Source organism: Panthera tigris, chromosome C2 (assembly GCF_018350195.1).
Source record: "Panthera tigris isolate Pti1 chromosome C2, P.tigris_Pti1_mat1.1, whole genome shotgun sequence".
NCBI classification, from domain to species: Eukaryota; Metazoa; Chordata; class Mammalia; order Carnivora; family Felidae; genus Panthera; species Panthera tigris.
Genome location: NC_056668.1, coordinates 63,841,924 through 64,130,281, shown reverse-complemented (window position 1 = coordinate 64,130,281; position 288,358 = coordinate 63,841,924).

Sequence of the window (288,358 nt, the reverse complement as noted above, 5' to 3'; positions counted from 1 at the left end):
GGTGAATCAGTAACAGAATCACATACCACCTTCAGTTATGAAAGGCAGCCTTGGGGCTTGGAGAGGTTACATGGAGATGGCTATGAATATCATAGACTTTTAGTCTGTCAAACTAGAAGGAATCTTGGCCAAGGTTTTTTATCAGATGAGAAAAATAAGCCACCATCACGAAGGAATAGATGTGTGCCTGCGTTTTAATGAGAGGGTAGTCTTCTTGGCCACGTATATTATTACTACATGATAGGGAAGATTAGCTAGTGCTGATGAAAAGGCAGTAAACTTTCTGCTTCCTTACAGAGAGAAATCTAGGTTTGGTGGTTCATTTCTATGCTCACCACAGGGATATTGTCAGGGAGAAATAAGGGTAGCCAAACTTATATTCCTGCATTAGTTTCTCCAAAAGTCACTATGGTCTTTAATCCCCTCTAAAGTTTTCCTAAAATGCTTTGCAAAATTTCCTCAAAGAAATCTTTCTGAAACATAACTGTATCAAAGGAATATCTTTACCTGCTGATTTATTTTAGCAGGAAATTTAAAAAGGATGAAAACTTCTTACAGTAGACCTTTATGGTAGGCCATATTAAATAAAATTTTATTTTATAGGCTCTATGTTGCCTTGTTTAATTGATTTATATACACTGTAGAAAGCTTTATGCGAGATAGTGTAACAGGTGTAACATTTATAATTGATTAAATATCATGCTTGTGACCATATAAAGAAGTTGGGCATCAGGCCTTGGTTTAGAACAGAAACCAATTTTATGAGATTGCTTTTATGGGAAAAATAAGATTTAACTTACTTCTCTTAGGCTTACAGGATCTGACTCAGTAAACCACCTGGTAAATAACCTAGTAAAACTGCTATAAAATGCAGAATTAACTCTTTCAAATTTTGAGTCTTGCATTTGACTAATAAAGTGACAAGTTCTAAATGAGCATCTATTACTAATTATATTTTGAGAAGCATAGAGATAATGGGGCTTCTCATCTAAAAACAGAAGATATTATAAAATGAAAGAGAACATGATTCACATCACAAGGGAAATACACCTGGAGTTCTGAGTTTCAGGAACTTAGTGTATCATTTTTGGTTGAGTTTCTGGAAGAAATAATATGTGAGTTAACTCTGAAAGATTTGAGTGGGTAGAGACAGACAGCACATTCCAGGCTAAGAAAATGAAATGAGGAAAGAAGGTGGTAGTAAAGAGTAAGATGAGTTTGGGGAAACAGTGAGAATCCCATTTGTTAGAACATAGGGTATATGTGGGTCATTGAAGAATATGCCTTGGGGTGCCTGGGTGGCTCAGTCGGTTAAGCGTCCGACTTCAGCTCAGGTCATGATCTCACGGTCCGTGAGTTCGAGCCCCGCGTCGGGCTCTGTGCTGACAGCTCAGAGCCTGGAGCCTGTTTCAGGTTCTGTGTCTCCCTCTCTCTCTGACCCTCCCCCGTTCATGCTCTGTCTCTCTCTGTCTCAAAAATAAATAAACGTAAAAAAAAAAAAAAGAATATGCCTTTAGACAAATAAGACTGATAATTAAAGACAAGCGGCTACCATGTGAGGTATATTTAAAGGGAAAGAGAGGCTGACAGCAGGGAGGCAGCATTTAGTTATAATGGGCGGAGAACAGAGAGATGGCTAGATAGGAGATGGCTTACAAAGCCAGAGCATTAGTTAACTACACTGGTTCAGTCGTCTGAAAGGTGTGTGCTGTGAAAGGCAGCAAGACCTAGGGCTTTAACCCCGGCAAAGTGAATGCCCCACCCGGGGCTACAGCTTCTGGGGAGACACCTCCTCAGCACTTCCACATTCACAGATGGATATAAAGAAAGGAACTTTTCCTTTGAACATGAACTCTTTGAGTTCTGTGCTATAAGGGATTGATTCTCAGAGCAGCAAACTGGGAAAACTGGGCATCTGCCAACTGTAAATGGAGCTGAGACCTTAAAAAGCTCCGTGTTACTGCAAACGTTGTCCTCATGATGCCTGCACTGAGTTTAATGTACCCTGAGAGCCTTTCCAGCTCTGTGGATGAGATGGCACGAAATCAATATGGGGTCCTGCCTACTTTCTTTTTTTTTTTTAACGTTTATTTATTTTTGAGACAGAGAGAGACAGAGCACGAATGGGGGAGGGGCAGAGAGAGAGGGAGACACAGAATCGGAAGCAGGCTCCAGGCTCTGAGCCATCAGCCCAGAGCCCGACGCGGGGCTCGAACTCACGGACCGTGAGATCGTGACCTGAGCTGCAGTCGGACGCTTAACTGACTGAGCCACCCAGGCGCCCCCCTGCCTGCTTTCTAAACTAGGTACCAAGTGGGGAGATACAAGCTATGCGATCCAAAATGTCCTCATTATCTCCACTGACTTCCTAGGCGGTTTTAGGTAATTTACTTATTATTGAAACCCTCATTTCAGGTGGAGAGGATCATTCCAAGACAATGAAGTCTTTCACAGTGGGCCCCTCTGAGGATCCTGACTCAGCTTGCATCCTGTGGAAAGTTCTGGGTTGTTTGTCTTCTCATAAAAACAAGTTTCCTGCACCAGCCTTTGTAGTTCCCTCACCAGCTGTTTCCACTTCCAAAGTGGATCCTTCAGAATGCCTAACGAAGAGTTCAGGTAAAAAATCGTGGGGTTGTGTGACTATTCTTGATTTCTCCCAGCGTATTTTTCTGCTTATTTTCTTTTCCAAGGTAGGCCTACCAACCTCTGAGGGCTTTGAAGTGAGAAAGAAGCCTTCTCTCTTCATTTGCTTCCCAAGACTGTTGGCTGGAGCCAGGCTTTTACCTGATTGTAATGGAGATTAACTCCTCTGGCTGACATGGAATGAAAATTCAAAGACAGTTCTGAAAATAGCAAAGAAGGTTGTAGAGGGTTCTCAGTGGCAGCAGCTCATTTGTCAGTAGAAACGCCGGGACCATCCCCTTAGTAGGGACTGGCAACTATGTTCTAGGATCCATATTTTCACTCTACCTGCTATCTCTACAGGACAGTATCACGCAGGAGTTTGTAGTAGGAAAGGAGGAAGCCAGGGATCCTCTTACATTCCAGTGAAAATGGAAAAAAGTTTTTCATCTCTTCTCAAACTTGAACAATCCCCAAATAACTTAGCTTTATGAAATATGTGTTGTGTGCAAATTCCCTGCTCTAAAACAAATTATCCCCCATGCAGAATAAAAAAAAAAATGGGTTTAGTTTATAGAGTGAGGATCTCTGATAATATCATGTGCCTTTTTAAGAAAAAAAGATTTTTTTTTTATTGAGGTATAATTCACATATTGTGATGCATCTTTTAATCATGAAGGTTGTTAAATCCTAGCAGGAATTAACAAGGGAGGTAAGGAATCTCTTGAAGAGTTCTTGCTCAAGCATCTCAGACAAATGGAAAGCCACCCTCATATCCATTTCCTAAAATTCATGGATATATACCAGGGCTGCAAACTATTACTCTTTGGCAGCTGCCTTTTTTTGCATATAAAGTTTTATTGGAAAGTGTCTACACCCATAATTTACGTATTGTCCATGGCTGCCTTCATGCTACAGTGGCAGAGCTGAGTAGTTGCACAGAGTGTATGGCCTATGAGGAGGAGGAAAATTGTTTCTCTACCCTTCAAGATTATTCTAGGTGGTTTAAGAATGAAACTGATGAGACAGATTAACAAGAGAAAAAATAAAAAACAAAGTTAATTACATGCCCAATAATGAAATTGAGACTCAAAGAAAGGCAGTTTTTATACATTTTTGACAAAGGGACAATAAATTTGTGAGGCACTAAGAGGACAAAGAGCACTTATGTTCCAGAGTTTCAATTAGCAAGGAATTCTAAATAGCACTTGAGCTAGGATAGTAAATTAATAAAAAGTAACAGGGTTTGTTTAATCAGTCTTCTTGGCTCTAAATTCCCTATCTCTGATGATAATGTCTCTTTGCCTCTTGGTACAAGGAGGATACCTTTCACATAGGAGATGTATTTCTTGCTTTCTGGAGACACAGGGGAATCAGAGTGTTCTTTTTACACTGGCTATTTTCTTTTTTCTTTTTTTTTTTTTTTTAACGTTTATTTATTTTTGAGACAGAGAGAGACAGAGCATGAACGGGGGAGGGTCAGGGAGAGAGGGAGACACAGAATCTGAAACAGGCTCCAGGCTCTGAGCAGTCAGCACAGAGCCCGACGCGGGGCTCAAACTCACGGACCGTGAGATCGTGACCTGAGCTGAAGTCGGCTGCTTAACCGACTGAGCCACCCAGGCGCCCCTACACTGGCTATTTTCTTAAGTAACTTTTATTTGAAATAATCAGTATGCCATAGTAACATATTTTGGGGAAGTCTGTCCTCAGCCTCTACAAGCCGCACACAAAGAGTATTGTCCTCTGGTAAGAATTGTAGTAATAGTTTATACCGAATAATACCTTAGAGCTGACAAAGAACTTTGCCATCTATTAACTGATTTGGGTTCCACATCAACCCCATGAGATAGGTAGAGAAAACATTATCCCTTTTTATAGGTAAGGAAACTGAGTTCCAGAGAGATATCCCTGACACTAGCTACTAACTGGTAAAGAACCAGTGATGTCTAGAGAAACTCTTAGGAGGCCCTAAGAACTGAAGAGATAATGGTGCATTATTGTGATAAGTGAGACTATTGACCCCAATTCTTTACCTCTCCCTGTATCTACATTCTGTGTCATGTTACTTTGTAGCATGTCTCTGGAAAAAATGTACTCTCCTATCTCTTGAATTTGGGTTTCACATTTTGACTTACTTTGTTCAATGAGATGTTAGTAGTCATGATTCTAGCAGGGACTGGAAATGTGCTTGCACACTAGGGCATGCCCTTTCTTGCACTTTCGTCAATGCCAGGAGTACAGTATGCCGGAGCTAACCTGAGGGTGCAAGGAAGAGGTGAGACAAATGTAGCAGAGCCATCGGCTTCCTCAGCCCCACTCAGAGAAGCAGAGCTGGCCCAGCTACTCTGGCCTAAAGCCAAGCTGTCTAGCTGAGTCCGGCCTAGGGAAGACAGTGCACAACTGATTTATAGATCATTGATGGCTTAACTCACTGGGTTGGTTACAGGATATTTTTGTAACAATGGCTACTGATTCAAAGCACATTAAACTGTTACATAAGTATAAGAAACTATTTCAGATTCCTTTGCTGATTACTTCAATTATTATTACTTTTGAAATAGCAAATATTACTTTCTGTCAAAAACTCTTTTTTTGGTCTTTCCCTGTTTTGTTGGGTACATTGCTGCTCCCTAAAATCTGCCAGTTGGGTAAATATAGGACAGCTACAGTGTCTTCTTTACTGACATGAATGAGGGATTTAACAGCTCTGATTACAGTCACGAAAAAAAGACTTCTATGAGACTCATAAGTCGCCATAAAGCAGCCTGTGGGTGCTGCAGTCTCCAGCTGATTTTCAGGACAAATTCACTTGTTCTCTTATTTTTTTTTTTTTTAATTTTTAAAATGTTTTATTTATTTTTGAGAGAGAGAGAGACAGAGTATGAGTTGGGGAGGAGCAGAGAGAAAGGGGGAGAGAAAGAGAGAGGGAGAGAGAGAGCTCAAGTGGAGGAGGGGGAGAGAGAGAGGGAGACACGGAATCTGAAGCAGGCTCTAGGCTCTGAGCTGTCATCACAGAGCCTGACACAGGGCTCGAACTCATGAACCATAGGATCATGACCTGAGCCAAAGTTGGATGCTTAACTTTCTGAGCCACTCAGGTGCCCCTCACTTTTTCTGTTACTGAAAGCCTGATGTTCACCAGACCAGAGGCAGGGAGACTGCTTAGACATCTCCCATGTAAAAACAGATTTCTTTCTGGATCAGAATATCTTATGTAAGTGCTGTCCCTGTTCTTTTTAAGGATCAAAGAATCCCAGCAAGCCAGGAGATATAGAAATCCTCAGCTTGCAAATACACTCATTTCCTCAGCTTTCTTTTTCTTTCATTCTCTACCCTTCATCCCTTTCTGTTCTGGTTTACTTTTTATCGCATAGCATAGAAATCTCCAAGCTTCAAAAGAAGGTTTTTGTTGGCATAGAGTCAATTCAGACAGTGAGTGTAGCATCTTGGAGAGTAATCAGGGAGGACTGGGGGCCCTCGAGCCTTTTCCAAGCAGAAGCCAAAGCTGCCTGCCCCTCCCTCTCCCACAAGCCCCTCTGGTCCTCTCCTGGGATCCTGCAGAAGTCTAACTCATTCATCAACATGTCTTTCTCTCTTTAAAAAAATAAATCAACAAAACAGGAGAGAGCTTTAGAAAGCCTTTGTAAAGACTACTTAAAGAAACAGGCTCTTTTTATTCCAGTCACATGCTCTTGAAACCAAGCACCTGTCTATACACTTAATTATTTAGATAATTCAGGCCCAGACCACATTTGACCTGAAGTATTCAAATCATTTCAGATCGAAGTATTTGGGAGTGAGGAGATCCTAGGTAATTCATATGGTATCTATGGCATGTGATAGAGCAAAGCATTTCTTTGAAGGGGCAAAGTTAGGCAGCTGGTGCTGCCTCCCAAGACTCAAATCTGGAAACTCGTCCAAGGAGGTCTGGAGGGTAGGTGGTAGCTGTGTTACTCTTGAATAAAGTAAACTGATTAATGAGAGAGTCTTCTCTATGCTGTTGGTTGATCTAAGCCAACTAAGATTTGGGTAAGAGATGCCCCTCAGTCCCAGTTCTGACTGAATTCTTATCTGCTGGCCTGCACATAACCCATAGAGTTTTGAATCAGGGCAACAACCATGGCTAAACCTGATCTCCAGTTTTTTTCTTCCTCTAAAAGTAGGCATCATCCAGGCTTTTTTCACTCGACCCTATATTTATGCATGCTGACTCCTCTTAAAATGTAAACTCTGAAGCCACATGGGTTCTGGAAACAGTAATTTCCTTCCACTGATAGCATGTGACATCTTTGTCAGCTGTGTGGTTGTTGCTGCTAGGGTGGAACAGGTTTCTCACTTGAGTAGGGAGAGTTTTGCAGGTCACACAGTGGGGAGGCTTGGATGTGGCTTAATAGGTACTATATGTGGTCACCAAAATTTTGCAGCTGAGGACCAGATCAAGGAGAATGCAGTTTGAGATTATCCCCACAGCAGTATCCAGGATGGATTGGAACAAGAGAGACAGAATACAGAGAAGATGGCTAGGGGGTAGTTATTGAAGTTTAGGCCAGTGTTCCCCACGTGAATTTCAGTTAATGCTATGACCACAGGGGTTCCACGATCAAATATTTTATCTTGCCCTTGGAGATTCTCAGTACACAGGAGTACACGTAGGAGAGATCCTACGGAAAAAAAATTGTAACTTTGTTTACTACAGTGTTTCCCAGATGTAACTAACTACAGAACCATCTTCACACATAGCCCCTACTTCTTGATGGAAGAATGGAAGAAAGGGATGGGGCCATGGGCTAAAGGGGGGCAGTTCTAAGGTCCAAAGACACCTGTGGTCTCCAGTCTGGGAAGGAAGAGTATGGGCAAATATGGGCAGTAATTGAGGAAATTGAGATAGGGAATGTGATGTCAATTTTTGACATGTTGGAGTTTTGATCATGACATGAGTGACTGAATAAACTCCACACTTTAGTCTTTTATATCTACTCCATTAGTCCAAATTAAAAATAACAAACCAGGGCCCAGACCCAATTTATCCAAAGGTTCGTAATATTGCTTGGATAGGAAAGCCTCTCTATGGAATATTTTAATTGGCTCAGCCAAAATTTTTACTCTTCTATATTTTATGCCATTGCCAATTTAGTAGTCTGACAGAATCAGAGTAAGTCAAAGATTATAATTTAAAAAAAGGGAGAGAACTGCCAATTTTCCCCTCAGCTTGGATGGATGAGATAGTGGATATTTGTAACTTCAGCTCAGAGGGAAGGCTTCACTTACCTACCCTAACACATCTCTGGGTCATTCATGCCTGGGACAGTTTTACATGCACACCCTTGGGCTGTGTCTACTGTCACTTCCCACCACTGCTCTTCCTGGTTTGCAGAATCTGACAGAGAAAATGACAGAGTCTATTGGGGCCTGCCCAGTGCAAGCCTAATTTTTCCCTACCTCTGGGAGGGTCCTTGTTTCTGCCCAGAGGTTCTTTCTTATTTCTGTTGTGGAGCAGTCCAGACTCTCCTCATGCTCCAGCCCTACTCTAACAGGCAGTCTGACCTCTACTCAATTGAGAAGACCAAGCTGATGAAACATAAAGCCCTTGTGACCACCTACATCCCTTTCTTCACACACATTTGCCTCTACAATTACCTTTTAATTCTTCCCTCTAGTTTCAGTCAGTACAGCCTTGTTTCCATCATTCCCTTCTAGTGGTTTCGATTTGTGCTTTTCAATAGCATCCTTGCCCTGGGCCTTCTTATGGGTCAGCTCCCTCCTGTTCACTCAAGGTCATGGGCAAGTTACTTCACTGCTCTTAGTCTCAGTTTTTATAATAACTCCTACCTTGAAGGATGCTCTCAGGACTGAGTGCTAATATACACTAGCATCCTGTAGAACGCTGATAAGTAGTAGCTATTCTTATGCTTATTACTTCTGTTTTCATTTTTTAAAAAACAACTTTTTGGGGGCATAATTAACATGGAATACAGTGTACAAATTTTATGTGTACAGTTTGATGAGGTTTTGTAAATATGTGTACCATGTAACCACCACCCCAATCAAAATATAGAAAATTTCTGTTACCCTGGAGAGTTCTTTCTTGTCCATTTACAGTCAGTTCCCTCCATCCCCTGCTCTAAACATTGATCTGACCCCTATCACTTCAGATAGTTTTACATGTTCTGGGAATTCATGTAGTTGGAATTATTCAGTATATGCTTTTTATGTCTAGTTTCTTTTGCTTGGCGTAACTAAAAAATTCTTGCATGTTGCTGAATGTAACAGTTGTTTATTCTTTGTATTATGAAATAGTATTGCAGTGATGACCCTATGCATTTGTTTATGTGTGAGTACATGTAACTTATCCTTTTACTCTTGATGGGTTTTTGGCATGTTTGAACTTTAAAATTTTTTTTCCATAAAGCTGTTATGAACAGTCATCTATAAGAGTTTTCCTGGGCATATATATGGTATATGGTTTTTTTCTCTTGTAGAAATACCTAAGAATAGAATTCTTGGGTCATATGGGTAGTGTGTATTGAACTTTGTAAAAACTGCCAAACTGTTTTCTAGGGTGACTATGCCATTTTACCCTCTAAACAGCAATTGCTGTTTATGGTTCCAAAACCATATTACATTTGGCATTATCAGTTTTAACTTTAGTCATTCCAATGACATGCATTTCTCTGGTGACTAATGATGTTGGGCCTCTCTTCATGTACTTACTGGCCTTTTGTATACATCCTTTTGTAAACTTTCTGGAAAATATTACCCCCACTTTTATAAATTGGTTTGCTTTTCATCTTGTTATTGAGTTAGACAAATTTTCTTTAATATGTTGTGACACAGACCCTTTGTTAGATATACATATTGTACATATTTCCTCCAACTCTGTGGCTTGCCTTTTCATTTCTTGATGGTATCTTTTGAAAAACTAAAGTTTTAAATTTTAACAAAGTCCAATTTATCTTTTTTATCTTTTCTGATAAAAGTGCCCCATCTTAGATAAAGTGGGAAGATTGACTTATGTATTTTCTTATAGAAATGTCATAGGTTTTGATTTTATGTATAGGTCTATGATCTGTTTCACATTAATTTTATATTCGTTGAAAGGTAGAGGTTGAGTTTTATTTTTTTTCCTTGTTCTATTTGTTTACACTTATTCCTATATTGTTTGTTGAAAAGAATGTCTTCCTTCCTGGAAGCTTTGCCAGGTGAGAGAGAGAGGGAGAAAGAGGGAGAGGGAGAGGGAGAGGGAGAGAGAGAGAGAGAGAGAGAGAGAGAGAGAGAGAGAGTGTGTGTGTGTGTGTGTGTGTGTACTATGCTTCTGGATATTCTCTTCTGTTCCAATGTCCTGTTCATCTACATGTTAGTACTATACTGTTTTGACTACTATAGCTTTATAATAAGTCTTAGAATTAAGTAGTGTGTATTCTCCAATTTTACTCTTCTTTTACAAGATTGGTTAGACTATGCTAAGTTCTTAATGTTTCCATATAAAATTTTAAATCAGTTTGTCAGTTTCTGCAAAGATACCTAATAAGATTTTGATTAGAATTGAATCTATAGATCAATTTGAGAAAAATGGACATCATAATATTGAGTCCAGTCCATGAATGTGGTATATCTCTATTTAAATTTTCTTTAAACTTTTTCCTAGAAATATTTTGTAGTATTCAGAATCAAGGCCTTGCACATCTTTTGTTAAATTTATTCCTAAGAGGGGTGCCTGGGTGGTTCAGTCGGTTAAGCGTCTGACTCTTGGTTTTGGCTCAGGTCACGATCTCGTGGTTCCTGAGTTCAGGCCTCTCATCTGCACTGTCAGTGCAGAGTCTACTTGTAATTCTCTCTCTCTCCCTCTTTGTCTCTGCCCTTCACATGCACACTCTTTCTCTCTCTCAAAATAAATAAACTTAAAAAATAAAAAAAAAAACAAGAAAAAATTTACTCCTAAGAATTTTATGATGCTTTTATAAATAGAATCTTTTAATGTTTCAATTGTTTTTTTCTAGTTCACAGAAATGCAATTAATTTGTGTATATTGACTTTGTATTTTGTGACCATGCAAACTTTATTTATTAAGTCTCAGAGTTTTTTTGTTTGTTTGTTTTTTGCAGATTCTTTAGAATTTTCCATGTAAACAGTCGTGTGGTCTATTAATAAAAACAGATTTATTCTTTTTTTGCCCATTATTAATATCTGTTATTTCCTTTAAAGTTTGTATTTTACTGCTTAAGACTCAAAACAATATTGAATATAAGCAGTTGGAATGGATAACTTTATATAGTTCCTGATCCTAAAAATAATTCAGTATTTTGAGATTAAGTCTATTATTAGATATAAGTGCTGTGTTTTTTGGTTTGTAGCTGAAATTACTTTAAATTGAGGAGGCTTTCTTCTTTTCCAGGTTTGTTGAGAGTTTTTTTTTTTAATCATGCATAGATTTGAATTTTGTCAAATACTTTCTATTGAGCTGATCATATCCATTTTCTCCTTTATTCTGTTAATGTGGTGAATCACATTATTGACTTTCACTTATTGAACCAATTTTGTATTCCTGGTCATGATGTAATTTCCTTTTACCTGGATTTTATTTGCTAATAATTTGTTAAGGAGTTTTGTGTCTATGTCTAGAGGGCTGTTAGTTTTTAATTTTATTGTAATATCTTAATCAAGTTTTGGTATCAGGGTTATGATGGCCTCTTGCAGTAAGTTGGCAAACATTTCCCCCTTGTCTGTTAAAGGGAATTTGTCAATTGGTATTATTTCTTCCTTAAATGTCTGATAAATTTTCCAGAACAGACATCTGGATCTGGTGCTTTCCTTGAACTTATATTTTATTTATGTATTCAGTTTCTTTAATAGATAACTTGCTATTCAGATAGTTGATCTTGTTTTGAATCAGTTTTAATAACTTGTATTTTTGAAGTAGTACTCATTTTAAAATTTTTGAACTTACTGATATAATACTGCTCATAATATTAACTTTTTAAAAAAATTTTTTAATGTTTATTCATTTTTTGAGAGACAGAGACAGAGCATGACTAGGCGAGGGGCAAAGAGAGAGGGAGACACAGAATCTGAAGCAAGCTCCGGGCTCTGAACTGATAGCAGCACAGAGCCTGATGTGGGGCTCGAACTCACAGACTGTGAGATCGTGACCTGAGCTGAAGTTGGAGCTTAACCGACTGGGCCACCTAGGTGCCACCATATTAAATTTTAATGACTATAGGAGCTATAATGATATCACTCTCTTCCTGATGTTGGAATTCTTGATTTGTCATGCTAGGTACTTACTAGTTTTACTAATATGTCCAGAGACCCAAATCTAGATATTGTTAATTTTCTGTTTGTTTTTTGTATCATCAGTTACTACTCTCATCTTTATTATTTATTTCTACTTATTTTCTGTTTGTTTTTCTCTAGCTAGCTTCTTAAGTTATAAACTTAGAAAATTTAAACATTTTCTCCTCAAATACAGACACTTAAAAGTTTAAATTTCTACTAAACTATGCTTTAGCTGAATCCCACAAATTTTTACATTTGTGTTTTTATTATCATTTTGTTCAAATATTTTCTGATTTCCCTCGTGAACTCTTCTTTCATGGATTATTTATGATGTATTATTTATTTTCCAAATATTTGGAAATTTTCTAAGTCCTTTTTTTTGTTATTGATTTCTGGCTTAATTCTGCTATGGGAAGACAACGTACTCTGTAAGATTTAAAATTTTTGTAATATATTGAGACTTATTTTGTGGCCTAGCATGGAAACTTGATTAGAATAGTTGTTGGGTGGAATGTTTTATAAAGTGTCCTTTAGTTTGTATTAGCTATTAGTGATGTTCATACCTTCTATAGACATACCAGTGTTTGAAAAACTGTTCTGTCAATCATTGAGGGGTTTTGTTAAAATCTCCAACCATGATTTATATATATAAAATATAATATATTTATAATATTATATATTATATATAACATATGCATTTAGTTATGCTAGTTATTAGGTGCATGTTTCATTAAAATTCTTATGGCTTCCTGATAAATTGATGCTTTATTTCTCTGTGAAATTTTCTTTTTTATTTCTGATAATGAGCTTTGTCTTGAAACCTACTTTTTCAAATAGTAATGCAGACACAACAGCTTTCTTAGGCTTTCCGTTAGTGTTGTATATGTTTTCATATTTTTTTTACTTGTAACCCATCTTTCTCTTTATATTTAAAGTGTATTTCACTTTACATATATATATATATACGAAGTTTCTTAAAAATCTGGTCTAAAAATCTTTGTCTTTTACTTGGAGTGTTTAGTCCATTTATATTTCATGTAATTATCAATATGGTTGAGTTTAAATTTATATTTTGGTATTCGTTTTCCATTTGTCTCTTTGCTTTTTGTTCCTCAGTCCTTTAGAGGCTACTTTTGAATTAATAAAATATTAGCATTCCATTTTATTTTTTTCTATTGGCTTTATAACTGTGCCTCTTCTTATAATCTTACTTGTTGCTCTAGAGAAAAAAATGCATTCTTAGCTTTCAAAGTTTACTTTTAGTCAATGTTATTTCATTTAAATTTCTCATTTAGACTTCTCCATTCTTCCTTTACACTTATTTTTGTCGTTTGACTAATATAAAAATATTATAGCAACATAATTCCATTTACGCACCCCCACCATATTTAGTCTTAAAGTTGTCATATCTTTTAATTGTATATATGTTATAAACTAACCTTACAAAATTGTTGCATTTGCTTTAATCAGTAAGTTGTTTTTCAAGGAAATTAAGAAAATATTTATCTTATATTTACTGATGTAAAAAACTGTTTCCATGTCTTCATTTCCTATAGATAATGAGTTTCCATCTAGTGTCACTTCCTGAAGAATATTTCTCAAGATTTCCTGGAGTGCTGGTTCATAGCCAATACATTTTCTCAAAAAATTTTTTTAAAGAAATGTCTTCACTTCATCCTCATTATGTAAAGAAATATTTGCAGGCTGGATATATAATTCTGGGATGACTATGCTGTTTCTTATTTTTTGTTTTAGCACTTTAAAGATATCATTTCTTACTGCTAAAGTATGGCCTTTCTGAAGTCTCAGCTGGATGCTGAGTACTGATGAGGTATTAGCAGAGTATTAAGGACATCTCTCCACTCTGGTCCAGAACTGTAATATAACTCATAAGTCTGCTTGATTTCTGGTACCTGTATTCTACTCTCAGCTCCATAGCTGTTACTCTCATGTAAGCCTAGTGTGGTCTCTCCTTGAACCTTAGCAGCCCAGCCTTCAACTAAGAACTCACTGAGGTACTCTGCTTAGAATTCTGGGGCTCACTTCCTGCATAGGTCCCACCTATTTACTATGATGCCATTTAGATTCCAGCCCTTTCTGTATCTCCAAACTGATGCGAGACTTCTTAGGTCAGGTAGAATGCTGTACCTGACAGTATTTAGACTCCGACCCCAACTCCACCTGTTTTGGGAAGTTGCCTGTAGACAGAAAGTAGAGTGGATGGAAGGAGGTACATACAGTACTCAACTCAACTTGTGAGCTTCCCCTGTTTCTAATGTCTAAACAGTTTCCTTTCATATTCTGCTCAGTTTTATAGCAATTTATCATGTGCTGGAGTCCATTCATACCAAGTCATGAAAGGCAGCTTTTAAATTTTTAGGATTTTTTTTTCAGCCAGTTGTTAAATCATTGGTAGCTTGAAGTCAGCCAGAGGAGAAGTATTTTTGCTGTGGAAACAGGGAAATGTTATAAATTGAGGCTTTTTCTTTTTGTTTATTGGAGAACTGGTTGTTAAACGTTTACCAGCACAACACTGCTTATAGAGGGAGGACTAGTCAGGTACTAATTACCCCATCATGGCTAGAAGATGAGGTTTCATTTTCTTTTATGGCACCTATTTCTTAATCTGTTTTAAATTTGACTTTAAATTGCTTCCACTCTACTTAAAAAGACTATTTTTAAAAATAGTTGTATAAGAGTAATTTTCTTAAAAGTTTTTATTTATTTATTTTGAGAGAGAGAGAGAGAGCGAGCATGCGTGTAAGAGGAAGAGGACAAGAGAAAGAGGGAGAGAGAGAATCCCAAGGAGGCTCCACATTGTCAGCACAGAGCCTGACACGGGGCTCGGTCTCATGAACCAGGAGATCATGACCTGAACTGAAATCCAGAGTTGGACTCTTAACTGACTTAGCCACGTCTTTTAGGTGTCCCTAAAAAGACTACTTTATACCTAAACTTTTCTGTATTCTTTTTATTTTTAATGCCTCTGATAGCTTGTCTACCTTGCATACTTGATGATCTTTCTTGTGACTTTGGCTACTGTAAGTATACATTAAAATTGGCATTTTTCCTGTCTTTTTGATTGCTTCTCTTGTGCTATATGTACTGATCTCTTGCTTTTTAGTGGCAGTCTTTCCCGGCCGTTCAGTTTCTACTTCAGATGGTTGAAAGAAGAAAGAAAGAAAGAAAGAAAGAAAGAAAGAAAGAAAGAAAGAAAGAAAGAAAGAAAGAAAGAAAGAAAGAAAGAAAGAAAGAAAGAAAGAAAGAAAGAAAGAAAGAAAGAAAGGAAGGAAGGAAGGAAGGAAGGAAGGAAGGAAGGAAGGAAGGAAGGAAGGAAGGAAGGAAGGAAGGAAGGAAGGAAGAAGAAAGAAAGAGGTTCTACCACCTAATGAAATTCGAATGACATGGATAAACAATAAGCTTGCCCCTTCCTGTTGATATATATATACTTTAACTAGGCTGGTGCACCCTATTCTGATTTCTTTGCTTTTTTGTCTCTCTGACTCCTCCACTGAAGGTGAATTGATCATTGAAGCCAGAAACCAGGAGAAGTAGAGATGAGAAAGAGAAAGGAAGGAGTCCTGAAGGTACTTGTGTACCTTCCAGTTCAGTTGCTCATCTTCCTTTTTTGATTACTTGTGCCTTCTACAAATTCCAGTGAATGTTTAATATACTTTTTTAGTATACTGGATTTTGTCACTTGAACAAATGTGTTCTAATTTTCAATTACCCTTAAAAAAATTTTTTTAACGTTTATTCATTTTTAAAAGAGAGAGAAAGACAGAGTATAAGGTGGCAGAGGCACAGAGAATGCGGGAGGCACAGAATCTGAAGCAGGCTCCAGGCTCTGAGCTGTCAGCATAGAGCCCGACGTGGGGCTTGAACTCACAAACCGTGAGATTGTGACCTGAGCTGACGTTGGGCACTTAACCGACTGAGCCACCTAGGCACCCCTCAATTCTACATTTAATGCAGTTAAAATTCCACATCCTTAATAAACCTCCCTGACTAACTTTTCCTGGTAAAATCCTATTTCTTCTGCACAATAGGAATTTTCTACTCTTTCCCCAAATTAAGCACGAAGTGATATTATCCAGTATATTCACCGGTGTGTTCTATATCCTCAATTCAATTGAAAGTCACTTAAGGGCAGGAATAATTTTCTCTATATTTCTTTGTTTCCTACCTACCGTCTAATAATTGTAGATACTCAATACATTGACATGTGGAAACTCAACAGATTCCTAGTGTTAGCTTGACTACTGCATCTATTTAAATACACATATTATTTGCATTAAAACCTATTTAATTTTTGTTCCTCTCCAAATCAACTCATCCTGTTTACTTGACACTACATCATCAACACAATTAATCACTTCTTTTAGAAGAAATGAGTTTAATTAGTTAAACATCAATCCATGAATTTAGTAAAATGGCTAATCTAATACATTTATCTTAACAAACAAGATAATTTGATGTGGCCTAGTTATTTTAGGGACTAGTTATTATAGTTTATCAAATGTGCTGCTTCTACCATGATGTGATTGGATGCTTGTGATTAACCTTCAAGTACCCTTATCATCTCTCCACTTGCTGTGGAAACTATCAGGGATCTAAAAAAGCATCTATGACTGTGTTTCCTCTGTTGAGGAAATTCCCCTGGCTCTTTATCTACTCTTTCCCTGGAACTTTCTCATGCTGGCCTGATTTCTTCTCTTTACAGCTTATTTTTACATAAGTAGAATTCTCACTCTCTGTATACCGTCTTTTGTAGAGTAATCAAGCAGACTTGGCTTGCCATTTTAATACTATTTTTATGATACACATAAACCAAATAATTGAGAGACACAATAGATAAAACAAAATTACCATTAATTTTTAAGATGGAGGCCTGACATATTAGAGACCAGTTTCAGTATGAGACCTGCAGAGAACTCATAGAAGTTGAGGGGTATTTAAATTGTGTTTTTTTTCATATCTACTCCAAGACATCAATTTACAGATAAGAAAAATGAAGCTCAGAAAAAGGGAAGCGACCTGCCCTGGGTCATGTAGTTGGTTACCTTTAAAGCTGGAAACAGAACCTTGGTCTGATCATTAGTCTGTAGCTCTCTCCACTATCATGAATAGTGTAAGTCACATTGTCCTTTTTTCCATTTTGTTTTAATTACCTTGTTTTGTGTATCTTTTCCATTTTGTTTTACTTACCTGGAAAGAATTAGAATACTCTTTGCTTATTGTTTCTTGACTCCTCTCCAGCCCTATTTCTTTGCTACTCTGTGAGAAAAATCCTGTAACAAGTTGACTATACTTGCCTTCCTCTTTCCCTCACTTCCATTCTGTCTTTAATGCACTCCAACCTGCCTTCATTCCACCCCACCTCCATCTCCTTGAAAGATTCCTGTCGGGGCGCCTGGGTGGCGCAGTCGGTTAAGCGTCCGACTTCAGCCAGGTCACGATCTCGCGGTCCGTGAGTTCGAGCCCCGCGTCAGGCTCTGGGCTGATGGCTCGGAGCCTGGAGCCTGTTTCCGATTCTGTGTCTCCCTCTCTCTCTGACCCTCCCCCGTTCATGCTCTGTCTCTCTCTGTCCCAAAAATAAATAAAAAACGTTGAAAAAAAAAAAAAAAAAAAAAAGAAAGATTCCTGTCAATGTTTCCAGTCACTCCATATTGCCAAATTTATTGCCGCTTTGTGGTCCTCATCTTACTGAGCTTGGCAATGTTCAGTGTGAAACACTTCTCTTTTTTTTGAATTGTATGAACCACAAACTACTGATTTTCCTCTTTCCTTACAGGCTGTTCTCTTTTAGTGTTTAATTGCCTCTTACTGTCTGAACCAGTCCTGAGATGTTAAAGTGTCTCAGAGCTTCTTCTTAGCTCTCTTTTCAATTTATACTCTTATCGTAGGTTCTCTTATCCATTTCTGTGGATTTAAACATCAACTAGGTACTGATAACTCTCACACTTAACTCACCAGCCCTTTGCATTAAGCTTTAAATTTATTTATACAACTATTTACTTGATTTTTTTCCTTAGATATTTAACAGGATTTCAGCTAAACAAGTTTAAGATGGAACTCTTGATTTCTAGCTTCCCCAAGCATGTTCTTGCCAGTATTTCATAGCTTACAAGATTATTCAACCAGTTGCCAAATGTAAAAAAACTATGGGGGAAACTCTGATTGGAAAACTTAACGAAGCATTACAAAAAATAAAATTACTGTCCCCTGTACCTCCTGTGCATTGATACAAAAAAAAAATCCTTAAAATATCAGGAAATAAAATCCTACAGCACATAACATAGATAATACCAAGTGGAGTTTATATCTGGTAATACTTTGTTTAATGTTACAAAGTGAATCAATGTAACTCACCATAATAATAGGATAAAGGAGAAAAAGCACATAGATGAAAAGAATCATTCGACAAAATTCACTACTATTCATTGATAAAACCACTCAGCACTCTAGGAAAAGAGGAAATTTCCTCATTCTGATCAATGGCATCTATGAAAAGCCCAACAGTTAACATTCTTATTAGTGAAATATTTAATGCTTTCTCCCAATGTCACAAAAAAGGTAAGGAAGCCCACTTTCATTACTTCTATCACCATTTTATGGGAAACCCTAGACACTACAATAAGAAAAGACAAGAAAATAAAAGACATATAGATGAGAAATAAAATAAATATGGCTTTATTCACAGATGACATGATTGTCAGGGTAAAAAAGCCTAATCATAACTAGTATGTGAACTTAACAATGTCTCGGGGTACAAGGCCAATATACAAAAATTAATTGCATTTCCCATATCTAACTGCATAAAAGAAGAAAATAAAATTTAAAAAGCAATTCAATTTACCGTAGAGTCAAAAAGCATAACATAGTTTAGGAACAGGTTTAACAAGACTACTACATTAAAAATTACAAAACACTGTTAACAAAATTTAGAGATGGAGTGATACACCATGCATATTGACTGGAAAACACACTACTATTAGTGTGGTAATTCTTTCCAAAATAATTTATAGATTCAATGCAATCCCACTAATATGCCATCAAGCTTTTTTTTTTCTTTTAAGAAATTAATATGCTGATTCTAACATTTATATGTAACTGTGAAGAGTTGGAATACCCAAAGCAATCTTGAAGAATAAAGTTGGAGGACTTAACTGGCTTCAAATTTACTATCAAATTACAGTAATTAAAAAAGTATGGCACTGGCAAAAGGATTTACAAATAGGTCAGTGGGACAGAGAAGGGAGTCCAGAATTAGACCGATACTAATATACTCATTTGATTTTCAACAAAGTCATCAAAGCCACGTTATAAGGAAGTTTTTTTTTTTTTTTGACAAAATGTGCTAGAACAAATGGATATTTATATAGAAAAAAAGAATTCTGGCCCATACCTCACACCATAAAAAAATAGCTTTCAGTGAATCATAGGCCTTAATGTCAAGGCTTAAACAATAAAGATCCTAGGACAAAATACAGAAGAATATCTTTGAGACTTTGAGAGTGGGCAGAAGTTTCTTAGGACACAGAAAATAACAAACAAAAATAAGGAATTGGTAAATTTGATTTTATCAGAATCACTGTTCATCAAAAGACCCTACAAAATTTATATTAAATTATCCTACATAAACTATGAATAAAACATACATTAGACAAAGGACCAATATCCAGCATATATAAAGATCTTATTAATAATAAAACCTAACTCAATTTTAAAAAAATGGGCAGTCAAAGGGTGCCTGGGTGGCTCAGTCACTTGAGTGTCTGACTCTTGGTTTCAGCTGATCAGACATTTTGTGAATTCAAGCCCCACATCGGACGCTGCACTGGCATCGTGGAGCCTGCTTGGGATTCTCTCTCTCTCTCTCTCTCTCTCTCTCTCTCTCTCTCTCTCTCTTTCTCTCTCTCTTTCTGCCCCCTCCCTCAAAATAAATAAATATACCTTAAAAAATGTTTTTTAATGGGCAGTTTAAGTGTGCCTGGGTGGCTCAGTCACTTGAGTGTCCAACTCTTGATTTTGGCTCAGGTCATGATCTCACAGTTCGTGAGATTGAGCCCCACACTGGGCTCTGTGCTAACAACATGGAGCCTGGTTGAGATTCTCTCTCTCCCTCTCTATCTCTGCCCCTCCCCTGCTTGTGCTCTCTCTCTCTCAAAGTAAATAAATAAACTTTTTTTTAAATGTGCCGTTTAGATACTTCACAAATAAAGCTATATGAATGACCAATAAACACATGAGAAAACACACAACATTAGAGTTATCATGGAAATAAAAATTAAAACCACAATGAGATATGCTGGACACCCACCAGAATGGCTAAAATTAAAATTACTGACAGCACCAGGTGTTAGAACGGATATGGAACAACTCTTACATGGTTGATGACAGTGTCAAGAGGTATAATTGCTTTGTAAGAAGGTCTGGCAGTTTCTTAACAACATAAACCTATCCTATGACCTGGTAATTATGCTCAAGAGAAATGAGAACATATTCACAAAAATAATTATGTGAAATTTTAATATCACATTTATTTATAATATATAAACCTAGAAACTGCCCCATTGTCCACAATTGATTGACTAAACAAACTTGTATAGTCATATAATGGGGTACTGCTTAGCACCAAAAAGGAACAGACTTGATATAAACAGCAACATGGATGAATCCGAAAACATACTTATTGAAAAAAAGCCTTCCAAGGGCACGTGGGTGGCTCAGTCGATTAATCGTGGAATTTCGGCTCAGGTCATGATCTCATGGTTCGTGAGTTCAGTCCCACATCAGGCTCTGTGCGGAAGCTCAGAGCCTAGAACCTACTTCGGATTCTGTGTCTCTCTGTCCTTCCCTGCTCATACTCTGCCTCTCTGTCTGTCTCAAAAATAAATAAACATTAGAAAAATAAAAAAAAAAAAAAGAAAAGAAAAAAGCCTTCCACAAAAGAGCACACACAGTATGATTTCACTTGTATGAGGTTCTAGAACAGGCAAAACTATTCTGTGTGGCAAAAAATTAGATTATTACTCCTGTTGGAGAGAAGGGTGTAGATTTTCTGGGTAAGGTACATGTTTTTTGGATGATTGTATTATTCTATATTTGATAAGAATTGAAGCAGTGGTTATCAATTGAGGAAAGTTTTGTTTCCCCTCCCCACCCCCCTCCCCACCCAGAGGTTATTTTTTGCAAAGTCTAGAGATTTTTGTTCCATCTGTTGATTAGAGGACAGGGTTATTGCTAAATACCTAACAATGCCCAGGACAGCCCCTACAACAAAGAATTGTCTAAGGTTGAGAATGGTGTCAAGATTTACAAAACCCTGAATTAGGGTTATATAAGTGTTGCATTTCGTCATCTGCAAATTTTCCTGTAAAAATGAAAGAATCAAAACCACATATTGATTCTAGTTAATAACATGGATACAGTAGTAGGGTATAGGAGTTGGAGTGTTCTGATGTTCTGACTTTCTTTCACCCTAATACCATAAAAGAAATAACATGGATTGATACATGGATAGTGGAATGGACAGATGGACAGTTAAGTGATAAAGTATACATAGTGAAATGTTAATGGCACAGTCTGCTGGATGAGTATATGGGTGTTCATTATTCAGTTCATTCGACATTTCTATAAAAGTTTGAAATTTTTATGATAAAATGTTTTCCTCCTTAATTTTTTTCATTTAGGTTACCCATCCACACTCATTCTGTCAGTATGTCCTGTCTATTCTATTCCCAAAATATAACCAGTTCACATTTTTCTACTTCTATGCCATCAACTTTGTCTAACCTACCAACAGCTCTCTAAACCACAGCAGTAGCCTGTTAACTGGTCTCTTTCTGCTGCTTCTTATGCTTCTTCATAATCTGTGCTTCCCACCACAACGGGGGGGGGGGGTCTTCTTAAAACAGAGCTGACATGGAACACGTGGGTGGCTCAGTAGGGTGAGTATCTGACTTTGGTTCAGGTCATGATCTCACAGCTCGGCTCATGAGTTTGAGCCCTGTGTTGGCCTCTGTGCTGACAGCTGAGAGCCTGGAGCCTGCTTCAGATTCTGTGTCTCCCTCTCTCTCTCTGCCCCTCCCCTGCTTGCACTCTGTCTCTCACTCTCAATATAAATAAACATTAACAAAAATTAAAAAAAAAAAAAACACAACAGAGCTGACATGTAACGCTCCTTGAAGTAAAACCTTCCAAACTAGCTGCTCACTACACTTGAAGTAAAATCTTGTGAGGCTCTACTAGACCCCAAATTTGCTTCTTGAATTTCTCTATGTCACCCACTCTTTTACTCTAAACAGGCACTCTGGCCAACTTTTTATTTCTTGAACATGTCATACTTTTCCCCCATGTCATGTCTTTCCTCTAGCTGTTTCCTCTACCTGGGATGTGCTTCCCTGGCTCTTGACATCACAACTCTTTTCTATTTCCTCTCTCTCCATCTAAATTACCCTCTTCCCATCAATTCCTTTCACATTACTTGTTTTACTTTTTGTCATAGCAGCCGTTTGAATTTATCTTATTTACTTGTGTACTCTACTTAGATTTTAAACTCCCAGAAAGCAGAGACCATATCTGTCTTGCTCATTGCTCTGTCATCAGGCACCAGAATAGTGACACGTGTTAAGTGTAAAATAAATGCTCATTTTCTGAGTGAATAGATGGGTGATATATTCAGGAGCTTGGTAACATTATTTTCAGTGCCCTAGAAGTGCCCCCAGACTGGCAAATGAGATTCCACGAGGCATTCTCTTGGACAAAGAAAACACCGTATAGAGATTTATAGAGGAATATGAAACAGATGGTCGTAGAGCTGGTCCTTAGGGCATACGCACCTCAGGGCTCAACTCACTCTCTTGATTTTTCATTGACTTGTCTCAGGAATAAAGGATTAATTAAATGAATTATGGAATGCACTTCCTGACAATGGGATCCCTGTAGATATTAAAAATCATGTTGTAGAGGAATATTTATTGACACAGAGAAAAGTTCATGATATATTGCCAGGTGGAAAAAAAAAAACTAGCTTCAGAAGAATGTGCCTAATATTATCTCCAGACTACTGAGTGCCCTGAACAACCTCATCCTTTTCTTAATGACACTTTTCCAAGATCGTTAGGAAATTATTTTCTTTGGCCTAAATCTTCTGAGGGCATGCACCTTTGGTCATTTTTGGAATCAGAGGGACTAGGTATTTTTGGAAACCCCAAATATAGAAATCCTTGAAGTAGGTGTAATTCTTAGGATATTTATTTAATACTGGATGCCACTGGCCTGCTGGGAACTAAAGTAAGGTGAAATTGACCAAGAAGGAGTTTGTGTCATATTATATTGTATTATATGCCATGAAAGAGTTTAATTCTGGCTGGTCATTCCTGTGATACAATAAGAGAGCTGAAGTGCTCCATTTTGAAAGCCATAGGGAGAGATTCATCTCTCTGAGTATTCCTAAATTTTCTGCTCTTACCTTTAATATCTAAATTACAATAATCTGAGAATCCTTCTTGTATAACTGCAAGAGTCCAATCTTATGTCCAGTTATCTCTGGAGTTCACTGGATAAATATTGTATTCGTTTCCTGGGGCTGCCATAACAAAGTACCATAAATAACAGAAATTTATTGTTTCATAGTTCTGGAGGCTACAAGTCCAGAATCAAGGTGTTGGTTCCTTCTGAGGGCTGTGAAGGAGAGTCTATTTCAGGCTTCTCTCCTAGCTTCTGGTAGCCTTAGGTATTCCTTGGCTCATGTATGGTGTTGTCCATGTATTCTCAGGCCATTTTCCTTCTATGCATGTCTCTGTGTCCAAATATCCCCTTTTTATAAAGACATCAGTTATATTATATTGAGGCCTACCCTAAGATCTCATTTTAACTTGATCATCTACAGAGACCCTATATCAAAATAAGGTCATAGATACAGGTCCTGGGAGTTAAGACTTCAACATCTTTTTGGGTGGCACAGTTAAACTCATAACAAATACCATCCTGAGTATGGCTATGTTCTGCTCACATCAACCTTCTGTTCTGGCCCCATCCCCAGTCATCTCCTTGTCACCTCCTCTTCATGCTGTGATAGCTCACTCCTATCTCATAGCAAAAGGCTGTCGTCTAAAATAATCTTGACTAAGAGATGAGGATGACATAAGTAAAATTCAATGCAGAGAAGGAAATCTTGAAAGTGGATGTTATACATATTAGCTTTCCAAGTTCAGGGTTCACAGCCTCTCACTGGGATTCTGGCACCTCTTGCCTGAATTGTTGGCCTATTGCCTGTTTGTGGGATCTTGTCATCATTCTTAGAGGAATTTTCTCCATTTCAGTTGTTTCTTCACCCAGTCTAGGGGCCCCCACCAGAAGAAACACAAAATGAGTGAATATTAAAATAAATACTCCAGAGATACGCCATTTTCTCTGTGCTCTTATTAAAAAGATTGCTTGAGACCAGGTGTGCAGCATCTGCATTTTGATACGTACCTTTTTACTTAAGAGTGGGTAGGCGCTTGCCTTATAGCTGCATGACTAGAAACTGTCACCAAAGTGATCTTGCCCTTATGTGAGGCCATGCCTGCACAGACGGAGCTGCTTTCTGCATGAAAGCCATGAGGCAGAAAATAGATGCCATGGGGTGCATTGAAATGGAATACTGGCAACATACATCAAAGTTCCCATCAGAACTGTTCTGAAATCAGGTAGGCTGAGGCAACGGGGCACATAAGCACATGTTACACTTCACTCCTTGCTCTACCCATATATGGTTATACACATTAAGTCCACCTTGTCGCTGACACTTCAGGGTGGTAGTGGGTTGCAGTGTCTCAACAGTTTGTGAATGAGGAGCAAAGGAGAACTCCACTGGGTCAGGGGAGTAAAAGAAGGCATCACAGAGAATACAATTTTTGAACAGGGTCATGGGGCTGAGATTTACACATTTGTGCCCTTGGGCTGGTTATATCCAACAGAACATGTTGATCCAACCTTCTTCGAAGATTTTACATAAAACTAAGGATTTAGGTTTTATCTTGAAAATTGAAAGATCTCTCAACATTACATACTTATAGAGCAGTAATAGTCTAGCTCTGAGAGTTCTCTGGGTCCTAGAGAAAGAGTGAGTGCTCTTTGGTGATCCATAGGCCCTACCACACCTTATTGTGTCCTCAACAGACAGCTTTAGTCACCTCTTCTCATCTATTGATCTTAATCTGGCTTTTTAAAATGTTTATTTTGAGAAAGACAAAGAGCAAGTGGGGGAGGGGCAGAGAAAGAGGGGGACAGAAGATCCAAAGCTGGCTTTGCATGGACACCAGTGAGCCCAATATGGGGCTCTAACTCATGAACCGCAAAATCATGACCTGAGTCAAAGTTGGATGCTGAACCAAATAAGGTGCTCCTTAATCTCACTTTTTTTTTAACAATAGAGAAGTATTTTTTTGTTGCATGGTTCTGTCAGAAGTGGAAATCAAAAGATACACTAGGACAGCAATATGATTTTTCTTATACTACCCAGTTTTATTCAGTCATATTGTTATCTATCAGAGCCCAGGAAAATTTCAATTTTTAAGATCTCTTATTCAAAACAAAACAACAACAACAACAAAAAAGAGGATTTAATAGTCAGAGAAGGAGAGTAGAGTAAACTAGTGGGAAGGACATCGCAGTCAGAAGAAACTAAATGAGCATAGTCCCAAAGATATGAAAATGTATATTCCAAGGAACAGTGTGGCTATTCCTACACAGAAATTGTGTCTAGGAATTACAATATAGCTAAGATATTGACCTTGTGGTTGGGATCAGGGAGAGGGATGTGAAGAAAATGGCTAAGGGCTGGTGGCAGAGTACAGGAGGACTGTAAGGTGGCTTAAATGTCTTGCTAAGCAGTTTGGAAATCTGTGAGCTCCCCAGTAGAAGAAATGACAGCACTAGGTGACCAGCTGCATGGCCAGGTTGTTGAGAAAGAGAATGAGTAAATGAGTAGGGGCTTTTTGAAGTCCTTGATGACATAGCATATATTTAGGACTCAAGCTAAACTTTGTCACTGTGGGGCAGGTCACCACAGCAACTAGGTAAAAAAAAGAATTAAAAACGTGGTTAACAACCTGGAAGACAAAGTCAATTAGACTGGTTTTGTTTTGTTTTATTTAATTAGCTGATTTTTTGGACCTCTTTGGGCTCTAAGTTCATACTAGACATAGCTTTCTTACATTTTTCTTTCTTTGCCTAAATGATGGCCAGCATAATGCCAATTAACATGCACCATGTTATCATGGGCACAGCACATTTTTCAGTGTAGCTGGCTCCTGACCTGAGATAATGCTGACTTCCATTTCAGTTTTAGGAACCTGATGCTTTATAGCAGGTGGGATATCAACATCCTTAGACCTATTTTAGATAACTGGGGAAAATGAGACTGGTTCTTAATGTGAGACTAACATCTTTAAAGGCTTACTAAACTATATGAGTATTTTAGTAGCCATTTCATTCATTTAGCACTTCAGATTTGACAAATTACTCCATATTTTTTTTTTGATTTTCATTGCAAGGCTATGATATGGGGAGGGGGTTAGGATTATTATCTGTATTTTTAGATGTAGAGGATTTGAAGCTCAGAAAGATGAAGCAATTTGTTCAAAACTCTATAACTAATAAGTGTCAAAGCCAGACCTGGAAAACAAGTTTTATGGATCCTGTTCCATTACTCTTCACCCGTTCAATGTCCAGTATATTCTATCCCTTAAGACACTACATTTTTAAAGATACAATTTTTGAAAAAGAATTTTAGCATTATATCAGTAAGGATATTTTTTTCTGTATCAAATGACAGGAAATATAACTCAGACTGACTTTAATAAAATGGATTTTTTTGACATACGTTTTTAGGCAGTCCAGAATTCAGTTTTGGCTTGATTCAAGAGGCTCAAAACATGGCAGGGAGACTAAGTTTTTCTCCATTTCCTGGCTCTGTTTTCTATGTGTTGACTTCCTTCTCAGGTTCCATACCGTAGCAAGATAGCTGGCAGTAACTCTAGCCCTTAGATGTTTCCATGTTTGTGTCCAGTGGACACAAGAGAACAGGTCTTTCTGGCAACTCTTGAGTAAAGCTCCAGGGTTCCTTCCAGTTGGACCAGCTGGACTGTGTGCCTATCTCAGAAGCAGTCACTGTGACTAGGGCAGTTTGGTATGCTGACATATCAAGCTGAGTAACAGACTTCTCTGCTACTGCAGTACAACTACACCTGCACTGAAAGTGGGCATAGGGTGGTTCTGCAAAGAAACTGTGGGGTGATATATCATTAAAAAGGGCTAGGGCGCCTGGGTGGCTCAGTCAGTTAAGTGTCTGAGTCTGACTTCGGGTCAGGTCATGATCTCACAGTTAGTGAGTTTGAGCCCAGCATCGGAGTCTGTTCTGTCAGCACAGTGCTGGCTTTGGATGCTCTGTCCTCCTCTTTCTCTGCCCCTCTACCCTACTCTCTCTCAAAAATAAATAAATGTATAAAAAAGGGGACTGGACTCTGGGTGGCCAAAGCAACACATTTCAGGAGCCACTTATAATCCTGGCTCTAGTCTCTGGTTGCTTGAGGAAATGAGACCTTTTATTGAAAAATAAGCCCATTGTCTACCAGGCAATAGCTCTCTTCACACTGTGTGACATAATGCAGGGAGAGCTGCTGCAGGTAAATTGTGAGGAGGGTAAAGTCTGTTTTATTGCACTATAGTTCCCCATTTTGAGCCTAAGTCCTCTAAACTAAGGCTGCTAAGTGACTTATACCAGGGAGGCAGCTTGCAATGCTCTTTCTCAATTAACTTCTAGTTAAGCCTGAATGTCCTTCTGTCTGTTTTGTCTCAGCTTCATGTTTGCCATACCCCACTGTATCCTCTGCCAGAGTTTTCGTACCTGCTTGGTGCTTCTGGAATACTCTCTCATGTTCCTGTGCATTTTCATGGGCTCCATCTTCTCTGTGGTGTGCTTTTGCTATCTTTGGCTCCCTGACAGATTCAAACCTAATTATTCTTTAGGACTCTGTTTCAGGTGACTTATTCTATGAACTTTTCTGACCCTCCAGGCTCCAGGCTGAAATAGTGTCTCCGTAGGATCTTACACATTTAACAAATAATGTACTGATTGTATTGAATTGTAATTCTTTTTTTTCTTTATTATTATTATTATTATTATTATTGAGAGAGAGAGAGAGAGTGAGTACAAGTTGGGGAGGGGCAAAAGGAGAGAGAAAATCTCAAGCAGGCTACATGCTTAGCCCAGAGCCTGATGTGGGGCTCTAGCCCACAACTGTGAGATCATGACCTGAGCTGAAATCAAGAGTGGGATGCTTAACAGACTAAACTACCCAAGCACCCCTTGAATTGTAATTCTTGATTTCCTTGTCAGTCTTCCTCCCCTAGAGCTCCTTTAGGACCATAATCTGACCTATTTGCCTTTTATCTGTTAACTATCCCAAGATTGTCCCATAGAAAGTTCTCAGTGTATAGTTACTAAATTGATGAATGTAGAAATGAATATATGAATAAATCATCACAGTAATAATTAAAAGGTAACCTCACTCAAGGGCTTTTATCATTTACTCCCCTTTCTGATATCAAAACTCAGGCAGAGGAAATGGTCTGAGGCCAGTTGCCCAAAGCCAGCATAAAAAAAAAAGGAAGCGGAGAGCCGTCCCCTAGAAATGAACTTCCCGGGATTGCATTTGTGGGATACAGTACTTTGCAAACAACTTGCCACTTGCCATCTTTGCAATGACGACAGGAGCTGAAGTAGGCTCGGAACACTCAGAAATCTGCAGCCCAATTAATGGCTGTGGCTGCTCATTATGGTGGGAAACCTGTGCCCACACTGCAGCATAAGCTGCCCACATCTGAGTGGCTTCATTAACTCCCTTCTCTCCCTTGGATGAGACTGCCAAGGGAGATGGTGTTGTCATCTAACAGGAGATCAACAGCCAAGGCAGCCCCTATCTTGCAAGCCATTATCAGAATATTGTGACCAACCTGTAGTTCTCAGAATCATAGAATGAGCAGAACATATATAGCTGGAAGTCAGGCACCAAAAATAATTGCACAAGATTGAAAAAAAAAAACATAGCCTATGAGAAAAAGTTATAGTAATTAGCTTATTTCACCTGGAGAAGGAAAATACAGAGAAAATTTACTGCATTAACAAGGCTTCAAGTCCATGAAGGGTAATTCTAGAGGATGGTGAATTTATAGTTGTACATGTAAAAGGTTTTTTCCTGTTGTCGTCTCTCCATTTCTTGCTTGATTTCTCTGTGATCTGTGATGAAGATAATAATGTGGCGACTTCAGAAAATGTATGAGAATAGATACTTTGGGAGTCTGTGGCATTATTGCAGCCTGTGGCAACCACCTCCCTCCCTTCCCCCTCCAAAACGAAAAACGCAGAAAGGAGTAAGTATACCATCTGCAAGAGCTCTTTTCTCTTTTACAGCCATCCTGTCGCCATCTGCTAAAATCCTCAGCCCACCTGCGTAGTGAACAACATTAATTGTCTTCCAGAAATGCACAAGAACCACAATCTCCCCCAAGACTGACGGTAGGAGGAAGGAGACACTTTATAGCACTTTTAAGTGAGGTTTTCACCCTGCAACCCACCTGGTTCCCTTTGTTAATCTGCTGCATGTTCAACCAAGCTTACTGTCTGAGCAGAGGATAGTTCTTGTGTTAAACAGTCTCTTAGCATTTGTTTATTCCTTGGCTCTTTTCCTTAAGGTTTCTAATGTCTGGAGCAAATCGGAAGTGCTGTTTCTAAAGTTGAGAAGAGTTTAGAGAGGTTATTGCTGGAAGCAACAGGGATTTTCTTTGCTTCGGCTTAGGAAAATTTTTTTAGCCAAATCCTGGCATGTTTCCTATATGTTATCATGGCTAGAGTTTGGGTCTCCTTGCTGATACTGAACAAGTGGCCTGTGAGGTTTCAAAAGAGAATTGGCTAGTATTTCTCCTGGATATTATTATTTGGGGCAGGAAGTTTCTTATTTTTGAAAGTCCTTTTGCTGTTCTGTATGTTAAAGGATGTTTTCCTTTTCTGGATCTTCTCCATTAAATGCCATTGGTGCTTCCTGTCACTGTGGCAACTCCAAAGCCCCCAAACATTTCCAAGCACTCCCTTGGAATTCTGCAACACCCCACCTGAGAACTATTGAGACTGTCTTTCTTCCTTACCTTTTTCTATTGCAAGAAAGAGGAGACGTTTATCTTCTGCTTCCTCCTCAGGTGAAGAGAGATTGGTTTGTGTACCTCCGAACTATGTGATGAGGGCCATAAGCTAGCAGAAAGAGCCTAAAGTTGTGGAAACTTAAGAGTGTGTATCTGGCAGAAGTGCTTCTTTAAGCTAGTGTCTCCCTACCTTCAACACCCACCCCCTTCCCTCCTTCTCTTTCTCACACATGCATATATACACACAGCATGGTTCTTAAGTCTGAATCTAAAGTTTATAGCAATCCATGTGAAGCAGGAAGCAGTTGAGAGGAAAAAGAAGGCTTAATTCAAATAACCAGTTATCATTAACAAATTTGAGATATTATTAGCCATTGTTTGCAATTGGTCTATGTGTACATATTCTCCTGACAAGTTCCTTTTGCAGTTATATTGCTGGATATTAGTTTGACAGTGCTTATGACTAGTTTGGGCTACTATTTTTTATAATTTATTGATATGTCACATATTCAGTCATTCATTCATTTGTTCATTTACCATTTATAGGCATCACTTTATATTAATAACAATCCATAATCAAATTGGGATTAGCCTTATACAAATTAGCCTATACATTGAGGATATTTTTTAATGGATTGATCAGATTCAGCCTCTTTCAACCAGTTTATCACTTTCCTTATGAGAAAGAGCTTATGCTGGCTACTTTCTGTTTCTTAAACAACATTCCCTTCATAGAACAGAGAAATAAAAACGTGCTGTATAGCACACGCTTTTAAGGTTATATCTATACAGAAGATGAGTTTTGCCATTCAGTGGCTGATTGCTAGGCAATCAGTCATATTGCAGAGTCAGGCTGATTCAGTTGGCTTAACATCTAGAATAATCACTTATTGGGTAACTCCTCTATTGCATAGCAATCAACAAACTTGGGTTGACCATCATAATAATCAGTCCAATAGGCTATATTTTCTCTTTTCCATGCCAAGCTATTACATTTGTGAGTCAAAGCTATTTTTAATCAACAACTACAAACTCGTTTCAATATCTGTCTATGTACTACATACTGTGTTGACTAGTGAGGACCCAAAGATAAAGGGATCAGGTTTTGTGGAAAGAAAATAGGCTTAGGAGTCAGAGAAATAGGCTTAAAATCCCATAGGCTCTTTGGACAAGTCACTTAACTTCTTTGAATTGCTGCTTCTAGGCTGTGCTGAGGATTAACACCACAGCATACACTGCACAGGGCCCAAGAGCAAGAATTCGACAGTAACCATTGCCATTATTACAAGTGAGTCACAACACACATTACTTGTTGTAATTATGTAAAGCCATAAATTACAGGTATACATATTATCAATATTAACTTTAAATCTTTTAAAAATGTAAATTAAGCATATATATATATATATATATATATATATATATACATACATACATACACACACACACACACACACACACACACACACACATACTGTATTAACCACTGCATATCCACACTTGGTGTCCAGACTTTTTCCTTGATAACTGAAGACATATTACAAGTGTCATGCAGGCCAAACATGACCCTGCCACAGCTCTATTCAGAATATTATTTCACAATTATTCCATATACTCTGGAACTGAGTCATCTAATGTAGCTTACAGGAAAACAAGCTGTATATTACTGTAGGTGACCTTAATGTTGTGGAGTTATTTAAGAATCCGGTATTCACCACTTCCAGTTGAGAGTGCATGAGCAAATTAGGAAGACAATATAATTATATATGCTGAAATTAGGTTAACATAGATACTCTAATAGCTCAGTCTTACCACAGACAAGGATTTCAGTATCAGAGTGCTGCCCCTCTTTGTATACATACACAGCCTCTCTCACATGCATGCATCTATTCAAGATGTGCCTCACAAGCAAAACTTTAGAGTAGATTTTATAAGTGCCTATTGTAGAATGGCAACTATTTGGTTTTATAGTTGCTTTCCACCCTAGAAGGGAGAAACAGTCCCTTGAGGTCAGAGGCTCTTGTCATTATCCAATGTTTTGCAGCAAACCATCCCCAAACTTAGTAGGTTATTATAATAACAATGTCTGCTCTGCTCACAAATCTCCAATTTAGGCAGGGATCAGCAAGGATACTTCATTTATTCTACCCGAAATTAGCTGGGGCAGCTCAAAGGCCAGGTGCTAGAATCATCTAAAAGCAGTGGTTCTCAATTGGGAATGATTTTTCCTTCTTCACAGGGGATGTTTGGCAATGTCTGGAATTGTTTTTGAATGACACAACTTGAGGGGAGGATGCCACTGGCATCTAGTGATAGAGGCCAGGATGCTGTTCATCATGCTACATCTTCCCCCTCCCCAAACAAAGAAACTTTTATACAAAGACTTGTTCATTCAAATGTCTGGTGGTTGACTCTGTGTATTCACTGGAGGTCCTCAATTCCTCTTCATATGGATCTCTCTAATGTGGCCTCTCTGTTCTCTATGTGGACTAGTTTTAAATAACAAAAATTCAGCTGAGTACATTTGAAGATCTAATTGGTTTTATTCAACAACTCATGAATTGGGCAGCATTCCATCAAGCAAATAGAAAGGAACTCCACCAAGCTGTAGAAAAGGAAAAGTTTTTAAAGGGGGCAGAAAAAGGGGATATTAACAAGGAGTGCAGTGTTTTAGGCAAGGTTGCCCTCCTAAGGGGAATGGAAAGGGTCTGTTGGGCAGATCACCTCAAAGTGCCGGGTAACTCTAGGTTGACTGGTTAAAGGTTATATGCCTGGAAGCAATTGAAACTGCAGTTAGGTATTAAGTGTTGGTTTGCTAATGTGAGGCTTAGTACAGGTGACTCCATTTTGGGCCTATTGTCTCTTTTTTAATGCTAGTTTGGGCTTCCTCATGGTGTGGTAGTTGGCTTCTAAGCTGGGGAATGTCATGATTAGAGAGCAAGACAGAAGCTGAATCCTTTATATGACCCAGCCTCAGAGGTCACACAGCATCACTGTGAGATGGAACAGTCAAAATCCCACTCATGTTTACGGGAGGGCATGGAAGAGTGCCAGCAAATCACACTGTAAAAAGAGCAGAAAATGAAATTTGCCACAGGGACCATATCTCATTCTTCTTTGTATCTCAACACCTTATCAGTCAATGGAAGGTAACAGATGCTCAATCTGTGCACTTCTGAATTGTATCAAATTAAGTAAACTTGATATATGAAATATATGATAAACAATGAGGAGATGTGACATTATACATAACAATTTTCCACAGAGTACCTTTAAATAGTGACTTGTTCCACTTCATTATAAAGTATGATTTAATTATGAAAATTTCAATGGCATATTTATTCATCTGGGTAGTTCAGTATTCATTGAGCACATACTGTAGGCAAGAGAGTGTGCAAGTGCTGGAATGCAAAGACAGGTCAGACATGGAAATGCCCTCAAGTCGCTCACAGCTTAGGAAGGGAAACAATGTGTATACACCCCTCCATTAGAGGCCAGAGTTCATTAGATAGACAAATAAAGTACTTTGGTGCTAATAAGAAAACATGCAGCTTTTCAGAAATAGAAAATGAAGACTATTAAAGATGCTCACTTTAATGAATACTGAATCTTTTTACTTCTTCACTCTACACTTCTTTACTTGCAAGGGGAAATTGGCATAATTTTATCCAATTTTATAACATTCAGTTGAAGCAGTCACCTAAATCATGACTGAGGTCCATCTGCTGTGCAGCCGTTAAGTCTGTCTGTCTCGGTCAAAGTCACTGCTATGGGAAGACCTGTCTCTTCATAAGGATATGGCCGATCTTCTTACTGCAATCCTAGGACATTCCAATCTGAGTGACAGAGAAAAGTAGAAAAGTCACGGATATCCATAACCTGTCTCAGAAAAATAGACTTGTCGTAACTCGGTAGGAGTATTGCATATCTCCTTATGGCCTTTTAGGGATCTTCAGGGACATTTTTGGAAGTCTGTGTGCAGTGGTACCTCTCTGCCTTAAAATACCCAAAGAGGGAATTGGGAACTCATGCCAAACCCACTAGTTCTTGGCACTCAGACCATATAAATTTGTTAATCAAGTTTATCTCATCTGAAACATTAATATACTTAAAATGCCATTCTAAAATATATGTGGCATTTGAATAAATAATTAATGGTAGTTTAGAAATTGCTGATGACATTTTATAAAATTCTCTATCTGTAATTGAGAGAGAGAAGAAGGTCTAGCCATAAGGAAACAGTTATAAATCTGTGATATAACCAAGAAAGAGATAGTGAACTGGTTTAGGGTAATGCCAGAAGGTGGAATCATAATAGCTAATATTTATTGAGTATTGTCCATGTGTCAGTGATTATATATGGCTTCACAAGAATTTTTGGTGTTAATACACACAATCATTTGAGATAGGTACTATTTCCATTTTACAGATGAGGAAACTGAGTCATAGTAAAGCATAATCACTAGAACTAGAATTCAAGTCTACCTGAGCCTGTTTCTGCAGTCCACTGTTTTAATTGTCATTGTACCTGATACAAGGAAAGAGGTGGACAGGATCAAGGAGGAAGCATCTAGAGGGTTCAGTAATAGGACTGAATTTAGGGAGAAAGAAAGAGTGAAACATTTGGGATAACACCCAGGTCTTAGCCTGAGTTTGGCTACCTAGGTAGATTTGAGCTTGGTGGATGAAAATGAAGTGCCTTAGGGCTCTTCTTAAGGAGCTATTCAGTAGGCCATTGGATATATGGCTTGAGGTTCAGTAAAGAGATCAGGGTAGGAGATTACATATTTGAATGTCATCAGCCTCGGTATGAAGCATTGGGAGTGATGAAGAATGTTTGGGAAGAATATAAAGCTTAGAGAGATAAGATGATATCACTAAACATATTAAATAGAATTTGCTTTACTCGGTGCTGAGGGGGTGGGTAGAGTTGGACAAAAGAACACATGATTGCTGACCAAAAACTGCTCAAAATCTAGATGTGGTGGCATAACCAGGGTATATGAAACAGCCTGAGAATGATTACTAGTGAGAATAAAAAGGGCAGCAACTTACCTTACAGAATTAGGAAAGAAAGAACAAAACTGGAATAGGATTTATCTGGAAAACTTCCTGGAGTTCAGGTTTGAGCTGTTTCTGTGAGATGCAATAGTATAGAGGAGAAATTGCGGCCTCATTGAGGCCTGTGGAGGGGGGCAGGGAATCTTCTTCCTGTGCCTCTGCCCTCACCTTTCCTGTAGGGGAAGAGACATCTGCCTCACTTATGGCCCATGTGATGAGGCTGTTCTCTTTGATTCCGATACAGGAGATGGGAGTCTGTAAGACATGCAGTGAGGAGAATAAGCCAGGTATGAGATAGAACAAAGACAAACTGAAGTGGTTTTCACTTCCTCTGACCTTGATGGTATGAGTGTCCACAGGAGAAGCTGGGGCCCTTCATTGTGGAGTTAAATGCCCATCTGGCCCAGAAATTAGAGAAGGTGAGGGAAGAATCATGGGGAGGTGGATTGGTTGCAGACCCAACTGCTGGCCCACACCCGTAGGTGATTCAGCAGGTGAGTGACACATGTGTGGGCTACACACTGTCGGCTGCCTCACTTCCACCTTCCAAGTCTTGTACTGAAATCTGTAGTGGCCCGGCCTGACCAAACACCTACCTGTAAGGAAATTCTGGGAAATGTAGTTTATCCTACCCAAGATGATCCTTTACAAAGCTCCCATGCCATGTATGAAGGCAAGCAGGTATGAATGAACAAGTATGGTTTGAAGAGAGCCAGCAGGTTAGTTTAGCTGAGTGCTTAAAATTAGCTCTCAAACTTTAACATGTATCACAAACACCTGGAAAGCTGGATAAAACAGTTTCTGATTCTGTGGTCTAGGGTGGGGCCAGAGAATGCCATTTCAAGTTCCCAAGTGATGTTGACACTCTTGGCCCAAAGGACCAGACTGTGAGAACCATTGGTTTAGCTGAAACACAGAGGGCTCATAAAGTTTTAGTGAGAAACAGGAGTGGAGAAGAAAATATAGCAAAGGAATAGTTAAGAAAAGATACTGAACAGTGGACAACTGTTGAGTGATATCCACTGTGACAGGACATCATTATAAATGACTGAACAGGAAGTTAACTAGCAAAGATAATGCTCGCAGCAGGATGTGTTCTTGCTTGTGTGGGAGGCACAGCCTCTAGTAGAGCTTGGAAGTGAGGAAATAAATTGCAAGACCATATTACAGTAATCTAGTGATACAGAGTAAGTGACTGTGGAAACAGAAAGGAGAGTTGCAACAATGAAAAGCTACTTCGGACATAGCTTCAAGTTCCCTACTCCTTCCCACTGAACAATATGGTCTTATGTATCTTTTCTTTATGTCACCAGAGTCCAGGTGAAGGGACTTCAGCCTTTAATTTTTGTCTCTTATACTTTGTAACTTTTCCCTGATTATATTACCAATACCTGTGCATTGCAGAAAATTTGGAAATCAAAAATGTATAAAGAATAAAGTAAAAGTTGTCCCTCTGGCCAGATGTGATCACTGTCAAATTTGGGATGTATTGCTCCCTATTCTTTTCTCATCTTTTTGTGTGTGTGTGTGTGTGTGTGTGTGTGTGTGTGTGTGTGTGTTCATATATTTTATTTTATTTGAAATTGGAAGACTTTATCATGACCACATGAAGGTGATCTAAACTGGGAAGTCGAAGGGGCATGCTACCAGTGTCTCAGCCAAGGTAGCCCTTGTGGCACTCGATGTTCTTGTCAACTTTCATCTCCCTGAATGATCTCCATCTGGCCTTTTCAGACAGTTCACTGCTGGTGACATCAGTGTCTGGGGCTGTCAACAGCTTATTATATGGCTTCAGACTGGTGTCTCCTGAGACATCAAATGAGTGGAGACAAGGGTGATAGAACAGGTTGGGTAGCAAAGCTTAAGGTCTGAGAGCCAGTGAAGCCAGGCTCCAGGCTTGCACATATTATCTCACTGATTGGTCTGCACCGAATCCCTGCGAGTTAGAAATAATAATAAGAGTAACAAAATGATCAACAGTGAACATGCTCACTGTATGCTAGGATTTTATATCCCAGGGTTATCTCATTTAATGGGTTATCACATTTAGTTCTTGAAACTTTACAATGAGAAAGATTCTGTTATTTAATCTGTTTTGCAGATTAAGACATTCTGGCTTGGAAGTTAAAAACTTCCAAGTTTTTAGAGACTGATGCTTAAATACTAGATAACTTGTCCAAGATCAAAGATGTAGTAGATGACAAAGTCTAGCCTAGAGGCCATCTTCAGATTTACAGGGTATTACTTTTTCTGCTTCAATCCTTTGCTCTCCCTGAACACATCTATGATTCTTTATGATGCTGACCACAGCTTAGAAACTCTCTCTTTCCTGTCCATGTTTCTGATTTTGGATTTACAATCTTTTCTGATCTCATTGTCTGTTTGCTGTGTCTGTGTCCACTCAGATTTAAATGTCGGCACTTGTGACCCTCCACCCCCCAGTCTGGTAACCTGACCCCTAAGTGTGTCTTAGCTCAGACCAGCTGTTCCCCTGGGCATCTGCAGGAAGGCCCCAAACCTCTTCACTTGACATTGCTGAGCTAATGAGAGCTCTGAAGGACAGTGATAACTTATTCTGAAGCCACTTTGTAAGTGCTCAGCAGGATGTGACAAGAGCAGTTTACCTCCAGTTCAAGCACTCAGCACCCACCCTGTGCCATCTGTCTCCTCCACACTCCAGCTCTTTCTTCCTCCTGCCGCCCTCCCCTCCCTGGGGCCTCCCTCCTCTCCCCTGGAGCATAGCGCAGGGACCCTTTCCTCCTCTGTGTAAGGCATAGAGGACGCGGAGTTGCATCCATCCCCATCTAGTTCCTGTCTATTCTCTGCAAGTGGCAGTGAGCTATTTTTACATCTGTTTCCTAGACAAGATACTGTGTGAAGGCAGGAGGTAGGTTTTCAAAACAAATAACTTCAATTATTTTTATAAATAAATTTATACTGGTGAAAATCTGACACCTCTAACTTTATCAGGAAACTTTGTTTTTTAGCTTCAACTTTTAAATCTGCCATTTATTTCATGCTCTTTGCTAAATCATGCATCCAGGGCAAATTTTGCTTCACTTTGTATTTTTGTTTTACTTTATTTGTTTTGGTTCATTTTCTCTAATTATTATTCATTTGTCGAGTTTTCTGTTAATCCTCATATCAAGAGTTATACTATTTTCTTGTAAGTGGTCCAGGAATCTGAATCAGTTCATTAAAGTGGGCATGAAACATGTATATCTTCAGAGTATGCAAGTCACTTAGCAACATAAATAAAACAGGGGATTTTGTCCCTGATGATTTATCTTCATGTCAAAGCATATCCTGTAATATAGATAGATAGATAGATAGATAGATAGATAGATAAAGTATAACACACATAATGTAATATATATAGAAAATATATTTGTAATACAATATGTGTAATATATATAATGTAATATAGATATATTTGGTAATATAGCATAACATATGTAACTATATGTAACATGTACATAACTATATTCAAGTATATATACTATGTAAAACCATATCCATATGTATACATGTATATAACTATATATATATACTATGTATAACAATATATATATACACATATATATGTTTTAATATATGTAGATATGTTTATGTGTGTATATGTATGTATATATGTGTATATATATATGTATATGTGTGTGTATATATATATATGTATATATATATAATGCCAAGAGGAAAAGCCATTTGTTTTAGCAAAAACAAAGCAATCTTTTTCTTAAGTGTATTTATTTTGAGAGAGAGAGAGTGAGCATGAGCAGGGGAGGGGCAGAGAGAGGGGGAGAGACAATCCCAAGCAGACTCCATGCTGTCAGCACAAAGCCTGACACATGGCTCAATCTCTCACATGAACCATGAGATCATGACCTGAGCCGAAACCAAGTGTCAGATGCTCAACCAACTGAGTCACCCAGGTGCCCCAGCAATAAGCCAGTTCTTACGACTTGCCAGAGAGGTTTCAGAACAGGGATGGAGACAAACACTTGATGGTAGGCAATTGAAAGGTGAGAGGGTGGTGAGGAAACAGGCAGTGGATATGGAAAATTCATTTGAGAAGCTGAGAAATGTGTGAGCGAGAAGGTTGGGAGAGAGAGACAGAAAGGAGAAAGAGCAGAGACACAGAGAAGAGAAAAGCATCAGGCAGAGATATGTTCAAGACTGGAGGGTGTGTGTGTGTGTGTGTGTGTGTGTGTGTGTGTGTATGATTAAAGGGCAAGACACAATGAAGGATGAAAGATGAAGGGTGTGCAACTTAGAGAACTAAATCTCAGAGGACAGGACCTCTTGCAAGGAGAGCCCAGGCAAGAATATGAGGCATAGAAGGTGAACTCTTTGCTGTATACTTAGCAGAGGACAAGAATGGAAGCAAACCAGCATTCACTAAATACCTCCCACATGCCAGGGGTTTTGCCTGTCTCTTTGATTTGAAATGCTCACTCCAGAGCATTACCTGAATTTATGAGTACAACGATGTTCAGAGAGATTAGGTTAGTTACCTGTAGCCAGATAGCCAGTAAGTGGCAGAACTGGTATTAGATTCAATTTAATGTTTTCAAAGCCACAGTTTTTCTCCCTACACCTCTTCAACCTTTAAAACTATATCTAGTAGAAGACAAGGGGAGGCAAGTATCTCTGCCAGGACAGAAAGAGGGTTAGTGGTGTAGCAGGACCCACGTTTCATAGCAGCTGAGGAAGCCCTACGGCATAGTTACACACGTAGCATTGCAGCAGGGTAAGCTACTGTGGGGGGCTGGCCAGTCCCAGGAATGGGTGAAGTTAATAAAATTGGAGGAATGGCTCCCACATTACTCTTCGGTATTACAGGGGAACAAATGGAGTAGATTGAGGACAGCAGCCCAAGGAGAGGGATGTGTCCAGAGTAAGCATCTGGGGTGTTGAAAGAGGCAGAACCTGAAGTTGCAGCTGGCCATGGGTTCAGGTGCATGAGACATGATAAAGGCCAAAAGATCAGACTCTGCAGGAAGCAAGCTCAGGAGGTGTGAGGATGGCATATGAGGCCATTTGTTCCGAGATTCAGCTACTTATCTCTCCACCACACCTCCTCTCCCAGGGCTCGGTGCTCTGGCCCGAGCAGACATCTTTCAGTACTTTCTCAAGGGAGCAGCATTCTCTTCTCTGTATGTGCTCTCCTCTACCTGGATGCCTCCACTGACCCCTGTGTCATTCTTTGGCTTTTTTCCCCCTCAGGTGTCAGGTTGGAGAACGAGTCTCCCTGACATACTTGGACTGGAGCAAATGCTTTCTGTTGAACGCTGTCGAACTTTATTATACGTTTATAATTATATTGCACTTGTTTATTTAGTTGTCTCTCTGCCTGCTCTGGATGGAAAGTTTCACGAAGGCAGACCATGCTGATTGTTACCTCTTTCAGCTCCAGATGTGTGGTGTAGCTCCTGGCACATAATAGGGGCTCCATGCGTATTTGTTGAAAGAAAGAATGAATGAATGAATGAATGATTTAATAAATTACTGAAAGATATATTTTATTCTACCTCTTCTTCCTGTCTGAATGAAATTGTTCCCCTTGGTATTGTTTAAACTCTAATTTTTTCCTCTGGGTAAAGTACTTAATTAGCATCTTCATGAAGAATATTCCCACATTACATTACCATTATGCATCTTCTCAGATCTTCTGTATATTTTCATCTGGGCAATGCAAACTCAAATGTCCAAAATGGAGCTTATCTTACTCCCAAAACTCTTTTCTCCCCTGATTTTCTTATTCATGTTTGTGGCAGTAACATTTTTCTCCTGGATACGCAGCTGTAACCCTCCCTTGCCTCTTCATAGCCTGGCCACTAATCCTTATTTTTTATAATGCTTGCCTAGTGATTCTTAGGATATAACCCTTGTCCATGACCTTATTAATTACATGTCTTCATTGTATTGAAAAAATCTGGTATTTCAACAAATGGTACTTGTACAACTGTATATCCACATGCAAAAAAATGAAATTATATGCATACCTCATACCATGTATGTAACAAAAGTTAATGTAAATGTTAGAGCTAAAACTATATATTTTTTAAGGTTTATTTATTTTGAGAGAGAGAGAGAGAGAGAGAGAATGAGAATGAGAATGAGAATGAGGATGGGAGGGGCAGAGAGAGAGGGAGAGAAACAATCCCAAGCAGGCTCCATGCTGTTGGCGTGGAGCCCGATGCAGGGCTCAATCGCACAAACCACGCAATTATGACCTGAGCTGAAACCAAGAGTTGGATGTTTAGCCAACTGAGCCACCCAAGTGCCTCAGAACTAAAACTATAAATCTTCTAGAAGAAAGTGTAGATAAGTATATTTTCCTGGGATGGACACCTAAAGCAAAAGTGACGAAAGAAAAAATAAATATAGCTGAGCCAAAATTTAAAGTTTTGTGCTTCAAATGTTTTTTAATGTTTATTTATATTTGAGAGAGAGAGAGCGAGCGAGAGAACACGAGCAGGGGAGGGGCAGAGAGAGAGAGATGGAAACAGAATCTGAAGCAGGCTCCTGGCTCTGATCTGTCAGCACAGAGCCTGATGCAGGGCTCGAACCCATGAGCTGTGAGACCGTGACCTGGGCTGAAGTTGGACACTCAACTCACTGAGCCACCCAGGCGCCCCTGAAGTTTTGTGCTTCAAAGGACACCATCAGAAAGTAAAAGGGCAACCCAAAGAATAAGAGTAAATACTTGCAAATTATATATCGGATCATATATCTGACTTGTATCCAGAATATGTAAATATATATAACATATAAATAACTAAATAACTCTTAGAACTTGCAACAAATATTATTTATATTACAACTCATAAATATTATTAGTTATTGGGGAAATACAATGAGATACCACCTCATACCTACTAGTATGTATACTAGTTATAACCTAAAAGACAGACAATAATAGGTATTGTCAAAGATTTGGAGAAATTCAAACCCTTATACAATGATGTTAGGAATGTAAAAAAGTACAGCTATTTTGAACAAATTTTGGCAGTTCTTCAAAATGTTAAATGTAGAGTTACCATATGACTCAGCAACTCCTCTTCTATGTATATACCCCAAAGACATAAACACATGTGTCTACACAAAAAGTTTTGCAAGAGTGTTTATAGTAGCATTATTTATAATAGCTTGAAGTGGAGTTCACCTAAATGTTCATCAATTAATGAATGGATAAATTAAATGTGATCTATCCATATAATGAAGTATTTTATCTGGAAATAAAAAGAAATGAAGAATTGACCCATGCATACTACAACATGGATGACCCTTGAAAAATTATGTTAAGGGAGCCAGTCACAAAAGACAACATACTATATCATTTCATTTGTATGAAATGTCCAGAATATGCAAACCTATACAGATATTAAGTAGATTAGTTTATTAATCTATGTAAGGGCTGGAGAGGAAAGGGAAGGAATGAAGATTGACTGCTAATGGATACAAGTTTTTTCTAGGGCGGAGCAAAAATGTTCTAAAATTAGATCATGAGGAATGCACAACCTGAGAATATGTTAAAAATCACTGACTTTTACACTTACAATGGGTGAACTATTATGTGATTTCTATCTCCACAAAAATGTCTCCTAGATTGTTCTCTTCATCTCTTCCACTTTTAATCCATCTAGCTCATTACTGCAAATGAAACCATCATTTTGTGCATTCATTTTTCTGCTCGGCACCCATTGATTGCTCTCCATTGACTCCAAGGTCCAAATGCCTTCATTTGGTATTCTTCATGTCCTAATCTCAGTGTGCCTTTTTGACACCCTAACCTGCTTTGTCACATCAATTCTCTGCTTCCCCTGGATGGGCTTACTCCCTTGTCCTGTCCTGTACCATGTTGGTCCCCTTCTCTAGAAAGCCCTTTCTTCTTTTTTATGAATCTAAATCTTGCTCTTCTTTTAGTCACCATCTGGTCAATGGTATTTCCTTGGCACATGGACTTCTCAGCAATTTCTCTCTTCCATGATCTCTACTACTCATTTTGTACCTATGATATTTTACCTCTGTGGTAAATGGAGAGCAAAGTTATGTTAAAATTATTTAGTAACAAAGGCAAGAAAATCAACATGCGTATTCAGAACCCTCCCCAGAAAGAATCCCATTTTATGTTATGATTTGGAAATAATTTAATGATGAGTTTAAGGTGCCAGGAAGTGATAATCCTAAAACATAATTGGTTTAAAATAGACTTCTTGAAAACCAGATAGCATCAGGTGGGAATGTTGTAATTGACAAGATAACTTAATGACTGATAATGAGTATTGGAAAAGAGGAGTTAGAAAGAAAAAACCTGGTAGTCGATCTTCTGGGCTGTCTCGGCCCTAATCCTTTATTTCTTATATAAAATTGTCTGTTAGTTTAGAGAAAGAAGTGGCCTTAGGTATGAGGACCACAGTGATTCTGCAAGACCATTTACATTTTTTCTTATAATGTCTTAGTCTGAGAAAGTGCCTCAAATATAATAATTCCTGTATAAGGCCTAAGACAAGAAAATTGTCCTCATTAGACAAGAAATACTATCATTATACTAATAATAATGGAAAATATATAATTCTTATTATCCAGGCCTTGTATTTACATGCATTTTCTCATTTAATCCTCACAATGTACCTCTGAGCTACATGTATACTATTATTATTCTCATTTTATTCAACTTGTCTGCATTAGTTCAGATTAGGTTTGAATGCAAATATGAGAAAACCTTAAAATAACCATTAAGTTAAAAGTGTATTTCTCTATCATGGAAATGTGCAGAGGGGTGTTTGCCCAGGGTTTGTATAGTATATTGTAGCTCTGTCTCAAGTCTTCAAAGGCTGACACTCCTACCAGTTCTCCATTCTTTTCTCCATTGGGTGTTCCCTTCAGCCATATCATCCAGGGTAAGACCCATGTTTTAGGCAGTAGGATTGAGGAAAGAATGAATAACAAAGGCAGAGAGTATACTAGCCTTCTTTTTGGGAGAGTTCTCAGAAATTGCTCATAGTGCACTCAAACTGGGCAGAATTAGACATATGGGACACATTAGAGAATTAGCTACAAGGAAGCCTAGGGAATGTAATCTGTATTCTGGGTGGCAATGTGCCCAATTAAAAATCCTGTTATTGTAAAAAATTAAAAAAAAAAAGTGAGAAGGGATCCTGGGGCACACCCAGATGTTCCTAATGTGTCATCTAAGGTCAAAACAGCTAGTAGGTCAAAACAGCTAGTAAGTGATGGGGCTGGAATGAAATCTGATCTGTCTTTTCGGAGCCCATGAGCCTCCTAAGCACCTAGATTCTTCATGATGAGATGTTTAACTTGAGAAGAGAGGCCAAGATGAAGATTAGGGCACTTGCAGCCTTAGCTAAATGTATTTAGTAGCCCATAAGGCTGCTTTTTTTTTTTTTTTGAACAAAGGCTTTAGGTCACCCCTGCACTCAAGGGGGGGAATTGCAAGCCCCCAGTGTTCTTATGCAGATCGGAAATGAGATTCATCATCACTTGTATCTCACTCTTGTTCTTGATCTGATTCGGCTCTGGAGACCGAGTAGTGGTCATACACTTTTCATGTTCCATTATCATTTATCATTATGGTTATGTGAATCACACAACAATTGGTCTTCTAATCATTAATAGTAAATACAATTGCACTGCTCAATTTCACGCCAAACAAACTATATTGCACAGAGACAACATAATTTCTTATTTATATCTGGAGACTTATATTAAGTCTCACATAGGAAAAAGAAATTCAGCTTTAGCTTTATAAAATTGAAGAAGGTACTTTAGAGATCTTTGAGACTGTGTTTAACAAACAGTTATTTTTGTGAAATAAAAGTTGCATGTCTTGGTATGGTGCTCACTTTGTCCATTCACACTTCCACTTCCCTGGTGCTTTCTTTCTTTCTCTGTTCTTTCCATTTGAGGTGATTTTTTTAACCTTCCAGGGTTCAGAAAGGGTTAACCCTTCCAGGGTTAAGATTTTTTAACCTTCCAGGGCTCTGAAATAAGACTTCCACTATTTCCTACTTGTGTGATTTTGAGTAGGTCACCTGAGTCTAACAGCCTCCCAATCCTCATCTGTAAGAGGAACTCCTTACAGATTGTAAGAATCTGTAGTTGTAAGAATTAAACAAGAAAATACTCCGTAAAGTGTGTGGAATGGTGTCTGGCACAAATTATCTATTTTTAATTATTATTATTTTTTCTGACTCTTTCATCCTGCTTTTATGTCCCTCCCCTATTTACCAATGAGTGATTTTTCTAACCATTGAGTATTCTGGACACCCACGAAGGACACTCTTTCTGTCCAACAAACCAGAACACTTACTGATCAGTTTGGCCAATTGTATGTGCTGGCTGGGAATGCGTCATTCAGCTCCATCAGTCAGTCTTTCTGTATTGCGTGGGAAGAGCAAAAGCTTTGGCATCACCAGGACCTGGGTTTGATTTCTGGCTCTGTGTCTTATTAATAGTGTTATCAAGGATGTATTGTGCATTCTGAGCTTCTGTTACTTCATCTGTTTAACAAGAGTGACGATCACCCCTAATTTTCAAGGTCATAGGGAAAATTAAAGACAATGAATATGAGTACCGAATACTGGTACCTACTTGGAAATATTATCAGTGCATGGTATCCTTGGAGTAGAGGAACTAGTTGCACAAAGTGGGTTGTACAAAAACACAGTCAAGTAATTTGGCCAAATGGCAATGGGTTGAGGTAGGAAAATATTCCAAATTAGAGTCATCCCAGGCTGAAGGGAATTTCTTGTTTCTCTTATAAATACTGTGAATATTCTGCTCTTATTGAAATTGTCAGGAAGGCTAACAGGAGGGAAACATTGTGTTTTCAGCTTGTTCTTGAAGCCTCCCAGACCCCTGTTTATTTGTTCCTCTTTCCTCTACTAGGCCTTTGCCATTCTTCTCTAGAGAACTGTGGAGACATTAATCCTGCCTGCAGAAATCCCTCTTTAGTCTACAGATCATAAAAAGTGAAATCATCTATGGCTGGGTACACATAGATACTAGTGTTGTAGAAAAGTGAGTATTAGGCTGGGAATTAGAGTAATCGGATTTCTGTTACCAGCAAACCATGTGACCTTAGATAGGTCCGTCGGTCTTTCTGGGGCTCCATTTATTCATGTTGAAACGGAGAGGCAGAATCAATGATTTGCAAGGTCTCTTTAGCATTCAAAATTCTAAAATGATATGATTAGTTAAGTAATTCAGATTTTAACTTGCAAACAGTATTTCCTAAATCATTGAGTTTTCTTGTGCAGATGCTTATTCTATAATACCTTTTGGGTGGTCAGCACTGGGTTGCAAGGCTAATGAGACTTTTCTCTCCCTACAGCGGAGATGTCAGATTTCATCTACATAGATAGCTTCTTTGACTATTTTGGTGGAAGTCTGGATTTTACCTTTTGGTAAATTATTACAAAACATTACAAAGAGCTTTACAGTCAAATACATCCCAAATTCTGTATGCCTCAACTCAATTTGAACTCTTGTTTTCTTTTTTCCTCATCTACCCATTCATTTGTTCAAATGAATTGTTCAAATGAATCAAATCAAATGAATCTCGCTCTTTCAAAAAAATGTATTAGATGCCTACCATATAATTGTGTTCAAGGTGCTGTATGAGCACTGATAACTTCTGCCTTTGTGGGGCTTATAGACTGGTAGGGAGCAGATAAGGCATGCATTTAATTATCTAAATGGATCTCTAGGGTCCCAGAGGCAGTATAGCCATATGGTCAATAAACCAGATTTGGAGTCAAATCAAGGGTGTGTGACCTTGGGCAAATTTCTTAACCTTTCTGAGTCAGATGTCTTTATCTGTTAAATAGAGAGGCATCATGGTACCTTCCTTGCTGGCTGTTCTGAACGTTAAATGAAATAATGTATGTAAAGGATTGGGATAGTCCCCAGAACACAGTATTATTCACTTCTTGTTATAATCTAGTAATTTATAAACTTGATAAAATATACATTTGAATTTTGTGCTGAATAAGGTGGATGTATGCAAGCACAGAGGGAGTGAGCCCTGTAGTTTCATCCCAATGAGATAATAGGTTTTTTTTTTTTACCCATCTCATGTATAGTAACTTCCATTAAGTATATTAAATAGTCACTGCATCTTGCTTTGTACTTGACTGGATTTTTCATAGAAATTGACAGGTTGATTCTAAATTTAATACAGAAGTACAAAGGACTTGGAGTGGCCAGCACAACTCTGAAAATGAAGAATAAACTTGAGGAGCTAATACATCCTGATTTCAAGATTTATTTTACAGCTATAATAACAAAAACAGTATGGTATTAGCATCAAGAGAAACAAAGAGATCAATGAAAAATAATACTGAATCCAGATGTAGACCCATACAGAAATGGACAGCTTTTTTTTTTTTTTTTTGCAGTGATTAGTTATTTTCAAAAATAAAAAAATTATACTTGAATACATTAAAAACTCTTAACCATGTAACTAAAAATAAACAGTGGCCTTTTACTCATGTATAAATATCCACACATGAAACTTCCTAAACCAGTATATTCCTTCATGCAACAGCCAAGGAAAGCACACCATCCACTGAATATTCACACAAACATATATAAAACACCAGATATAATTTGCTTTTCATTAATGGTCTTTCTTGTTATGGTCTTAAATGTCCAGATCTGAGGCACTGAACTGAAAGCTTCCTGGCTATGTTACCAAAATATTTTCTTTTCATTAAAAGTTGTCAATAGAGGAAAAGCCAAAGCTACAGAGAAAACTAACAGGCATCTTCAAAATATCTGAATGTTAATCATCTTTCTCACCTCCCTTATGACACTGTAACATTCTTTGGGACCATGTAGTGGAGTGGAGTCAAATTATAGAGCAGTTAGGTTATAGTCAATTCATCTATGATGGGATTTCAGTGTTTATAATTTCTTATATCCCAGTGTGCCCAGTGAGGTGTCTTTAATGTGGTATTGGACAACTTATTTTTGACAAAAGTTTACATAAAGGCAATATTACATAAGGGAGTATTTTCAGTTGTTGATGCTGGAACAATTGGATATCCATATGCAAAAATGTTACCTTCATATCTCACAGTATATTCAACAATTAATTAAGAATGGATCACAGACTTAAGCATAAAACCTGAAAAATGAAAGGTCTAGGACAAAAGAGGAGAACATCTTTGTGATCTTGGGTTAGGCAAAGACTTCTGAGATATGACACCAAATGCACAATCCCTAAGAGGAAAAAAAATGATAAACTTCATCTGAATGAAAAAAGTTTTGTTTTTAAAATACATTAAGAGTCTTAAAAGACAAGCACAGACTGATATAAAGTATTTGCACATCATGCATCTGATTAAAGAATTGTATCCAGTTGATATTTATATATAAACTCTCAAAATGCAGTAATTTTTAAAATTAAGTTTAATAATGTACAAAGATTTAAAGATAATTTACCAAAGATGAATGGATGTCAAATAAGCACATAAAGAGATTCTCAACATCCTTAGTGATTAGAGAAATTAAAACCACTGCATACTTATTAGAAAGGCTTAAATTAAAAAAAAAAAAAACTGAAAATAACAAAGTGTTGGCAAAGATGTGGAGGTAATGGAATTCTTACACATTGCTGGTGGTAATATAAAAACAGTGGATCTAGTTTACAAAAGCAGTTTGGTAATTTCTTAAAAAAGCTAAATGCTACCAGGCACTTGGGTGGCTCAGTCAGTTAAGCATGTGATTCTTGGTTTTGGCTCAGGTCATGATCTCAGGGTTCATGGGTTCGGGTCCTGCATAGGACTCTGTGCTGATGGCACGGAGCTTGCTTGTGATTCTTTCTCTCTGTCTCTGTCTCTCTCTGCCTTTCTCCTGCCTGCTCACTCTCTAAATAAACAAATAAATAAATAAGTTAAACATTACCAACTGTATGACATAACCATTCCACTCACAGGTATTTATTCAAGAGAAATAAAAGCATATATTCATAGAAAGACTTTTGCACAAATGTTCATGACACTATTTGTAATAGCCCCAAACTGGAAACAGTATAAATGTCCACCAACAGTTGAATGTATAAATGGATTGTAGTATACCCATATAATAGAATACTACTTAGCAATGGAAAGGAATGGACTATTGATCCATAAAGCAGTATAGATGATTCTCAAAATAATTAGGCTGAAAGAAAGGAGCCAAACAAAAAAAGGGCACAGACTATTGCTGGAAGCCGAGCTATCCCAGCCTGAGTGGCAGGGCCCGGGGCTGTGGACAGATTGGTGACTGTGTCCCACCGACAGTGAAGCTTCTTGTACTCCCGCTTTTAGTAATTTGGCCTTATTAAATTGGGTATTGTCTGTTGGGGAATTGCCCTCGGCAGGCCCCCTGGGAAAAGAACCATTAGGGAAGAAAATAAGGTTCCGCAAGAAATTGTGCGGCCTGGCCTTACATTTAGCCCTTGCCATCATCTATGGAGACTCCTCTACTTACAGGAAGGATAGCCTCATACATTTGCCAGCAAAGAGGGCCTGTAAAGGAGAGACATATGGATTTGAAAGCCCCACTCCAGCAACTAAGGAGTGTATCTCTGGGCACAGGTGACCTCAACCCCTAGGCCCACCTGGCCCCCGGGAGGCATTCCAGATGATGACTGAACCTAGTCGGTTAAGTTACAGAATGGTTCATTGGTTCCTAGGTGCATCGTCTCTCTGAGAATGTAGGAGGCATGGGTTTCTAAGGCTTTTTCAGCCCCTTTCTGGCACCTCTGACTGAGGCAAACCCATTGTTCTTCTGGCCTCATGTGGTTAGGAGGTCATGTCCCTGTAACTGTTCCACTTGAGGTGTTGAGAAATGGAGGGCCTTTCACGAGAACAGCAAAGCAAATGCTTTGTAGATTATAGATAAATGTAGATGCATAATGGAATAATGTAAGAAATTAATCTATAATCAAAGGGTATGCGGGAAAGTTAGGGGAAAATCACCATGTTATTTCTTAAAGGTTGTTTATACATAGGAACATTTTCAAAATTAGGTAATGTTAGAAAAACATAGAAGACGTATGCCAGAAGGAAATCACTAGCATATATAATGCCACGTTTACTGAAGTAAATCGGCCAGTTCAACACACTGCTCTTGTCTGTGTCCATTTTTATTTTAATTTTAGTTTTTTATTTTCTAGTTTTTTATTTTAGTTTTGTTTTATTTTCACCGACGCCGTTCTTCCTTCAGGTACCCCTGGTTGCGGAAGCTGGTCTCCGGCAGACTATATGGCTCAATTTGCATGAAATTCTAAAAAAAGTGCAAGCAAAACTAAAATAACCAAAAGCAGTCCAGTGTTTTCTTGGGCCTAGAATGGTGATGAGAGGGGGCAGGGAAAGAGCAGTTCCAAAAGGGTGCCAGGAGACTTGGGGTGGTGATGGATATGCTTAAGTGTGGCGATATGTATATGTCAAAACTTAACAAATCGATTACTTTCAATATGTGCAGTATATTGTGTATCCATTGTACCTCCATAAGGTTGTTTTAAAAAGCTTCTATTTCTAATTTGGTTGGTTTTCATCATAAATGGATACTAAAAGTTACCAAATACTTTTGCTACATTTTTTGAGATGATCATATGCCTTCTCACCTTTGTTTTGTTTATATGGTGAATGATAAAGAAATGCCCCCCATTTTTGGATTATTTTTTATTATTAATCTGTTAATAAGGTGATACATGCATTTTTAGTGACAGCTTCTTTAGTGGTGTCCTACAGATCGTAACATGTTTTTTTCAATTTGACAATGTCTAATGCAAGTTAGGACTTTTACCTTTTCCTGCAAAATGAAAGAACCTAAAAACCTTTTAATGCCTTTGCTCTCCCTCCCAACTTGTGTATTATAGCTTATACTAGCTATTTCAGATCTCCATACTGAAATGTCTAGGAGTGGGGTGATCTGAAACTGAAGGCCTGGTAAGGCCAGGTCTGTTTATGATTTACCCCTTACTCCTAGTGCCTAACCTCACGTTACCAACCCAAAGCCTGGTGGTTTTATTGCGCTTCTCATAGAAGGTGCTGAACTCCCAAGTGCTGTGCCCTTGATGGCTTCTGAGCTGGATAGCTACTTCTTTCAGCATTGGCAGATACAGTGGTCCTAAGTACCCACTTTGTCTTTGTCCATTTCCATTTGCTTCTTGATTGTGGCTTTGTAATTTTTCATTGTTTTGTTAACTCTTGATAGTGTCAAAGAGATCGTTTTAATATTTTGTCCAGATTTTTTTAAATCGTCATTTCTCTTGGGGTGTTTCATCTCAATAACTTAGACCATTTTTATCAGAAACAGAAGTTTTTATTTTACTCTGTATTTTTTTTTCTTAGACATCTGAATCTCAGTTTCTCAAACTTTCCCCCTGCAGAAGTCTTTAGTTCCTAGAAGTATATTTTAAGATAGATTATGGGAAATGCAAGGAGCTATATATGGCAGACCTTCTTGGTTTTCTACCCAACGGATATCTTCCCTTCCTTATAAATAAAACCTTAATCTTATTCTTGCAGCAATGTACTCAACCCCAGGGGATGAGATTCTGATTGGTTTAAGGCAAATGGAACTGTTTCCTCTGATAGATAAGTCAGATTTGGTCATTGGGATAAAAGAGGAAGTCTTCTGGGAAATTGGTTTTATCCCCACCCAACCACCACTACTGAAAGATCCATGTCCTTTATGTTCCAACCCGCTTCCTTATTTTTGAGATACTTTTTTGTGAGAATAGGGCACAAGGGTTGTTTCATCTAATTTGTGATAATGAGAGAAACTGCCAACGCATGAACAGTTATATAGAGCAGAAAATCAGCATTAAACTGAGGTTTTATTTGTTGACCTTGTTAAACTGCTACACCAACTTTTGAAGTCTCCTAATCCTGGATTTCTTATCATTTCAGATAATGGATCCTTATTATCAGTTTTATTCAGGAATTGTTACTTGCTACAAAATATATCCCAAAGGATATATACACTTCCCTGATTTGCATCTTAATGTTTCCAAGGTGTGCATATCACCTCTTGGGGCTAATCACCCACATTCTATGCAGACATTTTAAGGCACAGCTCTGACGGCTTCTCTTCTCAAGAAACAAGTATACCTTTGTTCCTTCAGTACTTACTGAACTTTCTTATCTCTTCTGTCCATTCCATTTCTGTCTTCAATGCTAAAACTGTCAACTTAGTTCTCCCCAGGGTTGAGACCCATTACGCTTCTGTCAAATCCTGGGCAATGTCTTCTTTCTACGTCAAGGAGCTTTTATTTTTCCCTCCAGGTGAATATACCCTCTCTCCTCAAATATTTCAAAGAGGCATCCAATCTTTTGCCTGAAATTCAGCCTCACTTTGGTGACTAGCCAGCCTGACCTCCTCCAACGTGAAGGCCTGAACAAGGACAGGATTCTGCACACAGAAACATTCTTCTCAAAGTTATTGCTGCTTCCCTCCTGTGAGAAACACTGAAGAGTTGCATATAAATGAATCAAATTGCATGACAAGGTAAAATTAGGTATGTGAATTCTTTTGTTTGTACATACTAAGTGGGGATTTGCTTTTGCTTAGAAATGCTTGCCTAAAAGCAAGCAGGAGCCAAGCAAAGTTGCCTTCTAATCTTGTTTTTGCCTAGGGGGATATTGCCTGGAAGTGAGAGACTGGGCTGGAATGAGCACAGCTGTAGTGTTGGGATTCTTTCCCTTTCAGCCCATTTAGAGCAAGCAACCCCTGTGTTCTTTTCAAAGTAAGCTTTGTGCCCTGATTGTTAAGCAGTGTAAGGGGACTCCTCAGTTGACCCCCTGAAGTGGCCTGGGGGAGAATTCAAGATGTGGACAGCAACTGCTGGCACCAGCCCAGATACATGAGGGACAATTTAGTTCAATATGTTTAGGGAATGTTCCTCAAATTATCTTGTTAAAAATCTGTCATTCTCCCTTCCGGGCTGACAGTTGTAAAGAGTTTAATGAATATGCATTTTGATAGGCAGACAGCCTCTTCTTCATTTACTGCATTTGTCCTTCATCAGATGAAGTCTGGACAAAGAACCGTTGTCATCATTCTGTGTCTATTTGGCCAGAGAAGCAATCTGAATTAATGTTCCAGCTGACCCATCTGTAGAGGCCACTCGAGGCTGGACTCTAGAGGGGAGGGGAGGGTGCTGGCTATTAAGCAACTGCACTTTCCTGCTTTGCTACTGGGCCAGGGCTGGGCCTCAGGGCTGGCTTTAGGCAACTTTGTTAAGTAGGCTTATTATCATTAACACATGACTAAGTGTCTACTTAACATTCTCAAGCTGAACTCCAACTCTGGATCTGTCCCCAAACTTGCCTCTTTCTTCAGGTTCCCATTGCAGTCAGTGGCAACAACTCCTTTCTTCCTGTAGCTCAAGCCAAAAACTTTGCTACAGTCCTTGACTCCATTGTTTCACAGACCACCTCCAAGCCACCAGCAGGCCCTGTTGGCTTGGTTTTCAAAGTTTATCCGGAATTTAGCTGCCATCACTCTCGTCTCAGCAATCATCACTGCCTTGGTTATCTTAAAGGCACCCTGAATCATCATCCTACTTCCATTCCAGACTATGCTCACAGCAGCAGATTTATCTCTAAAACTTCAAATCAGTACAGATTATTCCTCTGTCCAATCCTCCAGCTAACTGGCGAGTTCTCTCACTGTTCTCCCCCTCATTCACTCTGCTTCATCTTCCTTGCCCGCTTCCAGCTTCTCAAACATGCCAGGAGTGCTGTCATCCCAGCATGCGTTTCTTTTGCCTGGAATGCTCTTCTAGATATTAGCACTTCCTTCAGGTCTTTTCTCTAGGTCACCTTCTGTATTGTTGAGACTTGTTTATATAGCAGTATTGTTTGCCTAGCAATAGATGTGTTCCCTAACCCCGTAAGTAAAATTTTACCTCCCTCAGTGTCTCCAGTTTCCTGCCTTATTTTTGCCCACAGCACGTATTATCACCTGGCAAACTGTCTTTTACTTTTTTGTTTTTTGACGTCTTCTTCTAGTAGAATATATGGTGGTGGGGGTGGGATGTTTAATCTGTTTTATTTGCTGAAGCATCACCAGCATCTAGAACAGCATGTGGCATGTAAATAAGAGGTGTTCCATCATTCTCAAGTGGAGGCCAGCCCCGTTTTATAAAGTTTTGCTGGAATATAGTCACATCCATTCTTTTACATATTTTTCTGGCTTTTTTTGAGCTATAATGGTAGAAACTATATCGTCTATAAGCCTAAAACATTAATTAACCTGTTTAGAAAATATTTGCCAAATCCTGTTCTCAAATATTTTACAGTGTAGTTGGGGAAATAGGACTAGTAGCCTTTGGAAGGTAGTTCTCCATGAGTCTCTCATGTTTCTATCTTTTGAGTAGACACTGATTGCCTTTTTGTCAGCTATGTCTTTTCGAGGAAGTTTGTAGAGCAAGCAGCCTTGGAAGATATAGACAGTGTCTTCCTCTAGAGGGAAGGGCAGGTGTGCATACTATTATAAAAGATTCAGTTTTCCCAAGCACAGGATTTCTTTCCTGTAATGTAACCCAGAGTGTATTCTAGTGTTACATGACCTTCTGCATCATCCAATAGGAATTGGGGATCAGGGAACCAGAACAAGAAAAGTGGATATTCTGGCTGCTGCTTTTACTTTTGAGTAATAAAATAATTTAACTAGGCATCTTGTGTCTTCTGCCAATATCAATGGAACTATGGGACACTAACTGACTAGCTTGCAAGTAGGATAAAATCTTTGACTCTTCACAATTCTTGACAGTATCTAAAAAATTTACTGAGAATGCAAAGGGGTAGATGCTGAACCCTCAGAGTTGACTGGGAGAGACTTGGTAAAGGAGGTTTTATGGGCGACAAAGGAATGCAGAAAACATAATGAGTTAAAAGGAAATGGGAAAGTTGATGGAACATATTCCTGGAGGATGTGGGAAGAAAAGGGCCAAAGAATATGTATAGAGGAATAGCCCCAGATAAGAGAGAGGGCCATACATTCGACCCTCTGAGGTAGATTTGAAGGGCAAAGGATGGGTGGACTAGATATTGAGGGGAAGTAAGATTTAAGTGAACAGGCTGGAAGGGAAAGGATAGTTCAGGTAAAGGAGTAAGGAAGATGGGGACAGGGAGGGTTTCAGGTTCTTGGGAGCTTTGAGTGACATGCAAAGAGCATGGAGTTTATTGTATAGGCCTTAGAGAATAGTTGGGAGACTTACAAATAGAAATGAAGCAAAATAGTATTATAGGAAGGTTAGTTTTACCAATGTGCAGAATATTTTGCCATGGGGAGAGTCTAGAATAGAGAAATTAGTTAGGAGACATTTAAAAATTTTATAGTGTATCACTATTTCTGACAGATTAAAATCATAAAGAGCAAAAAAAAAAAAAAAAGAAACAAAAAACAACGAACCTTTTGTATCTACAGTCCACCTTAAGAAGTAAAACATAAATACAGTTGAACCCCTCCATGTACCCCTCTCTAGGTGCATTCCCCTTCTCACCCTATTCCTCATCCCCTGTGGAGTAACCATGATAGTAATTATTAATTCCATGTTTTTAAAACATACTTTTACTAAATTATTTTATTAAATGATGATATTATTTACATTATTTGAAATATTTATCAAAAAGATATCGTGCTGGGGGCACCTGGGTGGCTCAGTCAGTTAAGCGTCCGACTTCAGCTCAGGTCACGATCTCGCGGTTCGTGAGTTCCAGCCCCGCATCGGGCTCTGGGCTGATGGCTCAGAGCCTGGAGCCTGCTTCCGGTTCTGTGTCTCCCTCTCTCTCTGCCCCTCCTCCATTCATGCTCTGTCTCTCTCTGTCTCAAAAATAAATAAAACGTTAAAAAAAATTAAAAAAAAAAGATATCATGCTGAATATATTCTTGTGACGTTGCTATTTTACCCTGTATTTGGTTGTGAAAATCACCCATGTCGATATGTGTAGCTTTAGTTTATTTATTTCGCTGTTGTATGCTATGTTACCGTATGGCTATACCAGAACTGATCAGTTCTTATGTCAGTGCGCATGTGCATGGCTTTCTGGTTTTTGTTATTCTAATCAATACTGAAGTGAAAATTTTTGAAATCTCTCTGTGAATGTGAGAATTCTTACAGGCATTACACTTAAGAATGAAATTTCTGGTTATGAGATATGACATCAAGAAACGTATAGAAATAGTCTAGGTGAGAAGTATCTCAATCAGACTAGATTTAGGTAATGGGAAAGGACAACATATTAATAAAGGTTATTGGGTAGCACTTGAGGACTCACAAGATATGGGGAGAGTAAAAAAATAAGATTTAAGAATGCCACTGAGGTTATATAGCATGGGATGGATCAGGAAAACAATGCTACTTCAGGCAGAAATAGGAATGTAGCAAAGAGTACTTACCTGAATGACTAAGTTTAAGGTATGTCTAGTGAGGTGGTGATGGGAATTTTATGGTGGTGCAATGTAGACCATGCAGATTTCCAGCAGTTGATTAAAAATTTTTAACTTTTTAAAAAATGTTTATTTATTTTTGAGAGAAAGTGAGTGGGGGAGGGGCAGAGAGAGAGAATCCCAAGTAGGCGCGCACTGTAGGTGCAGAATCCAGTGCGGGGCTGGAACCCACGAACCTCAAACTGTGATATCATGACCTGCCTGAAGTCAGACGCTTAACCGACTGAGGCACCCAGGTGCCCCTAAAAATGTTAAATTGAATATTTAGAGAGAAACAAATAATATCAGAGATGTAATGTATATGCTGTTTTTACAGATGTTACAATTAAAACCACAGGAAAAGAGGGACCCTATTAAGGAAAGGTGAGAGCCAACAAAACAATGCTGGGATAGTGCTATGGCGCTGTGACAGATTATATTACTGCTCACAATTCACGTCTACTTCCTTGTATGTGGATCCTCACCCACCGACATGTGACCTTTTGTGCCTTCTCTGGGAGTGTATCCCAGCCTCATTAACTTTGGGTTTGGCCATGTGATGTGCTCTGGCTAATGGCATGTGAGCACGTGTAAAGAATGTCACATCTAAGCAGAAGCATGAGAGCTATTCCTTTGGCCTAGGTCACAGAGCTGCAACCCACATGTAGTCTGTACATGACATGAGAAAGAGCAAAATATTTATTATTGTAAGTTACAGGGATTTGGAGATCTTGGTGGGAGATCATTACTTCACCCAAACTGACTAATTCAAGTTATTAGTACAGAAGCAAATTTGCAAGGAGTTAAGGATTGAGTGTTTGTGAGAAAAATTAACATCGATTTTGGTCTAATTTCTTGAGAATTCTAGTGGTAAAACAAAGGAGAGAGATGTGGTAGAAACATCAAATACTACCAGAGTCCTTGAAGTTAGCCATGACCATAGAAGTTGCTTCAGCAAGTAAAATGTCTGCAAAAGTGACATGTATCAGTTTTGAGGCAGAAGCGTTCAAGGAGCTGGTATGCAGTTCTCCATCCTTTTGAGCCCGTCTGGTGCTGGCCACAGAATATGCATGCACTACAATTGCTGTGTACTGTACAATTACACTATGCTGGAATATTCTTTATTTGGGACATTGAGTTGTCAGCATGGAAGATATTTGTTCTAGAGGGTCACCCTGCTTTGTAGTGCACTTATTATGAACAATAAATAGGCCTTTGTTGTTTGCTGAGATGTTGGTCTTGTTTTCTCTTGCAGCATAGCATACCTGGACTAGATGACTTGGACTAGATGCTGAGGCAGCAACAAGGTCAAAGAAAGGTATTTTTAGACTAGATGAAACTAAGATTGTTTGAGGATAGAGATGAAAATACCTAAAGAAAGGGAAAAGAGGACAGATCGGATAAACTGATGGAGTAAGTCAGCAGAAGAAATTGAGAGAGGATCACAAAGGAGACAAGGAGGAAGGGATGAGCTCATCTCTTTCTCAGGGTTATGAGTGGATTCTCATAGCATTAACAGTCTGTTTATTTTGATGGGGGTTCTATTTCTTCTTAAAGATCTGGGAGAAGCTAATGGAAATTTCATTACTGAGAACTTTTTTACTTGAATATTACATGATTCTCATTCGGGTAAAGGAGAATTATTTATTGCTCATGGAACACATCACAGAAAAGGTGGCATCAGCCTCAAGAACAACTGGATCCATGGGCTATGATGCTGTCAGAATTCCCTCTTTCTTTGCTCAGTTTCTCTCACATGTTGGCCTCATCTTTTCTAAATATAGACAAGTTTTTCTCCATATGGCAAGGAACATGGCCACTTTCATCCTTGAACTCCCTTCCCAGAAGCTCTGTCATCACAGAGGAAAGATATTATTTCTGCTTCTTCAAGCCAGAAATATTGTGGAGCAGGTCTAGGCATGGGTCATGTGTCTATCCTAAGCCAATCTCAGTGGCCAGACAGTTGAATGATATTGTGACTCACCTTGGTTCATGTGCCCACTTCTGTGGTCAAGAGCACAGAATCTCTTACCAGAAGAGGTAGAGTAGGTTCTAGACAGAGAAATAAAATGAATGCTGCAGGAGTATTAAAGAAATCAGTGTGGTAAAATCTTTCTCTATCTACATTGGGGGATGCAGCTTGATCGTTGAATCAATGTCCTCAATTGCATAGCAAGTCCAAAATCCTCAATTTTCAATTATTTATTTCAAATATCCTATAATCAGAAACAGAGACTTTAGGAAAGAAAACTGCAAAAACTTATTTGTTCAACAATGAAAGGAAATGATAGGAGTGATAGGAAAGAGTGGCCACTGAAGTTCTTAATAGTGGAGCTGTCCTCTTTTATTAGCTAGAGTAAGGTATTACCTAATGTCAGAAGCATTGGCAAGGACTTGGTCCAAAATTTGTCCTCAGGCAGAATCCTTCTGAGTCTTTGTAGAATCATCCTGTTGAGAAAGACACTGTATACTCCTTAAAATAACAAATTTCCTGGAAAGGAGAGATAGGACATAATATTTATTGGATACCTACTACAGAAAACATTGATGTATTACTATTACTGCTGGGAGATGAGAAGTAAGTATGTTCATTTCATGTGATGAATCCAAAGATGAGGAAGTTCCCTAACTTGCCCGAGTTTAAATAACTAGGGAGCCTCTAAACCAAGACTAAAAGCCATGTCTGTATGAATATAAAGTTCTGAACAGCCTGTTTCCAGTTGTTAACATTTTATCATGAACTAGTCCATCAGATATTTGAAAGGGATTATATGCACTTCTTGGGGAATAACTCAGGAAGGTAAACAAATACCAAAACTTCCCCAAAGTTGTTTACCTTCCCTTGGAGCAGCTGAGACACAATGTAAATGTGGAATTTTAAATGGTAAGTGTTGCTGGGGAAAGGCACTACTGGGGGGAGTTGGTGTAGATGTAATTGGACTTTAGTGTGCTAATGCTTGCACAGATCTGAACTAAGTGGTATCCAGGTGGGCTGCCGGTGCTAGCTGGGTTATTGAGAAGGAACAGTGGGAGTCTGAGAGACCCTAGGGTTACTTGGAGAAAAGTGAACCTCTGAGAGGTAAATTAAGATGGGAGGACCTTGTTAGCTAGTCTCATGGAGAGGACTTAGCAAAAGGACCAACAGGAGGGATATCATCATGAAGGTTAAGGGAAACTCAGAGATTGGAGGCTGAACTTAGTAGTGCTGTGTAGGAACAAGGAAAAATCTATTCAAAATCTATTTGAGTAGATTCTCAGAAGCACCAGCTGAGTAAAGGAATTTAGGAACCTGTAAATAATTTTGATCTTGAGCAGAAAGCATAGATCTGGGAGCTCAGAGAGGAAGGATCATTGTTTCCCTTGATTCAAAAGGGAGCTAAAGGAAACAGCTTGACTTTGAGCACAAAGGCTTTAGGAAGTGTGGTGTCCTTGAGTAGGGGCTTTCTGCCTCGAAGAAAATGATGTGGAATAGAGAGCCTGGTTCATGTTTAAATGAATGCCAAGATGAATTAGAAACACAAGACTATCTACCTGAGACATGTAATCTCAGTGTAGTTAATGCAGAGATTCTAACTCAGTGCATAAACACAATTTATGCACCTGAGCTGATTATACAGTGGAACACTGCTGGAGAGAAAAGAAGCTGTGAATCTCACGGCATTGTCTTCAATCTACACACCATGACTTCAGCATTTCCCTTATCCAAAATGCTAATAGAGCCATGCTGAGGGAGACTTCAGTTGACTTTGTCATATAACAACAAATATAGGGAGGGCAGGGAAGAGAGGGAGAGGTTTGTCTAGATCTAAGTTATTTCCATGGGATAGAATGCAAGCTTACCTGAAGCCTTACACTGAGGGACCCTGGTCAGTCCCTGGGTGAGAAGTTTCATAGAGCCAGCAGGGGTAAGGCAGCCATTAACACTTTCTTGGCCATGGCTCTTCAATTATTATGGTTTATGTAAGGCCAATTAGAGTAAAGACATGACTATTAAAATGAGGAGAGAGAAAGGCAGAAATAAGAGAGGAATGTAAAAGGAAAGACCAGGGACAGCACTGCCAAGGGTCAGACTGTCTTCTCAGAGCAGACAAAGAAATTTATGCAAAATTTATGATGGACTTAGATGTAGGACAGTGCATGCTTTGAAACTCCAATCTGTTTAAATGATGATAAATGTCACAGCTGTCCTCCTTTATAGAATGATTTGCCCAATAGAAGAGAAAGATTTCAAACTGTCTTTTCCAAAGAGGGGATAAAAATCACTTAAAATTGGTCGTTCAGACTGTCTCATAAGTCTCTTGAGCTGCAGAAAGTTATATCCCTTTAAAAAAGAACCTACAAATGAATGATCATATAAGAATAAACTAATGTTCTGTCTAGCCCTGGCTTTGGTTATGACCAAGGAGATTATTCCCTCATGATGTCAACCACAAAAGTTTAGAAGAAAACTCTCTAATATTTTTTCAATAGCCCATCACTGAACTGGTCTTTGTTAATTTAGTAAAATGGTTTAGAGCCCAGCAGCCATAGCTTATTCTATTTCCTAAGGTACTTCCTAATTTCCTAAAATTCACAACTAACTTGTATAAATAAATATGTTACTTCAAACTTCAAACTCTTGAGTGCCAAGGTTCGTACTTGGGATCTGGTGGGCAGCTAGGCATTATCTTATCTCTAAATTTAAATATTGTATTTTTGCCCATTTGAGCTTCCTCCTTTAGGTGAATTGCTAAATAGTTGGTGCTATTAAATTTTTTTTAATGTTTATTTATTTTTGACAGAGAGAGAAACACACAGCATGAGCGGGGGAGGGGCAGAGAGAGAGGGAGACACAGAATCCAAAGCAGGCTCCAGGCTCTGAGCTGTCATCACAGAGCCTGATGTGGGGCTTGAACTCACAGTGTGAGATCATGACCCGACCTGAAGTCGGACACTCAACCAACTGAGCCACCCAGGTGCCCCATTGTGCTATTAAATTAACTAAACAAGGAGACCATGAGACTGAGATGTCTGTAATGCCTTGGTAGCCTAGTAAGCAGACCAAAATAGTAAGCCTGACATTTCTGAATGTTTAAGAAATCGAAACCAAGGATAGCCAGTCAGAAACAGCAAACTGGGCATTCTCAGATAAGCACCCACTTATGCTATAGCCAATGAAATGATTTCCTTTTTTTTTTTTTTACTTTCATATCTTTTCTATAAAAGTTTTTCTTCTAGCTTCTGAAGGTAGAATGCTCCTAACCACTAATGGTTTGATACTACCCATTTCAAATCAAAGTTTGCTTGAAAAAACTCTTAAAATTTTAATGTGCCTCAGTTTATCTTATTCGAGTGCTAAGGGAAACATAGAGACCTCAGAAAGTGTTTCTCTGTTCAGCTGTGACTATATATGTATTGCTCCCAAGCATGTGATCAGAAGATTCAGTTCTTCAGATAACATATGCCTCATTCTAAGTGGTGAGAACAGACCTATTGGTTATGTGAAAAGAGCAAAGAGCAAAATAGTGTGTGTTGTAATACTAGCATTTGTATAAAACTGTCTATGTGCATATATATGTGTAAATACACCAAATATCTCTGGAAGCATATTCAAGAAACTGATAAGAGCTGTTGCCATTAGGGAGGACAAACTGGTGTGGGGAGGGACAGGGCAGGGGTAAGGGGAGATTCACTTTTCACCACAAGTACTTTGGTAACCTTTCAAGGTTGTGCCATGTAGATATATTGCTTATTAAAATGACAATTAACCAATTAAGCAATGAGAACATAACAAAATGGTGGGATTGACCTTTCTGGGACCTTGGTATTTCTACAGTTGGCTAACATAGGATTTGATTATTGAAGCTTTTGAAGTATTAATGCTTCTTCCCTGCCCTTTGGTGAAGTGGGTGACCTGTCGTGTGCTTAGTTGCTCTTGTGTTTGGCTTTCATATCTGAGGGCCATTGCGGGATGGGTGCAAGTTGAAATCTTTGTGGTAATACCCAAAGTCTGTAGATCAAGAATTTTTTGTCAAACTGTAAAAGTTCCCATACCACAAAATTCCTGTTTAGCATCTAGACATAATTTGGGGGATAGGGTTGATGCATGATACACAGTGGCAGAGAATTTAATTTTTCCTCAGTCAGCAGGATTCGGGATAATACCAGGAAAAGGAAGGATAAGGAAGCTTAAAGATACCAAACAAGAGTACAGATCTGAAGGGAAAAGAAAAAAAAGTAGTTATAGGGCTGTACTTTTCACATCCATTTTGGTTATAAGTAGGAGACTTTAATAGAAAGATCCTGAGGGCATCCCCCCAGTCTGAGAGAGATAGTGGTGCAGCAGGCAGGGCCTGAAGCACAACTACAAATGTTGATAAGAATGTCTCCCAAACTTTATTTCTTTTTTCAACTTCTCAATGCATGTTGGCTTTATTCTCTCAGACCTGCTTCATGTACATGATAGGGCATGTGACTGGTGACAGAGATCTCATTTTTACATTTGCCTTTCCAGAGGAAGCACCTACTCTTATTCCCTAAGTTCTGGTTTGAAAGATCCCAGGGAAGAACTCTAATTGGCCTGTCTTGGGTCACTCTTGAGTTGGTCGACTATGGTTAGGGATAGAAGTTTACTATCATTAGTAACTTCTTCTGGAACCTGGGATTTGTTGTGGGGGTAAGACCTCAAAATAACTAAATGCTCTTTATGGAAGAAGTGATCTAAACAACAGATAAACAGCATAAAGGGGGAGCAAGTAGCAAGCAGCTAGGGTAGTATACATTTAAGAGTATCTCCTTATTGTTCCTTGGACTACCTCCAGTAGTTAAGAAATCTTTAAATAAAAACATTTCTGAGAAAGGTAACTCGTTGTTAAATTCACTTCAAGTTTGAATGACTGATACACTTTTTCTCTGCTGAGATAAGAGCCTTTTGTTTGGGGAGTGGGGAAGAACTAGGATAGAGAGGTCAGGCTTAGAGTTCCTGAAGGGAGTAGGAGGTAAGAATTCTATTCTAGTGTCACTCCTTTTTCAGATTCTTCCTTTTCTTCCTTCACGCTAATTTCTCCTTTCAAGGTGTTAGTGCTACTGAGGTATCAGTACCACCAGTGGGCCCTACAGGATGTACATCTCTCCCACTCACATTGTACTGTATAGAATTCTAGAACGTCCTATAAAGTCATTGTGAAAGGTGGCCTCTAGAGTTGCACAACATGGCATTCTATATGGATTATCAAGTGTGCATACCTGTTTCTTGTCAAAAGCTTAGTGCATTCTTACCATGTATAATATATACATATATGGACATTGATAATAAACAACTATTACATCAAATGACATATAATCTATTTTCCATACTTTAGTTGACACACTAAGGCTGTGGACCAAATCCAGCCTGCTGCCTGTTTTCGTAAATAAAATTTTATTAGAACATAGCCACATTCATTTGTTTCATATTGCCTATGGCTGCTTTCATGCTACCATGGCAGAATTGAGTAGTTACATAGTACAGACCCTACGATCCACAGTGCCTAAAATATTTACTTTTTGGCCCTGTACAGGAAAAGTTTGCCAATATCTAGACTAGAATCCACATTAGAAATTGTAATTTTCTATTGATCTGGTAACACAACTCTCTGCATTGTTAGTCACTTTATTACAAACAACATTCTCTGCACGGAAATGAAGGATAGTCATGGTTCAATTGGGATCATGAAGAGTTAGAGCTAGAAGGGTGATTAGAGCTCATGGAGCCCAATTCTTGTGTTTATAAGTAGGGAAAATAAGGCCCAAAGAAACTAAACCTGCTCAAAGTCACGTATCAAGTTAAATTGAAGGCTTGACCACTGTTCTTCCATTACACCATTTGAAATAACTTCACATTCCCTTCAGTCTGTACTCCTTCCTTTTTAAAGCTCTCTTGCCTACATGTTTAAGTTTTTAACCTGGATGAGTCCTTCAGTCAGTAGTATTGGTGTGCTCACCTTGATTTTAAGCACTTCATTATTTTTTCTATACCACAATATCCATAATACAATCATATTAATTATTCTCAACTTACTAATATTTCTTCCTTTTTCTTAATAATTCCACATGCACTTTCCCTATGAATATGGGAATTATGAATGGCACTTTCAGATTGGCTTCTGGATATTCCCTGTAATTCTTCAATATTGAGCCATTCCCTTCCAGATGTTCTCACATTCCTCTTTTATCCTGGAAAGTCACCTTGGATGATGTTGACATCAGGAAGCTTAGGGTTTTTAAGGTATAGAGTTCAGAATATAGTGATCAAGAAACATCACCTAGTGATTATGTCCCTTCTGTACCATCAGCTTTAATGAAAGCATTCACTATCTCCTCCCTCATCTTGCCCTACAAACACTCAGCCCAAAAATATAGGCTTAGTTTGTCTCAGGTACTCTGCCATATAGGACATCAGAGACTCTGTATAATTTGGAGGTGAAAGAACTGCATTGTTGTGGTAGGGAAGTGCATCCTATCCCGAAAGAGGTTTCAACAGTAGGAGGGGATATCCATTCAGCTGCAAAGAAAAGGTTTTCAGGGAGCTATGTTAAGTCACAGCATAAAAAATAACAATTGATTAGAAGTCAGGAGACTAGTTATTAAGTCCTGGTTTTATAATTAATTTCCTCTGTGACTTTAGTTGTCCTGATTAGCCTCTGTGGATCTCAGTTTCCTCCTCTGTTAAATGAAAAGGTTGAGCAAAAATAAATCAAATATACCTTCTAGTTAGTGACCATATTTTATGAGCCCCATATTAGGACATACACTCTGATAAGTACACTTACTCTTATAGGGACAATGAGATAGGAGACTTAAAATATGGATTATCCTAGAAGATCTGGAAAATATAGCTGCTGTACTTCCAACTATAAAATTCTTTGAGATTTAAGGCCTCTTCTTGCTTTCACATATTTAAGAACTTTCAAAAATTTATGGACTTTTAATGATCATAATCACAAATTCTATTAATTTTTATGCCTCATAGTTTCTCAGCCTTTATATTGTCACTGTATTCCTCATACTCTAAAGCAATTCCTTTATGCTCTCTTCATTTGCTCAAAAATATTTAAAGAGCTCCTCTTATATGCTGATCTAGGGTTCTGGATACAGTTGTCCAAGTTGTGGCCTGCACCAAGTGTGCAGATAGCAGGGGTAGGGGGACTGAAATATAGTCCACAGTCTGCTCACCAAGCATGGGCCATATCCACCTGGAGGAAGTTACGTTAAGGCACTGTATGAGCTAGTGATTTCCCAATGTTAGGCACTGGACATACAGGGCTACAGATAAATACAATTCCTGCCTCCTTAAAAATGATAGTTGAGTGGGAAGATATATATTAAAAATTATAGAAAATGTGTGTACTATCATAGAGGGATGAACAGATTACTAAAGGAACACAGATGAAAGAAAGAGTAATTCATTCATACAGGGCAATGGGGAGTGGAGAGAGGGAAGAAATCTCAAGGGAAGTTACTGTTGGCACCTTCTTGGCATATCATTCCATTCTAAGGAGAAGGAGGATTGCTACAGATTTTTCATGTTCAAGGATTTATTGGATCAGGTTTTCTAGAGGATGAAGTCTTAGTGTGTCAAGTATAAAGCATGAATCACTGGTGGGGTAAATAGCCCTATATCTATTCTCCCATTAAGCTGTGAGGATAAGTCAGGGCTTATGCCGCTATTGCCTAAGAAAAGAGAACTCCCACCCTTCCCTTTCTCTCAGGCCCTGAAACTAGAGTGAAGTCCCACCAAAAGAGTCAGTTATGCTGTCCAAGTAAAAATAATTGGGTTCAAAGCAGTCTTGTTTAGGGTGGCCAACTCAGGGCTTTCCTTTAAGGCTTTAGGCCAAAGCCAAGTTATAAGCTGTCCTTTTGCTTAGCCTTAACTTACATGGTAGTACCCTTAAGAACCTCTCCAGGTTATAGATGGCTTAAGTAAAGATGGAACTCTAGTATTCTGAAACTATCCTCAATCTCTATTACTAATAGTTACACTTAAGCTGGGTTTTAAAGGATGAGTAGGAGTTGGTGTGTCAGACAAGTTGTAGAAAGGTGTTACATGTGAAGGGAACGACATGTACCATGACTTGAACTAGTAAATGATATTACATATTTGGGAAACGGGAGCAAAGGATGGATTGGATTATAAAGGGCCATCAAGCTCAACTAAAATGTATAGATTTTATCCTGTGGGCAATGTACAGAGCTAATGGAAGTTAACAAGTGACAGAATGACATAATTAGATCTCTTTTGTAGTGTGAAGGGCAGACTGGAATAGAGAACAGACAGTAGCCTAGAAATCAGTTTGAAGTAATGACGGTCTTGAACAGGGCAGCAGAATGGGTGTGGGACAAAGGACCTGATTCAAGAAATAGGACCCTTTCGGTGTGGCCATGAGAAAGGAGGGGCATCATGAAGCTACAATGCTATGAAGTGGTATTGAGAATATGGGGAAGGGGCATGGAGTAAATTTGGTTGGTGAAGGTAGGGGTTGGGAATTATAGATAGTATAAGGATTTAGAAATATTTCTGTGGGAGGTTGACTTAATTGTCTGAGGTGGAACAGGGTGAGATTTGATGGGCAATTGTTATTTGATGTGAAAACAAACGATTCTGCTCTGCCATCAGCCCAACTGTCCCCACCTTCTCCTCTAATGAAAACTGCATAAGGATACGTTTGTAGAATTATTGCCAGGTGGACAGGGTCAGGGACTGTTACTGTAGAGGACATATTATAATCAGATCAACAAAACTCTGTTGCTAGAGACTATTCCTTAGGATGTGCAATAGTTTACTCACATAGCAATGTGGTGACGAAACTTAACTGGAAACAGGGCAAGAAGTGTTAGATTAACAAATTTAAAAAATATATAATACCTGCCATTTATTGTTCCAGGCATTTTATGCACATTAATTTTAATCTTTGTGATAACACAATGAAGTAAATATAATGTTCCTTGTTTTGTAGAGAAGGAAACTGAGACTCAGTTATTAAACAACTTGCCCAAGGAATATTGCTAGTATGTGGCAGAGTAATTACAAAACCAGGTCCCCCTGTTCGCTTGCCTTCTCCAACATTAGATGCCTCCTCTTTAGCCTACTTAAGAGTGAGACAATTAGCAGCATCATTTGCATTTAAATAATGCATTTGCTAAGCACAACTGATTCTTACCTATTTGTTAATGAATTGCTGGGTTCTATAAAACCTTTGTGCCTTCTAGGGTCTTTTTTTCTTCTTATTCTCTCCCTATTTAGTTTTGTCTTTTATAGTCTCTGGAACACATTGAGATGGTTTTATTTCTGGTAGAATCAGTTTACCCATGGTGGGTATTTGTCAACTTTTCCTGCTTATTTCAAGCCCTATACCTCTTGCTTTTCCAGCCATTGGTGCTTTATTAACAACATCCTACCTTTCATGGCCATACTTCATCTCACTGGTAATAGTAGGTGCTCAATAATTATTTGCTGAATGCAGGTATGGATTTTCAGCTTCTGGGCTTCAATAATTTTGCTTAAATAATGTGTTCAAGTGGTCTGACTCTCATCCTTTCTGCTTTCTACTCCCTGTTACTTCTAAATCCACCAATATCCCAAACTCGATATGAATAAAACTGAATCGATTCGCTTCTGTCTTAAAAACTTCTCCTCCTGTCTTCCCTCTCATAGTTACTAGCATCATCATCATTCTAGTCAATTTGTTGCATTTCTGATTCTTCCTTCTGTTGTTCTTCAAGAGATTGTGTCATAGGTAGATCGTTTGAATCAAATCCCTCTATCCACTACCATCATATTTATTAGATGAGTTTTTTATTTTTAATGTTTATTTATTTTGAGAGAGAGAGAGAGAGAGAGCGAGAGAGCATACACACATGCAAGTACATATTTTGGGGGAGAGGCATAAAGAGAGATCCCAAGCAGGCTCCAAAGCTCTCAGCGCAGAACCTGATGCAGGGCTTGAACTCATGAAGGGTGAGATCATGACCTGAGCCGAAATCAAGATTTGTATGTTTAATCGATTGAGCCACCTAGGCGTCCTTTAGATGACTTCTTATTATCACTTGCTGAGTTATTTTAATGGCCTCCTAATAGGTCTCTCTTCATTTAATATTCCCCCTCTTTGAGTGACTTGGCACAAATCTGGTTCTGTCCTCTTCTGTTCAAAAATTTTATGTGTTCAATCTTTATACATGGCATTCAGTGTCCTCCACAATATAGCACTTGCCTTCCTAGTGTCACCTCCACTGCCTTGCTTCACAATCTCTCCAACAGCCACACTGGGCCACTCCCTTTCCCCCTATGTCCCAGCTACTCTTTCTGCCTCTGAACTTTGCTTGTGCATTGCTGTCTCCATAGCACGGAAAGTCATGTGCAGGCACGTATGATTCTACTTCCCCTGTTTGAGTCAAAGGAAAGACTGCCAATCAATCAGAGTACAGCATCTCAGCAGGCCTAGACCCAGACCCAGACTCCTCAACTGAGGGTTCCCATAGTCTTTCACGGTGAACTAAAGTTGACATGAAGACAGACCCCGTTTTCCATGTGGCCCTTGCGTTGCTTTGCTCCCTTTGCCGCTTTTAAAGGCCAGTAGTCTTTCAAGCCCCAGATCCAATGTCATCTTTGCTGTGACACAGCCCCCACCTTCCTGCTTACATTAATTATTTTCTCCTAGGAACTGCTTATTGTCCTAAACCTTAAGGGTTTTGTTTGCTTTTGCTTTCCATCTTCATCATTTAACTGTAAATTGATCCTGCATAGGCTCTAAGGGCCCTGAGGGCGAAGATCCTGTGGATTCATTTTTGAGTTTTCCATAGTTCTGACCTCAGTGTAGCGGTTGGTATTTGTCAAATGAATCAGCTTTTCACACATTCTGCCTTTATTACAGTCATATACAAGCCTGCTATATCTTATGTACTGTATTTTAAACTCCTTGAGGGCAGGGGGCAAACCTCTGAAACACCCACAGCCCTGGGAACTCAGTAAATTGTTATTGGTAGTTCTGTGAACAGCTTTCATGATTCTTAGTTAATAATCATATTGTATCCACTTAATACCCCTCAGCTGGGAGATTTTTGTAAAATATTCTGTTAAGGGCTTATTATTTCTGATTGACCTTCTCTCCAAATTGTGGCAGACTATCAAGGATATACTGAATTTCAAAACCTTGAAAGTAGCAACTCTGCAGAAAATCAGCAAAGGAAGCAGTGGCATGGTAGAGTTTGGAGAAATGGCCAAAGGGTGACTCACTCTTGGAGGGAAGGGACATAAAAAGAAAGGAGACATGGAAGGAAGGACAAGAGAGAAGGACATATCATGGCAGGAGGGGTAGATTAGGAGATGGAGAATGGGGAAGCAGGAAAGATGGAAGGAGGAGGAAGGCAGGCAAGAAGGAAACAGAGCTAGAATTTGATAACATATGCCTCCATTAAAAACAAATTAGACTGCTGAAAATAAGAGCATGTCTGAAGTTTTAAAAAACTGAGTTTCCTTTCAAGTGTAAGGAGGTTGAGAAGGGCGTAAAAGTAATTTTATTATTTTAAACTACAATAGAATATGAGCTGGAGAAGGGAAAGATTTTTAAAGATAAATGAGAATAAAAAGGTCATAAAAAGGGAGGAGAAAAGGCGTACAGGGGGCAGGTGCACGGAGAGTGAATGAAAATATTGAGAAATGGTAGGAGGGAAGCAAGGGAAGGTAACTGCAAGCAAGAAGAGATAAATTAACATGTTTGTTTGAATACAGGGGCTTCTTTGTGAAGATGAGAGCTCACATCTGCCTTTGATCAGCCACATGGCAGCCCAGGATCAGATCAGAAAGCAAATGAGGTGATAAAGTGGATGAAACCACAGTAAGTTTAATATCCAGGAGGGAGAGAGGGAGGGAGAGAACAAGGGAAGGGGGAAGGCTGCCCCACTGGAGCAAAAAGCCCAGCTGGGTTTCTGTGCCAAAGGGGGCGGGCCAGGCAGTGGACCAATGCCCTCTACTGCGGCCTTCAGAAGTGCAGCAGGGCTGTGACACCAGAGAAGACAGGGCCTTGGGGAGACTTCTGGGCTCCCATTTCCTGCAGGCAGACCCGGCTTTGCTGACACAGCCCAGGAGCTGATGGGAGAGAATTTGCTTAGCTCCAGGGACTTTCTGAATTGGCTTTTCTTTACCCTGAGACAGGCCAGAACAAAAGATGAAATCGTTATTTCAAAGAGATTTTTTTTTTCTCTTCATACTGCACCCCTCCCCCCACTTTAGAGCACTTTTATTGCTGAATTGCTAGAAAGACTGCTTGATATGTAAACTTGACCATATTGTACTCATGAGTTTGTGGGTTTCTAGATTGTTTGGTATATAATCATAAAATAACTCTTTGGAATACTTCTTAACTATCCTTAAGGCATTGGAGAGTGGCAAAAAGACCCATAAACTCTAGGATGTGATGAATTATAAAAGTCCCTGACAGTTTTGGAACACCTGAAATGGCCATGAATTTACATTATCTTATTTAGCTCTGAAGTAGCATCTTTATTATTCTGATTTTAGAGATGAGGAGACTGAGGATCTGAGATGTTAAATAACCTGCTTAAGGGTGTAGGGCTGGGAAGTGACAGAGGCAGGCCTGGATCCTAGATTTCCCTACCATCTGGGGCTCCGATGTGATTCTATAAGCAGATTATTATATAATTACTGGAAGAGGGATATTTCTAAGGTAGGTGGCAGTGTTAAGTCCCTGAAATCTGAGAGGACCCCTAGCCCGAATCATTCCTCCTTCCAGAGCGGATGCTTGTCATGTGGACATTCCCATTCTGTTCAGTTGTATGTGTTGTCTGGAGGCCAGGCTCGCCATTCCATCCATCCAATTTTAAAGATGCCCAGAGGAAGGAAGTCAGGAGAGTTCAGCATGAGAACCACAGCCTGAGAAGTGGAAGAAGAAAGCCTCACCTGGAATCCCAGATGCTGTCCCTATCCTCTGTGATTATATAATTTAATGGGGTAGAGTGCACATGAATAAAAGATGTAAAAGCAAAAAGGGACCATGATGTAAAGACACTCAAATGAATATCAAAGACAACTTCTCAGTCCTTTACATTTCAAAGACATTAGTTATAGAGAGAGGGAAGCCTGGAGGAGGGTGTCTTCCCACACTTTTGCCATACTGGGGGAGAAGGTGCACCTGTGGATGTATGTGCATGTGCCCCTGGAGGGGAGGAGAAGAGGACAATCTAAAAATGGTAATCTAACAGAACAAAGATAAGAAAAGTGAGGAAAAGGAAAAGTTCTTCAGTGCCAGTGGTCTCAGAGTAAGAGTCACAGGTTGCTCATCTGAAGGTAAGCTCTGCACCTGACTTTGGTTTTAAAATCTGAAAGTCACAGACAAGCAAGAGGGTGGGAGCCAGGCAGAGAAGGTGAGGAAGCCCCGTAGCAGTCCATGCCTGGAGGCTCCAAGGACAGCTCAGAGTTTTCTTCTGTGGGATGTTAGTGAGTCCAGCAGTCCCAGATGAGAGAGTCTGTCATTGGAGAAGCAGGAAACTGGTGATAGACAAGCCTGCCGGTAACCATGGAGCTTTACCAGGACAGAAAAGGACCCTGGCCAGCCTCACCTGGTGTTACTATGCCATTCAAGGACCAGAAATCAAAAAGGATCAAACCCAGGCAGAGCAGTATAGAGATTCCTCTCTTACACAGGACATACACTTGAGGATTGTGAGAGGTAAACAAAATAAAATGAATCATGGAAGCGGGAAGCGAGTTGATTGCTGATAGTTCTCTAAAGGTGAATTTGGAAAGGGCTTTTAAGGTAATAGAGAAAAAGGACTCTTGTAAAAAGGGAAATCCAGAGAAGCAGTGGTTATAGAAGAAGAAACGACCAAGTTGCATGTAAGGGACAGCACTGCTCCAACTAGGAGCCATGACAAATGAGATTATCAAGGAAAGGGGTTCTAGCCCACCATTCTTGGAAGTGTAGGAGGGCCAAAAAAAAAAAAATAGCAGTGAAGTTCCAAATATAGTTATGAAGCAGGAATTGAGCCCTGCTATTCGGAGGAAAATCAGAAATATGGGATATGCAGAGTGAGGGGAGGGGAAGGGTTTTGGGTCCAAATGGTTATATAGCCTCAGTAAGTGACTAGGCTTGAAAATACTTTGGTAGAATGAATTTACATATAAGGATTTCTGTTTCTCCCATTGCTTGTGTGTGTGTGTTGTGTGTGTGTGTGTGTGTGTGTGAGAGAGAGAGAGAGAGAGAAAGAGAGAGAGAGTGAGAGAGAGAAGAGATGACTCTGTGCCTAAAAAAAAATCTTAAGATATTATAAAATCCAACTTAATACATCAGGTCTTTAAAATTGTGTCACTAGGGGCACCTGGATGAATCATCAGCTTAGTGTCTGACTCTTGATTTCAGCTCAGGTCATGATGTCATGGTTCTTGAGTTCAGGCCTTGCATGGGGCTCTGCACTGACAGTGTAGTACCTGCTTGGGATTCTGTGTCTCTCCCTCTGTCTCTATTCCTCCCCTGCTTGGGCATTCTCTCTCTCTCTCTGTCTCTCTGAAAATAAATAAACTTAAAAAAATTGTATTACTAAAGAAAAATATCTTTTAAGATAAAAATGACAAATATAAGGCAAATGTATTCTTCTGATGTAGCGAAGATATTTCTAATTTCTAGGATGGTCCATTGGTCAAAAGTGTGAAATCCAACACTAGATTTGAGTCCAAACTCTGATTTATCTTCTAATTAGCTGATGTTTAGCAAGTTACTTAGCTACTATAAATCTGCATACCTCATCAGTAACACTGTGATAATAGCTACTTATCTTCCTGTGTTATTGTGATGATTATATAAAACAATTCAGAAAAGTCTACTAGCGGGGTGCCTGGGTTAGTTTAGCATCTGACTCTTGATTTTGGCCCAGGTCATGATCTCAGGGTCCTGAGAGTGGGCTCTGCACTGGGCACGGAGCCTGTTTGGGATTCTGTCTCCCTCTCTCTCTGTCCCCCCCAACTCATGCTCACATGTGTTCTCTCTCTCTTTCTCTAAATTAAAACAAACAAACAAACAAACAAACAAATAAATGAATAAAAAGGTCTACTGTCATCACTTTGGCCCATAGTAAGAGCTCTAAAGGTAATAATAGAAAGTGCTTGTATCATTATTATTCTAACCTGATACTGGCTTACCATGCAGGTCTCTTTATTTTCTTTGACTCCATATTTAGAAATTTTATGGGACTATCTGGGGAAACATTCTCTCAACTTTTTTATATAATAATGCGTAAAAATTTGTGTCCAGACTTAACATTTACTCAAACAGAAACTTTTCCCCAAATAGGTTTCTAAATAAAACACATACTTGAACACATGCACATTTTATAATTCAAAGATCAACCATAGGGAAAAGTATAACAGTCTCATATTTGAAGCTACTAGAAATTAAGTATTTAAAAATTTATTTATTTATTTATTTATTTAGTGTGAGAGAGCGTACGCGAGTGCATGTGTGTGAGTATGGGGGAGGGGCAGAGAGAGAGAGAGGGAGACAGAATCCCAAGCAGGCTCTACACTGTCAGTGCAGAGCCCGATGTAGGGCTCAATCTCATAAACAGTGAAATCATGACCTGAGCCAAAATTAAGTCAGATGCTTAACTGACTGAGTCACCCAGGTGCCCCTGAAATCAAGTATTAATGAGGACCAAACCCTTTATTCCACCTGTTTAAACCAATTTTCATATTTTTGAAGCTGTATGCCTGAAGTTACCTTACACACTTGTCAGAATAACCTTCAGAATAACACTTGTCATGGAACCTTAAACTGAATGTTCTTTTTTTAATACCTGGACTCAGAGTTAGCTGTTGGCATCTTTTCCACTTTGCATTACGGATAAACACGCCAGCCGATCAATTGATCCTTTACCTTCTCTTATTTTTGATCCTTCTGTCATTATTTAAATCTGGCCAGAGTTCCTCCCCAGTTCTAAATCTTTGCTCTCAGCAGCAAATTGCCCTTTCAAGTACTTGGTCAATTGTATTGTTTGTGACTGCTTTGGGACTTTTAGGGATAAAGATTTTAATCCGAGTAGCATCACATGTTTGTTCTTTCGGAGAGATTTATTTTTTGCTAAAGTTTGTGGGTTTCCTGCTGATGTCAGGTTGAGCGTTCATACATATTCAGCATTTTGTCTCTATTCAAGTTGATAGCAAGAGTTCTTCTCGGACTTTCCATTTTGACGTTTGTGCTTTCCATTACCATGGTCACTGTGATCAGGGTCACTGACATCAGCACATTGTCCACTGTGTTTCATGGTCAGTGGTCATTCATGCAGAACCAGGCTTGTGCTCAATACCATGGGGGAGTCCCGGACACCTAGGCACTGGTCCCTACCTTAAAAGACTTTATACAATTTAAGGAATAGTGCAAGATAGTACAGAAATTTTGGTTCTGAGTAGGCAAGGCCCATGTATGTGGGAAGAATTTTCTCGGGTTCTAGGCTTATCATTAGCCTGGCTGACACCAGAAGGACAGTAGTGTCAGCAAGGTCAGCTGGATGACTGAGGCAAGATCAAGTGGTTACGCTTTTCTCCTTCTGACTGAGAAACGTGAAGTTAGTCCTTTCGTTTTGTGCATAATGTATTTCTGAGAATATGTTTGAAGGTCTGATGAGCTGAAGTTGAACAACCAGCTTGCATGTTTCATGGCTGATTTTGGTTCTTAGCATTACAAAACATAAAATTTGCAATTTGACCTTGTCTTCCAGGCATAATTTTCATGGAAATATTTTTCAGTGTTTTACACAATAAAAAGAAAAATCTTCTTTCATTGACTTCAATCCCAATTGATCAATTTAATTTAATGAGCAACCCACTGAAACTAAGATCCACTGCTTCCAGCATATCTCATGCCATATTTGTCTCTTTTCTATAGTATTAATTTTATGAGGGTGAAGAGGCTTGTCACCAACATGTACATTTTTATATTTTCCACCCATTTTTAGAAATTGCATGTCATTTTTTAAATCCCTTTTTAAGTAACATCTTATCAGGGAGCATGATATGTTAGATAGATACAAAGTGGAGCCACTGTGATGGGTGGGTGCTGGCGGGGGTCTGGAGCTTGGCCACTAGGATGCCTTCTCCTGTCTGCACCTCATCATTTTCTGAGGTGGCTCCCAAGGAATCCTTCAGCATATGTGGAATGAAATGCAATGATTAGAATATATTTGCAGTTCAGGATTGTTGGTGAAAAGTGTAATTTCCATGTTGATACCTTGAAATGCCTCAACTAATTAAGGAAAATCCAACTTTAATATACAGAAGTGAATTAAACATGTCAACATAAATAGGAATATATCTGGCCAATGTAATTTTATTTTTCTTCCATTAAAAACCATCATTAAATAGAAGTGTAAATGTCAGTGACCTCCATTTGCATATTACCTTTCGCTAAAGTAGTATGTGTCAGAGAATAACAGAAATGCCACACTTAGGCACAGCTGGTTATCTTTTCTCCAGTTTCAGTTGCCCTTTATTTCTGTTTTCACTCTGTTCTTGAGTATATACTTAAAACACCTTGGAACCTCCATGGTTCTCTTTGTCTTGGTTCTTCAGGGACTTTGCTTGTACTGAATCATGTTTATGTTAAAGCAAGCAGTCTCAAAATCTGCTCCTTATAACTGCTGCAACAGTATAGGCTCACATGCCTACTGGAGTTTCTCTTGCTGTTCATCATGGAGAAGAAAGGTATTAGCAAACACTCATCTCTCTCACCTACATGGCAGATTTCTCTGTGGCTCTGCTCCTTTTTCAGCCCAATTAGAAAAAGAAACACCAGAAGAAAAACAGTTCAAGAATTGTGAAGAATTTCTTCTTCACTGACATGTTTTTTTCCCTCAATGGATATTTCTTTCCTTGGTTTTTGGTTTTCTTTTTTTTTTTTTTTAATCAAGATGAAATTCACATAACATAAACTTAGCCATTTTAAAGTGAACAATTCAGTGGCATTTAGTAAATTCACAGTGTTGTGCAACTACTACCTTTATCTAGTTCTGAAAAATTTCTATCACTCCAAAGGAAATCCCATGTCTGTTTAGCTGTTGCTTCCCCAATCCCTTTCCCTCTAGCCCCTGGCAGTCACCAATCTGCTTCCTGTTTCTAATTTCCCTTTCTGAATAGTTCATGTAAATGAAATCATACAATATGTGGTCTTTGGTGTTTGAACTTTTTCACTTAGCATGTTTCTTTTTAAGTTTATTTTTACTTATTTACTTTTGGAGAGAGATAGAGAGCAAGTGGGGTAGAAGCAGAGAGAGACAGAGACAGAGAGACACAGAGACAGAGAGACACAGAGAGACAGAGAGAGAATTCCAAGCAGGCTCTGTGCTATCAGCACAGAGCCCAATGTGGGGCTCGATCTCACAAATTGCGAGATCAAGACCTGAGCCAAAATCAAGGGTCAAACGCTTAACAGGCGCCCATCACTTAGCATGTTTCTGAAGTTGATCATGAAGTAGCATTTATCAGTACTTCATGTTTATGGCTGAATAGTATTCTGTTGTGTGTATAAATTACAATTTACTTGTCCATTCATCCATTGATGGACATTTGGAGTGTTTCTATTTTTGGGTTAGTGTGATTAGTGCTTCTGTGAACATAGGTATACATGTATTTGCTGAGTATCAGTTTTCAATTTTTTGAGTATGTACTTAAGAGTAGAATTGTTAGGCAATGTTATGTTTAACTTTCTGGGAACTGCCAAACTGTTTTCCACAACAGTTGAAGCATTTTACATTCGTATCAACAATGTATGAGGGTTCCAATTTCTCCATGTCCTTGCCAACACTTGTTATTTTCTTTCTTTTTTTAAAACTATAGCCATCATAATGAGTGCAAGGTAGTATTCATTTTCATATACTGCTCATTTTCTTTGGTCTTTCCCCAAAATATTCTATTTTGTTTTTAAACACAATTTTATTTATTTCCTCAAAACATGTGGCAATTAAATGTTATATTTATGCCTGTAAATGGTCAACCTGTAGAACAGAGCTAGTCAGGAAAGGGTTAGGCATAGGAGTCCAGCTAAACGTGAGTTGTTCCAGTGACACTACAATTCTAAGCAGGCAAGGAATCAAAGCAACTAAAATAGTAGAGGGTGTGATAGACAGAATCCTGAAATGTCTTGCAAGATTCTCTCTTACTGTTGTATGTGCCTCGTATTATCCTCTACCCTTAAGTGTGGCTCTCTGAGTATGATAGGATAGTCACTCTTGTGTTTACACTACCATATATAGATATCAATCTGTATCTGTATCTGAATGTATCTCTGTCTGTATTTCTGTCTCTGTATAAGAGATGTATTTCTACTAGAGATTATTCTGCTGGATTTAAGGAAGTAAGCTGTCATGTTGTGAGAAGGTCAAATGGCTAGGAGCAGAAGGTGTCCCCTCGAAGCTGAGAGCAACACCTATCAGGCAGCCAGCAAGAAGATGGGAACCACAGTCCTATACCCCAAGAAACTGAATTCTGCTGATAACCCATATGTGCTGGGAAGAGAACCCAGAATTTCAGATGGGAGCCCAGCCTGGTTGACACTTGGATTTCAACTTTGTGAGACTGAGAGCAGAGAACTCATTTGAGCCTACCTGAACTTCTTAACTATAGAACTACAGTTAAGTAGTTAAAACTACTTACAAACTAAGTTAAGTTTGAAGCTGTTAAGTTTGTGATAATTTACATAGCAATACAAAATACAGGATATTTAATAAATACTTAGGATAGCATGGGCACTGCCCATTCACAACAGATTCTAGCCATAAACAGTGGTGATACACTGTGACTAGCTGGCTGTTTTCCCTGGATTGCATGCACAAGCTTTAGTGACAGAGTGAAGGGCTCTGGCTGGACTGTCAATTCACACACTGTATTCACTTTGCTTCTTAATGAATCTGGCCTCGTTGTGACCCTCTCTTCATGGGAATGGTTTGTCTCTTTTCTAGCAGAGTGAGATAGGGTCTTCAGGTGCTTTGTAAATAAATCTAGTCTTCATTTTATATATTTTAATATATGAATTGTATTATATATGTATTATAATACAATGTAATATATGTATTATATATTATGTATGTATGTAATCTATGTAATGTGTGTGTATACATATATACATATATACACATACAGAGTCACTCAGGGCTAGTGACTGAAATACAGACAGCTCTCATCTCTGTCTGTCAGAGCCTAAGAAGGCATGGGGACAGCTTTATCTTCACCAAACTTTGCAAAATCTCCAAACAGAATGGTGAAATTAGACCTACATCTTGTGTTTTTAAACCATGTCTTGGTTTTAGGGTCATGCAACTGAAATGTAGCCAAACTGCCAAAAAGTGACAGAACATGGGGGAAAATAACAAAAAGTGTTTATAGATGTGACTAACTTCACCATTTACTCCTTAGGTTATGCTGTCTTCCAAAACGAGGTCCTTTTTTAAAAAAAATTTGTTTTAAGTTTATTTATTTTGAGAGAGACAGTGTGAGCGGGAGAGGGGCAGAGAGAGAGGGAGAGAGAGAGAGAGAGAGAGAAAGAGAATCCCAAGCAGGCGTGTAGAGCCTGACACGGGGCTTGAACCCATGAAACAATGAGATCGTAATCTGAGCTGAAATCAAGAGTCAGATGCTTAACTTATTGAGCCACCCAGTGCCCCCAAACTGGATTCTTAATCTGCTTTTTTCATCCACTTCTTTCACTTTTATTACTATGATGTATACAGATGGTTTCCATACAAAATATTTTCATCTTACTCATGCTTAACATGGGAAGCTTTGTTCATATTTTACATATTTTCCAACATAGTGTTCATCAATTCTAGTAGATCTTTGATGACAAAGAAAAATTTCCTCAGGCAAAAATATTTGGAAATAAAAAAAAGTAAGTTATTTATATTCTTCAGATTTATCTAAAAGAACATTAAATGCTGAACAAAGAAAAAAGAAAAAAGAAGGAAAGGAAGGAAAGAAAAGAAAGTGAAGGATGGAAAGAAAGAAGGAAGGAAGGAGGGAAGAAAAGGAAAAAAAAAAGAAGGAATGGAGGAAGGAAAGATCTACCAGGTTCTAAGGGGGGGGAAAGTGTGGTCTATAAATTTTATAGCCATTAGAATTGTTGTTTAGGTATCAAAAAAGTAAGTAGACGTCTCTAAACACGCAAGAACTAAGGGTTTATATAATTTTTTTAAAAGTACTTAATGAAGGGGCGCCTGGGTGGCTCACTCGGTTGAGCTTCCAACTTCTGCTCAGGTCATATCTCGCGGTCTGTGAGTTCAAGCCCCGCGTCGGGCTCTGTGCTGGCAGCTCAGAGCCTGGAGCCTGCTTCGGATTCTGTGTCTCCCTCTTTCTCTGCCCCTCCCCTGATCATGCTCTGTCTCTCTCTCTGTCAAAAATAAATAAACATTAAAAAAATTTTTTAGAAGTACTTAATGAAATACAGCCAATTGAAATATAAATTTTTAAAAAGCTCAGAATGGAAGTTTGTAGTAAAGGTATTGGTGTAAATACTGAGTCCACATAAATACAGAACTAAGAGGAAGTTGGCAATACATTTCAGAACAGAAGGCAAATGATGTATAACTTGATATTATTAAAATAACATAATAAAAATCTGGAGATGGGGCAGGACAGGTGGGTGGGAGTGCTAATTTTCCCATTTTTCAGAATAAGCAATCAATCAATATTGACTAAATTGGACAGATTTAGTTCAGAAGAACCATCATGACTCCAACTTCTTAATATTTCTTCCTTTATTTCCTTCTTAAATATGGTTTTATCTTTTTGGAAAAAAATCTCCTATCTTAAAAATTAGATATTTATGCAAATTCCAGCAGTTGTTTCAGTTTTACACATGTATTTCTTTACTTATTTTTATTACAAATTAAAAAGTGCATTCTTTGGTGTTACACCATTTTTATGGAATTATTTTTGCCCTGTTTCTCTATCCATCTCTCAACCATCTTTCCATCCACTTTTCTATCTGTATTTGGGGTGATGCTTGCTTAATGTTAAGAAATGATTATTGTATAAAATGATATGTGTAGTAACTTAAATTTTCTCATCTGTAATTTGCTTAACAAAGATAAAAGGTGTATGTGTTACCTTCTGAAAAAAAATATTATTAATCTGAAATAATAAGAAGAAACTTTAAATGTGATAGTTGTGATACGGATATTTTTCTCAGGTAAAAGAGAGAACTTTACAGAGCATGCTAGGATAGTTATTCTTTAAGGGGTGGGAGTATAGGTAGAGTTTCTTGAATTGGGCCAAAAAAGAGACTCAGTTTGGCTCCAAAAGGCAAATCTATAATGCAAATGTTGTCTTTGCCCTTAAAATTTACCACCTCCAGTTTCTGAGATAACACTCATAAGGCACTTCAGTGCAACAGGGATATGAAGTTTGGCTTATAGAGAGCTCCGAAAGATTTGTGGCTGCTGTTAGCAACCTTCAGTTCTGTCCCACACTGGTCTCTCTGTAGGGTGGCTCATGAAATGGCTTTCATCAGAGTGAGCAGTAAGAGAGGAAGGGAGCGAAGAGAAGGTGTGGGTAGACTAGTGAGAAAATGCACCCAAGTCAAGAAATGCAGTCTTTTAGTAACCCGATCTCAAAATTGACCTCCCACCACTTCATCCATATTCTTTTTGCCACAGTTGAGGCACAGTCTATTCCACATCCAATGGAAGGCGTTTAAAAACCTGCCTTTATGGGAAGGACTATCAAAGCATTGTGGGCATAGCTATCGAATTTGCTGAATCCTTTTCCACTCTCTGCTCACTTCTTCACTCCTTGAAGTCTTGACTCTGTCCCTTCTTCTCGGTGGAAACTTCTGGGAGATTCCTGTTAGCCTTCTTTTTAATGGTTCAAAAGATTTTATCTTTCATCTCTCTGCAGCACTGACTGCTTTTCAAATACTTGGTCCAACTTTTTTGAGAGAGGACAACTCCTTGAAAAAAGTGAATACTTTTTTAATACAAGTTTGTCTCTTTCTTACACAGTATCTGGCACAAAGAAAATTCTAAATACTCTTTAACCTCAATAAATAGGCTCAGTTTACCTATTCTTAGTTTATTCTGATTCTGTTCAATCTTAAGTCAAATTGTGTCACTTCTAGGCTCAAAGCATGAAATGGTTCCATCTGTTCTGTGCTCAAAACATGAAATGGTTTCCATCTCAGAGTAAAAGTCAAAAAGTCCCAAGTTGCCCAAGAGGTCCTGTGTAATCTGCTTGCCCACTTCACACACCTCATATTCTAATGCTGCTCTTTTCTTAACTCTATTCACATTGGACTCCTTGTTATTCCTTCAACACTGAAGATATTCTCCTGCCTCAAGATCTTTGTACTAGCTGTTCCCTCTATTTGGGACACCTTTCCCTCACATAGCCACTGACTCATTCCCTCACCTGCCTGAGATCTTTGCTTAAATGATACCTGCTCACTGAGACGTTCCCAGCCACAGTATTTAAAATTGGTGTTTCTATTCCATTATGCCCAACACTGTTTCCTGCTTCATTTAAGAACATTTTTTTAACGTTTTTGTTTATTTTTGAGACAGAGAGAGACAGAGCATGAACGGGGGAGGGTCAGAGAGAGAGGGAGACACAGAATCCGAAGCAGGCTCCAGGCTCTGAGCTGTCAGCACAGAGCCCGACGCGGGGCTCGAACTCATGAACTGTGAGGTCATGACCTGAGCCGAAGTTGGGCGCTTAGCCTACTGAGCCACCCAGGTGCCCCATCCTGCTTCATTTTTATATGTAGCACTTACCACCAAAGATAGCCTTATATCTTTTATTTTATTTTCTTTTTAATGTTTTTTATTATTATTTTTTTTTTAGAGAGAGAGAGAGAGAGAGAGAGTGGGAGCAGGGGAGGGGAGGAGAGGTAGATACAGAATTTGAAGCAGACTCCAGGCTCCCAGCTGTTAGCACAGAGCTGGATGCTGGGCTCCAACTCATGATCCAGAAGATCATGACCTGAGCTGAAATCGGACACTTAACTTACTGAGCCACCTAGGTGCCCCTATATTTTCTTTTCTGAATTTTGCTTCTATTTAATCCCTCACTGAAATATAATACGTGTTATTGACTGCTATTGATAGGGATAAATTATGTTATAAGATGGCTGACAGGACTTACAGGGGATTCCATTCCCTCCCGAAGACTTCCCTTCTGGGTTCTTTCTCCTACCCCACTTGCCCTGTGTGCCAAGTTACTACTACAGAATGCAGAAGTAACAGACTATAAATTGTCTCCCATGCTTACACTCCAGGCTCAGACCTCTGGAGAGTGATCTCCTCTGAGCCCACCGGTGTGAAATAAACCTCCTGCCTTCTGAGATCCCCAAGTGCTGCCACTTGGTTCTTTGGCCAGGTGATCCAGACTGGGTTCCGTAACACTATATCCTCAATACCTGAAGTAGTGTCTAGCATATTGTAAGTATTCAATTAATATTTTATGAATTAGTTAATTAATTAATATTACATACATAATTAGAGCTGCTTGTCAGTTGCTGAAGGCATGAGCATTATGTCACCCAGCCCTTTCCCATCTATTCCCTTTGGGACTTTTGTGGAAAGGGTGGGAAGGCACAGGTGGGAAAGAGGGTGGCTCCCACTCCCAGAAAGGAGTGTCTCCACAGACACAAGTTTGATAAAGAGTAGGAAAATCACATAAAGATTAAAAAGGAGAGTAAGAAGAACAGAAAATCAGTAAGAAAAACCAAAGCTAGGAGCTTCAGGAAAAAAAAACAAAAACCAAAAAACATATGGAATAGGGAGGCTGAGCAGAGCAATTTCTGTTTCTGTTCATACATCACCATCTCCTTGCTTATTGACAGATGCCAAGCCTTCCAGATAACCCCAATTAAACTGGAGGTTCCATGATCTCCCTTGGAAGTGGCTCCCCATAAATTACATTAAACCCCAATCCTCTAGAGCATGATCGTGCTTGAGCCTTGATGAAAATGTATTGCCTTGCAGTGTCCTGCCTTAGACTAAGGAGAAGTGAACCAGTATTGGCAGGGCTTGATTTCCTCATGAGAGAAGGGGGAAAATGGTGGGGAAAAGGCCCTAAATCTCTCCTTATTTGCTGGGTGATTGTGGTAGTAATAAGCAGACTTTCAGACTTCCGCCTGGGGAAGGCTCCTGGGAATAAAGGCTCTGGTGAAGACCGGTGAGAGGAGGAAGGGAAGGAATATCTAGGGAGGAAATAAATACATAAATATGTAGACACAATTTTTAAGTAAAACAGGCTTTGGAAAATATCTCTTGGAAGCATTAGAACCTGTTTTCATTTTATTTTATTTTTTCTCCATGTGTCACAAAACATTCATATCTTGAAACCAATAGATTTTTTCAAGTGAGACTTTAGGAAAGTAATAAATCATTCAAAGCCTGCATTCTGATGTATTTATTAAAAACTATGCAAAAATTTCCAAAATTATTGTGAATTATGACTACAAATTAGTTTAAGAGTAAGAAAAAAATCATTTTGTTTTATTAAAAGTACCTATTTACTTACTTATTTTTGGTCTATAATGTTCAGTTTGCTTTTTTGTGGCCACAATTACACCATTCCCATCTCCTACATGACTGCATTATCCTTTTTGATTTCCTTCTTGACCTGTCAATTTTAGGTCATACCTGGACCAATGAACTTGCATTTAATCATATGCATGTATAGAGCATAGTTGTTAAGACCATGTTCTCTGGAGTAAGACAGATCTCCACAATACACAAGCTATGTGGCTGGGCAAGTTTCTCTCATTTTCAGTTTTAATTCCTCATCTAAAAAATATGAATAATAATATCACCTACCTCACAGTGATTTTTGCAGGGGTGGGGTGGAAATGAGGGGTTAGATGGTGAGGCTTAAGTGGTATAATGTGTCTAACATGATATTTTATGGAGTCACTACGATTCTGCTACATCTGAGGTAAAAACAAACAAAAGTAAAACACAAAAAGTAGGGTTCCTAGCTCATAGTAAGTATCAATAAACTGTTCTTCATCTTGATGAATGGTATCATCACCTATTCAGTTTTAAAACCCTAACACTACTCTTCTTTGACATTTCTCTTCTTTCTAGCTCACCCTTTTAGCTAAACTATCACCAAGTTCTGCTGAATTTCCCTGCTCCTTGTATCTGTGATCTGTCATTTCCTTCCTTTCTGCCAGCACAATCATCCCTCTGGTTCACGCTGCTGTCATCTCGCCTGCTCTCCACAGCAGACATTCCTGGGGCTCCAACACCCACTTGGGCTCTCCTTCTGTCCTGTCTCCACATTGAAGCAACACAGATCTTTTTAATGCTCAGTCTGAACACATTGTTCTCATGAAAACTTTCCAATTGCTTCTCATTTCTCTTGGAATAAAAAGCAGATTCCATCACATGGCCTACGAGGCCCCATGTGAACTACTGTCTAGCCCCATCTGTTCTCCCCTCACTCTGTGCACCAGCCACATGGCCTCCTTTCTCTTAAACTGGCTGCACTTCCCCTGACTTGGGATTTCTTCATGCTGGTCTGCTGCTTAGAACACGCATCCTTTTCTCTCTCTCTTTTTTTTTTTTCTGGTAATTCCCACTCTTGACCCAAATGCCACTTCCTCTGGAAACACTCTTGACCTGCCAAACCAAGTCATGAGCTCCTTTTTATAGGGTTGTACTGCTCTTTCATTACTTTGAAGCCAATTTGTAATCATACATTTTTGTGGTTATTGACTGATATCTTATTCTTCCACTATTCTGTAAACTCCATGAGGATAACCTATCTTTTCATAGTTGCTACTAAAACCACGCCTCCAGGGCACCAGGGTGGCTCAGTTGGTTATGCATCCAGCTTCAGCTGAGGTCATGATCTTGCAGTTAGTGAGTTTGAGCCCCTTAGGCTCTGCCCAGAACAGAGTCTGCTTCAGATCCTCTATCAACCTCTCTCTGTGTACCACCCCCTCCCCAAAACCAAATAAACATTTAAAAAAAAACAAAAACCCAAAACACACAACTCCTAGAATTGGGTCTGGCCAATAATAAATGCTTAATACATATTTGCTCAACAAATGAATATATGGATGAATTTGTATCTCTAAAGTCTATTTTACTCTTTTTATATGTCATATTACTTGATCTTATAGATGAATATAAATACAATTATTTTTCCTTTTAATCTGAAGAGATAAATACGGAATGTCACTCTTTTGTAATGATAAAACTGGAAAGAGTAATTTCTAAGCCTTCTCTGTGTTTCATTCATTTGTAGCTGGATAGAGACTATTTGGCAGCCCTTCTTTCTCTTCTGCTCATAAATGCTGCTTGAGATCTCAATCCTATCTTTTATCTTCAGAAGATAGTTTATCTGTTTCCTCTTTCCTGGCCTCAATGACTGCCTGATATGAATGGTTCTTTATAATATGGTGATTAAGAACTCAGGATCTGGAGCTAAAAGCCTGGGCCTTAGACACTGCTTTTTCCAGTCGTTATCTGCATGGACTAAAGCAAGTTATTTTTACGTTAACTCATCAAGCCTCTGTTTCCTTTTCTAAAGTGTGAGTAATAGAATCTACCGTTAGGTATCATTGGAAAATGACACCAGATAAGGCATGTAAAATAGTACTTCATCTGTAACATCAGAATCACTCAAAAAAATGATAACCCATAGAGTGATAATGGGACATTATTACAATTATAATAATTTTTTATTTTATTTTCTGGCTCTTAGCTTCACACTTCCCTCTACCCATAATCATGCTTGATCATCTCCTCAGGGCAGCTCAACATGGGATTACAAGTAGATTCCCCAAACCTAATAAATCAGAAAAGTACCTCATTTTTTTTTCTCCCATTAAACTTTCAGCCTTTCCCAATTTCCTTCTGAATTGTCATATAAAACTTTGGGGTAAGTTTCTATTTATTTCTCTTCCATACCCCACATGCTTAGGACTGATTGTATTAGATGGAATTTCTCAAAGTTCTGTTGAGACTTGGGAAAGTTTGAGAAGCTGTTAATAGTACCAATTTTTTCTCCAGAAACCCAAAGAAGAATGTCCCAGATTTGGGGAAAAGGTACTGCTGTCCAGACCTCCCCATAAATACTTTCCTACTTGTCAGATGAACATGTGCATTTGGGTAAGCAGTGTATTTTTACCAGAACCATGGAGTATTTTATCTGTTTCTTCCTACTCACCCTTTTGGCCAGGACATTAATAACCTCCTGGATATCCCTTCCTGCCTTGATTTGTAAACCTTTGCATGAATTCCTCCAGAATAACTTAAAATCTACATAAGTGGGTCCTTCCCATCTTGCTCAAGATTTGAAGTGGCACACTGTTTATCACCATTATAGATGCCCGCTGCTGAGCGTGTTCCCTCCTAACTGCGTGCTGTGCTTCATCTGCCTCTGGGGCTCCCGAGAAGCAAGCATGCCAGCTCTTCCCCACTCACAGCGCTGTCTTCTTTACCCCCTTAACATTAGGCTGCACCCCGTCTTAGACTTTTATCTTCCTATCCACACCCGCTCCTTTATTAAAGAATGTCCTTAACCATTCTCAGAAGAGTTCTCAACTCTTCTCCCCAAATAAATGTGGTCATTTTAAAAACAAACTAGCAAAGAATAGATATGTTCTGGGAAGCCTGATTAATAATAATAACAAAAATAAAACAAAAATTAGACATGGGAAAGGAAATTTAGTAAGACAAGAGAATTCTTAAAAACAACAAATAATACTCTATGTCATATGATGAGCTTGAGTCCGTTCCGGCTACTATAACAAATTTCCATAGCCTGGATGGCTTATAAACTACAGAAATTTATTTCTTACCATTCTGGAGGCTGGAAGTCCAAAACCACGGTGCCAGCATGGGGGGCGGGGGAGTTGTGGTGAAGGCCCTTTCTGGGTTGTAGACTGCCAACTTCTCATTGTGGCCTCACGTGGTAGAAGGGTGAGAGGTCTTTCTGCAGTCTCTTTGATAAAGGCATGAATCCCATCCTGAGGGCTCTGTTTTCACTGACCTAATTACCTCCCAAAGGCCCCAGCTCCTAATACCATCTCCTTGGGCATTAGGTTTTTAACATATGAATTTTGGAGTACACATTGAGACAATAGCACTATGCTCATAAATTTGAAAATGTGAATGCAAAAACGGGGCGCCTGGGTGGCTCAGTCGGTTGAGTGTCATGATCTTCGGCTCAGGTCATGATCTCACAGCTCGTGAGTTTGAGCCCTGCGTCAGGCTCTGTGCTGACAGCTCGGAGCCTGGAACCTGCTTCAGATTCTGTGCCTCCCTTTCTCTCTGCCCCAACCCACTCGCATTCTGTCTCTGTCTTTCTCAAAAATAAATAAACATTAAAAAAAATATATATAAATGCAATGGACAATTTTCCAGAAAATATTAACTATTATAATTGTCTAGGAGAAAGTCTGGTTTCATTAAAAATTAAATTAAAAAAATTATTATAGAAATTTTTTTTAACCTTTCAGCTTCCAATGTTTATATGTACGGAAGGTTTTTTTTTGAAAAAAACTTAGGGAATAGAATGTAGAAAAACATATCAAGTAACTGATTTAATGTCATAAAGTTATCAAATTCAGGGTGCCTGGGTGGCTCAATTAGTTAAGCATCTGACTTTGGCTCTGGTCATGATCTTCAGGTTCGTGAGTTTGAGCCCTGCACAGGGCTCCATGCTGACAGTGTGGAGCCTACTGGGGATTCTCTCTCTCTCCCTCTCTCTCTCTGTCTCACTCCCCACTTGTGCTCACACTATCCCTCTCAAAATAATAAATAAATAGGTAAATAAATAAGGAAATAAATAAGGAAATAAATAAATAAAATAATCAGGATGACAGTAGAAGCAGAAAAAATATGCATATACCTCATAGCAACTTGTATTTTCATCTTTAAATAAAATCTTATTTATATAGAGAGGTGAAACGTAAATAACCTATGAATAAATTGAATCCAAATACACCTTAGGGGCACCTGGGTGGGTCAGTTGATTGAGCGTCAGATTCTTGATTTTGACTCAGGTTATGATCCCAGGGGCAAGGGATTGAGCCCAGTGTAGGGCTCCATGATGAGCACTGGGCACTTGAGATTCTCTCTCTCTCTCTCTCTCTCTCTCTCTCTCTCCCTCTGCCTCTCTCCCCCGTTTGTGTGCTCTCTCACAAACAAACAAACAAACAAACAAAAGCAAATGTAACTTAAATATGATCCAAAAATACAATGTAACATTTATATGTAGAATGTAATGGTGAATTAATATTAAGGGATCAATTAATTAGATCAAGAGAGGAGAGGGGAAAATGGTTATCTCAGGAATTAAATAAGCTTCTGATCATATTTATCATCCATTCCATCACATTTCCTAGAAAACATTTCTTAACGTGGTAATCAAGATCCACCTTTATATTTGAATACAAAACAGTAGAAATTGTCCCATTTTTTTAAAAAGATTTTTTATTTTTAAGCAGTCCCTACACCCAATGTGGGGCTTGAACTCACAACCCTGAGATCGAGTCACATGCTCCACCGAGCCACACAACTGAGCCAGCCAGATGCTCCCAAATAGCCCCATTTTAATGAAGAGCAAGAGAAAGTTGCTTGCTCTAAAAATTCTTTTAGTAAAATAAAATGAAAAACTGAAAGCAAAATGATTGGGATAGGGATTATAATTAGTATTGTTTGCATAATATTCTATTCTTAGGAAAAAATAACTTGAGTATAATAATTGATAAGACTTTTGCAAAGTGACTAGATACAAAGTAATTTTGTGAAAACTAATAGCTCTTCCATAAACCAAGAGTAGATCCTTAGAAGATATAGGAGAAAAATAATTCCATTCACACTAGCAGGTAAGGAAAGTACAATGCCTGGGAATGAACATAATACAATGAGGGCATTATGAGAGAAATTGTGAAATATATTGCTAGGCAAGAGCTCTTTTATTTTTAAATTTTTTTAGTTTGAGTATAGTTGATCTACAATGTTACATTAGTTCCAGGTGTGTAGCATAGTGACTCCTTCTCTATACCGTTAGGCTGTGCTCGCCTCAATTGTAGCTACCATCTGTCACCACACGACGCTATTACAATATTATTGACTGTCTTCCTTATGCTGTCTGTCTTTTATTCCCGTGATTTATTCATGAGAGCTCTTTATTTTAAAGAAGTGAATCCTTCTCAAGTTAATGCTTTGATTTAAAGCACTATGTATAAAAATACAATTGATCTCATTATTTGTGGTAGCTATGTACCATAAAGTTGCTATGAACACCGACTTGGAGAATTCTGAACCATTGTTCTGAAATGTAAGAAATAAATGGTTGGGTTCCTGTGACACTCTGGTCACAGCTTTTCCACCAAGCAAATAGTATATGACTGTTTTATGTTTGTTTTTAAATATACCTTATTTAATGTGTATTGTTTGCCCATTAACATTGAACTCTTCCCCAACAGCACTATAACACATGCTTTTGAACCGAACCTATCTAACACATGTATTTTTCTCTGTAAGTCACATCATGATTTTAATGAACTAGATAGCACTTCACAGTATTTTTGGTGGCACTTTAAACAGTGAAATTACCTGCAAAAAGTACAGAAATGTGGAAAACATGACACTAAATAGATCACTGAAAGGATGCTTGTTTACAGTATGAGAGCTGACACAAGAAGGGAGAGCACTACCTCGTTCAGCCTTAGCTGGGAACGTGTGTGTTAGGCAAGTCAAATTTTTTGCTATTCTGCTCATGTCTGTAAATAACCATGAGAGTTCTCTGGGAATTGATTTTGGAGTAACAAATAAATTTTAGCGAATAGGTAAATTTGCATATATGGAATCCATCAGTAATGAGGACTTATCTCTACATATTAGTTTTTCTTTTTTGTAGCTATTCTTGAAAAAATAATTCTAAAATTCACTTGTAAAATAAACTGGTAGGAATACAACAGAAAAATTGGAAAATCAAGAAGATGTATCTTACTGCATATTAAAATTGATTATATAGCTTAAGAAATTTTAAATCCTTTGATGTTAAATATCTACAGACAGACAATAGAATTTGGAATCCTAGAATAAACTCAAATATATTTAAGTACTTGATATGTAGCAAATAGTGCATCATAAAATAACGAAGAAGCTATGTGTGATCCAGGAATTGTTACTTTAACCTTATATATATAGAAAATCTAATTTATTTTTTATCATTTATATCAAAATAAATTTCAGATGAATTTAAAACATTAAATATCACAAATCAACAACAAAAATGGAAGAAAATATAGGTGACTGCTTAACTGATATTTTGGAAAAAAACTTTTTTCTCAGCATTAAAGCCATGGGGAAAAAACTCAAAAAAAAATTGGTAAATAAATTAAGGCTTGCTTAAAAGACAGGCTATCTAGCTATTTAAAATGTTTTCAAAGAGTATTTAGTGATATAAGAGCATTCATAGCACTCTGTTAAGTGAATGAAGCAGAATGCAAAATCATATCTGCACTATATATCCTGATTTTTCTGAAAACTTTTTTAAAAATATTTCTTTATTTGAGAGAGAGAAAGAGAGCACAAGTGGGGGAAAGGCAGAGAGAGAGAGAGAGAGAGAGAGAGAGAGAGAGAGAGAGAGAATCCCAAGCAGCCTCCAGGCTGTCTGTGCAGAGCCTGATGTAGGGCTCAAACTTGCAAACCATGAGACCATGATCTGAACTGAAGTCAGACACTTAACCACTTGAGCCACCCAGGCACCCCTTTCTGAAGACTTTTTAAAGTTATTTCCCTACTGTTGTGCTGTGACACACATGTTACTTCCTCAAATGCATCACAAACTGGGAGTATTTGATTTATTGCCTATTTCTGCTGTTAAAAAATAAACTAAGGTATATAAAAATTTTAAGGGTTTATTTTAGCAAAAATCTATTTGAATTGGGCAGCATTCAATTTAACTCATAGAAAGAAGCTCTGAGGAGTAGTACAAGATGGAAGACTTTTTTTTTTTTTTAAGTTCATTTATTCATTTTGAGAGAGAGAAAGAGAAAGATTCCCAAGCAGGCTCAATGCGAAGCCTGACTTGGGGCTCGATCCCATGAAATGTGAGATCATGACCCGACTCAAAATTGAATGGGATGCTTAATCAACTGTTCCACCCAGGTGTCCCTAGGATGAAAGCCTTTTTTTTTTTTTTTTTTTTTTATTTTTTTTTATTTTTTAATATATGAAATTTACTGTCAAATTGGTTTCCATACAACACCCAGTGCTCATCCCAAAAGGTGCCCTCCTCAATACCCATCACCCACCTTGCCCTCCCTCCCACCCCCCATCAACCCTCAGTTTGTTCTCAGTTTTTGACAGTCTCTTATGCTTTGGCTCTCTCCCACTCTAACCTCTTTTTTTTTTTTTTTTTTTTTCTTTCCTTCCCCTCCCCCATGGGTTTCTGTTATGTTTCTCAGGATCCACATAAGAGTGAAACCATATGGTATCTGTCTTTCTCTGTATGGCTTATTTCACTTAGCATCACACTCTCCAGTTCCATCCATGTTGCTACAAAAGGCCATATTTCATTTTTTCTCATTGCCACATAGTATTCCATTGTGTATATAAACCACAATTTCTTTATCCATTCATCAGTTGATGGCCATTTAGACTCTTTCCATAATTTGGCTATTGTTGAGAGTGCCGCTATAAACATTGGGGTACAGGTGCCCCTATGCATCAGTACTCCTGTATCCCTTGGATAAATTCCTAGCAGTGCTATTGCTGGGTCATAGGGTAGGTCTATTTTTAATTTTCTGAGGAACCTCCACACTGCTTTCCAGAGCGGCTGCACCAATTTGCATTCCCACCAACAGTGCAAGAGGGTTCCTGTTTCTCCACATCCTCTCCAGCATCTATAGTCTCCTGATTTCTTCATTTTGGCCACTCTGACTGGCGTGAGGTGGTATCTGAGTGTGGTTTTGATTTGTATTTCCCTGATAAGGAGCGACGTTGAGCATCTTTTCATGTGCCTGTTGGCCATCCGGATGTCTTCTTTAGAGAAGTGTCTATTCATGTTTTCTGCCCATTTCTTCACTGGGTTATTTGTTTTTCGGGTGTGGAGTTTGATGAGCTCTTTATAGATTTTGGATACTAGCCCTTTGTCCGATGTGTCATTTGCAAATATCTTTTCCCATTCCGTTGGCTGCCTTTTAGTTTTGTTGGTTGTTTCCTTTGCTGTGCAGAAGCTTTTTATCTTCATAAGGTCCCAGTAATTCACTTTTGCTTTTAATTCCCTTGCCTTTGGGGATGTGCCGAGTAAGAGATTGCTACGGCTGAGGTCAGAGAGGTCTTTTCCTGCTTTCTCCTCTAAGGTTTTGATGGTTTCCTGTCTCACATTCAGGTCCTTTATCCATTTTGAGTTTATTTTTGTGAATGGTGTGAGAAAGTGGTCTAGTTTCAGCCTTCTGCATGTTGCTGTCCAGTTCTCCCAGCACCATTTGTTAAAGAGACTGTCTTTTTTCCATTGGATGTTCTTTCCTGCTTTGTCAAAGATGAGTTGGCCATACGTTTGTGGGTCTAGTTCTGGGGTTTCTATTCTATTCCATTGGTCTATGTGTCTGTTTTTATGCCAATACCATGCTGTCTTGATGATGACAGCTTTGTAGTAGAGGCTAAATTCTGGGATTGTGATGCCTCCTGCTTTGGTCTTCTTCTTCAAAATTACTTTGGCTATTCGGGGCCTTTTGTGGTTCCATATGAATTTTAGGATTGCTTGTTCTAGTTTCGAGAAGAATGCTGGTGCAATTTTGATTGGGATTGCATTGAATGTGTAGATAGCTTTGGGTAGTATTGACATTTTGACAATATTTATTCTTCCAATCCATGAGCAGGGAATGTCTTTCCATTTCTTTATATCTTCTTCAATTACCTGCATAAGCTTTCTATAGTTTTCAGCATACAGATCTTTTACATCTTTGGTTAGATTTATTCCTAGGTATTTTATGCTTCTTGGTGCAATTGTGAATGGGATCAGTTTCTTCATTTGTCTTTCTGTTGCTTCATTGTTAGTGTATAAGAATGCAACTGATTTCTGCACGTTGATTTTGTATCCTGCAACTTTGCTGAATTCATGTATCAGTTCTAGCAGACTTTTGGTGGAGTCTATCGGATTTTCCATGTATAATATCATGTCATCTGCAAAAAGCGAAAGCTTGACTTCATCTTTGCCAATTTTGATGCCTTTGATTTCCTTTTGTTGTCTGATTGCTGATGCTAGAACTTCCAGCACTATATTAAACAGCAGCGGTGACAGTGGGCATCCCTGTCGTGTTCCTGATCTCAGGGGAAAAGCTCTCAGTTTTTCCCCGTTGAGGATGATGTTAGCTGTGGGCTTTTCATAAATGGCCTTTATGATCTTTAAGTATGTTCCTTCTATCCCGACTTTCTCAAGGGTTTTTATTAAGAAAGGGTGCTGGATTTTGTCAAAGGCCTTTTCTGCATCGATTGACAGGATCATATGGTTCTTCTCTTTTTTTTTGTTAATGTGATGTATCACGTTGATCGATTTGCGAATGTTGAACCAGCCCTGCATCCCAGGAATGAATCCCACTTGATCATGGTGAATAATTCTTTTTATATGCTGTTGAATTCGATTTGCTAGTATCTTATTAAGAATTTTTGCATCCATATTCATCAGGGATATTGGCCTGTAGTTCTCTTTTTTTACTGGGTCTCTGTCTGGTTTAGGAATCAAAGTAATACTGGCTTCATAGAATGAGTCTGGAAGTTTTCCTTCCCTTTCTATTTCTTGGAATAGCTTGAGAAGGATAGGTATTATCTCTGCTTTAAATGTCTGGTAGAACTCCCCTGGGAAGCCATCTGGTCCTGGACTCTTATTTGTTGGGAGATTTTTGATAACCGATTCAATTTCTTCGCTGGTGATGGGTCTGTTCAAGCTTTCTATTTCCTCCTGATTGAGTTTTGGAAGAGTGTGGGTGTTTAGAAATTTGTCCATTTCTTCCAGGTTGTCCAATTTGCTGGCATATAATTTTTCATAGTATTCCCTGATAATTGTTTGTATCTCTGAGGGATTGGTTGTAATCATTCCATTTTCATTCATGATTTTATCTATTTGGGTCATCTCCCTTTTCTTTTTGAGAAGCCTGGCTAGAGGTTTGTCAATTTTGTTTATTTTTTCAAAAAACCAACTCTTGGTTTCGTTGATCTGCTCTACAGTTTTTTTAGATTCTATATTGTTTATTTCTGCTCTGATCTTTATTATTTCTCTTCTTCTGCTGGGTTTAGGCTGCCTTTGCTGTTCTGCTTCTACTTCCTTTAGGTGTGCTGTTAGGTTTTGTATTTGGGATTTTTCTTGTTTCTTGAGATAGGCCTGGATTGCAATGTATTTTCCTCTCAGGACTGCCTTCGCTGCATCCCAAAGCGTTTGGATTGTTGTATTTTCATTTTCGTTTGTTTCCATATATATTTTAATTTCTTCTCTAATTGCCTGGTTGACCCACTCATTCGTTAGTAGGGTGTTCTTTAACCTCCATGCTTTTGGAGGTTTTCCAGACTTTTTCCTGTGGTTGATTTCAAGCTTCATAGCATTGTGGTCTGAAAGTATGCATGGTATAATTTCAATTCTTGTAAACTTATGAAGGGCTGTTTTGTGACCCAGAATATCTATCTTGGAGAATGTTCCATGTGCACTCGAGAAGAAAGTATATTCTGTTGCTTTGGGATGCAGAGTTCTAAATATATCTGTCAAGTCCATCTGATCCAATGTATCATTCAGGGCCCTTGTTTCTTTATTGACTGTGTGTCTAGATGATCTATCCATTTCTGTAAGTGGGGTGTTAAAGTCCCCTGCAATGACCACATTCTTATCAATAAGGTTGCTTATGTTTATGAGTAATTGTTTTATATATCTGGGGGCTCGGGTATTTGGCACATAGACATTTATAATAGTTAGCTCTTCCTGGTGGATAGACCCTGTGATTATTATATAATGCCCTTCTTCATCTCTTGTTACAGCCTTTAATTTAAAGTCTAGTTTGTCTGATATAAGTATGGCTACTCCAGCTTTCTTTTGGCTTCCAGGAGCATGATAAATAGTTCTCCATCCCCTCACTCTCAATCTAAAGGTGTCCTCAGATCTAAAATGAGTCTCTTGTAGACAGCAAATAGATGGGTCTTGTTTTTTTATCCATTCTGATACCCTATGTCTTTTAGTTGGCGCATTTAATCCATTTACATTCAGTGTTATTATAGAAAGATATGGGTTTAGAGTCATTGTGATGTCTGTATGTTTTATGTTTGTAGTGATGTCTCTGGTACTTTGTCTCACAGGATCCCCCTTAGGATCTCTTGTAGGGCTGGTTTCGTGGTGACAAATTCCTTCAGTTTTTGTTTGTTTGGGAAGACCTTTATCTCTCCTTCTATTCTAAATGACAGACTTGCTGGATAAAGGATTCTCGGCTGCATATTTTTTCTGTTTAGCACACTGTAGATATCGTGCCAAGCCTTTCTGGCCTGCCAAGTTTCAAAGGAGAGATCAGTCACGAGTCTTATAGGTCTCCCTTTATATGTGAGGGCACGTTTATCCCTTGCTGCTTTCAGAATTTTCTCTTTATCCTTGTATTTTGCCAGTTTCACTATGATATGTCGTGCAGAAGATCGATTCAAGTTACGTCTGAAGGGAGTTCTCTGTGCCTCTTGGATTTCAATGCCTTTTTCCTTCCCCAGTTCAGGGAAGTTCTCCGCTATAATTTGTTCAAGTACCCCTTCAGCACCTTTCCCTCTCTCTTCCTCCTCTGGGATACCAATTATGCGTATATTATTTTTTTTTAGTGTATCACTTAGTTCTCTAATTTTCCCCTCATACTCCTGGATTTTTTTATCTCTCTTTCTTTCAGCTTCCTCTTTCTCCATAACTTTATCTTCTAGTTCACCTATTCTCTCCTCTGCCTCTTCAAGCCGAGCCATTGTGGTTTCCATTTTGTTTTGCATTTCGTTTAAAGCGTTTTTCAACTCCTCGTGACTGTTCCTTAGTCCCTCGATCTTTATGGCAAGAGATTCTCTGCTGTCCTGTATACTGTTTTCAAGCCCAGCGATTAATTTTATGACTATTATTCTAAATTCACTTTCTGTTATATTATTTAAATCCTTTTTGATCAGTTCATTAGCTGTTGTTATTTCCTGGAGATTCTTCTGAGGGGAATTCTTCCGTTTGGTCATTTTGGAGAGTCCCTGGCGTGGTGAGGACCTGCAGTGCACTTCCCCTGTGCTGTGGTGTATAACTGGAGTTAGTGGGCGGGGCCGCAGTCCGACCCGATGTCTGCCCCCAGCCCACCGCTGGGGCCACAGTCAGACTGGTGTGTGCCTTCTCTTCCCCTCTCCTAGGGGCGGGATTCACTGTGGGGTGGCGTGTCCCGTCTGGGCTACTTGCACACTGCCAGGCTTGTGTTGCTGGGGATCTGGCGTATTAGCTGGGGTGGATAGGCAAGGTGCACGGGGGCTGGAGGGGCAGGCTTAGCTCGCTTCTCCTTAGGTGATCCACTTCAGGAGGAGCCCTGTGGCAGCGGGAGGGAGTCAGATCCGCTGCCGGAGGTTTGGCTCCGCAGAAGCACAGAGTTGGGTGTTTGCGCGGAGCGAGCAAGTTCCCTGGCAGGAACTGGTTCCCTTTGGGATTTTGGCTGGGGGATGGGCGGGGGAGATGGCGCTGGCGCCTTTGTTCCCCGCCAAGCTGAGCTCTGCCATCCGGGGGCTCAGCAGCTCTCCCTCCCTTTGTCCTCCAGCCTTCCCGCTTTCTGAGCAGAGCTGTTAACTTATGACCTCCCAGACGCTAAGTCGCGCTTGCTGTCGGAACACAGTCTGTCCGGCCCCTCCGCTTTTGCCAGCCAGACTCGGGGGCTCTGCTTGGCCGGCGAGCCGCCCCTCCGCCCCGGCTCCCTCCCGCCAGTCCGTGGAGCGCGCACCGCCTCGCCGCCCTTCCTACCCTCTTCCGTGGGCCTCTAGTCTGCACTTGACTCCTGAGACTCCGTTCTGCTAATCCTCTGGCAGTTTTCTGGGTTCTTTAGGCAGGTGTAGGTGGAATCTAAGTGATTGGCCGGACGCGCTGTGAGCCCCGCGTCCTCCTACGCCGCCATCTTCCCCCAAATCTTTTCGGATGAAAGCCTTTTATAGGCAGAAGAGACAGGGAACAAGGAAGTTCTACTAGGTAAAAAGGTAGGTTGGTTACTGCAGTTACTTTCCTTTGGGAGGTGGCAGTGGTCTCAGGCAGATGACATAACTAGCACTGATCGGGTAATTCACGATAGGGTTAAGGTTCCATTTCTGGGAGAGTCAAAACTAATTAAGTCAAGTCTTGGTTTGGTGATGTGGGACTTAGCATAAGCAGCTTTGTTTCGGGCCTGGCGTCTTGTTTTTCACACTACCAACAACAGGATGTAAACTCCAGAAGGGTATTTACCATGCTTGTCTTGTTCACTAGATGTCTTCATTTCATATTGAGCAAAATGGTGCTCATTCATAGTTGGTAGTCAGTGAATAATTGTTGAATGAATGAGTGAATGAATGAATTTGTCAAAACATCAGCTATAATCATTTCAAAATAGAAATAATTGATATAATAACTGAGTGCTTTTTTAAATATTTATATGAAATTTTCGAATTTTCTCTAGCAAGTTTAAGTTATATCTACAAGCAGAAAAAGATCATTAAACACACATACAATAATTATTTTTCTTTAACATGTGTCTTTCCCAACCCCAGTTGATTTAATTTTTTTTTTAATTTCCCAGTGTGGTTTCTGTGCATTTTGCTATGTTTCATATTGTCCTTTTTATTTTAGGCTTACACTATCATTTTGATCAGAGGAAAGTGAGACCAACCATATATACTATTTATTTTAGTTACTGAATGTGTTCCTTCTTAGTTAAATAAGAGGCACCTCTGACAGACTGTATTTGTTTTAACTGAACAAAGGTAACAGCTCTTAAAAGGACCAGCTCACCAATGCCTTTTACATTCTCATCTTTCTTGCTGTATTTCATCAAGCACAAACCACCAGTCCTCAAAGCACAGATCATCATCAGGCTGTGGCTGCTTATTTTTGCCACTTCTTCTTTTTACAGGAACCAATCATGCCAAGAAAAATACCTATATAGGCTCCCCCATCCTTTGCAAAAAGTAAAAAGTGGAAATTAGCATTAGCTAAATTCCATTGTAAGTGATAAATGGAGTCAAGGTTTGGAAACGTTTGTTGAGGTAGGAGAGCCACCCTTCCATTCACAATTGGAAACATTCATAACAAGGCCATTTAGCCAATACATATTTTCCTCTTTAGTACATAAGGGTAAGCTGAATAAAAGGTTTAAATTACAAAGCAGCCTAATCCTGCGCATTCTCTGAGCAATGACTGCTATTTGTGTCAAGGAAACAAAGAGGCTGAGAAAATGAGGGAGAGGGAACTGGGAGGGAGAATGAGGGCACATGTAAGAGTTATCCTTCTCACATGAAACAGGAAAACTCACTTGAAATTAGATTTTTTTTTTCATTATTGGAAAGTTAGTGTTTTATATCTTTGGTAAAATCATTATTCACAGAAAAAAACACACATATTTCCAAGGTTTTTATAGGACTTTTTGTCTCTTTCTGAATACAGAGCACAAACTCCAGTAACTACCATACCTGTAACCCTTTTCTCCAAATGTCCTACTCCCCCTCACTTTGGCCACGTGGTGTTGCTAATGTGCAGTAATGGTCTACCTGGAAACACATTTATGTTCCATTTCCCCCCAATATTATTAAAACTGCTCCATCACCTCCTGTAATGGGGGCCTCCGTATTTTCTCTTGCCTGTATGCCTGACATGACATAATGCCTGCCCTCACCAGTATGCTGTAACATAGAGGTAATTGAAACATAACTCACCCTAAATTACAGTCAATGTTCAGGCAGGGCCCCAGTGCGCTTCCTGAGGCTCATTACATGTATAAGCTAAATATTTCTTTAAGGGGATGGAGGGAGACCTAGAGCTTAAAAAGAAAAGGAGGGGCTTCAGAAGAAGAGGAAGAAAGGAAGGAAGGAAGGAAGAGGGAAAGGAGTCCATTAAAAGCAAATAAGGATGAGGCAGGTCTCTTAAAAGGAAGATTCCCCCTTCCTTGCAGTTTTAGGTGAGCCCCCTATTCGGCTGAGACCAGGAGCAACCTGTTTTTATTATTAGCTGAATGGCTATTTCCCGCACTACTTGAAATTGTAAGTTTCCATTCAGTTCCCAGGAAATATAGCCGCACATAATTGCATTTCCTGCCCCAGTGACTCCTGGGTTAGCTGTATTTACTCCTGGAAGAGGCCATGAAAAATGAAGTAGTAGCTGACTTTCTAAGACGCAAAGGCAATGTGAAAGACAGTGTTTTCTGTCTAATTCTTGTAGTTATCAAAAGCTGAGAGGCCACTGTCCTGAGACTATTTGGAGTAAAGAAGTCAAAGTTCAGACACTGCTAACTTTGAGTGAACTCCTCATTTTAAACACGATCCTCTTCAATCTCATTAGGAAAACAGGAGTAATTGTGCTCACCCCGTGTAAGTTGCGTGGACTTCAGAGTTGAATGGCTTTCATGTGACTGAGTTAGTTCCATTTTTCCCTTTCACACCTGGGAGGGTCCCTAGAAACCCCTTTGCTATCTCTCTAGAGTTCCCCTTCCCCAGCATTACTTCTGGGTAGCTGTTTGATTCCCCTCATTTGAGTTGTCTTACCATGAAGGCCTAGAAGCTCATATCCAATACTACAACCCTTTCCCAGATGGTTGGCTTGTCCCTGCTAGTCCCTGCCCTAGGGCAGGTTTTTGAGGGGTTGAGCAAAGCTGGTGGGTAAGGGGCAGAGAATAGTTGCCCATCAAGACCTTGTGCTTCTGGAGGTTGGTCACTTGGTTGTGCTCTCTGCACTTCATTAGTAGTTTATAAATATATCTTACATGAATTGTCCTAAGGAACAAAGCCAGTGTATTCCTTTCTCCACCTCCCTGCACCGCTCAAGATAGCCAGTATTCTGTAAGTGGCAAACACTGCAGCCCATCCACGAAGGTAATGGATGGCAGTGACCCCTGCCCTTACCTAAGGGTTCAAACTGGCCTTTAAACAACAACAAACTTGATCTCAGTGTTGTTCATCAGCCTCCCACCACCATCCTTAGTTTTTGTGGCTCTCTCCTTCAAAGTGATAGGAAACCAAGGTCTTCATTCAGAACTCAAGACTACCTTTCATCTTCCCCATTTCAGGGCCTAAGAAGAGTCATAGAAGTATAGTCCTCATGACTCTTAGGCATTATCTGTTCTGCTCCTCTCATTTTACAGATGGATGGTCTGAGGTTTAGAGGTAGGAAAGGGCCTACTCAAAGTATGTAGTTGATCAGTGGTGCAAGTGTGAGTAGAAAGTACATTCCTGGTTCTCACTTCTATGTTCTTTACACCAAACACCAAACAGCCTTTAATTCTACATCCTGTTCTTAAAGGCAGAATTTTAGGTAGCTGTCAAACTTAAAATGATCTGTTGTCACATCCATAATGAAATGTTAATGACTGATAATATCTTAGTGTGCTGCCATCTTTTAAGAATTTGCCAGTCAGCCAGTACCTAAGCATAATAAAGAAGATTGAATTTCTGAAGATAGTATGTAAAAGTTCTTACACTCAGAGTGAAAGGACTTTTGGGGAGCCATAATTGAAATTATATTATGTTCTGAAACCACCTTCTTCCCTTAGGTTTTAATCCTGGGTTTATTTGTATGTGTCGGTCAGTTGATTTGGATTGATGTCACAGAATTTACATTAGTGTGGGAAGGGACCCTAGAGCTCATCTACTGCAGACCATTCTTTTTGTGGCTGCATTATCCAAGGGTACTCAGCTTGTTACTTGCATGGTCAGAACTTGCACCCAGGAGGGCTGATTTTTTTGCACAGTGGCTGATGTTTTGCACTAGTGATAAAGTGGTTTGAAACAAAGACATGTGTCAGAATCACCTGGATAACCTGGGAAACTCTTAAAATATATATATATATACTTGTGTATCCCATCTCCCTCAGCCCTACTTCTGGTTGTGTAGGCCTAGAGAAGATAGGCAGCAGCTATACTTTTTTTAATGATTACCGTATAATTTATATACAGTAAAGTGTGTAAATTTGAATATATGAGTCATGATTTTTTATCCACGCACATAGGTATATATATATAAATACATACATACATGTACCTGTGTAACCACTGATAAAATTAAGTTTAAATCAGGATTTCTAGATCCCAGAAAACCCCTCTGTGATCTTTCCCAGTCAATAATCCCACCTCCTCCAAGGATAACTTAACTTCTTTCACTGGAGATTATCTTGCCTGTTTTAAAACTTTACATAAATGCACTCATATAATGGGTACTCTTTTGTGTCTGACTTCTTTCCCTCAACAATGTATCTGTGAAATTCATCCATGTTGTTTAATGTATTAGTGGTTGGTTCTTTTGCATTGCTGTGTAGTACTCTATTGTATGACTATATCATAATTTGTTTACCCATTCTACTGTTGAACACTTAGGTTATTTATAGTTTTACTTATGAATACAGCTATTATGAACATTCTCATATGTGTTTTTTGATGGAAATATGACTTGCATCTGTTGGATATATATCTACAAGTGGAACTGTAAGTGCTGCATCATTACGGTATATTCATGTTTAACTTTCAAAGATACTGAAAAAGAGTTTTTCAGAGTGATTCTAGCATTTAACACTACTATCAGCAGTGGAAGAAAGTCCTTGTTTTCCTATATTATCATCAGCCCTTGGTATTTGTCAGTTCGATTTTAGTCATTTAGTCTTTTTCTAACTTGTGGCCCACCTTTATACCCTCTTCCTAGTACCTTTTGATGGACAGAGGATCTTAATTTTAAGAAAGCCCAATTTGTTACTCTTTTCTTTATTGATCAGTATATTTTGAGTCTTGCTTGTGAAATCTACCTAGTGATCACAAGTATAGTATTCTATGTTTTCTTTTAGAAGTTTGATTATTTTTAGCCATCACATTTAGAACTCTGATCCATCTCAAAATCCTTTCTGCTTATGGTACCACCTATAACTGCTAAAAGCTTCCCAATTAATTTTAATGCCCAATCCTGAATCAATGGAAGTAAAAAGGTTTAGAATCAGGTTTGGGTTCAAATCCCATTGTGTCATTTAACAGTTGAGTGAAGTTTTCTAAGTCTCTTTCCTTATATTAAAAACAGGGAGAATAAGATTTTGGAGATATTAAATGTAATAATAATTTAAAAAGACTGATACAGAGGAGAAGCTCATTAAGTCATAGCTCTTTTTATTTACGTACTTTACAAGGATGGGCAAGTTAGGCCATTTAATATAAAATGCAACTGTTATGATTATTTAGGTATTGTTTTATCTGCTTCAGTCTTCATTCACTGATACATACCTACAGGTCATTCATAGTGATTAGTAGATTATCCTAAAGGTTTGATTTAGGTAGGCTTTTTAGAGGTAAGATAGCTACTTTTAGGCCAGTGGCTTACAGAATTCAAATAAAGAAACTAGAAATTCATGGGAGAACAAAGGGTGATAAAAAAAATCCATAGCATTTGGCTTGAAAACAATGTGTCATTTCAAAATTCAAATGAGAAGAAGTCTTAGTAAAGAGAAGAATATTCTGGATTCAACAGGTGATAAATCCCACTTTTCTATTTTAGAAAAATTCACATAAATTGCCTGGATGATCCTTTGTTTTGTTGAAGGCACTTTGCTCCACAGGGGAGTTTCATAGTATGTGCATGTGCTGCTAGATACACATTTTCTCTTCTCTTCTCTTTATATCCTGCACCAAACTTTAATTCTGCTGACAGGGTTGAGGCAGTCCAGTGAATTCGTGTGTGTGCCTTCACCTTATCTGATTGTCTCGGCTTCTCATCTTTAGGTCAGAGTGCCTAGAAAATTTGACTTGAAGGGATAGGCTCCATTGATGATATAGTGTTTATAGAGGAGGTTTATATATTTCTCAAACAAGACCTGTGTATGTATAACCTTTTCCTAACCTCCCCAAGGAACTGCTAATTTGGTCTCTCAAAACAAAGAGACAGTTGACTGGATTCATCTGAAAACTGACTTTGAGACAAAGGTTAGGTTTCTTAGTTTATTTGGGAGATGATCCACAGAAACAGAAATGTGGGTGGGGAAAAGTGAGACGGGGAGAGGGAAATGCTGATAAAGTATACATTCAGTTGGTAGGTGTTATGGGCTGAATTGTGCCCCCCACCCCAAACTCATATGCCTAAGTCCTAACTTCTGGTACCTCAGAAAGTGACTGATTTGCAGATAGAACCTTTGAAGAGGTAATTAAGATAAAACAAGGTCTATGGGTGGGCCCTAATCTAACTAATATTTTTATAAGAAGAGACTAGGGCACAGATGTGTTCATGCACAGAGGAAAGACCATGTGAGGACACAGAGAGAAGTTGGCCATCTACAAACCAAGGACAGAAGCCTCAGAAGAAACCAAGCCTGCTGACACCTTGTTTTGGACTTCAACCTCTAGAACTGTGACAAAGAAATTTTTAAGCCATTGCTCTATGGTATTTTGTTACTACAGCCCTAGGACAGTAATATGTGGAGATAAAAGTTCAGTCCTGCTGGGTTGCTGTTTAATTACTGGTAGAATGTAAAACTTGTCTCATGGTTGTCTTACCAGAGGATAGAAAGGTTAGACCATGCATCTACCAACTCATCCTTTATTGGGGCAGTTTGCTGCTTGGGGCATTAAACTTCCTTACATTTCCAAGTTGCATTTTTTCATGTGGCTGAGTGATTTGCACTTGATGTGGGATACTGGCTACAGGCCTGGGCCTTACCGGAACTGGCTTGAAATCAGGTGGGCCTCAGGGATGTGGTATATCATGAGTATCTGAGACTCCCCAAGTTTTTTTTTCTTTTTTTAAAAGTTTATTTATTTTGAGAGAGAGAGAGAGAGAGAGAATGCTTGTGCACATACTCATGGGGGAGGGGCAGAGAAAGAATTCTAAGCAGGCTCCCGGCTGTCAGTGCAGAATCTGACATGGGGCTTGGTCCCATGAACTATGAAATAATGACGTGAGTCAAAATTAAGGGTAGGCCACTTAACCGACTGAGCCACCCAAGTGCCCCATGGGACATCTCTAGTTTTTATACATGGTGATGTAGCCCACTAGTTAATGTGGAGAATTAAATTACTGTGCTCAAAGTTTGGCCCTCTGAGGAAAGCAGCTTATCTTTTTTCCCTTTATCTTTGGCTTTTTCTGTTGTCTTGCTGCAGGGTGAGTTTTCTAGGAAGTAAACATGGAAATGTCATTTAGGACACGAAAATTTGTGAATAACACTTGTAGGAAAAGAGAGGAATCTCACCTGGCCAGAGGGAAGCACAGGGTCCTGATATAGCCACAACAAGAGCCTCCATGAGCCTCAGAGGGACCTCAGGCTGAGAGTGGTCTGCAGAGGTGTCTTGAGTTGGGAGGTGGAACTTGGTATTCCCACAAGAGTCAGATGTTGGAGGCCGTGTTCCCCTGGGAGAGCCATGATAATTGACCAGGCAGCTCTCATCAGCCAAGGGGAATTCCTGGAAAAGGCTGATAGGTAAGGGCTGCCAGTTGGTAGCGCTCTCAGCAGTTAACAGCTTAGTGTCAACTACACACATGTGGCTTGGTGGGTATAGAGAGCCAGTCTGTTCTGTTGACTGACCCTGTGTGTTTTATTCCCTCTTCTCTTGACTGTCTGGCTTCCTGAAGTAAGTCAAAGATTGGCAAGGTCACAAAACAAACAAACAAACAAACAAACAAACCTACCATTATTTATCAGATTGTTTATTTTTTTGGTGTTGAGTTGTGTAAATTACTTACATTTTTTTTCTATCTTTTTTAATGTTTTATTTTTTTTAATTATATGAAATTTATTGTCAAATTGGTTTCCATACAACACCCAGTGCTCATCCCAAAAGATGCCCTCTTCAATACCCATCACCCACTCTCCCCTTCCTCCCACCCCCCATCAGCCCTCAGTGTGTTCTCAGTTTTTAAGTATCTCTTATGCTTTGGCTCTCTCCCACTCTACCCTCTTTTTTTTTTTTCCTTCCCCTCCCCCATGGGTTCCTGTTAAGTTTCTCAGGATCCACATAAGAGTGAAAACATATGGTATCTGTCTTTCTCTGTATGGCTTATTTCACTTAGCATCACACTCTCCAGTTCCATCCACGTTGCTACAAAGGGCCATATTTCATTCTTTCTCATTGCCACGTAGTACTCCATTGTGTATATAAACCACAATTTATTTATCCACTCATCAGTTGATGGACATTTAGGCTCTTTCCATAATTTGGCTATTGTTGAGAGTGCTGCTATAAACATTGGGGTACAAGTGCCCCTATGCATCAGTACTATTACTTACATATTTTGGATATTAACCCCTTACTGGATACATCATTTGCTAATATCTTATCCCATTCAGTAGATTGCCTTTTTCATTTTGTTGATGGTGTCCTTGACTGTGCAAAAGCTTTCTATTTGGAATAGTCCCAATAGTTTATTTTTGATTTTCTTTCCCTTACCTCAGGAGACATCTAGAAGAATGTTACTACAGCCTACGTCAAATAAATTACTGCCTCTGTTTTCTTCTAGGAGTTTATGCTTTCAGGTTTCATGTTTAGGTCTTTAATCCCTCCCCCCCCCCCTTTTTTTTTTGAGAGAGAGAAAGAGAGAGAGAGAGAGAAGAGAATGATCAGGGGAGGGGCAGACTGAGATAGAAAATCTTAAGCAGGCTTCACACCCAGTGCAGAACCTGACCTGGGGCTCAATCCCACATCCTTGAGATCATGACCTGAGCCTTAAATCAAGAGTCAGGTGCTTAACTGACTGAGCCACCCAGGTGCCTCTCTTTAATCCATTTTGAGATTATTTTTTTTTATGGTGTTAGAGAGTGATCCATTTTCATTCTTTTACATGTAGCTGTCCAGTTTTCCCAGCACCATTTATTGAAGAGACTGTCTTTTCCCCATTGTCTATTCTTGCCTTCTTTGTTGTAGATTAATTGACCATAAAATCATGTGTTTACTGCTGGTCTGTTTTGTTCCATGGATCTATGTGTTTGTTTTTATGCCAGTGCCATGCTATTTTGATTACTGTAGATTTGTAGTATATCTTGAAACCTAGAATTATGACATCCCCAGTTTTGTTCATCTTTCTCAAGATTTCTTTGGCTATTTGAGGTCTCTTGTGGTTCCATACAAATTTTGGTATTATTTGTTCTATTTCTGTGCAAGATAGTGTTGCTATTTTGATAGGGTTGCATAGATCTATAGATTGCTTTGGGAAGTATGGAGATCTTAACAATATTTGTTCTCCCATTTCATGAGCATGGAATATCTTTCCATTTGTTTGTGTCATCTTCAATTTTTTCATTAATATCTTATAGTTTTCAGAGTATAGGTCTTTTAGTTAAGTTTATTTCTCAGTATTCTCTTTGGTGCATTTATAAATGAAATTGTTTTAGTAACTTCTCTTTCTTGCTAGTGTATAGAAACCCAACCAACTAAACAAATAATCCAATTAAAAAATGGACAGAGGACCTGAATAGACATTTTTCCAAAGATCTACAGATGGCCAATAGGTACATGAAAAGATGCTCAACATCATTAATCATCAGAGAAATGCAAATCAAAACCACAATGAAATATCACCTTACACCTGTCAGAATGGCTAGAATCAAAAAGCCAAGAAATAACAAGTGTTGCCAAGGATGTGGAGAAAAAGGAACCCTTGTGCACTGTTGGTTGGAATGAAAATTAGTATACCTACTGTGAGAAAACAGTATGGAAGTTCCTCAATAAATTAAAAATAGAACCAGTTAATCCAGTAGTTCCACTGCTTGACATTTACCCAAAGAAAATGAAAAAAAAAAAATCTGGATTAGGATTGACGATGATGTTGGGCATTTAGGCCCTCATGCTCCAGCTCTGTTTTGAACAGAACTCTGCATTGTGTTAGAGTCTAGAGAACTGGTGAAGCTAATAAAAAAACAACACTGTGATTTCTCCTTGGCTGTTCCCTTTTTAAACTCATGGTGGTGGTAATTGTGGGTATGTGATTAACAGGGCAGAATTAGATCATTTCAGGGTCTTGGGTATAATAAGCAAAATATTTCCAAACCTCACTACCGACTTGATGCTCATTGACTTCACAATTTCTAACGTGTTCTGCTTCAGTATAACACAGAAGCTATAGTTGGACTTTGCTTATCCAGGTTAATATGTAACATGAACATATTAAAAATCTCAGGTGTCTACCCCATCTCTTCATTTTATCCAGACCACCTTCCACTTGCTGTCCTGATACACAGCCTTTTTTTATGACTTGGAAGACAATCTCTTTGGGTAGCCTCGTTGTAATGACTCATTTAATTGGACACACTTTTCTTGCTTAACCTCAGCACAGTTAACCCTAGCCACAGTTCTGGCATTCACCCTCTAACCCTAGAAATGAAGACGTTAAATAATTGAGTGTCTAATTCTAGCTCCCAACCAGAGAGATGTTTGTGAGCTCACTCACTTCTTGCTTTCTTGGTCTTTCTATGGCACCCAGAGTGGTATTTACATTGTCAAGCCATGTGTCTCTAGTTTTGGTCCAGAGGATAGAATCTATATACATTAAGGACCATTGATGGATGCCCCAGGTGCAGATTCATGGGACTATTCATTTTTAAAAGTGACCAAGACATTTGCTTGGTTTCATTTGAATGGGGTCATGAAAAAAGATCTCCAGGTCCAGATGCATATAAAATTGTCTAGGAGCCAAAATTCACTCACTTTATAATTTGGGGACAATTCTTTTTCTTGTAATAGAAGTGCAACCTTTAAGAATGCTGCTGTCTAGTGTCCCTGAGGATGCCCCTATTGGGCTTTCCTCTGCAGTGTTTGTTCCTCTACAAGGAACTGGCTTTAAGGCAAAGTGATTTCTAGAAATATATCTAGATCCCACCAAAGGAGGCTAGCCTACTGAGTAGTAATTCAGAGATAATGGGAGGAAGGAGGGCTTGATCATGAGAAAGCAGAGAGCAAGCTTTGGTACTAGGACAATAAACTTTGATTACATAATAGTGAAATTATCCCAGGCAATAACAAGGAAAAGGTGCTGGCTCAGTAATTCCTGAAATAGATCAAATTTAGTGGGCAAGGGGGAGAGAGAAGCAAATTGAAGGAAGCAAAGATGAAGATCAAAGATGAAGAGTTTGGATGAGAATGTCATCTAAACTCTACCATGTTGATATTTGGAGTGCACAGTAGGTTTTGTTTTTATACTTATCTGTGACTTAGCTCAACAGCACCTCAGGTTTCATTCTTTAAAGCCATACCATTTGGGTCAGAGCAGTAGGCTAGACTAGTATTACCTTGGAGTCAAGGTGAGCCAAGCTTTCCTGGATATGTGAGAACTAAATATAACAGAAGCAACAGGATTGTATTACTTGGGAACTGGACATTCTCTTATAGGCTTTATAATAGAACAGAAATATCTGAAGCATACAAAAAAGGGCCAAAAAAGCATAAATAATTAATCTTACTATGCTTTTGTTACGACAAGTGTCACTGAGTAATTCCTACAAGCTGAGAAGCTTTAGCAGTTTCTGATGTAACCTAAGGAACTGGATGACTCAGCACAGGCCCCTCAAGCAGCCCCAGTCTATGGAGAAGGAGAGAAAACAAGCAAGGTTTACAGTATTATGAGTGATGAAAAGCAGAGATGAGGTAGCAGAGGAAAGAACCATGATGAGATCCGATACATATACTCATGTTTAACCATGAGAACAAAACCGCTCAGCTAGAAGGGCATTTGGGGTTATCTAGTCTAACTCTCTTGTTTTACAAACAAGGAGAAGGGTAAATTGCTCAGAATCAAGTAGTTAGTTATTTGCACAAATAAGATTAGAGTCAAAAGGGGCTAGCCCTAGCTCAGTGCATGGATATACCAGATTCAAAAGTCAGGGAAGAATTTGGATGAGTGAATGCTATGCAAAAAGTAAAGCAATAATAAAAAGATAAATAATAGGAAACTTCTCCCATTGCTCATAGAAATATATTTTAGCTAGGGGAAAAGAAAACTCTAAAAAATGTCTGCTAATAAATGGAGTAGGACATAAAATTTAATGTCAGTTAAAATACTTTCTTAGGGTGAACTCATTTTTAAATCTATTCTCAAGAAGAAAACTGAAGCCTATAAATATAAACATTGAGAAATAATAAAGAAACTATTGACCTAAAGAATGCAAACGAGCATAGAACAATTTGAGCATTTGCACATCATCAAGTCAAAGTATTATTTATCTGCAACTACTGTAATTAGCAAATATGTATTAGCAAAGCAGCTATTTTTGAAGAATGATTGAATAAATACTTCAAGGTTGGAAAGGACAATATTAAATTATGCTTAGACATAAAATCTCTGTATTGAATATTATGTACCAACCTCCATGTGTCTATTATGACATAAACAAGGGAGAGAAACTTAGTAATGTAGAAAAATTAAAGAAAAAAAATACTTTCAGGTAAAAACCAAGTAGCTAGCATGGTATGTATGCCTCCGTAATGTGGTGTTTGCCTAGGTGTCTGGCCTTATCTTCTTACATGGTTTTTGACTCTGCACTCCAGTTATACCAAATTATTTACAGTTACCTGAATGTATCTGGTTCCATTTTCTCCTACTCCCAGTTTTTGTTCAGTCTCCTTAAATTTTTTTTGCATTTTCATCTCCTTTCCTTTTATTTCTCATCCTATTGGTAAGCTTTGATTTGCCCTGAAGGATTCAATTCCTACTTCCTCTGTCTTGTCTCCCTGGTCTGGCCATTTGGATTAATTATCTTTTGATTTTGCCACATGGTATCCAGAGCACATAAGCTTCTTTCGTGCCATTTTTAATGTGGATCTGTAAATTTCCTGATAGCTTCTTGGTCTCAACTATTGCAGTCTACACTCTTAAACATGGGGACCGCTGCTTATTCTTTTTGGCATTTGGAGCACTTAGTTGCGTCCAGTAAGTGTTTGTTGGATAAACAATCAGACATCCTCATGCCAGTGCCCAAAAAGGAGGTTGTAATGGTGCTGGTCATAAGATGGGAGTGAATGGATATAATCATTAGTCCTAAATTACTTGACCCCAAAGTAGAAAGGCTAAGTGTCTAGACTTATTTATTTTTCTGAATAAAGCAGTATTTGTTGTAATTGGGTTTAATAACAATGTGATCAAAATGGAAAAAAAAAAAAGATACCGGCATTCTAATTAGATGATTAAAGTGGAATATATTCTCATGTGCCCAAGGGCCCACTTTTTAAATCTTCTGACATGGAAAGAAGCAGTTCTCTTCCCATGCCATTAAGCTTATTACTAAATCATGTGGGGGGTGATCTCTTAGGTACCTGCCATGGGACCTGTCATAAACCCTAGAGAGCTCACTGCAATACACAGGACTCAGACAGCTTTTGATATTGTTATATGAAATGGTATTCATTATCTTTCCAATGATATTGATGAAACAGAAAGATGAGAAAAAAAATAAAGCAAAAAAAAAAAAATAAAGTTAAGAGAAAAGCAGACCAAGCTCACTTTTCCAGAGGCAGCACATGGCCCTTGAATGGGGCCACAAATCACATCTAAAGTAGGTAGCAGGAATCTGGTGGGAAAAGACCATCCCAGTGTATCATAGAAGAACATGGAACCCTTACCTAAAGTCATAATCCAAAAAGGAGAAAAAAGTAATACAATAAGTGTCCAGCCAAAGCTGACACAGAAGAGTTCCATGGAACATGAGCAAAGCTCAGTGTTTTCATATAGTGTCACATATCATTTGTCAGAGACTCATCACCATCATATGCTTTAAAATACCCTTAATAACTTTTTATTGTATGTGGACATTAATAAGCAAAAAAAAATACCCTACTGATTTTTTTAAGAGTTTGAACTATTTACCCAGGTGTTTGTTAATCAGTTATATATCTTCTCTTATAAATTTTAAATTTGCTGTCTTCCTAGTATGGACTTAGTGTTTTTCTTAATGATTTGAGTGAATTCTTTTTTTTTTTTTAATTTTTTTTTTTATACCATTTATTTACCTTTGAGACAGAGAGAGACAGAGCATGAATGGGGGGAGGGTCAGAGAGAGAGGGAGACACAGAATCAGAAGCAGGCTCCAGGCTCTGAGCTGTCAGCACAGAGACCAATGCGGGGCTTGAACTCACGGACTGCGAGATCACGACCTGAGCCAAAGTCCGACGCTCAACCGACTGAGCCACCCAGGCGCCCCGAGTGAATTCTTTATTTAATAAAGTTATTACTCCATTACTTAAGTTTTTCCATTTGAAAAAATTAAATGCATATCAAAAGAGCTATTTTTAAAATAATTTATTCATGTTTATAGAAAATATTAATTGAGCGTCTGTCTTGCGCTGGACACTGTCCTAGGCACTGCGGATATATCAGAAAATGAAACAGACCAAATCCTTGTCCTTATGGAGCTTATATTCCTGTTCCTGTGTGTGCGTGTGCGTGTGTGTGTGTAAGTGGGTAGCAAATATACAGCAAACAATATGCACAGGTAAATCATATAGTATATCAGAAGGTGATGTATGTGCTGTTAAAAGAAAGAAAAATAGTATAAGAGTTGAGTTCTGGGGACAGAGGTTCAGACTGCATCATGAAATGGGGTTGCTGGTGTAGCTTTTATTGATGGATGGCATTTGAGCAAAGGCCAGAGGACAAGAGGGAAATAGTCAAGATATCCTAGGTAGAGAAAGCTACCTGTGCAAGGGATCTGTGGCAAGAGTATCCTGGTGAATTTGAGGAATATAGGACAAGCCAGTGTGACTCTGGAACAAATTCAGGGAAGTGAGACTTGTACAAGATGAGGTCAAAGAGAAAAGGGCATCTATCATGTGAGACCTTGTAGGTCATTGTAAGGATTTGGTTTTCTTCTGAGTGAAATGGATGCAGTGGAGGTTTTAGCAAGCTTCCTCTGACTGTTAGACTGAGATTGTTAAACAGCATGGATAAGAACAGGGAAACTGAGCAGGAGGCTAGTATTGGTTTCTTATTGTTGCCGTAACAATGGTCACAAACATGGTGGTTTAAAACAACCCAAGCTTATGTTATAGTCTTGGAGGCCAGAAATCTGAAATGGGTCTCTCTGGGCTGGAACCGAGGAGTTGGTAGGACAGTGTTTCTTCTGGAGGCTCAAGGGGAGAATCTGTTCCCTGTGTTTTATAGCTTCTAAGGCTGCCTTTACTCCTAGGCTTGTAATATCATGCTGACCTCTGCTTTCTTCATTGTATCTCCTTCTCTGGCTCTGGCCCTCCTGCCTCCCCCTTACTAAGTACCCTTGTTATCACATCAGGCCCTTGTGGACAATCCAGGTAAATCTCCCTATCTCAAAATCCTTAATCATATCCACAAAGTTCATTTTGCCATATAAGGAAAAAACCCAGAGGTTCTGGGGATAAGGACACCTTTTGCGTGGATGGGTGGGGGGTTGGAGAGGGCATTATTTTGTTCATCATAAGGTTGTAATTAAAGGCAGAAGATGATGGTGACCCACACTAGGATATTATAGTGTGGAGAGTGAGGAATAGCCACATTTTAGATATTATTTTGAAATTAAAGTCAATAGCATTTCCTAATGGATTAGCTTAAGGGTGTGATGAAAGAGAGAAAGACGAGTCAAAAATGATGCCAAAACTTGATGATATTGTGCTTTGTGATGGCAGGGGCCATATTTGTCTTCTTCTTTTCTTAATTATTATTTTAGAGAGAGAGCGAGCAAGAGCAAGCAGGGGAAAGGGGTAGAATGAGAGAGAGAGAGGGAAGGAGACTCTTAAGCAGGCTCCATGCTCTGTGTGGAGTTTGACACAGGACTCAACCTCACGACCCTGGGATTACAACCTGAGCTGAAATCAAGAGTCAGATGCTCAAGCAATTGAGCCACCCACGCACCCCTGTCTCCTTTACTTCTGCATTTCCAAGGCCTAACTAGCATATTGCCCAGCATGTGGTAATGCACGGTGAATATTCACCAATTCTAAACTTTCTTATTACAAAAAATGAGCATGGTTAAGGACAACTGGAAAATAGACACACCAAAAAACAAAAACAAAAACAAAACAAAAACAAAGAAAAATCCCCAAACTTACAAAATTATTTTAGCATTTTTTGTTTTAAAGTTTCATTATAGGTTTTAAGGAAGATGGCGGCGTAGGAGGACGCGGGGCTCACAGCGCGTCCTGCCGATCACTTAGATTCCACCTACACCTGCCTAAAGAACCCAGAAAACCGCCAGAGGATTAGCAGAAGGGAGTCTCCGGAGTCAAGCGCAGACCAGAGGCCCACGGAAGAGGGTAGGAAGGGCGGCGAGGCGGTGCGCGCTCCACGGACTGGCGGGAGGGAGCCGGGGCGGAGGGGCGGCTCGCCGGCCAAGCAGAGCCCCCGAGTCGGGCTGGCAAAAGCGGAGGGGCCGGACAGACTGTGTTCCGACAGCAAGCGCGACTTAGCGTCTGGGAGGTCATAAGTTAACAGCTCTGCGCGGAAAGCGGGAAGGCTGGAGGACAAAGGGAGGGAGAGCTGCTGAGCCCCCGGACGGCAGAGCTCAGCTTGGCGGGGAACAAAGGCGCTCGCCAGCGCCATCTCCCCCGCCCATCCCCCAGCCAAAATCCCAAAGGGAACCAGTTCCTGCCAGGGAACTTGCTCGCTCCACGCAAACACCCAACTCTGTGCTTCTGCGGAGCCAAACCTCCGGCAGCGGATCTGACTCCCTCCCGCTGCCACAGGGCCCCTCCTGAAGTGGATCACCTAAGGAGAAGCGAGCTAAGCCTGCCCCTTCCAGCCCCCGTGCACCTTGCCTACCCACCCCAGCTAATACGCCAGATCCCCAGCAACACAAGCCTGGCAGTGTGCAAGTAGCCCGGATGGGACACGCCACCCCACAGTGAATCCCGCCCCTAGGAGAGGGGAAGAGAAGGCACACACCAGTCTGACTGTGGCCCCAGCAGTGGGCTGGGGGCAGACATCGGGTCGGACTGCGGCCCCGCCCACTAACTCCAGTTATACACCACAGCACAGGGGAAGTGCCCTGCAGGTCCTCACCACGCCAGGGACTCTCCAAAATGACCAAACGGAAGAATTCCCCTCAGAAGAATCTCCAGGAAATAACAACAGCTAATGAACTGATCAAAAAGGATTTAAATAATATAACAGAAAGTGAATTTAGAATAATAGTCATAAAATTAATCGCTGGGCTTGAAAACAGTATACAGGACAGCAGAGAATCTCTTGCCACAAAGATCGAGGGACTAAGGAACAGTCACGAGGAGTTGAAAAACGCTTTAAACGAATTGCAAAACAAAATGGAATCCACGATGGCTCGGCTTGAAGAGGCAGAGGAGAGAATAGGTGAACTAGAAGATAAAGTTATGGAGAAAGAGGAAGCTGAAAGAAAGAGAGATAAAAAAATCCAGGAGTATGAGGGGAAAATTAGAGAACTAAGTGATACACTAAAAAAAAATAATATACGCATAATTGGTATCCCAGAGGAGGAAGAGAGAGGGAAGGGTGCTGAAGGGGTACTTGAACAAATTATAGCTGAGAACTTCCCTGAACTGGGGAAGGAAAAAGGCATGGAAATCCAAGAGGCACAGAGAACTCCCTTCAGACGTAACTTGAATCGATCTTCTGCACGACATATCATAGTGAAACTGGCAAAATACAAGGATAAAGAGAAAATTCTGAAAGCAGCAAGGGATAAACGTGCCCTCACATATAAAGGGAGACCTATAAGACTCGTGACTGATCTCTCCTTTGAAACTTGGCAGGCCAGAAAGGCTTGGCACGATATCTACAGTGTGCTAAACAGAAAAAATATGCAGCCAAGAATCCTTTATCCAGCAAGTCTGTCATTTAGAATAGAAGGAGAGATAAAGGTCTTCCCAAACAAACAAAAACTGAAGGAATTTGTCACCACGAAACCAGCCCTACAAGAGATCCTAAGGGGGATCCTGTGAGACAAAGTACCAGAGACATCACTACAAGCATAAAACATACAGACATCACAATGACTCTAAACCCATATCTTTCTATAATAACACTGAATGTAAATGGATTAAATGCGCCAACTAAAAGACATAGGGTATCAGAATGGATAAAAAAACAAGACCCATCTATTTGCTGTCTACAAGAGACTCATTTTAGATCTGAGGACACCTTTAGATTGAGAGTGAGGGGATGGAGAACTATTTATCATGCTCCTGGAAGCCAAAAGAAAGCTGGAGTAGCCATACTTATATCAGACAAACTAGACTTTAAATTAAAGGCTGTAACAAGAGATGAAGAAGGGCATTATATAATAATCACAGGGTCTATCCACCAGGAAGAGCTAACTATTATAAATGTCTATGCGCCAAATACCCGAGCCCCCAGATATATAAAACAATTACTCATAAACATAAGCAACCTTATTGATAAGAATGTGGTCATTGCAGGGGACTTTAACACCCCACTTACAGAAATGGATAGATCATCTAGACACACAGTCAATAAAGAAACAAGGGCCCTGAATGATACATTGGATCAGATGGACTTGACAGATATATTTAGAACTCTGCATCCCAAAGCAACAGAATATACTTTCTTCTCGAGTGCACATGGAACATTCTCCAAGATAGATCATATACTGGGTCACAAAACAGCCCTTCATAAGTTTACAAGAATTGAAATTATACCATGCATACTTTCAGACCACAATGCTATGAAGCTTGAAATCAACCACAGGAAAAAGTCTGGAAAACCTCCAAAAGCATGGAGGTTAAAGAACACCCTACTAACGAATGAGTGGGTCAACCAGGCAATTAGAGAAGAAATTAAAACATATATGGAAACAAATGAAAATGAAAATACAACAATCCAAACGCTTTGGGATGCAGCGAAGGCAGTCCTGAGAGGAAAATACATTGCAATCCAGGCCTATCTCAAGAAACAAGAAAAATCCCAAATACAAAATCTAACAGCACACCTAAAGGAAATAGAAGCAGAACAGCAAAGGCAGCCTAAACCCAGCAGAAGAAGAGAAATCATAAAGATCAGAGCAGAAATAAACAATATAGAATCTAAAAAAACTGTAGAGCAGATCAACGAAACCAAGAGTTGGTTTTTTGAAAAAATAAACAAAATTGACAAACCTCTAGCCAGGCTTCTCAAAAAGAAAAGGGAGATGACCCAAATAGATAAAATCATGAATGAAAATGGAATGATTACAACCAATCCCTCAGAGATACAAACAATTATCAGGGAATACTATGAAAAATTATATGCCAGCAAATTGGACAACCTGGAAGAAATGGACAAATTTCTAAACACCCACACTCTTCCAAAACTCAATCAGGAGGAAATAGAAAGCTTGAACAGACCCATCACCAGCGAAGAAATTGAATCGGTTATCAAAAATCTCCCAACAAATAAGAGTCCAGGACCAGATGGCTTCCCAGGGGAGTTCTACCAGACATTTAAAGCAGAGATAATACCTATCCTTCTCAAGCTATTCCAAGAAATAGAAAGGGAAGGAAAACTTCCAGACTCATTCTATGAAGCCAGTATTACTTTGATTCCTAAACCAGACAGAGACCCAGTAAAAAAAGAGAACTACAGGCCAATATCCCTGATGAATATGGATGCAAAAATTCTTAATAAAATACTAGCAAATCGAATTCAACAGCATATAAAAAGAATTATTCACCATGATCAAGTGGGATTCATTCCTGGGATGCAGGGCTGGTTCAACATTCGCAAATCGATCAACGTGATACATCACATTAACCAAAAAAAAGAGAAGAACCATATGATCCTGTCAATCGATGCAGAAAAGGCCTTTGACAAAATCCAGCACCCTTTCTTAATAAAAACCCTTGAGAAAGTCGGGATAGAAGGAACATACTTAAAGATCATAAAGGCCATTTATGAAAAGCCCACAGCTAACATCATCCTCAACGGGGAAAAACTGAGAGCTTTTTCCCTGAGATCAGGAACACGACAGCGATGCCCACTGTCACCGCTGCTGTTTAATATAGTGCTGGAAGTTCTAGCATCAGCAATCAGACAACAAAAGGAAATCAAAGGCATCCAAATTGGCAAAGATGAAGTCAAGCTTTCACTTTTTGCAGATGACATGATATTATACATGGAAAATCCGATAGACTCCACCAAAAGTCTGCTAGAACTGATACATGAATTCAGCAAAGTTGCAGGATACAAAATCAATGTGCAGAAATCAGTTGCATTCTTATACACTAACAATGAAGCAACAGAAAGACAAATGAAGAAACTGATCCCATTCACAATTGCACCAAGAAGCATAAAATACCTAGGAATAAATCTAACCAAAGATGTAAAAGATCTGTATGCTGAAAACTATAGAAAGCTTATGCAGGTAATTGAAGAAGATATAAAGAAATGGAAAGACATTCCCTGCTCATGGATTGGAAGAATAAATATTGTCAAAATGTCAATACTACCCAAAGCTATCTACACATTCAATGCAATCCCAATCAAAATTGCACCAGCATTCTTCTCGAAACTAGAACAAGCAATCCTGAAATTCATATGGAACCACAAAAGGCCCCGAATAGCCAAAGTAATTTTGAAGAAGAAGACCAAAGCAGGAGGCATCACAATCCCAGACTTTAGCCTCTACTACAAAGCTGTCATCATCAAGACAGCATGGTATTGGCATAAAAACAGACACATAGACCAATGGAATAGAATAGAAACCCCAGAACTAGACCCACAAACGTATGGCCAACTCATCTTTGACAAAGCAGGAAAGAACATCCAATGGAAAAAAGACAGTCTCTTTAACAAATGGTGCTGGGAGAACTGGACAGCAACATGCAGAAGGCTGAAACTAGACCACTTTCTCACACCATTCACAAAAATAAACTCAAAATGGATAAAGGACCTGAATGTGAGACAGGAAACCATCAAAAACTTAGAGGAGAAAGCAGGAAAAGACCTCTCTGACCTCAGCCGTAGCAATCTCTTACTCGGCACATCCCCAAAGGCAAGGGAATTAAAAGCAAAAGTGAATTACTGGGACCTTATGAAGATAAAAAGCTTCTGCACAGCAAAGGAAACAACCAACAAAACTAAAAGGCAACCAACGGAATGGGAAAAGATATTTGCAAATGACACATCGGACAAAGGGCTAGTATCCAAAATCTATAAAGAGCTCATCAAACTCCACACCCGAAAAACAAATAACCCAGTGAAGAAATGGGCAGAAAACATGAATAGACACTTCTCTAAAGAAGACATCCGGATGGCCAACAGGCACATGAAAAGATGTTCAACGTCGCTCCTTATCAGGGAAATACAAATCAAAACCACACTCAGATACCACCTCACGCCAGTCAGAGTGGCCAAAATGAAGAAATCAGGAGACTATAGATGCTGGAGAGGATGTGGAGAAACAGGAACCCTCTTGCACTGTTGGTGGGAATGCAAATTGGTGCAGCCGCTCTGGAAAACAGTATGGAGGTTCCTCAGAAAATTAAAAATAGACCTACCCTATGACCCAGCAATAGCACTGCTAGGAATTTATCCAAGGGATACAGGAGTACTGATGCATAGGGGCACCTGTACCCCAATGTTTATAGCGGCACTCTCAACAATAGCCAAATTATGGAAAGAGCCTAAATGTCCATCAACTGATGAATGGATAAAGAAATTGTGGTTTATATACACAATGGAATACTACGTGGCAATGAGAAAAAATGAAATATGGCCTTTTGTAGCAACATGGATGGAACTGGAGAGTGTGATGCTAAGTGAAATAAGCCATACAGAGAAAGACAGATACCATATGGTTTCACTCTTATGTGGATCCTGAGAAACATAACAGAAACCCATGGGGGAGGGGAAGGAAAAAAAAAAAAAAAAAGAGGTTAGAGTGGGAGAGAGCCAAAGCATTAGAGACTGTTAAAAACTGAGAACAAACTGAGGGTTGATGCGGGGTGGGAGGGAGGGCAGGGTGGGTGATGGGTATTGAGGAGGGCACCTTTTGGGATGAGCACTGGGTGTTGTATGGAAACCAATTTGACAGTAAATTTCATATATTAAAAAAAATAATAATAAAAATAAAATAAAATAAAATACAATCTAAACATAAAAAAAAAATAAAGTTTCATTATACAAGGTTTTTTTCATTTATTTATTTATTTATTTATTATTTATTTATTTATTTATTTTTGTGGCAGCACTAAACCTGCCATTTTGTGTCCTTAAACTTTACTTTTAAACATTTCTCCATATTTATAGTCTTGATTGTCATCAATTTTGATAATTTTCATACCATTTCTTTCATTGGATGTTTTATAACTAAAATTATCATTCCCTTATTATTGAACATTCAGATTGTTTTAGCATTTTAACTAATACAAGACCATAATTAATATGTTCCTTGAATATTTTGTCCCATATTTTATACTTGTTAGAATCCCAGAAGTAAGATTACTGACAAAAAGTATATTTTTTCATAAATTTTTATGCAGCATGCCACCTTGTTCACAAAAGAGTTGTTCTAATTTCTGTTGTCAAAATTGCTGTCTGAATATACAATCATCTATAGATTCTTCCAAGTAATAAGTATTGTCACTGAAAAATATCCTCCTTTAACAGTTGAAAAAAAAATTTCATATTTTTAAAAATATTGATTCCTTTTCCTTTGTCAACGAGATATAATTTCTCTTTTGTGAATTGTCTTTTCTTATGACTCTTACATTATCTGTCCTTTTTTATTGGTATATCTGAACTCCTCAGTTTAAAGGCTCTGTCCAGAAAATATGTTTTTAATAAAAGTGATTATAAATCATGAAAAAATATGCAAATAACTGAAGGACAACAAAGTTACAGATGGACACAATAAGATCGCAAGAAATAATGGACACAATAAGAACATAGCAAACACAATAACAAGGCTGGACACAGGGCCAGGCTACATTCATCAAATTCAAGCAGGTGTGAGCCCCTTGGCCAGCAAGCTGTCTTCTCCTGGAGATACTTTCTCTGCATGTTTATTTGAAACATCTACATAGGTCAATACGAAACGTCTAAGACAGAAACCAAGATTTCAAAGGAATGTTTTCCTAGTAAAACTTCCAAATATATGAAAAGGAAAAAAAAAACTAGAAACCTGATTTTAAATTAATATATACCACATTTAATTTTATTTTTCTTGGAAAGTCATTCAAATGAAATTATATAACCAAAAGTCCTAAATAATAAGGGTTATTCACAAAACAATCCCGTGGATACCATGGGACAAGGCTCTGTCTCCAGTTCTTTTCCTGAAGTCTTCAACTAATATCTGCAGAAGTGAGCAGTACATTAATATATCTTGAAATGATGCTATATTAGGCAATGTTGTAAACATGGATAATGACTTAGAAACTACTTATCTGGAACTTGAAAAGGTTACAAATATGGACTCAAATCAAAATGAGATTAAAGTGGGAGAATGTAAACTAGTACATCTGGGAAGAAATTGAATCAGATTCATAGTCCTCCTGAGAAATCTGGTAAGTGATAATGTTAGAAGATATAGAATAAGTGGGTAGATAAATAAAAATAAAGTTATAATACAATATTGGGGTAAAAAAGGTCAATGTGGTTTGAACAGCATAAAGAAAAATTTTAAAAAGCAAAGAAGAAAATGAAATGGGAAGGAATAATAAAATCTGTTCTTTTTTAAAAAATATTTTGAGAGAGAGAGAGAGAGGGAAAGCGTGTGTGGGAGTGGGGAAGGGGCACAGAGAGAGAGAGAGAGAGAGAGAGAGAGAGAGAGAGACGGAATAGTAAATAGGCTCTGTGCTTTCAGTGCAGAGTCCAAGGCGGGGCTTGATCTCATGAACCCAGTTGTCATGACCTGAGCAGAAATCAAGTTGGACATTTGACTGAGCCACCCAGATACCCCTAATAAAATCTATTCTTAAAATTTTGGGGCAGCTAATCTATGAAACATATTTAGACAATCAAGTGAACTGTGGTAGTTAGAAAATGGAAGAAGTTATTTGATAAAGGCTTTAAAAACAAATAGGTTTATGAAACAATCTGAACCGCTCTACAGACAGCACTGCAAAGTGTGTTGTTTTGTAAAGCATGTCCTAGTTTGTGATTATTTGTTTAAACTCTGAAACTTCTCCCCACTCCCTTTCTCAACCTCATTTTCATTGTCATTGTCCTTATCCAGGCTCTCATCATTTCTTGCTTGGATTATCACCACTTGGCTGGTTTGCCGGGTTTTGCTCATGTTATTGCTTTAGACTAGAAATTTCTTGCTACTATCTCAACCTAAAAAATCCACACTCATTCTTCAACCTTAGTTTAAATATCTCCTTGCTAGCCTTTATGGATTGCTGCCCCTCTCGCATCAAATGAGATTTAATTGCTTCTCACTTGTAACTATACTACTTGTATTTACTATGTTAGTTAATTAATTACATCCCTTTCACCCCAATAAATTTGAAGTTTCTTTAGAGGAGGAAGCAATTTCCATTCATTTTCTTTCCTCTTTTTTTTTCTGTAACAAGCCACAAAATCTTGTTATAGAAGGGGTTTAATGCATGTTTATTGAATTGAATCAAATGTCAAAAACTGCATCGGTATTTCTAAAAATGAGGTTCATCCTCACCAACAAGTGACTTGAGAGTGAGCTGCAGTCTAAGGCCCAGTCATAAGACCCATAGCCCAGGCACGCCCACCAGGACAGTGAGAATAAACTAACTTTTACAGTGAATGATTGTTATTTTCCAAGGCCCTAAAGTTGTTTATGTATTAACCCTGTATATCCTCACTACTACTCTGTGATGTAGACACTATTAGCCCCATCTTACAGATGAAAAAATTATAGGTAAGAAATATAACTAGAAAATGGTAGGCAGAATTTGAAACTTGATCTGCCCAATTCCAGTATTCATGGTTTAATTTTAGTTTATCTATTTTTGTTTTGTTTTCTATTATACAATATTGCCTCTGGCATCATAACTTTTAAACACACATATCACCACAGAGTCTGAAATGTAACTAGTTCAGTTAACCTGGCATTGTAATATTTATAAACTCTATGAAGCTTTCCTAGTATCTCTTACACTTCTCCTAGTACATAATTTCCCACGGTGTGTTTGGATCTGAAGCAACAGGGCCTGGCGGGGGGGGGGGGGGTACATAATTTCCCACGGTGTGTTTTATTGTGTGTATGTGTGTGTTTCGGGGGAGGGGGGGAAGGGGCAGGGGACAAGGGACTGAAACTCATTAAATATTAACAAAGTAAAAACTAGCATTTCTTTCATTAGCCACATCTCTCCAAATCTACCTGTTAGTTTAGTTCACAGTAAAACTAAAAGATTGAAATGAACTACCCTGACTGACAGCTAAATTTTAAAATATGTTAGAAGTCTATATGAATGGGAAGTCTCATCATCTTAGCCATCTTAAGGGAAGTGTGCAATTATAGGTAACAATCAATGTCTCTAATACCAAATGTGATGATTTATATAGAAAGAAAAAGTTGAATTAAGGATAACAACAATAACAACAACAACAACAAAATTATGGCAAGAATTTCCCATCCCTCCAAGAGATCACATATTTATGATTCAGGCAATATTCTTGGCTGCCATATTAACACTTAGGCCCAATTCTGTTGGGATAAGCCTCTAGAAAAGCTTTATGTTCTGACTTTCTAGGACTTTTCCTAAGAACCTCATCAAACAATGAGTAGAAAGGATTCTGTCTTCCACAGCTTCACATATCAACACCAGAGAAAGACAAAAAGATTTTCCTTATGTCTATGTTAAATGCTGGTAAAAAGATACTCATTTATCCAACATGTGTAGGTAAGTACCCGTTATACGCCATGTCCAAGGACTTAGGAATATGGTGTTAAATAAGACAGATGTACTGACTTTGTTCATGAAGTTCACATGAAGTCTGGTATAGTGTTTTTAAAACTGTGTGTTGGAATTTTGATTGGGATTGCATCAAATGTGTAGATAGCTTTGGGTAGTATTAACATTTTAACAATATTTATTCTTCCAATCCATGAGCACGGAATGTTTTTCCATTTCTTTATATCTTCTTCAATTTCCTTCATAAGCTTTCTATAATTTTCAGCATACAGATCTTTTACATCTTTGGTTAGGTTTATTCCTAGGTATTTTATGATTCTTGGTGCAGTTGTGAATGGGATCAGTTTCTTTATTTGTCTTTCTGTTGCTTCATTATTAGTGTATAAGAATGCAACTGATTTCTGTACATTAATTTTGTATCTTGCGACTTTGCTGAATTCATGTATCGGTTCTAGTAGACTTTTGGTGGAATCTATCGGGTTTTCCATGTATAATATCATGTCATCTGCAAAAAGTGAAAGCTTGACTTCATCTTTGCCAGTTTGGTGCCTTTGATTTCCTTTTGTTGTCTGATTGCTGATGCTAGCACTTCCAACACTATGTTAAACAACAGCGGTGAGAGTGGACATCCCTGTCGTGTTCCTGATCTCAGAGGGAAAGCTCTTAGTTTTTCCCCGTTGAGGATGATATTAGCTGTGGGCTTTTCATAAATGGCTTTTATGGTGTTTAAGTATGTTCCTTCTATCCCGACTTTCTCGAGGGTTTTTATTAAGAAAGGATGCTGAATTTTGTCAAATGCTTTTTCTGTGTTGATTGACAGGATTATATGGTTCTTAGCTTTTCTTTTATTAATGTGATGTATCACATTGATTGATTTGCAAATATTGAACCAGCCCTGCAGCCCAGGAATGAATACCACTTGATCATGGTGAATAACTCTTTTTATATGCTGTTGAATTTGACTTGCTAGTATCTTGTTGAGAATTTTTGCATCCATATTCATCAGGAATATTGACCTGTAGTTCTCTTTTTTTGCTGGGTCTCTGTCTGGTTTGGGAATCAAAGTAATGCTGGCTTCTTAAAGCTAGAACAAGCAATCTTAAAATTTGTATGGAACCACAAAAGACCCTGAATAGCCAAAGTAATATTGAAGAAGAAGACCAAAGCAGGAGGCATCACAATCCCAGACTTTAGCCTCTACTACAAAGCTGTAATCATCAAGACAGCATGGTATTGACACAAAAATAGACACATAGAGCAGTGGAACAGAGTAGAGACTCCAGAATTGGACCCACAAAAGTATGGCCAACTAATCTTTGACAAAGCAGGAAAGAACATCCAATGGAAAAAAGACAGTCTCTTTAACAAATGGTGCTGGGAGAACTGGGCAGCAACATGCAGAAGAATGAAACTAGACCACTTTTTCACACCATTCACAAAAATAAACTCAAAATGGATAAAGGACCTGAATGTGAGACAGGAAACCATCAAAACCCTAGAGGAGAAAGCAGGACAAAACCTCTCTGACCTCAGCCGCAGCAATTTCTTACTCAACACATCTCCAAAGGCAAGGGAATTAAAAGCAAACATGAACTATTGGAACCTCATGAAGATAAAAAGCTTCTGTACTTCAAAGAAAACAATCAACAAAACTAAAAGGCAACCAACAGAATGGGAAAAGATATTTGCAAATGACATATCAGATAAAGGGCTAGTATCCAAAGTGTATAAAGAACTCACCAAACTCCACACCCGAAAAACAAATAACCCAGTGAAGAAATGGGCAGAAGACATGAATAGACACTTTCCTAAAGAAGACATCCAGATGGCCAACAGGCACATGAAAAGATGCTCAACGTCACTCCTCATCAGGGATATACAAATCAAAACCACACTGAGATACCACCTCATGCCAGTCAGAATGGCTAAAATGAACAAATCAGGAGACTATAGATGCTGCAGAGGATGTGGAGAAATGGGAACCCTCTTGCACTGTTGTTGGGAAGGCAAATTGGTGCAGCCACTCTGGAAAACAGTGTGGAGGTTCCTCAAAAAGTTAAAAATAGATCTACCCTATGACCCAGCAATAGCACTGCTAGGAATTTGCCCAAGGGATACAGGCGTGCTGATGCATAGAGGCACTTGTACCCCAATGTTTATAGCAGCACTTTCAACAATAGCCAAATTATGGAAAGAGCCTAAATGTCCATCAACTGACAGATGGATAAATAAGATATGGTTTATATATACAATGGAATACTACTTGGCAATGAGAAAGAATGAAATCTGGCCATTTGTAGCAACGTGGATGGAACTGGAGTGTTAATGTTAAGTGAAATAAGTCAGAGAAAGACAGATACCATATGTTTTCACTCATATGTGGATCCTGAGAAACTTAATAGAAGACCAGGGGGAAGGTGAAGGGGGGAAAAATACAGAGAGGGTAGGAGGCAAACCATAAGAGACTCTTAAATACTGAGAACAAACTGAGGGTTGATGGGGGTGGGGGAGAGGGTAAAGTGGGTGATGGACATTGAGGAGGGCACGTGTTGGGATGAGCACTGGGTGTTGTATGGAGACCAGTTTGACAATAAATTATATAAAAACAAATCAAAACTGTGTGTTGGGCCTAATAATAGACTGAAATTAATTTGTTGAATTTTGACCTTCCTTTTTAAGAAAATGAAATAGAATAGGTAAGAGCATATTAGAGAGCAGTGCATATGAAAGTGATAACTATTGTTTTACAAATCTTTTATTTGTTATATGAGTGTATATATACACTACATATATATATATGTATTTATATATACATATATACATATATATGTATTTATATATACATATATACATATATATGTATTTATATATATATATATATATATTTCTGTGTAGTTCTTTCTGTGTATTTCTTTCTGTGAGTTATAAGAAACAATGTAAAAACTCTTTTTTTCCTGGTGAAATTTAAAGCTTCAAAAGTTCATTATAATGATTTGTAGTTAAGTGATGCTTTCAGTCAGACAGACCCAATTCCTGTGTACTATATGAAAAAAACAACAACAACACTTAATTGTCACCAGAACCCTATGAGGTAGTTACTATTATTATTATAACTTTAAAATTGAGGACACTGAGAAAGAGAGGTTTACGTCCTAAGGTCTCATATCTAGATAGGGGGAGAAAATGGGATCTGAGCTGGGATAGTCTGATTTCAGAGTGTGGGGAAAGACCTTCTGGCAGGAGACCCCACTCAGCATTGTCACACAGAGGCCTGAGTCACTGCCATCACCATGGCAGCAGAGGCAGAAGTGGTCTACTGCAGTGTGGCAGCTTTGTCACAGAAGAGCTGCTTCCTTAGGGTATGCTCATGGCTCAGTGTAGCACCAGGAGTTTGGCCGGGATGCTCTAGGAGAGACTTAGCAACCACTGGGAAAGACTTTGAGAGCAGCTGACATTTTCAATAGTGACCTGGAAATAAGAGTGTTTGTACTTGCCAAGACCTTTCTCATTATTTGCTTTGGTTTAAAATCTGCAGAATACTGTGATGTGGAAAACATGAGACATATATACCTGTGATTTGTAGGCAAGATATATTTTATGATTATGAGGGGAAAATTAAAGAACAGGTAAAAGAAGAGTGAAATGTAAATTTAAGGGCAAATCTTATAACACTGCCACCGTTTTAGGTTCTTAAATATCTCAAATTGTGTTTGAGGTGATTGTAAGTTCTTAACGCTTGATCGATAATTCCCACATCAGACAGGCTATCTCCTATCTATGATTAGAATGGCCACAACTACCTCAGAATATTCTCAGATATTCATTGATGTTTCCACACTGCAAAGCATTCTGAATAATATCTCAGGTAGATCTGTGGTCTTCTAGGTTAGTGGTGGAAGAGAAGAAGAAGGAGTTGAGGGAAGGAAGTGGGGAAAACAACAGAGAATATAAAGGGTGAATACTTTAGAACAAAAAATAATCCTGACAAATAGAAATCTAGAAATACAAAATATTTATCATCATCCACTTCTTTCCTGTAGATTCATAATATATTTGAAAATGTCCATCTTTTATCTCTCAAATATTGGCTCTGATTAGAGCAGACAACTGGTTGTTGTCATGACCTGAGACTAAGCAAATAGGGTACTGGCTTGCTTTTCCCTCCTGAGTAGCATTAGAGCAGGATATCTCAACTTCAGCACTATTGACATTTTGGACCATATACTACTTGGTTGTTGGCAGGGGATGCTGCGTTGTAGGATGGTTAGGGGTATTCCCGGCCACTATTCATAACTTGCAAGTAGCAACTTTCCCCCAGTTGTGACCATTCAGAATGTCTCCAGACATTGCCAAATGGTCCTTTGGGGAAAGAATTGCCTGCAACGAAGAACCACTGCCTTGCCGAGTCACCAGTGATCCATATACCCCTCTCCTTTCCATGTCATGGCACCAAGCCAAATCCCTCCTACGAAGCCTGTCACTTCTCCCTTGCAAACACAGTTCACCCTTGAACAACATGGGGGTTAAGGGTATGTACCCCACTATGCAGTTGAAAAGCCATAACTTTTAACTTCCCAGAAATGTCAGTACTAATAGCCTCCTGTTGTCTGGAAGTCTTAACATAACATAAATAGCCTCTTAACACGTATTTTGTATGCTGTATGTATTATATACTGCATTCTTACAATGCAGTACGCAAAACAAAAGAATGTGCTTTTAAAAAGATCATAAGGCAAAGAAAATACATTTGCAGTGCTGTACTATATTTATAAAAATCTGTGTGTAAGTGGACCCAGGCGGTTCTAACCCGTATTGCTCAGGGGTCAACTGTATTTCCATGGCTCTTCACACCTAAGGTTTACTAATCTCAGCTGTGTGCTACTAAACATTAGTTTATCTTTGGCCACTGGCAAAGTTCCTAAGCAATTCAAAAATAACTGTTGTTTCAGTGTGGCTGAAAACATTGCCTCCAGTTCTGAGTAGTACTCATTATCCTACCAAGGCCTGACATTTCCTGATAGTTTCTCATTTCTCACATGTATATGCATTTAATTGATTTGGGAGTAACTTTAGTATTGATGACGTTTGAGATCTAATAAAGTTAGTCAGGTCTGGAAGCTGCTTCGCCTGTGGAAATGCTTCTCTTCTTACCATCAGTGTGTTGCTGCTCTCCAGGTCATGACTTGTTTGTTCTTCCTGAAGTGTGCCTTTGTTCTGATCAGCACTCTGCTTTTACAAGTCTTGTCTTAATGTTTCTCTGTCTGAATCACAGACATGATTTCTTTTCTTCCTCGTATAGATTTTAATGGCTTGCATTAAATGAAGAATTTCATGGTTTTTTCATAGGTGTTGCTTTGACCTTCCTGATTTGATTGCTGCTGAAATAGCGAAGCCTCAGGACTAGACAATAATTAATTTATGTGAGTTTCATCTATAGCTGGTTTATAAATGTATTCTGTAGCTCACTCCGATAGATATACACCTGGTTAAGGCAGTTCTTGGGAAGAGATGAATTACTCTTGAGGTTTGCTTGTGACAAAGATTCTCTCTCTGCCCCAACTGTAGGCAGTCTCCTCTGAGTCCTTTTTCAGCTAGACCCCACACTTAGGCTTTGTCCTTCAGAGTCTAGTTGTCACAAGAATCCTGCTAAGTCAATTTAAGGAGAATCCCTCCCCCTCAGTATCTGGATATCTGATCAAATTTCCTCACCCCTTCCACCCCCTAGGTGATATCTGATCTCTCTAGCCTGTCTTCAGCTGGAATCGCCCTGCCCCTGATTTTTCCTCTTAGTAATTTTCCATCCATCCACCGATTCTCTGCCCTCCTCTGCCCCTTTGTGTTCCCTGGCTATGAATCCCCACTTGTCCTTATTGTATTCAGAATTGAGCCCAGTTCTGTTCTGAGGTCTAGTGTAGTAGTTTCTGAATAAAATCTATTTTTACTGTTTTAACTACTATCTAGCTCTAGTTTTCTCCAGGACCTGTTCAAGCACCAAAAACTTGCTGCAATTGCCATCTAGGGTCCTATATTTGTTTCTAACAGTGCCTTGAGGAATTCTTTCACTCAAATCTTTAAAAAGAGTACAAATGGGTTGATAGAGAAGAGTAAGTTACCACAGTCTAAGCTAAATCTGTGAAAGTATGTTATGCTCACTAGTGATCATGGATGATGGAAAGAAAGAAATTCCACCCAAAGGCCCTCTGTGATTTAGAGACTGAGTAGCTTCATGGGAAGAAACTGATTCTGAGGTAAAGGAAGGAAGTTGAGGCTGATGGGCTCAGTGTGAGCCTAAAGAGCCTTCACAAGTGGGGAGTAGAAGGGACATTTGGAGGAACAGTGAAAGATTACTCAGTCCCTTTGTTCTCTCCTAAGATGTGTGCCAGGTGATATTAAAATTAAAAAATGCTACTTCTCTAATCTCTGTGAGATACTAAGATCTCAAAGTAGGACTGCTTTTTGCCTTAGAAATGAACTGGAGTGAAATAAATTGGTTGAAGCAGTCTGGTGCTTACACATTTGGAAGAAAGTTCTTTAAGAAAAGAATAAAAAAAATAGGTACATGCTTAAATAGAGATGGTGCACATGAGGGGGCCTAAAACCCAAGCTTCATCAGCTTCATCATAAATAAGACTCTGGGTTGTAGGGCACTTGCTTTCCTTCCTCTCTCAAGTTGGCTGTTGAAGAATCTGAAATGAAAGATATGGTGTAGGGAGTGAAGGGTCTCACTAGCATGGTGATTAGTGCCAGGAGCAGAGATGGGTCATGCTGAGCGAAGAAGGACAGAACCACCAAGGAATGACACATCACCTCCTCCAGCGATCTGGGACCCTCCCAGCTATCACTGGGAGCAATAGAGGAGAAGGATTCCACAAGATCTAGGAAAACTGTATTTATGTGTAAGATACCCAAGTAACCTTCTGAGAATTTACAGAGTCAAGAGGAATAAAATCAGGCTTACTGTTCAATAATTCAACTGGTGAGGCTGAGCCAGAGTCACCCCATTTTGTTACCTGTATTATGATCCTTTTGTAGAAGTGTGGCTCAGGAAAATATGGGTTACATGAGGAGGGCCAAATCTTCCTCCAAGAAATGAGGAAAGATTTAAACTCTTTACTATGAAGTTAGACTAGGAAATCTTTATGTCAAACACGATATGTGCCCTCAGTCACCTCCAAATTAACTGAAATTCTCTACTTCTTTGGTGAAACATACTGAATAATGCCTGTAGCAAGCTTGATGCTTAAGACTACTGGTGTTTTTTCTAGGACGCTCAAGCACACCTGCTTCCACCAATTTGTGTGGTAATCAAGAGTCAATTCTGTTTATTCTTAGATATGTTAATTGTTTTACTTTATTGTATTTTAGTAACTTCAATAATACACAAAACCAATTAAGTATAAATGTGAAAAGAAAGAGACTGTTGTTCCTTCTATGAAAGCTATGTTAAATACTTAGGTAAGAACTAACAAAGGAGGGTCACTAAAAATGTATAGACATAGGGTAGGTAAGAGAAAAGATAGAAAAGAAATGTAAAACTCAAGAAGCATTTTGCATTCAGTTTGCTTTACAAGTACATTTAATTAAGTTCTTGTTTCACTTTAAAGGCACTGAAATGGGAAAAAATAATGCCTGTGGCTGTGGTTTATGAAAGAATCATGACCCAGAATATAATCAGTTCTGGCCTTATGTAAAAATATTACATTTGCATGTGCATTTGTATGTTTTAAATGAAAATAAAGTGTATAAGATACATATTCATCATTATTTCAATGCCTGCTGCTTTAAATGACTTTTTCAAATAACTGGCCAATAACAACTCCATTTGCAAAACAATATAAAGTAAATTCTGATATTAATTCTCAATTTCTTCTCATTAGGACTTAATAAAATTAGTGAGGTGTTAATGCTGTCAACGGGATCCTTCTTGTTTGAGACCTTGTGAATCCCCCTCTCTGTCATCATGCTTGGATAAGCCTTCTTTTGCCCCACTAATATTCTATATGGAAATGGCCACTTCCTTATGCCAAGGGCTTTGATAAAACTTGTGTCAGAATCTCTGTCCCTGCCTGACTTTGCATGTAAAATAGCAATGTTCTTGCTAATTGATTTCTAATGATTTTTTTGCTTTGTTTATATGTTCTGCAAAATGCCTGCTGCAGTCACTTGTTACCCAAGAGTAACTTCTGTCCCTGCTTCCTGGTCCCTCAAGCTGCTTCTCTTTGGGTACTTTTGCCTACTGGCTGTGTGTGGTGCTCAGTGCCTTTCTTCTATTTCTGATAGGGATGGGGAAGATTTAAACTCTTTAAAAAATCTTGAAGGAAGAGTCATGCTCAGATTGTTTGATTTACAAAATGGACTCTTCACTGGATCATAGGGTACATGAGTAACATAAAGTATGGTAATTTTGGAGAAGCTATTTTGTATCCTGAAAAGTTGGAAATTCAGGAAATATGTGTTTTCTCTTTGGAATTGATGTCCTGAGTGTGGTATGGTTATCCAGAATGAGACACTTCCATAGCCATATTTGAGAGCCATTTACTTCTCAATGTTTAAGAAATATTTAAAGGGGAGCCTGGGTGGCTCAGTCAGTTGAGCGTCCAACTTTGGCTCAGGTCATGGTCTTGCGGTTTGTGAGCTCGAGCCCTGTGTTGGGCTCTGTGCTGACAGCTCAGAGCCTGGACCCTGCTTCAGATTCTGTGTCTCTCCATCTCTCAGCCCCTCTCCTGCTCATGCTCTGTGTCTGTCTCTCAATAATAAATAAATGTTAAAAAAAAAAAAAGAAATATTTAAGGACCATTAGAAAGAAACTGGAAAAGTCCAAAGCAAAGGAAAAGTTGCTTTAGAGAAACGAGGCAGAAAAGCATGTGAAGAAACTAGAGAAGAAAGAAAATGACTGACTTAGGCAGAGATCTTCTTGGGGCTGCCAGGCAGAATATTTATTTATCAATCAGAGGGCACAGCCATGACAAACTGATTAAAGGAGAATGTCACAGGTATCAGCTTAAGAGTTGTATGTGTAGGAGAAAAGGAAAGGCCAATTTTATTGGAATCACCACCTTTAAGGTGGAATATGCAAATTATTTGGAGTAGAGGACATTATAGGCAGATATTTTACCTGGAATTGAGCTCAGACAAGAACACTTTTTGTCTTTAGTCATCATTGGACCTGAGAGGTGACTTTTTAGGACCCAAACAATTCTAAGATGAGATGACTAAGTTACAATAAATATATAAATAGGAAGGGAAAACTGACCCGAGGATTATGGCTGCAGAAACAAAATAATGTGGGAATTGTAACACACAGAATCCCAATAAGAAGCCTTGTGGTCACCACCACCACCACCACCACCACCATCATCATCACCATCACCACCAGTTTTTCTTTAGGTGCCTATAGTGTTGTTTTTTTGTTTGTTTGTTTTGGAGAAAACTGATTCCTCATGGAACACAATCTTTCTCTTGCATGTTCTAGAAAACCATTGTTCATGATTGAAATGGATCCATTATATATATATATATATATATATATATATATATATATATATATATATTAGCCCACATGACAAAGGCTGTTCATCTATGATGACATTACTAAAACAGGCACTATTGATTCAGATTTACCAGGAAGGTCAGGAGACAATCTTCATTTTCCCCTTTCCTATCCCAAAGATTACAAATCTTCTGAAATGTGGTAAGATGTTGGTTGTGAATGAAAAGATCCTGATCTGATAAGGAACTTTCTGAGTGTTAACATTATTTATCAGTCAGAAACCCAATTTGTAGGACATGAATTATTTCATGTTCAAGGGTTTGAGTTCTTTGCTGTCAGCTGCTAAGAAAGACTGACCTTTTATGTTTTTATGTTTATATTTCTGTAGCTATGGGGTATGTAGATTCTTTACGTCTAGTTTCAACTTGACAAATATCCTGAACTTTATAGTCTCTGCTCTCATTATCCACATAATTTAATGAGATCTAAATTCTAGGACTGTCTATGACGAACAAAGTCTCACCTTTAGGACATGTAGATTTGCAAGATTATTTTGTTATGGACCCATTCTTTCAGAATGAAGGAAGAAAGAAGAAAATACCTGGTCTAATTGACTCATTTGTGAACATTCTCTAATAGAATTAAAAGCAACTTAGAAGATAATGCAAGGTGGAACTTCCTTTGCATGTTAACATGGTGTCAAGGATACATAACATTCATTAATTAATTAACCTCATTCTTCTTATCCTCTTATATGTGCAGAGAATGGCCATTTCTATTTTCTTATGAACTTCAGTATGATTCTCTTTTTTCTATTTTGCCCAAATTTAAAATAGTGAGATGAAAGGGCTAATGCTATGGAGCTGGAGTCCAGACATTTTTATCTATAAGCAACCTTGCTTTTTAAGTTTTCGAGAGACAATTGTTCTTGAACTACATCACCCATCCCCCCTTCCTATCAATTAGGATTATTCATTAAACAATGGCTTCCAAAAATCATGATCTAAATTTTGGCATGATTGGTACCTATCAACAGGAGTCTTAGAATATAATGTGTTATACACACACACACACACACACACACACACACACACAACATTTATAGATGCTAATCAAGAGTGAAGTTCAGTCCTCAGTTTGAAACAGAATAGATGAAGTATTGTTATCTGGTGCTTGCTATGGCAACTTGAGATAGCTTTTCTGTTTTGTGCATATTTTACCCCTATGGGAATAACTAGAATCCACTTAGCTTTTTTGGAGAAATTGCTCCTATGGGATAATTACACCAATCCCGCATGTGCATCTTGATTGGTAAGTTTGGAGGATATAATTGTGGGTTTTTGCTATGGTTTTGTGGACTTCCTCTACTCCTATAACATATGGAAGATTCTAATTACTAATAGAATTTTTAAGCTAGTTCTTTTTTTTTAAGTTTTTTTTTTTAAGTTTTGAGAGAGTAGGGGAGGGACAGAGAGAGAGAGAGAGAGAGAGAGAGAGAGAGAGAGAGAGAATCCAAGCAGGCTCTGCACCAGCAGTGCAGAGACTGATGCAGGGCTCAAACTCACCAACCATGAGATCACGACCCAAACCAAAACTAGGAGTGGTAGGTACACTTAACTGATTGAGCCACCCAGGTGCCCCCCCCACCCCCTGCCTCTGCATATTCACAACCTCCCCATTATTAACATCACTCACTAGAGTGGATATTTTTTTGCCAAGGATGAACACACATTGATACATCATAATCACCCAAAGTCTATAGTTTACCTTAGGGTTCACACTTGATGTCATATATTCTGTGGGTTTGGATAAATGTATGATGACATATGTCCATTATTATAATATTATGCAGAATATTTCACTGCCTTAAAAAATCCTCTGTGCTCTGCTTACTCATCTCTGCCTCCCTCCCCACCCCTGCAAATCACTGATTTTCTCTGTCTCCATAGTTTTGCCTTCTCCAGAATATCATATAGTTAGCAGTATGTAGCCTTTTCAAATTTACTTATTTCATTAGTAATATGCATTGAAGTTTCCTCCATGTCTTTTCATAACTTGATAGCTCATTTCTTTTAGTGCTAAATAGCATTCTGGTGTGTATATGCACCATAGTTTATTTATCCATCCACTTACTAAAGTACATTTTGGTTGCTTCCAAGTTTTGTCAATTATGAATAAAGCTGCTGTAACATTTGTGTACAGGTTTTTGTGTGGACATAAGCATTTACTCCTTTGGGTAAATACCAAGGTGTGAGATTGCCAGATCTTATGGTAAGAGTATGTTTAGTTTTGTAAGAAATCTCCAAACTGTCGTTTATAGTGGCTATACCATTTTGCATTCCCATCAGCAAGGTATAAGAGTTCCTTTTGCTCTACTTCCTTACCAGGACTGAGTGTTGTCAGTTTTCCAGTGTGTAGTGATATTTCATTATTGTTTTCATTTGCATATTCCTAATGACAGTGATGTGGAGTATCTTTTCATATGCTTATTTGTCATCTGAAATTTTCTTTGGTGAGGTCTCTGTTAAGAACTTGAATCCATTTTTTAAATGAGTTGTTTTCTTATTGTTGAATTTTAAGAGTTCTTTGTATATTCTTATCTTGCTGTCTTCTCAAATTGTGGGGTTTTTTGCCTTTGGTATGCCTTATAATTTTTTTTGTGGTAGGTGTACATAAGGTACTGGATAAAAGAAACTGCCATAAGCAGGCACATTACTAATGTGGTGGTGAGGTTGGTGGGGGAGGGGAAGTGTTCTGTTGGCCTATGGTTAGGTCTCAGTCTTTTGGTGAGCCAGTGCTCTGGCCTATGAACCTTACATGTGTTTCTCAATTTTTTCCCCCATTAGGTAGCACAGGATGGCTAGACTGAGCTGGAGTTGAGTATTTCCCTTCTCCAGCAGGTTAGGCTCTGGTACTAGTTTTTCCTGAGGGCAGGCCTTGTTAAGAACAGAATGCTTTGGAATATTTAAGAATACTCCCCTCCTCTCTGCTAGAAATAGGAGGGGATATTACAGTGGGAAGTGATCCAGCTCTTTGAGGTAAATCTCACAATATTGTGGGGCCCTCCCATGACTGGGTTTCTTGGAGTTTTTAATACTTAGAAGTTTTACACTGAGCCTCCAGCAATTTGTCAGTTGTAGTTGAGGTTTTCCTAACCCAATACTGGTTCCTGTGGAAGTTTCAGCTACTGGTCTGCTTTGGTAAGCAGTGCCTCGCTATATATATATTCACCTGTCTGTGTCTTTTCCTGTCTTGGGAATAGCAGTTCGCCTTGTGTTCTCCTCTCTCTTACAGATCTGGAAGATGGTTGGTTTTTCAGTCTGTTCACTCTTTATTTATTGTTAGGACAGAGTAGCAACTTCCAAGCCTTTTTTTTTTTTTAATTTTTTCTATTTTTTATTTTTTATTTTTTTCTTCCAAGCTTTTTAATGTGTGGAGCAGAAACTGGAAATCGTAGTATGCTTCTTTTTAGCAAATATTAGGTTTGCTAACTGTTGTTATCATCCACATAGACTTGGAGTCCAGGCCCCATGAGTAGGGGCTCTAGATTCAGTGGAATTTTCCTTTCTTAAGTCATTAGAGCTAAAAGATAAACTGAGGCCTATTAAAGTTTTAGGGGCTTATTTGAGCAAAAATTGATTTGAATCTTACAACGTCCAATCTAGCATATAGAAAGGAGCTCTGAGGAGCAGTTCAAAAGGAAAGACTTTTATAGGCAGAAGGGAGCAAGAACAAGGAAGTTATATTAAGCAAAAAGCAGGTTAGTTATTGCAAAGTTACTTTCCTTTAGGGGATGAGAAGGGTCTGTCAGGCAGATGTCCTAACTAGTGCTGATCAGACAGTTCCTGTTTGACTCATTTAAGATTCCATTCCTGGGAGAGTCCAAAGTGTAATTAAGTTAAGTCTTGGTTTGGTGGTGTGGGACTTAGCATGAGCAACTCCAGTTCAGACGTGTTGTCTTGTTTCTACAATTCCCCACTTCTGATCAGACTCTGCATGAGAAGTGTGATCAAAATTTAAGTCATTAGTGCTACTTCCAGCTACTGCTTTGGAGCTCTTGAAATTTTGTGCTGAATCTCTGTGCAATATTCACAGGTCACAGTCTCAGGTTCACATTCTTTAAGATGGTATTCTCTTCATTTCCTTTCTGATGTTCTAGTTTTAGGTAGATTATTTTCTTGGTTGTTAATGGCCACAAACAGTCATTTAAAGCTTTTAAGAGAATTCAGTGTACAAAAGTGCCATAATTATTATAAGCAGGATAATTCCCAGTATCTGGAGTATACTTTGGAGCCATGTTCCCCAAGATACAAATCAGTCAGAATCAAATAAGTCAAAGAAAGACCCTGTTGAAGGATTCACTTTCTTAAGCTAACTGGCTTGTTCAGCTTGAGTCTCAACATCCCCAGAAGTGTCGATTAAAGTGCAGCAAATGGTGTTGGCTGTGGCAATAATACTTCCTTACTCAGCTAAAAGATAAAGGGCCTAGTTTTTGTTGGGTGGCTATTGCTTTAGCAGTAGATTCTGTAGTATCATTGAGTTAAGGAGAGTTTCTTGATCATAAGCTCGTAAGTACTTACTCCTAGCCAGAGCGGGAGAGATCTGCCAAAGGAGGATAACATTGAATCATGAATGCCTCACGGCAATTGTCTTTTGAATCTGTGGCTCAGGACTAGAGAGGTGACACCTATGGAGGCCAGTACAATTTACGGGTCTGTAGACCACACTGGTGCTTTTATTCTGTTTCCCCTTGCCTTGTGCCCCTTTCTTTGTTGTACAGTTCCTGGATACACGTTTTTCTGGATTTGGAGTAGTTAACCAGAGGCAGAGAAATGGACCCCCAGGGTTAAGGAGTCAGACATTGGTAGAAATGGGGCTGAGTTTGTTCCAGAGAAACTGAGGCATTGGAAATTGGGAAGAAGTTTGTAATGGACAGAACTGCAGGATTACCAACATTGTGGTAAATCCAACAGTCCTTGGAGACTGGATTAGCCCTCTTTCCAAAGGCATGAGATATGTGAACAGTGGTGACATCTTTCCAAGTTAGAGCAAGACAAAAGATGAATAAAGAATAATAAAAGCCTTCTTGCTATAAGAATTAGAAAAATGATGGTCAGAGAGGGAAGAAAGAAGGAAATATTCTTGATCTGGGGAGAAAGCAGTATACCTTGATGTCAACTACCTCCCTTCCAAGTCAGTTTGATTTTGAGGTCTGTAGCATTTGCACACGACCGTATGTCAGGTGGAGCCTTCTTCCTTGTGAAATGTGCATGCAAGTTTTGACACCTGGTAATTTAGCAGCAGTGTCAGTGGTCAAGAGTAGTTGGTGTAGGGTTCTTTCGGTGAATCTCACCTTTGCTAAACCATCCGAGTAAAACAATAATTTTAAATGACAGAAGACTTAAAAATGCCCATGGTTAAAGATCGTATAAAGAGTTCATTATAATGGAATTGACCAGGAAATTTGGTTATTTTTGTGACATATGGCATTTTAGATAATAACTGGAATTATGACTGATAACATTATAACAGGACATATGAGATTTTTAGGAATTTCATACAGTTTCAAGACATATTAATAACACATTGATACAAATATAACTTAAGGAGGTTTATCATCACCTGACAGTGTTTCCCATGTAATTTCATATACCAAGTGAACCTAATTAACTTAATGTCTCTTTTTTCACCAGGTGAGAAACACATGCTTTGAGATTTTCCAGGGAGCCTCTGGGAAATCTCAAAGCTACTTTGAGGTGAAAAAGACTTCATTTAAAATTTGATTTGGGAAGATGTGAAAATGTCAAAATTTTTGAACATTTGACCAGATAGTATCACAGATTTTTATGAAAAACATTAATTATCTATTTAACCAGAATGACTATATAAGGTTTTAAAGGAAAATACAGAAGGCTACATAGTTGTGAAAAAAAACTTAGCTCTCTTAATATTGAAAAGACTGGGTTTTCTTAAGTAATCAAAGACATGAGAAAGATATCATGACAGACAGTAAATAATTTGGTAATATACAAAATCTTTGCTTACCAGGTGGATTATCCAAAAGGGTAAAACAAAAACAAAAACAAAATCTTGCAATCTCTTAATAAGAGCAGACCAATAATCCAAGAAAATTTTGTCCTTTTAAAAAGTTATTTAGAATAATTTTCTTTAAACTGAAGTATAGTTTTTATTATTTTTATTATTTTTAAAGTATTATTTAATTAATAAATTAAAAATTTTTTTTAATTTTAAGAGAGACAGAGTGCGAGTGGGAAAGGGGCAGAGAGCGAGGGAGAGAGAGAATCACAAGCAGGCTCCGCTCCGTCAGCACAGAGCCTGATGTAGGGCTCAAACCCATGAAGCTGTGAGGTCATGATCTCAGCCAAAATGAAGAGTCAGATGCTTAACTGATTGAGTCACCTAGGTGCCCCAAAGTATTATTTTAAAATTATTTGTATAACTCTGTTCTTTTAACAGTGAGAAAACCAAATTCTAAATTTGTACTACTCTATTTTTGATATTAAAATTCATTCTTGAAAAACTTTAAAAATAAACCCATTCCAATCTTAACCAGTTTAACTGCATATAAAGTTAATTTTCCAAGATTCCTTTTCTACAAACTTTCTGCAATTTTTTTATATTCATACATATTTTGTCCTATTTTTTCCTCTTTCTCATTCTGGAACAGTCATTTTCCTTTCCTTATCTACCTTTCATACACAGTTTCCTTTTACCTTTACTATTTGTAAGTACTTTTAATTACATATATTAATTATAATTCTTAACCCTTAGAATCCTTAATTTTTAGTAAACACAAAAATGTAATTGTGGACTGTCTCCTACACTAGCATTATGAGGATTGGCAAGTTTATAAATACATTTCATAAATTGCTTGAAGTCTCTTCTTCCTCACAGTAAGTTTTTTGATGTGGCACAGAACATGTTTCCTAGTAGATCCAGATATCTTTAGTTCCTCTGTAAAAGGAAGCCAAAAGTGGATAAATCTATGTTCAATAATGAATGCTTCTGTATTGTATCTAAGATAAGTTAAGTGATGGATATTCATTGACTATTTAGAACATTCCCAAATAAGATAAAATACATTGCTCCTGGGGACCAGCATGGTCTCCTTTGGTTCCCTCTTCTGACACCAGTTTAGAAGATAAACTAGGGCATAATAAAATTTTTAAGAATTTATTTGAGCAAAAATCAGCTCAAACTGGGCAGTGTGCAACCTAGAAGATAGAAAGGAGCTCTGAAGAGCAGTACACAATGGAAGACTTTTATAGGCAGAAGGGAGCAGGAGCAAGGAAGTTACGTTAGACAAAGAGCAGGTTGGTTATTGCAAAGTTACTTCCCATTAGGGGATGACATGGGCCTGTCAGGCAGATGATGACCCAACTAGTGCTGATCAGGGGATTCCTGATTGACTGGTTTAAAATTCCATTTTGTGGAAAACTCAAAAGTATAATTAAGTTAAGTTTTGGTTTGGTGATGTGGGTCTTAGCATAAGCAACTTCATTTGGGGCCTGTTATCTTGTTTTTAACACTGGGAAAGAAGAAAGGATGTGACAGAAAGTTTACATTCCTCCACAGTTATCTAGAATTATTTGTTTCATGATTATGTTCCTCAGGCTTAAAAAGTCACCCTCTTAGAGTTGCAGAATTTTGAACTGTGTATCCTTCGCTTTGGTCCAGCTTTCTTTTATTTATTTTTTTTTCTTTTTTCTTTTTTCTTTTATTTTTTTAATTTTTTTTAAATATATGAAATTTATTGTCAGATTGGTTTCCATACAACACCCTGTGCTCATCCCCAAAGATGCCCTCTTCAATACCATCACCCACCCTCCCCTCCCTCCCACCCCCCATCAGCCCTCAGTTTGTTCTCATTTTTTAAGAATCTCTTATGCTTTGGCTCTCTCCCACTCTAACATCTCTTTTTTTTTTTTTTCCTTCCCCTGCCCCATGGGTTTCTGTAAGTTTCTCAGGATCCACATAAGAGTGAAAACATACGGTATCTGTCTTTCTCTGTATGGCTTATTTCACTTAGCATAACACTCTCCAGTTCCATCCACATTGCTACAAAGGGCCATATTTCATTCTCAACAATAGCCAAATTATGGAAAGAGCCTAAATGTCCATCAACTGATGAATGGATAAAGAAATTGTGGTTTATATACACAATGGAGTACTACGTGGCAATGAGAAAGAATGAAATATGGCCCTTCCCAGCTTTCTTTTATAGCAAGGACTCAGCCTAAGTCCGAGCTGTCTCAGTGCCCACGAAGTCAGTGAGAAGAGCTGCCAAGATGCTGTTATGTAGGAGCATAAGTCTTCTTAATCACTAACTTCTAAAGGGAAAGAGAGAAGAGACCCCAGTGGCTCCTCAAGGATGATGAGTTGGTTGTTAAAAAAGGAGGGGTGATTCTGCATAATACAGATGTATCACTCAGATTGTCTCAGTAGGATCATGGCGATTGTCTTGGTTGGGCTGCAATAAATGGAAGATTGAAGACCAAAGCTTTTCCACTGTGGTCTCTGTAGCTCAATGATGGCAAAGTGTTCCAGAGGCTGATGTGCCAGGGCCACCTGCAATGACTGTAGGCAGCACTCATGCCTGTAGTAGTGACACAGGCCAGGGTCCTCCGTACAGGTAGCATGCCCTCATCATTTCGACTGGCTGCCTGAAGGCAGATGGAACTGGAACGCGGCAGGCACCGTACCTTTGGCGTGCATCACTATTAACTGTGGCACTGCCTTAACCACGCATTCCATGAGTGTGCCTGAAATATAAGGCAGTCCAGTGGTACCTGCCATATTATAGCTTAGAGGTCTGTTTCATTAAGACCCTTGGCTGAGGATTCCACAATTTGAATTCCTGCAGAATGAGTTGGGGGTAATAAACCCAGGGATATTGAACTTTATGGTAGTTGTTGTTGGTGTCTTCTCATATATTTATTATACTTATTTACAAATGTATCATAAATATATCAGTGCAAATATATTTATACACGTATAACCTATACTCAAAATATATTTATTATTTATTATATATTTAATCATCACATATAATAAGAACTATTTCTGTGCTCTGTTCTTAACTAGCAGTTTATCTGCTTATTCTCATATCTTCATTACATGTGAAATTATTTTGACTTGAAACTTTGAATTATCATCTTATAGGTGCAATTTCATACATCACCCTCAAAATTACCTTTGACATTCTTACCTGCTTGTTCTTTTAGTATGTATAGATTTCTGTTCTTATTATAAGGCTCAAATCTTTTGCAGAGGTAAGGCAGGGAATAAATGAAATGTTAATAAATATATTCCCTGGCATACCTTCATGTATTTAGGAACAAATAACTAATCAGGCATGCCTTTCCTGAAACACTTGGTTGTTTTCCCACAGTTGGCAGAATAAGGTCAAAGTTTAGATTGATATCTGAAGGCTTCCAGAGTCTCAGTTGAATTTTGTTTTTCATCTTTATCTTGGGACTCTCCTCATACCAGACTGGTGTGTGCCGACTGCTTGTGCCGTGAGCCTCTTCTGGTTGCTTGTCCTTTTCCATTCTATCTACTTAAAAAAGCACATCTAGTGTCTGCACCCACCACAAGGGCCTTAGTGAATCTCTCTTCTGAGCCCACAGCCCACTCATCTGCACTGTAATTCAGTATGTACTTGTTGCTGTCTAGTCTTTTTCCGGTCCTTTAATGTTTATGCCTTCTGTTCTCAACAATGATGTAAGTTCTTTGGTATCAGGGAGAGTATCTTGTCCATCTCCGTGTCCCCAGGTTTGCATGGTTCCTGGAGCATAGTGGAGCCTGAATATGCGCTTATAGCTTGCTTGATTGATTGGAGTGCATGCAGTCTGGGAAGGAGGCTCCTAAGGAATTGGAATAGCATTGAAAATAGAGAAATGACAGGAGGGCCAGAATTCCTTTAGTTTTAACTTCAAGGTTTACTGCTAGCCATAGATAAGCTGCTGTTACAGATAAGCCTCTTCAGTCCCAGGGCTCTCCCTCTGTGCTGTTCCACTCCTGATAACGCAGTGGGGATGGGGCGAGAGTGAGAGGAGACAATGAAGGAGGAACTGGGGCTTTGCATCCGCCTCCCTTCCTGGAGAAGCTTGGCAGAGACTTCTGTAATCCAGTGCTGAGGCAAAAATGTAAGCACCTTTGAAATGCTTCCCTGATCCCCATCATCAGATATGCACAGCTGTGGGGATTCACTCCGGGGACAATTTGTTAGAGCCACTTCATTACTTCAACTGCTCTCACACATATACTTCCTTGCTTCCTTTTCTGTTTAGTTTTTCCAACTTTTGTTCTCCTTTTTACCTCCTCTCCATTGGCTCTTCTTTAAGTTTGCCAAATGACACGAATGGGAAACGCTTAGTTCTGCTGGCAGCACAAAGCATTTAAGGAGCTGCTTAGCCTAGATTATCTGATGGGGTTACAAGGAATTACATAATGCAGCTGTACAGTGGAGTGTTGTGTTATGCTGGGAAGTAAATGAGGTCAAGTTTTTAAGAGGAGATTTGAACATTACCTTGTGGAATTGGACTGTAGAGGCAGATTATTCAGGCCACAAGTTTGTTTGTTTGTTTCTTCTTGTCCTTATCAATTATATAACCTAACTGTCTACATAGCCCAAATTTATCAGATACTAACTGCTTCATGGGATTGAACTCACTTAATATAGTCCCTACTCCAGTTGGGTCCTTGGCCTTGACCAAGACTTCTGGGTACCCTGGAGTTAAGCCACCAAGGCCTTAATTACTTCAGATATCTCTGCTTGTTTGTAATTTGGATTTTGTTTGCTCCTAGTCCCTTGGGAGTGCTTTATGCTGTTCAGTTAATTGAAAGTGGCTAAAGCTGAATGAGGCAGCAGCATTGCAGGTGGCATCATTGGATCAATTTGAGAGGACTATTGAAATCCTCTTGCTTAGTTTAATAATTATCTCTGATTGAGATAGGATTTCAGTCTTGAGACTAATAGGAGATTCCAAAGTTTCCCTTGGCTTTAGGGAATAGCAATTCCTGAAGCAATTAGCTTTTCCTACAGGGTATTTCTAATACAGAGTATAGCCGATGATGTTAGAAAGCAGAGTAGGAATCGCATGGGGTGGGGGCATATATACCAGAGAGAGGGGAGAATGAAAAGGCAGATATGAAAGAGTTGGAGTGAAAGATAAAAAGATGGTGGAAGACATCCCAAGTATCCCAGTATGGAGGGGAACTAAAAGGGTAAATGTTGGAGAAATTAAAGTACAATACAGATTTTTTTTAAATTAACATTGTAACAATATAGAAACAATAACAGGTTAAAAAAAACAATGCTAGTATTTTAAAATAATATGGATAGAGAAAAGAAAGGGAAAAACTTTAAAAAATGAAAAAAGAAGCAAGGTGGTGAATAAATAATAGATAGGACCCTGGTTGCATCTTTTATTTGGGGGGAATCACTCTATTCAAGTGAATGTGGCTCTGTGTGTGTGTATGCATGTGTGTGCGTGTGTGTGTGTGTGTGTGTATGTGTGTTCCTTCTGAGTTTCTGTAAAGTTTTTTTTTTTGAGTTTCTGTAAAGTTTTGAGGCTGCATACTTCCTATTCTAGTATTCTGATACCTAGGGCTATATTTGCCTTGTCCAGTCTGTAAGTTCTGGATCTGATCCACATTATTAGGCAACTTAGAAAAATATGAAAAATATCTCATATTCCTGATTCTTGATTCAGACCCGTTACGGCAATTCAGTGAAGACACAGTTCCACAGTAGTTAAATAAGTCTTTCAAGGTGGTGAAGAAAGGAAGAGGTTAGCTCTTAGAATCTGCTGTGTCCAGCACTCTGCTGGTTACTTTTAAACAACATTGAGAGCTAGGAGTTGACAGGAGCTCCTTGTGTGATAAGCATTGTGCTAAGGGCTGTACATGTACAAAATCTTGTCAACTTCACAATGATCTTGCTATAAGTTCCATTATGTACTATTTATGAGGCCCTCTTTTATTTTAAAAAAAAAAATTTTTTTTTTAACGTTTTATTTATTTTTGAGACTGAGAGGCAGAGCATGAACGGGAGAGGGGCAGAGAGAGAGGGAGACACAGAATCGGAAACAGGCTCCAGGCTCTGAGCCATCAGCCCAGAGCCCGATGCGGGGCTCGAACTCACGGACCGCGAGATCGTGACCTGAGCTGAAGTCGGCCGCTTAACCAACTGAGCCACCCAGGCGCCCCTATGAGGCCCTCTTTTAAAAAATACACAATTATTAGTAGAAAAAAATTGTGAAAGTGGATATATACTTAGAAAAAGAAAAAATCACAAAAATATGCAAATTTTAAAAAGCTGACAAATACCACAAACATCTCCCTCACACAGAAAATGCACATCTTTATAAATTAACTGCCTAATTGCTTTACCTATCTCTATCATACTTTGACATTTAGTATGAACAATAAGTATAAAAATGTAAAATTAATCTGAAATCAAGGAATACACGAAAGTGAATCAAATGCATTTTAAAATTATGACTACATTGTATTGAGCTACATAATTGTGTAATCAAATTACTCTTAAAATACATGCATTGACTTACTGATCAACATGTGTTTGAGGGGTTGTCACTGGAACACTTGTTTCTTTAGGCCATTTTGTAGTTTTAGTGGCAGTTTTGCTCACTGATTTGCCTGGACATGTCTGACTACATTAGGACAAGACACATCAGATATGACAAGATACAGTCCAAAACCTTGGGATGCCTACAACAGACAGCTTCCCATTCTGATGTCCTGGCTCTTTGGACTGTTACAGGTGTGTGTTGTATTAAAAAAAATAATTCTGATAAGTTCAATTTTGTGCACAATTCTCATTTTAAAATGTGTGATATGCTGATAATTGCATATGCTGCATTATTGAGTATATTCCTGACAGGTGGTAACTTTTGTTTTGACTAGACTTCATAAGAATTGAATACACTGCTTATAATTTTACACCATCGATGGCTGGAAGAAATTTCCACAGGCTGCCTCATGGCTGCATACATTTCAAACCTTTTTCTTCCCATTATCCTGGTACTTCCAGTACTGAGAGCTATGGGGCATATTCATAGTCTAACAAGACCTCTGATAGTGTACCATTTGTGCTACTGCACAGGGTGAGTTCATGTAGTGAGAGGTGCAAGGGTCTGGAATCTGTTCCTACACGAGTATTGCTAATAATAATCTCACTGTATATAGAACTGATTGTGAACCATATAACATATACCCTATTAACCTAAAAGAATTGCCTCCTAAGATGAAATTCTCCTTTGCAGAATTCCCAAAAGATCCAGCTACTCCAGTGCCATCTGCCACAAGGGGAAATGCGGTGAAAATGAAGTCAGAGTGTAAAGGGACTGACTTTAAACTATCTTACTTTTCCAAACTTTATATAAACATGTGACCATGGGAGCATATTTTTGGAAGCCCAGTAGGGAAGCAAAATTTGCCATCCCAAAATGTATTTCTCTGGGATGTTGATTTATTTTAGGCTGATTATTTTTAAGAAACAAAAGGCTCAGAAAGAAACTTTGACCTTCCCCCTAACTGCCTAAAAGAATTTAGATCCAGGACCTGCTCCAGGAAGAAAGTTATCCCCATAGATAACTACAGTATAATATGAACTAGGGGTAGTAGATAGGGAGGGACTTCGCAAAGTCTGTTAAAATTCCTCTCTATGTGGCATTGTTTCTGAATGGCCCAGCAAAAATTTGTTCACCAAACATTCAAAAAATTTTTCTAAAATATTCGTTTACTTTTGAGAGAGAAAGAGAAAAGAGCATGAGGCAGTGGGGGGCAGACAGAGAGGCGGACAGGGGATCCAAAGCTGATTGTGCACTGACAGCAGCAAGCCTGATATGGGGCTCAAACTCACAAATGACGAGATCAAGACCCCAGTGGAAGTCAGATGCTCAACCAGCTGAGCTACCCATGCACCTCTGTTTACCAAACATTTACTTTTTGTCATTTTTCTATGAATTATTGGTCTTCCCTTTGAAGTCCCAGGCCCCTCCCCCTTCTCCTTAGCTCTGGGTGACATAGAAACTTCAATTGCCTGATGCCTGTGGGCCTTGTGTTTTTATGCAGCCCGCAAACATACACATTTAAATTTTATTTTCTCCTGTTAACCTGTCTCATGTAAATGAGGGTCCCTGAATCCCAAAGTTCCATTTCTTTCACTGAAAACCTATTCCTATTCTTGGTATTGAGTGATTTATTTAAATAATTCAGGAATTATTTCAATAGGAATATTATGACTCAATTTTCCAATTAGATTTCAATAGTCCAACATTGCCTTTAACCATCTTTTCTATTTTTTCCCATGAACTGTGTCTTAAATCTTTTATGGATTATAGTTTTCACCTAATATATTAGCATTCTGTGTTTTATTAAAACGCAGTCACTGTTATAAATCTTTCTATCCTCCAATATACCTAACTCAGTGCTTTGCATAGTCGATAAATACATAGTGCACTGATTAGAAACAAATTAACTAAATGAACAGAAAATTGACTACATATCTTTTCCCCATTGCTGTTAAATGTAGAACCGTTGATATGAGAAAATTAGGCACCAAATAAAACTGGGAGAGATGGCCTTGAGTGTTTAAAACCTCACAGCACAAATGACAGTGAACTTCATGACACTGTCTAAGGTTCCTACCATAGGTTGATTTAAGATAGACGTACTGTTGTTCTTTGGGCTTTATGGTAATGGTAATAGAAACTAATACTTATTGAATAATTATTTGTGGCTGGCACTGTCCTAAGTGCTTTTACAGGTATTAAGTCATTTAACCAACAAAAGAACCTAAGAGTTGGATACTAGTATTATACTCATTTTCATCCTGAAGCAGTTTAGGCACAGAGGTTATGTAGTAAGTTGGAGAGGCCATGCTCTGAAACAGTAATCTCTGCTGCTTGCTGCACAAGAACATTCCATTATAAAAATCAAGAAACAATGGAATTCCCATAGCTCAGAATCCCTTCTGTTGGTTACACTCTGACTGCCTCTGAGGCTATCAGAGAGAAATCATTCCACAATGTGTATGTACATATGTATGTATGTATGCATAGCAAATTGTTGTTAATCATTTCACAAGAGTATGTATATCACATCATCACGTTGTACACTTTAAATATGTACAGTTATATCTGTCATTGATTCTTCTGTAAAGTTGGGGGAGAAAAGAAATAGGAAATAAGAGATTCACTTTTATCTTCACTCCCTCCAGAGCTCCAATGAAGAAATGTGTAAACTCACATAAACAGTAAGTAGAGAAGACACAAATGCATTTAGAAGTTAAAAAAATAGATGGACCATAGCAAACAAAAGCACAGAAACCACAGAAACCACGTGATTTCTTCCACAGCTTCCCAGAAAACCTTAGGAATCAGGGCACCAAATACCAGGGAGCAGGTGAAATGAAAACAGAATTATGTATATGGAAGTAAGTATAAAAATCAGGTAAACATCCTTCCCCTGACTATTTAGAACATTGATGATGATAAGTGATACAGATCAGCTCTTCCAAGGATGTAAACTAAAAAGAAAAAAAAAAGAAAGAAAAAAAAGAAAAAAGGATAAAATACTAAATTTATCTTAGCAGCATCAAAAAATTAAACATTAGTGATGAGTTAGTGGGCTCAAATCTAGGAGGAGGTATATTCAAAGAGGTGTCAACCGCCTCCCCCCCACCCCAGCAATCCAGGAGGAGCTTGAATAACTGCACATTTTTAATTTTTTTTTTTAACGCTTATTTATTTTTGGGACAGAGAGAGACAGAGCATGAACGGGGGAGGGGCAGAGAGAGAGGGAGACACAGAATCAGAAGCAGGCTCCAGGCTCTGAGCCATCAGCCCAGAGCCCGACGTGGGGCTCGAACTCATGGACCGTGAGATCATGACCTGAGCCAAAGTCGGACGCTCAACCGACTGAGCCACCCAGGCGCCCCATAACTGCACATTTTTAAGGAGTGCTTTGTATCTTTTTTTTGTATGAATTGTTTTCCCATCTTTACCCCATTTTCCATGAGCTGTGCCCCTTAATTTTTTAGAATTCTTTATATATTGGGGATATTATCCATTTGTTATACATGTTGCAAAGATTTTCTCTGGGTTCTTCAGTTATCTTTGACTCTGCTTATAATATTTTGTCATTCAAATGCTTTCAAAAAATTTTACATAGTCAAATTTATCTTCTTTTAATTGCCTCTGGATTTTGAGTCCTCATTAGGAAGTTGTTACCTACGCAGAGGTTAAGTGGAATTCAGCTGTGATTTCTTTTACTATGTGTGTGGTTGAATTTATTTCATGTAAGTCCCTGATGTGGTTACAGTTTATTCTAGTGTATGATATGAGGTATAGATGTAATTTTGTCTTCTTCCAAATACCTAACCATTTGTTCCACAATAATTTATTAAATAGTCTGTTTTTGTCCCAGTGGTTTGAGATGCTACCTTTATCATATCTAAATTTCCATCTATATTTGGGATTATTTTTAGACTTTCTATACTGTTCCAGTAGTCTGTTTGCTTATTCATGCATCAGAAACACATCCTTTTGATTGTATAGCTTACATAGTAGTTTTGAATATCTGATAGAGCAAGTCTACCCTTGTCGTTTTGTTTTATGTGTGTGTGTGTGCATATTTTTATACCACATAAACTTTATCACCAATGTGTATTTGACATAATATCTTGGTTAGTCCAGCAAATGTAAAACAATATAAATATGAGCAAATGTCCATTCATAATGAAGTACTATCTTCCCCATGGAGAAAGAGAGATCAAATCCCAAAAGACAAATAATTAGGAACTAATCATTTATAAGAGTGTGGAAAGTTAGAGGATGGTCTGATATTTCCCCCCTCATTTCTGTTTTGCCTACCAAATAACGTATTTCCTCTACCACTTAAAAATCTTTATTTACATTGCTTTCACAGTCTAATGACAATAAGGTAATTTCTGTGTGTATCTTTGTTTATGTAGATGAATGAATACTAGTTAGATAGAAAGTTAAACATTAACAAAGGCCTGAGCGTAAAGAGGAATATATAAAAAAGAGTTTTTTACATAAAATATAGTAGTAAGTTACTGTTCAAAAATTGTAAAATCTACAACAAAAAAGTAAACAAATATTTTTGTATAAGAGAATAGACCAAAGTGCTCATTGATTGGATGGTTGTTACATGTCTGTTTTTTATTTCATCATCATTTTCCTCTTGCCCTGCCTTCCCTCTCTGTTGGGTTTCCAATAACAACTTACTTCTGTGAGCAACATAGTGGCAAAGATCAAAGTCACTGTGATTTTGACTGACTTAACTTTTGTGAGCAAGATAGTGGCCAATTTAAAGGCAGACACTCAGTTGTAGTAATCAGTATTTGCTTCCTGATTGCTTACCTGCCAGGGGTTGGAGAACATTTAAACCTGTGATTTGTGGGGGACTATGGCTGCACTCTCCTATTTCCTCAGACTACAACTTAGCTAGAATGCATTTCATTTAAGGGGAAAATATTTAATTTATTCTGTTTTGTTTTACATGTATAAGTAAGTTAACATTGCTGTAACTTTCATCCTGGTTATATCAACCCAGAGTTGGGAATTCTAAGGCAAGTGAAGTTGACCGTGATGAAGAAGATGATTTGGAAAACAACAAATAAAAAACTGATTTCACTTCATTCTTCCTGATTTTCTTTAGTCTCACATTTTTAAATGTTTCAAACCTATCTACAGTGGCTGGCCAGTGTTGGGAAAGCAAAGAGCAGAGTTCTTTGAAACTAATCTTAGAGATGTGGTGTTTTCTTTTTATAATTATGGAAACACTACAAAATTTACTTGTTAGGTTCAGAAAAAGGAAGTTAATTGAGAGATTTTTACTGAACATCAACTCAAAGTATATTTTGATGACAGCCCAATACATTGTGATCAATGTATTAGATGTGATCACCATCTAATTCTGTGTTTTCCAACATGATTTTAATTTCAGGAAAAAAGAGACTGTTAATAGTAAACTTCCACGAAAAATTAAAGAGACACAGACTGTGTACTTGAAACAGATGGAAAACCTGAAATAAGACTCCAAAATTGCACAGTCCCCTTTCATTTTTCTAAAAACTTATTTATTAAATATTCACATAAGAATTTTTCTTGTACATCTTAAATTATGAATGAAAGATGTGAACCAGTGGCATTCATTTGCCAATTCAGCCTTATTTCTTAACTTGTAGAAATATTCCTTTTTCTTCCTATGTGGGTCCTCTTCTAATTACTCTTTTATTTATCAATGCAGTTCTTACACATTGGTTTTAAGATTTTATGCACATAGTATAAAATTTACCCTTTTAAATGTACAACTTGCTGGTTTCAGTATATTCACAGTTATGCAAACATCACTAGTATCTAATTTTAGAGCATTTTCATCAGTTCAAAAAGAAGCCACATATCCATTAGCAGTCACTCTCCGATCCTCCTTCCCTCTGTTCCGTGGAAACTACTAACTTACGCTCCATCACTATAGATGTGCCTGTTCTGAACATTTCATATAAATGTAATCATACAGCATATGGTCTTTGTGATTGGCTTCTTTCACTTAACCTAGTGTTTTCAAGGTTCATCTGTGTTGTAGCGTGAATCTTCAGTGCTTTTTATGGTGAAACAATATTCCATTGAATGGATGTACCACTGTTGTGTACCCACTGTTCAGTTAATGGACATTTGGGTTGATTCCACTGTTTGGTTATTATACACATGGTCTTATGAACATTTGTATATAAGATTCTTGTGTGGATATATATTTTCATTTCTCTTTGGTATATACCTACCTAGGAGTAGAATTGCTGGGTTATATGTTTAACTGTTTAACTTTTTCTACAGCAAGTGCACGACTTTACATTCCTAGCAGCAATGTGAAGTATTTAATTTGTCCACAAGTCTTATGAAAAGGCTGCAGTGAACATAGGTGTGTAAACCTTTTCGAGCAACTTTTGCAGTTCTTTTGGATATATCCCCAGAAGCAAGATTACCAGATCATATGGTAGTTCTATTTTTAACTTTATGAGAAATCTCTATAAGGTTTTGCGTAGTATCTGCACCATTTTACAGTTCCACTGATCATACACAAGGGTTTCAATTTCTCCACATCCTTGCTGACACTTATTTTTCTCTGTTTTTTTTTTTTTTTTTTAATTCGATAGTGTCTATCCTATCCTAACAGGTGCGAGGTTATGTTTCATTGAAGTTTGATATGCATTTCCTTGATGACAATAATATTGAGAATCTTTTCATATGTTTCTTGACCATTTGTGTATCTTCTTTGAAGAAATATCTATTTTTTGGAGAAAAATTCCCGTTTTTAAGTTGGGTTGTTTTTGTTTTTGTTGTTGTTGTTGTTGTTGTTGAGTTGTGGGAGTTATTTATGTGTTCTAGATATTAACTCCTTATTACATATGTGGTTTGAAAATATAGTGTAAGGGAAGGATCTAACTTCATTTATTTTTAATATTGATATCTAGTTTTCCCAGCATCATTTGTTGAAGAGACTGTCTTTTCCCTATTATGTAGCACTCTTCTCAAAGATTATTTGACCGTATTTCTGAGTTCCCTATTTATGTTTCATTGGTCTATATGTCTGTCTCTATGCCAGTAGTACACTGTTTTGATTATTGTAGCTTTGTAATAAGTTTTGAAATCAGAAAGCATGAGACTGCCAACTTTTTTTTCTTTTTCATGATAATTTTGGCTAATTGGGATCCATATGAATTTTAGGATGAATTTTTCTGTTTCTAAAGAAAATGTTGCTGGAATTTTGATAGAGATTACATTGAATCTGTAGATCACTTTGAGTAGTATGAACATTTTAACAATGTTCAGTCTTCAAATCCATGAATACTGCTTGTCTTTGTATTTATTTGGATCTTCTTTAATTTCATCAGTGTTTTGTAGTTTTTGATGGATACATTTTTGCCTCCTTGGTTAAGTTTATTCCTAAATATTTTATTCTTTTTGATGCTATTATAAATGGAATTATTCTCTTAATTTTCTTTTTGGATTGTTATTAGTGTGTAGAAACACAACTGATTTGGGGCTGTTGACTTTGTATCCTGTAATTTTACTGCATTTATTGGTTCTAACAGTATATTTGTGGAATCTTTTGGGTTTTCTACGTTCAAGATCATGTCATCTGCAAACAAAATTTTACTTTCCTATTTGTATGCCTTTTTCTGATTTTGCTATCAGTGTAATGCTGGCTTCATAGAATGAGTATGAAAGTATTCCTTCCCTCTTCTTTAAGTTTTTGGAAAAATATGAGAACTAGTGTTAATTCTTTATTAAATATTTGGTAGATTCTCCAGTGAAGACATCTGGTCTTCAGATTTTTGGGGGGGAGGGTGGAGTTTTTGATTATTGACTTAATCTCATTGCTAGTTATAAGTCTGTTCAGATATTTTTACTGCTTTATGATTCAGTCTTTGTAGCATGTATGTTTCTAGAAATTTATCCATTTCTTCTAGGTTATGTAATTTCTTAGCATGTATTTTTCTCAACATAGTGTTCATTTATGATCATTTGTAATGCTGTTTGTTGGATTCTGCTAGTATTTTGTTGAGGAATTTATATCTGTATTCATAAAGATATTTTGTCATTTTATTTTCTTGTAATCTCTTTGGTTTTGTCATAAGGCCAATACTCACCTCATAAAATAAAGGAGAAGTGTCCATTTCTCTTCTATATTTTGGAAAAGTTTATGGAAAATTGGTATTATTATTATTATTATTATTATTATTATTATTTTAATGTTTGGTAGTTTTCACCTATAAAGCCATCTAACCTGGACTTTGCATGGTGGGAAAGTTTTAAGTTACTAAATTAATTAATTTTTTATAAGTCTCTTCAGATTTTTCATTTCTTCTTGAGTCAATTTTCAGTAGTTCTTATCTTTTGAAAAAAAATCCCATTTCATCTAAGTTATGTAATTTGTTGATACAGTTGTTTATGCTATGTCCTTATAATCCTGTTTATTTCTGTAAGGTTGGTAGTTACGTCTGTTCTTTTGTTCCTGATTTTAGTAATTTGAGTCTTTTATCTTTTTTCTTCATAATTCTAGCTACAGTTTTGTTAATTTTGTTGATCTTTTCAAGAATTAATTTATGGTTTTGTTGGCTTTTCTCTATTTTTAAATTTTTTATTTCATTAATATCTGCTCTAATGATTTCTTCCATTTTTGTTGGGTTTTGTTTCTTATAATGGGAAACTAAGGTATTTATTTGAGATTTTTTTTAATATAGGCATTTTCAGCTATCAGTTTCCCTTAAAGTACTGCTTTTGTAGCAGCCCATAAGTTTTATACCCAGTATTTTAATGCTTTCTTTCCCCTTCCCTCCTCGTTTTTTTTTTTTTTTTTCCATTATAAAATTTCAGTTTTTTACTAGGTGAGTATTGATTCATGTCTTGGCTGATTTCTGACAAGACTTGTTTGGGGAAACTAATATTTTATTTCCTAAACCCCCTAAAGTATTCATAGAATAAGAAATTTGGACTGTGATAGGACTGGTAACCAGTACCATCCATAAACCTGGACAAATGAAGTCCTTGTACTCTCTAGGGTCCCACATATTACACACACATAAAACATAAATTTATTTAAAGCAATATGGATGACTCTACTTTCAGTAAACACACATTCTTCTACCACAGTACAATCTATTACTCTGACCATCTACTTTTGTAACTAATAGCATTCAGACTCCAGGAAAATACTTCTCTGTTTCTCTTGCCTTAAAATGAAAGGCAGCTACATATAAATGCTATGAAAGTTTGTGGGTTGTACTTCCGTTTGAGAGACACAGAAACCGCTTCAGAATGTGGAAAAGGATTTGAATGGTGGAAGAGCTTAAGTAGGAGAAAAGACAAATTAATTAATTTGTCTAATCCATACTCTCTGATACCATGAATTCTACAAATTCTTATTTTTCAGTGGTGCCGGGCATCCATGTTTTTGCTTCTTGTGATAGAATCAATTTGTGGTTCCAGAAGCACTCAGAAATTAGCCCATAATTTTCAGTATTGCACATGGAAACAGGATGTTTCTTCTATAAACAAAGCAATTTAAATCACTTTGTAAAGCTAACTTTGGACAGTTTTCTTCATTGTCTCTATTCAAGGGCATAGTGCTATCATGGAGTGGTCCCATGGGCACAGATTTTGTGGAAGGGGAAGAAGGATTGTGTCATCAAAGCTATCATCTTTTGGGCAATCAACTCTAGTACTAACTCTATGTGTCTGAGAGTTTTTAGCAAATTTATAGTTTGGTCATTAAGTTTAATGTTCCATTAATGTGCATTGGGCACCTGTAATGTAACAATTACGATGCTAGTCAGTTCGGGCATAAAGAAGAATAAGCCACTGCTGATGTTATCAGAGAGCTTTTGGTCAAAGCTACTAATGATAACTATGATACTTAATAAAAATAACAATTCAAGCTATGATTATTTTAGCACTTTAAGAAGAGAAATGAATGGAAATCTGAGATGCAGAGAGGGTAAATAAGCTTCCTCACATTGAATAAAAGTTAAAACAGCAGTATAAATAAACACCCATGATTCTTGTAACAATGGTCGCAGAAGGTGGTATCAAGTTGCTTTGGAAAAATGAAAAAAAAGGGGGGGCAGTTATGTAAATTGGTAAATGAAGCTCAGCTGTATTCTCCCTACCTTCTAAATCTCTTCCTATGTATATACCGTCTTTTCTTAAAAACTTAACTCTGAGACATCGTATACAATTTCATCAGCACGTTGTCTTTCATATACAATATGAGCAGGAAGTATGCTCAGTAGCAGGGTCAATTAATCTCTCAGTCCCAGACCCTCCAGCCACATAATTTCTAGATTGTCCTAAAGTACACTAAGGTACTTAGAGCTTGAATGTTTATTTACATCCTGAACTTGCCTCTACTTCAGTGAATAATCTTTTAACAATTACAGAACTTATTTCCTTCAGTTCTTATCATCTGTATAATGGGAATAATATCCCTCTTAGGATAATCATGAGTATTAAAAGAAATAATAGATGGGAAGGGCTCAGAACCATGCCTTGCACAGAATCTTCTCCTATAAATGTTAACTCTTACTAAGGTTATTTAGACTGATATATTTCTCTTCTCAGCATGTCATAGAATAGTAGGATCGGGAAGGAGAATTATACTCCATGAAAAAGGCATCACCTATATAGGAGAGGTATTCTGAGTCAGAGGTATGAGAGTGAGGGAAGTGTCACTGTGCTTTTGTTTTAGTGGGTGTGGCAGCTCTGTGGAAATACAGGTAAAGCCTGCACTTAGTAGAGGTTTTCTCTTAGATCCAGATAACTTCTTAATTGTCAGTCTTGATATTTTTGATGTCTTTAATATTTCCACGTTTTATGGTTTTTATAAATTTTTAGGGGGAGTGGCTGCTTCAGGGGTTTTATCACGATTTTAAACCAGTAGTCACAGGGCACGTTTTTTGTTCGTTTGTTTGTTTTGTTTTCAATGTGTATAACTAAAACTTAAGTGAAAACTGTTGATTAGCACAAAAAAATTCCTTATAAGAATTGACCAGGCCTCTTCTCCACCTCCCACCCCATCTACTCAAATTCATTAGATAATGTCATATTTAAAGAAAGTGAAGATGATAAAGTAACCAACTGACAACAAATGGCAAAGGTCACCTTAAAATGATATAACTATTTTATGATCTAAAAATGCATCAATAAAAATTATAAATGTATGCTTGGCAGTGATGGAAAGCCTTGAGACTTCTCAGCCTTATAATAGCTGGAATGATCTCTTTTTTGGTGACTGCCAAGTCTGGCATAGTGCTGACATATAGTGACTGCTCAGTTAATTGCTCTTGGGTGAATGTGGGGCTTCCAGGATAAAAAATCTGACAACAGTAGAATGATTCATAGGATGAAAGAAGGTGGCAAATGTATGTGAGGCTTGGCCAGCAAATCTCACACAACAAAGTGATAAACATGTAAGAGTAGTGCACTATACGTTTCATAATTAAGATAAACTGAAAATGCTAACTGAGATTGGGCAAATTAGGTAGAAAGAATAATAATCTTGGGAGATTTCAAGTATCCACCCAATAGAGGCCAAGACAGGATGAAATCCTAAATTGAAGCAAGGTATGTGGATGAGTTCTATCTACTTTCTAGAATAATCCATCTTAAAATTCACACAGATATTTCTATATTGGCTTGATTCTTTGTTGGGGACAAAAATTTGTGATTGATTTGTTTGAAAATAAATAAGGAGCACCAAGAAGCACCAATATTTAATACCATAATCATATGGAGAAAGGAAAATAAATAAGCAAAAAGAAATTTATCATAAAATTGAAATCTAGAGATTGAAAATTGACAAAATAAGCAGTTAAGGACACTTTGAAAGGAAAAAAAAATCAAAAGCAAATAAATCACAGTAAGCCTGAAAGTCAAGTTTTCAAAAAGGAGCTGTATAATAAGGAAAATTATGTTTACAGAAAGAGGAAGATAAGTCAAGAGATGAAACCAGGATAGCTCAGTATTGTGGAAGGTGAAGGGCATAGTAAACATTAAGCAAATCAAAAAAATAATTCAAGGAAAACCTGTAATAGTCTCTAATACCAATAATAATTTATTTAAACATGTTAAAGACAGAAAACCAGAGACAGAATTTGGCAATGATGTTGTGAAGGGCACACTTGGGAACAAAAGGGAGAGAACAAGGAGAATAAACGAATTCTTTGCTTGGGAGTTTTCTGAGGATGACATTAAAGGACTGTACTCTCAAATTATCTCTTAACAGAAACAGGTCAGAAATACTAGGTCAAATGCCAGTAAATGCTAGGCTCTATATGTAACTGCAAAACTAGATGAAGACAAATAACTTGGATTGAAATCATCCACCCCAATTTTTTGTCAAGAAAATGCCTTTGTTCTACCTCCTCTCTTACCCTCACTGTCCAGCATGACAGCTGTTTCCAAGTGCCTTTCCCAGGCCAAGTTCAGTGTGGGTGGGCTCACACCAGGTGAGAAGAACATGAAGACAGCTGACCCAACTGTTTCCACACCCCAGTCCAGGTTCTGCTTTCTCTTGGCTGCCTGTTGTGTTCCTATTTCTTCCCTGTCTTCCAAGCTCCTGGTTGCAGACTGTCTCCCCATGTGCACAGCCACTGGCCTTTTGGCCTTTAGAATCTCTCTTACTCTGCTTTATGTAAGTGTATGCACTTGAGACCTCAGGCATATTTGGCCTATGACTTTGTTTACCCAGGTCCTATTGGTTGGTGAGCGTTCTGTTTTCTCTTCCTCTGTTCTCTGGTCTCAGCATCTCTCAGATCCCCTAGGCCCTCTGCTGCTAATGACCTGTCAAGAGAGTTTTAAAGGAACTCAGGGGTGAAATTATGGAGTCATTGGCATAAATATGCAAACTGCCATAAGCAGGCCACTCTGCTGTGTGATTGCCAAGGAAACTTCCAACCATGAGTGAGAAGTGTTCCCCGGAGACCAGAGAGTTACAGACCAGTGAATCTCTTTCTTTGTTGGGCAGACTGGTGGGATTTGTAACAAAGGATTATTCCATTGATCACTGAAGCCAGCACTTTTGAGACTTATAACGGCAGAGTAGATTGAATAGGTACATCCTGGGAGTTGAAAGTACACCCTGGGCATAACTTGAAGAAATCTGCTGCAAGAACAAAATGTGTTTTAACTTTTGTATTTGTATCTGATATGTTCATGTGAACCTTGCCTTCTAGTCCATAATAATATTCACTTTAACAGACAAATTATGTTTTGGACTCTAGTTCCCGAAAAAAATAATGTAGTGTGAGCTATTAGCTTCTTCTCTAAAGCCAACCATACAAAGATCAGAAGGGAGCTCAAATCTGAGAAATGAACACAAAAATAAGAGACCTTGAATTGGTATGTATGGCGAAGGGTTGGGGGTTTCAGTAGCTTGGAGTAGAGGTCAGCCATACACAGGGGTAAAAGATGGATGGAGTGGTTTTTACATTCTACTCTTACTTTTCCTCCATACTGAGTTGGGCAGTCACTGCAGATTCCATTATCTCAGCAACAGCTCAGGCCACCTGGTGTCGGAAGGTATTATCAAGCAATGTGAAAGGTCTGCTGGGGTAGGTAAGCTGATGACCAGTGGCATGGCTGACTGGTTGCTTTCAGGCATTTACTCTTCCATGCCATTGTCTTCCAAACTCCCACGGCTCTCAGGTAACTAGTAAAGAGGCTTCCCCCTTCTGGTGCTGCTTTTTTCTAAACGAATTCTAAAAATGAATACTTAATTAGTAAGAGTGATAGCAAACAGAGGCAGTAAATGCCACTTATGATGTAATCTTCCCAAGGGCTCATCCCTTCACTTTTTCAATTCACCAAGAAGCACGCAAACTAGGGACTGGATAGGGTAGCGGATATACTCAGGGGAACATGAGCCTACTAGCCCAAATATCTGAACATTTGAGAAGACAGACTGCTAAAAAAAGAGACAACAGACTATATGATATGGAGGATTACTTGAACTGATGGATTAATAATGAATTAAAAATTAACAGTAAGCAAAATAATATGCTCAATGTGCTGTAAAAGAATATGAAGCAAGAAAACTCACAAAGAATTAAGCAGAAATATTAGGTCTGGAAAGAAAAACAGTAGCAGAAATCAAAAGAACCCGTTAGTGGGTGGCAAGCAAAAATAAAGACATAGAAAAATTAATAGAAAAGTTAGAGAGGGAACAGAAATAGTAGATAAGGATAATAAGTCCCAGGAAGAGGCAAAACATGTGTTTTAAAATTCTGACTAGTTATTTGACAACATTTTTTCCTCCAAATCTTGTAGTTAAGTTGATGTCTCAGAAAGATGTACTGAATTCATCCTACAGATTCATATACTGTGCTTGCTACAGAAATATCAGGGGGAAAGATTCATTAATTCCACTGTAGTGTGTCTTTATATGCATTGATGGGGGAGGTTGGAAGTCATGTGCTGGAGGCCATGATATGTAAATGAACACTTGAACAAGGAGAAATCAGAAAATATGTTTCATTTTGACTTAAAGTTTTGCCAAAGATTTACATAAAATGTGCCTATGTGCACGCGTGCTCACACACACATACACAAAAGTTATTTTGATGTTGGTGGTTTTGCTAACGCCTGGGAGATTCATACAGGAGAAAAAAATGAAGTCAACATACCAAAATATAAGAAAAAGTCTGGTTATTTTTTTTTTTTGGCTGTAGGATTGTTAAAGGCATTTGAAGGTATTTCATGATTTGACTTCATGAGTATTTTTAATAAATTTCTTAGGAATTTTCAATAAAATCTCAAGATTTGCTAATACAATGAGGACTTTCCAATACTAAAATTCCTAATGGATATGCTTAAGGAGTTGGGCAGAATGGTAGTGTCATGTAACTTGATTTTTTTGGTCATGTTAGACAAATCTAAGACCAAGGCATGTGTCAAAGTTAACATAATACATTTTTTGTTGTTTTTAATAACTGTGTTATCCTAGAAAATCTAGGAAACTTACAATTGTTTGAGGAAGGAGCTGAGTATAACAGAGAGCCTCTCACATGAGGAAAGATATAAACAAAATATATTTTTATAATATGGAAAACCTAGGGCTAAAATAAAGTAACATTTTATTAAAGTTCACTTATTAGAGCTAATAAATCCATGAAAAGTTTATATGGATTTGTTTACTAGATTTCAAAATGCCAAACTGAGAAGTGTCCTCTGAGATATCAAAAGAGGTAAATTTATACATGGCTCATGCAATGGTTATTTTATGTGTCAGCTTGTCTAGGCTGTGGTATTTTTGTCAAACAAAAACTGAGCCACTAGGGGCACCTGAGTGGCTCAGTCACTTAAGGGTCCGACTTTGGCTCAGGTCATGGCTCAGGTCATGATCTTGCCATTCATGGGTTCGAGCCTCATGAGCCCGCGTTGGGCTCCGTGCTGACAGCTCAAAGCCTGGAGCCTGCTTTGGATTCTGTGTCTCCCTCTCTCTCTGCCCCTCCCCAGCTTGCACTCTGTCTCTGTCTCTCTCTCTCTGTCTGTCTCTCTCAAAAATACATAAACATTAAACAAACAAGCAAACAAAACTAGTCTAAACATTGCTGTGAAGGTAGATATGATTGATTACCATCAGTTTATTTTTTTATTAATTTAAATTTAATAATTTAAAAATGTTTATTTATTTTGAGAAAGAGAGAGAATTGGGCAGAGAGAGCAAGAGAAAGAAAGAATCCCAAGCAAGCTTCACGCTGAGCCTGCCACAGGGCTGTATCTCACAACTGTAAGATCATGACCTGAGCTGAAATAAGAGGTCCTTAACTGAAGGAGACACCCAAGTGCCCCTACTATCACTGATTTTAAATAAAGGACCCTCAATGATCTGGGTGGACCCCATCCAATCACTTGCAGGCCTTAAGAACAAAATTTGAGATTTCCCTGAGAAGAAGGAATTCTGCCACAAGACTAACATAGAAATCCTGCCTACATTCCAAGCCTCCTGGCCTGCCCTACAAATTTTAGACTTGCCAGCCTCCACAGTTGTGTGAGCCAATTTCTTAAAATATGTCTCCCTTTCTATATATGTAACCTATTGGTTTTATTTCTTTGGAGAACCATGACTGATACAGCTCACAAATTCAGGGAATCTCTGGAGAAAGAGGCACTATGCAACTCAAGTTCTGTAAATCTAATGTATAGGCAAAAGACACATTTGGATTACTTTTACCTTCTAAGTATCTCCCAAACACAATTTCATTACTTCCATGGCCATACCAATCCAAGCTACTTTTCTTCCAAATGGATGAGTAAAATAGCCTCATAACTAGCTTACTAGCTTCCGCTCTGCATCTTCATACCTCTCCTCTTTTGTCAAATGATCCATGACGAATTGCAGTGCTATCCAATTCCAATCATGTTTACTACCCACACTTTTGAAGGGTGTGTGTGGTCTGGCCCCATCTGTTATTCCAGGTTTATCTTATTCTAGGCTCTTTTTTTTTTTTTTTTTTTTTAAGTGTGCCCTTCTTGGTTCTAGCCACACAGATCTCTTCTAGTCTTTTATACTTGTAATATTTTGTCCCACAAGAAAGCATTTACATTGTTGTGAGTGTAAAGTACTTTTCCGTGTCTCTTGTGTCTGGGAGAACTTTGACTCATTCTTTAGAGAAGCTCTGTTGTCACTTCTTCAGGGGAGCTCTTCCTGAACTTGACCAGGTCTAATCCCATTATTAATAGCTTTCGTTATTAACAGCTAATCACCACTCAAGTTTTATGTTGGATTTTAGTATAATATGACTGATGTTTATGTATTCTACTAGATTGTATGCCCCATGAGGACAGGGATCATGACTTTTTTTTTTCCATTTTTTATTCCCAGGGCATTGGGCAAGGCATGACAAATAGCCATTCAGTAAATATTTGGTGAATAAAATGACTTATGGATTTATGTATCATCCATCTAGAATGATAGAAACTAGAGATATTTGGGGTTACATCTTAAACACCTGAGTTTGGCAAAATATTTTCTGGTGTAATTTATAAGTCAATATTTAGATTGAGTAGATCAAAGAGAAGTGTATCCTTTGCTTCCATTTTATGCAATAAATTATAAATGTAAGTGTCAAGCATATGATGCCCTGAATCTAAGTAAGCTTTAACTTGATTTTTGCTGTGAAAAGGTTACGTGGTTTTAGATTATGCTCAGCAGAATATATTCATATATCTGTTAAGTCTTTGCTTGGCAATCAGTAGAGAAAGGAAGAAGCAACTTAAATCAATTATGGAGCTGCTGATTCACAAAACGTAAGAGTTTAATGGAGACTTTGGCCAGCACATTAAATGTTATTAAGTGCGTGGTAGTGGCATGTTTTGTGGATTAGCTGAGTTGGTTAGATCAAAAGATACAATGGGGGGAAATATGAGTCAAGCAGGAACAAATACATACAAGAAGGTTAAAGTTTTTGTTGTTTTCCAGGTGGCTCAATAATTTTTAAGGAATGTATGATAGCAAATGTAGAATAATATTGTCCTGTTGTTATAAACAAGTTTTATAAGCTGTCTTTATTTGGCTATTAGTGTAATTAATTTAATAATATGCTATTAAATTATAAATGTCCTATAACGATCTTTAAGCTTATCTTCTCACTTCCTTTTGTTGGGGACGTACCTAGTTACCTAAAGGGGCGATCATTAGGAGCATTTGTAATGATTAGTGAGTTTCCTGCTTCCATAAAGAAAACATCTGATTTCAGGCAGCTCTGATTGTTAGAAAACAATCTCTCTTCTTAAGCCTAAACCTACATGTCTGTAATTTCCATCCTGTGGCTTAGTTCTGGATCTACATCGGATAAATTTAGTATCTTTCCCACATGCCTCACCTCTTTCATTAAATAAGAGAGTTGCCGTGCAGTCTTAGTCCTTAAACAGTCTCAGATCATTAGCTATTACAAACTTTCTTGATAATTGTCCTTTCCCCTATAGCCTTCTACTTTGTAAAATTTCTTCCTTCAATATGTTAATAAATAGGTACTGAATATAAGACCTGTATTTACTCTGGCAAGGACAACAGGCAAATGGAGTTGGACTTCAGTTGATCTGGAGATTGTGCTTCTGCTAAAGTTGTACATATAATTATATGATATAATAATAATTATATATATGTATATTTTTGTATGTATGTATATATATATATATATTTATGTGTATGTATTTATACACACACACATATACACACACAGTTTTCTTTTGTTTTTTCTGGCCACAGTTATAGACAGATCAGTTGAATGTGCATCCAACTGAGATCCCAGGCCTTCACCCATGATTTGCTGTTGGACTCTTTTTCTTTCCCTGTGCTTATAAAATTGACTTTTTAAAGTTTTTATGAAATGCTATTAATTTATTCACATAAAAAGTCTCATCAGTTGCAACTTATTTTTTCCTAGAAATTATGATGTCTCTAAATCTTCATTTAAAGTTATGTAGTTTATTGATGACTCCTAGATATGTGCATGTGAAAATTTATAAGTATTCCATTTGTATCTTAACCCAAGATTATGATAAAATGCTGATTAGGACAGAGAAAAAGTGTTGGAGAACAAATTCTCCCTTTTGGTCTGTAATTATCATTTATCCACATTCTGTGTTCAAGTAGTTGGGAATCTATGCAACTGCATCATCTTTCAGTTCATTTTTCTCCATGATTTCTCCAAAAATGCTAAGAGAAACTTTACCAAACTCTGTTGACACTTCATAATAATGATTCTTTCAAAAAATTATTTTTGAAATACAGAGAACCCTGTTGAACTGTAGCAAGATGATTCCAAAGGGAGGTCAGACAGGATCTAGTCTTTTTCTCTGTCATGGGTCTGCTTTTTCTGGCTTGCCCTAGTTCTAATGCAGGCTGTCTTCAGCAGATCTGGGATTACATCTACAAACCTCCAGGAGTGGTCCATGTGTAGCAGGAAAAGGGAACACTCAGTTGCCAGAATTTTCAGCTTCTCTCTGAATTTGTGCTCTATGGCCAGAGTGATGTGATTCTCTCCTATGTAATAAAACGGACATAAAATAATTATTCTTGTACTGAAAGCCAAAAGAGATAGCACTTTACCTGATAACTGGAAAAATCAGATGTTTTTTGTTACTCTATTATATGTCCAATCAAAGCAAGTTTGTTTTCAAGTAATGATCATAAGTTGTGATTATTTTGTTATCACTTTTCCCTTCACTTTATCACTTTTTTGGGAAACTTTTATCATGGAAAATTTCAAACATATACAAAAGTAGGTAGAGTAGGAGTCATATAATGAACCCTGCATACCATCACCCAGACTTAACAATTATCAACTATAGCTAATCAAGTTTCATCCCCACCTACCTACTCCCTCAATATTATTTTGAAGATAATCTCAGACATCATAATACTTAATTTATAAATATACTAGCATGTGTCTCTAAAACATAAGGACTCTTTTTTAAAATTTTAATGTCTCTTTATTTTTGAGAGAGACAGAGACAGCATGAGTGGGGTAGGGGCAGAGATACAGAAAGAGGGAAGAATCTCAAGCAGGCTCTGTGCTGTTAGCACATAGCCCGATGCGGGGCTCAAACTCATGAAACCGTAGGATCATGACCTGAGCTGAAACCAAGAGTCAGACGCTTAACCAACTAAGCCACCCAGGCACCCCAAACATAAGGGTTCTTTTAAAGAAAGCTTAAAATTAACACAACTAAAAAAAAACTTTTCAATAATTTCTTAGCATCAGTAATTATCTATCAGTGTTCAAATTTCCAGTTCTCTAAAAAATGTTCTAATTTGTTTTCATTTTGTATATGTGTGTGTGTGTGTGTGTATGTATTTGTATGTATGTATGTGTGTATGTATTTTTTTAGAATACAAATAAGATTCAAATGCAGTGACTGAATGATGTCTTAAATCTCTGTCTCTAGGCTTCCTTCTTTCTAGGCTTTCTTCTGTTCCTCCCTCTTCTTTTTTTTCATTCTACCCTCTTATGTATACAATGTATTTGGTTTTGAGGGTTTTTTTTTTTTAAGTTTGTAACTTCTAAGTTGAAGAAACTGGGTCATTTTCTGGAGCATTCCCCACCCTCTAGATTTTGCTGATTGTATCACCTTTTGGAATTTACCATTTCTTATTTCCTACAAATTAGTAGTTTGACTGAGGGGCTTGTCAGATTGAGTGTCAGTGTTATCAGCATGTCTCTTTTATTACCAATGTTGTCTTCTTCCATTAGGAGGCACATAATACCTGGTTGTTAGCAGTCCCTGATATTCACCGTCTAGATCAATAATTGATCCATTTAGGCAGGATGATACTTTACTTCTATGATTCCTTTTTCATTTATTACCCAGACTATTTCTATAAAAAGACACTTCCCTTTATCTTGATTTGGTTACCCTGTGATATAATTATATCAGAAAATTAAGGTGATACCTGATTCCTTTATTCTCTGGTTTTCAAATAATGAATTGAATCATTAGCACAGTGACCAATTGGTTTTGTAAAAAAAAAAAACAACACATTTTTTACTATTATTTGAACTAATAGTTTGAAATATATTTGGTATGTTTTAGTTCATTGCAGTTATTTTAATTGATGTTCAATTTTCCCCATTTTTGATAGTGGGAGCCTTTTCAACTCGGCTCTTGGGTTATTCTGACCCTAACTTAACAGTCTTTGATAGTTTTCTCTGATGTGTCAAAATGTTCCAGACTCATGCAGAAATGAACCAACCAATTCTCTAAGGACTCCTGGCTGTGTTAAGTGTGAAATGGTATGTAAAGATTACACTGTGGACAGTAGGTCTGCACACTGGTACTAGTTTGGACATTATTTTGTCTTTTCGGTGAATGGAGCTAGGATGCATTTTTAAAGATAAAATGTATCATGAGTTTATGTTGCTACTTCCATGAGTTTCAAAGTAAAGCTAACAGAGTTTTTATTTGGATGCTTTCATCTACATTGCCTTTATCCCATAGCAAGAATTGCAGTTCTCCATGATGATGCTGGAAATGATGGATGTCCCACAATTATAACTCACTTACATTATTCCCCAATACACAGATGCAGTAATCAACTACGCTACTATAATAATACAGATTAGTTAAAACGGTTTTGGACTCTATTTACACTTTTTTCCTCTAGGATACATACTACTAACCACGTAAAGCTGAATTAGTGTTTTAAAGTCTCTTGGAATAGTTCATCCAACTGAATACATATTTAGGTTCATTTATTTCATGTTCCATTCAAGGGGTTGATTTATAATTTTGTTAGTATTCTTTGGGGAAATATTGACATAGTACCAAACTCAAGTTTTAAGAAAGTATACTCAAAGAATTCAAGCTTCTTTCCCTGTTCCCTTCATTCTATTCTTTCTCTTCTCCTATGTAACCACTAAAAATAGTTATGATCTGTTTTTCCATTATTTGTGTTTTAATCTTTCCTTTAGGTGTCTAGGAAGGTTGCATTTTTATACTAATGTTTACTTTTATATTAACATCTTTATATGATATTTTAAGTTGTTCTTTTTAAAAATTACTTTCCTTGGTATTTTCTATTGGTTCCCTACTATTAGCAGTTTTGAATATAACTGTAACCACTTCTTCTCACCTAGTCTTTCTCTACAAGTATCTGATCTAAAATAATATTATTTTGTACTAGATAGATGCTATCAGGCAATAAACAAGTCTATCCTACTTTCATATTTTCTCCCCTTTTTCACCTCAGTTTTGAATGTTGTCTTTTACCTATTTTATCAGAACACGAAACTATTATATACTGTATTCGTTCCCTTATAACTATCATATAGTTTTAATTCTATAGGCTGTGCATTTACTGTAGAATTGTTCTACAGTTTCACAACTGTAGAATTGTAGTGTTCACCATAGTGTCTGCCTCTTCTCTCCATCTTCCAGAATCTTACTTTTGTTTTACATAGTGTTCAGGATTTATCATTGTACTTAAGTAGAACAGGGAAAAGCATATCTATTTCTTTTTCCCAGAAGTCATATGTTTAGGCCTTCAAGAAATTTATTATGTTGTTTTTTATTTTGAAACAACATCTTTCTTTCATTTAAGTTTCAAGCACACTAAACAGAATTTTTTTTAACCTGAATTGTTTGATGATAAGAGACTCTGTTATCCTCAGATACTTTAGTATTTATTTTTATTTTTTTTATTTTTAAGAAATGTTTATTTATTTTGAGAGAGAGAGAGAGTGTGTGAGTGGAAAAGGGGTAGAGAGAGAAAGAGAGAGAGAATCCCAAGCAGGACACACACTGTCAGTGCAGGGCTCGATCCCATGAACCATGAGGTCATGACCTGAGCTGAAATCAAGAGTCAGACACTTAACTGATTGAGCCACCCAAGTTTGTTTGTTTGTTTGTTTACATTTTTATTTTATTTTTTAAATTAAATTAAAATATTTTTAATGCGTTAAAAATTAAATTAATATTATTTATTTTATTTTTATAAACAAGGACATCGATGTATGAATCCTGATACTCAACTCAGATTTCAGTGATTATTGCAACTGATGTTCATTTTTTTTTTTTTAATTTTTATTTATGTTTGAAGGCGAGAGAGAGAGCATGAGTGGGGGAAGACCAGAGAGAGAGGGAGACACAGAATTTGAAGCAGGCATCAGGCTCTGAGCTGTCAGCACAGAGCCCGATGGGGGGCTCGAACTCATGAACTGTGAGATCATGACCTGAGCTGAAGTTGGTCGCTTAATGGATTGAGTCACCCAGGTACTCCAACAATTGATGTTGTTTATGATAAGTTTCTGGGTCAAACCCACATGTCATATTTAGCTGTTTAATCTCTTTAGTCCACCTCAATCTTGAAAGGTTTCTCAGACTTGCATTGAATTTTATAACATTAAGACTTTTTTTTTTTTAAGTTTTGGGTTTTTTTTTTTAATTTTTTAAAAAATATTAACTTAATTTATTTTTTTTAATTTATATCCAAGTTAGTTAGCATATAGTGCAACAGTAATTTCAGGAGTAGATTCCTTAATGTCCCTTACCTATTTAGCCCCTCCCTACTCCCACAACCCCTCCAGTAATTCTCTGTTTGTTCTCCATATTTAAGAGTCTCTTAGATCACAGACATTACTACATTATTTTGAAGGATAAACCTCAATTCTGGTTCTTCTGATGCTAATTCATGATTAGATTCAGGCTGTGTATTTTGGGTAAAAATATTTAAAAAGTGACATTATGTTCTCTTTACCTCCTCCTGTTAGATGACCCATGATTTAAATTTATCACGTAACTGATGGTGTTATTTTTGATTACTTGATAAGGTTGGTTTATGCCAGACTTTTCTATTGTAAATTACTCTTTACATTTTGTAATGAATACATATATGGAGGGAAGGATGTGCTTTGGAACGGTAAACATAATTGTTTATTTTCATGGTCCAATTATCTGATCTGATTATTGAGAGCTCCTTCAAGCTGACTTTGACATGTTCTTGTCATAACTTAAACACTTTATTACTTTCTATCAAGGCATTCCTGGTGTATTTTGTACTCTCTATACTCCAACCTCCAGCCATTTCTCCAAGGATCCTTGGTTTCTTTTAATGGAGAATGGTATTTAGCAACCAAGATCTGAGGGCTAAGTGTGCTCATTAGTTTTGGAGTTTCAATGCCCCTAGGATGTCTTAGTGAACAGAGCTGTGTGTGTGTGTGTGTGTGTGTGTGTGTGTGTGTGTATACATACGAGGTTTAAATATATATATATATATATATATATATATATATATATATATAAAATGTATATATATATATATACACACACACACAAACATCACATACACATGTGCATATTTACATGTATATTTGTTTTTATAGCTACCTATCTATATTGAAAACCATAGACTTTTACTAGTGCCTCCAATTCCATCCAATATCATAAGATTCACTTTAGTTTTCTTCCTTAAGTATTTGTAACTCTCTTCTCTGATACTGAGTAATCAGACCCCCCGGATTCTTAACATATTTATTTTTATCATTTTTATTCATATGTAACCAATGTCTCATTGCTGCTGCTTCCTTTCCTACATAATTTAGGCTATCTTTATCTGTCCCTACCCTACATGGGGCCATCTTACTATGAGGAAGCCCTTTTTATTCTGTATGTGTTTGAATTCCCCATCCTAAGCCACTTACCAAACCCTTCATGTATACCTTGCTCAACACACACAGTCTTCAAAAACCCATGCTGGTTCCCCATTTTCCCTCCCAATATAGATATCATTTTCACTCTCCTCAGGCTATGGCACCTCAGTCTAGACCACTGCTCTTTCCCCTTCTTACCACTGTGCAGATGCCTGCTTGGCTGGGTTCTACCTTAAACATTTTGGAATGAGTTGTTCAGGTAGGGAAGAGAAGTGAAAGGAAGAAAAGGAGAAAGTGGAAAACTGACAGACTATTTTTAAAAGAAATGTTTCTTATATTGCTGTCATGCAGATCCTCCTGTTGACATTTGACATGTGCCAATTTTATGTGGAATATAACTTAAGGATTTTCTGCACATCATTTTGTTAGATATGATGCATTTAATTTTGGAGTTGTAAATATAGTTTCCTATAAAAACATCAGCTGAAAAACATACTGAGAGAGTATTAAAAACCAAAAGGCATCCTCCTAGAAAAATATTAACTAAGGAGATATTCTACCATTGCCTGATTAGCAAATATAATCAAACAGAATATTGTAATAATATTTTACACTTTGACCAATTAGAAACTTATTCCAAATATATTAAGGTGGGTCGATATTAGGAAATCTATCAATCATTAAGTCAATGGATTTTAGGAGAAAACATATATCATCTTAGATGATGGAAAGATATTTGAGAAAATATTTTCCTGACAGAAATCAGTTTTTAAAATAGAAATATATTTATCTGAAACCAAAAGCCAGTATGATGATTATTGGTGAAATACAGAAGCATTTCTACTAAATCAGGAATAAGGCAAGGATGCCCATGAATTCCCAGATGATTAAAGTGTTTTTATTAGGTAATAGGAATGCAGATAAATAAGAAAAAGAAGCAGAATATATACAGATAGAAATATAAAGATGTAATTATCTGCAGTTGTTATAATTGTCCACTTGAAAATCCAAAATAATTAACAAAAAGACTATAAATAAAAAAGAATTCAATAAGGTGTCATAATATAAAATAATATACCAAAATCTGTTGTCTTCCTATAGGTAAACAAAGCCAGTAAAAAAATAAAAAAGATACTATTTATAATAGCAACAGCAAAAACAAAATTATAGGAATGAATTTAATAAGAAATGTTCAAGAAGAAAAATATATAGATACATTACTGACAGTTGCAAAAAATAATTCAAATATATGAGAAAACTATCTTCTTTTTGCGTAGGAATACTCAGTCTGATACAGATGTCATTTTTCTCTTAAATTAATATGTAATATATAAAATATTTGCCCCCCCAACATCAACAAGTTTTTTGTTTTTAATGTTTTTATTTATTTTTGAGAGACAGAGCACAATGGGGGAGGGGCAGAGAGAGAGGGAGACACAGAATCCGAAACAAACTCCAGACTCTGAGCTGTCAGCACAGAGCCCAGCGTGGGACTAGAACTCACGAATTGTGACATCATGACACATTAAGAAATTTAGCGTATATTAGAGTTGAATTGCATCTAACAGTGGAGAAAGCATAAGTTAATCAGTAGCTTGTTGGGGGACAACTGAGTGAAACCTTGTAGAAAAACATCATTTTCTTACTTCTTACACTAAAATAAATTCCAGTTAGATCAAATACTAAAATGTAAAAGCTGAAATCATAAAAATTATAGAAGAAAATGTAAAGGAGTTATATTTATACTATTGAGATAGAGAAGCCATTCTTAAATATGACACAAAATCCTAGAACCACTAAAATTTTTAAAAATGATAAACTAGATTTCATAAAAATTTAAAAACAATCTCAACAACACCAAAAACTTAAATGAGGTCAAAAGACAGTTGATTACCTGAGATATTTCCCATATATCTGAGGTACAAAATACGTATTTTTTATAATATGTAAAGAAGGCCCACAGATGAAGAGAGAATGATCAGTAGTGAGGCTACATATAGCCTGTAAAGATTATGTCCAATTCCAGGGCAGCCATTCATACAGAAGTGAATCTTACACACCTGTTAATGGCAGCCTCGATCAATAGTCCAGTTGAAATATGGTTAAAATACATAAAAGATGATACACAGGAAATAAATGTCTTGGCTCTTTAACATATGAAAAGAAATTTAAGGTTATTAATTAAAAAGAAATGAAAATTGAATCTATAATAGGTTACTGTCTCTTGACTTATTTTCTTGGCACAATCACATGTGAAAAAAATGGTGTAGTGAAGCAGTTACTCTCATATTGTTGAAGAAATGTAAATTGGTTCAACTTCTAACAGGCCAATTTGATAAATATTTATTGAAAATTAAAATGTTTCAGCAATTCTAAGTGTTTGTCCACAAATACACTTACATATGTCCCAAATGGCTCCCATACAAGGATATGCATTATAACACTGTAATAGCACAGAATGGGAACAACTTAAATATCTATCAATAGGGAGTGATCAAGAAATTAATGGTAATACTATGCCCATTAAATAGAATATTATGTTGGCATTAAAATGAATGAGATAGCTCTGTATGTATTAACATTAAATAAGTATCTGTCTCTATGCATCTATATCTATCTATTCCTATCTACATCCTATTTCCTATCTATGTCCTATTTCTTATCTATATCCTATTTCCTGCCTATAGGTGGATGGGGAAAAAAAGATTTAGAATAGGAAAGTCATCATTCCGGTATATTTCTATATTTGTATTCCACATGCTAGACTATGCATTGAATATCTTTAGCAGGGTGTACTAAAAGGTAGAAACATCAGTTGCCTCCAGGAAAGCTGATTTAATGGTTGAGACAGCAGTGGGAGGGACACTTATATTTATCTCCTGGTATACATTTTTGTTCCTTTTGCATTTTACTCTGTGCACTTATAACATCCATTTCAATGAACTAAATAAGGGGGTGCCTGGGTGTCTCAGTTAGTTAAGCATCTGACTTTTGACTTTGGCTCAGGTCACAAATCTTATAGTTCGTGAGATCAAGTCCCACACTGGGCTCTGGGCTGAGAGCAGGGAGCCTGCTTGGGGTTCTATCTCTCCCTCTCTCTCTGCCCCTCCCTGACTCGTGCTCACTCTCTCTCTCTCAAAATAAATAAACTTAAAAAAAAATTAACAATATAAACAACAAACCTTCACTTATGATGTCATCTATTTCAATTGCATAATTTTGACATAAAGACATAGACTGAGTGGCTGCTGAGTGACAATGTGAATCAGTTAGTATGTGTGTTTATCAAGAATTATCACACAAATGCAGCGAAATAGTATAGAAAAATCTATCTAAACCCAAATGTAACACCTTTACACAATGAAGAATATCTCGTAAAATATTTTCTGTCTCTGTTAGAAATTAGCATGTAGTGATAGCTTTTTCTAAATGAAAAGAAAGGGAACATGATTGATTAGCAAAGAAATTTACAGAAAGACAACCAAAAAACTACCTGCGGGAATCCCGAGGATTAGATGGTGATACACTGCTAACTCCACTTCCTCCTCTGTGCATTCAATACATCTATTAACGAGTGTACTTTTCATTTTATTTCATTATAGTTTGTTTATACTGGAATTTATTTTTGCAGATTGAACCTCTGCTCCACCACTTACCACGTGTGTGAACTTAAAGAGTTTTCTCAACCTCATTATTCTTCAATTTCTCCGTATATAAAATGGTGATAATAATTGTATCCGTCTTTGGGGAGTAAATATATTTAAAGTCTGGTAGGTTTATGTAAAGCATAATAAACATGAAAATAGCCCTCCCACTTTCTTTCCTTCCTTCTTTTTCCTTTATGTCTTTCTTTCACTTCTGTGTTGCTCAGTGTTTCCTATATCCCTTCCTTCTTCCCTTCCATCCTCCTTTCCTCCCTTCCTTTCCTTTTTCCTTCTTTTCCTTTCCCCTTCTCTTTATAGATTTATTTCTCTCTCTCCTGTACTATGTCAAAATATTTTGAAGTCATTCACAAATCACATGGTGTAGCCATTGTGGACTAATTTATTCATTGCCATGTCCCATGGGAGGGTCAGGTGCAAAGCTATTCTCTGACTTTTGTTCTGGGTTCCAGAGCCCTGTGATTTCACTGTCCCCTCATTGGGGTCAGTCCTTCTGACACACTGTGGCCCTCTGGCCACTCTTTCCTGCCTTCTCACTTTAGCAACAGTTCTCTGACCATGGTGTTTACCAAAGGACATCTTTCTGACCGCTGGTCTGCCATCTCAGCTCTCACCTACATTTCACAACGGAATATTCCTGCATTTACCCAGAGCAAGTTCACATGGAAAGGATTATTAGAGGGGTGTCTGGGTGGCTCAGTTGGTTGAGTGTCTGACTTGATATTGGCTGAGGTTGTCATCTCAGAGAGATGACAGTGAAATCAAGCCCCCCATCAGGCTCTGCACTGACAGCATGGAGCCTGCTTGGGATTCTCTCTCCCTTTCTCTCTGACCCTCCCCTCTCTCTCTCTCTCTCTCTCTCTCTCTCTCTCAAAAATAAATAAATAAACATTTTAAAAAAGGTAATTAGAAGTTGAAAAGGAGCATGTACTATGGAGAATTAGTAATACTTAAAAAACATCTAATTCTGTCATTTATACTCCAGAAAGTAATTGCCTTATAGCATAGTCAGTTGTATCCATCAACACATTTGGCACAATTAGAGCACCAATAACTTCCTCTGAGACTTTTCTTATTAAAAAAAAATATGTGCAACATGGCAGAGCTCATCCCATCTCCCCCAGGACCAGATACGTAACTTGTATTCACTCATGTCTCAGCATTCACTTACATAGTACTAGGGTAAGCATGGCCAAACCACTCAGTTTAGAAATTAGGTTTTTCTGGAAACTGATTTCTCTGAAGTATTAATCTATGGAAATACTTGGTCTGTGTGATTTCTGCAGAGAGGGTCAGAGGATGCAAAGATGGGGAATATGCTTAGGAGTGGGGAGAAGCTGCCAAAGGAGACCAGCTTGGGAGGAATGCAGGCTCACGCTTTCTGGAGGCAGGACTACAATGAGGGCCCTTTGACAGAGAGGATGAACAAAGCCATGGGTACTGAGTAAATTATAGTTTCCTAGCTCTGGTGATGAGGTTGGAGAATATTAAAATATAAAAATGACTGCATTTTTGGACAGAATGTAGTCAGCCGAGCTTTTCTAGTTGGAGAAATGGAAATCAGATAACATTTTGCGTATCATTTTTATCTCTATTTATTTATTTTAAAGTTTATTTATTTTGAGAGAGAGAGAGAGAGAGAGAGAGCATGCAAGCAGACGGGGGGTGGGCAGAAAGAGCGAGAATCCCAAGCAGGCTCAGAGCCCAGTGCAGGGCTTGATCTCCCTAACTGTGAGACTATGACCTGAGCCAAAATCAAGAGTCAGATGCTTAACCGACTGAGCCACCTGGGTGCCCCTTATCTCTTATATTTAAAACTAAGTAATATGGGGATAAAATTAATTAGAAGAGTAAATTATGTTGAAAATCATGTAATGGATTTCTAGGCCAAGTATTAAAATTAAACTGGATTATCTGTTTTTTTTTTCTTCCCAGTTCTTGGAAGTAATGGGTTATAAAGAAACAATTCTTCTAAGAGTGGCAAGAATTCAAGCAATACCTGGTGATACTTTTAATTTCCTTCCTAAGAGTTGTTCATCGTTGCTTGACCCTGCCATCAGGTGAGCGGCTGTATAATCACTTCTTCGAATTAGTTAACTGTCTGCAGGGTTATCCCTGTCAGGATTCTGATGACTCTGAATTCTGATGACTCAGAATTCTGATGATTTCTAAGTAGTTTTGTTATTACTATTTCAGTAATAGATTACTGGCACTAGTAAATGATTTAGTAATATACCCTAAGTCAAAGACATAAAATCACAATCTTCAAGCAATTAAATAATATATTTATTTACTTACTTTTATTTGCTGTGTTTAACTCTGACTAACGTTTGTCAGAAATATGTCAACTTTTTTATGTTCTCTGTTTAGATGGTTTTACTTGTCCTCAATTCTACATTTTTAAAAATCTCTGAAAAGGCTGCTCTTTATCTGGGAGCTGTGTTCTCTCTGACCACACTTCTCTTTGCCAGCTCCTTGTCTGACTTACAGCTGTCACACTCTTGATGTGCTCTGACAGGCTACCTGCTGGCTTGCTCAAAAATGGAGAAACATTCTATCATATTTAACATTTAAGCAATCCATGAGCATATTTTCTTTTCCTTTATGTATTAAAAGCATGCCCAACTATACCAACACCTGATGTAAAAAGCACTCCATTAGCATAGTTAGATATGCCCTCTGCTCTTCCCTTCCCTCATCAATCTCACCAGTGAGCAATTGCATGTCATGTGACCTGTGCAGTCCAAGTGCCACCAGTGTGTCTTTCCTGCTACCTTATTCCATGGAACTCACTAAATTATACCCCCAAGAAATTGTATTCTTGAGGGTACATGTACCACTTCTCAAATTGCCCTTGTGAAAATCTTTGCCCTGCTACCACAGGAAACACCTGTCCCAGTTTTTGCTCCTTCTTGCTTTGTCTATTTGTTTGACAGAGACATAGCTAGAAAACTGTGCAACATAATAAAATAAACCTTGCTTTAGGATGAAAAAGATTCTAATCCCAAATTTTCCATTTATTACTGATGTAAGTCACATAATCTTCAGGTTTTCCCATCTGGGATCTGGGAATAATAATACCTATATTATGGGTGCATTTGGGCATTTAATGAGTTAACATATAGGTAGGTCTCACTGATGCATGGCATAGTAGTGACAATTAGTGAGGTTAGGAAATCCATAGATTTTTGAAATAAATTTCACATAAGTAAATGATCAGAGAGATTAGTCAGGTAGCAACTTCCAATGTCCATAAGAAAGATAAGGACCTGTCTTAGTCCATTTGGATGCTTGGACTGTTATAACAAAAATACTATAAACTAGGTGGTTTATAAACAGCAGAAACTTATTTCTCATAATTCTAGAGGCTAAGAATCCAAGATGAAGTCACCAGCACGTTCATTGTTTGATGGAAGTCTGCTTTCTGTTTGTAGACTGTCTTATCACTGTGCCCTCACATGGTGGAGGGAGTGAGGGGTCTCTCTAGGGTCTCTTTTTTAAGGCACTAATCACACTGATGTGTAAACTAATGAACTAGTTCACCTAATGAACTAATCACCTCCCAAAGACCTCACCTCAAATACTATTGCATTGGGGTTTAAGGTTCAACATATGAATTTTGGAGGAATACAAACATTCAGATCATAGGAGGACCTTAATTAAGGCAGAGGCAACAAAAGAGTATAGGATGGATATGAGATACCCTAAGATGATGATTTAATAGTATTTGCATAATTGGTTGAGCATCATGAAGGTGTGGTGATAACTTTCTTACTTTTATCTAACCTTAACTCTTGGTGATGTTAATAAAAGGAATGGCTACCAAAAAATGGGGCACCAGAGTGGCTTAGTCATTTGGGCACCCAGCTCTTGAATTTGGCTCTGGTCATGATCTCCTCATGGGATTGAGCCCCATATCACTCTCTATGCTGACAGAGCAGAGCTGGCTTGGGATTCTCTCTTCCTCTCTCTAGGCCTCTCTCCTGCTCACAGTCTTTCTTTGTCAAAATAATAAATAAATGTTAAAAAATGTGTATATATATATATACATATATGTGTGTGTATGTGTGTGTGTGTGTGTGTGTGTGTGTGTGTGTGTGTGTGTATATATATATATATATAGAGAGAGAGAGAGAGAGAGAGAGAGAGAGAGAGAGAGAGAGTTAGCTAGTTTTGGATGTGTTAAGTTTGATTTACCTGTAGAACATAGTGGATTCTCAATAAAGTTTTATAAGTGAATGAGCAAAATATCTGATTGAGAACTAGATATATGGCTCTGAATCTCAGGTGAGATTTCTGAGCTGTTGAGTTATAATTTAGCAATCATTACTACCTAGAGGGAGGTAAAGCTACGGGAATCAATGAGACCACCAAGGGGAGCACATTGAGTGGGACAACAAGTTTGTAATTGTTGAACTCTAGGAGTTTTTAATTTCATGTTTCAAGCACCAGTACTCAAGGTTTGAAAATATTATATTGTTCATTCAGTTTGTTTCTCTGTATTGAGTAGTACTCGCAGACATTAACATGGTTTAATGTACTATGTCAGGTACGGCACTTGCATGGTTTCTGTTTACTGGACATCTGACTCTTGTACATAACAATTTAGTGGGCTCCACTAATTTACTATAAATATTTCCTTGTCATTACTATAGTAGAAACCATCGTGTTGATAACAGTCTTTCAGAAAAATAATAATGTTTTTAAAATCAAGAAGCAGAATACAATTAGAATGTTGAAATATGAAAAATACATGCATCTTGGGGCTGAATAAATACAATGTATTTGTACAGCAAAGCTAGGAAAATTATTTAACTTATATATCTTTATAAAGGACTACTTCATGAAATGAGAGCTGCATATATCTTAGTGCACATATAATTCAGGCAAATGTGAATATTTTATGACAGAGAGCTGTTATCAAATTTTAGTGTTTCTTCACTAAAATGATAACCCTTAATGAGAACATTCAAGAGAATAGTCATTGGTTCTACGGACTTTCTTTTCTTTCTTCTTCCATTGTTCTACACTATGATCATTCTTTTCTGTGTGTGTGATGCAATTTTGTCCTAGTGCTATTCTGAGTACAGGGTTTTTATTACTACTTGTGACTTGCATTCAGCTTTTTATATCTAATAGTGCTAAAGTACTTTTTTTAAGTACTAAGCCTTTATCAGCTGGTTTATTAAAGAGAAGATTTATTAGTTTCCGGATTCCACTTTACTACATGAGTTCCCACAAATGGGAGTATTTATATGCTTTTTATTATAACATTTCAGTGGAATCATGGTTTTTGAATTTTTCTAATATAATGACTTAGTTACATGAATTAAAGTCAGAAGTGAATGATAAATTAGAAAATATGGACATGTGTTTTCAATTTCTCTTCCTCCCTCAATATTCATTAATAAACATCTACTTATATTCCAAGGAATTTTAACTAGTCATGCTATTATTTTATCTATCCCCAATTTTGTCTAAGGCTAAGGTCCCTGCTCGGAAAGATGTAGCTCTTTCCCAAACACCTTTGGGGACTTAAATGTCCTCAGGAAATAGGAGTTCTTCCATCTCCTGGTAATGATGTGAATTAAGGATATTTCAGAGGTCAAGGATTTAAAGGGACATCTTTATAAAACTTCACTGGTGGACTGTTTGTGTATGTTAATTATAATGTTTGATTAGCCAGGACATTTTTGCTATATCTCTTACTAAGAGTTTTTTCAGCTGTGAAGTTAAAGGGAACAAAGTCCATAAAATGACCCTTACTTCTCTCACCAGTTGCAAGTTTGGGGTTCCCCAAACCGTAGTTTGATAATTCACTAGAAAGACCCATAGAACTCACTGAAAGCTGTCATAATCATAGATTTTCCTACAAGGAAAGACTATAGATCAAAATTATCCAAAGGAAGTGATGTATAAGGCAGAGTCCTGGAAAAGTACCAAACATGGAACTCCAGTCACCCTCTCCCTGTACAATCAGGATGGAGTTACTTTACTGGCATCAAGGTGTAACAATACACATGGGGTACTCACCCAAACATTGGTACCTAGGGTCTTTGGGGTTCCATCAGTCAGAATTGTTGACTGCCCACATGGCTGACTTGTTTAAAGCCCTTTAGGAGGTCAGGCTGCCTGACTCAAAGCACCCACTCCAAGTCAAATTGTTGGCATGGCTCAGGTACCCCACTCTATATCATATTGTTGTATTCATGTTGGCCCAATTCCCCCAGGAAAACATAGATTCTGTTTAGCAGGCATGACATTCCAAGGATTCAAGATTATTTCCCAGAAGCTGTGGGCAAAAGCCAGACTTCTCTTTGGTCAAAGAAACATTCTTTACCGCACACATTCCTTCCACTTTCTTTGGTGACAACTCCCTTCCTCTGTGTAGAGGAGCCAATATGGACATAGAGATACAGTCTAGAGTGTTACTTTAGTTACCTTTCTGTCATTTGGGAAAAATCTGTGTGAAACAGAAGAGAATCAGAAGGAGAAGCAGAGAATGAGAAAACAAGGAAGAGATACAGACATGGAGATGGAAATGGAATTAGAACCCCATTGGAAGCTCTGAGTCAGTGTGAATCCACTTCTGGACCAGTTGGGGACACCCTTGAATTTGCTTGTGTATATATGATTAAATTTCATATTTGCCTCAACATTTTGAGGTAGATTTTCTCATTTGCAACAGAAGGGCCTCTGACTAATACAGAGGTCCAAAGCATAAACTTCAGTATTTCTTGGGAAGTAATTTGAACTGGAGAACTCTCTGGTAGTTGAAGCCCTTAGGTCAACATGAAGGGATAAACAGGCAATCCCTTTCTGTTGAATTCTAATGACCTAATCATAGCATAATCCCTAGGCTTGAGACCATTTTCCTAGCGAAATTCCAAGTCTTTGGCATTACTTATCAACTAGATCCTACATCCTTCACAAGAAACACTGACTGTGCACTAACATTCTTTAAGAAAGCCTTACAGGAGAGACTGCAGTAAAAGCTCCAGAAAGTCTGCAAATATCTAACTTGCCATTAGATACTCCTATAACAACCCTTTCATTAAAAGGTAATTCACAAGAAAATTTGTTTAAACAGATTTTGGAAACAGAAGTGAAGCTTAAAATAACAATGTTTAATGTAAAATGTGTTAAAAGTTAGCAATGGCTCTGAAAGTACAAGCCATGCCTCTCTGGTGTTAGATCTTCAAAAAATAAATGTAACCTACATTTCAATCTTTATCAATGCATGCAGCCCAAGAACAATGGTTTTAGGAGTATAAAGTTGGGCATAGCCCCGACAGGACTCACAGGAGTTATTTCCTCTTTCTAACATGTAGTACACTATCTCACACATATAGTGCAACAGAAGCTCTTAAGGTTAGGTTTGTGCACACAGGTACACCCACCTCACACATTGCTCTGTAATGTGTGATGTGTAATGTATGTAATGTGTGATGTGTAATGTATGTAAGCTCTCAAGGTCTTGGTTCAGAAATACATAACAATGTTCTTGGACAGTTGGTGACAAGTATGTGGCCTTCTGTATTCCTCTTTACAACACTAACCTAAAACATATCCTAAAGTCCTTTCAGAATAGATGAATAAACTGTACTATAGACATACAATGAAATATCATACTGCGAATAACATGATGAATTATAGGTCTGTAAAAGAGTGAATCATAAGGCATAATATTGAGTTAAAGAAGCCAGACATAGTATAATAAATATCTTATTACTCTTACTTATACATACTTCAAAAAAAAAGGTGACATGAAACTGTATTGTTTAGGAGTATAGAGTTAGGTAGTAAAACTATTTAATAAATACACAGAAATCAAATTCCACAAAATTCAGCATATTGGTACTGCTGGGGAGGAGGGAAGGGATTTTTGTTTGAGAAAGAACATGCAGAAGGCTTCTGGAGTCCTGTTAATATCCAATTTCTTGACTTAGATAGAAGTTAAACAGGTGTTTATTTTACAGTTCATTAAATTATACTTTTATGCTTTATGCATTTTTCTATACATTTGTAATAATCCAGATAAAAGAGGTTTAAAAAATGACTATCATCAGTAATATGGTCCCTGATGCAGAAGAAAGAAGGAGAAAAGAAGTCTGCTGTTCCTCAGCCCCATGCAGGACTGAGTCCTGGATTCTGTTTCTAGTGAAATGACCTTAGGGTAACCAAGGTCTTAGAGAGGAAGAGAGATGAGAGAGGTTCTTGCTAAGAAGGATCCTTTGTTAATCTCCAGAGGAAGTTTCTTGGGATCCCTTCCCAGTAACCCTGTATCCTAGTTGTGTGTCCATTGTCTACTCTGTTTCCAAGGGACCTGCTCTGTCTACCCACCCTCCCACCACCAATTCTTTTGGCACAAAACCAGACAGAGCAGGACTCGGTTAAACCCCGTTGGCCAGCACTTTGACATGTCTCTGAGGCTTCTTCTAATGGATGGGCTCCTGCCTGCCCCCGCCCCCCGCCCTTTCTGCATCAAAGAAGGTACACCTACTTCCCTTGGCTGAGGTGAAGATAGGAGCAACTCCTTTAAATTTGAATCCCATATTAAGGCCATTTTTATGTTTGCCATTCCACAGTACTTCCCTCCCTAGCGACAAAGGGAAACCGAAAAACAAAAATATCCTGCTGTGGCTATTGGAAGTCATCAACAAACTCCCTACACTGGGCTCTTCTGTTTTCAAATTTGGCTAGCAATTGCCCTAGCAACAGAATTAATGACTCCTACCAAAATTTGCTGGAGATGCAAGCATGCTCACTGAAGTGATAATGTGATCTTTCCTTGCCCAAATTTGTGATCAAGAAAATCTAAGAAAATCTAAGACTATTTTGGAATGAGGGAATCTGTGGTAGAAATATTCATTACTTTGTAATTTTTTTCAAGTTTGTGTTCAGTTCTAGATATTTCATTGATTTTTTTCTATAATTATTTATTGGAGGAAGACCTTACATGATAAACATGAATTGATCCCTCTGAGGATGTGAAGGTGGATGGGTAAGAGTCTCTTCTTTTCTGTAAAGAAATATGTATTATTAGTTGGGGTTGGGCAAGATACAAACAGCAAGAACACAAGTTAAAACGAGAAAGGGATTGGAAGGAGCTGCTTAGAGAATTCAAAGGAGGGAGAGATGGAATTAATTTAGAGAAAATTGTATAGAGTTCAGGAAGGAGAGGCTTCTGGTGTGGTCTTGAATAACAAGTGGTTTGTTGATCAGCAGATAAGCTTCCATGTAGAGTGAACAGTACACGTAAGAGCACAAAAGCAAGCGATATGGGGCATAGTCTGGGATGCTTGAAGTGAAGTATACAGGCAGGGAATCCTTGGGTAATAGTAGTGAAAGTACTTGGACCAGATTGTGAAATGTATTCAGTGACCAGCTAAAGAGGTCTCTCTTAAGAATGCAACATAGCGGGGCACCTGGGTGGCTGAGTCAGTTGAGCTTCTGCTCAGGTCATGATCTCCCTGTTCATGAGTTCAAGCCCCACATCCGCTCACTGCTGTGAGCCTGTCAGCGCAGAGCTGGTTTGGATCCTCTGTTCCCCTCTGTCTGCCCCTCTCCCACTTGTACTCTCCCAAAAGCAACTATTTTAAAAAAGAATGCAACATAGATTCACCAAAGTTTTGAGATAGGAGACGGTGAATATTAAACCTGTGTATTGTTAGGATACAGCTTGTTTCTTCCTTCATGTCTACTTTTCTAGAATGTAATAGTTGTAATTTGCCTTTCCCTCTTTTGTTTAACTATATGTATTTATCATCCTATTTATTTTTTTCCAATTTTTTTTAAGGACACAAATATGTGTGATTCTATTCCTGTGTTACTCCTGGTTTGCCACTGGAAGAAGAACATCTAGTATTTCTTCAGACTCTTGACGTGGGAAAATATCCTCCAGGCTTATAGCTACTTTTGTATTGTGAAGCTAGCATTTTCTGAAAAGAGATATTTTCTAATTTTTCCCACTGAGAGTAATAATATCTCAGTAGTAATAAGCACATCCAGCATCTAGTTTTTGGTTTATCAATACCATTCTCTAATACATGGAACGAGGCTCCTTAAAAAACTGGTTGATTTCCAGAGCTGTGGTAGGAAAGTCCAAGGTAGTTATCGAATTAGTGAAATTTAATCCAGTTAAGATTTTGGATTCAGGAACTTCTGTCTATTCTACAAGATAGATCCTGTGTTTTGGAATTTTTGCTTATAATAGTTTTTCCTCCTTATTCTACCTATAATTTTATTTCATTTAATAAACAAAACTCTTTTTATTTTGGAATAACTTAGGTTTATGAATTAATTAAAAAATGGTATAGAGATTCCTATATACTCTTCTCCCAGCTTCCCCTAAGGTTAACATCTTCTATAACCACAGCATGGTTATCAATACTATTTTCTGAATTAATCCTTTATTTGATACTCACCAGTTTTTAAATTAATGTATATTATATGTCTCAGGATTTGATGTAGGATCTCTTATTGCATTCAGTGGTCATATCTCTTTAGTTTTCTCCAGTACCTAATGATCTCATGGTCTCTCAGTCATTTTTTGACTTTTTTTTTTTTTTTACTTGTGAACTTAAGAGTTTTGAAGAGTAGTGATTCATTATTTTGTACAATGTTCCCCAGTTTGGATTTGCCTGCTTTTTTTTTTTTTTTTCATAATTAAGTCCAGGTTATGCATTTTTAGGAAGCATTCCACAGAAATGGTGTAGCTTTCTTAGTACATGATATCAGGGGTTCCATATGTTGATAGGACTTATTACTAGTTACATTAACCTAAATCACTTAGTTAAGTTGGTGTCCTCCTGTTTTTTCCATTGCATTGTTACTACTTTTTCCTTCATAATTAGTAAATATTTGGAGGAACTGCTTTGAGGCTATGCAAATATTTTATTTCTTAAACTTTTCAGTATATCTTGTTGTTCTAATGGTAATGTTCTATTTCCCTAATTGCTTCTGCATTTATTAATTGGGATGCTTCTGTAAGGAAGAGCTATTCCTGCTTCCCCTTAATTTATTACATTAATCATTTATCTATGCCAGTATGGACTCATGGATATTAATTTTTTTTTATCACAACCCAATAATATTGCTATTTATTTTCTTGCTCAAATGTTTCTAATTTTGGCCTGCAAGTGTTCTTACAGATTGGCTCTTGTGTCCTTTTCATATATCCTCATCCTTTTCCCACCTTTTTTTGAGCACTTCCTTACTTCCTAGACCACTATATCTTTCACTCATCTTGGATTTTTCCTGCCCCATCTCTGGAATCAATCACTTCTCTAAGTCTGATTCCTTAAAAAAAAAAAAAAAAAAAAAAAAAAAAAAAAAAAAAAAAAAAAAGAGGTTAGAGTGGGAGAGAGCCAAAGGATAAGAGACTCTTAAAAAACTGAGAACAAACTGAGGGTTGATGGGGGGTGGGAGGGAGGGGGGGATGGGTGACGGGTATTGAGGAGGGCACCTTTTGGGATGAACACTGGGTGTTGTATGGAAACCAATTTGACAATAAATTTCATATATTGAAAGAAAATAAATAAAGTATCTATTACTTAATATGTAAGTACTAAAGGCATAAAAAGATTCAGGCAGATAATTTATAAAATAGTCCTCTGTAGCAGGGCAATAAAAATTAGCTATCAGAACACTAAACTGCATTGCCTCAATGGCAATTATCACAACATACAAATGTAACAAATTAACATGTTATGTCTTAAATTTATACAATGTTGTATGTCAAATGTATTTCAATTAAATAAAAGAACTAAAGAAAGAAAGAAAGAAAAAAAAGAAGTCTGATTCCTATTATTGGAAAATAGTACCTATAAACCAAGATCTAGGTGCTAGGTGTGCATATTGCTATCATTGTTCTCAACAGAGCCAAGAAATATTTGTATGTGCACATACCACATGTATATTTATGTGTCAGTCCATCTGAATAGATATTAGAAAATAACTCCCCCCACCACACACACACACAGTTTCATGAATTCACCCTGATACCTCTAATCCAATCTAACAACCCAAGGTTTGTTCTAACAATTCACCCTTTCTTATTTGTAACTTATTCCCCAACAGTGAGAAGCTGGCCATCATTATCTACAATACATTTACTTATTATTTAAGTTAGAATACATAGAAAATAGTTTCAGAATTACTAACTCATACCACTGTGAAAACCAAGTTACCAAGGTGTTTGTATACAGTTCTTTTTGTCTTTAACATGATAATATCAGGTCAAAACAATGATTGTCAAGGTCACTTAAGTCATCATATTTCTTCCCAACCACTTCAGTTATATCATCCATTTGAATCACAGTGTTTCTCACAGTCTGCATTTCATTTCTCTTTCTCCTCTCAGTCTGGTTGGTGTAACATTTGAATAAGCAAGATTTGAAAGAGTAGAATTTATTCTTTGTGATATACAGTTCTGTGGTTTCTGAAAAATGCATAGAATACCAAGGAGCACAGTTCCATTACCCCAAAGGTTTTCTTTTGATGACTTTTTTAGCCAACACCTTCCCCATACAACCCCTGATAGCATTTCTCTAAGTGTTAGTAGCTTTGCCTTTTCTAAAATTTTATATAAGTAGGATCATACAATACTTAAAGTTTTGGGCCTGGCTACTTTCTTTCTTATTTTTTTTTTTTTAATGTTTATTTTAGAGAGAGAGGGGGTGGAGGGGCAGAGAGCCAGGGAGACAGAGGATGAGAAGTGGGCTCTGCACTGACAGCAAAGAGCCTGGATGTGGGACTCAGACTCATGAACTGGGAGATCATTACCTGAGCCGAAGTCAGACACTCAACCTACTGAGCCACCCAGGAGCCCCTCTGGCTACTTTCTTTTACCAAAATGCAGTTAAGATTCATACATGTTGGTTTTGAATTAATTGTTCTTTTTTATTGTTGTGTAGTATTTCATTGTGTGGAATTTTTTTGCTTATCATTTACTTATTAAAGGATATGAGAGTTGTTTTAGGTTTTTGCAATCATGAGTAAAATTGATATAAATGTTCATGTATAGGTTTTTGTGTAAACATAAGTTTTCATTTCCTTTGGGTAAATGCCTAGGCATAGGATTGTTAGGCTGTATGGCAAGTATATGTACCATTTGTTGAAAAAAAAAAAGAAAAAAGAAGCGAAACTAATTTTTAATGTTTATGTGTTTGTTTGTTTGTTTGTTTGTTTATTTATTTATTTATTTGAGAGAGAGAGCACAGGGGAGAGGCAGTGAAAGAAGGGGACAGAGAATCCTAAGTGAGCCTCGCACTGACAGCAACAAGCAGGGCTCAAACTCCTAACCAGGAGTTTCTGACCTTAGATGAAGTTGGACTTCACCAACTGAGCCACCCAGGCCATTCCAAGGCCAAACTGTTTTTTTAAGATGACTGTACTTTTGCATTTCTACCAGCAGTGAATGATAGTTCCATTTGTTCTGCATCTGAACTGACATTCCTTTTGTTTCCTATTGTTTTGCCTTTAAATATGGTCATTATAATAGGCATGTAGTCATAGTTCATTGAGGTTTCAATTTGCATTTCCTTAATGGCTAATGATGTTGAACATCTTTTTATTTACCATTTATATATCTTCTATGGTTAATTTTTTTTTAGAACTTTGCCCATTTGTATTGGGTTGTTTGTTTTCTTATTGTTGAGCTTTGAGTGTTCTCTACATATTATTAATGTAAATTCTTTATCAGATATACAGTTTTCACATACTTTCTGCCAGTCTGTGGCTTGCCTTTTTGTTATTTTTTAGTGTTTTTCATGGAACAAGCAATTATAATGTCAAGAAGTGCAATTTATCAATGGTTTGTTTGTTTGTTTTTAATGGATTGTGCTTTGGTGTAATATCTAAAAATTCTTTGCCAAGTTTGAGTTTGTGAAGATTTTCTCCTGTGTTTTTTTTCTTCTGTAAGTTTTATAGTTTCACTTTTTTACATTTAGGTCTATGATCTATTTTGAGTTATTTTGTGTAAAACATTTGGGATATGTTTAAGGTTTATTTTTGTGCAGATGGATATGTCATTGTACTGGTACCATTTCTGAAAAGATTATTCTTTTTTCAATGAATTGCTTTTGACCTTTGTAAAAACAATCAGTTGGCTTTTTTCATGTGGGTCTATTTCTGGGCTCCATATTTAGTCCCATTGATTTTTTGTGCTCATTCTTTTGCTGTACCACATTTCTTGATTACTGTGGCTTTATAGTAAGTCTTAAAAGGCGTGAAACATCCCACTTTGTTGTCCATTGTCCAAAATATTTTGACTAGTCTATTTTCTTTGCATTTCCATATATATTTTAGAACCAGCTAGTTGATATCTTCTCAGTTGATTTCTATTTTATCAGATTGGAAGGAATTGACATCAATATTGAGTTTTCCAATCTAGGAACACAATATAGCTCTCAATTTACTTAATTTATTTTGATATTTTCCCTCGTGTTTTGTAGTTTTCATCATTCAGGGCCTGAAGATGGATTTGATAGATTTAACTCTAAGTATTTCACTTCTGGTAGTATTTTAAGTGGCATTTAAAATTTTTAAATTCAAACTGTTCTTTGCTAGTATATAGAAATATAATCGATTTTTGTATATTGACCTTATATCCTGCATCCTTCCTAAATTCATGTATTATTTCTAGGGAATTATTTGTATGTTCTCTGGGCTTTTCTATATAGATGAATACCACTCATCTGTGACATATTTAATCTCTTCCTTTCCAACCTCTATTGCTTTTTTTTTGTTTTCCTTGCCATATTATATTGGCTACAAATTACATGAACAATTTGAATAGAAGTACTGATAGAGGATATTCTTGCCTTGTTCCCAATCTTAAGGGAAAAATGTTTAGTTTTTCACCATTAGTTAGTTGCAGGTTTTATGTATATATCTTTTAAAAAAAATTTTTTAGTGTTTTATTTATTTTTGAGAGAGAGAGCAAGAACGAGTGGGGCAGGAGCAGAGAGAGAGGGAGACACAGAATCTGAAGCAGGCTCCAGGCTCTGAGCTATCAACAAAGAGCCTGATGTGGGGTTCAAACTTGTGAACCATGAGACCATGAACTAAACTGAAGTTGGATGCTTAACTGACTGAGCCACCCAGGTGTGCTTAAATATCATTTTATCATTGAGCATTTACTGAGTTTTTCTTATCATGAGTGAATGTTGAATTGTGTCACAGGCTTTTTCTCCCTCTATTGACATAATCATGTGTTTTTCTAGTCAGTTAATAGAATGAGCTTAATTGATTTTGAAATCGTGCAGTGTTTGTGTAGAACTGTAGGTTTTCTTCATTAAATGTCTGGTAGAATTTGCCAGTAATACCATCTGGGTATGAATTTTAAAGTTATCAAATTACAAAATAAATTTCTTTAATAATATAGCACTATTCAGGTCATCATTTTCTTCTGCATAAACAAGCTTTGTTAGTATATATCTTGCAAGGAGTTGGTCCATTTTATCTACTTTGTCAAACTTAAAGGCATAGATTCACTGAAATATTTCCTTATTATACTTTTAATATAATCTTCAGTAATATTTCTATTTTAATTTCTGAAAAGTTTGTGTTGTTTTTCTCTTTTTTATGATCAATGCATAAGATTTATCAATTTCATTTATTTGAAAAGAACCAGCTTTTGATTTTATTGATATTATACATTATTTTTTTCCAATTTCATTGATTTGTGCTCTTAATCTTTATTATTTTCTTCCTTTTGCTCTCTTTGTGTTTAAATTCATTTTCTCCAATTTCTCAAAGTGGAACTATGATTATTATTGATTTGATTTTTAAATTTTCTAGTGTAAATATCCGATGCTATAGATTTTCCTTTAAACACTAATTTAGTTGAATTCTGCATTTTTTAAAAAAGTGAATGTATTTTTGGAGGCACCTGGTTGGCTCAGTCGGTTCAGGGTCCAGCTTTGGCTCAGGTCATGATCTGGTGGTTCCTGGGCTCGTTGGACTCTCTGCTGTCAGCACAGAGCCCTCTTTGGATCCTCTGTCCCTGCCTCCCTCTGGACCTCACCTGCTCATGCTCTCTCTCTCAAAAATAAATATTTTTTAAAAAAGTAAATGTATTTTTTTCAATTTTTTTCAACTTTTTAAAATGTTTATATATTTTTGAGACAGAGACAGAGCGTGCACAGGGAAGGGGAGGAGAGAGAGGGAGACACACAATCCGAAGCAGATTCCAGGCTCAGAGCCTGGTGTAGGGCTCAAACTCACAAACTGCGAGATCATGACCTGAGCTGAAGTAGGACGCTTAACCAACTGAGCCACCCAGGTGCCCCTCAGTTTTTTTTTAATATTTATTTATTTTTGAGAGAAGAGAGAGAGAAGCAAACAGAGCATGAACAGAGGAGGAGCAAAGAGAGAGGGAGACACAGAATCCAAAGCAGACTCCATGCTCCAAGCTGTCAGCACAGAGCCCAATGTGGAACTCAAACCCATGAACTGTGAGATCATGACCTGAGCCAAAGTCACGGCTTAACCTACTGAGCCACCTAGGCGCCCCAAATGTCCTTTTTAAAAATATTTATTTTGCGAGTGTGCACGTGTGTGCACGTGCGCACATTTGAACATGAATAGGGATGGCCAGGGAGAATCCCAAACAAACTCTGCACTGTCTGGTGTCACACAGAGCTCATCTGGAGCTTATCTCACAGTTCCTCAGATCATGACCTGAGACAATCAAGAGTTGGGTGCTTGACCTATTGAGCCACCCAGGTGCCCTGAATTCTGCATATTTTAAATTTAATTTTAATCATTCAGTTCAAATAGGTTTTTAATTTCCCTTGAAACTTTCTTTTAGACCTGTGAGTTATTTAGAAGTTCATTGTTTAATTAGCAAGTATTTTGGTATTTTCCAGGAATTGTTCTTTGTTGATTTCTCTTTTTTGTGTGTATGGTAAAATACGTATAACATAAAATTTACCATCTTAACCATTTTTAAGTGTACCGTTCGGTGTTATTATTAAATGCACTTGTAATGTTGTACAACCATCACCGTTATCCATCTCTAGAATTCTTTTCGTCTTGTAAAACTGAAACTCTATACCTATTAATTGATAACACTTCTTTCCGCGCTCCCCTCGGTCCCTGATAACCACCCTCTACTTTGTATCTCTATGATTTTGACTACTCTAAGCATATCACATAGGTGGAATCACAGGGTATTTATCTTTTTGTGACTGGCTTATTTCACTTAGTATACTGTTTTTGAGATTCATCTATGTTGTAGCATGTGTCAGAATTTTTTTTTAAGGCTGAATGGTATTCTCTTGTAGTATGTACCACATTTTGATTACCCGCTTATCCATCAGCAGACACTTGAGTTGCTTCAGTGTTTTAGCTGCTATGATAATGCTGCCATGAACATGAGTGTACAAATCATTTTAAGACTATGATTCAGTTCTTTTGGGTATGTTATCCATAAGTAGAATTCCTGGATCATATGGCAGTTCTCTCTTTAATCTGGTGGAGGTGGGGGACTGCCCTACTGTTTCTACAGCAGCTGTATTATTTTACATTCCCACCAGTGGCGGACCACTACTTCACATCTTGCTAATACTTGATATTTTTTATTTATTTATTTTTTATTTATTTATTTTTTTAAAATTTAATTTAATTTAATTTTTTTATTTTTTTTCCAATATATGAAATTTATTGTCAAATTGGTTTCCATACAACACCCAGTGCTCATCCCAAAAGGTGCCCTCCTCAATACCCATCACCCACCCTCCCCTCCCTCCCACCCCCCATCAACCCTCAGTTTGTTCTCAGTTTTTAAGAGTCTCTTTTTTTTTTTATAATTTTTTTTTAATTTTTTTTATTTTTTATTTTTTAATATATGAAATTTACTGTCAAATTGGTTTCCATACAACACCCAGTGCTCATCCCAAAAGGTGCCCTCCTCAATACCCATCACCCACCCTGCCCTCCCTCCCACCCCCCATCAACCCTCAGTTTGTTCTCAGTTTTTAAGAGTCTCTTATGCTTTGGCTCTCTCCCACTCTTATGTGGATCCTGAGAAACTTAACAGAAACCCATGGGGGAGGGGAAGGATATTTTTTATTTTTATGCTAGTACTCATCATAATGGGAGTGAAGTGGTATCTCACAGTAGTTCTGATCTGCATTTCCCTTATGATCAGTGATGTTGAGCATCTTTTCATGTGCTTGTTAGTCATTTGTGTCTCTTCTTTGGAGAAATATGTATTCAAATCTTTTGCCCATTTTTGAATCTGATTGCCTTTTTGTTGTTGAGTTTTAAGAGTTATCTACAGATTCTGGATATTAACTGCTCATCAGATATATGGTTTGAAAATATTTTCTCCCATTCTGTAGGTTGCCTTTTCACTTTGTTGATTATATACATACACACACACACACACACACACACACACACATATATATATATATATATATATATATATATATATATATAGTTAAGATTTTATTTTTAAGTAATCTCTACACCCAATGTGGGACTCAAACTCACAACCCCAAGATCAAGAATAGCTCGCTCACTCCACTGACTGAACTAGCCAGGTACCCACTTTGATTGTATCTTTTCATGCACATAAGTTTTACATTTTCATGACGTTTTAAATGTCTCTTTTTTCTTTGGTTGTTTGCACTTTGGTGTTGTATCCAAGAAATCATTGCAAAATTCATTGTCATGAAATTTTTGCCCTATGTTTTCACCTAAGAGTTTTATAGTTTAGTTCTTACATTTAGGTCTCTGATACATGTTGAATTAACTTTTGCATATGGTATTAGATAAGAGTCCATCTTAATTCCTCTGCATGGAGATATCCACGGTACTGAAAATTCTAGTAAGAACAGTTAGGCAAGAAATACAAATGAAAGTCATTCACATTAGAAAGGAAGAAGTGAAATCATCTCTGTTCATAGATGATATAACCTTATATATAGAAATACCTAAAGATTGCACATGTAAAAAAAGTTAGAACAAATACCATATGATTTCACTCATATGTAGAATTTAATAAACAAAACAAATGAGAATAGGGGATAAAAAGAGAGAGGCAAACCAAGAAGCAGACTTTTAACTGTAGAGCACAAACTGATGGTTATCAGAGGAGAGGGGGGTGGGTGGGATGGAGGAAATAGATAATGGGGACTAAGGAGGGCACTTGTGATGAGCACTTGGGTGTTGTGTGGAAGTGTTCAATCACTAAATTGTGCACCTGAAACTAATGTTACACTATATGTTAACTAACTAGAATTTAAATGAAAGCTTAAAAAAAGTTAGAACTAATAAATGAATTGAGCAAAGCAGCAAAATACAAAGTCAGCACACAAGAATTAGTTGCATTTTTATACACTAACAAGGAGCAATCTGAAAATGAAATTAAAAAAAAATAAATACACTTGCAACAGCATCAAAAAGAATAAAATGATTAGGAATTAACTGAGGGGATGAGAAAGTTGTACAAACCAACTGCAGAACATTGCTGACGAATTTAAAGAAGATGTAAGTAAATGGAAATATATTTAATGTTTATGGATTGAGGACTTATTATTAAGATGTCCATACTATCCAAAAACATCTACAGATTCTATGCATTCACTGTTAAAATCCCAATGGTGTTTTTTGTAGAAGGAGAGAAACTCAATCCAAAATTCAGATGGAATCTCTCAGTTCTGTACCACAAAGAGTCTCTCGGAACTTTCTCAGTGTTTTCTGTGAACATATGTTAAGTGCACTTCTCTTTTGTATCTGTGTATATGGATCTTCAGTCCCTGTAAGTTTGCAAGTTACTTGGGGTCAGGGATGGCAGCACATGGTAGTTATAATTTATTGTGCAACTAGATATTGATATTTTACGATTGGAATTAGGAATAGGCAATACACATTCCTTAGTACCATGCTCTTTTGTAGAGTAAGACAAAAGAAATCCAGAGACTAAAGAATGAGTGATCCTTTGTGTTAAATGAGAAATTTTAGTAATTCCTATAGAACTATGTAATTCATAGTCCATACTCCATAGTATTTAGTTTGATTATATTTTTCTATCTTGTTTTGAAATAACTTTTATGTATGTTTTCTAACACTGATGATATGTTTCCATTTTCTTGCTATTTTCAGTTTTTTGTTGTTCAGATTTCCTCAAAACTACCTGTATCCTGTTTTATCTTTTATATATGGCAGGTGTTATATATTTCACTTGGCTAGCTGTCATCATTTTATTTCTGGAAAATAGATTTATACATTTTATTTGTATTTAGAGTATAAGATCTGAATTATAAATAAGTTTCTTTTAAACGATGTAGTTAAAATACAACATAATTCCTAGAATTTTGAATTTTCAGTATATGTATTTTCTTTCTATAGCTCTTGAAAATAATTAATATAACTCTTCAATGCAAAAGGCATTTCTACTGTAGGGTGGGAATTAGTGGCGTATAGGCTTCCATTTTCACAAGAGAATGAAGAAAAGTTATATCTTTGTGTTTCCTAATCAGGAGATTGGTCAGTTCATATCTGTCTTTTGATTAGGCCTCAGTGGACTGACAGTGAGATTGAATCCTAATAGTAGCATCATTTATTCCAACAGTGAAGTTCAAGTTTATTTTCTGTTTTTTTAGATGATAGAAGACACAGAAAAATAAGAGAAAATATAATATTCTGGAATCAGATGGAAGTTAGAACTTGGTTCATTTTAGCAATATGAACTTGAGAGATTTACAGAGGGTCTGAAAGATGGGTTTACATTTCTCTAAATTACATGTCCATATTTTTTCACCTTGACATATGCAATATGTCTGTGGAGTTTTATGAGCAGAGATAACAGGTAGAACCAGAACTAGTTGAGTAAAGACCTTTATTACTCTTCAGGGCTATTTAACTAAATAACATTTTCCTATGTATGCAAATAAAGATAGTGACTATCGAAAACTAAATGAGGAAGCATAAGCCCACTAAAATTGTGCCATAACATTTCTTAGCATAACAATACTATTAAAATATAAAATGTAATATTATAATAAAACATAATATGACAGTGGAATTTCTGTTAATTCCTAGTTTTGTGGCAAAATTGCTTTGCAACCTCAAAAGTCAGGTGAAGACTGCAGGACTGGGAATTTTCATGATTAATTTTGAGAAGATACAACCACAAAATCAATACTGACTACAACTTTATTTTTATATATAAGCCAAATTGGACTTTTACGTACAAAAAAATTGTGAGACTAACTTTTAACACATGGAAATCTGTACATTGCACAAGTTATTTTGAGGTGATAAAGGGTTTTGCAAATGCTGTCAAATGAAATATGCATTTCCAACTGCTACTAGAATGACCAAATATATTCTTGTATGTACAGTATGTCTTGTAGTCACTTAAAATTGTTAATTGCCTCAGGCAGGACATTAATGATACAAGTGATACTTTTTAATTGAACTTGGCTTTTAAAAAATCCAGATGCTGTTGTTGGTTCAGTAGAAACAGTACCAGCCATCTAGGTTACTCACTCATCATTTTATATAACATTAAAAAGAACCACACAGAAGCATTCTGATGGTGTAATTCATGCCTAGATTGAATCTGAAGATGATAAAAAAATTGATATGTGTATTAGTCGGAACTCAGTGTAGGTAGGAGAAAACCCTCAGGTATGTTAAGTATAAAACTTAAAATAGGGAATTATGTATATGTAGCGGTTAAGTAAATAGAAGCAAGATCTAGACTAGACCTACAGAATTGATTCCTGGAATGCTGCATAACTGACTTGCCATAAGAGCTATTCTCTTTGAAAGTGAGCAGAAGTTTTGCTTTCAAGAACATTCATTTATAGGTGTGATCCCAGGATTAGCAAATTACTGCCGCAACTTCCTCTCAATACCAACAAATTGGCTGGACATGGAGGTGAGATTAGAAAGATCTCATATCTTTTAACCTTACTTGCTAGTTAAAGCCAACCGAAACTGTAAAGAAGCTAAATTGGTTTGGATCTCCCAAAAAAGACAGGTTGAAGTCCTAATTCCTACTATATTAAAATGTGACTTTCTTTGGAAATAGGGTCTTTGCAGATATAGTCAAATTAAGATAAGGTCATTAGAGTGGGTCCTAATCCAAAATGACTGGTGTCCATTATCAAAAACGAATATTGAGACACAGACAGACATGCACAGAAGGAAGACAATGGTAACGCAGTGAGAATGTCATATGAAGATGGAAGCAGAGATAGGAATTATGGGGCCACAAACCAAGGGATTCTAAGAATTGACAGCACCAGAAGCTAGGAAAAGTCAAGGAATCCTTCTTCCCCATAGGCTTCTAGAGCATGGTCTTACTGCCACCTGGAATTTGGTCTGTGAGACTTCTAGAACTGTGAGACAAAACATTTGTCTTAATTTAAGACACTCAGTTTGGGGTACTTTGTAATGCAGCTCTAGGAAACTAATACAATGACCTATATCTGTCTTCTGCTTTCACATTTTGAAATTGCATTCGCTGTATGCAACTTTATTTGCATCCAGAATCCTAGCTGCAAGGACGTCTATAAAATGGAATGTTTAGTGTGCCACCTATTGCAATATAGTAAGATATTCTAGAATGAAGCTGGAAAGAAAGCCGAATGATTTAATTTGTCCACCTTAGCCCACTTTTCTTTGCAAAATTATCAACAAATGAAAATGTGGAACTGCAAGCTGTTTTAATATTCCTCATTCTGCCATGATTTTTTTCCATTAGATAGTTTTTTGTTCATTCACTTTTTTGTAATAGAGTCAGAATATTGTAGTAGAACTGGTACAGGAAGGAATCAGGGATATAAGTATAGGGAAAATATATATTAATAGTACTTTCCTAAAATCTTATCTTGTAGAGAGAAGCATTGAGTGTACAATAATAATTCAGATATGTTTTCAGCCAGAAAAAAGCTCATAGATGACTCATCACTGCATTTGATTTAGGAAATGTCTTTCAGTTGGATTTGTGGCAAAGAGAAATCTCTAATCAATTAAAAAAAACAGAGAGAGAAAGAAATGTAGGTTATTCTAATTTAAGACTTATGAAATTTATAAACACCATGTTATTTATTTGCCACTTATGGAAATGGTGTCTAGGAAGAAAGCCTGGCCAGATCTGTAAAAGCAAATTGAGAGCAGCAGGCTCAAGAGGGCACTTATTGAACAATGGCTCTAATGAGCAGCACCATGCAGTTTTGGAAAGGCCTAATGTAGTAAGAGGTGATAAACAAATGGTAATATCCACAGATTTATTAAGAATCGAGTGAAGAAGGGCACCTGGGTGGCTCAGTTGGTTAAGCGTCTGACTTTGGCTCAGGTCATGATCTCAACATTTGTGAGTTCGAGCCCCGCGTCGGGCTCTGTGCTGACAGCTCAGAGCCTGGAGCCTGCTTCGGATTCTTTGTCTCCCTCTCTCTGCCCCTCCACCACTCACGCTCTGTTTTTCTCTCTCAAAAATAAATAAACATTAAAAAAAATTTTAAGTAAAAAAAAAAAGAATTGAGTGAAGAATACTCAAAAATAAATACTCACATTGAATGGGAAATATAGGAACCTGAGATGATAGAGACTGATTTGAATTGATGTGTGTATAAGGGTTGGGTAGGTGGAGGCTTTAGCCTAGGTAATGAGGCAACCAGAAATCTCAGTGGAAGAATATAGCAAGAAAGTAAATCTTAGAGTTCTCTTATTTATTCTCCTCTTCCATACCTTGAGATGAATAATGCCTATCTCTCAACCTATGTTGACCCAGGGTTCTGGTCTAGACATTATCAGGAGTAAAATCAGTAGTTACAGAATCCCTGACCTAATGAAGTACTGGAAAAGGACTGATGTGGACCAAGTAACTAAGAGCAGCCATGTTCCCCTTGCTCCAGCATCCAAGGTCTGGTACATTGCAATCTAGGTTGTATATCCTCTGATATTACTTCTCCATAGGTGAAAAAGGTGAAGCCATTATCTGAGAGGTTGTTTCGTAGGTGAGAACTAGCTGTGATTTTCTGGTGATTTGGGTTTCTAAGATAAGGCTTATCCATTTTCCACCCCATACTTCCGGGTTTTAGGGCTAATTAACATGCATTGTCAGAATTATTGCTATTTTTGAGGATGGGGAGCTCATAGGCTAAAATAACAAGACATTTAAAAACTTAAAAAATAAAAAAAGCAACACATTGGGATATGCAGTTTCACAGAATCATAAATATTAGAACAGATGCATGAAAAGTTTAAAATTGCACTATTAGAATTCACGGTAAGGAAGGGAGGATATTAGCTATGTATAACAAGAAAAAAAAAAAAAGAAAAAGGCAGAAATATTAATTGTGAACAATAGTGTTTAAATAAAGAACTGTTCTAATTAAGAGTCCATTTACCTTTTTTATACAACTTACAAAGATTGTTCTAAAAGTTACATGGAAGAGAATTGCTTGGGCACTTCTGTAATGTGTGGGCAAGGAGCATTTGTCATATCGAATGCTATCATTTTTTATAAAGAATTGTTGTAATTACCATGGTGTGGTATTAGTGCAAAGATATATAAATTGACCAAAGAAATAAAATGCAGAGTTAGAGACAGAGTCACAGATAAATGGAGTTTGACATATGACAGAAGTGGCATGAGAGATGAGTGTGGGAAAGAGGGAGTGTTCTTTAACTCAAAGTAGAAAAAGGGTTATTCATGAAAAGAGAAAATTGTATACTCATCTCAATAATCAAGTGGACTAGAGACTTTAAAATAAAAAAAATAATTTTAAGAAATGGGAAAGCTTTCATTAAAAAGAAACTATAAGCATTGGCTATAAAATAAAAGATTAATTAATTTTAATATATAAAATTAAAGTCAAGTTCCTTCACTGCTCTGCTTCTGCCCTACTTCTCTGGCCTCATTTTCCTCTCATATTTCTCGCATTGCAACATTCCCTCTCTGTCTTTGCGTTATTTCATTACACTTTTCTCCAGAGACTCTTTTCTTCATTTTCCAGCCCAGAAAATTCCCATTGCAAACAGAAAAATAAAGCATGTTTAATCTCATAATCTACACTGGATGTCAGTAATAATTTTTCTACTCTAAGTATCTTGGTACATTTCTAAAAATATAGAAAATTAGAATTCAACTGATACTATCATTGTAGTCTTTTAAGAAGAAAGGAATGTAAGCAATAAAAAACAAAAAAACATTGCAGTTCTATAGTGGAAATTGATGAAGAAGAATCATAGTGTGATCTGTGATATTACTGAAGTGCACAGAATCTCATTAATAAACAATAATGGTTATGGATCTTAAAGGAGCCAGAAATGGGAAGACCATTTTACTTAAGAATGATTTCGGAATTCAAATATAGAACTTCTGCAAGGTTCTAAACCCAGCTTTCTCAGCAGTCACACCACAGTACTGGTCAAACATTCTTTACCAAATGGTCTATAAAAAAAAAAAAAAACCAAACTGCTCAGTTCAAAGAAGCGAAGTCTGTCTTTTCTCACAAGGACAAAAGAAGATTTTATTAATAAATGCAAGAAAATGCTCCAAGCTAACCCATGCTGATAAAATGTCTTGAATCTAAGGTCTAAATGCAGCCCTAAAATTTCAATATCATTGTGCTTTATTTGACTAGATTTACAAAGCAACAAGCAAGCAAACAAAAATTGGCAGGCAACAGCGTAAGGACTTGAAACTGAAAACGTATTTTCAAATATTGAAGACTTAGAATATAATTGGGTGTTTGGACCAGAAAATAAGTCTGGGAGAAATCATCCCTGAGGATACTGAAGTGATGGCATATTCAGTATGCAGTAAGCCCTTTCCCCAACAAAATAACTATTTAACTAGAGAAAATTATTTAAAAAAATTAAAATCTCTTGGAATATTCCTAAGGGCACACCAGCAAATGAAGAAATACTCATTAAAGGAAATCTCCTACTTCTCACTAACAAGAATGAGAAACTGGTATTTGAGCCATGACCTTCTTCCTTACCCTTCTCCAAACTCTGTTTTATGGGAGCTCTACTTGGAGTTCTTTACTCTGAGTTGGTGCATCCAAGAATACGAGGCTGCTTTCTCCTTCCTACCAGAACCCATTCTAGGGCTATGGTTTTAACTCAGGAGGTGCAAGCCACTAGGGTTTCTCATCTTCTCCAGTTATATGTGGCGAAACCTTGATTCCTACTGAGTGTTTTAAGAGGACTGAGGCTCCTTAACTCACTCACCTCCTTTGTGTAGGAAGGGAAACTTTACTCCCAGCACAGCATGCTGAAATACTGGGAACATGATTGCCCCAGCTTATCTATAGGACAGAATTTCCTTACCAGGAGCCACAATATGAGAAGACCAGGGGCTACCTTCCCCCAGTGCCCACTTGTAGGCAGAGATGTCATTCTAGGATAAGGGAACCACTGTTCCTGTCCCTAGTTCTGTGTAGTTGCAAAAAGGTTCTGCCAGGGAGAGAAGCACCATATTAGGATGAAGAACTCCATAGCTCTAAGTAGACTGACTTCTTTAGATGAGAGCGGACAGAATGCCATGACTGTGGGTATCGTTACAAACAATGGAAATCTTAATGGAGATCAATTAAGAAAATGTTTGTCGCTCCATGCTACTGGTAGAAACAAGCAGAATGGAAGAGCAACCAAAAGTTTAGCAGAGAGAACTAGGGAAGGAGACAGCCAAGAAGAGCCTCCTAGGATTAGTCAGCCCTGAGGAATGGGAAGTCTGAGTGCATTCACTAGTCTGTAAGCACTCCATAACAATCAGAAACAAACATGGGGCAGACTTGAAAACATTCCCAAGCTGCATACAGATTCATCAACAAAGGGTGGAAGCCTCAGTGACACAAGAGACTTAAGGAAACATGTTTACATCCAGATACATCATAATCAAATTTTGAAGTGAAAGATAAAGGGAATATCTTGAAAGCACCAAGAACAAAATGACCCCTTAGGTCCTAGGGAAGCATAATAAATTAACAGCAAACTTTTTGCCAGAAGTAATGAGGCTAGACTGCAGTGGAATGAGATATTCAAAATGCTGAAAGTAAGAACTATTGACTGATTATCTTATATCCAGCAAAAACTATCTTTCAAAATGTGGAGATGAAATAAAGACATTTCCAGATAAAATATGAGAGAACTTGTTATTATATGTCTTATCATACTTAACAACATTCAAATTGAAAGCAAGCAATACCATATAGTAATTCTGAATTCACATGAGTGAACAGTCTTTTTTTTAAATGTTTATTTATTTATTTTGAGAGAGAGAGAGAAAGAGGGAGAGGGAGGGGGGAGGGAACGGGGTAGAGAGAGAGGGAGAGAGAGAGTCCCAAGCAGGACTTGGGACACAGGGTCAGTCTCACAAACTGAGATCATGACCTGAGCCAAAATCAAGTGTGAGAAGCTCAACCGACTGAACTACCCAGGTGCCCCAACAAAGAATCTTAATAAGGCTAATTATGTAGATAATTATCAAAGACAGTTTGGCTGAATATTATCTTTTTTCATTTTATCTCTTACCTGATTTAAAAAGTAATTTCATAAAACTATGTATATAATTGTATTGATGGGCTTAGAATATTTAGATGTAATATATTGGACAATGACAGCACAAAGGATAAAGATGGAAATAAAACTGTATTGGAGTAAGGGAATGGCATAAAGAAATGACATACTATGATAACTCAAATCCATAAGAATAAATGAAAAGAGTTAGAAATGGTAAATAAAGTTAATACAACAAACTATAAATATAAGCCTGCTTTCCTTTCTTCTCTAACTTTGAGACATAAGACTCTACAAGATAATTTTAACAATACATTGTTAGGTTTGTAACATGGAAGCAACATGTATGATGATACTAGCACAAATAATAAGGGAGGAGATGGAGCCATACATGAGGAAATGTTTTATATTTACTTGAGTACGTATAAATCTGAAGTAAAGTTTGGTTATTTAAGGTGTACATTATAAGCTCTAGGGCAACCACTAATATGATCCAAATATGATTAATATTATTCATGTAATTAAAATATTATACCAATAAATCTCTACATAGTACCAAGTAGTCAATAAGGAGTAACAGAGAGATAAAAAATAAGTGAGACATATAGAAAACAAAAGGGAAATGGCAGATATAAATCCAATTACATCAATATTCGCAACAAATGTGAATAGATGAAACAATACAAAGGATGAGAGTATGAGATCAAAAACAGACACACACACTTTTACTTTATCTTGTTGGTAGGAAATATGTTTTAGATTCAAATATGCAAATAGCTTGAAAGCAAAAGGATGAAAAAAGATCATGCAAATAGTAACCATATGAAAGCTGGAGTATCTATAATAATATCAGAAAAATAGGCTTTACCACAAAAATTTTTATTACTCGAGAAAAAGAAGAGCACTTACAAATGATAAAAAGGTTAATCCATTAGGAAGATATAACAATTATAAACATAAATGCACCCTAACAGTAGAGTCCCAAAATCAATCAAGCATAAACTGAAACTGAAGGGGGAAATAGGCAATTCAACATTAAAATTAAAAATTTCAATAATTCTTAGAATAGCTAGGCAGAAGTTAACAAGAAAATAAAAGGCTTGAACAAAAATATAAATCAACTAGTGCTAACATACACTTCATGCAGAATAAACACTCTTTTCAAGTACACATAAAACATTTATATGATAAACTGTATGGTAGGCCATAAAAAAAGGAACAATAAATTTAAAAGAATCAAAATTATACAGAGTGTTTTCTATAATCAATGTGGAATTAAATGAGAAATAACAACAGGAAATTTTGTAAATTCATAAATGTGTAGAAATTAAGCAGCACACTCCCAAATAACTGATGGCTCAAAGAAAGATATGACATACCAAAACTTAGAGAATGCAACTAACCAAGCTTTCAGAGGAAAACTCCTAGTTATAAACTTTATAGGATAAAAGGAAGAATGATCTCACATCAGTCAGCTAACCTTCTACCTTAAGAAACTAAAAAAAGAAGGGGCGCCTAGATGGCTCAGTCGGTTAAGCGTCCGACTTCAGCTCAGGTCATGATCTCACAGTTCATGAGAGGTCATGATCTCACAGTCCATGAGTTCGAGCCCCATGTCGGGCTCTGTGCTGAGAGCTCAGAGCCTGGAGCCTGCTTTGGATTCTGTGTCTCCCTCTCTCTCTGCCCCTCCCCTGCTCATGCTCTGTCTCTCTCTGTCTCAAAAATAAATTTAAAAAAAAAACATTAAAAAAAAGAAAGAAAGAAAGAAACTAAAAGAAGAAAAGCAAATTAAACCCAAAGCAAACAGATAAAAGGAAATAAAAGATTATAACAGAAATTAATGGAAGAAAGATACAAAAGATAGAGAAAACCAACAGAAACGTAAGCCAATCAAGTGAAAAGATCAATAAAACTGTTGAAACTTTAGCCATACTCAGCAAATTAAAAGAAAGAAAGAGAAAAAAGAAAAAAAAGAGTGAAGAGTTAAATTCAGGAATTAAACAGGAATATAACAACCAATCTTAGAGAATTCTACTGAAAGCTTTATAAGGGAATACTGTGATCAACTATATGCCAACAATTTATATAAATGAAATGGACAAGTACCTGTAAAGACACAAAGCAATGGAATTTATTTAAAAAAGAAATAGAAAACCTGAAAGACTTATAAAAAGTAAAGAGAATGAAGTGTATTTAAATTCCCACCAAGGAAAGCCTAGACCCCAATGGCTTCATTAGTGAAGCAAACATTTAAAGACGAATACCAGTTTTTCACAAGCTCTTTAATGAACAAAAAAGAAATGATATTTCACAATTCATTCTTTGAGGCCACTAAAACCCAATATCAGATTCAGATAAAAATATGACAAGAAAATTAGAATAAAATACCTTCATGAATATTGACAAAAATCCTCCAAAAAAAAGGTAAACCAAATCCAGATACATATCAAAAAGATTATGCAATATGACTAAGTGGGATTTATCCCCAGAATACAAAGCTTGTTTAACATCTAAAAATAACCAACTAGTATACCATAGAATAAAGGACATAAAGTACATGATTGTATCAATAGATGCAGAAAAAACATTTGACAAAATCCAGCACCTTTTCATGATAAAACAGAAACTAGAAATAAAAGGAAACTTCCTAAACCTGATATAGGACATCTACAAAAACTGCACAGCTAATATCATACCCAATGCTAAATACTGAATGCCTCTTCCCTAAGATTAAGAACAAAACAAGGGTATCCACTCTTGCCATTTCTATTGAATATTTCACTTAGTTCTAACCAGGGCAATGAGGCAAGGGAAAGAAAGAAAAGGCATCAAGAGTGAAAAGGAAGAAGTAAACTACCTCTACTTGCTGGTAACATCCTATATATAGAAAATACTAAGAAATAGATTTAAAAATATCAGAACTAATAAATTCAGCAGGGGAGAAGATTCAAATATTGATTGTGTTTCTGTACACTAGTAATGAAAAACCTGAAAATGAAATTAAGAAAACAATTTCATTTACAATGGCACCAGAAAGAATATAATACTTAGGGGTGACTTAAACTAGTGCACGACATGTACACTGAAAACTACAAAGCATTATTGAATGAAATTACAGAAGTCTAGTTAAATGGAAATTCATCCATTGTTGATGGACCTGAAGATTTAACATCACGGTGCCAATACTACCCACATTGTTCTATAGATTTATGCACTTCGTATCAAAATTCTTGCTGCCAGATTACAAGCTGATCCTAGGATTTGTATGGAAATGTAAGGGAAACAAAATAGCCAAAACAATTTTGAAATGGAAGTACAAATTTGGATTACTTCCTAAATTAAAAACTCACTACAGAGCTACAGTGTTAAAGACAGTGTGAGACTAACTACCAACATAGAGATACAGATCAATGGAATCAAATTTAGAGTTTAGAAATAAAGCCATATTGGGGCACCTGGGTGGCTCAGACGGTTGAGCGTCCGACTTTGGCTCAGGTCATGATCTGGTGGTTTGTGAGTTCAGGCCTCGCGTTGGGCTCTGTGCTGACAGCTCGGAGCCTGGAGCCTGCTTGGGATTCTGTATTTCCTCTCTCTGCCCCTCCCCCACTTGTTCTCAGTCTCTCTCTGCCTATCAAAAGTAAATAAATGTAAAAAAAATTAAAAAAAAGCCGTATTTTTAAAGCCATTTAATTTTTGACCAAAATGAAAAGACTACAATGGGGAACCAATAGTATTTCAGCAAATGGTGCTGGGACAACTGGATAGAACATACAAAATAATGAATTTGGATCCCTATCCTGCACAAAAATTAACTCAAAATGAATCATACACCTAAATATAAGAACTAAAACTATAAAACACTTAGAAGAAAACATAGGAGAAAACCATCATGACATGGTTGGACAATATGACATCGAATGGCATAAGCAATAACAACAAACTAGCTAGGTTGGAGTACATCAGAAATAAAAACTTTTGTGATGCAAATAATACCATCAAGAAAATGAAAAGGCAACCCACAGAATGGGAGGAAACATTTAGAAATCATACATCTGATAAGGAACTTATATCCAGAGTATATAAACAACTATTTGAATTGAATAATCAAAAGACAAAAAACTCAATTTAAAAATGCACAGAGGATTTGAAAAGATATTTCTCAAAAAAAGATAGGCAATTGTCCAATAAATACATGAAAACGTATGTATCATTAGTCTTTAGGGAGATGTCAGTCTAAGCCACAATGAGAACCACTTCACACCTGCTGAGTTAGCTATTTCCAAAAAAATCAAACAGTAACAAGTGTCAATGAGAATATAGAGAAATTGGATCCTCATAAATTTCTACTAGGAATGTAAAATTGAGCAAACACTGGGAAGTCTTCAAAATATTACACATAGAGTTTCTGTATGTCCCAGAAGTTCTACTCCTAGGTATATAAACAAGAGAATGAAAACATATGCCCACACAGAAACATGTTACACATATGTTCACAGCAGCATTATTTGTAACATCCATGAATTGAAAACAACCCAAATTCCAACTGAAGAATGGATCAATGATGTAGTATAATTGTGTTATGGAATATTTAGCAATAAAAAGTAATGAAGTACTGATACATGGTACAACGTAGATGAACCTTGAAAACATTGTGCTATAAGTCAAAGAAAGTTCCAAAACTGAAAGGAATTTTGGAATTCACAGAAGCCTGTGACACCTATGGTTGCAGTTTACTACAGGAAAAGGATGCAGGTTAAAATTAGCCAAGGGAAAAATCATATTGGGTGGAGTTTGGGAGAAGTATTCCTAATGTTTGTGTAGGCACATGGAGTATTGACAGTCATGAAAGTTCATCTGAATCTTGGTGTTCAGAGTTTTATTGGGGCTCTATTATGTAGGCATGATTCATTGACTGCCCAGCCCTCTGGGTATGACCCAAAAACCTGCCCACTAAATCACATTATTGTATTTTCTGATCTTTGCCCAAGACGTCCAGTCAAACATAGACACTTCTAGCAAGCATGACATTTTGGAGATTATCTCCCAGAAACAGAGGACAAAGACCAGGCCTCTTTTTAGGCAAGATGACATTCTTTACTACATGCTCTTTTTGCATTACATTTGCAAGATACCCCTCCTTTCCAGTCTCTGCTCCACTCTCTCATCTGTCTCAGATTCCTTCTCTTCTGAACTTAGTGACTGAAACTGTTCCCTTTGTAAAGATGCACTCCTTAAATAAGAATAAAGTGGAGGTTGTAGTAGTGTGTAATCCTTGTGTTGCTCATGCTGTCACAGAGAGATCAGATCAAGATTCCTGTGATCATCTAGGTTTATTTGATTTGTGTTATCCTTGGACATTGCTGCCATTACACCAATCCAGAGGGCAGCGTTTTAAACTTGTATTATTTAAGCACTTTGAGGAGTAATATTAGTAAATTTTAAAAAATACATGAAAATTATATCAACATTGATTTATAAGTTGATATATGAAGATGTCAAATTCTACATTTATACCATTGATTTCTTAAATTTTTTTACTTGGGCATTTTCATTCTCATATCAGACTATTCTAACTCTCAAATTCCAAACCCATGGGCACTCTCCACTGTGTTCAGAGCTCCCCTAACCCTGCAGGGGACAGATAACAAATAACGTCTACAGGGCTCTTGGGCAGAAAAGAATGTTTGTTCACGTTCCTTGTGATTACCACCTTTCTTTTCCTTCTCCTACTCTCTAACCTCATTTCTCATGAGTGTGTATTCCAGCTTCATGGGAGCTGTTTTCTTTCTGATTCACTTCATCTGACAATTTCCGCTCCCCACTCCCACCTTTCCCACATAGGCACAAGAAAGCTTGTTGGGTCAAGCCTGTTTGTGGTCTGATTCCACATTATCTCAAAATGCTAAAAAGAGCTTCAGAGATCTTGTTGTATCCCAGGGAAATGAAGTGATTTGTTTCAGGTCATGGTGTTCTAGAGCTAAGATATCTGGCCTTAAGACCAGTTGTTTTTCTACAACAGGAATTTCTTCAATTCTGAAATAAAGTATCCAATGGAGCAAAAACTGCTGAGGGAGATGCTCCAAGATTAAGAATAATTAGACTGTCGCACATGGCCAAAATACTCAGTGAATATTGTTCTTTCTTTTGTTCTAAAGTTTTTCTGAAAATGAGTGCTTTCTGTATGTGCTTGACATTGTACTGGAAGACACTGATTCAAGAAAATATAACTTTCTTTGTCTTGCTATCATATTGATGTTTCTTCTGTTCTCAAATTTTTGCCTGCTTCTTACAAAGTGGCAGGAATGAGAATATATTTCTTACAGTTTAGCAGCTTGTAGTTTAATTTACCACATTTTAAGGAATTATTCTGGTAAATTTGTAATTGTCTGAGTAAACTATACTTTAAAATTTAATATATAAAACATGAACATTTTATGAACAAACCAATTAGGCCTAATACATTTTTATGCTTCTAAATTAACAAAATTGCTTTAGAGATACAAGAGATGCTAAAAGTACACATTGCATTTGTTCTACCTTCCTTGGAATATCTTTAACTAGAATTTAAAAAATGGAAAGAGTTTTGGTGGCTGCAAATCTTTGTAAATTAAGTCTCTACTCCTATGGGATCTGAGTTCCTATCTCAGACATTCTAAAGCAAGTAAACACATGCTTTTCCCTGTATGCAAAATAAATGGCATAGATGGTAAGGGAAACTAGTGTTTATACTCTTGAAATATTTCCCACCACTTTTCATATTCTATATCATAATTTACAAAGCCCAACATCATTTGGCCACTGCTTCCTTGTCTGACCGCCAACACTTTGAACTCCTTACTCCAGTCAAGCGAATAGACTTTTGCTTTTCCAAGCATAGTGTGCTTTGTCTCATGGGAAGCCCATTGTACGTGCAATTTTCTCCATCTGGAACACTCCTTTCTCACCCTCACAATTTAGACCTGTTTCTTTCATGTCAGCGGTCCTGTTACATACTAAAAATATCATCAAATATCTATTAGAATGATGAATGAATACATAAATGAAGGGCAGATGAATCAATGAGTGATATAGAGAACATCTGGTGATAGAGCAGCCCACCCTCTGCCCCATCCTTCTGACATTCTTGAGTCAGCAGAGACCAGGACTACAAAAGGTGATGAAGGGAAGGATGCGGGGAGACAAACTGAAGAACTGGAAGATTTGTAGTGATGGATAAAGGATGAGAGGAGCATACCAAAACACCTGGAAGATGTTGTACATACCCAGGCCTTTCTTGCAAAACTCTTTGCAATTATCCCTAATATTTCGATTTTCACCATCTTGCCATATATCAACATATCTGGTATTTTTCTTGGCAGATTTTTCTTTGCCCCTCTATTTATGTCCTGGGAGAACATAAATCCTTTGGGCGACACTAGTCTAAACATTAATCTGTCATATCCATTTCTAAACCCTTCTTTCTCCCCCTCCACCCCACTTCAGTGCACTGCTATCTGGATTTGAACATGGCTAAGCAGTCTGTGGGGCATCTGTTTACTATTATAAATAACCCTTGCTTTTATCAAGTCCTCTCCCATCTCAGTTTCGGAAGATCAAGGTTTAAGAACAATTTCCTCTTGTTTCTAGGCTTTCTTTGTTTGCCACAATCACCAAAGGATTAGGACACATTTTATTTATATCTATCCACAGGTGTAATTAAGTTCTCCTTACCTAGGTTTTCCATAATCATGTCAGTTTCTTACATCTATGCTTGTTCTCTAGCATGCTTAGTTACCTTGCTATATCATATTTCTCGTAACTTGATGAATAGTCAGTGGAGAAGGTGGAGCAAAAGGAGAGATGTGAGTTGGCCTGGATGAAGCTGGGTAGATGCTAATGAGGACTGAGCAGAATGTGACTGTCAAGGAGCAACAGTGTGTTTGGGTTTCTTTCATGGTACTAAGAATATGTTTACCTTGGGTCCATGCCCTCTGGTCAGGGCCCTATCGAGTCCCACTTTTCCATGCAACCTGTTCTGCTTATTCTAGTTCAGAGCCTCTCGTCCCTGATCGCCTAAAGGACAAAAGACTATGCCACTTAAGATACAGCTCATATTTTTTAATTTTTGTTAATGTAAATGTAACTAAGTCTCTTCAGCTAGACTGTGTATTCTTCAAAATAACATAACCTACATGGTTATGGTGATGTCTCAAATATACTTTGTATTTCTAACAGTATCTAATATTATTTTAGATACAAATCTGAAATGTCCAACTCTGTAAAATGGAAAAGGACTTAAGTAGGTTAAAAATACATGTTTATGAAGTACCTATTATATGCTGAGTACTCTTCTGGGATGCAGTGAAAACTCTGCCCTTAAGGAACTGAAACTTCTTTGGGGGAAAGATATAGTACACAGTTTAAAAGTACAAAAATGTGCTATGGGAATTCAGAGAATGAGTTCCAGAGAAATGGGTGTTATCCAGAGAATCGTAGAGGAGGCCTTGAAGATGAGTAGGATTTGATGGGTGGGAAATAAAGGAGGCACATTCTATGCTGAGAAAATACTTATAGATTTTTTTTCTACAAAGGGTTTTCAATAGAAACGTAGTTATAATGAATATTATTAGTCCCTTAAATGAAAAGATTTTATGTGTAAATATGCCTAGAGAGTACTGAGCTAAAAGAGAGTTCTTATTGTATTTATTGTGTGATTTCACACAGTATTTCTTATTATGATAAGTAATATGAATCTTTAAGACCAGCATAGACAAAGCATTTTCATACTTTAATTGGTTTTGAAATCATTATTTCCCAAAGTATCTCTTGGGACTACTGTTCCCTAGGGCACACTTTAGAAAATGATGAGCTTCATGAAAGATTCCAACACATGAACATTTGTGGGGTATTTTTGTGGACTCTCCAGGAGTTTGTGATACCAGTTCATAGTAAATTTCTGTGGTAATAATAATTAAAGAATTACTGATGTTGGTATAGGTTAGGGCATAGTAAAAGGCCTAATTTTAATCTTCTTTCCTAGGTTACAGAGAGGCACTAAAAATTTTTGAGGATCAGAATGAGATTATCCAATGAGGAATATAATTCTGGCTCAAATGTGAAGAATGCATTGCAGAAACCAAACATTTATGACAGAAAACCCAATTAGGAGGTTAGTACAGTAGTACAGGTGAAAGATAATGAGGATATGAACTAACACAGGGGCAGCGAGTGTAACATGGAAAGGACAGATAGGAGGTATCATAAAATTAGAATAGGCAAAAAAAAAAAATAAGCAGAAGTGTAAAAGACTGTTCACCTTTAAAAAACTATTAATGGAATTCACTGTATTAATAGATTAAGAAGAAAAATATGCAATCATCTTGACTATGTCAGCAGTTATTATATAAAATTTAATACTTATTTCTGCTTTTAAAACAAACAAAAAACCACTCTCAGAGTAAATGTAATAGATGTAAACATTCTTAACTCAATAAAGAGAATTTACCAGAAGCCCATAACAAATAGACTATTTTATGGTTTTACATTAGAGCCGTTTTTATTATAGTTAGGATTTATTGGTGGTCTTATCCTGTGAATAAGATAAGAAAAGGATAAAAAGAAATGAGGACTATGAAACAAAGGTGTATATTTGTGGGTAGTATGATCTTCTATATATAAAATCCCCCAAATATTTAGACATATTATGAAAATTAAACATAATTTATATGGGATGGTAAATTGCAGCTTTCTCAGTGCTATTCCAAAATTTGTATGATGACTTTACTAAATAATAGAAGCTAGAAATCCTAAAATTATATTTACCAAACTCTCTTTCAGCTCATGTTCTGTATGTGATCTGGTTTCCAGATACAAGAGATATTTAGAACTGAAAATGAGGCAGAAAACATGCTTCTGTTGTTCTTTCTGATAGTGAGAGTTGGAAAAGCATTTGGTTTTTTGGAGGATGGCAGTGTTTGGACCCTCCCCAGTTTATAACTGCTGAGTGATTTACATCTTGGAGGCTAAGGAAGTATGACCTCAAGCTCAACTGCTGTGGTTGAGCTTCTTGATATCAGGGTTGTGGCTGAACTGTGATCTTAAAGTCAGCACTTGGACAGAGATTTGTTTAATTCTCCAGCGTTCAATTTCTGGCAGAGTTTTGTTGCCTTGGCAGGTCAGTCCTAAGAAGCTATGCTGAGTGTCCCTCCCAGAAGCTCAACCTAGGGCTTGCTCATCTGGCCTTCTCTACAATTTTGTAAGCACTTAATTCCCTATATTAAATACTTTTCTTTGGGTAAGGGGACTAGAGTAGTATCTATTATCCGTAAGACCCTGACTAATATAGTTAGCTTGCTTGATATAAGATTGATACAATCCAGTTTTCATTTCTATAAAAGAACAAATAGTTTATAAATAAAATTTAAAGTATCATTTACAATAGCACTAAATGGTGCATGATCTTTACAAAGCAAATTTAAAAATCTTGCTTAAATACATTACAGAAAGCATAAAACATGGAAAAGCATATGGTGCTAGTGGGTATGATGATCCAATGTTGTAAAAATGTCAGTTCTCTTCAAATTGAAATAAAGATTCAACAAAATTTCTCCCCAGAATGACAGCAGGCTCTGTGTGTGTGTGTGTGTGTGTGTGTGTGTGTGTGTGTGTGCGCGCGCGCGCATGTGCGTGTGTGTATAATTTGACTGTCTTATTCAAAAATTTGACATTGAAGAGCCAAAATAGTTTGAGCCAATTTATATTGACTTAATTACTGAATGAGAGTGACAGCCATATTGACTTTATTACTAGATCTTTGGAATAAATCATAATCTCCGTTAAAATAAGTCCCTCATCTTTCCTCTTCCTCATTAAGAGAAGCAGCTTATCTGAGTCCACACAGAGCTCCTAAAAATTTGTGGAATTTATATCTTTACAACTTGAGTCTTCCAATTTTTGAACATGGTATATTCCTAATACCTCTTTCTCAATTCTCTCAATCATATTAGATAATTTTGTGGGTCATACATATTTTTCAGTATTTTTACGATATTACATGGTATTGTGTTTTAGGTTTCACTTTCTAGATCTTTGTTGATCATGAATAGAAAAAAAGCAATATGTTCACTTGGTGTCCAGCCCAGTGATAAACTCACTTATTAATTTCTATAGTTGGTATGTTTACTTTTCTGGATTTTTTTATGTGTAGACTCAGGTCAGACATATCATCTAAGAACAATACTTTTTACTTTCATTATAATCCCTGTACCTTTATTTTTTTATTTTGCTTATTGCACTAATTAAAATCTCTAGCACAATGTTGAGTAGAAGAGATGATAGTGGGCATCTTCATTTCAGTTTTGAGGGTAAGTTATATAATATCGCCATTGACTTTGATGTGTGCTCTAGGAGTTTTGTAGAAAAATTTTCAGATAAGTGAAATGCCATTCTCTTCCTAATTTGCTTAGAATTATACCATGGATAGGGGTGAATTTTAAATTTTCTTTCAGCATCTGCAAATACAATCATGTGATTTTTCCTCATTATTAGGTTAATATGATGTCTTGGCCCATTTGGGCTAATATAACAAAAATGCTGTAGACTGAGGGGCACAAAAAACAAACATTCGTTCTCATGGTTATGGTACTGGAGAAGTCTAAGATCAAAATACCTACAGATTCTGTGTCTTATGAAATCCCATTTCCTGGTTCAGAGATGAATGTCTTCTTGCTGTGTCTTCACATAGTAAAAGGGAGAAAATGTTCTCTGGTGATTCTTTCATAAAGACTCTAATCCCAATAATGGGGGCTTCATTCTCATGACCTAACCCCACCCCAAGGGTCTAGTTCCTAATACTATCCCCTTGGGCATTAAGATTTCAACATATGAATTTTGGTGGGGACACAAACATTCAGTCCATAATATGGACTGAATACATGGATAGGTTTTCAAATATTAAACTAAACCTCTATTCCTGGAATGAGCACAATTTGATGCTGATATATTATCATTTAAAATATTTTTCTATTTTTGGGACACCTGGGTGGCTCAGTCAGTTAAGCATCCTTTTTTGGCCGAGGTCATGGTCTAACACTTCGTGGGTTAAAGCCCCACATCAGGCTCTGTGCTGACAGCTTGGAGTCTGGAGCCTGCTTTGGATTCTGTGTGTGTGTCTCTCTCTGCATCTCCCCAGCTTGTGCTCTCTCTCTTTCAAAATTAATAAACATTAAGAAAAAAAATTTTTAATTTTTTTAAATGTTTTTATTTATTTTTAAGACAGAGAGAGACAGAGCATGAGTAGAGATGGGACAGAGAGACAGGGAGACACAGAATCCGAAACAGACTCCAGGCTCTGAGCTGTCAGCACAGAGCCCGACTAGGGGCTCGAACTCATGAACCGTGAGATCATGACCCGAGCCGAAGTCGGGTGCTCAACCGACTGAGCCACCCAGGCGCCCCCCCAAAAAAGTTTAAGTATATTTTTTCTAGATTTGTTTTGGTTAATATGTTAAAATTTGTGTATCTGTGTTTATAATTGAGTTTGGCCTGTAGTTTTCGTTGCTTTTTTAGGTCTTTTTTAGGTTTTGGTATGAAGGCTATTCTGCCGTCATAAAATGAGTTACTAGTTTTCTTTTTCTATTATCTGGATGTTTTGTGTTTGGCAATGCTTCTTTGAGTGTTTGGTGAAATTCATGAGTGAAGACATAGGAGCCTAGAGTTTTGGATATGATTTTACTTACAGATTCCATTTTTAAAAGTTATATGAAAATTAAAACTCCTATTTATTCTTATATCATTTTGGGAAATTGTTTTTTCCAGGAATTTTTCTTTGAGTTAAATTTTTAATTTCTTATTTATAGTTGTTTGTAATATTGTATTGTTATCTCTTTTAAAAATCTAGTTGAAATTTTAGAAAACCTATCTGTTGTCTTTAAAAATTTACTCATGCTCTTTGAAATCCATTCTTCACATCTCTTCTCTACCTCCATTTTCATAGATATGCCCGTAACTACTGTTCTGCTTTCTGTCACTATACATAATTTTGCAATTCGTAGAGTTTTAAATAAATAAAATTATACAGTATATACTCTATTTTATATGGCTTCTTTCACTAAGCATAATTACTTGGTAATGCCAACTGTATGTAACTAATTATATGAGTAATATAATTATATATGACAGTAATATCAATTATATCAAATATTTTATTTCTTTTTATTGCTTAATATTATTCCATTGAATAGGTACATACCACACTGTGTTTCATATATTTACTGATGAACATTGCTTCCAGTTTTTGAATCTTACTCATAGAACTACTATGAACATTCATGTATAAATTTCTGTATGAACACGTTTTCATTTCTCTTGGTTAGGTATTTGTGAGTGGAAAGGCTCAATCATAATATAGTAGCTGCATATTTGATTTTTAAGAAACCACCAAGCTGTTTTCCAAAGCAATTGTTCCATTTTACATTCTGTACAATAGTCCATGAAAATCCCACTTCCATCACATTCTTGCCAACACTTAGTATTCTTAGTCTTTTTAGTTTTACTTATTCTAAGAAGTGTAGTGGTAGCTATTCTGGTTTTAACTTGTTTAATGGTTAATGGTTAGTGATGGTTAATGATGTTTATCCTCCTTTCAAGTGCTCTTTTTTTTCCTTTTTGGTCATATTTTATTAGGTGAAATATTGTTTTAAGTATATTGACTGTTTTTTTTTTTAAACGTTTGTTTATTTTTGAGAGAGAGAGAGAGAGACAGAATGTGAGCAGGGAGAGGAGCAGAGAGAGAGGGAGACACAGAATCTGAAACAGGTTCCAGGCTCTGAGCTGTCAGTACAGAGCCTGGCGAGGGGCTTGAATTTACAACCCATGAGATCATAACCTGAGCCGAAGTTAGATGCTTAACCGATTGAGCCACCCAGGCACCCCAGTGTTTTGACTTTTTAAAGTGTGTGCTGCTTGTTTCCTTATCGTTGAGTTTTGAGAGTTATTTATATATTCTGGTTATAAGGTCTTTATCAGATTTGCAAATGTTTTCTCTTACTTAGTGGTTTGTATTTTACTTCTCTTTACAGTGTCTTTTGGAGAGGAGAAGTTTTAATATTGATAGTGTCTAATTTATCAATATGTTTTTTCATAGATTGAGCTTTTGGTGTTCTAAGAAAGCTTTGCCTAATCTCAAATCACATTTTTTCTTCTAATTTTTCTTCTAGAAATTTTATACTTTTACATTTCACATTTAGGTCTATGATCCATTTTGAGTTAAATTTTATATATAAATTGAGGTATGAATCAAAGTACATTTAAAAATATCCAATTTTTATAGCACTATTTGTTGAAAAAAATTATTTTGCCAAATTGCCTTGCACCTTTGTTGAAAATTTATTGTTCATATATATGTATCATACAATATATGATATATTGTATCATGTATATATTTCTATATACACTTTTAAGTTATATTGAATTGTCTATTTTTATACCTATAATAAGTTGTCTTGATTACTGTAGTTTTAAGAAGCATCTTGAACTTAGGTCCTTTCAGTGTGCCAATTTTGTTTTCCTTTTTCAAAATTGTTATGGATAGCCTAGGTCCTTTACATTTCCATATGAATTTTAGAATCAATTGTCCATTTCTCCAAAAAGAAAAAAAAAAAAGACTGTTAGGATTTTCATTGAGATTTCACTGAGATTTCATATAGATAAATTTAGGAAGAATTGACATCTTAACAATATTAATCTTCTGACTTATGAACCCAATATCTGTCTTCATTTATTTAGGTCTCCCTTAATTTCTATTTTCTGGATACTTGCGGTGTCCCCTCTGCAATCTCTAAAGTTCTTCCTTTGTGGTGTTCTTTCCTCCCTGATATTCTGTCCTGAGACTTCAGTTCGTGGATCTCTTTGGAAAACTAATTCTGTCCTCTCCACTCATGGAGTCCACTAGCCTCCACAAGGGTTTTCCTTCTTCTACTGTGACCTGAAGACTTGCTCAGAACAGTGAGCTTAAGCAATTGTAGGTCTCATCTCTTTTTTTTCTTAGTTGGCTCTCATACATAAAACCACTATAAATATTTGTGTATAAGTCTTTGAAAGAACAGGGTTTTCTTTGTTTCTTTTGGTGGAATAGCTATGAATAGAAAGGTTAAGTCATATGGTAGCTGAGTGTGTAGATGTATAGTGTCTTGAAAAACAGTTTTTCATTTATTTCTTGGCTGTTTCATGCAGGAAGGTACAGTTCCTTTTTTTCCACCCTGGCCTACTGTAGGGTCTGTAGTAATTTGCCTACCTTCTTAATTTGGTATTGGTTCTTTCTTCTTCTTTTTTTAATGTTTTTTTGAGAGAAAGAGAGAGAGTGCACATTTGCGTACAACACCATTGGGTGAGGGGCAGAGAGAGAGGGAGAGAGAGAATCGCAAGCCCATTGTGAGATCATAACCTGAGCTGAAATTGAGTCAGATGCTTACCTGACTGAGCCATCTAGCCACCCCAGTATTGGTTATTTCTGTCTTCTTTTTTATTGCTTTCAGTTTCTTTAAAATTTTGTAAATTTATTGATATTTTCAATTAACAATCTTTTGGCAACTTAGTAATCTTCTCTATGATATGTTTCTTTTCTATTTTAATCCCTTAATCTTATTATATCCTCCTTTCAACCTTCTTTTGGTTTAAATTAGTGCTCTATTGTGAACTTTTTAAGATGGATGATTAGAACATAGATTTTCTTTTTAGACTTTTTATATATTTTAATGCTATAAATTTTCTTCTAAGCCTAACTTCAGCTAGGCCCCACAAGTTTTGGGATACCGTATTTTAGTTAGTATTCCATTTAAAATACTTTATATTTTAATTATGATATTCACTTTAACCTATGGGTTGTTTAAATTTTATTTATTAATTTTCTAAAGAGCAGGTAAATTCTTATTATGTTTTGTTATAGATTTTCTCTATGAGAAAAGCACTTTTAATTTCAAATCTTTCCAAATCATTAATACTTGAAATGCAGAACTTCTATTGATATCTCATAACATAGGTAAAATTAAGGAATCACAGTGTAAAACCTAACTATGAAACTTATAGAAGAAAATCTTGTAGGAGAATAATCTTCATGATCTTGAGTTAGGCAGACATCTTAGGTATGACACCAAAGCACAGTACATAAAAGAACAAATTGACAAAATTAATAAAATTAATTGTGTCTCTTTGAAAGACAATGTTAAAAGAATAAAAAGTCATGCCACACAAATTTGGAAAAATAGTTGCAAACCTATATCCAACAAGAATTTGTTTCTAGAGTATATGAAGAAATCTTAAAACTTAATAATAAGAAAACCAACAATGTGTTAATTTAAAATTAAAGATATTTATTAATTAAAAAATTTAGCAATACTGTAAATATTTCTTTTATTTTTTTAAATTTTAGTTAACATACAGTATAATTCATCACTTACATACAACACCCAGTGCTCATCCTAACAAGTGCCTTCCTTAGTACCCATCACCCACCTAACCAATCCCCCCTCCGTCAATCCATAATTTATCCTCTATAATTAAGAGTCTCTTGTGGTTTGTTTCCTTCTCTGTCCACTCCCTTCCCATATGTTCCCTTGTTTTGTTTTTTAAATTCAACATATGAGTGAAATCCTATGGTATTTGTCTTTCTCTGAGTTATTTCACTTAGCATAATACACTCTGGTTCTATCCATGTCATTGCAAATGGCAAGATTTCATTCTTTTTGATGGATGAGTAATATTCTAATGTGTGTGTGCATGTGTGTGTGTGTATACCACATCTTCCATTCATCAGTCAGTGGACATTTCGGCTTTCTCCATAGTTTGGCTATTGTTGATAATGCTGCTATAAACATTGGGCTGCAGGGCAGGTTCAATTTTCGCAAATCAATCAACATGATATACCACATTGATAAATGAAAGGATAAGAACCATATGATCTTGTCAATAGATGCAGAAAAAAGCATTTGACAAAATATAGCATTCATTCTTGATAAAAACCCTCAACAAAGTAGGGGTAGATGGGACATACCTCAACATCATAAAGGCCATATACGAAAATATTTTTTAACAAAAGAAGAAATGTAGATAATAAATAAGCATATGAAAAGTGGCTTATCATTCATTATTAGGGAAATGCCAACTAAAACTGCAATAGATACCATTCAGAACCACTAGAATGACTAAAATTAAAAATGAACAAACAAAACCAAAAGATAAAATATCAAGTGTTTGCCAAGATAGGGACAGACTGGAACTCCTGTACACTCCTAGTGGCAATATAAAATGCTACAATTTTGGAAAGCAGTTTGACAGTCTCTTAATAAGGTATATGCATACATCAACCACATGAGCCAGCTATTTCAATCATAGATATTTCCCCAAGAGAAACTAAAGCATATATTCACATAAAGAACTGTCCATAAATGTTTATAGCAGCTGTATTTGTAATAGCTGAAAAGTGAAAACTACCCAAATGTCCATCAACAGATGAATGGATAAATGGGAAAAACACAGCAAAATTCCATGATTATAATAGCTTTGATGACATGATTTGGGCTATAACACATTTAGACATTGGCTCCTGCCTGCTGCTTGATCCATTTTCAAATGGTTTCAGACAAAATTCCCTATTATTATCTTCAAGAAGGAGGTGAACATGAAGGGAACAGCAGATATGGGCAGAGAAGAGGAAACTTCTCTTAGGAAATGGTATGCAGAGGGCAGGTCCCCATGTATTCAGTTTCCTTTATATTCTTTCAGTCCAATCTCGACTGAGCAAGATGTTACTAGTGCCAGCCACTAGGAGACTCCTGGGATTGCTGGCATTGTTCTGTTATTTTTAGCTAGCCTCAGTGTATCAATCAGGGTTTTATAGAGAAGGGCCAAAAAGATGTATATGTATAGAAAGATAAAGAATTTTCTTAAAAGGAGTTACCTTATGTGATCATGGTGACTGAGAAATCCCACAATTAGACACCTGTAAGTTAGAGGACCAGAAACGCCACTGTCATAATTCCAATTCAAGCCAAAGACCTAAGAACCTTTGTTCTTAGTAGTGTAAGCCTCACTCTGAATCCAAAAGCCCAAGAATGAGGGGAGCCACTGATAAGTTCTGGTCTGGGTGCAGGAGATAGATGCCTACCTAAGCACTCAGGCAGAGAGGTAGTCCTTCCTTACTTCACTTTTTTGTTCTATGAAGGCCCTCAATGGATTGGATGATGTCTATGCACATTGGGGAGGGCAATCTGCTTTACTAAGTCTATTGAATTAAATGTTAATGTCACTCAGAAACACCCCACAGACACACCAAAATACAATGTTTAGCCAAGTATCTGGGTGCCTTGTGATCCAATCAAACTGACACATAAAATTAACCATCACACACAGGTCCCAGAATATTTCCCAAGGGAATTTGGGTTAGAACAGAACACAGACACCAAGTACAACAAACTGTAGCCAACACCTGGATAGACTTGATTTTGTCTGATAGACCACACACTTCTGATAGGCTAGGTGTACTGACTCTAAAAATCTACCTTCTACAGTTATTGCCTGCATTATTGCCTTACAATTATAATTATCATTCTTATTGATATTATTATGGCATTTTGTTGAGTTTTCAATATGTGTGCAACATGTGTGACAAATTGCTAGTGATTATAAGGAATTCTTATATAATGAAAAGAAAAACAAATACACCAGTAAAAATGGACAAATATATACAGAAATACAAATGGCAAATCAACTTTGTGGAAAACAAATGTCAAGCTGTACTAAAAACCACAGAAATGAAAATTAAAGCAAATATTATTTTGCCAATTACATATTTTTGTTAATCATATGGGAAAAATTATTTTGAAAGATTGAAAATTTTGTTTTGATGTTTTATGAGGAAGCAGGCATTATCTTCCAGTGTTGGTAGAAATGTAAATTGCACAAATGTTTTTGAAAGGCAATTTTCTAGAACACACATAGCCTTTGACCCAGCAGTTTCATGGTTAGACTCTGTGCTAGAGAAATTGTCATGCATGTGCACAAACTTTTATATAAAGATATTCATTTTGTCATTGTTGTAAGCAGTAAAAAATGGATGTGTACTGAATGTTCATTAATAAAGTTAAGATTAAATAATTTATGGTATATTTAGATTATATAATACCATATAGCTATTACAAAGAAAGTGGTAGATGTGTTCAGAATGCCATGGAGATATCACTAAGATATAGTGTTATGTGAAAAAAAAATCACATAAATATATCTATTGTAGGTGTCTGTTTACTAAACTAAGACTTGTGTATGCAGATAGGTATATTTGTAATGCATTAAAAATAATCTAGAAGAGGGGCGCCTGGGTGGCTCAGTTGGTTAAGCATCCGACTTCGGCTCAGGTCATGATCTCGCGGTCCGTGAGTTCAAGCCCCGCATCGGGCTCTGTGCTGACAGCTCAGAGCCTGGAGCCTGCTTCACATTCTGCGTCTCCCTCTCTCTCTGACCCTCCCCCATTCATGCTGTCTCTCCCTGTTTCAAAAATAAATAAACGTTAAAAAAAAATTAAAAAAAAATAATAATCTAGAAGAAAATATTCCAGGTTAGCCTTGAACAATGGTTCTCTTTAAGGAGGGAGGTGAAAAAATGAAGTGGCAAAAGGCCTAAAGGCACTGTTACAACCTTACAATATTATCATTTATTGCCGTTTAAGAAATAAAAATAAAGCAATGAAAAAAAATTTACTTGATATGACATCTGACTAAAATGTATGCATGCATGCATGCATGGATGAATGGGAATCAATTGACAGTATTTCTAAGAGGTTTAAAATTTGGATGCAGCAGTATTCAGTGAAAGATATGTGGAAAAATTTGATTTGATGTGAAAGAAAAAATTGTTACTTTTATTTTGGAATTGCTCAATTTTTTTGTTCTTTCAGATTAACAGAGTGCTCCTCCACCATAGTTATATAAAATGCAGTACTCATTTTCATGAATATGAGTATGAAAACTTTTTCACAGAACACTAAAATCATGTCAGAGCCTGTAAAAAGTAAATAAAGACATAGTTAAAACTACCTTTGTAACAAAAAATGAAATACTCTACTCAAAAGAATGTGATATCCCGTTATATATGCTATGATTTCATCTATGTTGTCTATTCTATTTTTTCTTCTTCTTAAAGGTACATAGTAGATTAACAACTGAGCTTTTGAAGATAAATAGTTAAACAAAGGGGAAAACCCATTTCAAGCAGAAAGGGCAAGAAAAAAGGAAAATCAGATGGATATGGTATAATCATAATTCTACACCAATCATGTCATTACTCATGTTTGAAGAAGAGGGGTTTCTACAAGGGATGAGACTGGGCAGTGTTGAGGAACTTCTTGAGAATAGTTCATTGACAGTACAGCTTGTAGGTATCATCCAGGGATTTAGAATAGGCTTCTTATCTTTCCATATAGACCTATGATTGTGGAAGAATCAGGCGAGTCATAATAGAGGCTACTATTTCTCAGTTTGGGGGCCAGTGGGAAATGATATGAAGGTTGAAGAACATAGGGCTACTAAAATAAGCAAGTCCCTTCCCATTTGGGATCTCTTCAGAACAATTAGAAGCAATCTCAGCCTATAGACTTTACTTGGTTATTAAAGGAAATGAAGAGCATGGGATCACATCTGTAAGATTTAAAGTTCTTATGAAGAATCTCTAAATATATGTCAGATCCGATGTCAGATAATATACTAAGTTCATTCTAGAGTATCATTTCTGACAGCCTATCATATCACCTAGAATTGGAGCTGTTAATGTTAAACAGGACCCATAAAAATTTAAGAGTATGCAGAGAAGGCAAATTGTAGGAAAATCATTAGGGCATCTTTTCAACCTGTTATTTTGTTTGCTGCACATACCACTGCATAGATAATAAAAACAATGAAAGTAAAATTTAAACTCAGAAAGGAACTTATGTCTACTGATCCAAATTTTAATGGGACAGAGATATTATCAATTAGATAAAAGAACCATTTATTAGCAAATGAGTAAGTTTACAACCATCAGCAAGCAAATATAGTACAAACACACTGTTACTGATCACCATGTACTTGAGTTAACAGCTGATTTAGTAAGCAAATAAGCAAATGGAAAGTAAATTTATGTTATTTATGATCTCCTAAAGATTACATTAAGGAAATAATTAAAAGGATGATAATCCTAAAACATCTGGGTGCTATTTACATATCATCATTTGGGAGGATGGAGAAAATTATCCTTTAGAACAGGATGATCTGGGTTATAGGACTTGGCAAATATGAAACAAGATTTTAAATCTTCTTTCTGAGGATTCCTTCCAGTGGACTGTGTTTAGTGCCATTTCCTTCCCTGGTGTTCTTTTTTTATGTCACTAACTTCTCTTCTTCTGGAATCTTCACTGGATTCCCTTTCTGTTTTTCTCTTCCTACCTCCTCCATGTCATCATCCTCGGTGAGTTAACCTTCTCTGTATACGAAGCTTGGAAAACTTAAATATTCAAATGACTTTAGTTAATGTCTTCATTACCAGTACTTTCAGCTACATAAAATTTTTCCCAGTACTCATAGATGACTTCAATTCAAGTCAGCTCAATTCAGCTTAACTTCAGTAAACATAGTTTTCATCCATGTTTGATACTGTGCTGGCTACTAGGATTTCAAGATGAATAAAACCTGGCACCCATTTACAAGAACTTAAGCATTAAAACCAGATACCTACACAAATAGCCACAATGCGATCAGTATAAGTGGCAACATTTTTGGTCTACAGTGGTGAGAATTTATTTCATACAACTGGGCAAAGAGAGGCTTGGAAAAATGTGACCTTTAAGCCAGGTCTTGAATAATTAGTGCACATAAAGAGGTAAACAAGAGTGGAAGGAGAACTTTATTGTCTGGAAGAAAAGTATGATCAAACATGAGTACATTGAAGTGCCTAGTGCATTTGAAGGTCAGTGAAAAATCTGGTGTAGTCAGACCACAGTATTCTTGCTGGAACTGGGTAGCGAAGTAGCTCAAAGTCAGCCTGAAGAAACTTGTGTTAGGCTTAGGAGCTCTTCTACAGTATTTGAAAAAGTGACTGATTGACTGAAAAAAAATGGTAGCCCTACAAAAAAATACTTCAGAGAAAAATTGGAATGAAGGTAGATTTTAAAAATGAGATCTGTTGCAATAATCTGAAAATAATAAGGATAGCAATTAGGCAAGTGAAGATATGGGGGCTGGAGGATATAAGATAATTTTAAGAGCCTTTTCAATAGTAATCCACATGATTTTGAAAAGTAAGAAGTTTTAATGTTCAGGGACAAGTGGTGTTTGAGAAATGGAAGATATCAAGAATTACTTAAGTTTTTAGCTTGGGCACCATCGATAGTGATACCATTAACTGAGAAAGTGAGCCTGTGAAGGGATAGGATTGGATAGAAAGGTAGATTCTATTTTTTTTGCATTGACTTCTGGTCATTCAGTAGAAGTTAGCACAATTAGCCTGTAGCTTAGGAGAAAGATGGGGATGGAAATAGACCTTTAGGAGTCATCAGCATAAATGTGGTAGAGAAGCCTTGAGAGTGAATAAGTTACTCAGAGAAAGAGTAAATTCTTTATGAATGAGAGGCAAGCATGTAACCCTGGTGAAAAAGATGAAATCATTACCTAAGGGGAAGTTAGAAAGGAAGATATAGTAGGTCATATTTCACATGAATATCTTTTTGGCTTTCAAAACTTCATTTGCTCAAAGCCATTAATTATTCTTCCTAAAATAAGTTTTCCTTTTGCTCTTCTCTTTTTACTAACGGAATCAACATTGTTCCCATTACCCAACATATAAACCTTGGAGTTATGGTCTTAATAGTCCTTAATACCCAGTTTTACTTTAGATTCCTTCCAATAACCACTCCTTCAGTTTTGCCTTCCACTCCCTGGCTCTCTGACCCATGACCATCAACATCTCATGCCTCTAGTTTTGCAGTGACCTACCCGGTCTTTTTCTTCCGGTGCTCCTGCCTTTCATCACATATGCATTGATCTTAAAACATGTCTTTCATCATATCACAGACAAGGGCTTTCCATATCTTGACATTATTTACATAACTGAGTTCAAGTTGCTTTGACATTCAAAGTCTTTCATAATTGGATTCCATCTTCTTTATGAAGCCTTATACTGCTCCCCTACGTGCATATTTTCTCCAAAGTAATTATTCCATGTATTGTAATTCTGGCAGTAATTCTACTTCCTCTCCTTTTGGTCTTCTTTATTCCAATCTCTCCCCCATTACTTCATCATTCCTGTGTGTATTTCAAGCCCAAATACCTCTTATCCTATTCTGACTTTGAAAACTACTTATTTAGATCCTATCATAAACAGACAAGTACTGTTATTTTGTTTTCGTGTTCCTATCTTTGAAAGCAGTAACTGTCTTATTTTTTCCTATATTTGTTTATGATACTACATGCACAAGGACAAATTTTTACATGTGTGATTCTTGAAGGTATGCTGGGTAAATGAAAATAATCATGAGATTATTACTTCTGAATTTGGGGAGAAAGGTTTCAAACCACCAGAGGATTTGAGGCAATAAGGAGATTTTGCAAGCAAAATGTTATTATGTTGCTCACCTCCTCCTGAAACAATCATCTTAGAGAAATGAACCTTCCTATGTTTCTAATCAAAATTACAACTTCTGTGAGATTTTTTTGTTGGTTTGCATACTTTTGTCCTATCAAGGTATTGGGGAAAACATATAAATATGAAACTCAGTGGGCTACCCACTCCTAGTTTCTCTGTCTTGACACAGCAGATCAACCCACCTGAATTATTGGGTAAGAATGCAACATTTTGGGGGTGGGTTGGGGAATGTGACTTTAAATTGCTATTTCAATCAAAATTGGCACTTGTGATGAGCATTGGGTGTTGTATGGAATTGTTGAATCCTTGTATCGTATACCTGAAAATAATATAACACTGTTTGTTAAATAACTTGAGTTAAAATACAAATAAAATTTTTTTAAAAAGAAAAAAGCTACTGTTTCTATCAAAATGAAAGAAATAACTATCATCAGGAGTGCCTGGGTGGCTCAGCAGTTAAACATCTGACTCTTCGTTTCAGGTCAGATCTCACTGTTCATGAGATCGAGTCCCACGTCAGGCTCTGTGCTGACAGCGTGGATCCTGCTTGGGATTCTCTCTCCCTCTCTCTCTGCCCCTCCCCTGCTCACGTGTGCTCTCTTTCTCTCTCAAAATGAATAAACATTCTTAAAGAAGAATAGCTATCATCAGATAATACATCTTTTTTTAAAAATGAAATTTATTGTCAAATTGGTTTCCATACAACACCCAGTGCTCATCCCAACAGGTGGCCTCCTCAATGCCCATCACCCACTTTCCCCTCCCTCCCAACCCCCATCAACTCTCAGTTTGTTCTCAGCTTTTAACAGTCTCTTATGCTTTGGCTCCCTCCCTCTCTAACTTTTTTTTTCCTTCCCCTTCCCCATGGTCTTCTGTTAAGTTTCTCAGGATCCACATATGAGTGAAAACATGGTATCTGTCTTTCTCTGCCTGACTTATTTCACTTAGCATAATACTCTCCAGTTCCGTCCATTTTGCTACAAAAGGTCATATTTCATTCTTTCGCATTGCCAAGTAGTATTCCATTGTGTATATAAACCAAAATTTCTTTATCCATTCATCAGTTGATGGACACTTAGGTTCTTTCCATAATTTGGCCATTTGACAGTGCTGCTAAAAACATTGGGCTACAAGTGTCCCTATGCATCAGCACTCCTGTATCCCTTGGGTAAATTCCTAGCAGTTCTATTGCTGGGTCATAGGGTAGATCTATTTTTAATTTTTTGACGAACCTCCACACTGTTTTCCAGAGTGGCTGCACCAGTTTGCCTTCCCACCAACAGTGCAAGAGAGTTCCTGTTTCTCCACATCCTCTCCAGCATCTATAGTCTCCTGATTTGTTCATTTTAGCCATTCTGAGTGTCATGAGGTGGTATCTCAATGTGGTTTTGATTTGTATTTCCCTGATGAGGAGTGACATTGAGTGTCTTTTCATGTGCCTGCTGGCCATCTGGATGTCTTCTTTAGAGAAATGTCTATTCATGTCTTCTGCCCATTTCTTCACTGGATTATTTGTTTTTCGGGTGTGGAGTTTGGTGAGTTCTTCATACACTTTGGATACTAGCCCTTTGTCTGATATGTCATTTGCAAATATCTTTTCCCATTCTGTCAGGTGACTTTTAGTTTTGTTGATTGTTTCCTTTGAAGTGCAGAAGCTTTTTATCTTCATGAGGTCCCAATAGTTCATGTTTGCTTTTAATTCCCTTGCCTTTGGAGATGTGTCGAGTAAGAAATTGCTACGGCTGAGGTCAGAGAGGTCTTTTCCTGCTTTCTCCTCTAGGGTTTTGATGGTTTCCTGTCTCACATTCAGGTTCTTCATCTATTTTGAGTTTATTTTTGTGAATGGTGTGAGAAAGTGGTCTAGTTTCATTCTTCTGCATGTTGCTGTCCAGTTCTCCCAGCACCATTTGTTAAAGAGACTATCTTTTTCCCATTGGATTTCCATTCCCTGCTTTGTCCAAGATTAGTTGGACATACTTTTGTGGGTCCAATTTTGGAGTCTCTATTCTATTCCATCTATGTGTCTGTTTTTGTGCCAATACCATGCTGTCTTGATGATTACAGCTTTGTAGTAGAGGCTAAAGTCTGGGATTATGATGCCTCCCGCTTTAGTCTTCCTCTTCAATATTGCTTTGGCCATTTGGGGTCTTTTGTGGTTCCATGCAAATTTTAGGATTGTTGTTCCAGCTTCGAGAAGAATGCTGGTGCAAATTTGATTGGGATTGCATTGAATGTGTAGGTAGCTTTGGGTAGTATTGACATTTTAACAATATTTATTCTTCCAATCCATGAGCATGGAATGTTTTTCCATTTCTTTGTATCTTCTTCAATTTCCTTCATAAGCTTTCTATAGTTTACAGCATACAGATCTTTTATATCTTTGGTTAGGTTTATTCCTAGGTTTATGATTCTTGGTGCAATTGTTAATGGGATCAGTATCTTTATTTGTCTTTCTGTTGCTTCATTATTAGTGTATAAGAATGCAATTGACTTCTATACATTAATTTTGTATCCTGCAACTTTGCTAAATTCATGTATCAGTTCTAGCAGACTTTGGGTGGAGTCTATCAGGTTTTCCATGTATAATATCATGTCATCTGCAAAAAGTGAGAGCTTGAATTCATCTTTGCCAATTTTGATGCCTTTGATTTCCTTTTGTTGTCTGATTGCTGATGCTACAACTTCCAACACTATGTTAAACAACAGCGGTGAGAGTGGACATCCCTATCGTGTTCCTCATCTCAGGGGGAAAGCTCTCAGTTTTTCCCCATCGAGGATGATATTAGCTGTGGGCTTTTCATAAATGGCTTTTATGATGTTTAAATATGTTCCTTCTATCCCTACTTTCTTGAGGGTTTTTATTAAGAAAGGATGCTGAATTTTGTCAAATGCTTTCTCTGCATCGATTGACGGGATCATATGGTTCTTATCTTTTCTTTTATTAATGTGATGTATCACATTGATTGATTTGCAAATATTGAGCCAGCTCTGCAGCCCAGGAATGAGTCCACTTGATCATGGTGAATAATTCTTTTTATATGCTGTTGAATTCAATTTGCTAGTATCTTCTTGAGAATTTTTGCATCCATATTCATCAGGGATATTGGCCTGTAGTTCTCTTTTTTTGCTAGGTCTCTGTCTGGTTTGGGAATCAAAGTAATGCTGGCTTCATAAAATGAATCTGGAAGTTTTCCTTACCTTTCTATTTTTTGGAACAGCTTGAGAAGGATAGGTATTATCTCTGCTTTAAATGTCTGGTAGAATTCCCCAGGGAAGCCATCTGGTCCTGGACTCTTATTTGTTGGTATATTTTTGATAACTGATTCAATTTCTTCACTGGTTATGGGTCTATTCAAGTTTTCTCTTCCTGTTTGAGTTTTGGATGTGTGTGGGTGTTTAGGAATTTGTCCATTTGTTCCAGATTGTCCAGTTTGTTGGCATGTAATTTTTCATAGTATTCCCTGATAATTGCTTGTATTTCTGAGGGATTGGTTATAATAATGCCATTTTAATTCATGGTTTTATCTATTTGGGTTATCTCCCTTTTCTTTTTGAGAAACCTGGCTAGAGGTTTATCAATTTTGTTTATTTTTTCAAAAAACCAGCTCTTGGTTTCATTGATCTGCTCTACAGTTGTTTTAGATTCTATCTATATTGTTTATTTCTGCTCTGATCTTATTATTTCTATTCTTATTCTGGGTTTGGGGTGTCTTTGCTGTTCTGCTTCTAGTTCCTTTAGGTGTGCTGTTAGATTTTGTATTTGGGATTTTTCTTGTTTCTTGAGATAGGCCTGGATTGCAGTGTATTTTCCTCTCAGGACTGCCTTTGCTGCATCCCAAAGTGTTTGGATTGTTGTATTTTCATTTTCATTTGTTTCCATATATTTTTAAATTTCTTCTCTAATTGTCTGGTGATCCATCCATTCTTTAGTAGGGTGTTCTTTAACCTCCATGCTTTTGGAGGTTTTCCAGATGTTTTCCTGTTGTTGATTTCAAATTTCATGACACTGTAGTCTAAAAGTGTGCAGGGTATGATCTCAATTCTTTTATACTTATGAAGGGCCATTTTGTGACCCAGTATGTGATCTAACTTGGAGAATGTTCCATGTGCACTCGAGAAGAATGTATATTCTGTTGCTTTGGGGTGCAGAGTTCTAAATATATCTGTCAAGTCCATCTGATCAATGTATCATTCAGGGCCCTTGTTATTTTATTGATCCTGTGTCTAGATGATCTATCCATTGTTGTAAGTGGAGTATTACCACATTCTTATCAATAAGGTTGCTTATGTTTGTGATTAATTGTTTTGTATATTTGGGGGCTCCTGTACTCGGCACATAGACATGTATAATTATTAGCTCTTCCTGATGGATAGACCCTGTCATTATTATATAATGCCCTTCTCCATCTTTTGTTACAGCCTTTAATTTAAAGTCTAGTTTTTCTGATGTAAGTATGGCTACTCCAGCTTTCTTTTGACTTCCAGTAGCATGATAGATAGTTCTCCATCCCCTCACTTTCAATCTGAAGGTGTCCTCAGGTCTAAAATGAGTCTCTTGTAGACAGCAAATAGATGGGTCTTGTTTTTTTATCCATTCTGATACTTATGTCTTTTGGTTGGAGCATTTAGTCCATTTACATTCGGTGTTATTATTGAAAGATATGGGTTTAGAGTCATTGTGATGTCTGTAGGTTTCATGCTTGTAGTGATGTCTCTGGTATTTTGTGGTCCTTGCAACATTTCACTCATAGAATACCCCTTAGGATCTCTTGCAGGGCTGGTTTAGTGGTGATGCATTCCTTCACTTTTTGTTTGTTTAGGAAAACCTTTATCTCTCCTTCTATTCTGAGTGACAGACTTGCTGGGTAAAGGATTCTTGGCTGCGTATTTTTTCTCTTCATCACATTGAAGATTCCTGCTATTCTTTTCTGGCCTGCCAAGTTTCAGTAGATAGGTCTGCTACTAACCTTATGTGTCTACCTTTATATGTTAAGGTCCGTTTATCCCTAGCTGCTTTCAGAATTTTCTCTTTATCCTTGTATTTTGCCAGTTTCACTATGATATATTGTGCAGAAGATCGATTCAAATTACGTCTTAAGGGAGTTCTCTGTACTTCTTTGATTTCAATGCCTTTTTCCTTCCCCAGATCAGGGAAGTTATCAGCTATGATTTGTTCAAGTACACCTTCAGCCCCTTTCTTTCTCTCTTCTTCTTCTGGAATTCCTATGATACGGATATTGTTCCATTTGATTGCATCACTTAGTTCTCTAATTCTCCTGGATTTTTTTTATGTCTCTTTTTCTCAGCTTCCTCTTTTTCCATAATTTTATCTTCTAATTCACCTATTCTCTCCTCTGCCTTTTCAATCTGTGCTATGACCGCCTCCATTTTATTTTGCACCTCATTTGTAGCATTTTTAGCTACTCATGACTATTTCTTAGTCCCTTGATCTCTGTAGCAATAGATTCTCTGCTGTCCTCTATGCGTTTTTCAAGCCCAGCGATTAATATTATGACTATTATTCTAAATTCTTGTTCTGTTCCATTGTTTAAATCATTTTTGATCAGTTTGTTAGCTGTTGCTACTACCTGGAGTTTCTTTTGAGGAGAATTCTTCGTCATTTTGGGTAGTCCCTGCTCCAAACTGCAGGGCACTTCCCCTGTGCTGTCTGGAGTAACTTGTGTTGGTGGGCGGGGTCACAGTCAGACTCCATGTCTGCCCCTAGCCCACTGCTGGGGCCACAGTCAGACTGGTGTGTACCTTATCTCCCCCTGTCCCAGGGGCAGGACTCACTGTGGAGTGGTGTGGCCCCTGTCTGGGCTACTTGCACACTGCCAGGCTTGTGGTGCTGCTTTGATGGGATCTGGCTAAGGGCATATTAGCCAGGGTGGATCTGCAAGGTGCACAGGGGCAGGAGGGGCAGGCTTAGCTGGATTTTCTGTAGATGGTACATTGAGGGAGGGACCTTGCAGCACTGGGAGGGAGGCAGGCCTATCAGAGGGATGGATCCACAGAAGAACAGCATTGGGCGTTTGTGTGGTGCAAGCAAATTTGGTGACAGGAAGTGGTTCCCTTTGGAATTTAAGCTCGGGGATGGGAAAGGGAAATGGCGCTTTCCAGTGCCTTTGTTCCCCTGCCCGCTGAGCTGAGCTCTGTCTTCCGGGGCTCAACAACTCTCCCTCGAGGTGTCCTCTTGCCCTCCCCACTCTCTGAGAGCAGAGCTGTTGACTGTTAACATTCCAGATGTTAAGTCCTGCTGGCTGTCAGAACTCACCGAGTCAGGACCCTCCGCTTTTGCAAGCCAGACTTTGGGGGCTCTGCCTTGCTGGGCGGGCTGCCCCTCCACCTCCCTGGCTCCCTCCCGCCAGTGTGAGTAGCACGCACTGCCTCTCTGCCCATCCTACCCTTTTCTATGGGACTCTTGTCTTCGCTTGGCTCCAGAGAGTCCGTTCTGCTAGTCTTCTGGTGGTTTTCTGGGTTATAGGCAGATGTGGGTAGAATCTAAGCGATCAACAGGATGAGGTGAGCCCAGCATCCTCCTACACCACCATCTGAAAAATAATTTCAGATAATACATCTTAATACTAGAGCAGATCAACCTGAGGCTCACCGGGGTGACTAGTAGATCCTGGTGACCAGCAGATCCTGAGTTATTTTCAGAGTAGAGTATCTGGTACATGTGTGAAATGTACTTCTTATAGAGAAACATCCTTTAGTACTATTTGCTTTTATGATCACTCATCTTTCACATTGCACACCTTACTCTCCTGTGTTCTTTCCTATATAGTCTGTCTCCTGGGAGGTGAGCATTGGGCTGAAGCTCGCCTCCTCTGCACAGCTTGTTAAATTCTGCTCTGCTTGTGCTCCACTGTGGTCAGGGAACATATTCTGTTACTCTTATACTTAACTACTGATTCCCTATTTAACATCCATGCAATTTTTCCTTTTCAAAAAAGTAGACTTGCCACGAATGTGTTGAAATCCATTGTGTTTCTTTGTCAATATCATTTTGAATTCTCATCTTAACCTGAATGTTGCTAAATATCTGTACCATCCTACAACATTTTTATCCCATTATGGAGGACACTGATGAACTTTTAAAAAAAATTGGTCCCAGTATTCGCCCTGACAGAACACTGCTTGCTATGTCCCCCCCGGGTAACATTACTCTTATGGAGGAAATTTATTCTGAATGACCCTCCAACTAGCAATTAGGCAGTCTGGGCCATAATTTCTCATTGAGTTGATAATGGTGTAATGAAGGAAAGAATGTAAAGCTTTGCTAAAGTCAAAGGGGGCTCCGTTGTCTCTCTTCCATCTACCTATCCTGTCATTTCTTCATAGAAGATTAATCTTTTAATTTCATAAAATGCTGACACAAGCTTTATGGCTTCATCACCAAGTAGCTGATGTTCTCATTATGGCCTTCTTGTGGCTGAGATAATTCCTTTTACAACATATTTGAATTCAGACAAAAGATGGAATTTCAAAGGGTTATAGGAGCATGCTTTCTTTCTTAAAAATTGTTATTTCTTCATAACTGAGGAGAATGCCTAGTAAAGTTTCTGAACTCTTAAATTTGATAATTTTTTCTACCTTTGATAGAACAGAGCTCTGTTGCAGTCTACAAGATTGCAGTATAGGCTCTGTTTCTGTTGTATAATGTGATTCTCAAATATGCCAGAGGAGGAGATAGTAAAAATAGGGTTTATTTATTTTTTTTTTTTTTAATTTTTTTTTCCACGTTTTTTATTTATTTTTGGGACAGAGAGAGACAGAGCATGAATGGGGGAGGGGCAGAGAGAGAGGGAGACACAGAATCGGAAACAGGCTCCAGGCTCCGAGCCATCAGCCCAGAGCCCGATGCGGGGCTCGAACTCACGGACCGCGAGATCGTGACCTGGCTGAAGTCGGACGCTTAACCGACTGCGCCACCCAGGCGACCCAGGGTTTATTTTTTGAGTGCTCACTATGTCATAGTAACTTTCTTCTAAGCATAACTTTATGTATCATGAACATGAGCCATTCAAAATAGGAAAAGGGACACTTTAGGATATTTGTATGATAAAAGATGGTTATGGTGTCAGAAAATAACAACTTTCTTCTAATGTTGATCTTATGCACTACCATACAGCCTGAGATAGTGAAACTCACTGAGTTTTAATTTGGCCTGGAATTGCAATGTATTGTTCATGAAACCCAGTCTCTAAAGTTTTTATTTCTCTGAACAATCAGCCTAGATAAGACTATTGAAATGATCAGGGATTAGTGTGTGTGTCCATGGCATACATCTCCAGAGCTATCCCAGGTTTAATTGTGCATTCATCGAGCTTTTACGATGCCCTTCAAAGCTGCTGCCTACAGTAGAGCTTCATAAACACATACTGCAGAACTTTTGCCTCTGTGTGGGCTTCAGAAAGGAAAATGCCATTTCTCCTTGGTGGGAATGGAATTTGAGTTGGATTTAGTTTGCGTCTTACTAAATCAATCAGGTCTTTTCATCTTTCTTATCATATCCTTATTTTTTAAAAAATTAGTTTTACTCATGCAACTCTCCAAATAGTCCCTATAATTAATTTGATTAGTGATATTTATCTCTTTAACTTTATTTGCTTACTATTTCTGTTGTTTCTCTCTTTTTCTAATTCATTTGTTTCTGACTTCATTTTTCTTTCTTTTAGCTTTTCTATTGATAGATTGTGCTATTTTTCTTTATTTTTTTCCATGTGGCTCCCTTATATTTGATGCTTAACTTTTATTTTTCCTTAATTATTACTAAAGAAATTTAAACATTGAAATTGCACAGTAGTTTTGGCCACATACCTTCTTTGTGAGAAGGCAGACTAAGCTGCTTTAACAGATCCCAGAATACAGTTGCTCAAACAAGATATTAATGTATTTTTCTCCAATATAATAGTCCAGGTAAGTCCAAGCCATCAAGTCGCTCTGCTTTACAGTATCATTCAGAGACCGAAGTTTGTTTTTTTGTTTTTGTTTGTTTGTTTTGGTTTTTTCTTTTCATTTTCTTAGTCTGCCGTTCCTGCAGTAGTATTGTCTTCATCTGCGTGCATCATTCGAACTAAGACAACACGACTCCCAGATCTAGTCAATAGAATAGAGAAAGAGAAAAATTCCAGAGTAAGTGGCTTCACCTATAATTATGGTAATGGTGTGGAAGTTGCACCAGTTATTTCTCTGAATCCTACTGGCCAGACCAAAGTTACATGGCCAAACTGAGTTACAAAAAGGCTAGGAAATGTGGTCTCTATCTTTGTAACTTTATGAATTGGCAGGAAGAAAAGCAAAATCAATGTAGAAGCATCACCCCATATTTTAATAAGCAATGCTGTCATTTTTACCATTTCCTAAATAGTTCATGATTTAATTTTCCTCTTTGATTCAATAGTAATTTGGGAGAATTTTTAAATTCCATTTTGGGAGAATATTCTTAAAATATTCTTGTTAATTTATAACAGTTCTGTAGTGGCTAAAGGGCTAAATCATTTTACTCTTTTTTTTTTTTTTAAGAAGAGGACTTGGGCTCCATCAATTTTTTTTTCTATTTTTTTTTAAATTTTAAATGTTTTCATTTATTTTTGAGAGAGAGAGAGACAGAGCACGAGTGGGGGAGGGGCAGAGAGAGGGGGAGACACAGAATCTGAAGCAGGCTCCAGGCTCTGAGCTATCAGCACAGAGCCCAAAATGGGGCTCAAACCCATGTACCGTGAGATCATCACCTGAGCTAAAGTCGGACATTTAACTGAGCCACCCAGGTGCCCTGGGCCTCCATCAATTATTATAAATGTTCCATGGATAATTGAAAAGAAAGTTTAAAATTTGTTTGTAGGAATAAAAATTCAAATATAGCTCATAACAACTTTGTTGATTACATTTTCACATGTCATCATATTTCAGTACTTAGTGTTCATTGATCTAACAAAAGATAGTCCCACAATAATTGTGTCTCTAACATTTTTGCTTTATGTATTTTGGTCTGTCATTAGAGATATAAAATTCCATGACTCTTTTATTCTGAAGGTTATAAGTTTTATTAATACAAAATAACCTTGTTTGTCCTTTTCAATTTTTTATTTGAATTTAATATTTAATACTATTAAGGTTGAAAATTTTGTTTTGTTTTTATTTAGTGAGTTTAGTAAGGAGAAAGATTAATTCTTTTGGGGTGTTAGAAGATATGTTTAGCATGAAGAGTTCTTATGGGTAGTGAGGTGGGTGGAGTGTGGAACATTTTGAATAATTGAGAAAAAAACCTAAGGACTTTCTGGTAAGGAAGAAATTGAGAAACCCTTTCTGTTTCCAAGATTTAAGTTATGAAATCTATCTATGTAGACAAAATTGACCTGTCCAAACTTCAGTTATTTTAGGTCGGTGTAATTTGGGAAGAGACTATTAATACACAGCCTAACCTGGCAAAACTGACTAACACAGAAATCTGTATCTGAAAGTTTTGCCTCTCATGGCAATATGGGAGGAAACAATGAATCTTTTGGACATGTTTAAGCAGTGGGAATATTTGTAAAAAAAATAGTTCTTGTTTGTTTTGGATATATGGAATGAGAGTTCTAGATTAAAAGAGTTGTTATTTTGAGAAACAGTTGTTATTGAATCTACCAAGAAGAGTGTATCCATATTGTCTCTTTTCAAACTACTCGTACAAAAAATGAAACTTAGCCTTGAAAACTCTTTTCCAGTTTGTATATGGACATACACAAAGACTGAGAATACAATATAATGTATCTCCATACATATTTCACACAGCTTCATTAGTTACCCATATTCTACCATTTTTGCTTTGGATGACTATCTGAACATTCTTGGCTTTATGACATTAAACTTTGTGTATATCATCTTCCACCCTCACTATTATAGCTATTGTAGCATGTTATCATCTAACACATAAAAACTTCAGTACAAATTTTTAAATCACACATGAACTTAAAGAATCATAACTGTGATACCAATATCACAGTCACTAACTTTTTAAAATGATTTCTTATTATTATCCATTATTCAGGTACATTAACTTTTCCCAGATTATCTCAAATACCTGTATAATTGATTTGTGTGAATTAGTATCTACACATGGTTCACATTTTACATTTGATTGACATATCTATTATATTTTTTAATCAATAATAGCTTGACCTCTTCACTTCATTCCATTTATGTTGTTTAAAAAAACATTTTGTAGAATTTCCTATATTTTGGATTTGGTTGATAGCTTCCTCAGTCTCCTATAACTTTGTATTCTGTTATCAGATTTCCTGTAAGCTTGTAGTTAGTTCTAGAGGCTTGATAAGATTCAGGTTAATTTTTGTTGTTGTTATTTTTCTTGCATTACATCAGGAGGCAGATAATATTTGATGGTTGTACTTTTAGTAATGATAAGATTGGTCAGTTGGATCAAGTTTGTCAGTCTGTCCCCCCCATTAAATTCCGCCAACAACATTTTAACTGATAGTTTAGTCCCCCAGTAGCATTTTAGCTGCTGGTTTAAGCAGCTGTTAATGATAAGAGTCTGAATCTATTATTTAATTAAGGCTTGCAAAATGGTGATTTCTTATTTTATTATTTTTCTGCATTAATTAGTTGAGATTATTGTATGGAGATAACTTCACTCATCAACTTTTGGTTGTATTGAAATGGTATAAGTATTGAAATGGTATAAGTACAGAAAAGGCAGGATAGATGCTTGAATCTTTTCCTTTATTGCTTTTCAAAACAATTACCTTCAGTGGTGACCAATAAAAAATGTTCATATAATTTGAACTCAGATGATCTTATCTTTGCTTGTTGAGGACCCTTAAAGTTTGGCTCCTTTGTCTTTTTGACATGATCCTGGTAGTCTCTGATAATTTCTTGTTTTCAGGCATAACATGTCCATATCTTATACATTTATATTTCCTGCCCCAAACATGGATTTAGCTATATTTCCTAGAAATCCTAGATCCCTTTAATTATTGATAGGGTTTAGAGATCATAGTATGGGTACTGAGGGTACTAATTACTGCTGAGTTGTCAATTACATTTAGTCCTTTTCAGTAAGCAAAACTAGAAAATATATAATTTTTACAATGGGAAATTAAATCAAGAATTCCTGTTCATCTTTCCAGTTGAAAGGAACAATTATGGTGTTTTTGGTAATCCTTTTTAAATTAATGTAATATTTATATATCTTTTCTCTTATTCTGATGATGTTTTTTCTTTTCTTTTTTTTTTTTTATTTAAATTCAAGTTAGTTAACATACAGTGTAGTCTTGGCTTCAGGAGTAGAACCCAGTGATTCATCTCTTACATATGACATCCAGTGCTCATCCCCCAAAGTGCCTTCCTTAATGTCCATCACCAATTTAACTCACCCCCCCCAACCAACCTCCCCTCTAGCAACCCTCAATTTGTTCTTTGTATTTAAGAGCCTCTTATGGTTTGCCTCCCTCTGTGTTTCTGTCTTACTTTTTCTTTTCCTTCTCCTATGTTCATCTTTTGTGTTTCTCAAATTTCACACGAGTGAAATCTTATGCTGTCTTACTCTAACTTATTTCATTTATCATAATACCCTCTAGTTCTAACCACATTGTTGCAAATGGCAAGATTCCATTCTTTTTGATCACCAAATAGTATTCCAGTGTGTGTGGTGTGTGTGTGTGTGTGTGTGTGTGTGTGTGTGTGTGTGTCTGTGTGTACATACCATATCTTCTGTATCCATTCATCAGTCAATGGGAATTTGGGCTCTTAACAAAATTTGGCTATTGTTGCTACTGCTGCTATAAACACGGTGCATGTGCCCCTTCGAATCAGCATTTTTGTATCCTTTGGATAAATACCTAGTAGTGCAATTGCTGGGTCATAGGGTACTTATATTTTATACTACCTAAAGCAATCTACACAATCAATACAATCCCTATCAAAATAACACCACCATTCTTCACAGAGCTAGAACAAACTATCCTAAGATATATGTGGAACCAGAAAAGACCCCAAATAGCCAAACTGTTGTTGAAGAAGAAAAGCAAAGCTGGAGGCATCACAATTCTGGATTTCAAGCTGTATTACAAAGCTGTAATCATCAAACAGTATGGTACTGGCACAAAAAGAGATACATAGATCAATGGAATAGAATAGAGAACCCAGAAATGGACCCACAAATATATGGCCAACTAATCTTCAACAAAGCAGGAAAGAATATCCAATGGGGGGAAAAAGTCTCTTCTGCAAATAGTGCTGGGAAAACTGGATAGTGGCGTGCAGAAGACTAAAACTGGACCAGTTTATACTACACACAAAAATAAATTCAAAATGGATGAAATACCTATATGTAAGACAGGAAACCATCAGAATCCTACAGGAGAAACAGGCAGCTATCTCTTTGACCTCAGCTACAGCAGTTTCTTACTTGACAAGTCTCTGGAGTTAAGAGAAATAAAAGCAAAAACGAACTATCGGGACTTCATCAAGATAAAAAGCTTCTGCACAGTGAAGGAAACCATAAACAAAACTAAACTAAAAAGCAACTGATGGAATGCGAGAAGATATTTGTAAATGACATATCAGATAAAGGGTTAGTATCCAAAATCTATAAAAAAATTTACCAAACTCAACACCCAAAAAACAAATAATCTAGTGAAGAAATAGGCAGAAGGCATAAATAGACACTTTTCCAAAAAAGACATCCAAATGGCAGACACATGAAAAGATGCTCAACATCACTCATCATCAGAGAAATACAAATCAAAACCACACTGAGATACCACCTCACGCCAGTCAGAGTGGATAAAATGAACAAATCAGGAGGCTATAGATGTTGGAGAGGATGTGGAGAAATGGGAATCCTCTTGCACTGCTGGTGGGAATGCAACTGGTGCAGCCACTCTGGAAAACAGTATGGAGGTTCCTCAAAAAGTTATTCTGATGATCTTTGATCTTCATGATATTAATAATATGTGCTCACTCCTTACTCTGTCAATTATATATCTTTTTCTTTCTTTCTTTCTTTCTTTCTTTCTTTCTTTCTTTCTTTCTTTCTTTCCTTTCTCTTTCTTTCTCTCTTTCTCTTTCTTTCTTTCTTTCTTTCTTTCTTTCTTTCTTTCTTTCTTTCTGTGTGTATGTATCTGTCCAAAGACAGTATTTTCTTTCTTAGTCTATCTTGAATCAGTTTTCAGGCCTTATTAGAAGCTAGTCATTTTCCCTTCTTGAGCAGATTATTAAACCCACATACCAACCACTTCCCATATCAAGGCTCTCATGCTCTGAGGATACTATGCACCCACTCTAATCATCCTGGAGCCAGGTATCAGACAACTAGGGACATCTCCTATGCCAAGGAACCTGGGGAATTTTTCAAATTAGCCAATCCACAGGAAGCCTGTGAAACCTAGCTAACCCCACCCCACTTGCCATATATAAGCTTCCCCCTACAGTTCCAGCTTGCTGTTATCTTGTCCCTCACTGTTATCAACCCCCTATGTGGCCTTTGTGTCAACCTTCTCTTGTTCTAAGCTGTAAAAAGAATTCTTCCTTTCATCTATTCAAGTGTCTTTGTTTTGTGTTCTGCCTGAAAAAGGATCTTGAAATTGTATACAACATGCCTTCTCTCTCAGTTTTGAAACAACAAAAACAATATTAATATCAAGAATAAGAAAAATGACTGTAGTTTAGGTATCTTTGTGGTAATTTTATTTTTAAAACAATTCCCACTAGGGAGGTACAGCCTAAATACTGTGATTTTCAAAGTTACTTTCTTGAAATACTTCTCTTCACTTGAAATGATTCTCTGAATGACTTTGTCAACAATTAGATATATAGTTAGGCTATTTGTTCCAGCTTGGTTTTGATGACAGTGATTTCTTTGCTTTTCAAAATCTTAATTTTAGTTTAAAGTTATGCAAAATATTTACATAGTTGCAAAGCTAAATGTATAATATGAAATATATTTATAGAAGTCTTTCTTTGATAACTGCCCCCCAAGTCATCTTTCATTCTGTCTTTTCTCTATAGGTTACCATTTTTGATAGTTCTTGGTTTCTCATACCACTGTTTCTTTAGGAAAATGTAGCTATGTACATACTTGTACACAAGCACATATACTTCTCTACTTCTCTTTTATCAAAGGTAGCATACTATGCACACTGTTCTGTGCCTTTGCTTCTTAATTAATATTTCCTGAAGATGACTCCATATAATATATAGTCATTTTTCTTACCCTAATTTAAAAATAAAACTCGATTTCTTAGAACAGTTTTTTATTTATAGAAAAATTGCAAAGGTAGTACCTTGCATTCACTTTCTCTATTGTTAACATCTGGCCTTAACACAGTATATTTTTGTCATTAATGAATCAATGTTGATGTATTATTTTTAGTGAAAGTTTATACTTTTCTCAGATTTTCTTAGTTTTTAACCTAATGTTCTTTTTCTGTTTGGGGATCCCATCCAGGACACTACATTACATTTAGTTGTCATTTCTCTTTAGACAACTCTTGGCTGTGATGATTTTTTGTTTGTTTGTTCATTTGCTTTGTTTTCTTAGATTTCACATATAAGTTAAATCACATAGTATTTGTCTTTGTCTGATTTATTTCACTTAACGTAATACCCTAAGATCCATCCACATTGTCACAAATGGCAAAATTTCCTTCTTTTTCATGGCTGAGTAGTATTCTATTATATTTGCGTGTGTGTGTGTATACACACACATATACATACACATACATACATACATAAACATGTATATACACAGATATACATACACACATGTATACACACACACACGTATATATATCTATATATCTATATATCTATAGATATAGATATAGATATAGATATAGATATAGATATAGATATATACCACATCTTTATTCATCATTCAGGGGATACTTAGGTTGTGTCTGTATTTGGGCTATGGTAAGTAAAACTTCAATGAACATAGAGGTGTGTATGTTTTTTTGAATTAGTGTTTGTAGGTTCTTAAGATCAATATCCAGAAGTAAAATAGCTGGATCATAAAATAAATTGATTTTTAATATTTTGAGGAAACTGCATTCTACTTGCCATAGTGGCTGCACCAGTTGACATTACCATCAATAGTGTACAAGGATTCTCTTTTCTTCACAACTTCTCTAGCACTTATTTAGTGTCCTTTTGATCATAGCCATTCTGACAGGTATGGAATGATATCTCATTGTGGATTTGATTTGCATTTACCAGATGATTAGTGACACTGAATATTTTTTCATATGCCTGTTGGCCATCTGTATGTCTTCTTTGGAGAAATGTCTATTCAGATCCTCTGCCTATTTTTTAATCAGATTGCTTTTGTTGTTAATTGAGTTGTATGAGTTCTTTATATAGTTTGGACATTAGCCCTTATTGAGTATATACTTTTCAGATATCTTCTCCCTTTAAAAAGGCTGTCTTTTGATTTTTGGGGTGATTTCTTTCACTGTAAAGAAAGTTTTCAGTTTAATGTAGTCCCCTTTGGTTTTTTTGTGCTTTCATTGTCATTACCTTTCGAGCCAGATCCAAAAAAACCGTAACCAAGGATGATGTTAAGGAGCTTATTGCCTATGTTTTCTTCTAGGATTTTTATGGTTTCTGGCCTTACATTCAAGTGTCTAATTAATTTTGAGCTAATTTTTATGTATTGTGTAATGTGGTTCAGTTGCATTACAATGCATGTGGCCATCCAGTTTTTTACAATAACATTTATTAAAGAAATTTTCTCCATTGTATATTCCTGCCTCCTTTATCACAGATTAGATGACCATATATACATGAGTTTATTTTGTGGCTATCTGTTCTGTTCTTTTTTTTTTTTTTTAATTTATTATTTTTTTAATATATGAAATTTACTGTCAAATTGGTTTCCATACAACACCCAGTGCTCATCCCAAAAGGTGCCCTCCTCAATACCCATCACCCACCCTACCCTCCCTCCCACCCACCATCAACCCTCAGTTTGTTCTCAGTTTTTAAGTGTCTCTTATGCTTTGGCTCTCTCCCACTCTAATCTCTTTTTTTTTTTTTCCTTCCCCTCCCCCATGGGTTTCTGTTACATTTCTCAGGATCCACATAAGAGTGAAACCATATTGTATCTGTCTTTCTCTGTATAGCTTATTTCACTTAGCATCACACTCTCCAGTTCCATCCACGTTGCTACAAAAGGCCATATTTCATTTTTTCTCATTGCCACATAGTATTTCATTGTGTATATAAACCACAATTTCTTTATCCATTCATCAGTTGATGGACATTTAGGCTCTTTCCATAATTTGGCTATTGTTGAGAGTGCTGCTATAAACATTGGGGTACAAGTGCCCCTATGCATCAGTACTCCTGTATCCCTTGGATAAATTCCTAGCAGTGCTATTGCTGGGTCATAGGGTAGGTCTATTTTTAATTTTCTGAGGAACCTCCACACTGCTTTCCAGAGCGGCTGCACCAATTTGCATTCCCACCAACAGTGCAAGAGGGTTCCCGTTTCTCCATATCCTCTCCAGCATCTATAGTCTCCTGATTTGTTCATTTTGGCCACTCTGACTGGCGTGAGGTGATATCTGAGTGTGGTTTTGATTTGTATTTCCCTGATAAGGAGCAACGTTGAACATCTTTTCATGTGCCTGTTGGCCATCCGGATGTCTTCTTTAGAGAAGTGTCTATTCATGTTTTCTGCCCATTTCTTCACTGGGTTATTTGTTTTTCGGGTGTGGAGTTTGGTGAGCTCTTTATAGATTTTGGATACTAGCCCTTTGTCTGATATGTCATTTGCAAATATCTTTTCCCATTCCGTTGGTTGCCTTTTAGTTTTGTTGGTTGTTTCCTTTGAAGTGCAGAAGCTTTTTATCTTCATAAGGTCCCAGTAATTCACTTTTGCTTTTAATTCCCTTGCCTTTGGGGATGTGCCGAGTAAGAGATTGCTACGGCTGAGGTCAGAGAGGTCTTTTCCTGCTTTCTCCTCTAAGGTTTTGATGGTTTCCTGTCTCACATTCAGGTCCTTTATCCATTTTGAGTTTATTTTTGTGAATGGTGTGAGAAAGTGGTCTAGTTTCAACCTTCTGCATGTTGCTGTCCAGTTCTCCCAGCACCATTTGTTAAAGAGACTGTCTTTTTTCCATTGGATGTTCTTTCCTGCTTTGTCAAAGATGAGTTGGCCATACATTTGTGGGTCTAGTTCTGGGGTTTCTATTCTATTCCATTGGTCTATGTGTTTTTGTGCCAATACCATGCTGTCTTGATGATGACAGCTTTGTAGTAGAGGCTAAAGTCTGGGATTGTGATGCCTCCTGCTTTGGTCCTCTTCTTCAAAATTACTTTGGCTATTCGGGGCCTTTTGTGGTTCCATATGAATGTTAGGATTGCTTGTTCTAGTTTCGAGAAGAATGCTGGTGCAATTTTGATTGGGATTGCATTGAATGTGTAGATAGCTTTGGGTAGTATTGACATTTTGACAATATTTATTCTTCCAATCCATGAGCAGGGAATGTCTTTCCATTTCTTTAAATCTTCTTCAATTACTTTCATAAGCTTTCTATAGTTTTCAGCATACAGATCTTTTACATCTTTGGTTAGATTTATTCCTAAGTATTTTATGCTTCTTGGTGCAATTGTGAATGGGATCAGTTTCTTTATTTGTCTTTCTGTTGCTTCATTGTTAGTGTATAAGAATGCAACTGATTTCTGTACATTGATTTTGTATCCTGCAACTTTGCTGAATTCATGTATCAGTTCTAGCAGACTTTGGGTGGAGTCTATCGGATTTTCCATGTATAATATCATGTCATCTGCAAAAAGCGAAAGCTTGACTTCATCTTTGCCAATTTTGATGCCTTTGATTTCCTTTTGTTGTCTGATTGCTGATGCTAGAACTTCCAGCACTATGTTAAACAACAGCGGTGAGAGTGGGCATCCCTGTCGTGTTCCTGATCTCAGGGAAAAAGCTCTCAGTTTTTCCCCGTTGAGGATGATGTTAGCTGTGGGCTTTTCATAAATGGCTTTTATGATCTTTAAGTATGTTCCTTCTATCCTGACTTTCTCAAGGGTTTTTATTAAGAAAGGATGCTGGATTTTGTCAAAGGCCTTTTCTGCATCGATTGACAGGATCATATGGTTCTTCTCTTTTTTTTTGTTAATGTGATGTATCACGTTGATTCATTTGCGAATGTTGAACCAGCCCTGCATCCCAGGAATGAGTCCACTTGATCATGGTGAATAATTCTTTTTATATGCTGTTGAATTCGATTTGCTAGTATCTTATTGAGAATTTTTGCATCCATATTCATCAGGGATATTGGCCTATAGTTCTCTTTTTTTACTGGGTCTCTGGTTTAGGAATCAAAGTAATACTGGCTTCATAGAATGAGTCTGGAAGTTTTCCTTCCCTTTCTATTTCTTGGAATAGCTTGAGAAGGATAGGTATTATGTCTGCTTTAAACGTCTGGTAGAACTCCCCTGGGAAGCCATCTGGTCCTGGACTCTTATTTGTTGGGAGATTTTTGATAACCAATTCAATTTCTTTGCTGGTTATGGGTCTGTTCAAACTCTCTATTTCCTCCTGATTGAGTTTTGGAAGAGTGTGGGTGTTTAGGAATTTGTCCATTTCTTCCAGGTTGTCCAATTTGTTGGCATATAATTTTTCATAGTATTCCCTGATAATTGTTTGTATCTCTGAGGGATTGGTTGTAATCATTCCATTTTCATTCATGATTTTATCTATTTGGGTCATCTCCCTTTTCTTTTTGAGGAGCCTGGCTAGAGGTTTGTCAATTTTGTTTATTTTTTCAAAAAACCAACTCTTGGTTTCGTTGATCTGCTCTACAGTTTTTTTAGATTCTATATTGTTTATTTCTGCTCTGATCTTTATGATTTCTCTTCTTCTGCTGGGTTTAGGCTGCCTTTGCTGTTCTGCTTCTATTTCCTTTAGGTGTGCTGTTAGATTTTGTATTTGGGATTTTTCTTGTTTCTTGAGATAGGCCTGGATTGCAATGTATTTTCCTCTCAGGACTGCCTTCGCTGCATCCCAAAGCGTTTGGATTGTTGTATTTTCATTTTCGTTTGTTTCCATATATGTTTTAATTTCTTCTCTAATTGCCTGGTTGACCCACTCATTCGTTAGTAGGGTGTTCTTTAACCTCCATGCTTTTGGAGGTTTTCCAGACTTTTTCCTGTGGTTGATTTCAAGCTTCATAGCATTGTGGTCTGAAAGTATGCATGGTATAATTTCAATTCTTGTAAACTTATGAAGGGCTGTTTTGTGACCCAGTATATGATCTATCTTGGAGAATGTTCCATGTGCACTTGAGAAGAAAGTATATTCTGTTGCTTTGGGATGCAGAGTTCTAAATATATCTGTCAAGTCCATCTGATCCAATGTATCATTCAGGGCCCTTGTTTCTTTATTGACTGTGTGTCTAGATGATCTATCCATTTCTGTAAGTGGGGTGTTAAAGTCCCCTGCAATGACCACATTCTTATCAATAAGGTTGCTTATGTTTATGAGTAATTGTTTTATATATCTGGGGGCTCGGGTATTTGGCGCATAGACATTTATAATAGTTAGCTCTTCCTGGTGGATAGACCCTGTGATTATTATATAATGCCCTTCTTCATCTCTTGTTACAGCCTTTAATTTAAAGTCTAGTTTGTCTGATATAAGTATGGCTACTCCAGCTTTCTTTTGGCTTCCAGGAGCATGATAAATAGTTCTCCATCCCCTCACTCTCAATCTAAAGGTGTCCTCAGATCTAAAATGAGTCTCTTGTAGACAGCAAATAGATGGGTCTTGTTTTTTTATCCATTCTGATACCCTATGTCTTTTGGTTGGCGCATTTAATCCATTTACATTCAGTGTTATTATAGAAAGATATGGGTTTAGAGTCATTGTGATGTCTGTATGTTTTATGCTTGTAGTGATGTCTCTGGTACTTTGTCTCACAGGATCCCCCTTAGGATCTCTTGTAGGGCTGGTTTCGTGGTGACAAATTCCTTCAGTTTTTGTTTGTTTGGGAAGACCTTTATCTCTCCTTCTATTCTAAATGACAGACTTGCTGGATAAAGGATTCTCGGCTGCATATTTTTTCTGTTTAGCACACTGTAGATATCGTGCCAAGCCTTTCTGGCCTGCCAAGTTTCAAAGGAGAGATCAGTCACGAGTCTTATAGGTCTCCCTTTATATGTGAGGGCACGTTTATCCCTTGCTGCTTTCAGAATTTTCTCTTTATCCTTGTGTTTTGCCAGTTTCACTATGATATGTCGTGCAGAAGATCGATTCAAGTTACGTCTGAAGGGAGTTCTCTGTGCCTCTTGGATTTCAATGCCTTTTTCCTTCCCCAGTTCAGGGAAGTTCTCAGCTATAATTTGTTCAAGTACCCCTTCAGCACCCTTCCCTCTCTCTTCCTCCTCTGGGATACCAATTATGCGTATATTATTTTTTTTTAGTGTATCACTTAGTTCTCTAATTTTCCCCTCATACTCCTGGATTTTTTTATCTCTCTTTCTTTCAGCTTCCTCTTTCTCCATAACTTTATCTTCTAGTTCACCTATTCTCTCCTCTGCCTCTTCAAGCCGAGCCATCGTGGATTCCATTTTGTTTTGCAATTCGTTTAAAGCGTTTTTCAACTCCTCGTGACTGTTCCTTAGTCCCTCGATCTTTGTGGCAAGAGATTCTCTGCTGTCCTGTATACTGTTTTCAAGCCCAGCGATTAATTTTATGACTATTATTCTAAATTCACTTTCTGTTACATTATTTAAATCCTTTTTGATCAGTTCATTAGCTGTTGTTATTTCCTGGAGATTCTTCTGAGGGGAATTCTTCCGTTTGGTCATTTTGGAGAGTCCCTGGCGTGGTGAGGACCTGCAGGGCACTTCCCCTGTGCTGTGGTGTATAACTGGAGTTAGTGGGCGGGGCCGCAGTCCGACCCGATGTCTGCCCCCAGCCCACTGCTGGGGCCACAGTCAGACTGGTGTGTGCCTTCTCTTCCCCTCTCCTAGGGGCGGGATTCACTGTGGGGTGGCATGTCCCGTCTGGGCTACTTGCACACTGCCAGGCTTGTGTTGCTGGGGATCTGGCGTATCAGCTGGGGTGGGTAGGCAAGGTGCACGGGGGCTGGAGGGGCAGGCTTAGCTCGCTTCTCCTTAGGTGATCCACTTCAGGAGGAGCCCTGTGGCAGCGGGAGGGAGTCAGATCCGCTGCCAGAGGTTTGGCTCCGCAGAAGCACAGAGTTGGGTGTTTGCGCGGAGCGAGCAAGTTCCCTGGCAGGAACTGGTTCCCTTTGGGATTTTGGCTGGGGGATGGGCGGGGGAGATGGCGCTGGCAAGCGCCTTTGTTCCCCACCAAACTGAGCTCTGTTGTCCGGGGGCTCACCAGCTCTCCCTCCCTTTGTCCTCCAGCCTTCCTGCTTTCTGAGCAGAGCTGTTAACTTATGACCTCCCAGACTCTAAGTCGCGCTTGCTGTCGGAACACAGTCTGTCAGGCCCCTCCGCTTTTGCCAGCCAGACTTGGGGGCTCTGCTTGGCAGGCGAGCCGCCCCTCCGCCCCGGCTCCCTCCCGCCAGTCTGTGGAGCGTGCACCGCCTCGCCGCCCTTCCTACCCTCTTCCGTGGGCCTCTCGTCTGCGCTTGGCTCCGGAGACTCCGTTCTGCTAATCCTCTGGCGGTTTTCTGGGTCATTTAGGCAGGTGTAGGTGGAATCTAAGTGATCAGCAGGACGCGCGGTGAGCCCAGAGTCCTCCTACGATGCCATCTTCCCTCCCTCCCTGTCTGTTCTGTTCTACTGATATATGTCTTTGTTTTTATGCCAATACCATACTGTTTTGATTACTGTAGCATTATAGTATAGTTTGAAATCAGCGAGAATGATACCACCAGCCTTATTCTGCTTTCTCCAGATTACTTTGGCTATTTGGGATCTTTTGTGGTTCCATAAGAATTTTAGAATTATTTTTATACTTCTCTGAGAAATGCCATCAGAATTTTGATAGAGATTGCATTGAATTTGTTGATTGCTTTGGGTAGTATGGACATTTTCATATTAATTCTTCCTATCCATGAACACAGAATATCTTTCCATTTTTTGGTGTCTCCATCCCTTTCTTTCATTATTAATGTCTTAATTTTACTGCACAGGTCTTTCACATGTATTCCTAGGTGTTTTATTGTTATTTTTTGGTGCCATTTTAAATGTGATTGTTTTCTTAATTTCTCTGTCTGCTAGTTTGTTATTAGCATAATAGAAATGCCAACAAATTCGGTATACTAATTTTGTATCCTGCAACTTTACTGAGTTCATTTATTCGCCCGAGGAGTTTTTGATGCAGTCTTTTGGGTTTTCTATATATGGAATCATGTCATCAGCAAATAGTGGCAGTTTTCCTTTTTTTTTTTCCTGTATTTGGATGCCTTTTTTTCCTGCCAGATTTCCATGGCTAGAACTTCCAATACTATATAGAATACAAGTGGTTAGATTGGGCATATTGCCATGTATCCAAAAGGAAAAGCTTTTAGCTTTTCACCATTAGATATGGTGTTTGCTGTGGATTTGTCATGTATGGCCTTTATTTTGTTGAGATACATTTCCTCTATACTCATTTTGCTGAGGTTTTTATTTTAAATGAATGTTGAATTTTATCAGATGTTTTTTCTGCATCTGTTGAGATAATTATATGATTTTTATCCTTTGTTAGTATGGTGTATCATGTTGATTAATTTGTAAATGTTGAACCATTTATACATATCTGGAGTAAGACCCACTTGATTATGGTGTATGATCTTTTCAGTGTATTGTTGGATTTGGTTTGCTACTATTTTTTTTTTTGAGGATTTTTGCGTCTATGTTTACCAGGGATATTGGCCTGTAATTTTCTTTTTTTCTAGTGTCCTTGTCTGCTTTTGATATAAGCATAATACTGTTCTTATAAAATAGATTTGGCAGTGTTTCTGCCTCTTTTTTTGGGGGGAAAAATTTGAGAATGATAGGTATTAAATCTTCTTTGTATGTTCGTTAGAATTCAAGTAAAGCACCCTAGTCCTGGACTTTTGTTTGCTGGGATGTTTTTGATTGCTGTTTCAGTCTCCTTATAAGCAATTATTCTATTCAGATTTTCTGTTTCTTCATGAGTTAGCCTTGGAAGATTGTATGTTTCTAGGAATTTATCCATTTCTTACATGTTGTCCAGTTAATTTGCATATAATTGTGCATAGTCACTCTTAAGATCTTTTTGATTTATCAATCATAACTTCTTTCATTTTTTATTTTATTTACTTGAGCCTTCTCTCTTTTTTTATTGGTGAGTCTAGCTAAAGGCTTGTCAATTTTGTATATTCTTTCAAAGAACTAGCTTTTAGTTTCATTAATATTTTGGGGGGGTTCTATTTCTTTTCTTTTCATACTGATCTTAATATTTCCTTTCTTCTACTAACATTAGGCTTCTTTTATTTTTCTTTTTCTAGCTCCTTCAGGTGTAAAGTTAAATTATTTACTTGACATTTTTCATGTTTCTTGAGATAGGCCTGTGTTGTTATAACCTGTCTCTTAGAAATGCGTTTGCTGAATCACATAGATTTTGGGTCATTGTGTTTTCACTTTCATTTATCTCAACGTACTTTTTGATTTTAACTTTGATTTCTTTGTTGACTTATTGGTAGTTAAATAACATGTTGTTTAATCTCCACATGTTTAAATTTTTTCCAGTTTCTTCTTGTAATTGATTTCTAGTTTCATACTACTGTGGTTGGAAAGATGGTTGATTTGAGTTCAGTCTTAAATCTGTTGAGACTTGTGTCCTAACATATGACCTATTTTGGAGAATATTTCATGTGTACTTGAGAAGAATGTGTATTCTGCTGATTTTGATTGGAATGTTCTGTATATATCTTTTAAGGTCATCTGGCCTAATGTGTTGTTTAAGGCTGATGTTTGCTTATTGATTTTCTGTCGGGATGATCTGTTCATTAAATGTAAATGTAAATGATGTAAGGTCTGATACTATTATTGTATTGCTATTTCTCCCTTTAGGTCTGTTAATATTTGCTTCATATACTTAAGTACTTCTATATTGGGTGCATAAATATTTTCAAATGTTCTATACACTTGTTGGAGTTATCACTTTATAACGCCCTTCTTTGCATTTTCTTACAGTCTTTGTTTGAAGTCTATCTTGTCTCATATAAATATAGCATCTCTAGCTTGCTTTTCATACCCATTTGCAAGGAAAATCTTTTTCTACTCTTCACTTTCAGTCTGTGTGAGTCCTTAGATCAGAACTGGGTCTCCTGTGTGCAACATATAGATGAGTTTTAGGGTTTTTTTTAATTGTTTTTTGTTTGTTTTTGATCTATTCAGCCACTCTATAGCTTTTGATTGGAGGAAGATATTTTCATATAAAGTATTGATAGGTATGTACTTATTTTGTTTATTGTTTTCTGGCTGTTTTTGTAGTTCCTCTCTGTTTCCTTCTTCTCCTGCTCTCTTTCCTTGCGGTTTGATGAATTTCTTTTGTGTTATGTTCAGATTTCCATCTCACTATCTTTTGTGTATCAGCTGTAGGTTTTCACTTTGTGGTTACCCTTTGATTTGCATATAACGATCTACATATACATTAAATTTGAATTCATTGTACAAACTCTACATTTTTACTACCCTTCCCCATATTTTGTTTTTGATGTCATATTTTACATCTTTTTCTTTTGTGTATCCCTTAATTAATTATTGTAGTTATAGTCAATTTTACTACTTTTGTCTTTTAGCCCTCATACTATCTTTATAATTGGTTAATCCACTACTCTTACTATCTATTCACCTTTACCAGGAAGATTTTTACTTCCGTATGTTTTTTGTTATTAATTAGTGCCTTTTCTTTTCAGCATAATGAAGACCCTTTAACATTTCTTGTAAGGCAGGCTTAGTGGTCATGAACCCCCATAGCTTTTGCTTGTCTGGAAAACTTTTCATTTCTCCTTCAATTCTAACTGAGAGTTTTGCTAGTTAGAGTATTGAGTATTCTTGTTTGGTAGTTTTTTCCTTTCAGCACTTTGAGTATATCATACCACTCCTTTCTGGCCTGAAGAATTTCTACTGAAAAATCAGCTGATAGTCTTATGCAGGTTCCTTTTTATGTAACAAGTTGTTCATCTCCTCTTGCTTTTAAGATTCTCTCATTATCTTTGACATTTTAATTAAAATGTGTCTTGGTGCAAATCTCTTTGGATACATCTGATTAAAAGGCTTTGTTTTCTGGAGCTGGATGTCTGTTTTGTTCCACAGGTTAAGGAGTTTTCAGCCATTATTTCTTCAAATAATCTTTCTGTTCCTTTCTCTCTCTCTCTTCTCCTTCTGGAACCCCTATAATGAGAATGTTATTCCACTGATGTTGTCCCATCCCTCTCCTAAGCTATCTTCACTTTTTAATTTTTTTTTCTTTTTTGGTGCTCTGTTTATGTGAATTCCCCTATCTCCATGTCACTGATTTATTCTACTGCTTGTCTGTTATCGAACCCCTCTAGTATATTTTTCACTTCAGTTATTGTATTCTTTGGTTCTGTGATTTCTGTTTGGTACTTCCTTATATTTTCTTTCTCTTTGTTAAGTTCCTACTGTATCCATCTATTCCTCCTCTGACTTCAGTGAGCATTTTTATGACCATGACTTTGAACTCCTTATCAGGTAGATTTCTTACCTCTTTTTCATTAAGGTCTTTTTTCTGAGGTTTTGTCTTGTTCTTACATTTGGCACATATTCTGTTTCCTCATTTGGTTTGACTGTGTGTGTGTGTGTGTGTGTGTGTGTGTGTATGTGTGTGTGTGTGTGTGTGTGTGTGTGTGTGTTTGTGCGTGCCTGTCTTATGTATTCAGTTTAAGACTGAAACACATACCTCTCCCAGTCTTAAAGAAGTGTCCCTGTACAGGAGGTGAAACTTATCATTCGACCTCGACCTAGCTCTTGGTTTTCTCCTGAACTTTTCTGACTAAGTAGCCTTATTTATTCTTGATGGGTCCCAGGTGTTGAGGGTGTGCCAGGACTGAGTGATCTTAGTCAGCACCTAAGTTCAGGCTGATTGGAAGCCAGATTTTCAGGCAGCAGCTTTTAAAATTTGCAAATATATACAGTTATGTGGGACCACAATCATAGATTCTGCTGACTTCCAGACCAGATTTGGAGATGCCCCATGGGTGACAGTTTTAAGAATCTGGGCTTCAGATCAGTGTATAAGCTCCTTCTGAAAGGTTCTAGCAAGTTATGGCAAGGCCAAGGGAGGGTGCACAGATGGTGCTTCCCTTCTTATGTTCTCAAAGAATGCTCTGTAGCCATGAGATGTGTAGCAAATCTGAAGCCTGTCCCTCAGGTTGGAGCTCCAGGATAATTAAATGGGCTTTTTTCATGTGCAGACTGGGGGAGGGGGGTTATTTTGGCTATCTGTGTAGTGTCTGGATATGGCATCCTGCCCAGAACTATCTTTCTGATTGTTATAATCCTGTGGGGCTCAGGAGTACAAGGCCCTCTGGCCACCATGGCCAAGCAGTCAAGAGGCATTCCTTTTGTGGACTGTGCTTGCCTACTGATGATAGCAAGGGCATAGAAGAGCTCTGGGTTGGGCCATGCCCTTGGCTTTAGTGAGATTGTGTGAATGTGCAGCCCCCTGCACTAGCAAGGTAGCAAGGAATGCAAAGAAATGGTAATCTCCAGCACCTCTGTCCCCAAGGAAAATCCCAACTAATCCCTGCTTCTCTGACAGATGTTTTAAGATTAGCAACTGAATCACCTTTCCATATCATCTAGTCACCTCTCAAACTTCTGCCTTTGTGCTCATTTAAAGAGTGAGTACATGCACAAGCTCCTCAAAAGGAGTATCTCAGATTCCCACAGCTCCCCTGGGTCCCCTGGAATGTTTCTAGGGCCTTGTTTCTCAGTTTGGGTCCCAAAGGTTGGAATGCCCTATGTGGAGCACAAACCCCTCTCTTCTCAGGATGAGGCTCTAGCCCAGAGGTAATTCCCTATTGTGTATCAGAACACAACGGGGGGTGGGGGTGGGGGTAGAGGGGGGCATGGTTGGGGGGGTTTGATGAGATCTTGTCTCTGCCTCTCCTACCTCTCTGGATGTGATCCCTTTATCCCTTGTTGTGGAGGAAGCTATTCAGCTAGTGTTGTTATTTTTTCAGTGGGAATTATCATATATGTACAGTGGGAATTATCACATATGTACGTGGGAATTATTGCATATGTACAGTGGGAATTATTCCATATGTACAATGCAAATTATTGCATATCTACAGTGGGAATTATTGAATATGTAGTTGCAGATTTGGTGTGTCCATGGGAAGAGGTGAGTTCAGGGTCTTCCTAAGCCACCATCTTGGTTCCCCTCCCCTCAATAATTTTTTAGTATCTCGCAATGAGGTACTTCTACAAGATTTTTAGAATTAGGTACTATGAAATATTAATCCCTAACCATTACCCTACGTTAATTTAAACTCCTTCTCGTTTCTTCTAATTTTGTTTTGTGCTGCTCCTCTACTTCTCGATCAGGAGCATGCATTTTTACACAATGAACATAATTGTTTTCTTCTTGTGCCTGTTTCACTCAACTACATTGTACTGTGTGTCATTATAAGATCTTCAGCAAAAATTTTTAAAGATCATCACTGCTTATTGCTAGAAAATGCTTTAGTGTTGGAGAGTTTTTCAAAGTAATAAAATAGCTGGCTTAAAAATTTTATTTTGCTTGAAGGTAATTTGTACAGAACTGTACAATGATTTAGTCCTATTACAAAGTCATAATTCTTATAATTACAAAAATTATTTTCTTCAAAAAACCATGTTACCCAGCATGCCATTTGCTTCCATAAGTTTTCAGCTTTCCTTCTGTGTTAACAAAAAACCTTATTAATCCAATATTGGTTTATTTAGGATAGCAAGAAGACTGCTAGTCCCCAGATATCTAGATGCTCTGTTACTTTAATAAAAAAAAAATTTAGATAATCTCAAGCAAGTTAATTGCAATTCTGTATTTTTTTTTTCTTTCTCTGGTCCCCTGTGTTAAGAATTAATAAGATTTTTACTGCATTATGTTAGCATTTTCCTGATACTAAAATTAAGCTTATAGAACTGTAGTTTCTCGGGTAATGGGTAATTCTTTTTTACATTTTAAAAGGATGGTAGTTGTCTCATATTTATCAAATATTCTACTTGTTTTCCATGATGCTTCAAATTATTACCAATATCTATGTATACAATTTTATGGGTTTATAACTGTCTTTGTTTAATTAAATCTGTTTTTACAGTTTCACCAAGAAGATAAATTAGGAGGTACTTTATAAAGTATTTTCTTTCAAAAGTATTATTCTCATTATGGAAACAGTCACTATAGATTTCCTTTAAGTAGCACACTTATTTCTTGCCGCAGTGCTGGAATAGGGGTTATCTGTGCATGTTTGTATCCTGAAAGGGCAGAGACTATAGAGAAGAATAGAGGGTAAATTATAAGTGAAGGAACTGGTAACTGTGAAGGGAAGGAATGCTATAAAAGCCCAGCAAAGAGAGTCTTATTTAGCAATTAGGAGGTGTATTTCTTCCATAGCTACCTTTATGCTTTAGATAATTAAAGGTCAGCAAGGCAGGACTGGCACTAAGGGGATTTTTTTCACCAGCTTTATGGATAAGATTCTGAAAAACCCACTGGTTACCTTTATGCCACCTTACCTGTGATCACTATGAACATTTAAAGTAGTATAGAAACATACCTGGGCTTAGCAAACAGGAAAGAGTGTCAATGTTGTGCTAGGCCTGAGCTTGTATTCCCCAAAGCTCACTAAGTGCTAAGGAAAATTAATGAAAAGAGAGCACTTCACACGTACACATTTCTGAATGTCAAGGATTTTAAAAATAGGGGAAGCATTCAGGCCATAAATAGACAAGCTAACAAACAAAAACACTTTACCTACAGCTTACAAAAATCAATTTGATCTCAAACTTCTTTCAAACATTAACCCCTCAAAATAAAATCTCTGTAGGTTTGTCTGGCTAACTTGTTCTCAAGGACACAGAGAGAATTGTTCAGATAAGAAAGTATGCAGATAGCAGAAAATCATATGCTTTATTGAAAATTTTCTTGAGACATTTCAGTGTATATAACTAAAACCCTGAGGAATATAAAACTGTGAATCATCATTGACATTAGTTAAATATGTAATTCATGGTACTTCCAATTAATTTATTTCTATTAACTTGTTACATGCATATTATGGAGATATCAATTAATGCAAGAACATTCATGACAGCAAGCAGCAGTCTCCTGCTCCATTCTGTCAGTCTCGTTGGCCCTTTCCCAGAGGCAGTCCCTTTTAATTCTCGAAGCTGTTTCTTTTGGCGTTTTAATACACATTTCTACATAACACCCTTATAATTATGTTTCTTAAACTATAAAATTGAGACATTGTTTATTAGCTTTCTTTTATTAGGCTGGGAAATCAATTCTCTTTTTTTTCTTCCCATCTTTCTACTATAGTCATATCATATTTTATTGTTAAAATACAAAATCTGTTCTTTATTTGGGGGAAATAAAGAACATATACAAAGAAAAATCCATCTAGGAACATAATAGTAAACTTTTGAAAAATTATGACAAAATCAACCTTTAACAACTTGATTAAAATAAGAAACATTCCCTTCAAAGGAAAAGCTACCAAATGGGTAATTGACATCTAAACATATAGGATGGAAGCCAAAAGACAGCCTCAAAATTCTAAAATTAAATAGATGCCAACTTAGGGTTTTATAGCTAAATTATCCTACAAGTCTTTTTTTAAAAATTTTTTTAACATTTATTCGTTGTTTTTTTGTTTTTTGTTTTTTTTTTTTTGAGAGACAAAGGCAGCATGAGTAGGGGAGGGGCAGAGAGAGAGAGGGAAACACAGAATATGAAGCAGGCTCCTTGCTCTGAGCTGTCAGCACAGAGCCCAACGCAGGGCTCAAACCCAGGAACAGTGAGATCATGACCTGAGCTGAAGTTTGAAGCTTAACTGCTTAACCCACTGAGTCAGCCAGGTGCCCCTAGTATCCTAGGACCTTTTTATACAAAATTATCCTTCAACATAGGAGGCAAAAGAGAAGCATTTGCAAGGAAGAGGGCGAAATACCTGAAAGAATTTTCCACCCACCTCACCATAGTAAAAATAAATACAAAAGAAAACATAAAAATTTGTGAGATGCAGCTAAAACTGTACTTAGAGGAAGGTTAGAGCCTTATATGTTATATTAAAAAACAAAACCCTGAAAAATCAATAAATTAAATATATATTTTAATTAGATAGAAAAGAACTATAAAATAAGTCAAAAATATAGAAGGAAGAAAATAATAAATGTAAGTATTAAGTGATTTTATGATATATATAAAATACAGAATTCAAAGTAAAAATATTTTTTTAGAAAGAATAGTAAAATTGGTAAACTCTAGTAAGAGAAGTAAAATTAAAAGTGATGATACAAATGAACAGCTTATGAAATGAAGTGAAGTTATGAAAATTAAAATGAAATGAAAGCATCACTGTAGATGTTATAAATACTTTTAAAATGTATACATTAAGAACTACTTTAGCTAACACAGTTGCCAAATATTTAGAAAAACAAAGATTAGCAAAATTGATACAAGAAGAAATTAAAAGCACTAAAGGTGTCCTGCATGAAACCTTTTTAAAGACTGGAATGGAAGAAATATACATAGAAATTTCAAAAGAATCGGGCACCTGGGTGGCTCAGTCAGTTAAGCCTCTGACGTCGGCTCAGGTCTTCATCTCCAAGTTAGTGAGTTTGAGCCCCGCATCGGGCTTTGTGCTGACAGCTCAGAGCCTGGGGCCTGCTTCAGATTCTGTGTCTCCCTCTCTCTCTGTTCCTCCCTGCTCGCACTCTGTTTCTCCCTCTCTCAAAAATAAATAAAGATTAAAAAAATTAAAAAAAAAATTCCAAAAGAATCTAAAAGACTCTATAGACCATTAGATTTAATCAGCAAATGCACCGTATCAGTGTTTATACAATCAAGATAGAGAACAATTTTATTTCTATAAATAAGCAACAAAAATTATTAAAAATTACCCTTGATAATAGTTTTTAAAAACAAAGTATATAGAAATATATCTAATGAAATGTGTATAGATTTCTACAGAGGAATTTACAAAACATTGTGAGAAATGGATGGTGTCCTATAAAAAAAAAAGTGAATGTACTACATTCAAGAATGAGAAGGTTCAGGGGTTCCTGGATGGCTCAGTCAGTTAAGTGTCTGACTTTGACTCAGGTCATGATCTCACGGTTCGTGAGTTTGAGTCCCACGTCAGGCTCTATGCAGACAGCTCAGAGCCTGGAGCCTGCTTCAGATTCTGTGTCTCCCTCTCTCTCTGCTTCTCCCCTACTCATGCTCTGTCTCTCTCTGTCTCAAAAATAAATAAGCATTAAAAAAATTAAAGAATTAGAAGATTCAATCAATTCTTCCCGAATTCTTTGTAGATTCAATGTAATCCTAATAACAAATCCAAGAAGATTTTTGGTGAGAATTAGCAACCTAATTCTTAAATTTACATGATATTGCAGGTTGGAGTCCTTGACAAGCAGATTCCAATATACAAATTAGCATGATAAATCTTCTCTATGGAAGAGAAGGGAAGGAAGTAGGATGGGATACATGGAAAATTTAGATTATAATGTAGTCTTGATAGAGGGTTCAACCAACCTTACAGGCATTTCTAAGGCTGAGATTATTCATCAGATTTATTCTGAGAGGGTAGTACATTTATTGGGGACTCTCCTACTTGTCTCCTGAACCCTTAGCATGAGAAACATAGTCTAAAAGGTAGCTGTAGCATAGTTCAAAGGACTCTTGCTATTTCTCCCTTGTGGAAGTATTATTCCTTGGGGAACCAGGGCCTCTAAATCTTCAGTGCCAACAGTTGTGGAAATGGTAAGCAAAACTTTCTCATGTAGGTACCTGGAAGTAAAGAAAAACAAAATCACTCTAGCATCATCCATTGGTTTCAAGTCCAGTGTATTTTACCTGTTGAAGAGATAGCCACATTTATTTATAGGTCATTAATTTAAAGTGACACTGCATCCTGTAGTGTGGCTCCTCATCCCCACAAAGCATTGCCTTGCAGCTGATGCTTCAGTGATGTGGTCAGTATTGCTCCATTGTTCTATGAATCTCATGGTATATGAAACAGTCACAGACTCCCATGGTCATGTGTTCATTTCAGCACTTTTTTTGCTATGATGTGGCTCTCCTGGTTGCCATGATATTAAGTGGGATACAATGGCAGCCATTTGAGTGAGGTGCTGATTGGGGCCCAACTATTAGGAAAAGCAACCCATACCAGAATATGTGCTTATTTTTTTAAAATAGAATCATTTATGGGGCGCCTGGGTGGCTCAGTCAGTTAAGCGTCTGACTTCGGCTCAGGTCACGATCTCGCGGTCCGCGGGTTCGAGCCCCGTGTCAGGCTCTGGGCTGATGGCTCAGAGCCTGGAGCCTGCTTCCGATTCTGTGTTTCCCTCTCTCTCTGCCCCTCCCCCGTTCATGCTGTGTCTCTCTCTGTCTGAAAAATAAATAAACGTTAAAAAAAATTAAAAAAAAAAAAAAGAGAAAAAAATTTAAAATAGAATCATTTCCCCCTTCAAGATTAAAGGATCTCTATGAAGTCAACTTGCCAGTAGCTGGTTGTTTTCTCCATAAGGAATGGTCATATTGTTGACTCAGCATTGGTCTCTGATGCTGGCAGTTGAACATTGAGCAGTAGGTGTAGCTATATTAACCTTAATACATGGGAATCCGGCAGTTTATGGTCTCCATCTGTAAGTCACATAGCTATGATACTTATGTGTCCGTTGCACCAGATTCATTTTAGCCTATGACAGAAGCTGGCTGAGATCCACTTGTAGAATCATTTTGTCTACCTGTTTATTTAGTTCATTTTCTATGTAGAATACTTTGTTGAAGATTAATATGCTAATTTTACATACAAATGTATATGAAAATATACTTCGTGCTTATGCTCATATGTCCACATACCAATGAACATGAATCCATTTATATTCTTATCACACAAATTTTATGAATAGGTGCATTATCCAAAATTCTGTCTATTGGGAAGCTTTCTCCTTACCTATATCTTCCAAAGCTACCCCTAATTAGGACTAGTGCATCTGATAGCCATTGTTGGCTTGCACAGTTATACCAAACCACCTCATCCATATGTGACATAAGTATGAACTGAGGGAGAGTGCTAATCGAATAGTGGAGGATGACATGAAGATCTAGGCAGCTGACTCATGCACCTTGCTGTGTCTCCCAAACTTGTTCATACTCACAGTCATAAATTTCTCTTTTACAGTGGACCCATCCAACTTAAGATTTAGTGGGTCTCACAGAACCTGGTTTATGATAAGCAAGTCTGCTGCCCCATGGTCATGTGTTTCAACTCTACCATAGCCCAGTAGCACACCATGAGCTATCTTTTCAAATGTGTATATTTCTCCACTTCGAATGGCACAAGCTTGTTTCATAACACTAAAAGGTACACATTATGGTTTTCCCATTGAGGTTGCCACATATTTCACAAGGCATCTTTTTGTTCTAAGAGTTCTAAGATGGCCCTCAAGAATACTAATGGTGAGTGTGTTAGTTTTCTGTTGCTCTGCAAGACATTACACAAACTTAACAGGTAATTTACTATCTCCTGGTTCCTGTAGGTCAGAAGTTTTGGCTCAAGATAGTGGTGTTATCTGTTCAGAGTCTCACAAGGTTGAGATTAAGGTGTAGGCCAGGGCTGTGGTCTCATCTAGAACTCAGGATTCTCTTCCATGATTATTCAGGTTATTGGCAGAACTAAGTTTTTACAGTAATAGACTGAGATACATAATCAGCATAACCAAGAAGCTGCTGGTGTGCTGGTTCTTGTGATCCAAGAGTCAGACCTGCACACATTGTAGGCTGAACCTGCTACAGAACCCCCCCCCCTCTTTTTTTTCCACTCTAGGCCTCACTGAAACTGACAGATTTTCATGTCACTCTCATGTAATAGATTGATGCAGTCATCCCAGGTATGAAATATGCTCCCTTGAGAACCCAAAAAGTTATATAGGAGTTGTGTTCCTTTCTTTGTAGTAGGATATACAGGATACAATAATTTGTTGTCCACTTTGAAGTAAATGGCCCAGCATGCCCTATACCACTGGACACCAAAAGCATTTACTGATGTTGTAGGTTCCTGATTCATTCTTAGGTTATCACTTATGCTTTGGCATTCATGAGTTTTATTGTGTCTCCATTGCACCAGCAATTTCTTGGTTCTCCTCTCTAATTAGATGCCACAATCTAATATGATGTCATCAATATTATAAACTAGTATGGCATTCTGAATGATGTCTAGCCAGTCCAGAGTTCTTTAGACTGTCTTATGACATGTGTATTCTTGTCTATTCCAAGTGAATTCAAACTGTTTCTGATCCTTATTTTTAAAAATAGAAATATAAAATAATGCATTCACCAGGTCAGTGACTATCTATCATGCACCTGAAGCCATGTTAATCACCAGTAACAAAGATTCCACAGTGGGCACAGCAGGTGCACATTGAGCTACTTAGTGGAGTTTGTGGTAATGTATTATCATTTTCCCTAATCCATCTAGATTTTTCATCAGTTAAATCAATAAATACAGACACTAGAGAAACACAACCTCTTCATTCTAGGTTTTAAATTTGAACATTAATTTCTGTCATTCCCCTTTCACTTCAAGGGTTTTGATATTTTTTACCTAAGTAAGTGGCCATAAGTACCTTTGGGGAAAGACTGGGGGAATAATTAGCATATATTTTTCCAAAGGAAGAATACCATATATTCTTCTTCCTTGGTGTCTGGCTTTTCCTGGTCAGTGGATCCTGGGTCTGAAAACTGCCTTACAGGCAAAAATTGGACAAGGAATCAAAAAATGTTATTTAGGTGACTACTCTAAGCCTTCTTTTACTTCTTTGATTATATAGGATGAATAGTTTCCTTGTTGGCTGCCTATCTATTTTGCTCCTAGGAACGCTATATTCTATTTTAAATTTCCATAATTCTCTGTGGTTCAGGCCTCTTGGCTGTCCCTCCAACCTCATGAAAAATATATACACCTGGCTTCTGATGATTAAGCCTACCACATGGCCTCTGTTGTTTTGGGGTCCTGTAATCACTCTTGACATCAGTCATCTCATATCTGTAATTGCACCTCCAGTCATCATTTAGGGTCTACAGAGAGCCAAAACTGAATATGTTAGTGATGTTGGTGTTTTCTTTACCAGTGCAATTTGTATTGCTTAGGTAAATGGTAGCCCTGCTTAGGATGATAATTCAACCCTTGGGCTCTGCTACTCTTATGATTAAATTCTGGATATGTCCTCATCTCTTTCTCAGCCATCCTGTTGTTTTTGTTGCTGTTTTTTTGTTGTTGTTTTTTACTACCAAAGAGGTACTTAAAAATTCTTTTGATGTTTATGTATTTATTTTGAGAGATAGAGAGACAGAGAGAGTGAGGGAGGGTCAGAGAGAGAAGAAGAGAGAGAGATTTCCAAGCAGGCTCCATACTGTCAGTGTAGAACCCTATGTGGGGCTTGAACTCATGAACCATGAGATCATGACCTGAGCTTAAATCAAGAGTCTGCTGAGCCACCCAGGAGCCATACTACCAAGGAGGTACTTCATCTCATTTAGCTTTTAGTTCTGATTAATCACTCTAGCTTTTCGTTGTCTTCAGTTGAACTTAGTTATAGTCGCTCAGTTACACTGTCTTTATAGTTACTACATTCCACATATTTCTTAAGTACCTGATACATTACACCATTAGTGAATTCACTGCCACCAGTATACCATTCAAGTTCACTATAGGTAAGTGTTTGAACAGTTGCTGTGCTGCCTTGTAATGGGGCTATCAGTATTCCACCTCCAGAAGTTAATGGTTTCTTGTTACCAGCAGGGTGATGGGAAGGCAATCCAGCTCCAGAAGCCCATTCCGGAGTTTATATTCTTGGACCACTCCTGGCAGCAATTGTCAGATTGGGTTTTTAAGGAAGCACATTCTGAGATGGAGATTGGTATGCAAGAAATTTCTTAGGAATGTTTTAGGGGGTAGCACCTGAGGAATAGAAGGGCTGGGCAGAATTAGACAAAAGGAGACACTGAACTAAAATGTAATCTCAACAGAGAAATCAAGTAGTACTATGAGGATCTTTGAAACTGAGATGACTCTTAAGTTTGTCCTCAGTTTGGGCCAAAGAGTCAGACATGTATACCCTCACAGTGGTCAGTTGTTATACGTGGGCTATACTTAGGAAAGGGTCATGGCATTGGGTGAGATGTGTCTCTCCAGTTAAGGCAATCCCCAAAGGGGCATGAACAGTAAAGACTTTCTCCAGGAAAGACTTGCCCTCCACCGAAAGGGGATCCAACCAGGACCTTATATGTTCACCACATATAGAAATTGAAAAGGGCAAGAATACTCAAAACAACCATGAAAAATAAAACTGAACTGACAGATGTGCACAGGCAGATACCAAAACCTATTTTACAGTATAGTAATAAATTATTGTAGTACCGACATAAGAATAGATGAACAGACCACTAAAACAGAATAAAGTGTCTAGAAATCAACCCACACATATATGAGCACTTGACTTAGGATGGCATTATAATGAGTTTGTGAAAGTACATCTTTCAAAAAATGATGTTGCATCAATTAGATATCCATATGGAAAAATGAATCTTGACATCCATACTCACACAGAACATTCAATTCCAGGTGGAATATGAAAGAACTGAATATAGAGGCTAAAAATTAAAGTGCTTAGAAAAAAACAACAACAGGTGAATATCTTCATCAATTGAGGGAGGCAAAAATCACTAATCATAAAAAAATCAACTTGATTAATTGGACTATTAAAATTAAGAAAAATACATCAAAACCCACCAAAACACCTTAAGAAATTGTAGGTATTCACTATTCACTATAAATATATGATTAAACAATTCACATCCCAAAAAGAACCTAGGCAAACCTATAAGAAAAAATTTAAAGTGGATCACAAGGTGGACAAGCATCTTAAATAGGCACTTTTTAAAAGGTGATTTCCAAATGGTGAAGTAATATGAAAAGATGTTCAACCTCACCTCTCAATTGGGTATTACAAATTAAAATTTACAATGATGTACTTCAACACACTTACCTGAATGGCTAAATTAAAAAGAAAGTTAACAAATTAAAACAAGTGAAGGTAAGAATGTGGGATAGCTGGTACACTCATATTCCTTGTGAGTGTTAACTGATACAACTGCTTTGGAAAACTGGTAGCATCTCCTAAAGCTGAACATGTGTATATCCCATGACACAGTAATTGAATTCCTAGCATATTCGAAACAGAAATGTGTATGTTCACCAAAAGATTTGTACAAGAACTTCAAGGCAATTTTGGTAATAAACCTAAGTTGGAAACAATTTTAATGGCCATCAAAGGAATAGATTTAATAAATAAGCAGGGGTATGCTCATATAATGGATAATTATTACTGATAATCAAAAAACTATTATTATAAACCTATAAATATATATAAACTCACATAGCATTGAGGGATAAACAAGACACAAAGAAAACATATTGTGGGGGAAAGTGTGCATCTATTTAAAAAGCAGGAAACTTAGGAAGGAAGGTATTATATATTACAATATTTGTTTTGTGTGAGAGTATAGTAATTCTATGGGTAAAAGTCAAAGATGCTTCTAGTAGAGGTTGGAAATATTGCTTATCTTGTTTTGGTACCAATTACATAGATGTGAAATTTCATTGAGCTATATACATATGATTTTATATACTGTGTTTTATGCCTGTTATACTTCAATTAGTGTAATGTATAAACAAATTAGGAAGGACAATCCCTTAACATGAAATAACTACCATTACATCAAAATGGTATTGTGCTAGTTGTAGTCTCAGTAATGTCAAGAATCAAAGAAAAAAAAGTACCCTCCCCCACTACTAGTATTTAATATTTTACTGGAAGTTCTATATGATGCATTAGGTTACAAAAAATAAATTAGGCATATAATTATTATGAAGTAGTGTCAAAATTATCATTATATTGAAGCGACATATTCAATCATCTGAGAAAATAAAAGAATTCACTATAAATGATTGCGTTTAATATAGAGATGGAAAGTTTGACTTGTTTAAAAAATATATACATAGATAGCATTGCTATTTAGTGCATTAACCTATCAGAAAATAAAATTTAAAAAAATAATATTAATAATAGCTATGAGATCCTGTTTATTTATGCTTGCTATTACTAATAGTGTTCCCTTTCACTATTAAAGTCTACTGGTTTGAATAACAAATTATATGGTCATCTAATAAGCAATAGTACATATAAAATATCTACAAATAATCCTAATAATAAATGTAAGAAAAGTGCAAAAAAATCCTACTAAATATAATGAAATATATGAAACAAATATATATGATATATGTTTGAATAAGCAAACATATATATTCATATATGAATATATGAAACAAATACCAAGACTTAGTTAATATTAAAAATATTAATTCTCCATATAGTGCAATTTATAATATGATATAATTCCAGTCAAATTATCAATGAATGTTTTTGAAAAGTTTTAAAGATGTTTCTAAAGGTCATCTTGAAAAATTAATGATTCGAACATCCCACAAATTCTGAAAATAAAAGAATAATGAGAAGTGGTTTGTACTGGTTAATAATGAAATGGTATTAGAATGCCAAAGTCATTAAAAATAGTTTGGTATGGAATAAGAACTGACTGATTAATTGTACTAAGTAGCAAGCATAAGGGTAGATCCAACCACATTTATATACAGAATATGACACAGTTTACATGAAGCCAATACAGAAAGTAAGATGTGTTTGAGGGAATGATACATTCTAGATAATTAAATAGTTAAAACATAAAAGGGGGCCAACCATAAAATGCCTAGAAGAAAAGGAAGGCTTGATGTTCAGGGAAGGTACTCTATGCATAAAAGACAGACAACAAGTCCTAGAGCCAGACTGATATTTTCCATATATAACAGTGAAAATATAAAGTTATTATCAATATTAAAATGAAAAATTTAAATGATCAAATCCACGTAATGACTAATAACATTACTATGTGAAATACTTTAATAATTAGTAACAAAATGGATGAACACACTAATAAAAATGGCCAAAGTATATTGCTATGGACTGAATGTTTATGTCCTCACAAAATTCATATGTTTGAAACCCTAATCTCCAATGTAACGATATTTGGAGATGGAGTCTTGGGAGGTAACTAGGTCATGAGAGTGGCATTAGTGGCTTATAAGAAGAGACACAAAAGACCTTGCTTCCTCTCTGTGCTCTCTGCCATAAGAATAAAATGAAGAGACAGTCATGTGCAAATCCGGAAGAAGGCTTTCACCCAGAACTCCACTATGCTGGGACTCTGATCTCAGATTTCCTAGCCTCTAGAACTGTGAGACACAAATTTCTGTGTTTTAGGGTGCTCATTCTTATTGTATTCATTATAGCAGCCTGAACTAAGACATATATGAACAGATGATTAATGACAAAAACACTTAGCTAAATAGTTCCTCACAAAAATCGAAGAGATATCCATTAAGAAAATGAGATTCTCTAGTTAATTCATCCTCTTTAATTTAACCCTTAATGGCTCAGTCCATGAATTTATGCAGTTGCTTTAAGACATTTTGGGTTTCTGGAATGGATTAAAAAAAATGTTTTTAGCAGGGGCACCTAGGTGGCTCAGTTGGTTAAGCACCTGACTCTTGATTTCAGGTTAGGTCATGATCTCACAGTTTGTGAGTTTGAGCTCCACATTAGTCTCCACAGTATTAGCTCAGAGCCTGCTTGGGATTCTCTCTCTCAGCCTTTCTCTCGGCCTCTCTCCTGTGCTCTCTCTCAAAATAAATAAATAAACCTTAAAGAATTTTTTTTAGCATATCAATAAATTGCTACACTTGCTTGCTACCATTTTATGTAATTACCACCAGGGGATGGATTTTGTGTTTTTGAGAACTAAAGAGGACTAACAAATTCAGAACAATGATATATAGTAATTGTATTTTTTATTTTTTATAAAAAGAGTTTAATAACTATAATTTAATTTTATTCTTATGTGAATTTTATTGTAAAACTATTTAGATTCATACTTCCTTTTGTGCCATGCAATAAAACTAATCTAAAGTAGAATATTATGGCCAACTCTTAATTCTTAAGTTTCAGTTTAGTTGTAAAATACTATATTTAACAATATACATAAATATATTAACATTAATGCAGGCAAAAGTAATTATGCTTAATGGCAAATGAAATGTCTCAGAATATATAACAATATCGAACTTCAAACCTTTAACAATATAGACTTGAAATATATGAAGCAAAAAAGCAAAGAATTTCAAAGAGAGATTGACAAATTTTTTATCATAGTGTAAACTTTTAATAAATGTATCTCAGAATCTGCTGAGTCATGCAAGAAGAAACTTAGTGAAGATACAGAAAAATTGACCACAATAAGTAAGCTTAATTGAATTTATTTTTATAAAAAACTCATATCAAAAATAGAGAATAAGGATTATTTTTAAGCACTGACCACATATTAAACCCTAAAAGAACTTTTAATAAATGCAAAATAAACAATATCATGCAGTAAAAATTCATTAGAAGGATGCATTATTATTAGAAATAGGAATCTAATTTGGTCAATAAGATCTGATAAATTTGGAATCTAAAGTCATACATTTAAATAGTTTGTGAATCAAATAGGAAATCCTAATGAAAACCACAAACTATTTAGAAGTGGTCATCAGACTGGGATGCCTGGGTGGCTCAAATCAGTTAAGCATCCAACTCTTTGTTTTGGCTCAGATAATGATCTCACAGTTTGTGAGTTCAAGCCCCGCATTGGGCTCCATACTGACAATGTGGAGCCTGCTTGAGATTCTCTCTCTCCCTCTCTCTCTGCCTCTGTCCACCTCTCTCTCTCTCTCTCTCTCTCTTTCTCTCTCTCTCTCTCTCTCTCTCTCTCACACACACACACACACACACACACTTCTAGGTAGAGAGAACATTATGAACAGGTTATGGCGGGGGTGTAGGGGTGTGTGTGTGTGTGTGTGTGTGTGTGTGTGTGTGTGTGAAGTGATCATCAGACTTGCACGGTGAAGATTCAGTTTAGAAGACACATATGGCCTGAAATCCATTTGTTAGAAAATAATTATAAAAATAATAATGAAGTGTAAGATTTCTCCTTCAGGTCAGGAAAACTGAAACTGGATCTAATCTCTTACCTTAAACAATTAGAAAACTGAACAATACATATGAAACAGTGATTTTCAAAAATTGGACAGCAGTCAACACAAAATAGTAAGATCTGAGAAAAGAGGATTAAATAAGATAAGCTGTGTGATTACCTCCAATTTCACAATGAAGATAGTTTCCAGGATAAAGCACAGGGAGAGGATCTAGTGATTAACAAGACAGAATTCAGATGTCAGAGGTCAAAGTGCTAAAATTCATAATGAAGAACACCAGAGAAAAGACCATTGCATACACAGAGAGCTCCAGAGATTTGCAAAGGATTCTTCCAGAGACTTCAACTAAATACCAATTGGTGGTATTAAAATAAATGAAAAAAAAAATCAATATCCAAACTATAAACTTAACAAAGTCTGACATTGAATCAAAAGTGACCAGGCATGAAAGATGCAGAAAAATAAAAACAATAATGAGGATAAAAAAGTAATCAATAGAAACACAACCAGAAATAACAAATATGGGAGAATTAGCAGATAACATTGAATATGTGCTATAAATATTTACCATATGCTCAATGTGAAGAAGAAAACCTGAGGTTGTTCAAGAGAGATATGGAAGATACAAAAATGGCCCAAATCCAGCTTTTAGAGATAAAATTTAGTCTTGTATAAGATGAAAAATACATAAGATGTGTTTAATGGCAGAATAGACATAGTGGAAGAAAAAAAAAACAGTAATCCTGAAGACATGGCAATAGAAACTATCCAGAATGAAATTCAGAGAGAAAAAGGAATTTTTTTAAAAAAAAGGAGCAATGTGGCAGTGAGAAAACACTAAGCATTCTAACATGTGTAATTGGAGTCCCAGAAAGATTGGAAAGAAAGAGTAGGGAAGTTGAAGATATTTAAAGAAATACTGGCCAGTATTTTCCAATTCTGATAAAAGTCTAAAGCTATAGATCCAAGAAACCCAGTAAACCTCTGTCAGAAGAAATCTATACCAAGACATATCATGACACAGTTGCATTAAACCAGTGATTACAGAGAAAATCTTCAAAACCAGAGGTAGGAAAAAGTCCCATTTCACACAAAAGAAAAAAAATAATGACGGCACATTTCTCCTCAGAAACAATATAAATCAGAGAAGAGCACAACATTATCTTTATAATAGAGAAAAAATTACCAACTTGGAATTATCTACCAAGTAAAAATATATTTTGTAAGCAAAAGTGAAATAATTTTAAGATATAGAAAAGCTTAGAGTATAAGTATAATCACCAGTAGACTACCACTATACTAGTCATCATTGTGACTATAAGAAATGTTAAAGAGAATCCCTTAGTGAGAAGAAAAAAATGCCCAATACAAATTAGATAAAATTACATAAAAGAATGAAAAGCATGAGAAATGGAAAATGTGTTGGTAAATGCAATATATTTTTTGTATTTTGTAAATTCCTTTAAAATATTAACTTTTTAAGGAAATAATAAAAATGTGTTGTGGGTTTTTAAGATAAGTAAAAGGAAAATGTATGACAATAGTACAAAGTTCACGAAGGGTGAAATGAAACAATGTCTTAACATTATTATATTACAGATTGGTATACTATTATCAATTGTATAGACTATGACAAGTTAGACTATGGTAAATTAAATCCTAATACAACCAGAATAGAGAGGTGTGTTTAGTAAGCCAATTAAGGAGATGAAATTGAATCATAAGGAACAGTTTGAGAGAAGTGTGAAAAACAGGAAAAAGGGAGCAAGAACAGAAGGTAGGAAGACAGAAAATTAAACCCTACCATATTAATAATAAAGTTAAATTTAAGCAATCTAAAAATTCATTTGAAAGGCAGAGATTGTTAACTTGGTTAATAAAGCCAAAGCCCAACTACATGCTGTAATAAACCAACTTTAAATATAATCATAAAGATAGCTTAAAAGTAAAAGGATGAAAATAGATACACCATGCTAACAATAGCAGAAGAAAACTGAGAAGGCTATAATACTATAAGAAAGTAGATTTTAAAGTAGAATGTTACCAGGGATAAAGATCACTTCGTAATGGTAAGAAGTTAATTCAATTAAAGTGAATAACAATCCTAAATTTTTATGTTTCTAATAACTGAGATTCAAATTATATGAAACAAAAACTGACAGCTCTGAAAGAATTAAAGAAATCAACAATTATAGTTGGAAATTTCATTAATATTCCCACACCCACCCACGTACACCCCACTAACTGATAGAATAATAAGAGAAAATTAGTAAGACTATAGAAGACATGAGCAGTGCAATTAACTATTTTGACCTGATTTACCCAATAACATTTTTTAAATACATAAAACATTTAATAAGATACACCATATTCTAGGCCATAAAAAGAAATGCCAATAAATTTTTTAAATTTCACATAACACCAATTATTTACTCTGACCACAATGGACTTAAATTAGAAATCAATAAGAGAATGATATCTGGAAAATCCCCCAGTATTTAGAATCCAATCAACACACTCCTAAATAATCCACAGGTCAAAAAAATATCACAAGGGAATTTAGAAAATATTTTTAAAATTAGGGATAGTTAAAACACATCATAGAAATATTTTGAGATGCAGCAAAAGCAGGGCTTAATGAGAATTTTGAAAACCCTAGGAATTGTTTTATTTTGTAGAGACTGACAAACTGATTCTAAAAGCTATTTGGAAAATCAAAGATTTAGAATATGCAGAACGATTTTGAAAATTATTAGCAAACTTGAAATAGATATAGTATTTTATTCAATACTTAATAGACTGCTACAGTTTTCTAGACATCATGGCTTTAGAATAAATGAATATTAGGTCATTGAAACAGCATAAAGAATCTCAAAATACACTCTAATATGTATAATTATTTGAATTTTTTTAACTACAAGATATTTTATTTGTAGGAAAAAAACACATTTTTTTTAATGTTTTATTTATTTATTTTGAGAGAGAGAGAGAGAGAAAGAGAGAAAGAAAGAATCCCAAACAGGTTCCACACTGTAAGCACTGAACCTGACATAAGACTCAATCCTACGAACTGTGGGATCCTGACCTGAGCCTATATTGAGTCAGTTACTAAACTGAGCCATCCAAGTGCCCCCAAAACAGTTCTTTTAAAAGAAAACAACAAGACAACAACCCAGCACCCAGATCTGAAAGATCTGTGTAAAACAGCAAGAGAAATGGACTTCACTAATGGCACCCACCCCAGCTGACTCTTGGTTGGGAAGATACCAAACGTGGTTGGTGGGTTCTGGAAGATGCACTGCTCCAAGAAAGGCTTTCCTCCCCCACTACCCATGATGGAGAGGGAGGACCTCAGTCCTGGAAGGGATCTACCAGCCTCTGTTTCCAAATATATGCCCAAATCCACTATGGGGAGACCTGGTGAGCGTCAGGATTCTTGTCCCTGCTACCCAGCACATGTGTGGCTGAGGCCATATCAAATTCCTGCATCAGGTCTTCACTGAATGCCACGAAATAGCATTTGAGATGGCTTAAATCTGGTGTGGATGGTGGCAGATAGAGCCATACTCTAGTGAAAATGTCCACAAGCAAGCACCTTTGCTCAGCACAGGGTCTCATCAGGAACCTTCTGCTTCTTTCCCACTTTCACAGGGGAAGGCTTCCCTATCAGCTTGTTGCCTCCTTTGCTGTTGGGGCTACTCAGCCTCCCTCTTGCCTTCTTGGCATTGCCATTCTTAGGCGTCAAGCTCAAGTGGGCTTCCCCAGAGTTGTTGGGCTTGGATGAAAAACCAGAAAATTTCTGGGGATTGATATTGATGACAAATGAGGTACCTTTCATTGGAGTGTCACCTAGCCAGTGGCTGTCATCTTAGCCTGGACAACAGCTTTCTTTGGTGTGCTTATTGCCTTAGAAGACAGATCTACAATGTGTTGGCTTACCTGTTCCTTCTCATTATCTTCCCGCTTCTCCTAGCCTTCCAGCTTGTAAGGTCATCAGTACTTTTTGTGGCAGCCTTGGTCCACTCCAGTTTCTCAAATGTGCATTTTTAAATGTGATACCACTTCTTCATATTCCTGCTGGATTCTGAGAAAGGATTGAGCACCACTTTGCTGATCCAGCATACACTTTTCACAATCTTTTCCTTGCGTTTTTTGCAGCCAGCCATGCCACGCTTGGCATAGTCCACACAGAGCCATTGTTCAGCCATTTCACGGGCTGCTGCAGAGTCCCACATGCAACTTTGGCAAGAAAATAAGGCAGGTAGCAGGTCTTATATTACCTTCCTGGAATGACAGAACAGGCTTTCATCTCTGCCCATGAAACAGATTTGTTTGTGACCAGTGGCTGAATTGACTTATGTCAGACCAATGATGTTGTTCTTGGAATATGCACAGTTCTTTTCAGCTGAGTTCAGGGAGCTTTGGTGGGAAGAGGATCTTGAAAGCCAAAATCCTACATCTCACAAGATGGTTGGGAAAATTAAAATAAGTCCATGGATGGGCTGGCCGGCGGGGGGGTGGTTCTGAACTCTCTGCCTTCCCCCTCCTCCAGTGCACACCGCAGGCCTCAGACCAGGCACCTGCAGGCCACAAGTGCCACTTCAGTTGTCTGTAGTCATTTGATTTCATTAATGGGGTTAAGGCAATTCAGTGAGGAAAATACACTTTTTCAAGAAACGGTGCTGGATATACAAATGCAAAAAAACAAAACAAAACAAAAAAACTTTCACTTCACACTAAATGTATTAATGTGGATCATAATGCTAAATGTAAGATCCAAAATGACACGGGGGGCACCTGGGTGGCTCAGTTGGTTAAGCATCTGACTTCGGCTCAAGTCATGATCTCACAGTCTGTGAGTTCGAGCCCCGCGTCAGGCTCTGTGCTGAAAGCTCAGAGCCTGGAGCTTACTTCGGATTCTGTGTCTCCCTCTCTCTTTCTGCCCCTCCCCTGCTCATGCTCTGTCTCTCTCTCTGTCTCAAACAAACAAACAAACAAACATCACATCAAGATCTAAAATGACATTGAGTTTGGTGAAGACTTTTAGGTGAGAACTGAAAAGAATGTGCTATGAAAAATAATCCATTTTCATCAAAGTAGAATAATGCTTTTCAAAAGAAATTTAAGAAATCAAAAAGAACAACCATAGACTGTGAAAATATATTTATAAAACCTATGTCTAAAAACGGACTTATGTCTAGAAAACATGAAGCACACAACCCAGTAACAGTAAGACAAACAACAAAATGGGCAAAATATTTGAATAAACACTTTCCAGAGTAAATATATAGATAGAAAATAAGTACATGAAAAGATCATTAGTCGTTAGGACAATGCAAATTTAAATCACAATGAGATAATTGTATACACCCTGTAAAATAGATAAAATTGAAAAGGTTGTTCCTACCAAGTTTTAGCAGGGAATCAGAGCAACAGGAATTCTCAGGTTGTGCTTGTGGAAATGTAAACAGTACTACTTTGGAAAACAGTTTGGCATTTTCATAAAAATTTAAACACAGATTTACCATATGAAAAAGCCATCCCATTACAAGATATTTAGCTAAGAGAAATAGCCAACACACCAGTCTTTCTAGTCAATATATTTGTATTATACAGAAATTGAAGGCAATCCAAAATCCTTCAATATTGAATGGATTAACAAATTTATATAATCTGTACAATAATATTCATCAATAGGAGGAAAATACTGACACATGCCTCAAAATAGATGTATTCCAAAAGAAGTACGTTCAGTGAAGAAACCAAGCCCAAAAAAGTGTAACATGCTCTCAGTTTTAAATGATATAAAATTTTAGAAATTAACAATAATCTATATTAATGGGACACATACCACTGGTTGTCTGAGAGATTAAGCAATGGGAAGAAAGAGTATGGGTGCATTACAAAAGAATGTGACAGAAGTGTCCAATATCTTAATTATGCTGATTGTTTCATGGGTGGATAAGTATGTCAAAATACATCAAATCATTACCTTAAAATATGTCCACCTTCTTTCATGTCAAGCATATCTCAATAAATGTATAAACCTATAATAGCAAAGTAAACCCAAAACAAATATTACAAAAGAAAGAATAGAAGTAAGAGTAAGGATTGTTGAAATAGAAAACATTACCAAGAAAAAACAAAACCAAACAAACAAACAAACAAATAGAACAAAACACAAGAATGAATCAACCAGAATCAAAGACTGGTTATTTAAAAAGACAAATGAAATAGTCATCCAGCAATGTAATTAGAGGGAAAAAATAAACTACTTAATAATATGTATTAGGAATTAAGAGTATAACAAGGTTTATTAGAGAGGTATAAAATCATAAGAAATGATATCAACTCTTTAGTACTCATGTTTAAAACATAGATAATATGGACAATTCCCAGAAGAGTAAATTTTACCAATTTAAAAATCAATTGAAACAGAAATAAACTTATAACCATTATTCATTTGTCAAAGTGTATTAGCAACTTGGCTCCAGACTGACACAATCTTACTGGCAAGTGTTTATCAAACTTTTAATGAAATTGTCACCTATATTGTATTCACTTTTATACAGAAAGGCTACCTAGGAGACATTTTCCAAGGCATTTTGGAGGCTAAGCAGAAATTATATCAAAACTTCATGAAGAGATTGGCAAATGGTGTTTTTCTCAGAAATGCAAGAACAATTTCATGTTATAAAACACTGATTAAAAGAGGAGTAATATTATTTTATCAGTTGATTCAAGGAAAAATATTCAACTTCATTTAACACTCATTTGATAATATAATATTCAGGACAACTAAAAATGGAAAAAAAAGTCCTCACCTTCATACAGCATCTCTATCAAAAACCTATAGGAAAATGCACAACTGAGTATAGAAGCATTCTTTATAAAGTCAAAAAGAATTTTAAGGATACCTGATATTACTCCTCTTCTTCAACACAGTGTTACAAGTCCTAGTCTTTGTAATGGGACAAGAAATAACACATAAGAACAGTAAGGATTTGAAAGGAAGAACTGCATTCTTATTTTTCAGAGACAATGTGACTAAGTACATAGACAATCCAAGAACTATTGCAGTCTATTAGAATCAGAGAATTCAGCAAAATTGTTGGAAATTAATCAATAGATAAAAAATCAATAGCTTTTCTGTTGATCAATATATCAATAGAAATATCTTAGTTGGAGTATCCCCTGGAATCAGAACCTAAAACAAGAATTTAGGTGCAACCAATTTATTTTTGACATGAACTCAAGAAGCAGTAGTCAGGAAGCAGGAGAGTGAACAAGGAGAGGAGAAAAAGTCAATACAGGGGTGAATTATTGAGGTCACTGCTGTGAACAATGGGTGTTTGATTTCACTGTGACAACTGAGAAGCATACAAAATTTCAGAATTACTGGTTGAAAGGAGAGGACACTGGGTCATTTATCCATGGCTCCTGTCTCCCAGGTTGGGGTTTATTCTTGATGGCATCAGCTTCCCCAAACTTCTCTGCTGTGTGTGTGGTATGTGCCTAGTAGACTTCTGTGGATTCAGAGAAAGCCCTGAAAGGCTTTCACATGGAATTTATCTGCCACAACTAAATCTGAAGTCAGAGGTGAGTGGAGGGGATGCTACATAAGACTCCAAAGGCATCAGTGACAGCCAAGAAGATAATATAGGTTTCCTAAAATATTTGCAATCACAGTAGCATATATCTATCTGTGTGTCTGTGTCTATCTATCTAACAGTAAGCCCAATAAAAGACTTGTGAAATCATTGCAGAGAAAATGGAGAGGTGTCATGGTCATAGATGGGAAGACTCGCTATTGTAAAGACATCATTTAACCTCAAATTTAACAATAAATTCAAAGTAATTAAAATTTGAAAACACTGCAGTGATTTTTGTGGGACTTGACAAGATACATGCATAGAGAGGCAAATATGATGGAAGCAAATGGGAACGGGATTGCCCAAGATAATTGAATGAGAATCAGGAAGGAGGACGTGCCCTCTACCAGATTTTAAGACTTACTACAAAGCTAGAGAAACATTTAAGAAGTGTTTTTGATGCAGGGAGAGGGGAAAACATGTAATTTAAGGGCAAACTGGGAGATTTACTTGCAACCCACTTAACTGCTAAAGCATTAGTGTCTATATATGTAAAGAACAATGAATGAATAAGTAAAAAGACAGCCCAATTGCAAAATGGGTAAAGGACATGAGCCAGAAATCTGCTGAATAGGAATCCCAAATATACAATAAAACATGAAAACAAATCACTAGTGATCAGGGAAATGAAAACTAAATACCAATTATATATGATTTCACATTTATCAAAGTGGAAAAAAATCCTAGAATAACAACTACTAGTAAGAAAATGGTAAAGTAGAATTTTCATGCATTCCTTCAAGTGAATTGCTTCAAGTGAATATTGGTACAAAGTCTTTGTGGATCAATTTTTCAGTATCAAAGGTAGCTGATGGTGACTTATTCACTCAAATATATCTCAGTTATGTTCATTGCTCTATCTTTAGTACCTGTATCAATATCTGGTACAGATTAGGTTTTATATGACTACATATCTTATAATCAGTAACCTTTTTAAAAGTAATCTTTTGTCATATAACTAACCATCTCCAAACTTAGTGGTTTAAACAGCTTACTGCTCACAAGTCTGTGGTCCATCAGCTTGGGTTAGGAAGGTTCATCTCTGCTTACTTACAGTGCCGTCTGGGCCCAGTAACAGTTTTAAGTCTTGACTCGTATATGTGGGGTTTCTCTCCTTAGACTTTTTATCAGCCTACAGATTAGCCTGGACTTTTTCACATTAGTGGCAAAAGAGCTTCCAGAATTACGAGAGGACAACCAGCAATGTGCAAGTGGATTTTAATCCTCTTTTATCACATTTGCTGTTATCTATTGAGAAATGTGGAGGATAGGAGATTTTATTTTACTTGCAAGTTAACAAATTAGCCTGCTATAGTTTTCTGGAAGCTGGTAAGATACAAGTCTCTTGGTCCAGAGGCGAAGGATTCTGTTACAGCACAGTAGGCAGCATAAGTATCATGTTTATATGAGTTTTTCTTGCCTCTCAAGTCATATGAGAGTGACACGGGGATGGATGTTTCAAATGGTAGTGGGTTTCAATCACAGCTGGGGAACTCTGAGCTTATAGAACCTAAATCTTTTATAACCTGTTATAAGCAAATCTGTCTTTGCCCCAGAGGAAGACATCATCTCTTTGATAAGGGATGATATATGATGTAGGATGTTAAGCAAATCTGTCCTTTGCTCTGCAGGGAGACACTATCTTTGCTTCTAGGGCTATTTGCTATAGTAACATCCCTGAAAAAATAGTCTGAAACAAAAGGCCAATTAGTACCTTGCTTATAAGATGTATAGAAATGTGAGTGAACCATAGAGAATTATCTTCTAACAATGTCCTATCAGCTGAGGAGTCACATAGACAAGTCTGGAGTAGTGTGAGAGGAGACAATACAGGGTCAAAGATACAGGGAGTCATGATGTAAGAACTGTTACTATAATGATCTATCATATCCCTCAATCCAGTGATTAACATCCAGGTATGAGATATTCTCATACAAGGAGACATGTACAAATGTATCTATTACAACATTTTTTTGGTACAAATAAAATATTGGATACTATTCAAAAGTTTAGCAGAAGGGGAATGGATATATAAACTGTGGTTTATTCAGGGGCATTGGGGTGGGTTAGTTGACTTTGGCTGACTTTGGCTCAGGTCAGGATCTCACCATTCATGAGTTCAGGCCCTGCATCAGGCTCTGTGCTGACATCTCAGAGCCTGGAGCCTGCCTCAGATTCTGTGTCTCCCTCTCTCTTTGCCCCTCTCCAACTGGCAGTCTCTCTTGCTCTCTCTCTCTCTCTCTAAAATAAACATTAAAATTTGTTTTAATTGTGGTGTATTCATATGAATAAATGACAATGATGATGAAAATAATAATAATAGATAACCTTTACTGAGTATTAACTATGTGCATGGCATTGTTATAAATAATTTATATGTATAACATCAGCTCACAAAAGTTGTATGACATATCACAGGCAGGCATTTTAACCAAGACTGGAGATCTACTGAGATAGGTGGTTTGAAGTATGCTGTATCAAAATGGGCATTTAGAATTAAAAACTGAGTGAAAAAGTAAATTGTGATTGGGAGACAGAATGAATCCGTTTATATAAAATTTAAGGACATACAAAATGATGTTCATTTTTTCTCTTTTATGTCTTCAGTCCTTTTTTTTTTTTTAAATCTATGTGGAAGTTCCAAAGTTATTTTGAGCTTTGCTTTGCTTCTCTTGCTGGATCTACTGCCTCCTTCCACTATTAAAAATATGTATTCTATTTGAAACTGGAGGTCTAATGCTGGAGCCAAGCCATGATTGGCCAAGGAGAATGCTTTGCCAAACCTGCAGGGGGTTCTTCTGCAGAGTTCCTCTGGGCAGAAGAATAACACATACCTCTGCTGCTATTCTTAAGTTCAACATTTATTTTTGATACAAACATACTAAATATTCTTTCCACTTTTGCCCTTTGACATCTGTTATTTACATTATATTCACCATACTTGAAGATTTTTCCAGCCCTGTGAAAACCACTGCACATTCTTTATCAGAGCCTCTGATATTCTTACCACCATTTATCAAAGATTCTCACAAAAAATCTGTGTTTAACCATATCGATGTCCTAAAATTTGTAATGAAATTCAACGAATATTTGTTGAGCCACTTGGGTATTTTGGCCATAGGTAACCCAGGGATGAATAAGATAAGGTCCGTGCCTTTGGAGAACTCACAGTCTAGTGGGAGACAAAGACCTATAAACATAGTAACCAAACCATGATGCAATATGTGCTAAGACAAATGTGTTTATAAACTACTTTGGGCTCACAGATAAGGGAATGATTAATTCTACCTTCAAGTCTGAAGGAAAACCATAGAAATTAAATTACATCAAGTTGAAACTTGACAGATAAGTAAGGGATTCCACAAGAGAAAAAGTGAGCAGGGGTATTCAGAGAAAGGTAGAGAGCACATACAAATGGCTGAAGTATGAAAGGATATGGGGAATATAGGATATTGTTGGTGGAATGTGAGTTACATTAAAAGACGTAGAGAGAGAGAACCTAGGGGGTTTCGGAATGAGGGGATACGTAGAGGCCTGGCTAAGGAGTTTGGACTTTAGTGTGCAAGCAATAGGGATTTTTAAGAGATTTAGAGTAGGGAAGTCTCATGGACAGATTTTTGGTTTAAAAATATTTGGGAATAGAGTATAGGCTTCATGAAAGTAGTAACCTTGTTTTTTTTATTGTTATATACCCAGTCTCCAGAATAATGCAAACATATAGTAGACACCTAGTAATATTTGTTAAATAAATGAGTAGCAGCTAAGAGTGGAGGCGGATATTTTAGATTAGATGTTTATACAGTCATCCAGGGAAGTGACAATAAGGGACTTAATTAACATGCTTTGTTTCAGTGTAATGTTTAATCACTCTCAACTTTGGGCAACCAAATAATTTATTGCCCAAGTTGGGAAACTTAAAAGTACAGGAGGATGCATTTAAAAGTATTCTGGAGATAACAGCTGAAAACTGGACAATGTGGTGGGTGTATCTCAAGCTCATATCTGATTGTCAGGGTCTCAGTCTCAGGCTAGCACTCAGCATGGGGGATGGAGAGAGGACAGTTCTGAATAAGTGGGGACTGGGAAAGACAATGCCCCATATTGCTGTGCTTGTCCTTGTGGGGATGTGTATTTGACCCAGTGTGCTTTGTAGTTCTTACCTATGCTTAGAGTTATTAAAGGTTTGTGGAATATAGTAAGTATCATTTGGGGGCAAATACGTAAGATAGCAAAGATAACATGCAATGGGTAGGACAGAACTCTGTCCCTGAGAGGTCAATCCTGGGGCAAGAAGTGAGTGCACTGAAGGAGGGCTTTGTGAGGTACCTGGGTGGCTCAGTTGGTTGAGCATCCAACTCTTGATGTCAGCTCAGGTCACAATTCCAGGGTTGTGGGATTGAGGCGTGTGTCAGGCTTTGCACTGGGTGTGGAGCTTGCTTGGTATTCTCTCTCTCTGCCCCTCTCCCCTGCTCGCATGAGCTTTCTCTAAAATAAAAATAAAAAATAAAATAAAATAAAATAAAATAAAATAAAATAACGTCTTGGATTGACATTGGTGGAAGTCATTTCCACCTCCCCTCAGTCTTTTGACCAGTGGGTGCTAAGGCATCAAGATGCCTGCAGCTCTTTGAGGAGGCAGATGAGGAGTAAGTCAGGGCTGTGAACCATTAAAGAACTTTAAGGGTAGGCATAGGTCTGTGTACTCAGAGTATACACACAGCTAGTGATGGATAGGAGTTATTCTTTATGTTGAGTTTCTTTCTTTCTTTTTTTTTATTATCATGGAACTTTTTATTTATTTTTTTTTCAATATATGAAATTTATTGTCAAATTGGTTTCCATACAACACCCAGTGCTCATCCCAAAAGGTGCCCACCTCAGTACCCATCACCTACCCTCCCCTCCCTCCCACCCCCCATCAACCCTCAGTTTGTTCTCAGTTGAGTTTCTTTCATTATCTTTGAACTATCTGTAAAATATTCTTAAAAATCACAGATTTTATTTGCTTCTACCATGGGAATGCAGGGCAAAGTTGGGATAGAAAATACTGAGGGTGCAGGAGTACTGAGCCAACAGCAGCTGCCTGGGGTAAGCCCCTCTGAAGAGGAAGGTGTGACTGCAGCAAGATGAGCAGAGCTTGGGGATGAGAGGAGCAGTGAGCTGAGCCAGACAGCTGGCAGGCGGGACAAGCAGCAACTGGGCCGGATTTGTCACATTCCCCAGAAACGTTTTGGAAGGGAAACCTGGTAAAAGGCAAAGCTTTGCAAAGTCAAATAGACTGAGGTTCTAACTGCATATTGAATTTTGTAGCCTGAGGCTGCTGAGGCAAAGATATTTGGGTTGAAAAAAAAAGATGTTTGTTTGTTTGCTTGTTTGTTTGTTTGTTTATTAATGACATTTTTCTAATTCCTAGGAGCATAAGAGGTTTTCTCTCTTGCCTTATTTTCTTCCTGTTGCCCAAATGGCCAACAACAACAACAAAAATGGTCATACTTTTATTTTCTTTTTCCATTTCACCTTCTCCATTTTTTTCTCCTTCCTCTTTCCACTTTCCCCATCACAGTTCCTCAGTCTTTTCCTGCATCTCTGTTTTCATTGTCCACTTACTGGTAGTGCTCCTGAACCAAGGTGAAGAAAGAAACATTCTGGGCTTAGCATACTCCAGTCATGCCGTTTTCCTGCTTCCTGCCATTGCTTTTGTTGTTTTTCTCACTTACCAGTTTGTGTGTGGCTAGTGTGCTATATCTCATAGCCTTCCTCTTGTTTTGTTCTTCTTGCTTGAGCTGCTATACTGTCTTCCAGAGCTCACTTTCTTCCTCACCTCAAGTGTGCATGAGTCACTTCCCACCAAAATTCAATAATTCACTCAACCACTCACACACAGGTACACAAACACATTGTTTGTCTGACCATCCTTAAGGAGCAGAGGGAAAAGGTTATTTTATTATTTTGCCAGTAAAGAAACTTAAATCCAGAAAGGTCTTGAGGAAAACCAGCCAGCCATAATGATAGGAGCACATTACAATAAGTCAATTACAGAAAAGTCTACCTGCATCTGTTAAAAATCACTAAAGCTGGGACCTCTCCATCAGTCAGTGGCATCTAAAGCGATTTTAAGAGAGGGAATTTACCAAATCAACCAATGAAAGAATGTGAAACATGAGTCCATGGTGACCATAGGCCACACAGGCAGTGCTGTTCTTCCAACGTCTCTAGTTGGCCTGGACACACAGCAGCACTGTTGCTGTCATTAAGAGTCACCATGATGGCAGGCTCTACTGCCAGTCTAACCAGCTGCCAAGTTAAACAGTGAGGTTTGGTAAATGGTTAGAACTGATACTATTTAAAAGCAAGAAAACTGAAATATAATATGAGATTTGCACTGGTTTTAAGCAGCATTAGCTTAATTTGTGAGAAATGTAAATATGACCCTTTGGAAATGTCAGGTGCCCACGTTAGTGACTCTAGCATTTGTGTAAGACAGAACACACAGAAGCCTGGTGCTCATATTTTAGAATTTAAGAGCCATAGTCCTGGTCCTTTAACAACTCTGCAGCACTTTTACAAATGTCTCATTAACAATGTTTCCATATCATAAAGCCAGATGGGAGAGGCCATCTTTTATTTATCAGTCTCAAAATAAAATGTTATCATCTCTGGGATTTGAAAAGGATTTTGGTGGCTTCAATTTTCTTCCTCATCTTCTCGTCCCCACTACTCCCACCCCAGCCAACTTTTTGTTGTTCTGAATTGCTCTGCTCCAATGGGAAAGCTACCTTAATTAAACTGGTCCTGTTATTCATCCTGCCTCTATCAGCCATCCAGCTAATTTAAGCCATTGGTTTCCACACTTGGCTGAGCCTGAAGATTATGTTTAAAATGCAGGTTCTTGGGCCCCACTCCAGGTCTCCAAATTATAATTTCTAGGAGTGTGCCATGGAAGTCTATATTTTAGGATTCCTCCAATGACTGCTATGTAGGAAACATAGTTCCCTGTGTTTGGGAACTATTGAAATTTGAAACTTCTCAAAAGGATCAGTGTCCAAACTGGGATGTAGAGGGTGTCCCTGTTGATAGCTCTGAGGTTGCCAGCAGGCCAAAGAATGATAAAGGGTCATGGCAAAAGCACCTGTCTCCTTCTACAGATGCTAGGGAAATTTCAGGGTCTTATGGAGACCATGGGTAGAGTTATAGATATGAAGAAGAATAAGTTTATTCTGGAATCCCTCTGGGAAGTCCTTTTTGTGTGTGTGTGGATGGCTTCACTGACCTGGTGGATACTGTAAAGTGTGTTCAGAGATTGGCAAATATTCCATACTGGTGAAAGCAATATAAGATATGTTTGGGGTTACATGCCTTAAGGTAGTTAGAAAATATGTTGGTGCCATATTGATTGTCTGATGAGTAACATCTTTCTATTTTGAACAAGTAAACATGCATATATGCATGTATTAAATATTATTCTTTATAGTGTAGTAAGTTGGGAATTTTCAAGCAAAGGCATGATAATATCAGACATATGCTTTAGAATGATATCCCGATAGCAGTGAGTGGGATGGAATCAATTGGAATGGCAAAAGTTGGAAGTAGGGGGATCAGTTAGTAGCCAGTATCGTGATGAAAAGTGAAACTGAAGCAGTGGCCATGAGAATATAGAATTAGGAATCGATTTCAAAGTCATTTCGTGGGTAAGACTGGCAGAACTTTTTTTTTTAACATCTATTTATTATTAAGAGACAGAGAGAGACAGAGCATGAGCATGGGAGGGGCAGAGAGAGAGAGGGAGACACAGAATCTGAAACAGGCTCCAGGCTCTGAGCTGTCAGCACAGAGCCCGACGCGGGGCTCGAACTCACAAACCGCGAGATCATGACCAGAGCTGAAGTCGGACGCTTAACTGACTGAGCCACCCAGGCGCCCCAACTGGCAGAACTTTTCTAAATTGACTACAGAGACTGGTCAGAGAGGAAGAATTAAAGATGACTCAGAAGTTGATGTTTTAACTTGAGTGGCTGGGGAAATGATCATGCTCTGGAGACAGAAAACACATTGAGTAGGCTTTTCCTTCCTGAATTGAATGTGTATGACACATGGAGCTGGGCCTGTTCTGTGAGCAGTTCAACAGGGGTGATGGGGACTGGAGTTCAGGAGGGAGGAAGCGGAGATGAAGGATTCAGATTGGCCATCTGGGGGCAATTGGACCCTGGGGGAGAGCGGATAAGATGGCTCAGAGAGTGTTTCAAGGTTGGAAACAGAGACACAAAGAAAAAGGGGGAAGTCTAGGTCAAGTGTCCATCAAAAAGAAAAATAATTCTAAGGAAGTGCCAGAATGCTCAGTTCCTAGTGGAGTGGGGGCTGGTGGCTCATGTAATGAGGCATGGGGTTTGAGTGTGCTGGTGGTTGAGATGAGGAAGAGGGTGGGAGTACTCAGATGAGGATTTCTCTCATACTAGCTTTAAGCCACCAGAGATGCCAAGCTAGGGCAGTGGGTAGAGCCAAAAACTGAGTAGGAAACTAAGTCTAATACACCTAAAAGAGGAGTCACCAATTATGAAAACTTTGGTACCAGAGTACAGAGTCAGAACCCAAGAGCCAGCAGACTGAGAACTAGCAGTGGACCCGGAATTCATTGGATTTAAAGACATCTGTCTGAATGCTGTGTCCTGTGACTCTCTTAAATGGGCCTGCTGCAGCGTGTTGTATGGGCAAACTATCTAAATGCAAAAGTCAAGGGATAGATAATAAAAAATAGGAAATGTTTCAAAGACTTCCTTATATTAATTTCTGAAACCTCATTACTGTGCTTGGCACATAGTAGGTTATCAATAAAGATCTGATGAAGGAATCGGTGAATGAATTAAGGTAGCAGGTAACTTCTGGGGCTACACTAAATTCCTAGGAATTCTGCAGATGAGAATTCATCTCAGCAGCTCAAAACAATTGGTCAAGCCTGAGGATACCTTTTTGGCTAAAATGTCAGGAGAAGTGCATTCACCAGAGAAAACATTCCTGGTCACTTTTTGCAATCCTTCATGGAATGGAAAACTTCCCATCCTCATGCCCTCAAGTTGGAGAAGAGATAGTCCTCTTTTTTTCCTTATGAGATTGGAGACCTGATAAAGAATAATGAACCCTATCAAAATCCATAATTATCTCACACGATTTTAGCTTTATAAACTTGTAGTGCTATAATTTTCTGTCTTTTCCTTGAACCATTGTTTTGAAAGACTGCAGTGTGTTCTTTATTTTCCCTGCACCAGTTCTGCCGTCACCCGGCATATCACATCCACTATATCATATTAATGGCTGCCAGCTCAACAATTTGATACTCAATCCCATATATCAACCGCTGATATAATCCATTGCCATACAGTATATTTCATTTGCATTTATCTTTTCCATATACAGCACTCTCTTTTATCACTCTTTCAGCGGCCCCCTCTTCTACCCCCACGCCTGTTTATTCTCCCTGGCACACATCTATACATTCTTCCTGGCTGTGTTATTAATAATCCCTACAAAGACCTTTCTCCCCCTTTTACCTTTTCCCCTCTCAGTAACTGACAGATCCTTACAATTTGGCCTTTTAATGCAGTAGAATCAGGCCTGAATGAGGATGTTTCTTTGTTATTTTCACAGACATTAGCATAGCTGCCTGAGCTGGGACTCAGGCACTTTCTCTAGATATGATTTATGACATCAATCCAATTTATGGCCATTTAAAGGAATGCTGAACTGGCTGTAAATCAGCAAAAGCACATAAAATACTCATGAGAACTGCTGGAATCCATCTGCATCAGCCTCCATCACCTGTAACAGCAGCCAATCAGCAGCAAAGGGATAGAGCTATCTTGTGGGCAGAGGGAAGCAATGGCAATGATAGGCTTGCATCAAGGAGAAACAACTCACCTGATAACAGTAACGGACCAGACATGAATTTCAGGTGGGTAAGGAAAGTTTCTAAGGGGCAGAGTGTGGGGGTGAACTTTGGGGCTGGTAGCTAATAGATGCACATTAAGGAGACGTTGCAAAGGAAGGCAAAAAATAATGTTTTGTAGTGGTTTACAGTTTACAAAGTGACTTCATATGTAGTTTCTCATCTTAAGCCTATTGGCAACCTTAATAATTGGGTTGTATTTTGCCTATTGTATCTCTGAGAAAGATCTAGGTTATAATTAAGGATCAAATTAAGTCCATGTTTTCTGTAACATAGTTAAGCAAACAAACATAAAGGGAGAGAGCCTGTATTGCTGTAGTAAATTAATTAATTGAGGAAAGACATTACAATACTTTAAATATATTGCTAGGCACTGAGTGACGTTTTTGCCACAGATGACTTATTCTTTCTTTACGCGTAAAGATGAATAGACCCCGGAGAGGTTTTGGCTATCTTAAGGCACTTGTCTTCCAGTGCATTGTTGAAAAAAAGAAATCTCTCAATTAAAGACAGTTGTTCCTTCTTCAGCCCTATGGCTCTTTGCTAGTACATTCTGGCCAGAAATTCTGTCTTTCATTGTGCATTATGTTGTGGTGGTACACATGTGTGGATGGATAATATTTTGAGCTGTTAATTTTTATTTCTTGCTCTCCATCCTTTCCATCTCTCTCTCTTTCCCCATTTAAACAAGTAACTGAGTCTCTGTCTATTCCCATAGGGAGTTGCATAGTAAAGAGGAAACTAGAAGTAGACCCCAAAGACCTCCTAGCTTTTATTTAGCAAAGCTAAAGGCTCCGAATGGGAGAAAAGTTTCAAGCAGAGCAGAGTGTCTGGGAGAAACAGAGGGAGAGATGGATCAAGCCCATGCTGGTCCCCCTCTTATCTATAAAGAGATTTCTCTGTGCTAAAAGGAGAAAAATGGGACCTTGGAGTTACAGAGCCCTGGAGATCTGGGCCATACTTCCTGGCAGTATTGCTTGGAGATCACAAGACTCCAAGGGCTTGCATTACTTTAATTAAAAGTATTTTTAGTTATTTCTAAAAATCCTGTGTGTGTGTGTGTGTGTGTGTGTGTGTGTGTGTGCACGCAAGCTTCTTAGTTCAGTTTTCCCTCCTGATAAACTAGGGTTCAGCTTTTTTTCCAAGTCCATTGATAGCATATTCCCTGGCACATACATTTTTCTATACCTGGTCTTTCAGGAGGTTGTATATTTCCTAATGATTTTTTACTATTTCCCTCACCTGCTTCCCTCACCTCCCATAAATTATTTCCCTTGGACAAACTTTTCCCCAACTGTGCATAAGTTGAACCTTTCAGAGGAAAGATGCTATAAAACATCTAATCGATAAATAACCTTGTTCTCTTCATAGAGTAAAAGAGTCAATCAATCTTTACTCCTCCACATAAATGTGCATATCTTATAGCTCAAATCCCATTATAACTATTTCCATGGGGGATTCCTTTTTGGTTGCAAAGGAGATTCTGTAATAAGAGGGTACCTTATTTACCAGAATTCTTCACCCTCTTTTTAAAATGTAACTTAATTAATTTATGTTTTTAAATGTTTACTAATTTTTTTTGAAAGAGACAGAGCATGAGCAGGGGAGGGGCAGAGAGAGAGGGAGATACAGGATCTGAAACAGGCTCCAGGCTCTGAGCTGTCAGCACAGAGCCCAACGTGGGGCTGGAACCCACAAGCTGTGGGGTCATGACCTGAGCTGGAGTTGAACACTTAACCGACTGAGCCACCCAGACACCCTGTCACCCCCTTTCTAAACTAGGTAGGAGAGGTGAAGACAAAAGCAGAAGAGCGTCTGCAAATCACAGGTGCTTAGTACCTGTGTAAGACGAGATCCCTTTTCTGACCTTGGACGAGCTACCTGATCAGGCCTGTATTAATTTTCAAGCAACATACACGACACGGACAGAAATCCCTAGAGGGCTCAAGAGCCTTCCTCAACAAGATGCTAACACATTCAAAGCATGCAGATGAACTGTGCCTGGGATTACCCTTGAGTAAATTTAATCACTATAACTTATGAAGGACATGGAGTTGTTTGGGTCTGAATTGTAAAGAGTGGTTATGTTTTATGATTTTGGTAGAAATTTGCCATTATACTATTTAATTTTGGGAATGTTTGTATGACTTAACAATTTCTATCATCCCATCCTATTATTCATCAGTTGCCTGAACTTCCCTCAGGGTGGTAGCCTGGAGATACCAGAAGAGGCCTTGTTGGAGAACTAGAAGTTAGTAGTCACATGGAAACTAGATTTCAGTGAGAGAAGATTCTGCAAGACAAAGGCAGGGATCAAGGCTAGAGGGTCTGGGACAGGGTACAAAGGTATGCTGTAGGTGAGTTCAGCTGCGTTAAGGTACGATAGCAAATCACATGTATTTGCCTAGGAATCCAATGGCTTCAGCCCCTTATAAGCTGTTTGATCCTACTCAAATTTATTAACCTGTCTCTGCTGTAGTTTCTTTATCTGTAAAATAAGGATAGCAATAGTTTATTTCAAGATTAACTGAGGTATTTCATGTGAAGTGCTTAGCACTTTGTAGCACATAGTAAGTGCTGAATAATGTTGCCTATTAGTATTGTTGTTACTATTATTGTTAATGCAATTCATTCCTGTTACTTCTTCTTACTAAAGCCAATATAACTAAATTATATTACTATGATTTATTTGGCCCCTAGCTCCTTTATATTATTTCTAAATTATTATGTTATCACCACTTCCTTCTCTGACAACTTCTATAATCCACATATGTTGCAATTTAACATTGCATATGTTCTCACTCAATGCCTATACATTGCATCAATTCCACCCAAGCCCCATAAATCCTCATCAGTGAACAGCATAGATTCCTATGTCTTGCCCATCTGGTTTTCCATACAGTCTTTCCAACTTTTTGGTTATTTATCTACTGGAATTTATATCCTATCTACTCAAAAGAAAAAAAAGAGGATTTAAGGCAGTAAACATTAGTATCAGAAAGCTAGCAACACTTTCAAAAGGAGCTAAATTGCCATATTAAAAATTTAGATTGTATGTGAATTTCTTTTCCTGAGAGCAAGAGTTATTGAATGCTGGAGAGGGTGGCCAGATTGTTTCAACTAAAATATCAGAGCTTCAGGCTCTCGTATTGGTATCCAAGTGGTATGTGAGCATTGGGAAGAAAGCTCAGGCCTACAGTGAGCAAGGACCCTTACTGATCATATTGTATCAACTGTAATTGCCATATCATTTTATTAAAACAAAAACAATAAAAACAGATTTGATAGAGAACTGGGGGGGATGCTTGGATCTACCTTGGATTAAGGAGGCAGATAATAGAAATAGTAAAATGGCATTTATTTCCATTTAATTCCTGTTCTAATCCCACTTACAGATTCCTGAGTTAAGAAAATGAGTTCTTCCCAATTTTCTCTAATAAGATACATGCTTAAAATATAATTTCCATGCCCCACCCAGGATATTTTAAATTAGAATCTGCAAAATGCCCTATGGTGAAACTAGATGTTTAACATGCACCCATATGCTTTCTATTTTCAAATGATGTTTGGAAAGCACTGAATTGGATGGTCACTTGGTGATCTCACTTGAGTCCTTTGTGCCTCAGTGTGGGTCCTCATAGGATTTCTCTCAAATTAGGAGAATCATCATGCTACCATAGTGAAAGATTATGAGCAAACATCAACAAAGGCCTAGTAATAACGGGGAGCATTTAGCATCTTTGGAGCACATAAGAAATGTTTCCAAGAAAACATACAGAATTTCAAGCCATTAGATATGGTTACCCTCTGATGCTTTGATCTATGTGACATTGTTTGGTATATT